Source organism: Syzygium oleosum, unplaced genomic scaffold, assembly GCF_021117445.2.
Source record: "Syzygium oleosum isolate NSW1041296 unplaced genomic scaffold, Sole_v2.1 Sole_v2.04, whole genome shotgun sequence".
In the NCBI taxonomy this organism is placed as follows: Eukaryota; Viridiplantae; Streptophyta; class Magnoliopsida; order Myrtales; family Myrtaceae; genus Syzygium; species Syzygium oleosum.
The window spans coordinates 2,269,925-2,531,448 of NW_026607488.1; the positions used below are offsets into that span (position 1 = coordinate 2,269,925).

General features: G+C 40.5%; 20 protein-coding genes, 1 long non-coding RNA gene and 2 other non-coding genes across 30 annotated transcripts; 12 read left to right on the plus strand and 11 right to left on the minus strand.

The window, feature by feature from the left end:
• Window positions 1-12,295: 12,295 nt before the first annotated feature.
• Window positions 12,296-12,700, minus strand: LOC130137975 (uncharacterized). The gene has a single exon (XM_056310733.1). It carries the CDS (start codon window positions 12,698-12,700, stop codon window positions 12,296-12,298), a length of 405 nt encoding a protein of 134 aa, XP_056166708.1.
• A 14,140-nt stretch (window positions 12,701-26,840) lies between these two features.
• On the plus strand, window positions 26,841-32,629 carry LOC115688199 (uncharacterized). Of its 3 annotated transcripts, none has more exons than XM_030613971.2 (15): window positions 26,841-27,160; window positions 27,535-27,786; window positions 28,093-28,217; window positions 28,291-28,507; window positions 28,586-28,711; window positions 28,823-29,079; window positions 29,576-29,683; window positions 30,012-30,153; window positions 30,234-30,399; window positions 30,800-30,957; window positions 31,122-31,445; window positions 31,580-31,654; window positions 31,890-31,959; window positions 32,041-32,198; window positions 32,403-32,629. In XM_030613971.2, the coding sequence occupies exons 1-15, from the start codon at window positions 26,894-26,896 to the stop codon at window positions 32,547-32,549; spliced, it is 2,592 nt and encodes an 863-aa protein (XP_030469831.1). In that variant the 5' UTR covers window positions 26,841-26,893; the 3' UTR covers window positions 32,550-32,629. The 3 variants fall into 3 exon arrangements, with proteins under 3 accessions (XP_030469831.1, XP_056166436.1, XP_056166437.1); XM_056310461.1 differs by having other exon boundaries at window positions 32,284-32,423; XM_056310462.1 differs by lacking the exon at window positions 26,841-27,160 and having other exon boundaries at window positions 27,541-27,786; window positions 28,125-28,217.
• Window positions 32,630-33,883: 1,254 nt separating this feature from the next.
• LOC115688175 (protein FIP1-like) lies at window positions 33,884-43,484 on the minus strand. 3 transcript variants are annotated; one of them, XM_056310649.1, is made up of 15 exons: window positions 43,016-43,484; window positions 42,732-42,819; window positions 42,527-42,635; window positions 40,352-40,401; window positions 40,145-40,211; window positions 39,368-39,440; window positions 38,658-38,713; window positions 38,324-38,420; window positions 38,003-38,099; window positions 36,524-36,586; window positions 35,989-36,048; window positions 35,085-35,177; window positions 34,431-34,493; window positions 34,179-34,303; window positions 33,884-34,039 (listed from the first exon to the last, which is right to left on the minus strand). In XM_056310649.1, the coding sequence occupies exons 1-14, from the start codon at window positions 43,069-43,071 to the stop codon at window positions 34,208-34,210; spliced, it is 1,068 nt and encodes a 355-aa protein (XP_056166624.1). In that variant the 5' UTR covers window positions 43,072-43,484; the 3' UTR covers window positions 33,884-34,039; window positions 34,179-34,207. The 3 variants fall into 3 exon arrangements, with proteins under 3 accessions (XP_056166624.1, XP_030469803.1, XP_056166623.1); XM_030613943.2 differs by having other exon boundaries at window positions 33,884-34,303; window positions 38,003-38,087; window positions 43,016-43,481; XM_056310648.1 differs by having other exon boundaries at window positions 33,884-34,303; window positions 43,016-43,481.
• Window positions 43,485-50,114: 6,630 nt separating this feature from the next.
• Window positions 50,115-52,890, plus strand: LOC115688174 (serine/threonine-protein kinase RIPK-like). The gene is made up of 5 exons (XM_030613942.2): window positions 50,115-50,893; window positions 50,991-51,126; window positions 51,214-51,350; window positions 51,463-51,586; window positions 52,099-52,890. Exons 1-5 carry the CDS (start codon window positions 50,504-50,506, stop codon window positions 52,656-52,658), a joined length of 1,347 nt encoding a protein of 448 aa, XP_030469802.1. The 5' UTR covers window positions 50,115-50,503; the 3' UTR covers window positions 52,659-52,890.
• Window positions 52,891-73,830: 20,940 nt separating this feature from the next.
• Window positions 73,831-76,436, plus strand: LOC115688214 (RING-box protein 1a-like). Its single transcript, XM_030613978.2, has 5 exons — window positions 73,831-74,093; window positions 74,200-74,250; window positions 74,346-74,405; window positions 75,786-75,857; window positions 75,958-76,436. The coding sequence occupies exons 1-5, from the start codon at window positions 73,913-73,915 to the stop codon at window positions 75,993-75,995; spliced, it is 402 nt and encodes a 133-aa protein (XP_030469838.1). The 5' UTR covers window positions 73,831-73,912; the 3' UTR covers window positions 75,996-76,436.
• Window positions 76,437-77,662: 1,226 nt separating this feature from the next.
• Window positions 77,663-77,744, minus strand: TRNAS-GCU (transfer RNA serine (anticodon GCU)). The gene has a single exon. It is a non-coding gene; the product is annotated as a tRNA-Ser (tRNA).
• A 4,063-nt stretch (window positions 77,745-81,807) lies between these two features.
• On the plus strand, window positions 81,808-85,338 carry LOC115663054 (subtilisin-like protease SBT1.8). Its single transcript, XM_030585107.2, has 3 exons — window positions 81,808-82,559; window positions 82,857-83,891; window positions 84,387-85,338. Exons 1-3 carry the CDS (start codon window positions 81,905-81,907, stop codon window positions 85,055-85,057), a joined length of 2,361 nt encoding a protein of 786 aa, XP_030440967.1. The 5' UTR covers window positions 81,808-81,904; the 3' UTR covers window positions 85,058-85,338.
• Window positions 85,339-92,359: 7,021 nt separating this feature from the next.
• LOC115663053 (guanine nucleotide-binding protein subunit gamma 3) lies at window positions 92,360-95,758 on the minus strand. 2 transcript variants are annotated; one of them, XM_056310521.1, is made up of 5 exons: window positions 94,366-95,756; window positions 93,861-93,913; window positions 93,690-93,734; window positions 93,569-93,613; window positions 92,360-92,794 (listed from the first exon to the last, which is right to left on the minus strand). In XM_056310521.1, exons 1-5 carry the CDS (start codon window positions 94,510-94,512, stop codon window positions 92,377-92,379), a joined length of 708 nt encoding a protein of 235 aa, XP_056166496.1. In that variant the 5' UTR covers window positions 94,513-95,756; the 3' UTR covers window positions 92,360-92,376. The 2 variants fall into 2 exon arrangements, with proteins under 2 accessions (XP_056166496.1, XP_056166497.1); XM_056310522.1 differs by lacking the exon at window positions 93,569-93,613 and having other exon boundaries at window positions 94,366-95,758.
• A 9,653-nt stretch (window positions 95,759-105,411) lies between these two features.
• On the plus strand, window positions 105,412-107,419 carry LOC115688189 (protein LURP-one-related 6-like). The gene is made up of 3 exons (XM_030613961.2): window positions 105,412-105,911; window positions 106,106-106,378; window positions 106,848-107,419. Exons 1-3 carry the CDS (start codon window positions 105,693-105,695, stop codon window positions 106,983-106,985), a joined length of 630 nt encoding a protein of 209 aa, XP_030469821.1. The 5' UTR covers window positions 105,412-105,692; the 3' UTR covers window positions 106,986-107,419.
• Window positions 107,420-108,532: 1,113 nt separating this feature from the next.
• Window positions 108,533-109,267, minus strand: LOC115688166 (copper transporter 5). The gene has a single exon (XM_030613924.2). The coding sequence runs from the start codon at window positions 109,176-109,178 to the stop codon at window positions 108,714-108,716; it is 465 nt and encodes a 154-aa protein (XP_030469784.1). The 5' UTR covers window positions 109,179-109,267; the 3' UTR covers window positions 108,533-108,713.
• Window positions 109,268-113,455: 4,188 nt separating this feature from the next.
• On the minus strand, window positions 113,456-177,533 carry LOC115688169 (uncharacterized). The gene is made up of 2 exons (XM_030613928.2): window positions 177,262-177,533; window positions 113,456-114,106 (listed from the first exon to the last, which is right to left on the minus strand). Exons 1-2 carry the CDS (start codon window positions 177,386-177,388, stop codon window positions 113,598-113,600), a joined length of 636 nt encoding a protein of 211 aa, XP_030469788.2. The 5' UTR covers window positions 177,389-177,533; the 3' UTR covers window positions 113,456-113,597.
• LOC115688173 (protein STRICTOSIDINE SYNTHASE-LIKE 4-like) lies at window positions 117,994-122,038 on the plus strand. The gene is made up of 6 exons (XM_030613941.2): window positions 117,994-118,693; window positions 118,787-118,999; window positions 119,098-119,168; window positions 120,837-121,073; window positions 121,216-121,348; window positions 121,540-122,038. The coding sequence occupies exons 1-6, from the start codon at window positions 118,520-118,522 to the stop codon at window positions 121,756-121,758; spliced, it is 1,047 nt and encodes a 348-aa protein (XP_030469801.1). The 5' UTR covers window positions 117,994-118,519; the 3' UTR covers window positions 121,759-122,038.
• LOC115666959 (protein STRICTOSIDINE SYNTHASE-LIKE 4-like) lies at window positions 138,558-142,641 on the plus strand. Its single transcript, XM_030588604.2, has 6 exons — window positions 138,558-138,902; window positions 139,003-139,215; window positions 139,352-139,422; window positions 141,630-141,866; window positions 141,997-142,129; window positions 142,257-142,641. The coding sequence occupies exons 1-6, from the start codon at window positions 138,729-138,731 to the stop codon at window positions 142,521-142,523; spliced, it is 1,095 nt and encodes a 364-aa protein (XP_030444464.1). The 5' UTR covers window positions 138,558-138,728; the 3' UTR covers window positions 142,524-142,641.
• Window positions 154,790-158,964, plus strand: LOC115688172 (protein STRICTOSIDINE SYNTHASE-LIKE 4-like). The gene is made up of 6 exons (XM_030613940.2): window positions 154,790-155,102; window positions 155,200-155,412; window positions 155,511-155,581; window positions 157,843-158,079; window positions 158,222-158,354; window positions 158,471-158,964. The coding sequence occupies exons 1-6, from the start codon at window positions 154,929-154,931 to the stop codon at window positions 158,735-158,737; spliced, it is 1,095 nt and encodes a 364-aa protein (XP_030469800.1). The 5' UTR covers window positions 154,790-154,928; the 3' UTR covers window positions 158,738-158,964.
• Window positions 159,085-166,613, minus strand: LOC115688171 (ATP-dependent DNA helicase Q-like 3). The gene is made up of 19 exons (XM_056310580.1): window positions 166,330-166,613; window positions 166,026-166,133; window positions 165,879-165,886; window positions 165,704-165,787; window positions 165,412-165,552; window positions 165,267-165,301; window positions 164,230-164,313; window positions 163,137-163,225; window positions 161,923-162,075; window positions 161,750-161,846; window positions 161,468-161,471; window positions 161,213-161,362; window positions 161,042-161,134; window positions 160,895-160,960; window positions 160,657-160,790; window positions 160,423-160,517; window positions 160,180-160,301; window positions 159,857-159,963; window positions 159,085-159,651 (listed from the first exon to the last, which is right to left on the minus strand). The coding sequence occupies exons 1-19, from the start codon at window positions 166,484-166,486 to the stop codon at window positions 159,207-159,209; spliced, it is 2,172 nt and encodes a 723-aa protein (XP_056166555.1). The 5' UTR covers window positions 166,487-166,613; the 3' UTR covers window positions 159,085-159,206.
• On the minus strand, window positions 173,694-173,765 carry TRNAD-GUC (transfer RNA aspartic acid (anticodon GUC)). The gene has a single exon. It is a non-coding gene; the product is annotated as a tRNA-Asp (tRNA).
• Window positions 177,534-192,950: 15,417 nt separating the features above from the next.
• Window positions 192,951-195,175, plus strand: LOC115688213 (photosystem I chlorophyll a/b-binding protein 6, chloroplastic). Its single transcript, XM_030613977.2, has 5 exons — window positions 192,951-193,107; window positions 193,234-193,401; window positions 193,717-193,754; window positions 194,331-194,845; window positions 194,965-195,175. The coding sequence occupies exons 1-5, from the start codon at window positions 193,061-193,063 to the stop codon at window positions 194,980-194,982; spliced, it is 786 nt and encodes a 261-aa protein (XP_030469837.1). The 5' UTR covers window positions 192,951-193,060; the 3' UTR covers window positions 194,983-195,175.
• A 153-nt stretch (window positions 195,176-195,328) lies between these two features.
• LOC115688212 (pollen receptor-like kinase 3) lies at window positions 195,329-198,378 on the plus strand. The gene is made up of 2 exons (XM_030613976.2): window positions 195,329-197,124; window positions 197,324-198,378. The coding sequence occupies exons 1-2, from the start codon at window positions 195,810-195,812 to the stop codon at window positions 197,890-197,892; spliced, it is 1,884 nt and encodes a 627-aa protein (XP_030469836.1). The 5' UTR covers window positions 195,329-195,809; the 3' UTR covers window positions 197,893-198,378.
• Window positions 198,379-199,402: 1,024 nt separating this feature from the next.
• On the plus strand, window positions 199,403-200,986 carry LOC115688216 (uncharacterized). The gene is made up of 3 exons (XM_030613982.2): window positions 199,403-199,689; window positions 200,214-200,335; window positions 200,515-200,986. Exons 1-3 carry the CDS (start codon window positions 199,560-199,562, stop codon window positions 200,836-200,838), a joined length of 576 nt encoding a protein of 191 aa, XP_030469842.1. The 5' UTR covers window positions 199,403-199,559; the 3' UTR covers window positions 200,839-200,986.
• An 11,046-nt stretch (window positions 200,987-212,032) lies between these two features.
• Window positions 212,033-220,346, minus strand: LOC115668663 (ankyrin repeat-containing protein NPR4-like). Its single transcript, XM_056310734.1, has 3 exons — window positions 220,281-220,346; window positions 212,785-212,877; window positions 212,033-212,702 (listed from the first exon to the last, which is right to left on the minus strand). Exons 1-3 carry the CDS (start codon window positions 220,344-220,346, stop codon window positions 212,082-212,084), a joined length of 780 nt encoding a protein of 259 aa, XP_056166709.1. The 3' UTR covers window positions 212,033-212,081.
• A 3,384-nt stretch (window positions 220,347-223,730) lies between these two features.
• Window positions 223,731-236,027, minus strand: LOC115688197 (uncharacterized). The gene is made up of 7 exons (XM_056310735.1): window positions 235,871-236,027; window positions 226,184-226,255; window positions 225,374-225,825; window positions 225,146-225,292; window positions 224,991-225,053; window positions 224,578-224,622; window positions 223,731-224,077 (listed from the first exon to the last, which is right to left on the minus strand). The coding sequence occupies exons 3-7, from the start codon at window positions 225,717-225,719 to the stop codon at window positions 223,731-223,733; spliced, it is 948 nt and encodes a 315-aa protein (XP_056166710.1). The 5' UTR covers window positions 225,720-225,825; window positions 226,184-226,255; window positions 235,871-236,027.
• Window positions 236,028-238,770: 2,743 nt separating this feature from the next.
• On the minus strand, window positions 238,771-247,199 carry LOC115688215 (uncharacterized). 3 transcript variants are annotated; one of them, XM_056310509.1, is made up of 9 exons: window positions 246,999-247,199; window positions 246,738-246,788; window positions 246,084-246,590; window positions 245,247-245,402; window positions 245,102-245,152; window positions 244,730-244,777; window positions 242,048-242,490; window positions 239,292-239,568; window positions 238,771-239,114 (listed from the first exon to the last, which is right to left on the minus strand). In XM_056310509.1, exons 1-9 carry the CDS (start codon window positions 247,054-247,056, stop codon window positions 238,963-238,965), a joined length of 1,743 nt encoding a protein of 580 aa, XP_056166484.1. In that variant the 5' UTR covers window positions 247,057-247,199; the 3' UTR covers window positions 238,771-238,962. The 3 variants fall into 3 exon arrangements, with proteins under 3 accessions (XP_056166484.1, XP_030469839.1, XP_030469841.1); XM_030613979.2 differs by having other exon boundaries at window positions 238,771-239,568; window positions 246,999-247,197; XM_030613981.2 differs by lacking the exon at window positions 244,730-244,777 and having other exon boundaries at window positions 238,771-239,568; window positions 246,999-247,198.
• Window positions 246,282-247,146, plus strand: LOC130137920 (uncharacterized). Its single transcript, XR_008816355.1, has 4 exons — window positions 246,282-246,399; window positions 246,489-246,551; window positions 246,644-246,811; window positions 247,005-247,146. It is a non-coding gene; the product is annotated as an uncharacterized LOC130137920 (long non-coding RNA).
• Window positions 247,200-261,524: the final 14,325 nt, after the last annotated feature.

The following is a 261,524-nucleotide window of genomic DNA, read 5'->3' on the forward strand; positions in this document are numbered from 1 at the left end:
AATCACTCATTACAATAATAGAGAATTGAATAAGAAATAGAATAACCTAGGGAAAAAACAAGAAAATCAATAAAGACTCCATTGGCATTCTCACAAGTTGTAGATTACTTAAGTACATCAAACGACATCTTTTCACACTACTGTGTTGACGTTGACAAAAAGAATGAACTCTGATCAAATCAAGGATTTCCCAAAAAATAAGCAAAGCAAAAAGTGCTGTCAAAAGAAACTTGTTGGTAAATCATTGCCCGAGCAGAGATCCATCTCTAATCACTTTGTTTGAATAGAGCTTTTCTTCTACTTTTGTGAATAATCAATTTGGTGGGAATCATCCATATTTATAGCGAAATCACTCCTTACCTTAATAAGAATAGTGCCACCGACATATGCGCTTACATAATCATGTTGGACCATATGTCAACCTAATCATGACTTTGGATTAGTTGCCTATAATGTCATGTCCAATACTTGGTTGGATTTTAATTCATGTCGATCCTCCTAAATAAATGCTTTTTAAGTTAAGTGTGATATATACCAGTAATGATTGACTCCGTTTAATATTAGGTTCACATTTTATTAGCCACGAGTTGTAAGTGTGAAGAAACTCGCTCCATTCCATGGTTTTGATCTATTCCGGCAATCGCAACAAATAAGAAGTCGTATTATTCCTCTCCCTAAATGGGAGCTTTTCTCTCCCTTCCATGGGAACTTCTTCCTCTCTCGATTTCATTCTGAGAGTGTTTTCACCTCATCTACTTCATCATCCCCATCTCCTTTATACATTCTCATTTTAATCAGTTCTTCCCTCACCTGACATAACCCATTCCCCATTTTTCTAAAAACCCTAATCCTTCTTTTTCCCTTCATTTCATTCACTTCCACTGACTTCTTTATTCATCTCTATCATCAACTTCGCATTCTGCTTCTCTTCCACCCGTGGCGTTTTGAGCTCCCCGCAATCGTCTTCTCCAACCCATCATCTAAATTTCTTTCGTCCAAACCGCGACCATCCCCAGTGAGACCACCTTCTGTCTCGATTACCATACAAATAGAAGAGTCAAATCAGGAGGTTCTGCTGGCATCCCGAGACTCGCCCATCTCAGAATCATTTTCGACCTCCCCCTGACCGAGAAGAGGACGATCTGCTCTATCTGTGCTGAAATATTCTCTGCTGGTGAGCGCACACGAAGTGTTTGTTCTAATGCCTACTAGAAAGTTGTCAAAGAAGTTTGGTGTTTTCATCCACTTCCACTGACTTCATTTTTCATCTCTATCATCCATTTCGCTTTCTGCTTCTCTTCCACCCGTGATGTTTTGAGATCCCCCAATCTTCTTCTCCAACCCACCATCTACATCTCGTTCGTCCAAACCACGACCATCCCCAGTGAGACCACCTTCTGCCTCGATTACCATACAAATAGAAGAATCAACATCAAGAGGTTCTGCTGGCATCTCGAGACTCGCCCATCTCAGAATCATCGCCGACCTCCCCCTGACCGAGACGAGGACAATCTGCTCTGTCTGTGCTGAAATATTCTCTGCTGGTGAGCGCACACCAAGTGTTTGTTCTAATGCCTACTAGAAAGTTGTCAGAGAAGTTTGGTGTTTCCTTATGGCGGTTGTTGGTGATTGAGGAGTAAATCTTATTCTGTGATTGGTGGGTAAAGGAGGAGGGCCATTTACTGCCCTTAGGTTGCCATGAATATTATAGCATGGAATTGCCGAGACATTGTAGGAATACCCACACTGAGAGAGTTGAAGGCTACGTGCCGAATTTGTAATCCAGATATTGTGTTTCTATCAGAGACAAAATGTGATACTAGTCGGATAGAAACTATTACACGACGGATTGGATTTACCCACTCATTTTCAATTCCTGCGGATAATGTAGCGGGAGGTTTATCTGTCATTTAGAAAGATCCTCTGGTCTTATCTATTTCCTTCACAGACAAAAATCAAATTCACACGGAGGTTTCTAACAGAGAAAATCCTGAGCATTTCTGGTGGCTTTCGTTGGTGTATGCACCCCCTTATTTTGGTCTTAAGCAGGCATTTTGGGAAGAATTCACTAGTCAGGTTCGAAACTTGGGAGAGGACTGGGTTGGGATTGGAGACTTCAATGAGACCATCTATGATTCAAAGGCGTCCAACAGAAGGGGCCCGGGCCCATCTCGTCGCTTCCTAGCGGATTTTATGGATTTAGTGGGCTGTGTTGATCTTGGGTTTAAAGGCAAACCTTATACCTGGGCAAATGGTAGAGGGGGCTTTGCAAGCATTCAAAAAAGACTGGATCGAGCAATCTATTCAACTTCGTGGTGTGAGAAATTCCCTCGGGCAGGGATTGTCCACTTACCGGCCGTAAATTCAGATCATTCTCTTATTTGGCTGAATTAAACTTCTCTTGAGGATAATTCGCGACGCCCTTTTAAATTTGAAGCCGCTTGGTTGCGGGACTCAACCTGTGTTGATGTAGTGGAAGAGGCTTGGAACAGCGTGATAGACAATTCAAAGGCCTCTTGGCATAGGAAACAAAAATCCTCAGCGATAGCCCTCAAAAAATGGAATAAGGAACACTTTGGCATTTGCCAACGACGCCTTAAGAAGTTGACTTCATCACTTGAATCCATTCATATGGATGATCCTTCGGAAGAGAATAGCAAGAAAGAAAAAGAAATCAAGGCGGATATTAATGAGCAATGGGAGAGATTGGAGATGATGTGGAAGCAAAAATCAAGACAATTGTGGCTACAAGAGAGTGATCGAAATACCAAATTTTTCCATCTCTCTACCACTATTAGAAAGCGCAAAAATTATATCTTGGCAGTGCAAGATGATGGGGGCCGTTGGATCACGAATATGGATGAGATCAAAGAATTTTTTCTATCCAAGTATACAGAGCTTTTCTCGGGGCCAACACTCGATCCACACCCTTGTATAGGGGAGTTATTCCCTAAGGCTATTTCTGAAGATGAAAACTTTGAACTTTTGAAGATTCCAATGGAAGATGAAATCAATAGTCCTAAAAGCGATGGCCCCTCTTAAATCACCGAGCCCAAACGGATTTCATGCCGTCTTCTATGTGAAATGTTGGGATGTGGTGAAGGCCCAGATTATCCAATTTGTACAGCACTTCTTTCGTACAAGTCAGTTGCCCCACCTCATCAATCATACTTTCACAGTACTTCTCCCAAAATCGCAGAACGCACATACTTTTACCCAGTTTCGTCCCATAAGTTTCTGTAATGTGAGCTACAGACGTATTTCTAAGTTGTTAGCCAATAGACTGAAAGGTTTTCTTAGCTGTTTGATTTCACCTCAACAATCGGCTTTTGTTCCGGGTAGAAATATACAAGAGAACTCAGTTATGGCACAGGAAATCATAGACTTCATGAAAAAGAAACGAAATGGCAGGGCTTTTGTGGGAGTAAAGGTGGATATGTCCAAAGCTTATGATAGAGTTGATTGGAATATTCTCGATACAATACTCCGCAGCGTGGGGTTTTGTGACATTCCGAATTTCGACCCATTTTGGGATTTATAAAACGTGTATTTCGTCAGTGCGCTTATAGTTGAATCTCACTCAGAACTGATCACTCTCGGGTTATTTTAAATTTGAGATTTCGCTAAAATCGCATTCGATCGAATTTGGCTGTTATTTAGAGCCCGAACTTTGGTGTCGAATTTCTCGGAGTTTCGTGACGAATTTAATTGGACGGTGTCGATATTATGGTGGCCAGCGTCAATATTGTCAAGAATTATCGAAAAGTGAAATTTGGACCGGGTGCGGATTTTGACTAGTAGACCTCCCTCTTAGTATATTTTATTTAGTGTCTACCGGCCTTTTCCTAATTTATAATTGGGATTTTTAGTGGACCGTTGGATCAACTTCGTGTTCGAACGTGGGCCGTTGGATTGCGCAATCATTGCGTTGACTCTCTCTCTCTCTCTCTCTCTCTCTCTCTCTCTCTCTCTCTCTCTCTTGGCGCGTGCCCCTCCCCCGGTCACGTCCCCCCTTCCTCCATGCACGTCCACTCCCCCTCTGCCCCATGCAAACCCCTCTCTCTCTCTCTTCCTTCTCTTCTTTCTTCTTCCTTCTTTCTTCTTTCTTCTTCTTCCTTCTTCTTCCTTCTTCTTCCTCTTCGCCCGCAACTTCTTCTGCTTCTTCTTCTTTTGCTCGCCCGACCAGTCACCGCCGACCGCCACTCGCCGTCCGCCTCGCGCCGTCGCTCGCTCGACCAGCCACCACCGCCGCCGCTCGCCGAGCAGCTCGCTCATCCCGTCGTCGTCCGGCTCGCCTAGCCGAGCCCGCACGCCGTCACCAGCCAGCCCGACCGCGTGTCGGCTCGTCCGCCGTTGCCTCGAGACCACCCGTCGCCAGTCAGCCCAAGCGAGTTCTGCCCTCCGCCCGGACCAGTCGCCGCCGCTGGTCTCGCCCAGTAGCTCCCCGCTGCGACCCCGCCAGCAGCTCATCGTCGCCACCCAGCAGCCGCTCGCCACCGACGCTAGTGCGCCTTAATAGCTCGCATGACCGAGCCCCTCGTTGTCAGCTCGTTCGCCTAGCAGTAGCTCGTCACCGTTGCCGTTGTCGCCTGCTCGCTGTCACCACCCAGCTCGCCGTCGCCGTCGTCGCCGCTCACCTGGCCATCGTCGGCCGCCTGCCCAGCCCGCCTAGCTCGCCTTCCCCGGTCGTGGCCGAGCAGCCCAGCCGCTACCCCTGCCGTGGCCGAGTCGCCCAGTCTGCCTGGCCGCCGTCCCAGGCCATGGCCGAGCTCGCCTGGCCGTTGCCCAGGCCGTGCCTGAGCGTGCCCAGCCGTCGCCCGTCCGCCTGGCCAGCGCCTTGCCTGTGGCCGAGAGTCCCAGGCCGTGGCCAAGGGCTGTGCCGAGACCTTGCCCATTGGCCGGCCGCTCCCTCGCCCGCGTTGAGCCGCCGCTGCCCCAACCGGGCCATTTTGGCCCCTAGATGGTTTTCCTTGGGTCATAATCTAGTAAGTGACTTCCTAATCCCTACTTAGTACTTTGAGTATTATTAGACTTGTTTAGGGGTTAATTAGTATCGATTTAATGGCTAAGTTTGGGATAGAATTGATGTGTGAATGTGGCTAGTTAGTGGATTAAATTGTGGTGATTTGTGGCTTAATTAGTAACTGATTGAGATGGGTTCGATGATTAGGCTATCGTGGCGTTTGTGGGCGAATTGGATATTTGAATGTGGCCGACTTGAATGTCGAATTTATGGGCTATTGTGGGGAGTTCATGACTTGGAATTGGGCACTTGAGATGTGTTAGAATGATGGTTGAGCAATATGGCGAACTTGTGATGTCGTAAGGAACGAATTTGATATTCGCATGGAATTGATTGAATTAAGTGGCGTGTGTGTTTGCTTGACTAAGCCCGGATCGATCGGAGGGCTGCCAACCTGTGGGGTGTTGACTCGGGTTGTGGGAAAGGACCTGTGGGGTGTTGACCCGGGTCGTAAGAAAGGTCCTGAGGCGTGTTGACGCAGGACAAAGCCCGGATTGATCGGAGGACTGACCTGAGGCGTGTTTACGCGGGTCGTGAGAAAGTGAGAAACGACCTGTGGGGTGTTGACCCGGGTCGTGAGAAAGTTGGATGGATGCGCATGTGTAATGTATTTGGTTGAATTGGATGAATGCACGTGTGTATGATGCTCGGGTGATTGTGATATGTGCTTGGGCTATTATTGCATTATAGTGTTTGACTAATGTGCACAGCTGGCATGTGATCGGAGGCGAGGTAAGTGGGTTAAGTGAATTCGAATATGTCAATTGTTAGATTGCATGTTGTGACTCGTCTGGGTACGCATTGGCCTAGGTGGGGTTTAGGTTGTCTGCTTATTGAGATTTATTCTCATTGCTGTAATGCAAACAATTTCAGATCCGCGATCGTGATCGAGTTGGAGATGCCGTCAGGGTACTACGGGGACCGAGGATAGGTCGGGTTACCCCGTCGTTTGAGCGCCCCGTTTTGTAGGGGAGATAAGTTTACGAACCACCGCCCCTTTTTTATGAGCGTGGTTTGAAGTTAATAGCCTGGATGGCTATGGTGTAAATGAAGGTTGTAAGCCGGTGCCAAATATATGTTATGTAATTATTGTTTTGTGCTATTACTATCCCTCTGTCACTGTTTATTGTCTGGGTTGTTTTATTTCGCTTCCGCTTGCGTATATCGGTGGGTATTTTGTTTGGGTCGGCGACGCGTCCTGGGACGTTGCGTTCAATACGACCGTCATAAGGGTGTCGCGAGCCCGTTGGGGTTCGGGGCATGACATCCCAGTTGATTTGGTATCAGAGCAAGGTCAGCTCGATCCAAGTCGATCGAAGCCTGGAGTGATAAGGAGCGATGACTTTGGGGTAGCCAGTTAGGGAGACTTGTGTGCCATGCGTACCCCAGACTGTGTAATTGTGATTGCTGAGTGATTTTATGCAATAATGTGTGAAGTGCAGGTGCGGCAGGACTTGAGGTAAGTGCACGAATTCTGTTGGTTGTGATTGAGTGATGTTTGTGAATGGCTGCCTGCTAAGTGAATTGTTGTTGTGATTCACTGCCTAGGGCTTTAGATTGGTATAGTTGGCCTAGGCCTCTAATTCCTGAGTGGAATTATAGCAGGTAGGCGAGTGTAAGAACCACGTGAGAATGAGCAGCCAAAGAAGAGGTCGAGGTCGAGGTCGAGGTCGCGTGGCCCCGCAAGCTGGAGTGGCAAAGGATCCCCCAGTAGATGGAATTCTGACGGCACTACGAGAAGTTGGAATTTTAATGGGCAGACAAACTCGAGACAGAAATGCCACTGTGGTTGCTACCGCTGTTGCCGCCGCTAATGGGGTCAATGGGAATAACGGAAACAATGGGAATCGAGGGAACAATGTGAACGATGGGAATCCTGGTCAAGGGCAAGTAAATGCAAATAGACCGATGTCTAAGCTGGTCGAACAATTTTTGAAGCTGAAGCCTTCGAGGTTCGATGGTAGAGGTAATACTGAGGCTGCACCTCGATGGGTGGAAGAGCTAGAAAAGGCTTTTGAAGTAGTGGGATGCACTGAAGAGGAAAAAGTAACCCTAGCAGTATACCGGCTTCAAGAAAATGCAAGCGATTGGTGGAGAGCCACCAGAGGTCAAGTGTTCTCTACTGGTACTGCTCCGACTTAGACTATTTTTACCGAGACCTTCAATGGCAAGTATTTCTCGGAGAGTGCCCGAGAACAGAAGTTGGTTGAATTTATGAGGCTTCGCCAGGGTCAGATGTCGGTAGACCAATATGAGGCTGAGTTTGCAAAGCTGTCCAAGTTTGCCCTAAGAATGGTAGAGGATCCGTTGGACAAGTCCCGGAGGTTTCGAGATGGGCTGAAGCCGGACCTCCGTAGTCAGATGATATCGTTGAACTTAAGGGGTTATCATGAGATTTATGATCGGGCTCAGGCAATTGAGTGTGACTTGATGGGTAGGGCTGCCGCCTCTAGATCGCGGCAGGCCCTGGCTTGGGAGAACCGTTGTTTTGGGACGAGACCTATGACGGGAAATAATCATTTTGTCCCTCCCGTTCAGAGAAATATCGGGAAGTCGAATCGCTTTCAGAATGCCCCATGCCGATTGTGTGGAGGGAGGCATGGTAGTGGACCTTGCCCGAACATGGGTGGAGCGTGTTTTATATGTGGCGGAATGGGCCATCAGTTCAGGAAATGCCCCAATAACAGACAGGCTGGGTCGCTTGCATTACCACTGCCGCCGCCTCGGAATGGAAATCAATTTGGAGCTATCCAGCCGGCCAATCAGGTTAGGCCGCTGATACAACCGTGACGACCACGAGTAGGACATCAAGCGGGAGCTGCTCCACCGAATAATCAGAATCGATTACGGGCGTAAGGAAAGGTGTAAGTTATGGCTGGGAAGGAAGCGAATGACTTGTCTTAAGGGTCTAAATATGATGTGTAAGAATATTTGGTGTATTAGAAGTGATTTTTGGAAATTTTAGATTTGAATGGTCATGTAAGACATATAATTGCTCATGGTAAATTGACGCAATCAATTTATGTATTTTGGAATTACTGATGATATCATTTGACAAGATTTGGATGAATGAGTTATCGCTTGGAAATTTCGGATTTTGTAAAGAACCGGGGTGATTTGCTTTGGGAGACTGTTGGATTGAAATTGGATGGATTAAGCCTTGTTTTTTAGGTATGGAAAGATAACTATCTTGTGATTAACTCGTTGGTTAAGGAGCCGAGGCTAGAAGATATAGCCGTGGTGCGCGATTTTCCCGATGTCTTTCCTCAGGAATTGCCGGGACTGCCACCTGATAGAGAAGTGGAGTTCATGGTTGAGTGGGCCCCAGGGACAGAATGGATCTCGAGAGCACCCTATAGGATGTCGTTGTCCGAATTAAAGGAATTAAAAGTTCAAAGGCAGGAGTTGTTGGATAAGGGCTTTGTTCGCCCGAGTGCGTCTCCATGGGGAGCGCCAATGTTATTCGTGAGGAAAAAGGATGGGTCTTTGAGGTTGTGCATCGACTACAGACAGTTAAATCAGGTGACCATTAAGAATAAGTACCAACTACCAAGGATAGATGACCTGTTTGATCAGTTGCAAGGAGCATCGATATTCTCTAAGATTGACTTAAGGACGGGTTACCATCAACTGAGGATTAAGAAGGAGGATATACCAAAAACGGCATTTAGGACGAGGTATGGGCACTATGAGTTTACAGTAATGCCGTTCGGATTGACAAACGCCTCTACAGCCTTTATGGATTTAATGAATTGGGTATTCAAGGAATTTCTGGATCAGTTTGTAATAGTGTTCATAGATGACATCTTGGTATACTCAAAGAGTTCCGCCGAGCACGAGTTACATTTGGAAAGGATTCTACGAACTTTAAGGGAACATGCACTCTACGCTAAGTTCAGTAAGTGCGAATTCTGGCTTCATCGAGTGGCGTTCTTAGGACATGTGGTATTCGGGGAAGGAATTGCAGTGGATCCGACAAAAATTGAAGCTGTTACGAATTGGCCGAGACCGACGACAGTAACCGAGGTTCGGAGCTTCTTGGGTCTGGCAGGTTATTACAGACGCTTCGTGGAAAGGTTTTCGGCATTAGCGACACCGTTGATGCGGATATTAAAGAAGGAAACGAGGTTTGAATAGACGGATAAGTGTGAAAGGAGTTTCCAAGAGTTAAAGCAGAGATTGACGACCGTGCCAGTATTGACAATCCCGTCGGGACCGGAAGGATATGAGATCTACAGTGACGCGTCACTAAAGGGACTAGGATGCGTGTTAATGCAACACGGAAGAGTGGTGGCATACGCATCGCGACAATTGAGACCGCACGAGCTGAATTATCCGACTCACAATTTGGAATTAGCCGCGATTATCTTCGCTCTTAAGATTTGGAGGCATTACCTGTGTGGGGAGAAATTTCAGATTTATACGGACCATCAGAGTTTAAGGTACTTGTTTTCCCAAAAGGAATTGAATATGAGACAGTGTCGTAGGATGAAACTTCTGAAGGACTATGATTGTGATATTCTGTATCACCCCGAGAAAGCTAATAAGGTATCGGATGCACTGAGTCGGAAATCGAGCATCGCGCATATGATGGTCAAGGAATGGACTCTGTTGGAAGGAGTTCGGGATTCAGAGTTTAAGTTCGAAGTGAGTCATGTCTCAAGTTTACTTGCCGCTTGGAGGATCGAACCGGAAATCCAGATTAAGATTAAGGCCTTACAATCAACGGACGCAGAGATTCAGAAGATTCTAGAAATGGATGTCACCAAAAGGAAACCGGACTTCCAGGTGTCTGAAGATGGGATTTTGAAGTTTCGTGGACGGCTATGTGTGCCCTGCGATGCTGAGCTGAAGGAGGAGATTTTGTCAGAAGCTCACCGTAGTAATTACAGTATTCACCCGGGTAGTGCGAAGATGTATCAGAACTTACGGCAACATTATTGATGGAACGGCATGAAATTGGATGTAGCCAAGCATGTGGCTAAGTGTTTAATATGCCAATAAGTGAAGGCGCAACATTGCAAGCCAGGTGGAATGTTGCAACCATTGGAAATCCCTGAATGGAAGTGGGAACACATTACCATGGACTTTGTCATGGGATTACCGAGGAGTCAGAGAGACCATGATTCAATTTGGGTGGTAGTTGATCGATTGATAAAGTCAACACATTTTCTACCTGTGCAAAAGGATTTCGCCTTGGAAAGGTATACCGATTTGTACGTGCGACATATAGTCCATCTCCATGAAGTGCTAGTGACGATCACTTCAGACCGTGATCCTAAGTTTACCGCCGCTTTTTGGAAAAATCTTCATATGGCATTAGGAACGAGGTTACAATTTAGCACGGCCTATCATCCCCAGACGGATGGCCAGTCTGAGAGGACGATTCAGACTTTGGAAGACATGCTGCGAGCATGTGTGTTGGATTTTAAGGGGAGCTGGGAGGAACAACTGCATTTGGTTGAGTTTGCCTACAACAACAGCTATCAGCAGAGTATTAGAATGGCTCCGTTTGAAGCACTGTATGGCAGAGCTTGCGGAACGCCGGTTTGTTAGGATGAAGTTGGTGAGAGGAGCATCACAGGTCCAGAGTTAGTTCAGCTGTCAGTCGAGACAGTTAAAGTGATTCGGGACAGACTTAGGACCGCTCAGAGCCGCCAAAGAATTATGCAGACCGGAGACGCAAGCCTTTGGAGTTTCAAGTGGGAGACCACGTTTTCCTCAAAGTGTCGCCGATGAGAAGATTGTCACGGTTTGGCAAGAAAGGAAAGTTGAGCCCGAGGTACGTAGGTCCATTTGAAATCTTAGAGAGAATCGGCACTTTGGCCTATCGTCTCGCTCTGCCACCAAATTTATCTCAAGTTCACAACGTGTTCCACGTGTCTATGTTAAGGAAGTATGAACTGGATCCGACCCACATGCTGAATTATGAAGAAATAGACGTGGACGACAGAGTGTCGTACGTGAAAAAGCCAGTAAGGATCGAGGATAGAACGGAACAAGTATTGCGGAACAAGACAATTCCGATAGTAAAAATAATCTGGGAGCATCATGGAACCGAAGGTGCGACATGGGAAAGCGAAGAGTTGATGCGACATCAATACCCCTATTTGTTTGAGTAATCGGGTTGAGTTGTAAATTTCGAGGACGAAATTTTTGTAAGGAGGGAAGAATTGTGACATTCTGAATTTCGACCCATTTTGGGATTTATAAAACATGTATTTCGTCAGTGCGCTTATAGTTGAATCTCGCCCAGAACTAATCACTCTCGGGTTATTTTAAATTTGAGATTTCGCTAAAATCGCATTCGATCAAATTTGGCCGTTATTTAGAGCCCGAACTTTGGTGTCGAATTTCTCGGAGTTTCGTGACGAATTTAATTGGACGGTGTCGATTTATGGTGGCCAGCGTCGATATTGTCAGGAGTTATTGAAAAGTGAAATTTGGACCGGGTGCGGATTTTGACTAGTAGACCTCCCTCCTAGTGTATTTTATTTAGTATCTACCGGCCTTTTCCTAATTTATAATTGAAATTTTTAGTGGACCGTTGGATCGACTTCGTGTTCGAATGTGGGCCATTGGATCGCACAATCATTGCGTTGACTCTCTCTCTCTCTCTCTCTCTCTCTCTCTCTCTCTCTCTCTCTCTCCTCTGCCGCGCGCCCCTCACCCGGTCACGTCCCCCCCTTCCCCCCATGCACGTCCCCTCCCCCTCTGCCCCATGCAAACCCCTCTCTCTCTCTTCCTTTTCTTCTTTCTTCTTCCTTCTTTCTTCTCTTCCTTCTTCTTCCTCTTCGCCCGCGACTTCTTCTGCTTCTGCTTCTTCTTCTTCTGCTTCTTCTTCTTCTACTCGCCCGACTAGTCACCGTCGACCGCCACTCACCGTCCACCTCGCGCTGCCGCTTGCTCGACCAGCCACCACCGTCGCCGCTGGCCGAGCATCTCGCCGTCGCGCGTCCCGCCCGCTCAACTCGTTCGTCCCGTCGCCGTCCGACTCGCCTGGCTGAGCCCGCACGCCGTCGCCGTCGCCAGCCAGCCTGGCCGCGTGCCGGTTCGTCCGCCGTCGCCTCGAGACCGCCCGTCGCCGGTCCGCCAAAGCGAATTCTGCCCTTCGCCCGGACCAGTCGCCGCCGCGGGTCTTGTCCAACAGCTCGCCGCTGCGACCCCCCCAGCAGCTCGTCGTCGCCGCCGACACTAGCGCGTCCCAGCAGCTCACCTGACCGAGCTCCTCGTCGTCAGCTCGCTCGCCCAACAGTAGCTCATCGCCGTCGCCTACTCGCCGTCGCCATCGTCGTCGCCACCCAGCTCGCCATTGCCGTCGCCGTCATCGTCGCTCGCTTGGCCGTAGCCGGCCGCCTGCCCAGCCCACCTAGCTTGCCTGCCCCGGCCGTGGTCGAGCAGCCCAGCCGCTGCCCCTGCCGTGGCCGAGTCGCCCTGCCCCGGCCGCCGTCCCGTGCCGTGGCCGAGCTCGCCTCGGCCATTGCCTAGGTCGTGCCCGAGCGTGCCCGGCCCATCACCCGTCCGCCTGGCCGAGCGTCTTGCCCGTGGCCGAGAGTCCCAGGCCGTGGCCAAGGGCCGTGCCGAGGCCTTGCCCGTTGGCCGGCCGCTGCGCCCTCGCCCGCGCCAAGCCACTGCGCCCTTGTCCGCGCCGAGCCGCTGCTGCCCCGACCGGGCCATTTTGGCCCCTAGCCGATTTTCTTTGGGCCACAACCTAGTAAGTGACTTCCTAATCCCTACTTAATACTTTGGGTATTATTAGACTTGTTTAGGGGTTAATTAATATCGGTTTAATGGCTAAGTTTGGGATATGATTGATATGTGAATGTGGCTAGTTAGTGGATTAAATTGTGGTGATTTGTGGCTTAATTAGTAATTGATTGAGATGTGTTCGATGATTGGGCTGTCGTGGCGTTTGTGGGTGAATTGGATATTTGAATGTGGCCGACTTGAACGTCGGATTTATGGGCTATTGTTGGGAGTTCATGACTTGGAATTGGGTACTTGAGATGTGTTAGAATGATGGTTGAGCAATGTGGCGAACTTGTGATGTCGTAAGGAACGAATGTGATATTCGCATGGAATTGATTGAATTAAGTGGCGTGTTTGTTTGCTTGACTAAGCCCGGATCGATCGGAGGGCTGCCAACCTGTGGGGTGTTGACCCGGGTTGTGAGAAAGGACCTGTGGGGTGTTAACTCGGGTCGTGAGAAAGGTCCTGAGGCTTGTTGACGCGGGACAAAGCCCGGATTGATCGGAGGGCTGACCTGAGGCGTGTTTACACGAGTCGTGAGAAAGTGAGAAAGGACCTGTGGGGTGTTGACCCGGGTCGTGAGAACGGTCCTGAGGCGTGTTGACGCGGGACAAAGCCCGGATTGATCGGAGGGCTGCCAACTTGGAGCGTATTGATGCGGGTGGCGGGAAAGGACCTGTGCGGTGTTGACCCGGGTCGTGAGAAAGTCGGATGGATGCGCATGTGTAATGTATTTGGTTGAATTAGATGAATGCGCGTGTGTATGACGCTCGGGTGATTGTGATATGTGCTTGGGCTATTATTGCATTATAGTGTTTGACTAATGTGCACAGCCGGCATGTGATCGAAGGCGAGGTAAGTGGATTATGTGAATTCAAATATGTCAATTGTTAGATTGCATGTTGGGACTCGTCTGGGTACGCATTGGCCTAGGTGGGGTTTAGGTTGTCTGCTTATTGAGATTTATTCTCATTACTGTAATGCAAACAATTTCAGATCCGCGATCGTGAACGAGTTGGAGATGCCGTCAGGGTACTACGGGGACCGAGGATAGGTCGGGTTACCCTATCTTTTGAGCGCCCCGTTTTGTAGAGGATAGAAGTTTACCAACCACCGCCCCTTTTTGATAAGCGTGGTTTGAAGTTAGTAGCCTGGATGGTTGTGGTGTAAATGAAGGTTGTAAGCCGGTGCCGAATATATGTTATGCAATTATTGTTTTGTGCTATTACTATTTCTCTGTCACTGTTTATTGTCTGTGTTATTTTATTTCGCTTCCGATTGCATATATCAGTGGGTGTTTTGTTTGGGTCGGCGACGCGTCCTGGGACATCGCGTTCAATACGACCGTCATAGGGGTGTCGCGAGCCCGTTGGGGTTCGAGGTGTGACAGGTTTTCTGATCACTTTTGTAGACTCATAAACTAGTGTATTTCGACAATTCATTATAGTCTGCTCATCAATGGTAGGTCGGCCGGAGGTCTTACACCTCAAAAGGGTCTATGACAAGGTGATCCTATCTCACCATACCTGTTCGTAATTTATTCTGAACTTTTATCTAAAATACTCAATCGGAAAGAGGACTTGAAGATGATCACAGGGATAAGAGTAGGGCGGGACAGTCCACCTCTGACCCACCTTATGTACGCCAATGACTTCTTGTTATTTGTTCAAGCCACAAAGAGACATGTGAGAGCGCTGGAGGAAAGCATTGAAATTTACTGCTCCTGGTTAGGTCAGAGCTTAAATCATCAAAAGTCGTCTGTTTTCTTCTCAAAAAACACTTCCACGGGAATGAAAAAATTTTGCATGGACGAACTCAACATGAAGAAGATAAATCCTGATGAATTGTACCTTGGCAACCCTCTCTTCAAACGTGAAAATGGCAGAGCTAGATACCAATTTCTTGAACAGAAGGTTGATAACAAACTTAGTCATTGGAAAAGGAAGTCCTTGTCTTGGGCAGGTAGAGCAACGTACATTCGATCGGTTGTTCATAATAGTTCGATCTATGCTATGCAATCCAATGGGTTGCCAAGAGTCACTTGTGACAAACTCGATGTAGCTACTAGGAAATTCTGGTGGGGTGTCCCGGCGGAGAAAAACAAGTTCTTCACACCTAAATGTTCGGACTCTTTGTGTAGAAATAAGAAAAGTGGTGGATTGGGTTTTAGACATACGAGGGATTTCAACAATGCTCTGATCCTCAAACTCGATTGGGGACTGATACAAGATAGAGGCAAATTATGGGTTCAAGTCCTCAAGGGAAAATATTTACGGAGATCCAATCTTTGGAACCATGAAGTTAAGGCATCAGCATCTCAGTTATGGAAGGCAATCATAGACACTAGAGAAATACTCAAACTCGGCACTCTTTACTAGGTTAGAGATGGTAAGTCAATTGAGGTTGATAATCACCCTTGGATTCCACACGTACCAAATCATATTCCTTCTTTTATTGATCCCGATCCTATTTTAAAGCAAAGGAAAGGAGCGAGCTTCTTTATCCCAAGGATAAAATCTTGGGATGTAAATAGTCTAACTCAGGTGTTTTGCCCAACCTCGGTCCAAGACATTCTTTATATTCAAGTTCCATCCTCCATTTGGGTGGATAAATCGATTTGGCAGCCAACTATTGATGAAATTTTTACCGTTAAATCCGCTTATAAGCTCATCAAAGTGCCTACAAAAAATGGCCTTGCCTCTGGAATTTGGACCAAAATTTGGAAAGCTAGAGTTCTTGAGAGGCACAAGATGATGTTTTGGAGGATAACTGCCAATGTCTTGCCCTGTAGAGCTAACCTCGGTAAGTTATTTCACATTCGAGACCCATCCTGCCCGTTGTGTGGAAATTCAGAAGAAACTCCGGTCCATCTATTCACAGCATGCCCTTTGGCCCAAATTTTATGGAGACAGAACCCATGGGGTATCATCTCATCTCTTTGGTACTTCTCATCACCAAAGGAAATGATAAACCACTTCCTTGACCTAGGACGAATTGCACAGATAATGGTATTCGATTGCAAACTCTTCACTCTCTATGTAGCGATTCTATGTATTAGAATATGGTTTTATAGGAATTCCATAATACATTATCAAGTTATTCCAAATCCTTCCCAGGCAATTAAGTTGGTTTTACAGGAGTTTATGGAATTCTCAAACAAGTTCATGGAAGAAAACACAGTCGCAACAAGTTCAGAAGCCAATTTGATTGGGGTAGGAATAGACACCTGGCTCCCACCATCAGATCAAGAGCTCAAATTTAATGTACATGGTGCATGGAAAGATAACAAAGGAGCCATAGGTATCATTGCACGATCGGCTAGCGGATTAGTAGTCCAAGCTTGGACAAGGAGAGAACGTTGGAACTCGCCGATGGAAGTGGAAGTAGCAGCTCTCCTTCTCGCCTGCAATTATGCTCGGTCCCTGGGCATCCGAAAGGAAATTTTTTAAAGCAATTGTAAGGTCTTAATTGATGCCATCCAACAAAAGGGTCTTTGCCCTTGGAGTATTCAGCCTTTCGTTGCAGATTCTTGCTTTCAATTTCAGCACAATCCAAGTTGAAGCTCGGACTAGACCCATAGATCCAAGAATGGAGCTGCTCGTGCACTTGCAAATTGGGCCTCTAATCATATAGGCACCAAATCCTCTTTTCTTTTCCATGATCTCCCATCTAGAGTTTAAAATATTATACTAGTAGAGTCTTCTTTTATATTTCGCTCTAATGTAGGTAATGCATCCTTTTTGTAATGCTTTGTTTGCAATGAAAAGTTTAATTTTTAGCAAAAAAAAAAGAAGTCACATTATTCTCGATTCCAAAATGCAAGCAAGACCAATAATGCGACCTTGAGTAATGTCGGCCATTTCAAAATGATGACACCCAAGTGATCATTTGTCTTCTTTTTGGTCTATCTTTTGTACCATGTTAGGTCAGAGACAAGGTAATGGTGCTGAGTGACGACGATGATAGTGGTGATAGGCAACGTCGATGCCTAAAGAAGAAAAGGGAGAGATGAGGAAAAAGAAGAAGAAGAAAACAAAAGAAGAGGGATTAATTAAGCAAATACCACAGGTGTAAATACAAAACTTTGAGAAGCGATTGTGCTCATTATTGAATTGATTGGTAATGAAAAAGTGGGTAGTTAACCCACCCATGGGTAGCTCAGTTGGTTAGTGCGTACTTGGGATTGTGTGGTCAGGCGCACTGGTCCCAGGTTCGATTCCCCAGCTGAGCACTTGTGATTTAAGTGGGGGGCCATGGCGGTGGGTTGCTGTGCTAGTCTCCCCCGAGGAATAGTCGAGGTGCGCGCAAGCTGGCCCGGACACCTCGGTTACCCAAAAAAAAAAAAGTGGGTAGTTATGTATTTGGACGGGATGTTTTCTGGGTTAGTACCACAAGGGGTTTTGACCACGGGACAAGTGGATTAGAAACATTATGATAGAGCACAACTGGTCGATTGAAGTTTTCTTGATTGTGTGTTGTTTCAACTTTTGAGTAAGTCTGGACGTGAGGTCGAAACGCTATTTTACAAATTTTCATAGGTAGGTCAATCGCGATGACTAAAATTTTCGGAAGTTGAAATCATCAAGTTTTTTTTTTTTTTGGTCAGAGAAATCATCAAGTCACAAGCATTAAGATTGAGAGATTATGTACAATTGGAAGAAAATTCACTAAAATTTATGACCAAGAAGAAAACGTTTTACATGGCAAGTGTTTAGAATGCTTGGAAATTAAAAATGGACTGGGAAACACGTCATTAAATGTGGTGCTCAATTAGTAGATACTCAGATTTTTCTTTCCTTTTCCTTGGCAAAAATGAAGAAAATTATATTAGTGTAGTTTTCATGGAGCTTACAAAAGCTCATTAAGTTTAAACTGGATCTTCAACAAATCAACCAGGTCTTTGGGAATTGGAACTGCAAGAGCATTGTCCTTTTTGGACGTTGCAAATGGAGACCGTTGACAACATTCATGACGTGTAGTAAAAGGTCATAAGTAAAAGTGGGCACTAACTTAGTACAAACATCGAACAAATAGAAAAATGTCGTAAAATACAAAGTTAAAATTGTAATAATAAAAAGTTTCTCTTGCCTAGATTACAAATTCTCTTAATCTATCATAAAAGAAGACAAATGAACTTAACTTTTACAATAAGAATTAATACAATAATCTCGTTTATCCATAACGATGTTTGGCATATATTGTGAATTTTTCGATCATCGCGCCACGTACATGTTGGACACTTCTACCTGCAACAAGGGAAGGAACACAGAGGAAAAAATCACGCACTACGATGAAAGAGAATAGGATAAGAAATAGAAGAATCTAGGGAAAAAACAAGAAAATCAATAAACTGCTCAATAAGCTTTTGCTCGAGTTGCATATTACTGAGGTACATCACTTGACATCTTTTCACACTAACATGTTGGTGTTGACAAAAGGAATGAACTCTGATCGGATCAGTGATTTACCAGAAAATTAGCAAAGTAAAAATGCTTTCAAAAGAAATTTTCTGATAGAACACTGCCCGAACAGAGGTACATCTCTAATCACTTTGCTTGAATAGAGCCTTTCTTTTACTTTTGAGAATGATCAATTTGATGGGAATCATCCATATTTATAGCCTGTAAATGACTCATTACCTAAATAAGAATAGAGTCGCCGACATATGCGCTTACATAATCATGTTGGACCATATGTCAACCTAATCATGACTTTGGATTACTTGCCCATGATGCCATGTCCAATACTTGGTTGGATTTTAATTCATATCGATCCTCCTAAATAAATGCTTTTTAAGCTAAGTGTGATATATACAAGTAATGATAGATTCCGTTTAATATTAGGTTCACATTTTATTAGCCGTGAGTTGTAAGTGTGAAGAAACTCTCTCCATTCAATGGTTTTGATCTATTACGGCAATCGCAACAGATGAGCGAGTCGCATTGTTCTCTACTCCAAAATGCAAGCAAAATAAGTATATAGAGATATTATCATTCTATAAGAAAATTTCCCAATGATCTAGTCGACTCAAAATTCCATTCGACAAGTAGGGTGTTCCATGGTTACGTTTGGATTATAATATTAACACCAAACCTTATCTTTTTGAAGAAATACCGACCAAATAAAATCAAAGCAATAAGATCACGACCATATCATTTGATAATTTTGATTTAATCTCAATTGACCTTGATGACCCATGCACTTACAATTATCAAGTTGAAACATACGTCACCTTATTTATGACTCATAAAGAGTTGGTTAAGTTGTCAATCATGCATGCCGAATATTAGGCTGGGTTTAATTTATGCCGATCCTCATAAGCAAATGCTTTCTCAATCAATAAATATGCAAGTAATTATCAACTTAGTTAATGTCCGCATTTGACTAGTCATTAGTGATGTAAGTGTGAAGAAAGTCACTCAATTCCAAATATGACACATAATGAAAAGGGTCGTGGTGTTGATTTATTATCATCGATTTTATTGTTTTCAACTCCAAAATTGCCATAAGTCTCGAGGGGAGGGGGGGACGTTTAGTTTCAGATGTGGGTTTCGATTCATGTCCTGCAAGAGGTAGGGCAAAAGTCTGAGAGTGAGTTGAGAGTTAAAGTAGGAAATACAAAAAATAATAATAATAATAATACAATGTGTTGATTTTGTCTGTCCCACGGGTGTTTTCTTGGAGGAGACTCCTTTTTTCCCTCTTTTCTATTCTTGTAACATTCAGTGCATCGATGTCAGAGTACTAGATTAGTATTTGCCAACTATTGAAGATAGGATTTGATCATGCAAATCTCGGATTGATAGATTGATTGATTCAGTCAATCCATAAAATCGGATACTTAGTTCGCAAAATAGGAAAATAATGATTTGCATATTCCTACATTGTACTTTCTTGTATTATATATGCCTCTATGTACTTGTAAGAAAGATGTAGAAATACAATTTCAATCCTCAAAAATTTCTTCTTCATTTTCTATCATGCATCATTTTTGGCCTAGCTGCCGCAAAATACTTTGATTGCCTCTGGTCAGTCTTCTAACCTTGTTATTGCAAAAAACTCAACCAGCAAAACAAAGTTTAACACTCCAGGTATGAATCCAAAAAAGTTTTTTTATCAACAATACCATGCCGAAGAATCATAATTCAAGTTCTAGAGAAAGCCATGATCCGAACGCACCTATCTTCAACATTGATCCGGCTCAAGAAGAGCAGACTTCCGTTCAACACTAATTATAAGCAAAATACACTTTTTAAACACTAGCAAACGGGGGCAAGCATTTGTGTGACAAAAATGGAAGGAAAAAAACTTATGCAATTTGCTATTTAGGGGAATCGAAATTCTAAGTGTACCGGAGATTTATGGAGTACGATGAGTTGTGTTGGCCTGTTCAAATTGCATTTTTCCAATTGTTGAGTTGTAAGTCATTTTGTGCAAAAATTTGAGGTTAAAAGATTGTTTGAAGTTGTTTGTAATGTATAGAGATAATTAAATAAATAATTTTAAGCTCACTTTGAAAATTTTAGTTTAGGTGATGTAGTCACAATTGATAAAAGGAAAAAATGACGAATAAAGTCAGTTCAAAGTAAGGTGAATTGCCTTTGGCCTTGTCATAGAGGTATAACCTATCTTTCTCAAGAACATGAGTAGATTTCAATGCGAGCATTTTGATGGGGTTTAAGGTGACGGGTTTGTCAATCTCGGACCTTCGACTTGTCATGATGGGAAGTAATTATGACTGAATGCAAACATTCCATAACTGTGTGGGACCTCATAGTAACGCTTATGGGGGGTCACTATCGCCTCCTAACTCTTGAGTTAATGGAGAAAGAGAGAGAGCCAAAAACTTGTAGTGGAATTTGTGAGTTTTTTACCATTCTCTTTGTTGAAAAATTGGGCTTGATGAAGAAATTATGAAGAAACGGATCTTGAAGGGGAAACCAAAAACTATACTTCCTGTCATGGAGATAACACAGACAGTTGGCATGGCAAGGGGTGTAAATGGTTCGGTTCGGTTTTTCAAAAAAACCGAACCATTAGGGGTGCACCCTTGAACCGAACCAAATCTCGCTCAAACCGAAAATAAACCGAACCAAAAAACCAGTTCGGTTCGGTTTGGTTCGGTTTACTTTTCGGTTTTTTCTTCTTCTTTCTGAAAGCGTAGAGGAGGCGAAGGAGGGCATTCAGACCCAACAAGCATTGAAGTGAAAGTGCACACACAGTCACACACGATCTCTCTCTCTCTCTCCCACTTCTCTCTCCCAAAGCCCCCCTCCCCTTTGTTCTTTGTTCCTCTTTCTTTGGTACCCAGTGACGCAAGCGAGAAAGCAAAGCAAGAAAAAGGAAGCCGAAGAGGCACCACCACCACCTCCCTCTGTTTCCTCCTCTTCATTATCTGTCGTCCCATTCTCGCACGCTCTCGCGCTTCGTAAATCTTGATCCTTCTCGAGATGGGTCTCTCTGTCACTTGATCCCTCTACCGCCCTTTGCCTTCCCTTGCTTTCTCGTGCTTGTTCTGGGATCAATCTTATTGGGTATTTCTGTTTTTTGGGGTGCTCTGTTTCTTCATATGGGTGTCCGAGATTTGCTGTGGTGGTCATTGCCGAAACTGAAACCTATGCACTCATATTCCGATATGAACGAGGTAAGATACGAGCACGGATCGACCAAAACAGCAACTTTTCCCACCTGCGCTCGCGAACCCACATCGCATCCGCCTCGAATCCTAGCCATTTCGTCCGAGTTCTCCTTGTTGATCATGGGAACTTCGCAAAAATTTCTCTTGTTCGAGTGTCACTTCTGCTAGATCTTTGCCGGCTCTTCACCGCGAGGCCGCCATTGCAGAATGCCGCACGGCCACAGCCGTTTGGGTGCCGGCATGGTGGAGAGAGGGGCTGAGCTGAGAAGCGCCTAGAGAGAGGATTTAGCCCTTTGTGGTTTAAGCCCTTTTAGCTTTAGGGTAAAAACCGAAAGGTTATTTTCAGATCGGTTTCGGATCGAACCGAAACCGAACTGAAAATAACCGAATTGAAAAAAAAAAGAATGGTTAGTTTTTATTATCCGAACCAAAAATTGAACCGAACCAAAATGCACAAAATTTTCAGTTCGGTTTGGTTCGGTTCGTATCTTGGTTCGGTTTTTCGATTCGGTTCTGACACCCCTAGTGGCAAGTACATGGCCCAGATTTATTATGAGAAACTCATACACGTTATAAGTCGTCATTTTCATAAAATATACTTTCTAATCACGTTGAAATATTTTTATAATTAGACAAAATGATGCAAAAAAAATCGCCATTGTTTATGATCATACAATGGGAATCACTAACCCGCTGAAATTAATCAGGTCCAACTAGATGGATTTATTTTGGGGTTTTTAGTGGTACTAACTCATATTTTTCATGATACCCATTTGAAAGAGATAATTAAATGTACGGAGATAATATGATGTCCATTTGATGAGTACGGTGTTTAATTTGGTTCTGTTTGGATTATGACCAAACTTTATCTATCAGAAGATATATACAACCAAACAAAACTAAAGCAAAACAGCCGCAACCTATTTTTTCTTATATGGACTTGTTCGCAGTTTAGGTCTTCCTCAAGCTCATACCGAATAAGAAACTGAATATTCATTTGTATGCAATTGACAGAAAATTTTGGAAAACATCATCATATCACCTTGATAATGCGTATAATGACATAGATTTATCTTTGCTAAAAGAAAGTCGAAAAAAAAAGTAGTCATGTGGATAGTGTTTTCCAACTTGTCTTTATGGTTCAATATCATCTCTTGATTTTTTTCTATTCAATTTAATCCCTCAACTTTTGAAAATCTGCTCAAAGTCCTTCTGTAAAAAAGTTAAGAGATTAGCTAACGTGGATGTTAGCGCTGTTAACTTGCTGTCAAATTTACATAATGGTCCATTCATATCATCAATCTCTCTTTGTTTAGGGGCTTACTGTTTAACAACCAATTTTGCTCGTTATTGATTTAGACGGAATGTTTTTTGGGTTCGTACCACAATGGTTTTGACCACGGGACAAGTGGATTTGAAAAGTTTCTGATCGAGCACACCTTGTCGATTGAAGTTTTCTTCATCGTGTGTTGTTTTTCCAACTTTTGGGTGAGTGCGGATGTGATGTCCAAACGCTATATCATGAGTTGCATAGGCAGGCCAATCGTGATGATTACAATTTCTGGAAGTTCAAATCATCACATTACAAGCATTAAGATTGAGACATTCTGTATAATTGGCAGAAAAATTCTCTAAGATTTATGACCAAGAAGAAAAGGTCTTACATGGCAAGTGTTTAAAATGCTGGAAAATTAAAATAAACCGGGAAGCACATGTCCTTTAATGTGTTGCTTAATAAGTAGATATTCATATTTTTCTTTCCTTTTCCTTCACAAAAGGGATAGAAAATTTATATTAGTGTAGTTTTTACGGAGCTTTCAAAAACTACTTTAAGTTTAAATTGGATCTCAAGCAAGTTAACCAGGTCTTTGGGAACTGGAACTATAAGAGCATCGTCCTTTTTGGACGTTGCAAATGGAGACCGTCTATAAGATCCACTCCATGTCCTAATATGTCACGTATAAGATCCACTCCATGTCCTAGTATGTCACGTAATGAAAGGTGGGCACTAACATAGTACAACAATCGAACAAATAGAAAAATATCGTAAAATACAAAATTACGATCATGGTAATAAAAAAAAATTTACCTAGATTACGATTTCTCTTAATCTTCACTAATGATCATAAAAGAAGATAAATGAACTTAGCTTCTACTATAAGAATTGATACAATAATCTCATCAATCCACAATGATGTTTTGCATAGCTTGTGAATTTTTCAATCCTCATGGCTCATACATGTTTGACACCTCTACCTGCAACAAGGGAAGGAACAAAAAGGAAAAAATCGCTTAATACAATAAAAGAGAATGAACAAGAAATAGAAGAACCTAGGGAAACAACAAGAAAATCAATAGAAACTCGATTAGCATTCTCTCGAGTTGCAAATTACTGAAATACATCACACAACATCTTTTCACACTTCCATGTTGAGGTTGATAAAAGTGAAGAACTCTGATCGGATCAGTGATTTACCAGAAAATTAGCAAAGCAAAAAATGCTGTCAAAAGAAATTTTCTGGTAGATCACTGCCCGAACAGAGGTACATCTCTAATCACTTTGCTTGAATAATACTTTTCTTTTACTTTTGTGAATGATCAATTTGATGGAAATCATCCATATTTATAGCCTGTAAATCACTCATTACCTGAATAAGAATAGTGTCGCCGACATATGCGCTTACATAATCATGTTGGACCATATGTCAACTTAATCATGACTTTGGATTAGTTGCCCATAATGCCATGTCCAATAGTTGGTGAATTTTAATTCATGTCGATCCTCCTAATTAAATGCTTTCTAATTGAAGTGTGATGTATACAAGTAATGATTGATTCGATTTAATATTAGGTTCACATTTTATTAGCCACAAGTAGTAAGTGTGAAGAAACTCGCTCCATTCCATGGTTTTGATCTACTCCGGCAATCGCAACAGATGAGTGAGTCCATTTTTCTCAATTCCAAAATGCAAGCAAGACCAATAAGAAAGCTTACTTCACTCTTGGTTGAATGTCGATTGAGGACCAGTGGACAACCCAATTTCCTCGCTTGGCCAGTGATTGAGGACCATAACCTCCACTTTGATAAATTGGCGTAATTGTTAGTGATAATTTAATGATTTTAAAAATATTTCCTTTCTATTTCCACTAATACCATTTTATTCTTTATACTAATTCTAAAGAGATTATTACGACTTGATAAGTTTATCCTACCCAATAAAATAAGCATACAGAGATACTATCATTCTTTAAGAAAGTTTCCCTTTAATCTAGTCGACTCAAAATTCCATTGGACAAGTATGGTTTTCCATGGTTCTGTTTGGATTATAATTATCACCAAACCTTATCATTTTGAAAAAATATCAATCAAATAAAATTAAAGCAATAAGATCATAACCCATATCATGGGTAGTTTTGATTAGTTCTCAATTATCCTTGTTGACCTATGCGCTTACGATTCATCAAGTTGAAACTTATGTCATCTTATATATGACTCATAAAGAGTTGGATTAGTTGCCAATCATGCATGCCAAATATTATGTTGAGTTTTAATTCATGTCGATCCTCCTAAGTAAATGCCTTTTAAAATCAGTGAATGTGTGAGTAATTATTGACTTAGTTAATATTATGTCTGTATTTGATTAGTCGAGAGTGATATAAGTGTGAAGAAAGTCGCTCCGTTCTAAATGTGACACATAATAGGTATGAAAAGGGCCATGATCTTGATCTATTATCATCGATTTTATTCTTCTCAACTCTAAATTTGCTATAAGACTAATGTCAAGATAATGTGTCAATTTTGCCGCATCTTGGTAATTTTTTCTCCCACGGGTGTTTTCTTGGAGGAGATAAACAAATTTTCCCCTTATTCCCTCTTTTCTATTCTTGTAACATTCAGTACATCGTTGTCAGAGTACAAGAATAATATTTGCTAACCATAAGCAAATTATACACTTTTTAAACACTAGCAAAAGGGCGCACACATGTGTTATAAAAATGGGAAGAAAAAACTAATATGAATTGCTTGTTTAGGGGAATAAACAAAATTATATATATACCGGAGATTTATGGAGTACGATGGGACTTGTGTTGGCCTTTTCAAATTGCATTTTTTTCCATTATTTAGCAGTAGACCTGTCAAAATGGGTCATAAATTCATTTCTTAACATATATATTAGTAATTGATCATAAATGGGTTAGTTATATTTAGTAAATGGGTATAAGTCTAATATGGGTGTTAAATGGGTCGTAAATGAGTTTACAACTGATTTGAACTCAACTCATTTCTCTCGCCCTCACTCAATCTTGCGCTCGCTCGCTCGCTCACTCCGCACTCTCATTTCAGTTTGAGTATGAATTTTCCTAGATTTAGTTAATATGGAAGTATTTTAGCAATATGGGTCTAATTGGGTATGGGTCGGGTCAGGTCGGGTCGGGTATGAATCAACAATATTACATTACGCATAAATGAGTCATAAACGGGTTAATGGGTCAATTTGGGTCAGACCATTTATGATCCGACCCACCCATTTGACAGATCTATTGAGTAGTTAGTCATTTTGAACAAAAATTTAAGGTTCAAAGATTGTTTGAAGTTGCCTTGCAATGTATAGAGATAATTAAATAAATTATTGTAAGCTCTCTTTGGAAAATAAAATTTTAGGTGATATAGTCATAATCGATAAAAGGAAAAAATGACGAATAAAGTCCGTTCAAAATAAGGTTGAATTCCCATTGGCCCTGTGATAAAGGTATAACCTATTGTTATTGAGAACATGAGTACGTTCAATGCTAGCATCTTAAAGGGGGTTACGATGACGAACTCGTCAATCTCAGATCTTCAACTTGTCGGCGGTGGGAAGTAATTACAACTGAATTTGAACATTCCGTGATCGTGTGGGACCTCATAGTAATGCCTATAGGGTGTCGCTAGCACCTCCCAACTCTTGAATTAATGGGTGAGAGAGAGAACTTGTGGTGGGATAAGTGAGTTTTTAACCGTTCTCTCTTATAATTAATTGGGATTGAAGATGAAATTATGAAGAAACTAACCTTAAGACGAAACCAAAAATGATACTTCTGAGTCTCGAGGATATCAGATAGTTGACATGGCAGGTACACGGCCCAAGTTAATGAAGAGAAGCTCGGACGTGATATAAGCCGCCATTTTCATAAAAGACACTTTATAATTACGTTGAAACATTTTTATAATCAGACAAAATCATTCGTACAATCTCCATAAATATGATCATACGATGGGAGTCGCAAACCAGCTGAAATCAATCAAGGCCAACCAGATGGATTCAGTAGTTTTGCGGATCCACTTCATAATTTGTCCAGGCCCACGTTCAGAAGATTTGGATCCGAGCCCATCGGCCCAAATCATCTGCATAAACCTCGGAAAAACCTCGAATGACCGAGGAACGGCAAACTGAAGCAACGTAACAGCTAGCACGCACGGTCTGGAACTGAAGCTCGCTGCAATGTCGAAGATCGAGACCTTCGACGACTTCGTGAAAGTTCACGGCCTGCTGCTGACAGCTTCCGGGTTGCCACGGCCGCTGCACGAGCAGCTTTTCAAGAAGCTGTCGACCGACACCTTCGACGGCGGCGCGTGCTTCCAAATCGAGCCGTGCGAGGATGGGCGTCAGAGGAGGCTCGTCCTCACTTCGGGCTTCGTGGGGAAAGAGTCCGACGTCTTCCTTGTCGACCATGCTTGGACTTTCCGGCTCTCCGATGCGTACAAGCAGGTTCTTGATTTTCTGTTTCGACCCATGTTCTGTTTACTTTTCTGTAATGGTGGAAATGGGCATCGGATTTTTTAAGTGTATGTAATGGCAAAGCTAGTGTTTTGACTGTTGAATTGTGACTGGAGAATATAAGTTGAGTGTCGTGAAAGGTTTATAAGATTTCTGAAAATTGGAGTTGGTATGATTTCGCGACATTCCTTTGTATATAGTAATAGTGTTGGTGTACAATAGAGAATTATTTCCTAGGGTGATATGTTCCTTTTGCCTATAATGTGCAGAATAAGTTAATCCATGAACATCTTTTTTTGAATAGTAAAATTGTAAATCCCACTGGGTTTTCTTACTCTAAAACTTTGATGTTGCATTTATTACAGCTTCAGGAAGTTCCGGGGTTGGCTCAGAGGATGGCTGTTTTAATGTGTGTCGATGGCGATCTGAATGTAGATGAAGAAGCTGAAGGGAGAACTTCAATAGAGGACACTGGCAGCATGTGCATTGAGGATATACTGGAACATGAACTGTGTAAAGCAAAAGAGAACAAGGACACTGTCAGATGGTTGGAGCTCGATGAGCTCGATATTGATGATGACACGCTCTTATCTCTCGATTTATCTGCTAAATTTCCGGTTGGTGTTAACTACCTTCATCCTGAATTAAATTATACTAGTGTAGTTGGAACCTTTGAGAATTACTAGTTCATGCATGATTATTATGTTGTACAATCTCATCTTCCATAACTATGGTTGAAAAACTCTTATCATTTGTTATTTATAGACTAAAAATTAACATTACCGAGTTTCGTGGACTATATGCACAAGCAACCATCATTTCCTTACAACGTACTTGCTCTGGAGATTATCTCCGGTACCATCTTTGAGCTTTTTGTGATGAGATGAATTTATGGTTTACATGCTCATTTTTTCTTGCGTTAGGATTTACTTGCTCTTAGCCTGTGTGGAAACAGGCTCGAGAGTGCAGATATCATTTTTCAGGAAGTTACCAAATTCAAGCATCTAAAAGCTCTGTGGCTCAACAATAATCCAGTTGTAGAGAAATGGTATGTGCATTTGCGCCCAATTAACTTAGAGCAGGCTTTTAGAGGAGCGAAAGTTGAACGGTTTTACCTTCAGTGATGGCTGTCTGGCAGATAAAATTCTTCAGGCTTGTCCCGGGCTTGAAATCCTTAATTCATCTTTTACCCATAATTTTGGAGAATGGGCATTGGGATTTTGTGGAGAAGTCTATGGGAAGGATAACCCAGGCCAGCACTGTGGAAGTGACCATAAGTTGCATGAAGTGACGTCTCTCGATATTTCTAACAGAGGCATTCACAATCTTGCTAATAAGGTCCGTGCCTCAATTAGCTTACTGTTCTTGGTGACTTATTCGTGTTATTATTTTTCATACGTTTTACCCTTTCTGCAGGCATTTTCACCTGCTATGATGCCATCTCTTTCATATCTGAACCTTCGGGGAAATTCACTTCGAGAGAATTCAGCTAGTGAATTGTTGGAAGTCTTAAAGCAGTTTCCTTCCTTAAATGCTCTTGAGGTGATTATTTTGCTTTTGTTGATTAACCCTTCTCAGAACTTACCACAAGGGAACTAGCTGAATGGAGTTTGAAAGTTTTAATATTTCAGTAGAGGTTAATTATTTATGTAGGTGGATATTCCTGGACCTTTCGGTGAAAGCGCAATAGTGATTCTGGAATCACTCCCGAAGCTTTCGTTCCTTAATTGTGTTTCTGCAACCAAAATATTAGAAGCTGGGAAGCATGTGATTGACTCTATCCTTGAACCACGTCTTCCGGAATGGAAACCAGAGGAGCCCCTCGCGGATCGGGTTGTCAATGCAATGTGGCAATATTTAATGACTTATAGACTTGCAGATGAGGAAAAGATCGATGAGACTCCTGCATGGTATGTGTGTTTTTTTTTTATGACCCGCTCTTTACATGAACAATGAACTAGCTTACATATATAAAGTCAAGGTCCTCCTATGCCTAGTACGTCACCATGGGACATGTCCTCCTATGCCTAGTATGTCACAATGAGACATGTCCATATGTCTTTCCTGTTTATCTTTGTAATGTTCACGCTTTCAGTACACTTTTAATTGATTATTGACTTGAAATGTCATGCCGTTCGTTTAATACTGCCTGAAGACATTTGACCATCTGAAACGGCATATCTGTTTCAGCTTTGTTTTTATTCGTTGAACTCTCTAAGAACTTTGTGCAGATATCAATAGCTGACAGGACCAACCATATTATTCTGTGAACCCCATTATTATTCTATGTATTGCCAATTGCTATTCTATGAGTATGGAATAGCATGTGGATCTGCCTATGGAGTACTTCATCAAGGATATCTTTTGTTGTAATATAATGACAGTGCTATCTCTCTGATGGCATAGGTATGTGATGGATGAATTGGGCTCTGCTTTAAGGCACAGTGATGAGCCAAATTTCATGGTGGCCCCATTTCTCTACATGCCTGAGGGAAACCTAGCATCAGCTGTGAGGTCAGCTACAACTATATCCTCTTCAACTTTGCCTTTTTTGGCATCGTTCTGCTGGACAACCTTGTCTTCTATACATGAATGCAATGTTTGATTCCTTTTTTGGGCCAATGAATGTCGTGATTGAATTATTGTCACATTCTGTCCGTAATTTCACAAGTTACGGAACTTGTGTTTTTTTCCTCTAGCTAAACAAACTCGTGTTTTTTGTCATCAATCATTGTTCCAGGTTCGTCCAACCTTTATATTGTCAGTTTAGATGTCCCTTTTTTTTATATAGTGAAACAGTGGCAGAGTCATCTTTATAATGGGTCTGCTCTATTTTTTCCAGCTATTCTCTCTTATGGCCAATCCAGAATGTTCAGCAAGGTGATGAGTGCACCCGTGATTATCTTTATGGGATTGGAGAGGACAAACAGCGATCTGCCAGACTTACTGCTTGGTTTCATGCACCTGAAAATTACTTTATTAAAGTACAAGCATGTTATTTATTGAGTTACAATTTTAAATAGCTGCTTGTAGATTTATCATTAATGCTTGTTTGTTCATCCAGGAATATGAGAAACACCGTAAGGAATTGGAATCCAGAAGTTTTACTCCCCCATCTGTAATGTCTTCGGTGACTAAAAGCCTGATTGAAGGCGACAGAGGTCCTTTACGTGTGTACACTGACATACCTCAAGTTGAAGAATTTCTTAAACGGCCTGAGTTCATCCTCAGTATGTACTGGATTCAAACTGCTTTTAAAACTTGCCCCCATCATTTTTCCTTGCTGTCTTTTAGTTTGACTTGTGTTGTAGTGACTATTATTGTTTGAGGAGCTGTCATTTCTCACTAATTGCTCACATTAACTCAATATGTCTGGTTGAATTAGTGGAGGTTGGTGACACTTATCTAACAAGATGGCAGGACAATTTTGTTTCCTGATTATTTGATGCAGGCTTCATGTTGCTAATATTCCCCATGATTGTGGTCTCTGAGTTTCCATTTTCTTGAAATGCATTTGATTGCTTAGTGATTAGTTAACTCATTTTCGATCTGAGTTACAAGTAGCAGCATTTGCCGATTCTTTTTTCACCATTATGTCTCATTATTTTTTATATTTTCTTTGATTCGCAGCCTCTGACCCAAAGGACGCACATATCATCTGGACGAGTATGCAGATCGATGAAGATACAAAGAAAGCCACTGGAATAACAGATGACCAAATTATTAATCAGTTCCCTTATGAGGCTTGTGTTGTGATGAAACATCATTTGGCTGAGACAGTTCAAAAGGTCAGAAAGATTCAGGTTTCTCCTGTTTGCATCAGCTATGTTTCTAGAATATTATTCATTTTCTCCATCATCCTGCAATTTATGGGTTCTTCCTGAAGCTGAAAATTAGTTGGTGTTACCAAAAATTTAACTCTGATATTTATTTTCCCTTCTACATTCGTCAGGCATATGGATCTCCTGACTGGATACAGTCAACTTATAACTTGGAAGTGCAGTTGGCTCAACTTATTGGTGACTATTACATACGTAAAAAGGATGGGCTTAACAATTTGTGGATTTTAAAGCCTTGGAACATGGCACGGACTATTGACACTACGGTCACTGATAACATATCAGCCATAATCCGTCTCATGGAGACTGGTCCGAAAATATGTCAGAAGTACATCGAGCATCCTGCTTTGTTCCAAGAGAAAAAGTTTGATCTTCGCTATATAGTACTTGTCCGCAGTATGAACCCCTTGGAGATATTCCTTTCTGATGTATTCTGGGTAAGGTTGCATTTCCTGGTCTATTAATAGGATTTACATCAATCAAACTTTCTTAATCCAAGGCTTGTCTCATCTAGATACTCACTGCATCGAACAGTTCTCACTATTTGCTCTGAAATTGTCTCAAATTTTAGGTAAGGTTGGCAAACAACGCATACTCTTTGGAGAAGAACAGCTTTTTTGAGTACGAAACTCACTTTACAGTAATGGTGCGTCTCCTGCAGCATCTTATTCTATATGATTTTCCTAGTTTTTTGGCAGTGGTGTGCTGTTGTGCACGCTTAGAAAGTTCAACCCAGGATTTAGATGAAATGCTCGATTTTATGCAATTTTCTTTCATGAAAAAGGAGTTATCGATGGTTTTATTGGTAGGGAGTCAATATGAATTAGGGATATAGAGTAAGAAAGAATCACTGATTCTCTAATTGTTTCTATATTTTTCAGAATTATCGTGGACGAATCAATCACAAAAACACGCCTGATTTTGTAAGGGAGTTCGAAGTGGAACATAAAGGTAGTCAAGTCTTGGCTTTCATTGCCTGACAAGAAAGTTCCTCTCTTGTGCTCAACTTTAACTGGATTCTCTTAATCGCAGTTAAGTGGCTTGACGTGCACGAGAGGGCAAAAAAGATGATCAGTTCAGTATTTGAGGCGGCTGCATTTGTGCATCCTGAGATGCATAGTCCAATGTCTAGGGCCATATATGGAGCGGATGTCATGCTTGATAGCTCTTTCAAACCCAAGTTGTTAGAGGTATGCAACTAAATTGAGTCTTTCTTTTGTAAATATCTCAGGCCTGCTTCTTTTTCTTTCTACTTTTTATCTGGTTGCCCGGCAGTTGGCAGTGAATTATGAAATCCGCTACAGATGAGAGGACGGACAATACAATTTATGTTCACTCATGACGATACAAAGTCCTCATTGTCACTAATCTTCTGTGACACACATGCTATGTAGGTGACCTACTGTCCTGACTGTACAAGAGCTTGCAAGTATGATATGGTATCTGTCTTTAAAGGTGAAGAATTGAGAGGTTCCAACTTCTTCAATGATGTCTTTGGTTGTCTTTTTTTAAATGAAACCACTCACGTTAGTCCATTGTAATGGTTTTGGCAGAGATGAACGTACTTTTCTATTGTATGGTAGAATTATACAAGGTTTTTGGTGAATTTTCTTTTCTTCAATTGATATTATCTTGGTCTGTCATGTGGTAAAATTAAGGGACGAAAAAACCAGTGTCACATAATTTTATTTCCACAAATATTGTTGTTGTGTTACTTTCCCTGTCGCAATAGCACTTTGTCCCTTTGGCCTTTCCCAAATCAACTGTGAAACGAGTCGCATGGCAAGAGAGAATTAGAGGGCAAGGAAATATTTTCCATAGTTATAAGGATCACGATTTCACTCATTTCGTTATTATAAGTATCACCGTTCGAACTTGTTCGTACTTGTTAATCGGCATTAGAGCTCTCTTTCATTGATTGGCTAATATGCCTGAACGATGATAAGGTTAATAATATTGGTGAACCATCGGAATGCAAAACCAATTTCGTTTCTACAGAGCAAGGTGGAGAAAAAAGAGCAGAAGGAATTATTTTCTTTAGAGATAAGTGTCACGAGCCAAATGGAGGAATGCTCAACCGTTTTGCTGCCTTAACTCTAGTCTCAACTGAGTAAATCTAACTAAAGCGTGGTAATGGGTTAAAGAATATAATAGCAGTATGTGCTGTAGAAAAAGTGTGGTAGAGTTATGGCTTTCAGTGAAGAACATTCTTTTCCTGGGAAATTTACCTTTGAATCGTTATCTTCTTAATTTCTATAATTTTCTTCAAACGAGACAATGGAGTGCGAGTGAATGTACGGTGATGATGATAACGCGGGCCCAGCTCGAACTCAAGCGCGGAGAAGTCCATGCCCAACCAGCACACCAATGATGGTTCAGTATAAGATGGCCCTGAGAGCCTGATTAGGCCCGAGAACGGCTGCATATTTCTAGGAAGACCATGTGAAAATGGACCCGAATCAACAACTTTAATTATGCTCACTTGAACCCTAATCGATTACCTTCTCTAAGCTTTTTTCTCGACGAATTAAGCTTCAAAGAGTCGATCATGACCTGAACCCTGAAACATCTTCACCTTTGATGTGCATTCAACGCATTTAGTCGCCTCTATCCTCTTCAAGGAATTCCAGGGAGTATTATTAGCCTGCCCTTTCTATTACCATTCCCTAAGTAGATCCTGCACTTGCCAGTACGGCAATGCTGAGAGCTGATTTAAGCGCATGGCGGGTACATACGTTTACACAAGAAAAGTATGGATCGCTATCATTGATAGTGCTGATACAGGGTCATTGAAACGATGAACTCGTTACATATAGAAAGATTTGAAGTTTTAGAGCGTGCCAATAACCCTAATGAGTCTAAAGAAAGAGGCAGATATAACAACGTGGTGAGAGCTTGGCTGCATTTGTCAATAGCTTGATTCAACGTGAACACTTTACATCCTCTACATGTCCCAACTTCTAACTCCCTGAAGATCAGTGAATGGACATTGATATGGTGAGTCCTCCCTATCCTCCACATGTCCACACTCCTAACAAGTGAACAGATATGGTCAGTCCTTTCTATCTATATTGCTTGAACAATGATTAGGCCTTCAGGGCCGTGACACCGTAATCAAGATGTTCTAACATCTAGAAGCTATTTGAGCAATGACTAAGCAGATACTGTACAAGTATCATCCTTAATTTGACAGCAAAGCTTATCCGGGTCCTTGCTGCTCTTTTGAAGCTGCTGAACTATGTGGCTCGCTGCTTGTTGCTATCTTCTTTTGCTGTTCATCCAAGGCTCGTTCAAGCTTCAAAAAGTCAAATCATCATCTTAGAAGAAACAATTCATCAATGACAGATACAAAATGTGCAATGCACTACATAATCGCTGATTTATAACCATCAGCATGATGAAGAAAATAAACAAAACAGTACCTTCGCTGCCCGAGTGCTCCACTCTCCTATAATAGCTCTTAGCCTCTCATGTTCTTCAACATACTGTTGTTCAAGAATTAATTGTAGTGAAATGTCATCACAAGCACGAAAGAAAACGACCTAACTGTAGTATAGAAGACAAATGTGTAAGGACTGGCAAAGTAAATTCCAGGTGTCATCCACTCCAACAGTTCCTTTCCTAACCAGCCTAGCAAGTATTAAACACTTGAAAGAGGTTATATTTTCTTAGAAGGATTTTCAATTCACAAGGCAAGTCTATAATCTACTTAGTAAAGGCCTCACAGAGCAGAACTTTAACTGTAACTAGTGGGATATGTGCTAAAAAGTAGGCGAAACAGTTCCTATGAGATGAGGCAGGTCCATCCCCAGCTCAACCATGTGAGACAAAGAATTAAGGGAAATCCGTGTTAAAGGAGAACAATTCTCTTTGATTCCTAGAGAGGGGATGTGGAGTTTACTGAATTTCACTAGTAACTTCTTTTTGTGGGGTAACAACTATTACCTTTTTTTTTAATCTCACCCTTCTCAATTAAGTCAAAAGATTCATCCTGTTTCCACATTTGTTTCTGATATTAAAACAGAATTGGAGTGATTGCTATAGAGTCCATAAAAGTATAAGTCCATATTTCATACCTGATTGTTAGTTGTGCGAACACGCTGGATCTCAGAGTCTCTCTCAGCTATCAAAGACCGAGCAAGCCTAAGCTCTGATTGCATTTGATCCATCTACATTATGCCAAAAATGTCACTCAAACAGAATACTAGATATAATATGTCAACATTGCCCATCATGATCTTGGATTCAACTGACCATGGAAGCACAAATAATATCAAGGGGCAAGGATGAAAAAAATAAAGCCAGAGTCAGGAAGTGCGGAAGAGGGATATTGCAAAGGTTATGAAGGTGGAGATGCAACCCAAGATAGTGTCTTCAATCATGAAACACCTACTGAAACTTCATAAAGAGACCAAGGCATTTGATAGAATTATCAGAATTTAAATCATTATGATAGTTTGAGAGTACAAATTGATCAATGGTATACATCACTGAGTTAAATTGTGAAATAACTAGGAGTTTGATCAAGAGAATTTTTTACATGTATATGGGGGACGAAAATAGTACAACAGAAAACAAAAATCCGAAGATGTAAGGTATCCCCTAGATGTCTCATCCGTTTATAGGCTCACAGCTTCAAGAAATTGAATACATGAATCTAACTTCCTTGTTTATTACAGTGATACCTCTTTTACAAAATGATTATAGCCATATCATCGCAAACTTACTTTTTGTGATAAAGCAATCATGTGGAGAAACCTGTAACAGCTTCCTCCACATGATCATTAATATAAATCACATCAAGACATTAATTTTAGCAATTAAGTTTTTCGTCTTCCAGGTTCCATTCACTAACTTGAATTTGATTGGGCCTAGCCTTAAGAATAATGCAAATGATGGCAGCAGGTTGCACATCTACACCCTGAATTAGGCTGCACTTTCACATTAAAGAAATCATACTCCAATGATAGGACATATTACCTCAGCTGAAAGCGTCCTTAACTCTTGATCACGAGCTGCCAATAGGTGGGCCAGATCAACCTGAAAAGCAATCACTAAAAATCATTATTGCTCATGACCAACTAACGGTCGTTTGGTTATAGGAATATCAGTGTTCAGTAGATACTCGTACAACTTAAACCATCACTCTAATACAGTTGTCTGAAATGCATTCACATCCAGGAACATACATAAAAAATTGTTTTCGTCCTCAGCTACATTGGCTAACTTATCTAAGAAGGGAGGCTGATCATCCGGCTCCATATGAATCACATTGAGATTGGCAGGCTCACCCGCAGAATATGCTATGTAAGAGAGAGTGGTAGAGTATAGAATTGAAATTATTCTTATGGAACAATTTCATCTCTACAAGCACACAGCACACTCAACATTCATATAATCATAATTATCAATTTGTTACTTTCTTTAGACTTAATATTCGACTTGGTAAACCTTCTCAAGAACTTTCGCACTCTGTTTTCAATCATGTAACTGAAGGAGAGCCAAAAGATATTACCTGTGGAGTGCTTCCGTCATTGGATCGCTCATATTTGCTCAAGGATTCTTGCAGTCGAAGAACCTGCAGGACAATCCTACAGTTCGGTTATCTTGATATCTTTAACAACAGTATAGTGGCATATCAAGAGAGAAAGGTCTGGGGGCCTACCACGTATCTCCACATGTCAAATGGTAATTTGTAAATCGCCTCACTATTTCATTATACACACAAAAGTTGAACAAGAAAAGATGTAGTATGAGATAGCCCAGTAGAGTGGAGCATGGGCATTCTGTGTGGGCCCAAGGTCCATGAATCGAATCCGGACGACACTCTCTTTTAGCATTACTTTTCTTTTTTTGCTTTCCTCTTTCTTATTGTCTTTTTTCTTTCAATTCAAATAATGACATTTTTTTACTATACTGCTCTGAGTGAGGATAAAGTCTATCTTTTCCATCATTTTGCTTTTTCCTTTGTTTTCGTCTGTTTGTTTTTTTCAAAGTTAATTACAGACAAATTTACTTTGTTCTATTTTTCCAGCCTATCATTGAATATATCATTGTACTTTGTTATCTTGCCTAACTAATCTACCCATGTGTGCTTTATGATTTTCATTTTATAATTGTTAACATTTTCAACGGTTAATTCTTTCGAAATTTTGTGATACCTATTCAAGTTTGAATAACTCTACATCTGCTATATCTTATCAAGAAAAGGCATTGCTTGGATGTTATTGATGAGTGCTTTTTTTATTCTACGTTTTTTCATTATTTATCTTTCTTGATATTTCTTTGATTTTTAAATTTTTCCAATTTCCTTGGTTGTTTCCATCTTATTACCTATGGATAGATGAACCAAAACAATGCCATTTATTATCATCTTTCAAGAAAAAAATTATTTATCATCTTTCCTGTCAAAATTTAAAGAAAAATATTTTAAATTTAGAAATAGGATTTTTATAAGTCCACAGCCGATGTCAAAGATAAGTTACACATTCATCGGATGGTTAGCATGGGGAACTAATTTGGTTATGAAACTAACTAAAAACACACGTGTCATTTTTTTTCTGGTTTTGTTTTGTCTTCTGCTAGAATTTAATTTTCATATAATAAATATTGATATTGAATTAGTATTCATGTCGAAGGATGGGAAGGCCACCCATACTTTAATGTCAATTACGGCAAGGTTAAATCATATACGGTTGATTGAATTTGTTTGATCCTCAGGCAACAAATATTTGACATTTCATAATGTACTAGATTTAGATTCTTCAAGTATAAATAAATTTGATATATGTTTCGCCAATGTCATTAGATGAATGAAATTTCATTAAGTTCTGCAGCATCCCACTGGCAATTTCTAGTATATATAGAACACTCTAAGAAGTGATCTGCCAATAATTGAAACAGAAAGAGCTCATAGACATCTTGCCACGAGGATCAACAAGTGCTAACCAAAATCATAAACACCCATTAAGTTTTAAAAAAGAGAAACACCAACCTCCTCACTTAGAAAATGGAGGTTCTCACGTTGATACTGCAATAAAGCCATTTGCTGATCAGAAAGCCGTCCACCATCATGGTATCTGCAGCACATATTATCACAACAACGTATCATGAAATCCATTAAAGCATCAACCAGTATTCGTGGAAATACTGTCTGTTAGATCAAAATATATTTTCAGCCCATCAAAACTGCTCCAACAACATTGAACTATAAGGACCCAAATCGCAAGGCCAGAAGAGGTATATCACATGACTCTCATGATTTAAGAAATAAAAGTAGACCTATCGAATTTCAGGCTTCAGAAAGAATAACAACCTTACGCTTTCCAAAGGACTTGACTGTTGAAGTGGAGAGTACAGTGACTTTAAAACATCAGGATGAGAATTTAAGGTATTGTAACGGTGGACATATCCTGCATGCACCAACAAATAGAAAATTCGAAGATGATATATTAATGATACACAATTGTTTAACTCTCACGATATCAAGAGAAGAATACCCAATATAAACATGCTCACATGAGCTCCTATCTTGATCATGGCACAACGAAGAAAATTAAAGTACAACAACAGACTGTATTGATGCAAGACAAGCGCATATCAAGAGGTTCTTAGAAGTTTGACGTTTATTACGATGCATGTCTACTCACCAATATATACACTCATAAAAGACCCAGCACATATCGCTTCTATGACCATGATAATCCTGCATGTTCATTAAAAACGAATTTATTACGCATAGAAATGAGCAAAAATTTTCGATCACAAAAAAGTTACGCAAAAATGAGACTACTAAAACCAGAGTTAAATTTTATGCGCTCAATCCTAGAGGGTACAAAAATCTAGAAGCTAAATTAATGGGGTAAAAAAAACAAACACAAACAAACAAAAAGAATAAGAAGCAAAAGAGGAAAAAGTCTGTTGTTAGACTGATAAAGAAAGGAAAATAAGTCAGCTAAAGCAGTAAATCCAAGCAACATTCAGCAATCAGTTTCATGCAAAAGAACATAGAGCAAGTCTAACAAACAGATTCCTCGACTCATCAAATGTTTGACCTCTCCTCAAGAACTTCATTGTGTTATCTAAAACCCAAGTAAACATTCAGCAACCGGTTCTCGGGAAACAAAAAAGGATAATTTCAGATGACATGCATGGTTCTTGATTTGTAAAATATCATTCTGCTTGATAGGTTTCTCTTATGCTTTCATTAAACAAAGATAAAACTAAGGTTAATCATCCATTTTGCATAATCTGCAACAGAAAATTTCTATTCTAGAACTTCTCCATGCTATATACGCTACATACATACCAATGCCATTCGTCCAGAAGAACCATTGATATAGGTGGGTGGGTATCATACCTCAGCATCACAGGTATGGAGAGAAAACTGACGTAGGAATTCCAGACAATGACAAGTAGCATAGCAGCGGTTCCTAGCATCCAAAAGAAACTCAAGTCAGTAGCAGTAGCATCATAGTCAACTTACTTTTTTATACAAATCCCTCTTAAGTTTTGCCTCTGATAGAAAAGATAATAGAACATTATAACAATATTTCCTCTGGCATAAATAACAAAAGGTACTCATAAATTAAGGAAAACCTCCACCGTTTGCCCATAGCATTGGCACACGACTACAATATCTAACAAGCAAAACCAGCACTATATGGTTATACTAGTTATCTAGTCATGAAGACCTAATATGTTTCCACAAAGACTACTCCATGTCCACATTAGAATTATCTTTGAGTTATATCCAAGAATATTTTCCTATGTAGCTATTGCTCCCAATCTTCTGCATATGCATTTACAAAGATCGAGAAGCCTCTTATTCCACCATACAAGTCACAATGAAAAGAAGAGATTGCTTATATGCAGGGAAATTTAAGAGCAAAGATATGAAATATTTTCAAGTGTGTCAGATATCTCATTTGTCTGTAAGTCATGGACTAAAGAAGACTCAAATTACGAGGAACTATTAAGCTTTCAAAGTTTAGGACCATGATGATTTATATCATGTATGGTAGTCAACATAAACAAATGGATTAATAAATGAGAAAAACATAAAAGTTGCCGCCGGTATTAATAAGCATCATCTTATTTATCCAAATGAGAAAATCAAGAAATTGAAACCACATACCATATGCTGTGAATGCAAAAGGTAGACGGACAATATGCTTCAACTTCTGGCTGAAACTGTAGTAACCCTATCCAAAGAGGAAATCTTACGGTAAACAAATAGTTACAAAACCACACATATCTAATTAGAAGGCAGCAAATGATTATAGCAATGCCACCTCCCTATTTCACTCCATAAGATTGTTGCAGAAATGGGAGCACAGATTACCTGCAGTCGTATTTTTTGCACTTGGTAGACTAGATACTGTTGAAAGATTCCTGAATAAATGACACATTATATGAAAAAAGAATCAACATTTAACAAGATCTTTGTATAGCAAACAAATGTGAGCTGTCTAATAGCACCAACAAAGAAAAAAATGCATAATGGGGCCAATTTTGGAGGGAGAAAGAGGTTTGGGAAGTGGTATATAAGCACAAGAAGCAAATGCAGAATTTAGAAATGTATTTTGGCAACACAAAATGGTATTGCTACTTTAGAAACATATATCACAGAAGTTACCAAGTGACGTCCAAACAAGTGCTGCAACATCATCAAATTTACAGGCTTTACACACATATCTCTCAGCGCACTAGCACAGGATGGCATCCAAAGTATGTCCCCCTCCTCTGAATCCAACAAATTTCAGGTTCATGTAGCAAAGTCAAAGAACATTTGCTTGATCTACTCTGTTATACTGTATAAGCAGAAATTTTATATCTTAAAGTGATTGGGTGATGAATGGTAATGAGATGATGTGGCCTTTTGAGAGTTTTTCGATGACTTTTGTATTTTCTCCAAACAAACTTTTTTTCCTCTATATTTATTCATATTCATTCTTGCCCAACCCTAAAACTACTATTTGTTTGCAATCTTTTATTATAAATAAATGGATGGAATAGTGAAGATAAGTACAAGGTTGATGCTCTCTTGAGGACTTTTAGTGATTTTTAATTTTCTTCCAAAATTCACATTTTTTTTTATTTACACTTTATTTTTTATCCTCACGTTTGACTTAAAATTATTATTTTATCTGACCTTATGTAGTATTTAGAACAGTGCATCATGAATAAACATTCAATTGATTAAGTGTGCATGATCATTGATTAATATAAGTGAAATCAAAGTCTTGACGTGGTTATTGCAATTTTAAGATTGGATAAAAATTATCAATCTCATTCACGAAAGCAAATTCCACTATAATACACAAGTATAAAAATGATTTTTGCATATCTCGTGATATTTTGTAGTTCTGTTAATTTAAGTTCTTCATGTATTTCTTTTTCTTCTTTTGAAACAAATATAAACACAAAAGGTATTAATAAGTAAAATTTCAATTGGTCGTGCATGGCTTCGATTCTAGTTTTTTGGAGAAAGGAAATTTGATTAACCACTAACAACTTTCCATATGCCAATCAGGGAAAGTACAGGATCAATATATAGCACTTGTAATGTATTGTATCATCTTAAATTCAGTAAGAATAATCTTCCAAATGGCTGTGGGCAGAAAATGTTTTGTGGCCAGCATATTTATAGTTATTTTCCATAACTGCAAAGTGAGATACATCATACTCTAGCTATAATATTCAAGGCATAAACCAAATCTTATTATGAAAAAGACCCCACTAGCTGATTCAACTACAACTGTTGCCTGAAATAATAATAACAGCAATCAAACATTTCTCGCTAGATGTGTTTAGCTATATGAATTCTCCCATTTTCTTGTCATACGTTTAATAGCTTGCAGATATTCAAGGTCCTTCCAAAAAGTTTTCACCCATTAATTCTCGGGTCTTCTCCCACTCTTCTATCAGCAAGTCAAAGTTCCTACCAGAGCATTTCAAGGCCCTCATGTCACTTGCTCAAACTATTCCACACAAAATTTCTTCCATGTCATGAGAAAAGGGGACCTCTCCCATAATTCAATTCCAGTTTTATCATCTTTAATATGCACACTTCTGTTGCATTCTGCATGCTAAAGAAATCAAATGTGTTTGTCCAGTTCATCCTTAGGATCTCCAACCTTTTTGTAAAGAGAAGCCACTGTACCGGAATTGACCATTCTTTGCTTCTTCATTTCCAATTCTTACAGTTCAAACAGCTTTATTTACTAGAATTGCACTCCATAGACTGTCTTTGACCACTTAGATTAGATAACTTAGACTCCATGGCTACCCTGGATAATTCCATCTTCCCCTCACTTTTTCTCTATACTTATCCACAATCACTAGACCATTCACAAAAGCATACATCAGGAAAGAACATGTGTATATACCCGAATCTAGTCACACTATTGCATGGAGAAAGAGGAAAAATAACAGGAAGTTCAGCGTAAGTGCTAGAACCCCACAAAAATACATTAAAAACTCTCTTTTCGCAAAGGGTAAGGATCAATGCAAGTACCTGTGACTATCATTAAGGCGACATTACAACTGCAAAGCAAAGGCGGGATCAGCGAATCTATAGCTTCGAAGATCCATGGGGCTGCAATAGCCAGAACAGCATAACCGACCTAAAAAAACAAACATTCAGCGACCAATTCGCAACAAAACCACATGAACATCCACGCATTTCACAACTCTCGCTTAATCATCTGCAATGTACTTGCCAACAAGAAACAGTACGCAATGCTGCCGTAAATCCGCGTGCGCTTCCGGTGACCGAACAAAGGCGCTTCGTGCAGTATATCCAGGAACCTGCAAGACCCAGAATCACGCATCAACACTAAATGCTTTCTCGGTAGAAAGAAGTTCCGGTTCGGAACAATTTCAAGCCAAAACTAGCTAATCGACCCTCAAATTCCCGAGTCAATCGAAGTCACCCGTCACCCGAAGCAACCCATCGAAACCCAGAAGACAAAATCCAAAATTTCAGCTCGCCGTCCATACTCACAGCGCGTTGTCTTCCGGGGACGATGCCGCCGCCGAGGAGTGTCGCTCCGTGGCCATCCTCGTCGACTAGATCCTCGCCACCCCGCTCCCGGAGGGCCGCGTCGATGATCTCCAAAAGAAGAAGGAGAAGGAGAAGGAGAAGAAGAGTGGGTGCGCAGTGAAATTCATTCGCATTCGCACGGGCTGCGAATTCGCATCCGAGCTGACGAGAAATTTCGCGCGATGGGACTGCGAAAATGAAAGTCTTTCCGATCGTTTTCTTCTAGCGTGACACTCAAATGAAAGGGAGAGAGACAGAGAGAGAGAGAGAGAGAGAGTTATTTTCTTTTCTTGCCCGTTTTTGTCTGCCATTTTCGGCATCTTTCATAGCTTGAAGCTTTGGAAAACGGCCCAATGATACGTTTCCTTCTTGCAGGCCTGACTTAATCTATCGTCCTTCGTCAAGCCCATGATCTTGCTCGCAGGCCGAACGCCATCAAAACTGGAGCTATCTCCTGTAATGCCAGGAGAAGACCAAAAACGAAGACAGACTTGCGGGAACGATGAAGACAAGCGCGTCACGATCAGACCGAGTCCCGGTCTGATTTCCTATGTACCTTTGTTGTCATGTAATGTTCAATCCGTTCGTGTGATTTCAGTTTCTAGTTTGATGCGATTTCGATTCCCGGGCTTTGTTTCGATTCCTGCAAACTACTTACCTTTCTCCACACTTACGATTAGAAAGATTTTAGTCCCGTCGATCGGGTCCCCTTTTCTTGCGCTTTCGTGTGCGGGTATGGCGCACGGGCAAGGAGCTATATATCTCCCTATTCAATTTGCTTCTCTGTCTTCTAAAGTTCTAGATGCATGGTCGAGCAGCTCAACTACCACCACAACCAATGTTCGGGCCATTTGGAGGATACCCCGACCTTAATGTAACATCGAGAAAGATATATAAGCACGACCATCTTGGGTAGAGGCTAAGCTGGCCCTTCGATCCTCGGTTCATATGTTTTCGAGTTGTTTCCACAACTCAAGCATCGAGGAGTCAAAAACTACACACCTAAACCCGTTTATCTTATGGTCAAGTCAGAAGTTCAGGTCCAATTTGTGCATTAACAGGTTAGAAATTTTTAGGTTGAGAACTTAGGATGTTTTAAGTGTTTATGAGTGTTAAGAGAGCTAGTTTTTAACTTAGGATGTTTTTTAGTGTTTATGAGTGTTAAGAGAGCTAGTTTTTAACTAGAACAACGTCATGTTGGCGTCACGTAAGGCAAACAAGCACCGGAAGTCGATGTATGCGATGGCATTATAACCATTCAAACTGACTGATTTATATTGTTAAAAAAGACCTTAAAAATGTTCGTAATGAGAATAAGTTTGGACACCGAAATAATTGAAAAATTGGAAGATCGAGCTTCGGTTGTCTTCTCTTGTTATCAACACTCTCAAGACACATCAAGGAGATGGGTTTTTCGGTGTCTATTAAATCGGCAAGGGTCGTGTATTCCAACTTAATTGCACTTCACAACCATCGTAAAAACACGCACGTTTAATCCTCCGAGACGATGTAAAAGACCATATTTACATCACTCTTCCTCTCTCTCTCTCACTTGTATCACATGATCCTATTAGCTTTGCTAAAAGGAAATTTAACTGCAAATCGAATTGGATTTCGTAAAGCAACTCGTGCTGGTCACATGCTGACACGGCGCCGACGCTGGTTCTTGCTTTGTAAAGATTCTCGGACCCAATCAGCCCTCCCATCTGTCAGATCGGAATTCGGCAAGATTGATTGACGTTGACCGTTGACCCAACAGATGAACCCCTAGCTGGCAACTTTCTCCCTTGTATTCTTCTTCTTCTTCTTAGAATGCTGCGTGTGCGTATTTCCGAATTACTTGCCTAACAATTTTGCGGAAACCAAAATGCAATTTTAATTCTGTGCAAATTAGGAATGTGAATCTGACCCCAAAAAAAAAAATTAAGAATGCGATTTTATTACACGTGTAAGAAACCCACCTAGGAGATCAAACCGGTCATGCTTGTGTCTTTGGTGGTTGAGCAGAAAATAAGGTTCGATGACGTACCGTGAAAAGTATTATGGTCTTCCTAGAGGCTGTTGCATTGATTATGAGCAAATGGATCGAGAGGTTAGGTAGTCTTTTTTTAGTTTGTAAATCGCCATGAATTAAGTTGCTAATAGAATCTAGGCCTTGCCGGATGCACAGGACTAATTCGGTTTTACTCATCGATACCTTTTGCATTAGAATTTATTAGAAAATAAGGAAAAAAATGACTCGCAAAGTACAATAAAAAATTTATGATAACGGGAAAGCCACTATAAATACGAACTATATATTATACTTGTGTAACATATAGTGGAATTTCGTTTCGTCAATGTGGAGATTAATGAATTGCAATAACCGTGTAGGTATTTCGAATTCACTTATATTAATCAATAGTTATGCATGTTTAATCGGTTGAATTTTTTGTTTATGATTCCCTTTCCAGGTGCTACCATAAGGTTAGAAGGAAAACTAAGGTTAAATTAGAAGTGAGAATGAATATATATAGTGTGGATATAGAGAAAAGTAAACATCTGAATAAATTCTCGAGCACCCTTGTTTTCCCTTTACTATTTAGTATTTTTTGTAATTTCTATTGATTTGAGTTCATTTGTAAAATAAGAATATACAAAAATGTGAGTTCGGAAGATAATCAACATCATTAGAAATTAATGATGAGTATTCCATACTTTTATTTAGAAATTAATATTGCATGCAAATTGTAGTTTTAGGGTTAGGTACAAAGAAAGAATAAAAATGAATGCAGATAAATAAAAGTTTGTTTGGAGTAAAAAATAAGAGTCGTTGAAAAGCTTGTAAAGGGCCCCGTAATTTGATTACTATTAATCGTCCAATCACTTTAATATAAACAGAACATGGAAGTAGGTAAGATCTCTAATCAAGACTGTACAATTTCTTTGATGACATTTAGTTGCATTTTAACTCACATGATTAATTAAGACTTATATGTTGCAACCTAGAAGATGAAAGCGCTTCTAAAAGAAAATCTTAACGATTTGTGGTAGCACTAATTACGAAAGGCAATTTAACAATAAGTGAGATTAATCAAACTAAAGTCGGTGGTCAGAGCGACACCAACTATTGAAATAACACGATCTTCTAAAACAAAATTTTAGGTCATCAAGGTAGCAAAATGCATTGTATCTTTCTACATTTATTTCTATAGTTTGTGGTCGTAGTTGGTGAAATTCCATGGAGAAGGTAAGGTAGTTGTGGATGGATTGATTTGTTCATCCTAACTTGACCATGCTAGAGAACGATGTGTATGACAATAACATAAACCAAGAAAAGACATCCTAACATGAAATGTCTTGACGAGATTCCAACTAGGGAAATTGGGTATTTGGGAAGTAAATTAGTGGGTAAGCAGAAAATAGCCCTAATTGATGTAAAACAAAACCATAAATTTATTATTATAAATTTCATGCTCTAATTGAGTTATAATTTTGATTTTTTTTTAATCCAAGCCATGGGTATAGAGACCCAGCTACCTGAAGGCTCATGGAACATTCTGCAAGTCCAGTCAACTTGTTAAGTTCGGATGTTTGGTCTAGGCAACCACACAGTTGGTAGGATTCAAACTAGAAATCACCGAATAACTCAATCACTTTCGCCAATTTTGCCTGGTTCTAATCGATTTGTAATTGCAGAATTCTGTAGACGAAACCACAGAAGAATCTGCTATTTTAATGTCCTGCTCCTAAGCAGAGGCAGCTAGACTCTTGCCTTAGAGAACAAAACAGAATTGTCGAAAATGATCTTTTTTGAGATGAATGAACGGCACAACTCTTCATTTTATATATACTATCAGATGTGCACACGCTTTGGATGTGCACAACAAATTGACATTTAAAAAATTAAGCAAAGTAATTTTGTCATAAAATAGTTGAATCGTTATAGAAGGGAAATTATTAAGAAAATACACAACATAGAGAAAAATTTGTCAATAAATGTAGAAAAAGAAGAATGTTTCAAGATTTAATATCTTTTCAAGGAAGGTTGTTGCATGGTAGAAAATCACAAAATTTCGATACTAAAATATTTGAGAGATAATTATGAATTTACGCCTCCCTCCATGCATAGAATATGTGTAATATGAGTCATTAAGGACATTTAGGGGAAGAAAAAAATAATTGAGATTATTATAATCAGAAGGTTCTCTTTACTTTATATAAAATTGCAAATATTCATATCCACCCGAACCCATGAGTACTATGTGCATATAAATTGCTCGATAAAAATTGGTCACACAAAATTATGAAGGGAAGTCTATAATTGTTCTTGCCTGGGACTTTTTGATGTTGACTTCATATTCAAGTTTAAATCTGGATGGGGCTATTTTCACACTCTTTTTTTTTTTTTTGCCTAAAGCACACCTTTTTTAGTTAATTGATCAAATTATCCTCTAAATACTAAATAATTCAAGTACTTATCTCTCTCTCTCTCTCTCTCTCTCTCTCTCTCTCTCTCTCTCTCTCTCTCATATGTGTTAATCATCTCTATCATGTGCATACACACAGAGATTTGTACCGGATAATCATTTCAACTAATTCTTGAGTATTTTTTTGAGTCTCTCAAGAAGTGACTACATTTTTTAGATTCCCATTTAACAAAAACCTTAGATATATATAATTTCTCTCTAAATATTCTTCTTTCAATGGGTTTTTCATCTTTTCGGTAGAATAAAAAAATTTCCTTTTATTCAAAATTCAAAGAATACAAAAGGAAAATCTTTAAAGTAAACTAAAATATTCCTCTTTTGGGCAAATATCAAGTAGTATTTAATTGCTTGATCACGAAAATTCATTTGGAGAAGAAATTGATTTTTTGATATTTTTAGAGCAATCTCGAAAATATTATGGTATATTACATGATGTAATTCTTTGGAATACAATTGATATCTGCACACGTCATGATCCGACATCTATTGTACCCACGTGGCCAGCATCGGAGTGCAGTGCAAGAGATGCACAAAGGTTGATACAAATCGGTTCGTGGCAATAGCGCGGGATGTTTGCGTCAGCAATCCAAGGATGATATTATTATTACTATTCTTTTAGAGGATCTTCAATGGCCGAGGATGGCCTCCTGTGCGCAAACTGGTTGAGAGCTAATACACCCTTCGCATGATAACCGAGGCAGGCCAAAACTAGTTACTGTACCCAAGGAATCCATATGTCTCGTTCGAAGAACAAGTAACCCGAGCTAAATTGCGCGTCGTCCGATCACTGACGAAGCTGGTCTGCTGTTCCGGCTCATCAGGCGCCTCACGGGATCGTCCTCGGCCAAGAAACCGTGGTCCGTGACGCACACATATGCATACACATATACACACACATATATGGATTATTACTGTCTCTAATGTCCATTGTGCTGATGTTCTTCCAGTCATTTACTCACTACCTAAAAACATATCATCCGATCCTATAATCTCCTTGTCGTGTCCTCCCCCTCTTTTCTCGTTGTCTTTTCCCTTGTCGAGACAAGACTCACCACCATCAAGAAGCAAGAAGAAGAAAAACAGGAAGTGGGGGGACTGGGGAAGTCGGGAACGCGGCTAAAATCTCCCCCACAACCCGCGGCCGAAAAGACGAAACTGCCCCTTGACTTTCCCCAAAGGTTGACGCGGACGTCGTCATGGGGAAAGCTGGTCCGCCTCTCACCTACTCCCGCATGGACCAAAACGCCCCCTGTACACGTATACGTATGGTCAACCGTATGCGCATCTTGGCATGAGGTTTTTCCACGCATCGGAGGGTCGGGATCGATTGATCTGGTCAATAACCTTTTGCGATCCGGGTGGTAAGAGACATGCAAAATGTGATACCATGTACTCATTCGTGACATTGTTCTGTTCTTCTTTTTTTCCATTATTTTATTGAACTTCTAGAAGCTAAAGCACCGCAGACGGACGTACCAAAATTTAGAGGAAAATTTAAACTAATGTGCCCACTTATGTTATAATTAATCATTGTGACTCGTCATTAAAAGACAAGGATAGATTTGAGGAAATGTATTTGTTATGACCACGTCCACGGTGATCATTGATTGTTAAGAGCATTTGCCTCCATGGACGGTGTGCACAAACCCTAATTTAATTGGGTTTCAATGATATGAGAGAAGCTAGAAATTTGTTGACTTGAATTTGTCTTCGGTGAGAGCCTTGAACCGCAAAATTCTTGCCTTCGAGTGATGTATGTGTGTCTGAGGGGAACAATCGGGCCAATCCAGTCTGGGGACCCAAATCGAGATCGGTTCCCGGGCAAAAGATTTGGGAACCGGTTCGATTCACGATTCTTGGCCTTGAACCAATTTTGAACGTGGTTCAGGGCCGATTCATGGGTATATCCGGTTCAAAACCAAAACCTTATGAGTCATAATTGAGAACATAAGCATGCCATTATGGTGTCCTGATAGAGAACTTTTGCAAAAATAATGTACAAGATAGAACAATCAAATAAAAAAAATGAAACATGAAAAAAAAAAAAGTAAATCGGTTCTGAAATGAGCTCAGAACACCAGCTGGTTCGGTCTTAAAGTCGATCAGTTTGATTCTCGATTTCAAAAATTGACAACCAGCTCTAATGAGGTATGGAACCTACCCATCCTAAAACCGATCACCTCTATACATGTCTACCACTTCCAATCCTTTATTAATTCATGGAAATGACTTGTTGGATTTATTCATTCTAAACGTCATGGACTAGAGGCAACAAAAAAATTATGCAAACCCCACACCAATTTGACACCTTCTAATATTTTTTCTACCTAATAAAAGCTGATGCAGTCAAGAGGTTCAATGTAGTCTCTAGCAAGTTTCAGGGACTAGTCTTGAATGTACCACCGGTCCACTTGGTTCCCAAAATTTGAAAAGAAATACCAATACCAAGCTTCTGATCCAGATTTTCATAGATCCTCCCCACAAAGTCAAGGGGAGGGCAGGACAGTCTTTTGCCCCTTGAACCAACTATGTGGACTTATCACCAATTACTCTTTCGTACACCAATAAACTAAAACCCCTCTCCTACATAAACATATGCAGTACAGTGGAAGAATTCCATGTGGTGTGTGTGGAACATTTAGACTATAAATATAAAACCCATTCACTCTGCCAGACACCCTAGTTGTAACCTTTTTCTTCTACCTCCTCTTCTTTCTTGAACTTTATGTCTGCAATTGGACTGGAGAGCAGTTGGTGATTTGAGAATCATTAGCCCCCAATCTGTCTCTCTGCCTTTAGAAAGTCCCACCAACCATCTTGTGATCTGCAACACCCAGATCTCTTATATCTGACCTCTCATTCTTTGTCAGTTCTTCCATATCTTGACAAGAAAGATTAGGGATGATTGCTTAGTGTTTACATCCAAGAAGTGCTAGTTTTGAGGTTTTCTGGATCGGTTCAATCACCAGCTTTTCTGCAAATGGCTGTGAAGAAGATCTCATGGGGGTGTATGGTCCCGGGCTGTTGCAAAACAAAGGAAGAAACCAAGGAGTGCAAGCCCAAGAAGGAGGTAACAAAGCAGAACTCATTCCAGAGGCTCTATCTATTGGATTTGAGCAACCCCAGTTCGACAACGCTCTCAGAGGACCTCTCGATATCGCTCGCCGGATCAAATCTCTATGTGTTCACCCTCCAGGAGCTGAAGCTGATCACGCAGAGCTTCTCGTCGGGCAACTTCCTCGGGGAAGGCGGGTTTGGGCCCGTGCACAAGGGATTCATCGACGACAAGCTGAGGCCGGGACTGAAGGCGCAGCCCGTGGCCGTCAAGCTCTTGGATTTGGAAGGGTTGCAGGGTCATAGGGAGTGGTTGGTATGTCCAAAGACCTTACTGTCATCCGGACAAAGCAGGAGATGTTTTCCTTACAAATGATGTGATTTTAATGATTTTGATTCGTTCTTATCCACAGACAGAAGTGATCTTTCTTGGGCAATTGAGGCATCCTCATCTGGTGAAGCTGATTGGTTATTGCTGTGAAGACGAACATAGACTTCTGGTCTATGAATACATGCCTAGAGGGAGCTTAGAAAACCAATTATTCAGAAGTATGTATTTGATCAATTCACAGAGTCTAACAATATTCTCTCACTTGTAACTTATAAGGAAACTAATGCATTGGTATCGGTTTTCAGGGTATGCGGCAACGTTACCGTGGTCTGCAAGAATGAAAATAGCGCTTGGCGCGGCAAAGGGTCTGGCGTTCCTGCACGAAGGAGAGAACCCGGTCATTTATAGAGATTTCAAGGCATCGAACATATTGTTAGACTCTGTGAGCATCTATTCAATGTCCTATTTGTCTTCTTATCCCCAACTTGTGTTTTCCTTGGAATTGAATTATACTGTCGCTTTGTTTCTTATTGATTTTTGCAAATTTTATGCAGGATTATACGGCAAAGCTCTCAGATTTTGGGTTGGCAAAAGATGGTCCAGAAGGTGATGACACACATGTCTCAACCAGAGTGATGGGGACACAAGGCTATGCTGCCCCTGAATACATCATGACTGGTAATTGTTTTTTTTCTGTAAGATTACCCAAAAAAAGTTTTTTTTTTTTGGGTAAGGTAGAAAAAGCTTACCCGAAAAAAGTTTTTTTTTTTTTTTGATGACCCAGGGAACCCCCGCACGGCCGACAGCCGGGAACCCGAAAAAAGTTCAACTCTTTTTTTTTTCCTAAAAAGCGCATTAGTTCATAACTTCGAGCCATGCAGTGAGCGAACTTTCAATTAATTTATGTCTTGAGCTTATGTTACCTCATGTGTAAGGAATTCATGATTTCCGGCACGTCAATAGGGCTGCGATGACAAGTTTGCACACCTATAGACTAAGCAATTCAGTTTAAACCAAACATTTCGTGGTGGGTATAAAATCTATATGATACGTCCGATAGGGATAGTTATTTTTTATCACCCCTCCCACCCTTTTAAGTATATAAAGAAAAACACGACATGCGTTACATCATTATAAACATCATATGTTATACATCACTAAAGTCAAATTTGTGCCCATTTACCTTTTAGGCCATTTGACGGCGTTGAGCGACGTCTATAGTTTCGGTGTGGTGCTCCTGGAGCTCTTGACCGGAAGGAAGTCCGTGGACAAGAACCGCCCGCACCGGGAGCAAAACCTTGCGGAGTGGGCCCGGCCCATGCTAAACGACCCCAAGAGGCTTGCACGGGTGATGGACCTGAGGCTCGAGGGGCAATACTCCGAGAGCGGGGCGCGGAAGGCGGCCGCGCTGGCCTACCAGTGCCTGAGCCACAGGCCCAAGATGAGGCCAACCATGAGCACAGTGGTCAAGACCTTGGAGCCGCTCAAGGACTTTGATGACATCCCAATTGGGCCATTTGTCTACACTGTCCCAGTGGAGATTGATTCATTGCAGAAAGAAGAAAGGAAAGAGAAGGAAGTGAAGAGAAGGAATGGGCATCGTCACCACAACCATCAACTTCACCATGTCCACAGGCGCCATCACCATCACCAAGATGTTAGGTCTCCAAATAAGTCTCCAATTCACCCTGATTCTGCTCATAGACACAACCAAAGGAATGGATTGAATTCTCCCTTGAGAAACTGTTGAAGTTCAACGTAAATAAAAAAATGAAATCTATCGCGGTTGGACATAGATTTGCCAAATAGTGTCCATTATAGGGTCAAGTGCAAGGTGTAAACTCTTGCAAGTTAGGACAAGAAGGCTGCTTTTCTCTTTTCTTTTTTGTCTTTCGGATAGTTGACGAGTACCTAGAGGACACTATTGTATTTTGAAAATGTAAAAAGTGCTTTTCTTTTACACGTAACTCTTTTCTCTTTAAGCGTCACAGGAGCCCCTGTTTTTCTATGATTTGGGTACTCGAGGGAAACATGTATAACTCGATCAACTTATGTGTCCATAGAAAATGCCATTTGAATTTCATGTAATCATTGAACCTATACCTTAGTTTAAATGAAATAAAAAGAATCGTTGAAAGTTGGGTAACCACCGACTTTATGTATTGACTCCTTATAAAAATGAAAACGCTCAAGATTGTCAAGAAGACAGCTAAGCAATTTGAACACATGTTGTGACATATTTTACAAGCGACAGACTACCTCCTCCCTTTCCCGAAATAATATTATCATTATCATATTCTTGATTATACAATTGTATTTTTTTTTTTTTGGTTTGAAGTGATTTGGGGACTATCTTCCTCGGAAAATAATAATTATTACTTAATGCTAAGATATATTCTTGGTGGCACGATTCCCTATAATTTACACGTCCGTGCTGAGATCATCAAGTAAGGAGAGAGATGATTACAAGAATAGAATATGCTGAAGAAATCAATCTCAAAGTCAAATTTGGAAAGCCTCTCGCGATCATGGAGGAATCTTAGTAGTGCGTGTTCCTCCGTATAGACCAATAATTTGAGGGCCTTTTTGGTTCCCATCAAGATTTTTCTTTTTTGTCGTGTGCAGAAAAATTAGCGATTTCAAACATGATAGGAAGATTAACGAACAGATTTAGCAAAAGGAAGGACTAATTAATTGGTCGAGGGGATAGATGTGATGGTTGAATTAGCCGACATGTTTTATTTCAATTTCTCAAAAGCAGACAAGCGCGGAATAATAGGACTCATTTTCCATGAGATTCGGGTGGAAAAAATTGTTTCCGCTGGATCACAATTTCGATGCTATAGTCAGAATTAAGCGGCTCGAAGCTTTGATCAAAAGGGAGATTGGTAATATAGTCATGCATGTGCAAATTAGCAACATCATAGCGCTCTACTCAGAGATCTTAAACGAATTATGAATGAAAGAAGGCGAGACATCGCACTATTGCTTATAAACTACAACAAGCTGAAGAGTTGATGAACTTAACATTATTGGAGATGACTCATAAAATGTTTTATAATGTCGTATGAGTAGAAAATTCCTGGTGGGTGCGTCTGGTACAACGAATTACCAGATGAATAAGTCCTTATCGATTGCGATCTCGGATATGCAAATCGCAAGAAGTATGGTCAAGTAACGTTGTTGATTATTTATGTCATCATGGTAAGTTCAATGGGAGAGTAAGAAAGTGCATATTTTAAGGCTATGCATAAGATGAACGAGGCTATTGAACGTAGTGCACTGAATGAAATTCACATGTTGTCAGTAGAGAAATTACATTTGATGAGACCCCAATAATTCTCGATAGGAGTGATTATTATCAGTAGCGACACGGATGGTGGTTGTAACAAGGTGGAGTTTATAGAGCCAACGATTGTTGTAGTTGTACGTATGCAATGGTGATTTTGCTTTATCTGTGGTTAAATAGGTTATGTTGGAAAATCCTTGTGGAGTAATTAAAGGCACGGGTAGAGTTGATGTTTTAACGAGGTCCACAGTTATGGTGAAATTCAAGTGCATTTTGATCTTGGAAAATGTTTGTGGTGGCTGAGCTCACGAGGGCCGGCCTGTGGAAGAATAGAGGTGATCATATTACAAAGAAATAATTGTGAATTGGCTCCAACATCAAGTCAAAGTTGAGATTATTTAAAATATGTCTCGAGTTTGAGCCCGTAAATGCCGATCCAAGTAGGCTTCCTAATTTTAATAGTTTTTATAAAATTGGGTTTCCTATTTTGTATACAAATCTTTTCTATATAAGAAGTGAATCTTCTTCATGAATTGCATTCAGGAGGAGCTTTTGATGTTCAAGCCAATAAATCTTGCGGTATGGTTTGTGAGTTCATTTGTGAGATTGAGATATTGTTTTGCGAGATATTGTGGGGGTAAACACTATGTCATTTATTGGATGTAACGAGGAAATGGAAAATGCTGAGAGTATTTGAGTGACTTTAATAAAATTATAATTTTTTTTTGTATTGCTTAATCTACAGTGGTCCCGCTCTGCTCTCACGTGGAGTAAATGCCACCAACCAAACCACTTAAATTCGGTTTCAAATCTATTTCCTTGTTCTTATTTATTTTATTGTTCGATTGCTTATTTTTTCGCAATATGAAAATTTAGTCATGCGTGTTTCCCCACACAATCTAGTAACTCGAGGGCTTTTTTTGTTCCTTATCATAAAAAAATTAATTTCAAAGTTTAAGATTTTTTTTTTGTCTTGTGCAAAACGGTTAGCGATCTCAAACATGATAAAAAGACTAATTTGAAAATTTAGCAAAGGACTAATTGGTCGAGGGAATAGATATGATGGTTGAATTAGGCAACATGTTTTTTATTTAAATTTCTCGAAAGCAAATAAACGCGCAATAATAGGACCCACTTTCTATGCCTTCTTTTCGTCCAAAATTATAAGACGTGGAAAAAATTGTGGGTACGTCAGATGGAGCTTTTACTTTTTGAGTTTTTATATTTTAATATATGATATTTTAGTTAAAAATGAATATCTCGAATCTTTAGGTCTGCTTATTGAGACATATCTAAGGTGGCCTCGGTTTTCTTTATCCTCAAAAATCGATTTTTAATGGGAAAATCATAAAGTGGCGTTGTTTCGATAGGCTTTGATAATAAATAACGCGGAAGAGAAAATTATTTAAATTTTGTATATTCGATAAAATCTTATACAAAGTACACGAGCCTATTTACTTTATCAGACAACTATTTAGGTAACGTATCAATCACTGATATGAACGATCAAAAGAAAATACAAAGATTTTTCAAGGGAAATATCTCAAACATCTTTTGGAAATATCAAAATTATCTAGGTGACTTGGAAGAAGTTAACTTGAGTTTGGATAAAAAGTCGGAAAAAGCCTGGGTGGATTGCCAAAGCGGTTCGCTATGGCGAAGAGAGAACTGGTTGACATTAACGTGGCCGTTATGTGTTGTCATGGCTGTTGTGCAGGCTTCATGGCAAGAGACTGTCATTGGGATAGGAAGCTATCATCGTGGCAGGGCAGGAGGTTGCATCACATAGGAGGTTACCGTCGTGGCAAGGGATTGCCATCGCATCGGAGATAGACAATGTTGGGGATCGACTTCAGAGAGGGAAATTACTAGTTATTGAAAAAGAAAGAAGACGAGATAAAAAAAAAGTTTACTCCAGATGCATCGAGTTCACAAGTGCACCTCAATATCGTCTACCTGTAATCCCAAGATAAGAATAATGCTGAAATATCCTAAATATCTCTAATAAGCTTGTTAGGGGAAAATGTACCAAAAAAGTCCTAAACATATTACATTGGGACCAATTCAGTCATAAACCTTTTAATTAGACCAATTCAGTCCTAACATTTTCACATTGGAACCAATTTAGTCTAGCTGACCAATTTAGGCCGAAATCGCTAACGTGGACGCCGGCTGTCCTACTGGCATGACCAGAGTAGCCGGCCCTAGCCATGATGGCCTCGTCCAGGGCCATTGCAGCCCCACCGTCTCTAGACGATTGGCCCTCACCTAGATCTGGCGAGGGCTTGTTGGTCCTCGTCGACAAAAATGAAGAAAAAAAAGAAAGAAAAAAGAAAAGAAAAAAATTATAGAAAATTCAAAAAATATTATTAAAAATGTTCACGTCAGCACTGGCCATACCATATAGGACGGTCAGCATCCAGCCTAAATTGGCCAGATGGACTGAATTGATATCAATGTGAAAAGATTTAGGACTAAATTGGTGCCAATGTAACAAGTTTAGAGTTTTTTCGGTACTTTTCTTGCTTATTGGGGGACACTAAACCATCTTATAATTGATGCTTAATTTTCTATGAAAATGATTATGATATTTTATCTATAAAAAATGACAATAAAAAATTGAGCTCTAACTTGTACACTTTTAAGAAAAAAGGTATTTAGGGTTACAAAATCACATATCTTATATTAAAAGCAAAAGCCAAAATTCCAATAAGATATCTCCGAGAAAAGGATACCACAAATGCCATAATTTTCATACAGTCCTTATTTGAGTGCCATAACTTTCTTTCGATCATTTGAGTATGTTGCTTATGGCGCTCACTTGAGGGCCATAACTTTTTTTTCAATCACTTGAGTGCTATATAAATTTTCAATCGATTATTTAAGTGTCATAATTTTCGAAAAACGTCAACTACAAGTATCATACCATGTCGAATTTTCGGCACTTAGATGAACGTTTTTAAAAGGTTATGGTACTTAAGTGATCAATTAAAAATTATGACACTCAAGCGAATGATTTTTAGAAGTTGTAACACTCAAATCATTAAAAAAAAAATTATGACATTCGCGGTGTCCTTATTTTAGATATGTCATGTCTACCGCTTCAGGAAGAGGGGAAACAAACAAGGCCGTAATATAAAAAGCCCACCCATCAAATTTCACAATCACTTGTCATGTCGGAACCCCGAAAAGGGATACGAAAATTAATAAGTAGTAACCATGCACCACGACCGACCTAGTGTACATCATAAGGACAGATTTAAGCTAAATTAGGCAAATGCTATTTTTCGCACAAGAGGCAATTTACAAGTCTAGTCGTTTATGGGAATCTCGCAATGCATCAATTATCCACGCATTCATGAATGTACTTCCTCTCAAGAGCCAACTTCTCTTTCATCTATTCATGACTTTCCTTCCACCTAACTATGTAAGGAAGGAATGGAGGCTGCAACTAAATCCGCCTTGAAGTTCGTTGAGATCGCCATCTTGGTGTTCCTGGCTTCCATGATCGAAAGGCGCCGAGGCGATGCCAATGTGATGCGCGCGCGATGAATATTGTGGCCACCATGCTCGGAAGGATGTCCTTGGATATGAAATGGGACTTCATACGATCCGAAGGTTCCGGCTTAGGATATTGCTTTATGAGGTTAGCTCTATATGCTCTTTATATATTGATCTATTGGTTCATGAGCATGGACCCGTGTACTTTCTACAATCATCCGCCAATGTAAGTTGGGGAACTAACACGTCTATGGAATTACTTGCTGATAGTAAAACAACTAATAAAGTATATATTTATATATATGTATATAGAATTTTGCTTCACTAATATCTTTTTTCAAGAGAATATAAAATGATATAAGTTACATTTGGTTCAGCATTAGAGCTTTGGGTCTCAAAGGCACTTGAGCTAAAATTTTGGTGTTTGGTAACACAATTTCAAGGGCCTTTGGTACAAAGTTTTGCTTCGCAAACGCTCAAAACAAGGCAAGTCCCCCTTGAATTGGCTACTTTAGGATATAGCGTTTCCAGAATGCAACTTCAGGGACCAATGAAATTTTGTGCCTTTGAACATTGCCCTCACTGAACTATCTAAATTCCAAATTCACCCTCACAAACAAAGCTAACCCATCTGGGGTCATGCGACACCAGCATCATGTTGGTTGGGATCGCGCAACCTCGCAGCCCTCTGTTCTCCTTTTTTCTTTTCTTTTTTCTTATTTGAAATATTGCTTTTCAATGGCTATATTATAAGTTTTTTACCAAACACTACGTGCTTTTCATGAAAATCCTTCGAGTCGATGCCCTCTGCATAAATACAAAATCTTTGGGTCCAAGCTGCCCCAACCGCACCCTTAACCGACACTTAATAAATAGATCATTAAGACTCGCATTTGATCTTAACCACCATGGCACCATGGTGCCCGGCATCAGGATTTTGCTTGAAGATCAAACAAGCCAAATTCACTAGAATGGGGAAAAGTGTCAAAAAGTCATAAACATTTGGTATTTGTGTCAATTTAGTCCTAAACCTTTTGTATTTATGTCAATTCAGTCCTAAACGTTTTGTCTTTATGCCAATTCAGTCCTTCCAGCTAATTTTGTCCGGATTTTGCTAAAGTGAACGCCGGCCGACCGGCAACCGGTCACCGGTACTAACATGAATAACTTTTAATAATATTTTAATATTTTTTGAATTTTTATTTCTTTTCTTTTCTTTTTTTCCCTCCCCTCCCTCTTTTCTCCGGCAGGTCGCTGGACCGGCGACCGGCCATTAGCGAGGCTCGCCCTCGCTAGTGACGGCGAAGGCGAGCCTCGCCATGGCTAGGCAAGGCTGGACCTCGCCAGAGGCCTTCGACCTCGCGGCCTCTGGCGAGGGCTCGAGCCTCGCCTGCGGTTGGCCAAGACCAGACCTCGCCGGAGGCCGTGAGGTCAAAGGCCTCTGGCAAGGGCTCGAGCCTCGCCAGCAACTGGGCGAGGCCTGACCTCACCGAGGCCCAAACTCGCCAGATCCGGCGAGGTCGGGCCTCGTCTAGCAATGGCGAGGCTCGCCCGCCCAGCGCGAGGCTGCAAGGCTGGAGAGGGCGAGCCTCGCCGGCCTCTGGCCTCCGGCCGGTCGCCTGTCCAACGACCGGCTGGTGGACGGAGGGAGGGGAGGGAAAAAAAAAAGAAAAGAAAACAATAAATAAAAATTCAAAAATTATTAAAATATTATTAAAAGTTGTCCACGTCAGCGCCGGTGACCGGCGTCCACCTCAGCAAAATCCTGCCAAAATTGGCCGAAAGGACTGAATTGGCATAAAGACAAAATTTTTAGGACTGAATTGACACAAATGCAAAAGGTTTAGGACTGAATTGGTACCAAAAAAAGGTTTAGGACTAAATTGGCACTAATGTAAAAGGTTTAGAACTGAATTGGCACCAAAAAAAAGTTTATGATTAAATTGGCACAAATGCAAAAAGTTTAGAACTGAATTGATATAAAAAAAAAGTTTAGGACTAAATTGTCACCAATGCAAAAGGTTTAGGACTTTTTTGACATTTTTCCCCGCTAGAATCCCACTTGATAATTGCCAAGAAAGCTTCCACAACACCGCCCTTGATTCTCTTCTGCCGGCGTTGCATGCGAAGACTATTTGGTCAAGACAATCTCATTCACGTACACCGCGTAAAGACTTTTTAACTTCTAAGAATTTGCAGAAACCAAATCGTAATCTCCCTTTCTACTTCCTCGAAGTTGCACAGAAACTGTCTACACGACCAGATTCCTCAAACACCCATGAAAATCTCATGAATTTCTATCTCTATTTAAGTGCAATGATTGCCAAAGATCTTCCTCGTAATTCTGTCTTAGAACCCCCGAAATCATGAGAGGAAAATGGAGAGGAGCAGCCGTCTCTTGAATCCGAGGAAGCAAGAGGAATGCAGGGGGACTTGCGCATGGACAAGGCGCTCCCGAGGCGGCGAAGGCGTCTGCGTCCTGGCCGGCCCCGCCACGAGGAGAGGGTAGAAGGCACAGTCGCCGTCGCCGTCCGCCTCTGTTTGTTCCTCCTCTTCGTCGCCGCTGCGGCTTCGTTTTCTTATCTTCTCCTTAACCTATTAGGGTTTGCCAACACATAACCCAATTCGATCTGAGTGATGATCGGATGTGATCGAGAGAAGGATCTATCTCCATACACCTTCGACCGCCAGGACCGCCGATCGTCGTTGAGTCTCAATAGTGATACTAAGTTTGTACTAGGTTCATGGGGTGGGGTCGTTGACGTATACGTGCGCGTCTGTCGGTTACAAAGATTATGGGGTGCATGGGGCTAGATCCATCTTGTACTCGTTAATTAATTTTTCTTTTTTTTTCCAGTTTAAACAATGTCATCCTCATATTTATATTTATAGTTGTAGTATTTGATATATTATATAATGTTGAATATCTCGGGCTGATGAAGATCTAAGGTAACCTTGTTTCCTTAAAGGAAAGCCGTAAATTGGTGTTGTTTCGACGGGCTTATTGGGTGAAATTGAGCCATCTAATATTTCATACATAAATTTCTGCGAAAATGAATATAATATTTTAACTAAATATAATTGCAAAAATGAGCTCTAATTTGTTCTTTTTTTAAAAAAAATAGGTACTTAGGGTAACAAAATCACACATCTAATATTAAAAATAAAAGTTAAAAATCGAATAAGATATATACTATCTTTTTATTTGATGAAGAGTGGAAATGAACAAGCGAATCGTTTATAAAGCCAATCAATCGTATCTTTTGGTTACACGAAACTTATATATATATAATTTAGCCACTCAATCGAATCCACCCTCCGGTCAAAAACGCACAAGTAATTAAAATGATAAAAGAATGAGCGTGACATGACAGAACCAATGAAGGAACTGGTAGTTGGTAGAGGTGGACTATGAAACTTGACATGCTTAGATCTTTAATAAACTACACAACCGCATACTAAGGTAGAGTGCTCACAATTAACATACAAAAAGTACAAATTTCAGACGTTTCTTGCATTATTGATTTGCTCTCTCCCCCTTATCATCTATGCAGTGGACCTCTCCCATACTTTTCTATAACATGGTACTTCGAAAATATTTAATTATTTATAAAGTTCAACCCGACTTGGTGAGAGAGCCTACATGTAGTTTTTAAAGAAATTTTTTAGGTTGTTAAAAAAAATCTTGAGAAAATGACATAAACAGTCTCGAACTTTGGTCCAATATGTAGTGTAGTCCCTAAATTTTTAATTTGTTCAATGTGGTTCCTGAACTTTAACTCAATGTGCATTGTGATCTCTGAACTTTTAATTTGTTCAATGTCATCACTGAACTTTTGGTACGTGTTCAATTTAGTCCCTTCATTATATGAAAATATTCAATACTATCCTTGAACTTGAATTAATTGAAGGATTACATTAAACATTTTCATATAGTTTAGGGACTACATTGAACATGTCTTAAAAATCCATGGATCATATTGAACAAAGCAAAAGTTCAAAGACCACATTAAATATTAAGTTAAAGTTCACGGACTACATTAAACAAACTAAAAGTTCAGGGACCACATTGCATATTAAGTTAAAGTTTAAGAATTATTTGTGTTATTGTCCCAAAATCTTTTTCACCTGTTATAGATCAAAGAAGGCAACTTAGTGACCATCACCGATATAGAAGTGAGTGGTTCACAACGCATCCATTATCAATGCATTTATGAATGTACCTCCTCTCAGGGACCAACTTCTCTTTCATCAATTCATGAGTTTTGTTCTACCGGTCTATATGTAAAGGAGCTCCTATAGATAAGTCACACCCTTTCAGACAAAGCGCCCAAAAACCACGTTGCTGAATTGCTTCCATAAACACGCTCGGTTAGAGCAATGGAGAGCACGACTTAAAAGTCCGTGTTGAAGTTCGTCTTTGATCGCAATTATTGGTGTCTATCGTTTTCATTGGTTAAAAAACATGCCTTCTTAGCGTTCATGGCTACATTTGGATTTGGCATTGCCCGAGGTGGGTGAGGCCGAGTCTGTCTCGACAACACTATATCTGGCGGCTCTAGCCCTGACCCAGACTACAAGACTGAGAAAGGGTCGGGCTTGTGGCATCGGTAAGGCACGGGTAGATTAAGAGAGGGTTGGGCTCGTGCGATCAATGTCGGCGAGTGCTGCAATATCGTACCAGTGAGGGTGGGCCTTCTGGCGTCAGTGTGGCAACGTCATGCGAGGGGAGGTTGTGTGTTCGGTCGTCTTCTTTCTTCATAGGCCAAAGCACGTTTTCAGGGGCAAAGGGAAAAATGGGAAGAAATAACAAGCAAAACGGAAAATAGGGACAACCAATATGGATCGTCCATTTGCTAAGCGGCTAATGTGTTTAAATTTGAAGACGGTAAATTGACTATAATTTAGGTTATGTTGGTTTCACGAAAAAAGAATGATTTGGGAAAAAATTTCCTAAAAACAAACGGTGGCCGGATGATGCAATACCCAAATGCAGATGAACTCGCATATGATCTTAACCACTACGCATCATGGGGCTGCCATAGGAATTTGCTTAAAGGGATGTATGAACTCAAACAAGCTCCTAATTCACTAAAATGCCACCTGATATTTGCCAAGAAAGCTTCCAAAATACCTTTAACTCTTCTTTTATCGTCGTTGCATCCGAAGATTATATGGTCAAGGCAATTCATACACGTCTACCGCGTAAAGACTCTCGTTTGATCCGATTGCTCGAAACCAAAACACACTCTCCCTTTTACTTCCACGAAGCTACGCAGAAATAGTGTTAACATACGACCCAATTCCTCAAACCAATGAAAAGCTACGCAGAAATAGTGTTTGATGTATACGTGCGCGTCTGTCGGCTACGAAGATTATGGGGTGCATGGGGCTAGATCCATCTTGTACTCGTTAATTAATTTTTCTTTTTTTTTCCAGTTTAAACAATGTCATCCTCATATTTATATTTATAGTTGTAGTATTTGATATATTATATAATGTTGAATATCTCGGGCTGATGAAGATCTAAGGTAACCTTGTTTCCTAAAAGGAAAGCCGTAAATTGGTGTTGTTTCGACGGGCTTATTGGGTGAAATTGAGCCATCTAATATTTCATACATAAATTTCTGCGAAAATGAATATAATATTTTAACTAAATATAATTGCAAAAATGAGCTCTAATTTATTCTTTAAAAAAAATAGGTACTTAGGGTAACAAAATCACACATCTCATATTAAAAATAAAAGTTAAAAGTCGAATAAGATAATACTATCTTTTTTTTTAAAGAAGAGTGGAAATGAACGAGCGCACCGTTTATAAAGCCAATCAATCAAATCTTTTGGTAACACGAAACTTATATATATATTATTTAGCCGCTCAATCGAATCCACCTTCCGGTTAAAAAGCACAAGTAAAATGATAAAGGAATGAGCATTACATGACAGAACCAAAGAAGGAACTGGTAGTTGGTAGAGGTGGACTATGAAACTCGACATGCTTCGATCTTTAATAAACTACACAACCGCATACTAAGATAGAGTGCTCACAATTAACATACAAAAAGTACAAATTTCAGACGTTTCTTGCATTATTGATTTGCTCTCTCCACCTGATCATCTATGAAATGGAACTCTCCCATACTTTTCCATAACATGGTACTTCGAAAATATTTAATTATTTATAAAGTTTAACCCGACTCGGTGAGAGAGCCTACATGTAGTTTTTAAAGAAATTTTTTAGGTTGTTAAAAAAAAATCTTGAGAAAATGACATAAGCAGTCTTGAACTTTCGTCCAATGTGCAATGCCGTCCCTAAACTTTTAATTTGTTTAATATGGTCTTTGAACTTTAATTCAATGTACATTGTAATCCCAAAACTTTTAATTTATTTAATATCATCATTGAATTTTTGGTACGTGTTCAATTTGGTCTCTTAATTATTCAATATTATCCCTGAACTTGAATTAATGGAATGACTACATTAAACATTTTCATGTAGTTTAGGGACTACATTAAATATTTTCATATAGTTTAGGGACTACATTGAATATGTCTTAAAAGTCCAAGGACCGCATTGAACAAAGCAAAAGTTCAGGGACCACATTAAATATTAAGTTAAAATTCATGAATTACTTTAAACAAACTAAAATTTCAGATACCACATTACACATTAAGTCAAAGTTCAAGAACTATTTGTGTCATTGTCATTGTCCTAAAAATCTGTGCACCTGTTATTGATCAAAGAAGGCAACTTAGTCACCATCACCGATATAGAAGTGAGTGCCTCACGACGCATCCATTATCAATGCATTTATGAATGTACCTCCTCTCAAGGACCAACTTCTCTTTCATCAATTCATGAGTTTTGTTCTACCTATCCATATGTAAAGGAGCTCCTATAGATAAGTCACACCCTTTCAGAGTATTAGAGATATATATTAGAGATATCGATCTTCCCTGATTGATAATGTTAGAGATATCAATCCTCCCTGATTGATTCTATTTGATGTTATTTGATATTGTAATATTTTGTTGCTTTAGATAGTTATCTAGAATAGCTTATAAATAGGCTCATGTATCATCAGTATTAGACACACAGAAATATACAGAAATTCTCTTTTCTACTTTATTCTTATCATGGTATCAGAGCCAATATTTTTTTAAGGAAGGGGCCACGGTGTTTTTGTAAGCTCGGGAAGCCTCTACATGCGCCGTCACGCGCCACCACGTCACGGGCCCTCCTACGCCGTCGACTGTAAGTCCTTTTTCCGACGTCAATAGTTGGATATAATCCAAAACAAACACTATAGACAGGTTCTCCATCCTCCGACAAGTCCAGAACAGCAACGAACGTCGCCGGAAACCTCTGCACACGTCCTCACGCGCCTCCGAGGTCCTCTGTGCGTGAGATCCATGCGCCGCGTGAGACTCACGCGATCCACCTGTTCGAACCATTGACGTCATCATATGACGTCAGCAACACGTCACCGCCAAGTCATCTGCCACGTGTGATATCTGTGCCTCGTCATCTGCCACGTCATCATAGCACTGTGACGGTTGACCGCGCTGACCGACCATTGTCCGGCGTTGACCAGAACGGTTTATCTATTTTCTGACCGGTTCGATCTCTTTTGGACCGGTTCTTGGCATTTTCAGATCGATTCCTGAGGTATTTCGACGTCCTGAATCCATTTTTGGCCTTATTTTTTCAATATCGACCTTGGAAATATCGGTTTTCTTAGAATTCATTATATTGGGTATATTCTAGTTTATTACATATCATGGAAAACTTGGAAGTCTCAGTACCCATTCAAACCATCTTGAATGGATCAAATTATATCTTATGGGCTCAAGAAATGTCAAGTTTTCTGAAAGGACGTAAGCTTTGGCATTACATCAATGGAGATATTCACGAACCTATTTAGGCTACTGGTAAGACTGACGATAAATTTGCTGATCGATTGGAGGAGTGGGATAGCAGGAATCATCAGATACTCACGTGGATTCGAAACACTTCGATTCCATCTATCAAACTTCAGTTTGGTCGACTAGATACAACAAAGGAAGCTTGGGATCTTCTTGCCAGTCGTTATTCCACGTTTGACATTGCTCATCAATATCAATTGTTAGGGAATTTACATCGCATGCATCAGGAAACAGGTGAGTCTATTAACGAACTTTTATCTTCGATGCATGCTATATGGGATCAGCTAGCCTTATCTGAGCCTAAATGGGAGTCAACTACTGATGCCCGCTTGTTTACTGAATATCGTGATCGAATGCGTGTAATGCAATTTCTAATGGCACTTAATGATGAATTTGAACCTGTGCAAGCTTCACTTTTGCATCAAGATCCTTTACCTCATCTTGAGGCAGTTGTCTCAGAACTGTTGACCGAAGAGACTCGACTAGCTACTTTAAAAGCACAACGCGCTACTCTATCAGTCTCCACTCCTGCAGATGCAATACTTGCCACTTTTGGTTCTTCCTCATGGCGCAAACCTTACTGTACGCACTGCCATCGACCTGGTCATCGTACATCCAATTGTTATCAGCTACAACCTAAGCAACATATGGGAACAAACAACCGATCTCGATTCAGAGGTCCACATGTGCGTTCGTCCACTACTGCTTCTACCATTGAGGATTCTTCCAACCGTTCATCAATTACTCTATCATTAGATGATCTTCGATCCACAGTCCATTCCATTATTCAAGAATCTGGTACTTCTAATTCCTCTGTACCTAACTCCTCTGCTCTGTCGGTTAATCCAGGTACTTCTGATTCGTGGTTCTTTGATTCTGCCTGCTGTAATCACATGGCCTCCAACTCCCATTTATTCAAGTCAAAATCAAACACTTCATAAGCACCTATTATTCATACCGCTGATAACTCTAAGATGCTAGTGAGTCATACAGGGAACATTTTGACGTCCACATTATCCTTGCCCGATACATTTTATGATTCTCAAGCTTTCATTAAACTTGATATATGTGGGACAGCTATGTGAACTTGGTTTTGACATTCAGTTTTCTTTGAATGGTTGCCGTGTGCAGGATCCACGGACGGGATAGACAATTGGGACAGGCCGTAAAGTGGGTTGCTTGTTTGAACTTGTTTCGTTAAAGCTTCCCAATTCCTTCATTAGTTGTGCAGCCACAGTATGATCTGAAACTTGGCATTCTCGTTTGGGTCATCCTTCTTATTCTAAATTAAGTCCTTTAATTTTAAGTGGTCATTGAGGTTCCGTTGACAATAAATCTTTTGATTGCTTGCCTTGTAAATTGGGAAAACATCATGCTTTACCATTTAATATTAGTGAATCGGTCTCTTATGCTCCATTTGATCTCATTCATTCAGATATTTGGGGACCTTCTCCTACTCCCACTATGGGTGGATCTCGTTACTTTGTGATTTTTGTGGATGATTATTCTCGTTTTACATGGCTATATCTTATGAAGAATCGATATGAACTTACTCATATCTATGGTAACTTTGCTGCCATGATCAAAACACAATTTTCTCGAGATATCAAAGTTTTTCGTACTGATAATGCTATGGAATATAGGGACAGAGAGTTCCTTAGAATTCTTTCTCAGAATGGTACTGTCATTCACCGTTCTTGTCAGGAACTTCTCAACAAAATGGTCGAGCAGAGCGTAAACACAGGCATATCTTAGATATCGTACAAACTCTTTTAATCTCAGCATCTTGTCCAGAACAGTTTTGGGGAGAGGCCTGTCATACTGCTGTATATACTATCAATCGTATTCCGTCACCTATTATAGGTAACATTTCTCCTTACGAGCGTTTGTATGACAGTGTTCCCAATTACAGTCTACTTCAAGTTTTTGGTAGTGCATGTTTTGTACATCTTCTCCCTAATGAACGCACGAAGTTAGAACCTCGTGCTCGTTTATGTTGCTTCCTTAGATATGGCATTGAGCATAAAGGGTATAGATGTTGGGATCCTATCTCAAATCATCTTCGTGTGTCTCATCATGTTACATTTTGGGAACATAAGATGTTTTCCTCTCTCCGTCCTTTTGAATCCTCCCCTACTGTTCCAACTGTCCGTTTCTTCACCAATCCTTCTGTAGATCTATTTCCAAAAGATGACAATCGATTCTTCCTCTTTGGAATTGCCCTCTCCTAATTTTGATGCAGGTATTTCTGGAAATCCCACTTCGGCAGATCCTGACATGTCTTGCCATCCGCAGATTCTTCTTCTCCTGTTCGTCGTTCCACCCGTGTAAGTCAACCTTCTGTTCGACTTCATGATTTTCACTGTTATTCTACAATTGCTTCTTTTCACGAGCCTCGCACATATAGAGAAGCTTGTACAAATCCTCTTTGGCAGCAAGCAATGGCGGATGAGTTGCAAGCATTAGAAAAATCTCGTACTTGGGATTTGGTTGATTTGCCTCCTGAAAAGTCGGCTATAGGTTATAAATGGGTGCACAAGATCAAAACCAAGGCAGACGGTACAGTTGAACGCTACAAAGCTAGACTAGTGGCAAAAGGTTTCGCTTAAGAATATGGCATTGACTATGATGAGACGTTTGCTCTAGTTGCACGTCTTACTTCTGTTCGCAGCCTCCTTGCTGTTGCTGCTATTAAGCGTTGGCCACTATTTCAGATGGATGTCAAAAATGCATTTCTCAATTGTGATCTCACTAAAGAAGTCTATATGGAGCCTCCTCCTGGATATACTCACACTCCTAATAAAGTGTGTCGCCTACGCCGTGCATTATATGGACTGAAGCAGGCTCCTCGTGCATGGTATTCTATGTTTAGTTCCACCATGGAACGTCTTGGTTTTACGTCCAGTCCCTATGACAATGCACTCTTTGTTCAGTCCCTATGACAATGCACTCTTTGTTCAACAAACATCTCGTGGGTATATTCTGCTATTATTATATGTGGATGACATGGTTATTACTAGTGATGATCATAATGGTATTATGAAACTTCAGCAGTATTTAAGTCAACAGTTTGAAATGAAGGATCTCGGACGGTTCAATTACTTTCTAGGTCTGGAGGTTACGTCATATTCCTCTGGCTATTATCTTTCTCAAGCAAAATATGCCACTGATCTTCTTTCTCGAGCTGGACTTACCGATGACAAAACTGCTACAACCCCCATTGAGACTAATGCCAAATTTGATGACAAAGATGGCACTCCTCTTTTAAATCCTACGCTTTATCGATAGTTGGTTAGCAGTCTTGTATACCTCATTGTTACCCACCCGAACATCGCTTATGCTATTCATATCGTAAGTCAATATATGACCGCGCCGCGAACAACTCACTTTGCTGCTGTTCTTCGAATTCTTCGCTATGTCAAGGGTACCTTATTTCACAGTCTTCACTTTTCTGCTAACTCAAGCTTAGAGTTGACAGCTTATTCTGATGTTGACTGGGCTGGCGATCCTCTTAATCGTCGATCTACTACAAGCTACTGCTTCTTCTTAGGAAAGTCTCTTATTTCCTGGCGAAGCAAGAAACAGACTACCATCGCCCGATCAAGTACTGAAGCAGAATATCGCGCTCTTGCTAATACAACATCATAATTACTATGGCTGCGGTGGTTATTGGAAGACATGGGCGTCCGTCAAAATGGTGGAACGACCATTTATTGTGACAACCGGAGCGCTATCCAAATAGCACATAATGATGTTTTCCATGAGCGTACCAAACATATTAAAATAGATTGTCATTTCATACGCTCTCACGTGCATCGTGGTATTATTCATCTTGTTCCCACTACATCGATTGATCAGACGGCAGATGTTTTCACTAAGGCATATCCACCCAGGCGTTTTCAAGATCTCTTTTCCAAACTCCAGTTGACCTCTTCTATGTCACCTTGAGTTTGAGAGGGGATGTTAGAGATATATATTAGAGATATCGATCTTTCATGATTGATAATGTTAGAGATGTCCATCATCCCTGATTGATTCTATTTGATGTTATTTGATGTTTTAACATTTTGTTACTTTAGATAGTTATCTAGAATAGCCTATAAATAGGCTCTTGTATCATCAATATTAGACACACAGAAATATACAGAAATTCTCTTTTCTACTTTATTCTTATCACAGAGAAAGCGCCTAAAAACCACGTTGTTGAATTGCTTCCATAAACACGCTCGGTTAGAGCAATGGAGAGCACGATTGAAAAATCAGTGTTGAAGTTCGTCTTTGATCGCAACTCTTGGTGTCTATGGCTTCCGTTGGTTAAAAAACATGCCTTCTTAGCGTTCATGACTACATTTGGATTTGGCGTTGCCCGAGGCGGGTGAGGCCGAGTTTGTCTCGACAACACTATATCTGGCGGCTCTAGCCCTGACCCAAACTACAAGACTGAGAAAGGGTCGGGCTTGTGGCATTGGTGAGGCACAGGGTAGATGGAGAGAGGGTTGGGCTCGTGCGATCAATGTCGGCGAGTGCTGCAATATCGTACCAGTGAAGGTGGGCCTCCTGGCGTTAGTGTGGCAACGTCATGCGAGCGGAGGTTGTGCATTCGTTCGTCTTCTTTCTTCGGAGGCCAAAGCACGTTTTCGGGGGCAAAGGGAAAAATGGAAAGAAATAACGAGCAAAACGGAAAATAGGGACAACCAATATGGATCGTCCATTTGCTAAGTGGCTGATGTGTTTAAATCTGAAGGCGGTAAATTGACTATAATTTAGGCTATGTTTGTTTCACAAAAAATGAATGATTTGGGAAAAAATTTCCTAAAAACAAACGGTGGCCGGATGATGCAATACCCAAATGCAGATGAACTTGCATATGATCTTAACCACCACGCATCATGGGGCTGCCATAGGAATTTGCTTAAAGGGATGTATGAACTCAAACAAGCTCCTAATTCACTAAAATGCCACTTGATATTTGCCAAGAAAGCTTCCAAAATACTTTTAACTCTTCTTTTATCGTCGTTGCATCCGAAGATTATATGGTCAAGGCAATTCATACACGTCTACCGCGTAAAGACTCTCGTTTGATCCGATTGCTCGAAACCAAATCACACTCTCCCTTTTACTTCCACGAAGCTACGCAGAAACAGTGTTAACATACGACCCAATTCCTCATACCAATGAAATGCTCGTGACTTTCTTCTCTATTTAAGAGCAAGAATTTTCTCTTAGAACCCTATAACACAGAATGAAAAGTGTAGAAGAGAAGCCGTTTCTTGAACAAGCTCCAACGTCCTTCTAATTCCTCTCCTCTTTGGGTGTTCTTGCCTTTTTGGATTTGGAAGGAAAGGAAGCGAAAGAAATACAAGGGGACTTGCGCATGGACATGGCGCTCGGAAGGCGGCGAAGGCGTCTACGTCGTGGTCGTGGCCAGCGCCGCCTCGAGGGAGACGCAGAAGACGCCGTCACCATCCGCCTCTGTTTGTTCCTCCTCTTCGTCACCGCCGTGGCTTTGTGCGTGTACTTTCTCCTTAACCTGTTAGGGTTTGCCAACACATAACCCAATTCGATCCAAGTGATGATCAAATGCGATCGAGAGAGAATCCATCTCCATGCACCTCCGACCGCCGGGGCCGCTGATTGCCGTCGAGTCTCAAATCAATCATGATTCAGGTGGGGTCAAAGAAGAATCTTATAAGCGGCCTCGGAGTTGGACTTATGGACATATATGTGCGCGTTTGTCGGGTTGAAATTAATGGGCTGCATGGCCCTATCTTGTACTAGTTACCAAAACAACGTCAAATTTCGATGATTGCCACTTATTTTTTTTAGGTTCTTGCTTCATAAAAAATGTCCATTAATGAAATTAGCATGATTCTTCCTCGTTCTTCCAAGAAAGTCAAGGTCAACTTCACAAATTATTGGCATTTACCTCCCTCAGACTTGTCTTTATTTCTTTAGGAAAATTGTCCAAAAAAATTCTAAATATATTACACTTTTGTCAATTCTGTCTTCGTAGACCTTTGGCGAGGGCGACCCCCGCCGACGGTTGCCTTTGGCCGGTCGCCGGCTATTGCCCAAATCCAACAACCAGCTGGAAAAAGAAAAAGAAGGGAGGAAATAAAGAAAAAGAAAGAAAATAAAAATAAAAAATCGAAAAAATATAAAAATATTATTAAAATTATCCATGTTAGTGCGGACCGTGCCATATAGGATAGCTAGCGTCCACATCAGCGATTTTTGGTCAAAATTGACCGGATGAACTCAATTGGCAAAACGTGAAAAGATTTAGGACTCAATTGGCAATATTAAAAAGTTTTTAGGACTGAATTGGCAAAATTGCAATAGGTTTAAGACTTTTTGGACAATTTTCCCTTATTTATTTCGATAACTCACAATTTCATATTGAATCAACAGCAAAATAGGGGAGCAAACCCTATTACATGCTCAAGAATATATACACCAATCGGTCAAATCCTAATTAGCACAAAGTGATCAATGCCTATCAACATTCACCTTCTTTCTAACGTCTATAGAATCAATCAATCTCCCTCGTATAGCCATTTTTTAATCTGTAACACCATCGAGTCATAATTTACAACAATTTCTAGTAACCCAAATATGGTAGGAAAATTGTCTAATTGGTGCCAAAACTTTTCTGCGATTACCAATTCAATCATAATTTTTTTAATTTTGCTATTTTAACCCTAAACCTTTGCCCAAAATTTCAATGTAATCCTTCCGATCAATTTTCACCATTAATCTATGATGTGACAATGTAACATGTAGGACGGCCAACATGACTGGACAATTGGTGTAGGACTAAATTGGCAAACAGGGGTAAGTATGAGACTATATTAGCATCCGTACAATAAGCTTATGACTGATTAGGTAATTTTCCCAAATGTGGTATATTCACTGAGAAGATATAGTATAAACTAGCTAATCGTAATCAACGTCGTAATTCTTCATTTTAGTCATAATTTTTTATTTTGAGAGTCGCAATAGTTAAACACCATTCGGACAACTCAAGCCCAATTTTGCAAAACACCCGACAAAGATAAGAGTCCATCTAATGATCCAATGCCTCCTAGGCTTACCAGAAAGCCCACGCACATTATTTGTCTACCGACCTTCACATAATTTTTCCCAAAAGCACATTAGTAATTCCACCAACAATGTACATGTACACTCTTAAGATCAAATTGTACTTAGCTAATTGCTTACATGGTGATATGCAGATAGGTTCTCTCTATAAAGATCCGTTCTGTTTATGGGATTATGTACCTCAAGAACGTACACTAAAATGCGATAAAGCCTCGCGAATAAGTTTCGAGTCATCGCATCTGCGCATTCTCTTAGGGCCATCCCTAGGTGTGTGCAGATTCGTGTCTCTCTGGTAATTACCCAGTATGCGTGGGGGACGACGGGACAGTCGCGACCGATTGAGGTTTGTCGGGTGCTCATAGAGTCCTAAACATCTTCATCGATTATAAACAAAAAAGACAAAAGACGAAAAGAAAAGGAAAGTTATCTTGGCAGGGATCGATGTATCTGTCGTCTGAAATGTCTCTTAGAAAAGGCAAAGAATTCTAGACGGCTCACTCAACCTATAAAAAAGATAATATTTTACACAAAGAGGTTGGAGTTGGAATTAGGGTTTGGCGAGTCATTGTACAAAAAGTGCAATTAAGTCATAATTCTTGTCAATTGGTCCAATCAAGTCATTCCGTTGATTGCAGAATTTCAAAGTTTTAAGACTCGATTGCACTTTCGTGACAAGTTTCGGGACTCGATTGTATTTTCTGAAAATTTTAGGACTCGAATGCACTTCCGTGATAAGTTCTAGAGCTCAATTATACTTTCATGATAAGTTTCAGAATTTTCGGTGCACTTATCTCAAAGAAAAGAAAAAAGTTTGAACAACGAGAAAAGAAAGGGGATTGACGTATCCGACATCCGCAGCTTCTCTCACAAAAAGGCAAAGAATTCTGGATGGCTTACTCAAGCTACAACAAAGACTGTACTGTACAAAAGAGGTTGAGGTTGAATTAGGGTTTTGACAGGGCATTGTCACCATGACTGCATCAAAGTGTGAACTGATGAGGTTAGCAGCGATATTATGTGGTAAGGATGACTCCATCTTTCCTACTACTAGTCCAAGAAGGCCCCTTGGGTCAGGCCATTCCCCTATAAATTGCCCCAAGCCCACGTTTCGTGGTTGAAATCTTCACAAAACACACACACACTCCCTCTCTGTCTCAGTCTCTGTGCTTCCGAATCGGCTTTGAACCATGGCGGCTCTGGACTCCGACGTGCCGATGACCCCCGCCGGCGAAGCGTCGAGCAGCGACGCCCCTCTTCTTCCTGCTCCTCTTCCTCCGGCGTCTTCTTCGTCGGCGTCGTCGTCGTCGTCGAGGAAACCGAAGCGGTTCGAGATCAAGAAGTGGAACGCCGTCTCGCTCTGGGCCTGGGGTACCTTCCCTCGAACCCTAACCCTGTTCCCTCTGCTTCCTTGTCGCTTTTTGAGCAATGGGTATTGATCGAATCTCTCTGTCTCCCCCTCTGCTGGTGGTTGCAGATATCGTCGTGGACAACTGCGCTATCTGCAGGAACCACATCATGGATCTGTGTGAGTTTCGATCGGCTACCGCAGTAACGTGCTTTTGAAGCTCTTTAGGTTGTTTGTGATCTCTAAGGTTGTATTTTTTTGCTTGCTGTCGTCAGGCATTGAGTGCCAAGCTAATCAAGCGAGCGCCACTAGCGAGGAGTGCACGGTTGCTTGGGGTAAACTTTGATTTCTCGATTCTATGTCCGTTTAGGCGCCGGCCTCGTGTGTTGCGGTTGTTAGATACTTGCTGTTTGATGATGGGATAGTGAGGATTTCGCTAATGCTAGAATTTGGAACTGAACTGATGATGAGCGGTGAATGTAGGAGCATTGAGACTATAATTAAGTGTATTCGCTTTGATCGATGTTCTCGAATCGAAGCATGTAGAAGGTTGTGTCGATTACTGTTTAGCACATGAGCATATTGGTGTTCTTTGAGAGTAATCTCGATTTCTATTTCAACGCGTGCATTATCATGTTTCATCGCGAAATCATAAAAGGTCTGTTGTTATACTAAAGTGCAGTTTCCGGCGTGAAGATTTCTGTGATTGACAATGCTATGTTTCCTAATTGTGAAATTTTTTTTGTCTAGTTGCTTTGGTCTTGTTTCAATCCCTTATCAACTGAGGACTTAGTAATTAGATCAGTCTTTCTGAATAGGGATCGACGGCAGAATGGAACGTCTTTGAAGGTTTTGATACCCATTGTTCTGGGCTTATTTCTCTGTTATATTCCCCCTTTTGGAAGTTTGAGCTTTTTAAGATGATGTGTACCCAAGTAAATTGATGTTTACCAACAGTCCATTTCGCCTCACAAGAATAAGACTTGCCATGATTGATATTAGCATAATGGAAATTAGAAAGAAAAAGCGCACAATGAAGTATGAGTGCACTTTTTGCTCTCAGAAGAGTAAGAGTTCGTTGCCATCAGTTGTATTTTCGTTACTACTTATGTTTGTAGTTTACATTGGCATATTGACTACTTTCCTTTGCTGAAATTTTCCATGTGGGGGCACCGTTGATTTCCTTGTCTAAGATGTCCCGTTTACCTGCCTAAGTGCGCCCACAGTAATAGTTTATTTACAACATTTATTACAAAACCGTTACTCCTGGGTTCTGTGACCAATGAAAGAGAAAAAACCTGTGGGTGCTTGAGAGTCCATTGCTTAATATTCTAACTGGGAATACTATATTATAGCATGTTGTCTTTTGGGAGGTAATAATCTGATGGTTCCTTGTTGCTCTTTGGTTATAGTTGTAAAATCATTTTGAGAAAGGAACGCTCTGCCCTCAATCATCAAAGGGCACACTTACATGGACAAGCTTTTCGTCTTCTTTTATGAGACCGGATTACCATGAAGATGATTCTTTTGCTCAATTATAGTCTATCTAGGTTTCTACTATCATATGATAAACGATTTTAATAATTTAAGGTCCGTTGTTCTTTTGAAGAACAAAAGAAAGGTCCATTGTTCTTTTGTTATCGCTGGCAATAGTAGTTTGTTTATTTTGGGCAACTGTTCCTTGGCTCATCAAATCTCTCTTCTTGATGCTATAGGAGTTTGCAACCACGCATTTCATTTTCACTGCATCAGCCGATGGCTCAAGACTCGTCAAGTGTGTCCATTGGGTATGTTTTTAGCTGTGTTCCCTGTCTCTCTCCAATTACAACATTGCTGATTTGTTTATGTATCTGGTCTGATCTTTCGATTGTGCCTTGCATTCTACAGATAATAGCGAATGGGAATTTCAGAAGTATGGTCATTAGAGCCTTCCGTTCAACATCCTTTTGCTGCTATTTCAATACCTGCACTGAAGTCGGAAGGCACAATGTGTTGATCTGTCGAAACATTTGACTCTCGGCCCTGTAACCTTCCCCACTCCTCCTGTTGGAGTTTCATTGGATGGAGAGTGATCAGAAAACATTATTTGCAATTAATGTGAATCTCTCTCTCTCATGCGCTTATCTGCGCGCTGCTTTATCAGGGTTCTGCATATGTTATATGATCTTACTTTAGACGTTGGGATGAGATTTGGTGCTCTAGTTAGGCTATGCTTCTTCTTTTGAGGCGTGAAAGCCATCGTGCATAAGCATCTGTACTATCTTTGTTACCCTCGAGCTCCTGATGCTGCTCTTCAACACAATACACTCTTCGCTGCCAAGTTTGCAGTGTTGATTAATGACTCGGATTAGTATCTTATTATCTCATACCCAGTTCAATGGCATGTATATACTATTGAATTCCTGTCATCGTAGTAACTGAACTGACAATCTGGGGAAGTGCAGTTGCGTAGTTGACAGCTTGTAGTCTTGGAACCTTCCATTCTTTTGCGGAAGCGCAGGAACTAGACCTGAGTCTTAAATCCATATATGACTCAATGGTTTTTTTTTTAAAAATGAATCGTATATGGTCACTTCAAATTTGAAGAGTCTACCCCTAACGGGTTTTAAAATTTAAAGCATTAAATAAACGGGCTTAACAACCCGCTAGGGCTGATGTTCTCTTCTCTCTCCCTCTTCGCTATCACCTTCTCACTAGTTGCTGTCATCCTCTCCAGTTTGCTCCCCGAACCCTAAGCTCTTTTGCTTCCGCAATTCGTCTTCCTCGCCACAACAATCACTTACTAGTCACAGTCTCTTAAACCCTCGCAAAACCTCTCACGTCTCTCCGGCCCGACCTCCCAATGGCCACCTCTCGTTGAAGTGCCGTCAGTTTGATTACTTCGACTAGCAACAGAGGTTCGCCTCTTCGACATCGTCGGACAATTCCACCTCCTTCTCTCCTTCTGGAGGATCCTGGAGCCTCTGCTGTTCAAGTTCGTCGCCGACATGGCTGTGTCACCTTCATTGGAGAACGGCCACAAGAGGCTCAAGATAGAGGTATTGCCCAATGAGGAAATCGAGAGCACGAGCCGAGGAAGGCATGGGGTTGCAGAGGAGAAAGGGAGAGGCGCAAGCAAGAACAAGGTCACGAGGACCGTTGGGTCGTTGAATTCAAGGGAGAATATGCAAGTTGAGCCGCAAGAGTGCCCGAAGTTCGGGTTGACTTCAGTTTGTGGTTGGAGAAGGGACATGGAAGATGTCGTTTCAGCCGCAATGACTTAAAAAAAATTTCCGCGTTAGTCTGAATACTTTTTCTTTGTCACTAATATAGTTTAAATTTGCTATATGCTTAAATTGCCATAGTTAAAAAAGTGAGTTGTTAGATGGGTTTGGGTTGGTCCTGGATTAGGTTGGGTATGGGTTATTTTAATTGTCTAGAAAATAAAAGTGAGTTAAATGGGTGAATGGCTCACCCAAATCCAATCCTACCCACTCATTTGTCACCGATGCTACAATTGAAACTCTGCTTCAACTACAAACAAATTGTATGGAGAAAGTCAAAACGAAACGAGATTGAATGGAGCACAAAAGGAAAATTTAAAAGAGAGAAACGTCGCCTGAGAGATTCGAACTCTCGCGGGGAAACCCCATGTACTTAGCAGGCACACGCCTTAACCACTCGGCCAAAGCGACGCTTTGGTTGATACATGATGCTATTAAATATATTTAACTTCAATTTCTCACCCTCACACCATCGTCATGGAACATTAAAAGAAAACGAACGGCTATCTCGAATTTTTTATATCATTACGTACGCACCACGCCCATTAAGGGCCATATGGTAGCTAGGGCCAATAGTAATGTAAATTTTCTTGTCATTCTCGTGACTTTAGATTGCATACTCTTTATGCTTATCGATGATATAATTTATTTGATTCTCTTCTCACGCACTATTCCAGGCCAACTTTTTTTTTTCGGGGTAAAAGAAAACTTTTGCAGGGCCGACCGTGGCAACCAACTATATATCTGTCTTACGTGCCGCAAAATTCAACCCAAAGTCGCGACTAACCGTATAATAAATTTGCAATTACACGTGAGTTTGGTAAAGGGCAACCTCTCACTCCAAGTGCGCATCCCAAATTAGACATTAAATAATCATCCGAACTACCATAAGGTGGCGTGGGCCATGTGATATTCTAAATACTCGTGAGTGATGTGGCAGGTAATGATGCACCATGATAATTCTATATAGCAGGTGAATTGTGAAGCACTGACTCTAAGTAGCCATTACACACAAGAAGCGGTCCCATTCTTGATAGTTAATCAGTAATGCTCTTCCCGCGTGGGGTGGTGTTAAAATTAGGTTGTGGGGATCGAGATAATGGAGGTCGGGCCTATCTTGATTAAGGATGAGTATGATCCAGATAGGCGGTTCCCACCCTGGAATCGGGAACCGCCAACTAAGTACCGGTTCTGAAAAATTGAAATCGGGAAGTGCCCGTTAATTCCATGAATCCACTTGGGAACCGGACGGTCCGGTTCCCGAGTGTATCCATGAACCGGCCCCCAATCCTTACAAAATTGCAAGGGGAAAGGTAAGAATAATTAAAAAAAAAATCTGAATGAAGGTTTTACCTATCAAACACGAAATGATATTGTGATTTTAGGATGAATGCTTACATTTTTTTAATATATATCGGTCTGGTTCGGGTGGATGGTTCCACGCATGGAACTAGGAACCGGACCGGTACTCACCAGTTTCAGTACAGTACTGGAACTGGGAACCGAACTGGTCGCTATGAGAATCATCGGATATGGGTCTGTCCAGTTCAATTCCTGGTTCTTTACACACCCCTATTGCTTATAGATCAAAACCTCCTGATAATGCTTAATAGATACCCTTCCGAACACGTTTAAGAGCTGATTTCTGATTTTGTATAGATTCCAGGTAAAATTAGGTCTCGATCCCTCCACGGAATAAATTTGACAAAAGTTAGGGTACATACAATTTGTCATTTAAATAAGTCGGGTCATATTTAAGCATCGACACGGTTCCGCAACATATCTTTATTTTTTTCGTTTTACAAGTCAATCTTGCCATCTTCAACGTAACGAGACTTGTTTTATGGAAACAATCTTTGGATTTTTTTGGCCTTGAGGAGGAGGAGTCGGTGAAAGTACAAAAAGCGCAAAGGGTGGCATGTGGTTCCTCCGTGTGGTAAAATTAGGTCTCGATCCCTCTACAGAATAAATTTGACAAAAGTTAGGGTACATAGAATTCGTCATTTAAATAAGTCGGGTCGTATTCAAGCATCAACACGGTTCCGCAACATATCTTGATTTTTTTCATTTTACAAGTCAATCTTGCGATCTTCAACGTAACGACACTTGTTTTATGGAAACAATCTTTGGATTTTTCGGCCCTGAGGAGGAGGAGGAGGAGGTGAAAGTACAAAATGCGCAAAGGGTGGTGTGCGGTTCCTCCGTGCTGCATGCATCCGTTTCAGAGAAAACCTGCGGTTTGGAAATTTGTCGAAGATTTTGATATTTTTATGGTGCGCGTCCCTCGATGCGGAAGATGGCTCAATCGTCGCCACCATCTGCGGTTTCATGTTTTCCTGCTCGCCCATACCATCCATGTGAAATCATCGTTTTTTTTTTCTGCTTTTGCTCTGTCTTTGCTTTCAAATGTTTGAAAGTCTTCCCACCACTCCCCTACCTTGGTCAGTGACAGCACGCGCCTGTGCTAAATCCAAATCCAATGTTGGACTCGGTTTAACTCTTCAATCTTTCCCAAATTCCACCTTCTTAGCTCACAGTTTGGAAGGATTCTTTTTTCGCCTCATGTCTAGTTCTTACTGGATTGTCTTTGATCGGCGGACAAGTAATCCATCTGAAACCATTCTCGGACTCTGTTTTTTTCGTGCAAAATGAGTTGATAAAAATTGCTTTCATCATTTACAATAATATACGCCTGAACATTAGGAAAATAAGCCTTTTTCAGCAAAGAAATATTGGAAAGAAGAAACTTAGAGATTGGGGAAAGGTGTCTATGTTTGCGAGTAGCCATGGGAGCCAAGGTTGTGCTGCCAGCAGGGTCTCCATAGGGGGGGGGGGTGAACACTCCTAATGAGGCTTAGTATGCACACGTTGGAGGTCTTACGATCCAGGCGAGGGTGGATCTGTCCTCGCTCTATAGGTCGCACAACCCACGGGAAGATGGACCTGGACCGTTCTTCGCCCGAGATCGACTCAAGCCGGGTGGATTCACCCTTGCTTGGCTTGCATGAGATGGGCATGGATGGTAGTTTCGCTAGGTAAGGAGGACCCATTACTTAATTCCTCAAATCCCAAGACCCGGGCAAGTTATCCATCATTCTATCCCGATCTCATCCGGATAAATTCGGACGGACGTCGCGAAACTATCAAATAGTATCGGTGGTGACCTTAAATTCGGGCTACCAAACGCCCTCCGTGGTGGGGCTCATGACGGCAGGGGAAAATCGACGCGCCTTCGCGCGTGGTGGAGGTGGGGGGAGGAGGAAGGTTCCTTCGGAGACGTGAGTTCAAAGCGAGCGAGTGAGTCAGTGGCTGGCTGGCTGGCTGGCTGGCACGCACGAGGTGTGTGAGGGGGGCGAGCGGTGAGGAAATGGGGCGGGTACGGCCGCACTCTCTCTCTCGTATTGGATTGGGCCCGCGTTCCGGGTCAAAATTGTTGACTGGGGAAACCGAAAGAAAGGACAGACAGGAAGGAAAGTGGGGTATAGCCGTTAGGCCCTGAATTGGCGTGAGATCTCCTCGTCCCCCACGCGCAACACGACAGCATCATGCCTCCTCCTCCCCTCCTTTCCCATGTACAGGTGTGTGCGCCACACTCTCGTTCCCCATCCTGCCCCTAGATTTTGTCCGAAATCAATCTTTTCACTCTTTCGAGAAGAACCAGAGTTTTACTCATTCCTTCATTTTAAAAAAAAATCACCGTCGAAGTATTGAAAAGAAATTATAAGTGAAAGTACTAAAACTTGTAACCAGAGTGTAATCCATTCCTGAATTTGTCAAAAAAAAAATACAATCGAGTTATAAAACTTATCACGAAAGTATAATCAAGTCTTAAAACTTTTAAAAAGTCCAATCGAGGTGCAATCGAGTTTTGATAAATTGTAGGACTTAATTGAACTTTTTTGACAAATTTTAAGATTTTCAGTGCACTTATTCCTACAAGAAAATACCTATCGCCTTTTAAAAGTTTAGGATACCACTGAAAATTATAGAAGCTTTGGAAAATTGCAGAATGACCTGAGATGTCAATCAACTGATGTCGAATTTTGCGATTGAAAATAAAGAAAAAGAAAATCAAATCAAATGCCGAATTTCATATGAGTAAAAAAATCATTATAAAAAAAATCCTCATTATCATTCAACATGGAATATCCAAAAAAAATCACATATGAAAATTAGAAATGTCGTGTCACCAGATCGTGTCGTATAAAACATAAAAACTTTTACATAGCGCAATTGAGAAATGTACTGTGTACCAAAAGGACTCGTGACATGATTAGATTAAGTTATGCGAACGGGCCGTTACGTGGACTAAGTTAGTTTTGATTAGTGAGCATCTTCACCAACTAAGCGTTGTGAACGTAAATTTCACATGGAAGGATGCCTTGGAGGTGCAATGGCAATATGCGTAATAAGAGGGAAATCCAAGCCCATTCTCCCAAAGAGTTGGAAATATAACCCCGACACGAGTTCTCTCTCTCTCTCTCGCTCTCCTTCCCATCTTCTTCCTTCCTCTGACACTGTCCCCTTGCTAGCCCACTGCGTCTCTTCCACTCTCTCTCTGTCTCTCGGCCATGGCCAACCTCCGCATCCGCTCGCTCGCCCCTCTGCAATGCCTGGCGCTGCTGCTGCTCTCGGTCGCCGCGACGGCGGCGACGGCGGCGGAGGCGGCGGCCAAGAGGACGTACATTGTCCACATGAACTCCCACCAGATGCCTCCCTCCTTCGCCACTCGCCGCGACTGGTACGCCTCCAACCTCCACTCCCTCTCCTCCTCCTCCTCCTCCGACGACGACGACGCCGAGGACCCCCTCCTCTACGCCTACACCGCCGCGTTCCACGGGTTCGCCGCCTCCCTCGACCCGGGCGAGGCCGACTCGCTCCGGGCGTCCGCCTCCGTCCTCGGCGTCTACGAGGACACCGTCTACGACCTCCACACCACCCGGACCCCCGCGTTCCTCGGCATCTCCGGCGACCTCGGGCTGTCGGAGGACCCGCAGGAGGGAGGTCCGAGCGGCGGGAAGACGCGGGCCTTCGGCGACGTCGTCGTCGGGGTCCTGGACACCGGGGTGTGGCCGGAGTCGAAGAGCTTCGACGATGCGGGCATGCCGGAAGTGCCGGCCCGGTGGAAGGGCGAGTGTGAATCGGGCCCGGACTTCAGCCCGAAGTCGTGTAACAAGAAGCTGGTCGGAGCTCGGTTCTTCTCCAAGGGATATCACATGGCCTCTGGTAATTAGTCATTAATTCGACATGATTCATCAAGTTTTTGGCTTTAAATTTTCTCTTTTTCTTTGATCATCTGTGCTAAGGTAAGTAATTACTGTGGTGGGGTTCAATTTTTAGTAAGAATGAAGCATAATCTAATCGAAAGCATGTCATTCGTGTCTGAATTGGGTGATCTGCAGAAATTTGAAATGATCATCGAATTGGTGCTCTCAGAAAAGTTGCTTGCTTGAGTTATAATTGAACGGTTCTTGCGTCTCTGGGTGGTGACGACTTTGCATTTTTGTTTTGGATAAATCGAAGGTGCGAATTTCTTGAAGAAGCCTAAGGAATTGGAGTCGCCGAGAGACCAAGACGGGCACGGGACTCACACGGCCAGCACCGCCGCCGGATCGCCGGTGACCAACGCCAGCCTTCTCGGGTACGCCAGCGGGACGGCGCGAGGGATGGCCGACCACGCTCGCGTGGCCGTTTACAAGGTCTGCTGGAGCTCCGGCTGCTTCGGGTCGGACATCCTCGCGGGGATGGACCGAGCCATCCTCGACGGCGTCGACGTCCTCTCGCTCTCTCTCGGCGGCGGGACTGCCCCGTATTACCGCGACACAATCGCCATCGGCGCGTTCACCGCCATGGAGAAGGGCATTTTTGTTTCTTGCTCCGCTGGGAACAGCGGGCCGGCAAGGGCCTCACTCGCCAATGTGGCGCCTTGGATCATGACCGTCGGCGCCGGAACAATCGATCGTGATTTTCCGGCATACGCCCTGTTAGGCAACGGCAAGCGCTACGCCGGGGTCTCCCTCTATTCGGGGCCTGGGATGGGGCATAAACCCGTGGCCGTGATTTATAACAAAGGGTCCAATAGCTCGGGCAACCTGTGCTTGCCCGGGTCGCTCAACCCAGCCCTGACGCGTGGGAAGGTGGTGCTGTGCGACCGGGGGGTGAACGCCCGTGTTGAGAAAGGTGAGGTGGTGAGGGACGCGGGCGGAGTGGGGATGATACTGGCGAACACGGCTGCGAACGGGGAGGAACTGGTGGCGGACAGCCACCTGATCCCGGCAGTCGCTGTGGGGAGGAAAATGGGTGATGTGATAAGGGAGTACGTGAAGAGCGACGCGAATCCGACGGCGGTGCTCGGCTTTAGAGGGACGGTGGTGAACGTGAGGCCGTCACCGGTGGTCGCAGCGTTCAGCTCCAGGGGGCCCAACATGGTGACGCCGGAGATACTGAAGCCGGACGTGATCGGGCCGGGGGTTAACATATTGGCCGCCTGGTCGGACGCGGTCGGGCCCACCGGGCTGGAGTCCGATACCCGGAAGAGCCCGTTCAACATAATGTCAGGTATGGTTCTGCCTAACGGCTAGATTTTCATTTATGAAGTTTCTCACTTTTTCCTAATGCGATGTTGACGTGTGCAAAAACTGTAGCTGGGCGTACTCCCAATTACTTTAATGCATTGAGTATCTGCTTGAGCATCACAGAAGGGCTAGGTTGTCGTGCATAGGCTGCTGTGGGGTACCACCTTCAATGTGCCTCAAAAGTCTATAAATAATGGAGAAGGTGGTCCCAATTGATGAACCAAATTGTATGCATCTAACGGTAATCTATGGTGTCGTTGTAAAACTTTGATCTGCACCGTAATTGAACGTGGCAGAGCAATCGATTGTTAATCCTCAGATGACATTCTTGACACTTGCTGAGAATTCGCCTACGATCGATCAGCTATTATCGATCTAGATGCGACTTATGTGGCATAGTTTCAAGTGTATCGATGATGCGGTATTGTGTAACTATGAATGCTATCATCACTGACACGCTTAACCGGTTTTTTTGAAGGTACATCCATGTCATGCCCGCACATAAGCGGAGTCGCGGCACTGCTCAAATCTGCCCATCCAAATTGGAGCCCGAGCGCGATCAAGTCCGCTCTCATGACCTCCGCCTACGTCCTGGACAACACAAGGTCTCCTCTCCGGGACGCCGGCGGCGGCGGGTTCTCCACTCCTTGGGCTCATGGTTCGGGCCATGTGGACCCGCAAAAGGCCCTCTCTCCTGGCCTCGTGTACGACCTCACGGCCGAAGACTACATCGCCTTTCTCTGCTCCCTAGACTACACCATCGACCACGTGAAAGCCATCGTCAAGCGCCCCAACGTCACATGCTCTCGTAAATTCTCCGACCCCGGTGAACTCAACTACCCGTCATTCTCGGTGGTGTTTGAGGACAAGAAGGTCGTGAGATACACTCGCGAGCTGACCAACGTGGGGACCGCAGGGTCTGCGTACGAAGTGTCGGTCACAGGCCCGTCAACGGTCGGGGTGACGGTGAAGCCGAGGAAGCTTGTCTTCCCGAATGTTGGGGACAAGAGGAGGTACACGGTCACCTTTGTCTCGAAAAAGGGCACGAACCCGATGACGAGGTCGGAGTTCGGCAGCATCGTTTGGAGCAATGCCCAAAACCAAGTTCGGAGTCCGGTGGCTTATGCTTGGACCAAGTTGGTGAGCTGAGTACAGTCGATGTTTTCTGGCTTCCGGTGCGGTGTTTCGACTTTTCCCCTCGACTGGCTCAGTTACGAGCTGCTACTTATGACTGAAGTAGCTTAGCTTTTTCTCAACCGACTAGGGCGGAATCAATAGAAGGCCGTGCTGTGCCATGCCGTGTTGCTATTAAACCGGCAATTCTATATGTAGGCGTAGGATTGAAGGGAGCAAGAGTGAAATTTGTACTTTGATTTCATGGTAAACGTTGATACAGCAGAAGTGTGAGGCTGAGGTCTTTGTTTTTAAAACACCTCAAACAAGGAACTATTGTTTACTCATGTTGTTATTTGTTTGGAGGCTTTTGTTCATGTTCCAATACTCTGGTCTCAGCCAGGCGGAGTGTACTGATCTGGTGCTTTGAGCAAAGAAAGGACCATGAGAAGATTTTGCAAATTCTTAGGTATCGAGAACGACACCACCGGTTTGAAAATTACTAATTTCTTAGTTCAATCCTCGAAATTCTAAAGTCCCGCTTGTCAAATGATATAGATTTGATCAAAATGATGTCATAACCCAAAAGCATTTATATACGGACGACATACTCTCACCGGCGGAACTCAGCCGCCACTCGCTGGTGGCACGCCGGTTGCTTATCGATGGCTAAGGCAATGTTAGGGTTTTTTAGAACATTTCCGGAATTATGAAAGTTGAGCGAGAGCAAAGTTAAAAGAAAAATAAGTCCTTGAATTTCGGAAACGTAACATTCAAAAATACCTTCAAAGCACCTCAAAAATTTTGCCAGGGAATCCTAAAGAGCTTTGCAAATGCTGAACCAAACGCACCTGAAATTGTTCAAAAACATGAACAGTAATCATCTGGTCCGACTATAATTTCGAAAGATTTGTACCCCACCTGAAAATCGGTCCAGAACTGCAAATGCTACTTGAATACACTATCGCGGATAACGATTTGAGTGTGAGTAGGCTAAAAAGAACGGAAAGTGTGAGGAGTAGGCTCAAGAAGCAGAGTGACATGCCACGGTCAAGCAGCTCAAATGAGTGATCTGTTCAAATGAGTAATTATCCAATATCTCCGAGTCCCGTGATCTCAAGTATGAGCGCCACAATGCCTCTCTTCAAAATGGCGAGAACAACCAATATGACGAGAACGATGACTAGTCCGATCATAATGAGGATAATCACCCGATGTGGCAAACGTGCTCCCAAAATGTGGCCTGCGTATTTATCTGCGTCGAATCAAGAGAAGAAAGTAACCTGAGAGATTGTTCTACCCGGCCTCCAAACTAAGATAAAATATACTAACCTTGGACTAGGAGATTCTCCTCTAACCCGCCCCTCCTCGGCATCACCTCAGGTGAGGTTACCGCCTCCGCCACCCGTGCTATGGTGTAGGTGTAGAGGAAGGGGTTGGAGGAGAAGGGGTGGAGACGGCATCGGAGGAGTAGGCGGGTGCGAAGATGGCATCCAACGAGGTGGAGACGGAGGGGATGGAGACGGCATCACAGGAGTAGGAGAGGGAGAACACCAGCAGTGTCAGGGACGCCATGGCCTCAAGTATGAGTGCCACAATGCCTCTCTTCAAAATGCTCTTCTTTACATTCCTCATCCTATCTAGTGCGGTGGCAGCACGGGTGGCGGTAGCGACACGGGTGGCAAAGGAAACCCCATAAGCCTGAATAACAAAAAATGAAAAGAAAAAACGAAAAACAAATTAGAAGTTAAATTAAAAGAAAAAGTTAAAATCTAGGATAAACAAATTAAAAATTCAAACACATCGTAAACAACATAAGCCTCGATAATGAAAAAAAGAAAAGAAAAACATTAACTCTATTAGTAAGATCTTAACTTTTTCTATTTATCAATTTTTTAAGCTGACTTAATCACTTTGAATTTAAGAATGGATGTTAGAGATAATTAGGAATTTGTCTAGGATAAGTTCCATTGTTACAGATATCTTGATAATTTTATTGATTATTTGTATCTCTCAAGATTGCGCGTATATCGCACGTGTATTGCACGTATGCTGCACATATGTTGCACGTGTATCTTCATTTGATTTTGCATATATTGATTGAGCTATTATTCTAGAATAGTTATCTAATAAAGTCTATAAATAAACTGATGTATTCTTTATTAATATATACATATCGAAATATATATAAATTAAGTATTAAAATATTTAAATAATAAATCATGCTTTCATTTAAAAACTTAAGGTTTTAGAAAAATTGACAGTTTTTCCACCAAAATCTCACTTGCCCCATTGTTTATTAAGTGGTTATTTGCTTCATGGCTTTTGTTCATGTTCCAATTCTCGGGTCTCAGCCAGGCAAAGTGTACTGATCTGCTTTGTGCTTTGAGCAAAGAAAGGAACATGACAAGGTTTTGCAAATCCTTAGGCATTGAGAACGACACCACCGGTTTGATAATTACTAATATCTTAGGCCCAAGAAGGAGAGTAACATGCGACAGTCAAGCAACTCAAATGAGCAATCTGTTCAAACGAGTAATTATCCAATATCTCAGAGTTCCATGATCTGAAATATGAGTGCCCTCTCTTCAAAATGGCGAGAACAATCGATATGGCAAGAATGACGACTAGTCCGATTCACAATGAGGATAATCACCCAATGTGGCAAATGTACTCCCAAAATGTGGTTAGCGTATTTCTCTGTATCGAATTGAGAGAAGAAAGTAACCCATGAGATTGTTCTACCCAGCCTCCAAATCAAGATAAAATATACTAACCTTGGACTGGGAGATTCTCCTCTACCCGTCCCTCCTCGCCGTCACCTCAGGGGGTTTCCACCTCCGCCACCCATGCCGCAATGTAGGTGTAAAGGAGGGGGTCGGAGGAGGAGGGGGCAGAGACGGCATCGGAGGAGGGATGGAGATGGCATCCTACGAGGCGGAGACAGCATCGGAGGAGGGGGCAGAGACGGTGTCGGAGGAGTAGGAGGGGCTGAGACGGCAAGGCCGGAGACGGCGTCGGAGGAATAGGAGAGGGAAAACACCAGCAGTGGACGCCATGGCCTCAAGTATAAGCGCCACAATGCCTCTCTTCAAAATGCTCTTCTTTACATTCCTCATCCTATCTAGTGCAGCGGTGGCACGGGTGGTGGAGGGAACCCCACTTGAGCTATCGCCGAGGAGGGATGGGGGAGAGGAGAAGCTCCTAGGTCAGTATGCAGTTTTCGGCCGGTGATGGCCGACGAGGGACCCCGGCGGCCTCGCCTTACTTTGATGTTTTGCCCTCTCTTGGTTTCAATTAAAAGTTGTGGGTTGTTTTTTGTGCTCGTCGCGCCTTTTGATTTTTGATCCGTGTGTTTGATGAAGTCTTATGCTGAGAAGTGGATGGATGAGGTGGTGTATTGCATTTTATTCGTGGATACAATGAAGCATGAGTCAAGCATGACCCCCTAACATGCAATGTTAGACTGCATATAATTATGAATTTTTCGATCTTTTTCTTTTCGTAGAAATTTTCATCATGAATTAACGCTAAATACTAAACTAGACACGTCAATCACATCCTAAACAACATAAGCCCGGACAACGAAAACAAGAAAAGAAAATCGATAACTTTATTAGTAAGATCTTAACTTTTTATTTTACTTTTTCTATTTACCGATTTTTCAAAATGACTTAGTGCATGTTTGACAACTTGCCAAATAGTAACTGATTCTGTTCTTTTATTCTCAGAATCAGTTTAGGAACAGAAATTCATTTGTTAAATTTTTTGTGCCCAGAATCAGTTTTGGAACAGAATCAAGAATAAAAAAAAAGTAGTTTCTTGATTCTAGAACAATTTTTCCGGAACTGATTCTTCTTGATTTTTTTGTTTTTTTTGGTTTGTTGTTGTTCTTCGGCCCCTCCACCCGCCGGCCACCGGCCACAGGCCAGGGCCGGCGAGGGCGTCTCGGCTCTCCCCGATGGCCGGCGAGGGTCCCCCTCGCCACCTGGGCGAGGGTGGCTCGCGGCCGCGACGGCGAGGCCTCGCCCAACCAAGGCGAGGCCGACCATGCCGTCGCCACCCAGGTCCTTCACCAGGGTTGGCGACGGACCTGAGTGGCCAGGCTGACCTCGCCATCGCGACCGGCAAGGGCCGCGAATCCCTCGCCGGCCCTGGCCTGTGGCCGGTTGCCAGCGCTGGCAGCCGGCCATGGCCAAGAAAGGAAGGGGAAAGAAAGAAAAAAACAAAACAAAACAAAACAAAAAAAGAAAAAAGAAAGAAATATTAAAAAATTCAAAATATTATTAATAAAAAGAAATTTTGTATAGTTACCAAATGCATTTATGTTCTTTTTCTATTCTAAGAACAGAAATTTTGGGCAGTTACCAAACGCATTCAAATGCTTAGAAATTATTTCCGGGCACAGAATAAAAAAGAATCATTTCTGCCCAGAATCTGATTCTGGGCACAGAATGTTTGCCATACGCAGCCTTAGTCACTTTGAGTTTGAAAAGGGATGTTAAAAATAATTAGGAATTTGTCTAGGATGAGTTCCATTGTTACGAATATTTTGATAATCTTATTAATTATTTATATCTCTCAAGATTGCACGTATATCGCACATATGTTGCACGTGTATTGCACGTATGTTGCACGTGTATTGTACGCATATTGCGCATTTATCTCCATTTGATTTTGCATATCTTAATAGAGATATTTTTTTTTTTTGATAATCGAGGTGTCCGCGCGACCGGCGAGCTAGGGCTAAATATCTCTAGAATAGTTATCCTATAAAACCTATAAATAAGCTGATGTGTTATTTATTAATATATACATATCAAAATATACAGAAATTAAGTGTTAGAATATTTAAATAATAAATCAAGCTTTCATTTAACAGCTTAAGCTTTTAGAATAGTTAGTGGTGGACCCACCAAAATCTCACTCGGTATTGGGGTTCTGGGTTCGAATTTGAGAGGCGATGTTAGAGATAATTAGGGATTTCTCTAAGATGGTTAGAGATATTTTGATAATCTTATTAATTATTCGTATATCTCAAGATTGCACGTATACCGCACACATATTGCACATATATCCCCTTTTGCACGAATGCATAATTAAAATAACGACCAGATATAGCTCAACGGTGTTTGGAGTGACGCGAAATCCGAATATAATGAGATGTAGCCCTGATAAAAAAAATCCCACTTTGGAGTTGGGATGGACTCAAATAAGATATGTGAAATTTGAAAAAATGAAAAATAAGGATGGTGCATTTGTTTCCCCACTTCTATGCTTTTTAATCGCTCTTACTCTCTTTTACCCAATGCCACCATCGTCTCTCTCGAGTTTCGATTTCTCGCACTAAAATGTCCAGCACAGAACCAGAGCAGGACCAACACGTTCGCGAGGTGGGACGGAAATGACTTTGTATGTAGCTGTATGTAAGCGGAAATGACCACCGCAACCATTAATAACTTCGTATGTACCTGTGAAGTGCTGCAACTTGGAAGATGAAAGAATTATGTCCGTTTTTTAATCCTCAAATTCGCGACGGAAATGACGACCCAAAAAAGGTGCCAAGTGTCACGACACCGTTGCTTAACATATATGCCTGGACTAATTTTATTAACCGAGCATCTTAAGGTGCTTTTGTTCGAGGAAAAATATTTTTTTGAGAATCCATTTTCCGGACTTTCTCGTCAAAAATGATAAGTTAACCGAAAATACTTTTCGGTCAAGAAAGCATTCATGTATAAAATTAATAAAGTGAATTCTCTTATCCAAGAAGATGAAAACACTTTCTGGAATTGCTCATATTGAATTTATTACTATTTTATTCTTTTCTTTTTCTTTTTCTTTTTCTTTGTTTTCTTTTCTTTTTCCTTCTTCCTCCCTTCGCGGGTTAGCGGCCTCGGCAACAGGTCACAAGTGCGGGTTGGCAAAACAAATGCATTTTGAAATTATTTTCCAGATGAGATCCAAATACCAAATACCTTTTTCGATCACATATCACCAAACAAAGGAAAACTAACCATTTTTCTGGAAAATGATTTCCCGGAAAATATTTTCCTAAAATATTACGTTTTTCGTGAAACAAACGCACCCTTAATTGCATTTATTCTCTTTAATGTTACAAACATGTTTAAATTTTTTTTTTATAATTGACTTTCCTATAGATGTTTAAGGAACTCGATAATGAAGAAAGTAGAAACAACCTATAATTTTGTGACATCAATTCAAATTTTCTTGTGCATTGAAAAGGTGTATTTTGGAAGCTAAGCTAGTAAGGTAATTAAAAGCTAAAAATGTTGATTACGAAACCTTAACAATGATTGAGACAATAAAATTAAATTACCCACAATACGTACGTACATATACACAAAGTAAAATATCAACTAGTCGCATCATACAAATATCATAAACATCTTCGTTGTATAGGGCATTTATACAATCTGTTTTCTCTTAAGGGACCGTAGAATAGATTATACACCTTGCCAATATTATATTGAGTTGTTTTGTAATATAAAAAAAAGTGGTAGCTGTAATTAGACTGTAGAATGTCCAATTATTCAAAAGCATTATCTTTATTACTAAGTATATAAAGAACACAAGGCCGTATATGAAACCGTAAACTACAATTTAAAGATTTCTACCACGCGAGAAACACAAATTGTTAAGTATTTAAATAATAAGCCTTACATTAATCTGAATACATGAATTTTTACAATAATTTACAGCGGTCCTGTAAAATTTATAATGATATCAAAACAAAAAGTCTCGAGTTCAAATCTTTCCTAATATATTTCCATGCTTTAGTCTAACTTACTTGTCAGGATGAGTATTAGAATATCTGAAAGGACAATTTAAGCATTCGGATTAGAATAGTTGGCAATAGAGTCACAAAATTTCGTAGAGGTATGAAAGAATTCGATGGAAATATTGACAAATAACAATACACTCGTACATGTGGATAAATAAACCACTTTATTAAAAAAAATTATTAAGCTCGAAATACTGATTAAGTACCATAAATAGAAACATGTTTAAAACCTTTTTTTCAGATTGAAGCATTGGAGCTTCGCCTATGCCTTCAAAGTCATGAAGGTGCTAAACTAACACCCCTGTTTTTCGGATTCATGTTAGTAAACCAGATAGGTAGTTTAGTATTGAATCTGCCACCCTAGTCGCACCGGCGACTACTTTTGTCCCTTTTCAACTCAATGAATGGATAGTTCCCTCCACGATAGCACGAATTAGCGAATGGACACGTCGCCAATTCGACTATTTCATTATCTTCATTGGACCTTTCCGCATTCTCTTATGAACGGCTCAAATATGGCTTGACCAGGAATATTCATATAAACTTTGTGCTAGTAACATAAATAGCAAGGGTCACAACATATATCTTTACAGTTACAACTGCAGCAACAGCTTACCTTTGGCCACTTAAGGCAGGAGGAACTAGGCCAGGAACAGCAAGCGCAACTAGGCCAGGAACAGCAAGAGCAACTAGGCCAGGAACAGGAAGAGCAACTAGGCCAGGAACAGCAAGAGCAACTAGGGCAAGAAGGAAAGGAAAAGGTACAACTTCTACTACAGCAAGAGATGCCTTTACAGCAATCAGATTTGGGACACGAGCAACACCGGCACTTGCGTACGGAGCAACTCGGACACGAGCAACATTTACACGAGCAGCATGAGTTGCAATTGCAGCTACAGGGCAATTGAACCGGGCATGCAGAATAGCAGCAGCAGCAAACCCATGAGAGGCTAAAACAGGACATTCCACTGCAAAGCCAGGGAGTAAAACCACAGTATGTCAGGAATCATCTTAAGTTGACAGTTAACTCTATTGGAACAAAGAAATCATATTGTCCTTCCCAATGAGCTTTTGAATTATATCCTCAAGGTCGTATATTAAGGACCGACATTCACAAACAAGGCGATTGCAGATAAAATTCTCCGTAAAAAAGGATTTATGATTAGATGAGTTTCTTCCCCTAGTTTTTAGATGATTATCAGCGTGATAAAATGATAGAAAATAACAAACACATAACAGAGTTCAGCATGCAATATCCAAAGATAATGTAAAGCCTTAGATGAAGACAGTTCGCGAAAGGATCACCAATGACAACCAAAACTGAAAAGGTTGAGAAGTTTTTGTAATATACTTTTGCAGGGAGAAGGGTTGAAGAGGCTTACTAAAACGACGCAAGCGTCTAGCATAATATAGCAGCAAATTCATGACAGCATAATACAGTGATCAATCTTCTACATACTTTTCAATTGTATAGAACGGTATGGCAAGTACACAAAAATGTATCTTCTGTTTGCAACCAAATGAAACTATGGAACTACATTCAATTCAATCAAAGCTGTCCAAATGCTGTGAATCTAATACCACGTTGGCATGTGATAGAATATGGGAAGATTAAACGCACTCTTCTTCTTGTGAAGTATCTGAGTCTGTATTATAATAAGCAATTCGTGCACAGAAGAAAAAAGCACAAAGAGTATCAACAAGTTTATTGAAGAACAACGATACATAAAAGAAAATCCTACCAGAGCCACTTCCAAGAGCGGTAAGATTTATTTCCCTTCTGGTATCTGCATGAAATTGAACCAAAAGGATAAAAAATACCATCTCAATTCTATCACAGGTTCCATAATCCAATATTCTTACGTTGGTATGAGAGGTTCGGGGTTTGCCACAACGAAATCGGCAACCCTGCAAGGCCGCCAAATTCAAACAGAAAAAAGAGTTAGCTGATGGACACGGAGTGAGTTTTCCAACCAACATCGAAATTAACCGTCTATATTAGGTATTATACAAGGAATTGCAAATTAGGCATACTCTTTGCAGCATCTGGAAGCTGGTTGAAGTCCATCAAGAGACTTTAATTCCTCCTGCTCCCAGCAGAGATTCCACCCAATTGTTTAGATTACATAACCATAAAGTTTTCAGGAAAACTACTGAAAATATAAGGGAAAAACAGAGAAAGAACAAGTGAAGATGATCAAGCACAATGCATTAACGTTATTAGAAGCACTCAACTCATAAGCTCCTCATCTTCACAAATTAAACTCTTTGTTAAAGGGATTAATTTACACTAAAAACTTTTCCACCACAATTTGCTTCCCAAGGATCTGTCTCAGCTCTCTTATACTTATACACACCAATCACAGCAAGCAACAAATCCATTTCCCAAAATCAAAAAAAATTTCCTTTTCTTTTTTCATTTTCCAGGTACAACAAGTAAGCCATGCTCCATAAGAAACTCTAAACAGCAAAACTGAAAAAGTAAAGTAAAACAAAAAACAAGAAACCAAGCCAAAAACTCGTAAAGCTGAGGACCCACCTCAAGAAAACCAATCTCTCTCTCCAGCATTTGCACCTTCGCAGCCTCCCGGCGCTTACCATACAAGTCCGGATACTCCGGCGGCGACTTCGGGCGCGGCGGCGGCAGCGACGGCACCGACGACGAGCAGCCTGGCCGAGCAGCCATCCAACACCCGCACTTTCAACTCCAACCAAAATCAAATCGACGGAAGATCCTCTATGCCCAAAAACACACACTCAAACAATACACAAGACCACAATAACCACAATAATTAAAAAGAACAAAAAAAAACAAAGAAAAAATGACTGCACACGCGTAACACCCAGTGAACAATAATGCTTTGCACTGTTGGGTGACAAACCAGAAGAAGCTGAGGAAATGAAACGTTAGGTGAGAGAAATTGAATGAGTGCAATGGCAATACCAGTGGGCATACAAAAAGGTCAGTGGCATGGGAGGTAATTAGTGGCTTCTGACAGGGATAAATACGACCCAGAGCCCGAAAAGATCTCTGCCGAAGCGGCAGGACATGGCAGGGGCTGAAAGCGGCAGTGTTTTAATGCAAAGTGCCAAAAAAATGAATGCAAAATCACTTCACTCGCACTGCATTGCGTGTGAAATTTTTCAACTTTCTCATTGTGCTCCTCTACAACCTAACAAAAATGCAAATGGGTTGCTTGACAAACAGTCCTTTCGATCAAATTCAACTGATTAGCCCCCGAAAAATGGAAAAAGATCGGATCTTTCCGGAGACAAAACAACTGGAGAAACTGGGTTCTGTTCTTTTTTCCCCAATTTTTTTTCCCTTTTCTTGCTTTTAATAATGGTAATGACAGCGGTTCTGGGAAGAAGAAGTAGGAGTCGCAGTAAATCAGTAGTAGTAAAGACGGCCGTGAAAAAGGCCTGCAAACCCAAGCGTGTGTACGGCGACATTTTTCTCTTTTCCTGTTCTCCGAGGGAAGAGTTGACAGTTTTTGGTTTCGAATAAAGAAGTGAAATGAACTGTGAGGAAAGAACCAAGAAGAACGCTCCTTCCTGGCTCCCTCCCCCACTCTCTGTCTCTCTCTGAAATGCGATGTGAATGCATCTGTGTTTATTTTTTCTCCCTTCTCAGAGCAGGAGGGAAAGCGGAAAGCACGATGATCGTACCTCAGACGACACGTGAAAGCTGCGTAAGAGAGAGAGAGTGTGCGTGTGAGAGACAGAGGGAGAGAGAAACGACTGTTCTGTTCTGGGTGTCTTACGAATCCAGCTCTGATTTTGAGATGGAAATTGGTTTGTCAATTGATTAAATTTGAAAAACCCAGAAAGGAAAACATAATGAAAAGGAGCAAAGAAATGAAAATACCGATAGTGGGCTCTTTCGTTTTTGCAGTAAAGATTCGAACTTGAGCCTCAAACTCGAGGAAAAAAGCATATGGGGATGAGCCAGGAGAAGCAAAAATTCACATCAAGCTCACCTACTTGATATCGAGCCTAAATTATTGAGACTTACGTGCGAGTTCATTCAAAATATATGAATATAGACATCTAAAATGAAATGAAATTGTTCATGACCTTTCTAAACTTGGCATTATATTATCTTATTTTCAAAAGTTTCTGGGTCTAGGTTTGAATGCTATTGGATTAAATATTGTCCTAAGTCAAATCCTACGAGTCATTATTATATTGCAAGCCTGTTTGCATGGACTCACGTTCCTTTTAGAGAGGCTATAAAATTTTTGAAATCGAGTGTCTAGCTCTTCCTCAGCTTTTGACTGACAAGTGTTGATAATGGGTGTTAATTAAAACAAGCTAGAAACTTAGGGCTTTTATTGAAATCATAATAAAGCTGCTAGTGTACTAAGATGTGTGCATACATAGGACCCACGATGTCCCCTAACAGCGACATGACATGGCTCGATTAGATTAGTTCATTTGAATTGACCATTGGAATCTATCCAAAAAAAATGTCTTGGATTGACTATTTCAACAAGCATTAGATGTTTGAGTAGATAGCACTCGCATGAATGGATAACATAAAGGGGGCCTATGACATGAATCGGGAAACACGGAGACAAAGACCATGATAAGTATGCTATCCCATGCACACGGCTTTTGTGGCCTTCGATAAGGTCTATCTTTTAATCACTAGACTCCCTTTCGAATTTTGATTCGCACCATAAAAGCAAGAAGAATTCTGATATGCAGGTTTCACATAGTGGCAAGTGCAGAGCACACTATCACGATTATAAAAAAAAATTATGCCATGATATTATATAATATTTCGAGAGTATAGTTTTGCTCGGAGTGGTCTAGGATTAAATTCTTGAATGCACCAAGCTATTATATGGTAGTGCACTTTTAAGATTGCTGGGGGAGGCAATTTAATCAAATTGCGTGAATTTGACTTGGACACCACTTGCTCGCTTATCCAAAAATAAATGAATTTTTTTATATCACGAATCAATGAATGTAATAAGGATAAACATGTAACGATCACAACTTTTGTGAAAATTTATAATTAAAATACAGAAAAGTAGGCATAACACTTTACTTCATTTCATTTTTCGATAACTTCGAGACAAGAGTGCAAAGATCCGGCTACTACTATTATTATTTTCTACGGATTACACTTTGTTTTTGTGTTAATAAACCTTAATATGAGTTTAGTGCTTATAGATTATCATTATTTTCACATGTATTACTAGTTTTGCAATTCCATAATATCCAAACTCATAGGCGAAATGGAGTTGACTGATGCTCTAAAACCTTTTTACAGGTGCAAAAGATTGTATGTGTGCATGTATAGATATGTGAGACTAATCAAGGGAAAATTTTTTATGATTCATTTTGTTTCGTGAAAAATGAATAATTTTGAAAATAATTTCTAAAAAATTATCGCTTGTATCGTTTGAAATAATTAATTAATGAAAAAATATTTTCATTATCGACAGTAATTTATTCTTGAACATTTTCGTGGGCAAGTTAAATTTTTTCGTTAATCCATTTTTGTAAACGATAAAATCGATTATTTTTAGGAAATGACTTTCCAAATCAATTATTTTTGGCGAAACAAACAGAGCCCTTATATCTTAAAAAGATTATAATCGTCTCCTTAAGAAAAAGAAAGAAAAGTAACCTTTTACATGTCCATCATAATCCGAGATATTAATCAACTTTTACAATTATATGTGACTATTTGTATTTATTTTAATATATATAAGTGCATTAGTCGCATTATTTTTTATTGAAATGGTTACAATTTGAAATGCAAATGTTCTAAACAGACTATCACTAAGACTTTCGTATATGGATTCTTGCTAAATGTGTGTAAGGTTGGCATAACTGGATGAAATCACATGTCATTAAATCTCTAGGGTTAGCACAATTTGATTAGGTCGTTCGAAGATTTCCAACTCAGGAAATTGAAGTTGCCTCTTAAAATCCTACAAAGTGCATGTCAAATGCTCTGGAAGGCCGCTTGTAGAGGTCAAAGGTTCAAACTTAACGATTCACAAGGCGTACGAGGTATTTCATGAGTCTCCAAATAATCATATTTTTTTTTTGGTAAGGGTCTCCAAATAATCATATTTCCTCGCCCATATCCTGAAATTACCCAAAAAAAACAATCATACCATTTTAGTGCAGTTAGAGCCAAACTACGTAACAAGGAACCACTTTTATTATAAATATACGGACCTCTTGCCTTTTTTTTTTTAATCTATGTACCATTAAGAAAATTAAATTGAATTTTTTTATGTTTGTATGGATAAAATAGTATAAAATCGATGTGAAATGACTGTAGCGCCTTATTTGTCAACTACTCAGTAATCCCATAACTAATGATAAGTATTGACTATTGATGTTATCATGTGCGTTTGTTTTACGAAATATAAATTATTTAAAAAATATTTTTCTAAAAATAATTACTTGTATTAATTAAAATTATTGGTTGATGAAAAATATTTTTATTATTGATAATAATTTATATTTAAACATTTTCGTGGATAAAGAAAATAGTTTTAATTCATTCATTTTTATAAGCGATACAAATAATCATTTTTAAGAAAAAAAAATTCGAATCAATTTTTTTCTACGAAACAGAGGCAACCTTCGTGAAGAGCCTAGACTTTGTCCGTGCCATCTTCAATGTGCAATGAATCTTTAATTAGTGGAGCGGAAACCTTCAAACTTTGAAGGTGGCAATGGACTTAATTGATTTGTTATTGTCACGTGACGTGATCGTCTCATAAATTACTCTATCCTTCGACAAACATTTCTCTGTTCTAAAAATACATTTGATCATATTATATTTGGATTATTTTTCCTTTTACTTAATCTGAATCTTGCATATTACTCTCTTCGTTTTTGTTTTAAGAATTCAAAACACTTAAATATACACAACATACCAATATTAACACATAAATCAACATATTTTTTATTATTTCCTAAATGTGTATACTTTTAAATTATTTATGGCAAAACAAAAAAAAATTCCCAATTAAAAACAAATAGGCCCTTGATACAAATTCTCACTATATGTAACTGAAACATGCCAAAAAAATTTTAGGATAAGTGCACCAAATATCCTAAAACATGTCGCTAATGTGTAATTGAGTTTTACAACTTTCAAAAAGTGCATTCAAGTCGTAAGACACGCTAAATTGGTATAATCGAGCATTTCCATTAACTTTTGTCACTTTGCTTAACAGAAAATGTTGATATGACGTATCTTATTATTTTTGCTGCCGCCAACCATTCACTAAAAGGGCCAGCAAGGTCGCCGGGTCCTCGCTAATGCGTTGCGATCCTACTCCAAATTTGTGGTGAGGGTTACACTCTCTCCCAAATTCGAGGGCCAGGCTCTCGCTTGAGGCCAGAGAGAGTCCCGTTGCACTTTTTTTTGTTCAGCTTGGATTTTTTTTTATAAAAAATTTAGCCTTTTTATTTTTTAAAATCTAATTTAAGTAAGATTCGAGGAAAGAAATAATAAAAGAAGTGCCACGTAGTAGAGAAAACAATTTAAAAAAAGTGTCAGGTCAGATTTTTTTTTTGGTTAGGCAAATTAACAGAGTTAATGGAAGAACTCATCTGTATTAATTTGACAAATTTTAAGACTCGATCACATTTTTTTTAAAAATTTTAAGACTCAACCTCGCCTTCGTGAAGACTTTTAAGAAGTTTTGGTGTATTTATCCCAAAGTTTTTAAAATCGACAAACTGAGATTTAAGCCAAGTCGAAAGCCATGAATTTATTCCGGAGGACGGATAGTGGACCCAAATTTATGTTAGAAAAACGGTGGGAGGAGGGAGGAGGGAGGCGGGCTGGGACAGGGGGATGAAACGACAGGTCGTCTCGCTCTTTCCCAGAGTACCACGGATGGGGCAGAGTCGCGTGGCCCTGGCAGCGACGTGTCGGAGGAGGAGGAGGAGACGACGGTGGCGGCGGCCGCGTTGGCGGTGGCGGTAGGTTTTTTTGGTCAGAACCATCACAGAAATCTGGGAAAAAATAAGCCCAGACGCCCCTCGTATAAACGCTACTAGGGATGTGCAACCGGACCGGATTTACCTGGAAACCGGACCGGCCTACCCGAAAAATAGGTCCAAAAACCGGTTCCATTTTTTGGGAACCGGTCCGATTTCCGGTTCCAAGTAAAAACCAACCCAAACCGGTTTTAGAACCGGTTTTGAGATAATGTAAAAAAAAGTAAAAACCCTAGATCACCTTACCCTACTTCACCGGTTTTAGAACCGGTTTCCGATTTAATATTGGGATCTGTTTCACAACTATGAGCGAAACAGCACGACCCTTAAAGTCATCTAAATATTGTGTGATTCAAACGAGATATATAGACATTTCTCTAGTGAGAGCAGATACTTTACTGCTAAGTCTCTTGATTTTCCTTTCAAGATATTTCATTCGAAAACAGAAGTGCGGAGTTCTCTCATCATGGCGCAAAATAAAGAGTTAAACATGTTGAACAGATTCCCTGGTAATATGACTCTTAAAGATTTATGCGATTGGACTATGTCTTGCCACATAATGTTTTTGGATTGTTGATTTTGATGGATTGTAGTTTTAATTGCTCATTTTGGGGATTGTTACTTTTGGCGGATAGTGGTTTTTGTTATTCATCTTTTACTTTGAATCGTTTCATTGCTACTTATATTATTTTGCTGGAAAAAAATAAAATCGGAAAAAGGAATAAAAAAATATAGGTTCTCGGGTAGACCCTGAAATCGGACCAAAAAAACAGGGTCGGTTCCAAAATAGGGTCCAGGGAAAATAGGGTTGGTTTTAGGTTCCAAAAATTGGGAACCGATTATAACAGAGTTAATTCTAAATTTCAGGTCTGGACCCAATTCAACCTGGAACCGATCACCCCTAAACGCTCCACCGTGTCGTTTCAGAAAAAGGAGAGAACGGTATTCATCATTTGTGGCTTTCCCTCTTTTTTAGTTTAGTGAGTTCTTTTCGTGATAAAGAAAACGTGCAGCAAAAAAAAGTAAAGAGCACTCCATTTCCCGCTCGACCTTTTATTTTTATTTTTTATTTTAATTCTTTTTGAAGGGTTCAAAAGAGATTGATTTCCCTCCTCTTTGGCGAATGCATTGTGAGACAGGATCGATCATGTTATGTATAGTCGGATCGATTTCATTTTGTATGATGTGAATCGAGATATGTTTAGACATTTTCAAAATGTTGCTTCCACCTTTATCGTCCGAGATCGATTCTGTTGCATTTTTCTCGATAGGACATTCAAATTCGTATTCGAAAATGAAGAAACGCGTTCTATTAAACATTACGTTTAATGTCCAAAAGCCAATTTTACCATTATATACATACCTATAGATTAGTGGAATAGGATGGAAGAAAAGTCATGAACATTTTGAGGCCTGAATTGTCTGGCCGGGCGGGTTGAGGCTCGAAGCTCGAAGATTGGGCTAAGCTATAGATCCGAAGCTCACCCATTAGCTAAAAAGATCGCGACATATATATATTATAAAACATCGGCACATTTTAAGTGCACTTATCGGATAAATTAAGTAGTTGAGCCTAAAGTTTAGATAGGCTAAGGTTTGCCTAACCTTACCTGGGTAGCGCTAGATTCTTGGTGTTTGGTAAGGTATACCTCACTAGGACCGAGTGTTGACACCTATGAGGCTATAAGGTCTTGTTTAATGATCCGACGGCCGGTCTATTGGCATATCCCTTGTTTTCTCTCCAACGTGTTTTTCTTCCAAGGAGAGATTTGGAATACGGAAAAAGCTTATAAGGAGAGTTATCCACTATACTGGAGAATTCCTTCTCCCGTTTCTTCTTGAGCCTTTTAAGATCCTGCTTAGGACCACCGATGTTATAGTATAAGAAAGATAAATAAAAGGAAAATGAATTACATAATGTACTCTTAATTGGGGAGTACTTCTGGTCAATGCTCATGGGCGCTGAGCAATTCTCAGGGGCCCAGCATAACATTTGTTTTTTTTTCATGGATGATGCCTGATGGGCTTCTTCAAAATTATTCACCATATATAAATATATATCCATTTAGTTATAACGACAAACTAATATAGACCCCCCAAAGATTTTCATGTCCACTGCTTTTTTAGACTCAAGCTTTTTTACAAGTATCTTTCATGCCCTTCTTGTTCTTCCTTTTGTTTTTTCCTATTTTTCTTTATTTTTTTTTTCTGTTTGTCCATTCTGCCTATGCTTCGAAGCCTCTCCTTTGTGCCAACTTTAGCCTTTCGAGGACCTAACCTAGAGGTTATATTGGGTTTAATATAAATTTTAATCTCCAAGCACTCGCTAAAAAAAAATAAGGGCACTCGTCTTTCTCGCTTAAGGTCCGAATTCGAAGCACCACATTTGCGTATTCTCTAGAAACAATCATCGAAAATACGGTCTTTGTATTTCTTCGATAATTACTTAGATGTATATAGGACTTAGGACTACCGCACCCTAATTAGTTGCTCAGAGAGTCCCGAATGTGTCTTCTTGCTGTAATGCTGATAGCTGTCAGCATCTAAGAAAGCTTGAGATCCTTCTTTAGGATACCCTTTTTTGCTTTGGAAGTTTTTCGATGGTGGGGGGCAACATCAAATCGGAAGGACTTACTGACGTTGATTTGTTTGTTTTTTTAATTATGAGTTTTCATTTCATGACTGGACGCGGTTGATTATCGAGTTGCCAATGCAGGCTTAACACACATTTTTTAATGACGACCATTCGTCGTCCAATTATTCTGGCTTGTTTATAGGGAGAAAATTGGCCCAACTCCCTAAAAAATCCCCAACTTTAGTATTTATCCTAATTATATCCCAAACTTTTTTTTGTCTCATAAAAAACCCCAAACTTTTACTTTTGTCCCAAATCTACCCAGTTAACTTTTCGTCCAATTTTTTAATATTATTTTTTCGATTTTTTTTTATTTTTTTTATTTTCTTTTTCCTGTCCTTTTCTTTCTTTTTTTGTTTCACCTTCTGGCCGGTCGCCGGTCCGGCGACTCAACAAGAGCGGGGCCGGCGTGGCTCGGCCCCGCCATGCCGGGCGAGGCTCGGCCTCGCCGTTCCAGGTGAGGCCGAGCCTCGCCCGCCGGCCGGCGTGGTCGAGTTCTTGCCAGATCGGCGAGGTCGGCCTCGCCTAGCAACGGCGAGGTTCGGCCTCGGCCGACCTCGCGTTGCCGGGCGAGGCCGACTCTCGCCGTTGCGGCGGGGCCGAGCCTCGCCGAGATCCGGGCGAGAACTCGGCAACGCCGCCGCCGGGCGAGGCCGAGCCTCGCCAGATCCGGGCGAGAACTTGGCCCCGTCTGGCCGCCGGCGAGGTCGGCCTCGCCGAAGAACGGCGAGGCCGGCCGAGGCCGAACCTCGCCTGCACGGCCGTGGCCGAGCCTCGCCAGCCATGGTGAGGCTCGGCCCCACCGGCTATTGGCGAGGGTCGGCTCGCCCAACGCCGGCGAGGCCGAGCCTCGCTAGCGGCCGGCGGGCCGAGCCTCGCCGGCCCCCGCCTCTGGCCGGTCGCCGGACCGGCGACCGGCCAGAAGGTGAAACAAAAAAAAAAAGAAAAGGAAAGGAAAAAGAAAAGAAAAGAAAAAATAAAAAAATTCGAAAAAATAAAAAATAATATTAAAAAATTGAACGAAAAGTTAACTGGGTAGATTTGGGACAAAAGTAAAAATTTGAGGTTTTTTATGAGACAAAAAAGAGTTTGGGATATAATTGGGACAAAGGCTAAAGTTGGGGATTTTTTAGGGAATTGGGCCGGAGAAAATTATAGTCCTAAAGGAAGCCAGGGGAATATATTCGGAGAGATTTTTAGAAGTATTAAAAGTACCACCATATTTCAACGACTATGAAAGAAGCTGTCTCCTCCAGCTGTTAAAATAAGGACATGGTTGCTCTGATTGCAGAGATCTCTCTCAGTCGACCCTGATGGAGGATGGACTTTCATACAGATATACCTTTTGTGAAGTTTTTCAAGGTTCTCCCCCTCAAAATTGGTTTGGTGGGTGGGGATTAGAATTAGGGTTTTCGTGCGCTGTCCATATCTTTAGTAATTATTTATATGTAAGTGACGGTTCCTCGCGAGCAAAAGGTGAAATTATTTCATTTGAGACCTCGTGCGGACCTTGGCATCGCCTTAGATGTAAAACACATAAAGGATATTTCGTCTTTCTGGAAAAGCCAAAGATACATGGAGAAATTAGGAGAAGTAGGGCGTGCAAGCATCGTCACGTTAAAATAAAAGAACGTAATTTGGCTGTGCACCACAATTTGTGAAAAGGCACAAGCGGCCCCTGTTAGTAGGAAACTTCCTCTAGTTTGGTGAGGTTGCTAGTGTAACCATCAACTAAGGATCCGAGTCAAGCCCCTAGAATAGATCACAATGCTTCGGCTTAATAAGATGGCACACATCTTTGTAACTTAGTTGCCAAGTAACTTTGTCCTACAAATGATTAAAAGAAATTAATTCTCCTCCATCTCTTTCAATAGAGACGGAGTTGCACTGGTTACAAAGATATCTTTGCTACTTTGCTTTCTTTTTTACGACCATGTGGGGAACCTGTGCCGTCCTTACTTGGGCCGGTTGTTACTTGGCTTTGATTGACGAGTTTTCAGTGCATAACCATAATATGAAACGAAAATAAAAAATCGGTTTCTCATTCTCCCTCTTAATATAATATCAAGGTTGCACAATTTTAAATCTGCGTGCGAATGTGCTGTATGTTCTTTTAGATTATATATATGTAAAAGGTGAGGGGTCAAATTTATTAATTAGATTGAATCCATCGCTTATAAAAACAATGAATTTTTATATATCACATTTCACGAAAGGTGCATATGAAGATCCGGATGATAGGACGAATGTATCAAATTGTGAGGGAACGAATTTAAACTTTGAGAAAAGGCTGTTCCATAGCTAATTAGTGGCTCCTTGTGCGGATTTATTTGAGCCAAAAGGAGGGTCCTCATAGTTCCACTGAATATGTGTGCCTTTAGAATTAGCCCTAGGGTATTAAGTTCCCCATTAATTTGTGAATGAAAACCTATGTTTTTCAACAAAAGGAGATAATGCCTAATCGTGCTAAAGTGAAAAAAATAGTCAATGTCTTTGGTCCAGTCCTAAAGGGTGCTTTTGCCTAAGCTGCCCCATTTTTCAAAAAAGCATATGAGAGAACTTCTTCTGTACTTTTGTCACTTAAGAAGATTATACCTTTCCTTCTCTTTATAAACTCTTTCCTATGATGCAGAGAGTGCCTAGCCACTATATATATGTGTGTAAAGAACATGCAAAATGGTGATGCAGATTTTTATTGGATGCTTGAATATGATCGATTTGCTTTATTAATCACTTAATTAGTTACGAGAATATTGAAAATTGATTCATATAGACACGAATCCTTAATTTTCTGATATTGATTAAGTTTACAAAATTAATTTAAATTTGATTATGACTCATATATATATGCACATCTTGTGTTTTCGTCCAATAAGTTGAACTTGTACGCGAAGCAGCAGTCTTCATTTGCATCAAGAAAAGCGTAGTTGAATGCCAACACTCCAAAGAGATTCTCTGGGCTCCAGAAATAAAAGATATCATTGACGCGTGCTTTGCCAAATATTCAAAGCTCGCCAAACCTCCGTTTGAAATGCTGCATAAGCTTTGGATTTGAAAAATCAATAAATGAGACATCATGTTGATTCTCGCTTCTTCTTTTCCTCCATCTTCAACGCACTTACGTTCTCTATATAATCTAGCCACGACGTCCTCTATATAATCTAACCACGAAAGTTTTTCTCTCGTTCATGAAGCAAGAAACAGTATTCACAAGAACGATCTGTTAAGAGAGCCCGAGATCGCAGATGATGGCAATAGTGAGCAAGGTGTATTGCTTGCCGACGGAGGCTGCCCTGGTCGTTCGGAGGAGGCCGCATGCCGTCAGCGGTGGAGGGTTCGTGGTGACGGATTGCAGCAGCACGCGAGTGGTTTTCCGGGTCGATGGATGTGGAGTTCTTGGCACGAGCGGCGAGCTTGTCGTGAAGGACGGAGACGGGGACGCCCTCCTTCTCATCCGCCGCAAGGTAAAAAAGCATCGCATAATTCATATGCGCATTTCTTCTCTAATTCGTCAGATGTTGAATTGAGATTGTCCTTTCTTATTGATGAATATAGTCAGTGTCCGAAATTCAAGCCCCTGATGATAATTCTTGTGATATTTTGATGAACAACCCTCAAATCTTTTGGACAAGTTTTAATCTCTCTCTCTCTAAATTAGGCAGGAGGGATCGTGCAAGCAATGAGCATCTACAAGAAATGGAAGGGCTACACATATGACTATGAAGGTGCCCAGAAGCTGGTGTTCAGCATCAAGGAGCCCCATTCATCATCCTCATTATCATGCTTCTCCAGGAGCTCATCATCTTCTGCCATCAAAATCTCCCTGGAGCCCAGGAAAATCAACGGTCCAGATGGGATCTTCCACATCAAGGGCCACTTCCCTGGTAGGGATTGTAGCATTGTTGACTCTGGAGGCAACACAATAGCACAGGTCCGAAAAATATTTGCTAAGTTTGCTCAATAAGAAAGTACTCAGCTTTTAAGATACTAATTATACCTATCGCGAAAAAAGTGATGACCTCCTTCGACGCCCAGAAACTCATTTAATCACTTAACTAGCTTTCGTTCGCATAGAACACATTTACCCATGTTATCTTTTTTTGTGAAATTCACATGAAACGTACCATGATGTACCGTGCAAACTCAATGCGGGTGAAAAGTAATGTAAGGATACGGAGAGAGATACTGGAGGAAGCCACTGTGTCGACATACGCACTTCTGGTTTCAAAATAGAAATGGCAAAGAATCACTAGACTAATGTGCCTAACATTGCTTCGCAGAGAATATACACGTCTCTCTGAGCTAGAGTCCAGAGTAGCATCCATCGTTTGTCTTCTATAATTAGATTCATTTAAGGTGAAAGTACTTGACATTGTCTTTGTTTCTGATGTGAATCACAGATACAGAAAGAGATGGGCGAATTGATGGCAAGCAAAGATGTGTATCGTGTGATTGTAAAAGCGGGAATCGACCAAGCCTTTGTTTGTGGAGTCATTGCTGTTCTTGACCACATCTATGGCGAATCCACCGCCTGCTGAAACGCCAGAACTGCCCAAAACCCTGATAAACAGTATATTTCACAGTCTGGAAATTGCCCAAGAACACGAGAGATTATACTATCTTTTCTCTCCAACATTGTCAATTTATTCATGTAAACACGAGTAAAGATTTTTCTCCCACAAAAGAACTTAAGTATGATACTGGTACATCTGATTCTTGAAATGTCAAAGCAAGTCTTGATTAGTGTATTTGGATGAGTATGCCGAGTAGGACGTCTATACTGTCGTAGTTTATACTGTACTAGTTAACCACGCAAAGGTTGATCGAACTTCTTTCTTTCTTCTCAAGATTTGACCAACAAAAGTAGCTTATTTTTCTTTTCGGCTTTAATTATAGATGACCTGGATGGTTGAACATTTATCCACAAATGAACCCATCTGAAACTTTTCAGCATAAATGCAACTTCGATGGACTTTCAATGGTCCCAACCAAAAGAGGGTTGCACAAAGATGCGCTTGATGTCCAACCAATTTGTTCTTTTTTTGGGCCCAGTTAGGCCACTGAAAGGGAATTCTAGGTGTCTTCATCAACACGCCCAAAGAGAGGGAGACATTCTCAGCTTTTGCTCTAATTAATAGGGACTGACCCGAAATGGAGGGACTAGCGAGAGAGAAGAGAGGAACTCAACCCAGAAATGGGAAGTCTGCAATAGAAGCTGCAGATCACCATGTGCATGGAAACTTGTCCTGTCAGAAAACTTTTTCTCTTGTCAATGATCCCTTAGATGGATTGCACAACTTAAATTGCTCTAGCCTTACTAACTTTTGGAAAAAAACCCACATCTTTTTTCGGACATTCACCAATTACATTTCCATATTCACATGATGACATCCCTAAAGAGTTGTTTGGCTTCCTAATATGCAAATGTAAAATGGGGAAATTCAGACAGTTGCTACAATGATTGGAATTGCATTTACACAAGCATTAGATAGTTGGGGGGCAGTTTCCAATTGCGCAGTGACATAGACTTCGTATCAAGATAGAATCCGACTCGCCGATGCTTGTTAGATCTTTGCGATAGGAAAACCGTATCAATGATATACTAAGATCAACTTCGGACGATCGGTCGAAATCACTCGAAAAACCATCACGAGTTCGACTCACGCACTTGTGCAGCTATGCGCCGATCCTATAGAATTTCCGATTTAGCAATGACAAATCTAAAATCGAGTTTCCCCCTCTGTACTACCTTTTGGTGGAAACCAGTACTACTATTGTCTTCTTGTACTACGAACGATCCACCGAAACCACCTCGTACTGCAAGCTTGGGACTCGTACTGCAGAATCCATGGTCGAAGAAGCACAACCCGACAAGAAATGTTGTTGCGTGGGCTTCTTGGATCTTTCTCTCCACTCCACTCATGGAATTTTCATTGGACGTTGCAGAAAGCTAATGGGTCCCCACCAAGAACGCGCTTCCTTCCATCCGACGCAACCCGGATTCATGCTCTGCTTCTTGCACCCGAGGAGATTCAAAACGGGATTGAATCGAAAAGACAAAAGAAATTCGAAATGCCCGTGATGATTTCGTATACACAAACAAGATCATTCATTCAGATCCAAGAACTATGTTTCGCGTCGACGTTCGCGGATTGATACAACAGATTCAGAGATGAAATTACAACGACGAGAAACAGAGGAGATCGGACAAAAGACAGTTGAAAAATAACAGATTTTTTTGAGGAGGAGGAGGAGCAGGGACAACCTCAAGCGCAGGCGCACGGATTATCCACAACCACGGCCCCACCCTCGTCCGCGAACCTGAACACGTAGTAACCCACCGTCAGCCCCGCGACGATGGCCAGGAACACCCCACCGTTGAACGACATGATCGCCAGCATCAGCAGGTATCCGATCGCCGAGTTGGCCCCGAAGAGCAGCGCCGCCCCGACCCTCGCGGATCTGGCCAGCCCGGATGCGCCGGCCTTCTGGAGGAGCGGGGACGCCTCGGCGGCGGCCGCAGAGGCTGGCGGGGGGGACGCGGCGGCGGCGGCGGAGGAGGAGGACGCGAGGGATCTGAAGCGGAGGCGGCGGTCCTCGAGGTACTGGTAGAAGGCGGAGAAGAGGAAGCAGGCGGCGAGGGAGAGGAGGTAGCTGGGCCAGGAGTCGGTCCGCCATGAATCGAAGAGGAGGGTGACGTACCTGCTCCAGTAGAGGGTCATGTGCATCATCTTCGCCCTCTTCTTGTTCGAGCCTTACACACAGAGGATAGAGAGAGAGAGAGAGAGAGAGAGAGAGAGAGAGAGAGAAACAGAGTCGTGTCTGTTCGAGTTTGAGACAGAGGACGAAGAGACGGGACTGTTAGATTAGGTACATCGACCATTACGAAAGATACATCGATTTTTTTTAAGTTTTTTTGGCTTGAATGGGCTTATTTGGGCCCTTTGGAGATTCCTATTGGGCTTTTTGGGTAATCGAGCCCATACCTAATTATGCCGACGACATCATGGTTCGGGTTGCCATCGTCGCGGAACGCAATGAAGAGGTACGTACTACGTGGTTCGACTCCTCGCTAGGGGCGAGCAAAAGGAGCCGCTCGGATCGGCCCGAGTCAACCGATTTTGGGCCATTTCCGAGATTATCAGTCCGATTCCCAGTTCCATAAAATTGTAATTTGTGAATTTCGTTCCAATTCGTTGTTCCAAGGGTGGGATTGCCCACTCGGGCCGGACCAATTATTATTATTTTTTATTTCTTACAAATCTGAAAAAACCTTGCTTGCTACTCCCACTCTGCCTGCTTGCTCGGAGAGTTAGCTTCTTCGCTTCGTTGCTAAGAGAAATTTGTTCATCCATGGTCATCGTTGGTGTCGCTCGTCAAAGTTGAGCCACCCCTTCGGTCCTCTCTGTTGTCGCGAGCTCTAGATCTGGAAGTTCGCACTGCATCTAGACTAGGGGAGTTGCCGGCGTAGTCATCCAGGCTCGCGCGTCCAAGCCAAGCCCTCTTTGTCGTCGCTCACGGCCATGGACGACCTGCCATCTAGAAGTTTGCAGGCGAGATCTGGAGGCACAACTCTAGAGCCGGACTAGTGACTTGTCCAAGCTGAGCCATTCCTCCATTGTCCAGGCTCGCCAAATTTGTGGATGTACCACCTTGCGAATCACGAACGAGGCCATATCTAGACGGACAAGGAGTAAAATGATCACGAGCGATGCCGGAAGGAGTGGCTCGGTTTAGAAGCATGAGAGGCGCTCTGCCGGTGGTGACAGTGGAGGGAGCCATTGGTTCCATTTACCCACTTGGGAACCGGACCGATGGAACCGGGAGTTGGTTCCATCGGTCCGGTTCTCGGTACCCAGGTGGGAACCGGATTGGCCGGGATCTGATTACTCCTGCTCCTCACACTTGCATCTCCTTCAATCGCATCAAGTGTCTGTGGATACGACAACGGATTTGACATCCCCCGATCGTAGTAGTGAATTAGGGTCCTCGCCCTTTAGAAAGGGCCTTAAAAAGTCTGAAACTTAGTCGTGACTCGTGAGCGGAGCATAATCTCTCGAGGATGTAATTCCTGGCGAGCTCTTAGTTTAGAAATGGATTGCCCATCTTTGATGGGAAAAAAAGATTTGACTTTATTCAAGTTTGTAAAAGGTGGTGGAAGGTATCGTTTAATTTTAAGCTACAACTGCCAAAAAATGGTCTTTCATTATGTACAAGCAGCATAATGCAATCTTAATCACTTCAAAAAGAAAAGAAGAATCTTGTTGAAAGGTAATACTAGGCTCACATGAAGATGCAAAATATAAACTTTGGCAATGATAATGATAGATTTCATGCATGTATATTTTCCTAGTGATGCGAGAATTTCGTGGGTTCTCTCTTCATTTTTAACGTCGTCAATAATTTTTGCTTAAGTCATACAAAAAATCAATTTACAAAATTATTTCATTTCTAAGGTCTTCAAATACTTTTTTTCGATATATTCTTAATTTTTTTTGGTCGAAGATATATTCTTAATTAGTGACTACCTATTATGCAGATTTTTGTCAAGTTGGGGTCGCCAGAAATTCAATGGTTGCATATACTGATTAAAGTCCAATCGAGGATGATCGAGATGGCCAGTCAAAGTGTCAAATTTGAGTTCAAATCAAAAGTAAATGGATTCCAATATGGCTCGAAGCCTCAAGGACTATAAAATTTGAACTGCTAAAATAATGCACCCCTGTATATTGGAATCAAATAATGAAATTGCATGATATTTTATTGAATGTAATCAGACGGCTTACATTTTGGAATGCCATATGCTTGCTCAATGACTCAAATTAAACATAAATTTCTTAATGGACATGACTGGAATGCGTAGAGATGGTAAAAAACTTACAAATTATGATTGGAAAGCTTTTATAATCAAAGGTAGGGACTAAAGCCAAAAACCCAATTTAATCCGAATTTTATATTCAAACTCAGACAAAACCTAACAAATCAATATGTTATGAATCTCACATTCAAAATATGATGTGCGCTTTGTGATTTATTTATTGTTTTTGTTGTGAATTATCTGATTGATGCTATGTGATTACTTATTGTCGTGTCTTTAAATGGGTCATTTCATTATGCATTATGATCCTCCTTTGTAAGAATCTCGGACTGCCTTGACTTGCGTGTCGCTCTAGAGATGATTTTTAATGGCCACCAATTCTTTAGCTACGGTTAATCCCGGTCAATGGATCCTCCTTAGTTCAATTTTCAACTTTTGCAAATCCTTCGAGTGGATCGACTGTGACATGAGTCATGTCCTCCACTTAAATTATGGCCACTGAAAACTTATGATCGACAATCTGATTAGGCTTTCCATCAGTGGGTCTTGTGGGTCAATTATATTGCGATGGCCTTCATGATCGATGAGCTAGTTAGGCATTCAATCGATTGGGTCTTACAGATTAAGTTTATTGTCATGACCTGATTTGAGTCATTACCTTCTTTCCGTTTGAATTCAAATTTTGAACCTAATGCCGACACTACCACAAAATTCACCCGAGGATGATAAAGAATCAGCAAGGTAGGGTAATCTACCACATGACACATTGCCTCACCTTTAACAAGAAGGAGAAAGGAAGAGGAAGGAAAAATTCACAGAACCTAAGGATGGACTAAATGGCAATTTCATGTGACAACGAACTTGCTGGACCTAGAGTTGGTAACTTCACAGAAACGCAAGTGACAACATACTTCCAAATCCAGCCACATAAGCCACACGAATTTACTTTTGTGGTCTGTGGGAAACCTTAATCCAAGGAAAGCTGGTCCTATTATTTGAACATGAGAGGAGGAACTGACAAACATTTGCTTCTAGACGTGCCAGAACGCACGAGGCTTACAATAGCAACTCATTCAAGACCAAACATGCAGTTCTTCATGGAGGTTACAAGAACAATGCAATATCATGGGATCATGTCATCAGTCGATTGTAGTCTTATGGTGTAGTAATCAATTTAACTATGATACGCTAGAGAAGTGTGGAGATGTATGTCTTTAAGCCAGACCGAAAAGCCTCCCCTGTCCCACCATGTTCTGTAAGAGTTCACACCGACAAAAACTTTTGTCTAGACATAACCAGAAGCTTTAAGCCGCAAAGCAACATGGAACACGATGACACAAGTCATGGACTTTAATACTAACAGTGAACTGATCAAGCTCAATGAGCAAGTGAGCATGTCCACTCTCTTCACGGTAGACCAGACCAAGAGGAGTGAGATTGCGACAGTGAGAGAGACATCATTCCCACATGAAAAATTCTTGCAAATCCCCTGTGTGCTAGTAACAAAAGTAATAAAAGCATGTTCTGTGTCCTGGACATTGCCATATATAGCTATCAGCAGACGAATCTTCTTTGCAATTTCATCCTGGGTCAGTGCAGTGGTCACCATGCATTTCGTGCATTCTTTTAACTTTTCAGCACACGTCTCTTTCCTCATACTTTTACTACTTTCCAAATTGAAATCCTGATCCATCTAACACAACTGGCCTTACCAGAATTTTCCAGAAAAAACCAGCCAAGTTCATCATCCAGCCAACTTTTCATCAGAGAGACGTGGGAACTAAGAAGATATCTTCTCTTCTTTTTCCTTCCATGAGTAAAACTCATCTACAAGGTTGTCTAACTAAAATTTGCTTTCCCTTGAAAATTACATTCATCAAACTAGTCAGAATCACTTGGGAAAAGAAAAAAATCCACAATAAAATAACAGAAACTGAAGTGAACTTTTCAGAGATAAACTTTATGGACGTTGCTTGGTGGATTGGTGATGGTTTTTCTCAACGTTTCCTTCTATTGAAACCGAAAGCACATGGACGTGAATTCTTGGCATGGATATGAAACCCTCTTTTGCAGAAAATTTAAGCATCAAAGACTTCGAATTCTCCAAGCAAGAAGTATGTACGAAGATAAAATCATCAACAAAACTACTTGAGAATACCTAACTAAGACTCCAGATCAGGGTATTGCATGTACATAAAAAATCAGCATATGCATAGCCAAATTCAGTTCATCATCCAGAAATTCGAATTACAGGAAGAGCATAAAACCTGGATGCCTATACCAGAAGCAGAGTTCCTCGGCTCCATGTATATACATATATATTTTACCTCAATCAACTGGATATAGAAGAGAAGCAGCTCCCTGACCGAAGAAGTGCTGGTGTAGTGATTCTCCCGACTGCATCGATCCCTTGCAAAGCAGTGCTTGAATTTGACCGGAGGGTCCTCGGCGAATCCAAGCTGCGCCGGATCAGTTTCCCCATGGCAAAGATGGGGTGCTCTGTCTCCTTCATGGGATTGGATGACTTGAACTTATTGCAAAAGCTGATGTGCCTATTCAATGCCTCTTCAGTGGATATGAGCCTGTCTGCTCTCAAGACCTCATCCTTCACCACCTGAATGCAGAGCCCACAAATCCATCTTCCTTGGTACTGTTCTCGAATTCGGAGGATATATGCAGGGGTGCATTCTTCTGTGAATCCACAAGAAACACATTTTGCAGTCTCCACTTCAATCAAAGGAGGTGCCTTTGCCGTCGTCGTCGTCGTCGTCGTCGTTGTCAGTGGTGGTGGTGGTGTTGGCGTTAGTGTTGGCGGTGAGGCTTGTGATGATGTCTCTGAGCCTGAGAAGGCCATAGCTTGTGAGATAACATTGAGTCGAAATTGTCCTTCTCTAATATAACATGTTGGGAAGGTGGAGGAGGAGAAAAAAATGGACGAAGATTTGTGTGGGGTTTATATTATGTGGGCATGATGCTTCATTTCGTTATCATGAGAGTTGTTTCCATGTGGAGTAGGGACATAATATTCGTGAATAAAAATTCATATTTCAAGAAATCATAACGGGTCTCACATTACATTTAAATAAACGAAGAAGAAAGTTCACTTTGCACAAATTTTTACATTGTGATTAGTTCTATTTACCACCACATTGATAAAAGTGACTCTATGATATGGGGAAAAGAGTAGTATATTTCATCAGGGTCCGTGACCATGATGGTTTTATCTATTTGTCTCAAACGTGTAGATACTTTGCGTGGTGGGGTTCGTGGAGGACTCTATCTGGGCTTTGCTATTTGGTAACGTATCTAGTGGGTTGTCAATCATTGATGAATTTGGTAATAATTTAGTAGGATGGTGGGCTTGGAAATTCAACAAACAGTTGGAGAGCAGCTGACTACTGCTCACTGGAAGGGGACAACAAATCGTGATTTTGGCAACTGTGACCTTTACTAACTTAGCATATTCATACGTAAACATGAGGATCGCTACTTGTATTATATTAAAAGATCGCTAATAATGGCAAGGAATACTTATCATATTGTAACAATGTCTTGAACAGGAGTTGGAGGATCCGCGAAATCTAAAGAACCCACGTGCATGGGTATGATTCTGAATTGCTCATGGATTACATGATAGATTGTGGTTCCATCGAAATGTAATCTTTAAATCATATTATAGTTAGAGTCCCTCTTAAATGAATGATCATGTGGACCCCAAAGTTGGATCACAAGATTTAATGGCTCGGATGATCTTGGTCCACATGATGTATAGACCATGAATAACTTCCTGGTGCGAAAACTTCACTGGAGTGCCAAGGTAGGAGTTAGGCTACACTCGAAGATCCCGAGTTCAGATCACTTACAAAATCGCGGACTAGAATTATAAATTATTTCATTGATATACTCCAATTTCACAAGACAACGTTTAAATGGGGAGACTCCCCATCACAAACTTATTTTTTTCTATGTTATGTTTGGTAGAGAGGAATAAAATGTTATCAGAGAATAGAAAGGAATGGAATGGAACGATGACTCTGGTATTTTTGTTTGATGAATTATAGGAATGGAGCTGAATAGAATATATATTCCTGTGTTTGGTTGTAAGGAAAAATTGTCATGGGAATCAAATTAGAAACATTGGGCAAAGTAGGTGGGGGAGTTGGTCTTGTTTCCTAGTTGCAGAATCGTGCAAGACGCTTGTCATAGTGGGGAATTTTCTTAACCCATTTGAGGATGGGTTTATAGAATGGAGACACGGGCTTAAACGAGTGAAGTTTTGCCTTAGGAGGAGGGGGCTTGTATTTAGGTCAAGATGGAGGAGAAGTTTCAAAACGGAGAGGTATCATGCTTGAATGGTCCGTAAGACACCAAAAATTTGTACTTACCACCATCTTCTCCAAAGGGTCCAATAGATGGATCGCCGTTTTCCCACTTTTGGAAGAAATCATGCCTAGATGAGCGGGGTTTTTTATTTTTTCTTGATGGCCTGTCATCCTTTTCTTCAATTGGGGCTAGACATAATTTGCACTGGCAGTCTAGGGCCCACGGCCAATGTATTGATAAGGGATCCTTGAAATAGACACTAGGACGTCCTTCAAAATTAAAACACTATTTCAAGCCTTTCACCTTCACCTTCATCTTCAGGGATGTACGGCTGCATCATCAAGATTGTAAGAAATATGGAGGAGCGAGTTTCCATCCTAGGAGTGGCCAAATATGACTACTATGCCGTCCTTATTCTTGGTGAACTTGGATTCTGTTGCTTGGATCAGTAGAGTATTCTAGTGAAGCATTTCATAGTTAGTCAACCCCGTGTTTGGGAGAAGCTTGACTAACTCTGCTTGAGAGATCTGTTGGGAACATGGACACACGAATGTGCCTGATTATTATCAACAGAGATCACATGAGCATATTCTCTTTTGGGCAAAGTCAGATCCAAAGCAGGGTTCCTGACTCTAGACACTATTTGGTAATGGAATGTTGCTACAACATAATCTAAAGTCTAAGGGGCTCTAGCAATTTGTAGATGAATCTTCAAAGTGGTAAGCAAACGTGGATCTGAAAAAGCCTTGTTGAATTAGGAAACAGTATTATGAACACAATTTCTAAATTTAAAGTGGTTTTGACTGTTCCAATATAAGCACGTTGGTAGTCTAGAAACTAAGTGTCGAGGAGTGTTGAGTTGCATGTGTAAGTTGCGTTAGAAAATCCTACGTCAAAGAATTTGTGTGATGTGGAGCAGTTAATATATCATAGTTAGCTCATAACTCATTAACTTAAGCTTTTGGATGAATGTGGATTTAACTGGATATGTTGACAAGTTTGGATTTGGGCTCTCTCTTAGCGATCTCCCCGGGTGAAGGTATTGGACTTCTGTTGCTTGCTTTCAACAATTGGTATTAGAGTCAGGCTTAGCTAAGTTGGACCAAATCTAAGAGAGACTTCTTCGTGAATTACACCTTGAGAACTTTTAGTGTCGAAGCCAATTAAATCTTGTGAGTAAGATTTGCAAATTCTTTTGTAAGATTGAGAAATTATTTCATGAGGAATTGTGAGGCTATATACTGTGTGAGTTATTGGATGTAATTAAGAGTGAGGAAACACTGAGAGTGTTTTAATGACTTGAGTGTAGTTATAATGTTCGTTGTAGTGCTTAATATATAATGGAATTCTTTATTGCTCTCTTAGTGGATGTAGGTCACCTCTATCGAAAAGTCAAAGCAACAAATAGTGCCATTCTTTGTTGAGAGTGTTTAAATCTGGTGTTCGACCTATTTCATTGTACAATTTATTTTTTTGTTCGATTACTTGTTTTTGCAACAAGTAGTACCATATGGGGCCACTAAAGGGAGTCCTTTATGGTCATGAAAAGTCAAAGCAAGGCGAGTAGTACCAAAGTGTAGGTGCGTGTAACCTCAAGTAAGCCACTTAAGCCAGAATTTTGGGGGATTTTGTAAATTGACAAAGTGTTCTTGCTAAGTGGCCGAGATAGGATGTTGATCAAAACGAGTTGATTGAACATACTCTTTTACTTCTTTTGGAGCATATTGGATGAATTTTCTTATAGAATGTAGGGAGAAGAGGATGCGTAGCAAAGGCTGAATACGGATTTACAAGAGGGAATTGAGTATTGGAAATCTTTAAGCATTTGATTTACGAAGAGAGTTTGGGGTATCAAGAGTAATGGGTGTGTCAATAACAACCGGAGTATTATTTCGCAGGTAGTGTTTTTGATATGATGGTGAGTTTCCTCCTCGTCAGCACTGATGCATTTTCTATATATAATTATAATCTCAGCTGAAGATTTTGAAGGCGAACCTAATATAAATATCTCTTCTAGTTTTGTTAGAAATCCTGCTTTGTCAACACACGCCACTATTGATTCATGCAATGAGCTCCAAAATTTCTTTGACATTTGCTCTCACTCACCGCTTACGACCTTGTCCTGTTAAATTATTTTTCGAGTTTGAGACCTCGGACTTTCGACCATCTTAGTTAGACTTTGATTCCAACTTGAATTGCCTTTTCTTCACCGACGTCATGCTTGGATTTTTCAATGGCGATTAAGAGACCAAAGTTGAATTCATTTAAAGAGCCGTGCAGTCACGGCAGTGTACATCTCCCCCTGGCCACAAGAAATGGAAAAGGTTAAGATTTGTTTTTTTGACTGAGTCAAGATTTGGACTTCTTGCAATTATACATAGGGTGTTTCATAGATTGGTGGGACATTGGAGCAAAGAAAGGAAGAACGCAACAATCACTTGCTTTTGGTTCCTTTGTTTGGCCGCACGTACGAGCAAGTAACACGGTGATTTGTGCTGAGAGTTCTAAATCCAGGCTAAGTTGTTTTTGTAAACACTGCACATTTGGGTGTATATTCTCGGGCTGTGAAACACTTGGGTGCGGGAACGGTTGTAAGAGTAATTCTTCGTTTAATTAGTGGATTATTGGCGGCCGGCTTTCCCTGTGGAGTAGGTTAATTAGAAAAATTTGAATCACGTAAATCTCTCGTGTTCGTTAGCATTCCTCACTTTGCTTCTTTGTTGATTTCTCTCGCTCTTGATTTAATAAGAAAGATCCAGTCAGCTTCCGCGATATATTACAACATGTCTCTTTCTTGCCCTCGGTTAAAAATTCAAACCCATCTTATCTATTCACGGTTCTCTCTTAAACTAAGTACAGCTGCATAAATTCCCGTCAAAACCATATCTCCTTCTAGAGTTAATCCCTGTCTCTCTTTCATACTCTATAACCATGGCTCTACTTGGCTTCTTGAGGCGATTTTTGCCGCCATTTTCGGGCTTCGTCTTTGCTTGCCTCCTCGCCATAGCACTCCAAATAATCGTCTTTTCGCCGATATCTCCCGACGTGCTCCATTTACCAGAACCATCGTCCCTTGCTTCTCTTCCCACGAACACCCACTTGCAGGTACTTAGAAAAGCTCCATCACACGAGTTTCTAACTGTCATTTCTTCGATTTCTCGGTTCTTCATTAATTTAAAAGCTGTTTGGTTCGTGCAGGGTGTGCGTAAACTCGGAGAGGGTATAGTGAAAGGTCCGGAAGACGCATGCGTAGACGAAAATGGCGTGCTCTACACTGCGACTAGAGATGGTTGGATCAAGAGGTTGCACAGAGATGGGTCCTGGGAAAACTGGACCATGTTGAACAGTCAGACACTCGTGGGGATTACAGCAACCAGGAGAGGTGGTATCATTGTGTGTGATGCTGAAAAGGTATGCATGATAAGATATAAGAGAAGATGATCTTGGTTTATGAAGAAACCAATTGTGAAGTGCTTATTTGTAAGCTCTCGATGATGTGATTTGGCCAGGGTTTGATCTGGGTTGATGCAGATGGTCATGCGAACGTCCTCTTATCACATTTTAATGGATCTCAATTAAGGTAATGCTTTTTTTTTTTTAATCATTTTGTTTACCAGTAGTTTTTTCTTTTCCCTTTTTGTTTTATATTAATGGGGTGTTCAGAGTTCTTTGACTACCGAATAATCCCCATTGGATGTGGTAGTCGTCCTGTCCCACAAACACCATTTAATTACCGGAAACACACGGATATGTTTTTCTGGGGTGACCCTAAGAGAATTCGCAAGCGTAGTATTACCAATAGGTTGGTGCTTATCTAACTTTCAAGTTTAAGGGGCAAAATTATAGAACATGAAAAATAATCATGTTCCACGACGAGTATGGATATTATAGAAGAAAATGCAATTATTTAGACTAATGTTTTTTTTTTTGGTTGGAATATGTAGACTAGATTGAAAGGTATATTGTTCCATTGAAATGGGTCAATCAAATTGAAAAAGAAAAAGAAAACACGTAGAATTCCATATTCTTTTAGAGAAAGATTTGGAGAGTAATTTTTTCAAAAGTATTGGTATCATGATCTAAATTTTGGAGGAGGGGATAAATTTGCGCATTAAACGTATCTCTTTATAAAATAGTTGACAATCAGCAATCAATTGAGAATACTTGGATTACGTAATGTTACAAAATATATTCTGATTTCACCAAATTGACGCATGGGGCCGTGCGCGCATAGACACTCCAAACAACTAAGGTTCCGTTTGCTTAGCAGAAAAAAGAACGATGTGGAAAACATTTTATGAAAAATAATTATTTGTATTATTTGAAATAATTAGTTAATGAAATATATTTTCATTATCGGTAATAATTTATTTTTAAATTCGTCAATTCATTTTCATAAGTTATATAAGTGATCATTTTTTGAAAATATTTTTTAAATTATTTATTTTTCTCGAAATAAACCGAGTCCAAAACTGTAATTTTTTTATGTCTTCTCCCTACCTCTTTGCCCCCTTGACCCGCTTAGCCTTGCTCTCTGTCTGTCTGTCTGTCTGTCTCTCTGTCTCTCTCTGTAATTGCCGCATTTCAGGTCAATGGCCTAGGTCATAGGAAGACAACTTGCAAGAATTGCGATCGAGGTAAAACGTGACAGCTTAAGAATAACCCACGCGTAAGCCTTTATGCGACTCAGTCAAAAGAAGACAACTTGCAAGAATGGCAGCTTTTTCATTGCCATGGTGTGCCATGTTTGGCTAATGCTTTAGGGAATCTTTCTTTCTTTTTCCTCTCTTGTGATCGACAACAACGTGTGATGGGTCTTTGTTCAATAGTGTCCAGACAACAACACGAATGTTGCAGTCATGTTGATTGTCCTTTTGTCGATCGATTCGCGTTGGTTCTGAGATTTTTTCTCGACCTCTTCCTCACAAAGGGAAGTGGACAAGAGACCATGGTGCATATGGAGAAAGGCACCAGTTTGCACATCATTGACCTCTTGTGAGATTACATTCTCTTGTTCTTTAAAGATATCAAGAAAGTTTAATAGATCATAAGGAATTGTTATTAGAATTGGAGGCACGTGGAGGACTCGGGCCGATGAGATCGCTAGCCTCGTGAATAGGTCTACCTAATAAGAGCATAGATAGTGGAGTAGTTTAATTATCTTAAATCATAAAAGCTGACGAAAGCATAGAGAGCAATCTATTTACAAAATCATGTTATTTTTTTTTACAATGATTGCTACATATAGATTTGCGAACGACGTCATCGAAGCATCGGATGGAAGTCTGTATTTCAGCGTAAGTAGCACCAAGTTCGACATCCCCAATCTGTTCTTGGACATCCTTGAGGCGAAACCTCATGGTCAGCTTCTCAAATTCGACCCTTCATCATTGCAATCTTCGATTGTTGTTGACAAGTTGGGCCTTGCAAATGGTGTTGCTCTCTCTAGGGACGAAGATTTTCTCATCGTTTGTGAAACTTGGAAGTGAGTACACCTACTAATGCCCAATTTATAGAACTTATATATTGTCATTTTTCTTGAAAATATAGATTTTGATGCAATTTCAGGGGAAAAAAAGGAAAACAATGTGATCCAATTTGTTTATGCGCATATGTATGTTTCGCAGATTTAGATGTTTGAAGCATTGGCTGAAGGGAGATGTAGAAGGAAAAACGGAAATTTTCGTCGACAATCTTCCTGGCGGACCTGACAACATCAATCTTGCCCTGGATGGATCTTTTTGGATTGCCCTAGTGCAGGTATATGCGCTAAATTTTCGCACTTAATAACTAAATATCTAAACCCAACATGACTAGTGCTCCGAATCAGACACAACCATTGAATGCCCCTGATTTTGGGCAAAATTACAGACATGCAATTGTAACAAGTTCGGCTCCTATTGGACTCGTTTTTCTGATGATCTTTCACTGCTCTTTGTAAATTGGTGCAGTTGACATCTGAACGGTGGGAGTTTGTGCACGCCTCCAAGGCAGCCAAGCACTTCATAGCAACATTCCCAAGTATTATCAAGAAAGTGAAAGGAGCGCACACAAAAGCAAGTGTTGTGAATGTAGGAGCTGATGGCAAAATAATCAAGAAGCTTGATGATCCTGATGCGAAAGTCATTTCCTTTGTTACCTCAGCATTTGAGTTTGAGGATCATCTTTAATTGGGAAGTCTCAACTCCAACTTCATTGGAAAATTGCCACTTACCTGATGATGTTGTCTAACGTAACGTTCACTTCAATTTGTATTTCATGTAATTCCAGTTCACCAATCTCAGTAGAAGGTAGTATTTCGCATGGGAGGCAGTTGAGCTTACACATATTATAGCACCATTTGCTTCACCGGTCCTGACTTGCGAAACTTCGATGCTTCAAAGAGGTGGATTCTGTGACAATTTCTTAGAAATTGTTGAGTAGACCAAATTTACCGGATGGTCGAGCATTTAGCAAACTGTTATTTGAAAAGAATGAAAGACCTGAGGCGTGACTGTAAAACTATAAACAGAACCATAGACAAAATGAAGTTTGCTTACATAATTACACTTTTTGCGATCAAAATGAGATCTTGTAAGCAGGAGATGTACGGAAGAAATCAATGAATGAAACTGCCAATGCTAGTTAATTTCTAAGCTAAAGGAGGCAATTGAGATGAGCAAAATTGTGGAACAGAGACCCTACCGCAACCGCAACCTCATCCTTTTTTCCATATTCTTCTCGACTGTCTTCGGCAATTTATCAACCGCTCTATCCCTTGCCTTTCTGCCTTTCATAAACTCAGAGAAGGAAGGATTAGTGGCAACCTTGCAGCTGCAGTAGAACTTTGCACTGAGGAAACACAAGGAGGATTCTCCAAGCTGATGCTACTAGGAACTTCTTCATTTATGGCCTCCGTTATTATTTGATTCAGTGAAGATGAAGCTGAACCTGAAGATTCTTGTTTAGGTGGCATATTCTCCGAACGCGAGTCATCACTGACTCTCAGCCGATTTGTCACATCCGTAGAATTGGTTGTTGAGAGCTACCTTACTGTGTTTGCCACTTGGGAAAGATAGAACAACTTCCTGCTCTTTCCATATTTTTTGCAGCACTCGTTCTCAAGGTTTGGCATCAGCAGAAAGAAGAACAACATCACTCACGTGTCAGTATTACTACAGACTACGGCTAAATCCCCTTGAACATAAAAAGAAGGATACTGTTGATACCAAAATAAGAATCGGCATAAGTGCCGAATCGGCTTTAATGCCGAATATGGCGTATAATGGAAATCAACCATCTGCCGAAACACGTCTAGATCAAATTCGGAAACATGTGGAGAAGCAAGTGTAAATGGTATCGTGTCCCGAATTCGGTAGTTGATAAAAATATGTATACTTACCGAAATATAGAGAATTATAGTTTGGGACATTGGAATATTTATACCTCAGGACAACGACACTTTCCCGAAATTCGGGAGGTTCACACTTCGGGAATACACTGAAGAATCACAGTCCAATCATGTAAATCACGACAGCAGGAAGTTACGAGCAGAAGTGGGGATAGTGAGCATGAGCATATTATGGGAAGTTACTTGTCCAGATTTGAAATCATCTTAGCGGTTGAGATCAAGTTTTGGCGGACAATAAAACTGGAAAAAACGTGGTTAGAAAAGCAGTTATTGGAAGCGCCAAAATATTCAAAGTTTGAAAACATGGAAGTAACCTACGAGCAGTTGCAGGATAGGGGGGAGATACAAATACTCAGAGGAAACAAAGAAGAAAGAGGACGAACAATACTGCAAAAACACTCAAGCTTATCTGTACTTTAGTTTCCTATGCATCTTTACTTCCTGTATTTACAGCTTCCTGTAGCTCTAGTTAACTTTCGAGTCATCTACAGCTTTCGTAGGAGTATTGTAACGTAGCTTGAAACTCTGTTTAGCCTAGATCCATTTTCAATCCATCAAATTTCTATCCATTCCATACAATCCTGTGTTACACTTTACGTTTCACCACAACTCTCCTAGTAGTCAAACCACAGAACCTACCTTAATAAAAAAATCGAAGATCGAAATTTCGGTGAAGGATATTCCTCGTCGTAAAACGAGTGAACATCTTTTTGGCACGCCCGGTGGGACATGCGTGGTAAGATTTGAAGAAATGGTGAGAACCAGGCAATCTGAAGGAATATCGGTAGGTAACGTCAACAATCCAGTTGAAGGAGCACGTTCTGAGCATTCTGCGGCTAATCAAGTAGACGAAAATGTCGATATTCCTCGGCAATTAACTGAAGAACAAGCCCGCGCGTTGACACCAGATAATACCTTGGTAGCCACGATGAAAAGGATGTTTGAGGAACAGCAGAACGACCTTACCAATCATATAGTGCGACATGTGACTGATGTGATAAAGCCTATGGTGATCAATGCTATAAATGAGGTAATATCGCGTCCCGGTTCATCTTCTCAAGTTCCACCATTTTATGCAAATCCTCTTGGAACAACATCGTTCCCACCAACATCGAGACCTCCTCATATGGGGTATAACGGTAATGGGGGATCAAATTCTCAACCTCCTGTCAGGATTATACCAAGGCCAGAGAATCCTACCCCTATAAACCTGGTGAATGGTGTGAGTGCTTATAGTTTCCCTCAAAATGTCCCGAATGATGTTAATTTGGTTAATCCCATGGTCACAAATGCACCACCAGTGATGAATGTACCTCCACCAGTAAATATGCCTAATGTTGATCATATCAGGCCACCTGCGCCTCAACCATATCATCATGTGATAGAAAACCCTCTTTATAGGCCACCACCACCTGTTAATTTTAACATGGAGCAGCAATGGGTGAATCGACCTCAACAGTTTGATCCTAGGAGTCAAGATCCTTGGTTAGGCCAGCAGAATTTAAGACCATGGAACCCAGATAGAGTTGCAGAACTGGTAATGCAATAATTGGGAGCAGAGAGAGGATTGCCAAGGCCAGTATATAGGAAGCTACATCCCGATTGGGTTGATAACATACCATATCCAAGAGGTTTCAAAATGCCAGACTTTGCTGTATTTACTGGAGAGGAAGATCAGTCAACTGTAGAACATGTGGGTCGATTCCTGGCACAATGTGGAGAAGCTGGAACTAATGAATATCTAAGGTTAAGGTTGTTCCCATTGTCTTTCTCAAGAACAGCGTTTACTTGATATACAAATTTGCCTGCGAATTCTATTCAAACATGGGCCGAGATGGAAAGGCAATTTCATTCTCAGTTTTACCGAACAGTACTAGAGGTAACGGTAGCCGATTTGGCTAGGATATATCAGTATAACACCGAGACGGTAGATCAGTTTATTGCCCGTTTCAAGAAATCCAGAAACCGATGTTTAACATCACTCACTGAGAAGGAATTCACAGATTTGGCTTTTAACGGTTTGAGGTTTAACCTTAAGGAAAGATTTGAAGGACAAGCCTTTGACGATCTCTTTCAGTTGAACGTTCGGGTTTCTAAGTATGAACACTTGTTGAAGGAGAAAGATAAGAAGCCGAATAAGGACAATCGGCAGGCAGTTGCATTTGCTGAAAGTACCGAACATGGTGGGATAGTTGAGGAGGAGAATGAGATAGCCGTAGCAACTATGGTACTTGAAAAATCATATGTGTGCCCAAAACTTAAACCGGCCAGGGTAAGGGATGTATCCAAGTTCAAGGCTAAGGAGACCAACAATTATTCCTTTGATATTTATAAGTTAGATGAGATATTTGACCTGTTATTGAAAGATGGAATGATCAAATTATCTAAAGGACAAGTAATCCCATCAAAGGAGGAAATAGCAGATAAGAGATATTGCAAATGGCATCACTCTACAACTCATGATACGGTAAATTGCATTGTGTTTAGAAAAATAATCCAGGAGGCAATTCGCCAAGGCAAGATTAAATTTGCCGAAGACAAAGGCAAGGCCCTAATGGAAGTAGACGCAGACCCTTTCCCGAACATGATCAACATGGTTAATATACGAGAGGCAACAGACGAGGACAACAAACAACTTTGCACTCGCTGTCACCAGGAATTGACTCGGCAAGATCGGGAGTTTCCCAGGTTCCAATTCATGAGGGGAACGAGAGGGAGATACCGATTGGGATCATTTGTTCGCAGGATAAGCGGACCACGAGTAAGATCTGAGATTGTAGCTACTGAAAATTCTTCAGTACAAACAAGAGAGGAGGCAATTTACCCAAGGCAGACGGCACAGGTGCTAGAAAGAAAAGATGTTGGTCATAAGCATGAGAGGAAGGAATATCACCCTGATTCATCTCGATTTGCCCCGCCAATTCGAGAGCTGGATACGCAAGTTCATGAAGAAAACGAAACATTACCAAAGTCTGCAAAGAAAAAGAGTTTATAGCAGCGATATAAAGAAGGTGATCCCAAGGTTGGATTGCTTGGAGAACCTAGTGGGAAGTTTGACTATGTGGTCTATTATGGAAATACAGACGATTATCCACCTCCATCATTGCCAGTTGAGCCAACTGGTTGGGGAGATGAGTTCGATGATCCGCCACCATTAATATCTCAGGAAATCCACAGAAGAAAAACAGTTAAGGTACCGTATGACCCTCCCGAGGGGAAATGGTCAACAGTTAAAGCGCCGGGACAAGCGTCTTATAGAACCATCAAGAGGCGTTTCCAGCGAATGAGAAATAGACAAAAGAATTTTGAGAGTGGCCAAGCTAGAGGTATAGCAAGGCAAGGTTTACCTTTCACATCTGTCAGTAAGAAAGGTAATTGGGTTTGGAGAAGAAATCCCGATGAAAAAGATCAGAGTAAATCAGAACCAGGTGATTCGGGAAGTGACTCTCACATCCAAATGAAAAGGGAGAAAGAAGCTGCTCAAGTTCAACAAATAATTAATTTTGGGCAGATTATTGTAGCTCTCAACCCAAAGCAACAAGGGAAGATGGAACAAAAGGACTTGGATCCTAAGTTGTCACAAAAAGATGGCAGAAGTTACCGAACTGGCTACTCCAAGATATCGAAGAGATATGGTTCTCCAATATGGATAAACATGGTCCATGTTAGACTTCCAGCGAAGTATGGAACTAGTTTGATAGTAGAAGAAGACATCGAACATATTTCAGAAAAAGAGACAGCCATGGCAGAATTTCAGTTTCCCGACAAAGAAGCTATCAAGTTTGAGAGGGTACCATCTGAAAAAGCAAAGCATTTAAGATCCTTGATTGTTTCAGGAAGGGTCAATGGTAGGTCTGTCGGTAAAATCTTTGTAGATGCCGGAGCTACTTTGAATCTCATATCTTACAAATACTTCAAGAAATTAGGGAAATATGACAATGACATCATCCCATCCAATGTTCAGTTATCTGATTTTCTTGGGGAAGTTACCGAAGTCAAGGGGGCAATAGTGATTGATTTAACTATAGGGTCCAAGTCGTCTAAAACGACTTTCTTTGTAGTGGAATATGATGATTCATATAATCTGTTGTTTGGAAGAGATTGGATACACTCTAATCAGTGTGTACCATCAACTTTGCATCAAATATTGGCATTTTGGAATGGCGAGAAAGTGGAATATGTTGAAGCAGATTCGGGATATGCTTCAATCGGATGGACTGACGTTTGTCAAGAACATCGGCATTGTTCACATGCGGGTTATGCTGTTGAATTACCAAAGACAGATCCATAGTCCCTTGCTTATTGCCACTTCGGGGATATGAAAGCTGAATGGATCCCCAAGTCAAGCTTGGCATTAGAAGAATTACACATTTTTTTTTTTATGGAAAACGAGTTTGTATTGCAAGAAGTTTGTGAAATGTACTTCACACATTTGGCGGAAATGGCAAAACAAAATGTTGAAGCCTCAGATTGTATAGATGATTGGGAAGAGTTGTTAGTTAAAGAAGACAGAACAATGGAGGCTCAAGATCCATTATTAGAGGTTGATATAGGATAACCTGGTTGTTTCCGCCCAGTGTATGTAAGTACGTTTTTGTAAGGGGGCATGAAAGACAAGTTGATTAACCTGATCAAAGAATACAGAGATTGCTTTGCATAGGACTATCATGAAATGCCTGGTTTGTCGAGAGATGTTGTAGAACATCGCCTTCCAATCAAGAGGGGATTTCATCCGCATAAGCAGTTAGCAAGAAGATTTGCTCCTGATGTAGTCGGTAAAGTCAAAGAGGAAATAGAAAGGCTACTGAAGGCCAAATTTATTGAAACAGCCAGGTACGTAGAGTGGATTTCAAATATTGTCCCTGTGAAAAAGAAGAATGGAAAGCTGAGAGTTTGTATTGATTTTCGGGATCTAAATAATGCCACTCCAAAAGATGAATATCAAATGCCCATGGCAGATATGTTAGTAGACTCAGCGTCGGGAAATGAGATATTATCCTTGATGGATGGTCATTCGGGTTATAACCGGATTTTTATTGCTAAAGAAGATGTCCCGAAGACAGCATTTAGATGTCCTGGTGCTATCGGGATTTTTCAGTGGGTAGTTATGCCTTTCGGATTGAAGAATGCAGGAGCCACATACCAACGGGCAATGAATTTTATTTTTCATGACATGATCGGTAAATTCTTGGAAGTCTATATTGATGATGTGGTGGTGAAATCAGCCCAAGAAGATCATTTATATCATCTCGAGCAGGCATTTATTAGGATGAGGAAGTATAAATTGAAGATGAACCCAACCAAGTGCGCCTTTGGAGTACGAGCAGGAAATTTCTTAGGATTCTTAGTCAATCAGAGGGGAATTGAAATTGACAATAACAAAGCGAGGGCTATCATGGAGCTTTCTCATCCTACGTCAAAGAAACAATTGCAGATGGTAATTGGAAAAATAAACTTTCTTAGAAGATTCATTGCCAATTTGTCTGATAAAATGGAGCCGATGACACAGCTTCTGCGTCTTAAAAATCAGGATGAATTTATATGGGGAGAAAAACAACAAAAGGCATTTGACTTGATCAAAGCCTACCTAATGAATCCTCCTGTATTAATGTTGCCGAAAGCAGGCAAACCACTGAAATTGTACTTATCGGCAACCGATATAACTATCGGGAGTATGTTGGCACAAGAGAATGAGAATGGAAAAGAACAAGCGGTATATTATTTGAGCAGGGTATTAACTGATGTTGAAAAAAGATATACCGCAATTGAAAAATTAAGTCTATCTTTATACTTTGCTTGTATGAAGTTAAGACATTATCTGTTGCCAACTATAGTGCATGTGATCGGTAAAACTGATATAATAAAATACATGCTATCCCGACCTGTTATAAAAGGGCGTATAGCCAAATGGGCATTTATCTTGTCTGAGTTTGATTTGATATATGTGCCAATCAAAGCAGTAAAAGGTCAAGCCATTATTGACTTTCTTACTGAATACCCATGTTTACAAATGGAAGAAAATTAGCAAAGCCTCAGTCAAGTGCTACCATGGACTATGTATTTTGATGGATCGCGTGCTAAGAATATGGCCGGAGCTGGATTGATAATAATCTCTCCCGATGGGGAATTTACAAGGTGCGTTTGTAAGTTAGATTTTGAATGTTCAAATAATCAGGCTGAATATGAAGCACTAATTGTTGGTTTGGGAATATTGATTGAGCTGAAAGTACAGTTTATCAAAGTATTTGGTGATTCACAATTAGTGGTGAAACAATTAAAGGGAGAATACCAATGCTCAAATGAAAATTTGATTGGTTATTACTATCTGGCCAAGAGGCAGTTAGAACAATTCAGAGAATACGACATAGTTCATGTGAAAAGAGACACGAATTTCGAGGCTAACAAGTTAGCTCAAATAGCTTTTGGATACCGAATATCAAAAGAAGTGGCAGACATCGTGACTACTATAACGCTGTCGGTACCTTCTATTGAACGTAGAAAGATACCGATAGCAGTTAGTAAAGTAATTTGAGAAGAGGATTGGAGACAAACCATCATCGAATATTTGAAGAATCCAGATTCAAGAGATCGAAAGCTGAGGATGCAAGCCCAGAAATATGTTATATTAGGAGAAGAATTATACCGAAGATCCTCAGATGGATTGCTTTTACGCTGTCTTGATGAAGATAATGCAAAATTGGTTATGGCAGAAGCACATGAAGGTATATGTGGAGCTCATCAAGCAGGAGTCAAGATGAGATGTCTATTAAAAAGGTATGGATATTTTTGGCCAACAATAATGCAAGATTGTATCAACTATGCCAAAGCATGTCTCTCGTGTCAAAAACATGGACCGTTGCAACATGTACCTGCTATGGAGCTCCATTCTATCATAAAGCCATGGCCATTTAGGGGATGGGCAATGGACATAATAGGTAAAATCTATCCACCCTCTTCTCATAAGCATAGTTACATTTTATTGGCTACGGATTACTTTACAAAATGGGTGGAAGCCATTCCATATAAGAGTGTTACACAAAAGACTGTGGTCAAGTTTATTGAAGAAAATATAATTCATCGGTTTGGCTTGCCTGAGTCGATTACTGCGGATCAAGGAACAGTATTCACTGAAAGTAAAGTAATAGAATTTGCACGATCGAGAGGAATCAAAATGGTCTATTCCACACCATATTATCCCCAGGCGAATGGACAAGCTGAAGCAACTAATAAGGTTGTTATTGGATTAATTAAGAAACATCTAGAAGAAAATCCAAGAGAATGGGATGTTTTACTGTCAATGGTGTTGTGGGCATACCGAACATCACGAAAATCAAGCACAGGTGTCAGTCTTTATATGCTTACATATGGACAAGAAGCAGTTTTACCGATGGAGATAACAGTACAATCTTTAAGAGTCCAATTGCAGAGTGAAATGTTGTCCGAAGATTATAGAGATTGGATGCACATAAATTTGGATGAGCTGGATGAGATTCGTGCAGCTTCTTTGGATCAGTTGATTGCACAAAAGAGAAGAGTGGCCAGAGCTTTTAACAAAAGGGTTAAAGTCAAACAGTTCCTGGTGGGGGATTTAGTGTGGAAAGCAATTTTGCCATTTAACCTCCAAAACAGGGAATTCGGTAAATGGTCGTCAAATTGGGAAGGACCATATTTAGTTACCGAAGTGTTTAGTGGGAATGCATACTGATTGATGGATGTCAATGGAAAAGAACTATCACGTTCTATAAATGGAAAATTTTTGAAGAAATATCATCCATCAATCTGGGAAACACAAGGAAGTTAATTTATTCATTCGAAATGAAAATACATCCTAATTTTGGTGATGAAGATCTGCAAGTCATTAACAAGTTTGAGATTTTGGGCTACATAATGAGAATGCAGGGCAAGATCCTAATGGAGTTTAGATTGTTGTCCCTCGAGATACTCCAGATGACGAGAATGAAAGCGGACAATCTCAAACTTCTCCCAAGCTTCTTGAAGCAATTGCCTGTACTTGTTCGAAGCAACTTCAACCATAGACTTGACACGGGAAAGTTCATCTCTGAGTATCCTTCGCTCCACGCGATGATGATTGGAAAGAAAATTGAGAAGTTGACGTGTCATCTCAACGTCATCTCTAGCTTGAGCACAGGAATCCCGAGCTTGAGTATATTTCTCTTTGGAATCTCGTAATCGGGAAGATTCTTCCTCAACTTGAAGATGAAGGGCGTCAGCTTCCACAATAACAGGCTCTAAATTCCAAATTTCCCTCACATTATGTTCGAATTCATCAAAACTAGCAGGGAATAAAGAGCATAGCTCCTAAACCAGATCCAAAAAGCTAGAATCCGCAGACAGAAACACTTTGGATCTGAAGAAATTAGCCAAATTGGTAACTTCTACCTTATGCTTGTGAGTCAATAATAAAGCATGATGTCCTTGGGACAGTAATTCGTGCAGTCGCTTCCATAAGGATCGATCACCTAAAGATGGTGGAATAAATAGGTTGTTCATGATTGTCAAAGCCCAAATATGGTAATGTTCAATGGAAAATTTACCTTCATGGGAAATGCGACGTCTTTGTGATCGTGACCAAAGAAGCAACTGAGATGAAGAACCATGTGAAGACATCATGAACAAGGCTGTAAGTTCCCAGGAAAGATTTGGTAAGTTTGGGCAGTTATAAAGGTAAAAAATATGGAGCAGATCGTGGGTAGTAATGTGCCAAAGTTCTTGGAGAACTGAGATAGAGGCAGAACGTGGACAAACAGTTATCAAGTCGGTAATCAGTAATTTTAGAGAAGATAAGTGAAAAGGAAGATTATTATTCGACCTGTGAATTGTGAAAGTTGCAATGGAGCAATTTTCTTTAAGTGGGTTTAAATGTCAAAGGAGCCAAATGAAGATTAGATTTAACCTTTAGTTAAGGGGGTTAAATTATTAATGTGAACAAAGTACAACATCGGGAGTTTGTATCATCGGGATATTGAGTGAATGTAAAGGAGATCAAAATCCAGCAAGCAAGACTTTCAATTCATTGCTATTTGGCTAACAGAGTTTTGGCCTCAATTACAAAGTCTCTCAATTCAGTCTCAAGCCTATGGTTTTCATCCATAATCTCAGCTCTCTTCTTTTCATGGACTCTGACCATTTCAATAGTAGCATCAAATTCTTTCTCCAACTCTCGACATTGCTTCATTTTGCGTCTGAGTGTAGGACAGAAAGTTGAAACTGTGAGCTTCTGTTCTTCCAATTGAGCATTCACCATCCTCAGCTCTGCCTCAAGCTCTTCTTTCCTGGCCTCCAAGCGTTGAAGTTTGCTCTCTTCAACTTTGAAATTGTTGTAGAAAAGACGAGCAACTTCACGCTTACGAGCTAGCTCATCTTGGATTGCCAGTCCTCGGTTTTCCCCAAAGAGAATATGAGGAAGCTGATCAAGGTTAACTCTTATTGTGTTCACAGCATCCACAAAACCAACAGCAAAAAGATCCATCTTGTCCTGGAAAGGCTCAGATAAAACAAAGGAGGGATTACCAGAGCATATTTCCTGGAAGAGAATCCTTGCTTGGCGTTCCTTATCAGAGTCATTGATCAACTTTCCATAGCCAGGTTTCAAAAAGTTAAAGAGTTTTTCCCATTTAGCTTTGGCTATTTCTCTAGGAATTTCGGCTAATATTGATAAAGTGGAGGACTCTGGAGAATTAGGAGCTGTGGAAGAGCTAGGATGAGTACCTGCTAATATCCTTTCCAGTTCTGTCTGTTCAGCTTGAGAAAAGATTTCTATCTCGGCAGGTGGACTAGGCACAGCCTGAGATGTGGAGGGAGGCAAAACAGTAATTGTATAAGTAGCAGGTGGTACACTTGATGCTCTTTTGAGAATTGAAGTCTCTTGAGGCTCATCAGTGACTGCAGGTAGTGGTACACTTGATGTTCTTTCAGAAGTTGGAGTCTCTTGAAATACAGGGATGGGCTTATTGGTAATTGCTAGTAGTGGCACACTTGATGCTCTTTCAGAAGTTGGAGCCTCTTGAAGCACAGGGATGGGCTCATCGGTAATTGCAAGCAGTGGTACATTTGATGCTTCCTTAGAAATTGAAGTTTCTTGAAGCAAAGGAATGATCTCATCAGTAACTGCAAATGTTGGCCTATGTATGTTAGACAACAGCATAAAATCTTGAATCAGACAAAAGATAATAATATTTACCGATGAAAGATGAAGAAAGATCTTTTGCAGATCCTACAGCAGGGGTAAGAGTATCCTTTGGCGGTATACTCTCTTTCGGATGTGGAACAGAAGGTTGTTCTTGAATTGATTTAGCCTTTGACGAAGGACCAAGAATCGGTGGTAAAGGATTGGAAGCTGGTGGAGTAGGAGTCTTGCCAGGAAGAGAAATAGGAGAAGCATCATGGGGCTGATAGGTCTTAAGAGTTCCTGGATTAATCAGAAGATAAACAAGTTAAGGCTGTAATAACCTCCAAAAGTAAAGCCTGAGAATTACCTTTTGGAGTGCGTGGCTTTATCATGGCTTGTAGTGTGGGTTCTGGAGATTGACTCATTGAGGGAGAGCTCTCTGGAGGTGACTCTGAGGATCGAATAAGTACTTTCCTCACCTTGTCTTTTGCTGGTACTTTCTTTGGAGCAAGAGCAGGAGAGTCTGAGGCTTTCCTTTTCTTACTCACTATAAGAATAAAAAGACAGATTGGAAATTGAGTATCAAACAAAATACATGGATATGGAAAAGCGGAATCAAGTTACCTTTAGAAGTCTCTGCTGGTTTGGTTGAAGGTACATTGGCAGCTTCGATTGTTTTTGACAATGTAAGAGGAATAACATCATTTATCTTCAGGAGAATTTGATCCAAAGAATCTGAAAACACGGTCTTTCGATAACCATCCCACCAGAGGTCAAAATCGGCTGAAGAACGGTTGGGATATCCAATGACCTCGACAACACGAAACAATCAATAAACACCCCGAACCAGTGTGGTCAGTTCAATAAAAGGTTGATTATCTTTTAGCTTGCAGGATATTTTGTCAAAGGAAGCATAAGAAAAGGTATACAGGGCTGGAACAGGAACCTCTTGAATTAGCCCAAGCTGTCTGGCACAGTATTGGGGAGAGTAAATTTCAAAACCAGCAACAAATCTGCCTTTTGTTGAAAATCTTACAGGAAGATCAACAGAAGTCAGAACGGTATGCCAAAAGTCACTCTTATTTCTCTGGAAAGCAGGGAGGTAGGACTTGAATCGAGAAACAAAGAAAGGAGTGAAGGAATATGGGTTCTCCTCAGCAGAATAGATTTGAGAAATAAAATACCGAAGATAAGAAGATGGCTCTTCGGCAACAGAGATTAATTTCCTACTCAAAGCCTGACAAACTGGATGGTCAGGAATGGAGATCAAAAGGGGCTGGATAACTTGGTCCTTAGAAAACCAGGCAGGGAAATAGAAAGCCGCCCATGCTTGAAGAAGCCACAGAGGACCACCAAAAACTCCACTAACTTCTTCTGAAGCAATGGAAGATGAAGCATGGGTTAAACCCCGATATAATAAGGCTAACATGGTTTTGCCTAGAGCCAGTGAGGTCCCTGATGCTAGAGCGGAGGCAACAACAACAAAATCATTTGAGATCCTAACTATGGGATGGTAGAAAAGGAATTTACAGAGCCAGTATAAAAGAAAAGCAGTATGCTCCTCGTCGGTAACTACACTCTCTTTTTTGAAGTACTTTTTTATGAATGCCCCATAGGCCATTTCAGAATCAGATAATTTACCAAATATTGAACGAGAATCGAGAGACAGGGTAGATGGGTCTGTACCCAAAGGAGAGAGCCCAGTGAGGCAGTATACATCAAGCAGAGTTACCGACATAGGAGAGAAGGGGAAAAAGAAGCAATTAGTGGAAGGTGACCAAAAGCAAGATAATGCTCCGATTAGTTCACGATTCAAATGGTAATCAAAACAGCTAAGACGCAGAGCATTATGAATTGAAAGGGTATCCCAAAGGGGACCCTTAGAAGGGAGGAGTCGAAGATACCACTGGTAGAAGTCTGGTTCAAAGACGGAAAAAGTCCTAACGCGAGGAGGACGAGAGTGCCACTGATATGCCAAGATAGATGACTCGTGGACTGGAAGCACTTCAAATTGATGACGTGGAAAGTGGCTTGATAGGCACCTTGGAACAGAGAACTGATTGTGCACTGCTGGACCAAGGATGAAAGAATCTTCGAAATCGTTCTCCACGGAGAACAGATGAAATTCTTCGTTGAAATCTTCAGAATCTCGGAATATATGGTAGCGATCAAGAGCATCTGATGCAGAAAAAGAAAAAGTTTGCTCCTTGGAAGCCATTGGGTTCAGATAAATATCGAGAGAGAATGCAGAGAATCGAGAAGTTGCAGGGAGTCGAAAAGGTGAGAATGCAAGGGCACAAGGAAAGGAACGATTTTTAGAAGAATGTTTTGAAGATGAAAGGGCAAAGCGCGCGAAGCGAGGTGACGAAGCGACAGCAATAATAAAACGTAAGTGTCTTTTCTTTCGGCATTTAAAAGAATTAAAAGTTCTTTTAATTCTTTTAAAAGGGAGCATATGTTGACACCAAAATAAGAATCGGCATAAGTGCCGAATCGGCTTTAATGCCGAATATGGCGTATAATAGAAATCAACCATCTGCCGAAATACGTCTAGACCAAATTCGGAAACATGTGGAGAAGCAAGTGTGAATGGTATCGTGTCCCGAATTCGGTAGTTGATAAAAATATGTATACTTACCGAAATATGGAGAGTTATAGTTCGGGACATTGGAATATTTATACCTCAGGACAACGACACTTTCCCGAAATTCGGGAGGTTCACACTTCGGGAATACACTGAAGAATCACAGTCCAATCATGTAAATCACGACAGCAGGAAGTTACGAGCAGAAGTGGGGATAGTGAGCACGAGCATATTATGGGAAGTTACTTGTCCAGATTTGAAATCATCTTAGCGGTTGAGATCAAGTTTTGGCGGACAATAAAACTGGACAAAATGTGGTTAGAAAAGCAGTTATTGGAAGCGCCAAAATATTCAAAGTTTGAAAACATGGAAGTAACCTACGAGCAGTTGCAGGATAGGGGGGAGATACAAATACTCAGAGGAAACAAAGAAGAAAGAGGACGAACAACACTGCAAAAACACTCAAGCTTATCTGCACTTTAGTTTCCTATGCATCTTTACTTTCTGTATTTACAGCTTCCTGTAGCTCTAGTTAACTTTTGAGTCATCTACAGCTTTCGTAGGAGTATTGTAACGTAGCTTGAAACTCTGTTTAGCCCAAATCCATTTTCAATCCATCAGATTTTTATCCATTCCATACAATCCTATGTTACACTTTACGTTTCACCATAACTCTCCTAGTAGTCAAACCACAGAACCTACCTTAATAAAAAAACCGAAGATCGAAATTTCGGTGAAGGATATTTCTCGTCGTAAAACGAGCGAACAGATACCATGACCTACCTTTCTAACTAAGCCTTTCTTCTGGTCATAGGTTTCCTCGGCATGCTCCCAAAAATCAATCCTCTCATTTACTCCTGTTGAATTCTTAGTCGGCAAACATGGGCAGTCGATAAGGTGATTTGTAGTTGCTGATAGGAGACATACGAATAACTATGAAGTGTTGAACCTTGAGATGTCGGTAAGTGAAACTTGTTCGACAAAAGAATTAAACTTGCAGTGAATATCGATGAATCGAAAGTGAGGTAAGTATTCAAAGTCATGAGGCAAGCAATTTTGGCCACGATCTGGCCCATTCAATCATGAAGCCGATCCAATCACTAGTTCGTAAAACCGTGAATCTTGAAAGCCACTAATGATAATGGCCGAGAAACAACGGCCATTATAATTGTCAGGAAGAGGGGTTGCAAGCTGCGGAAGAAATCGTCTACGTGAGGCAAGTGATGAGGCCATATTGTTGAGGTAAATATATGTTGCTAAATTCTAAGAGTCACGTATGATGTTATTTACTTTTTTGTGATTGTTTTTAACCGTCATTAGTGTTTATAATATTACGTGAGTTTCAAATAAACATTGAGACCCAACTCAACTAAAAGTTGGTAACGCAAAATTAATTTGTAACTTAATGGGACAAAAGTTCGTAATCACCCTGACTAAAGTTGGTCAATTCCAAAAGGAGTTGGTAAATTTAAAAGATAGAGAGCGACGCAAATAAACATGGTAATTAAGTAGAAAATTTGGTAACTTTAAAAATAAATCAAATAAGCATTAGAAATCAACTCATATTAAAGTTAACAACTCAAGACTAATTGGTAACTTAATTAGAGAAAAGTTGGTAAGTTATTAAAATATAGATTGGTAATTTTAAAAAAGTCAAATAAATGCTAGGAACTAATTGAATTAACATTACGTGAGTTTCATATAAACATTGAGACCCAACTCAACTAAAAGTTGGTAACGCAAAATTAATTTGTAACTTAATGGGACAAAAGTTCGTAATCACTCTGACTAAAGTTGGTCAATTCCAAAAGGAGTTGGTAAATTTAAAAGATAGAGAGCGACGCAAATAAACATGGTAATTAAGTAGAAACTTTGGTAACTTTTAAAATAAATCAAATAAGCATTAGAAATCAACTCATATTAAAGTTAGCAACCCAAGACTAATTGGTAACTTAATTAGAGAAAAGTTGGTAAGTTATTAAAATATAGATTGGTAATTTTAAAAAAGTCAAATAAATGCTAGGAACTAATTCAATTAAAAATTGGTAGCGAAAAATTAGTTGGTAACTTAATCAGAAAAAAATTGTTAGACCTTGATTGTTGTCAGTAATCTCTATTTGTAATTTAATTCTTAAGCAAGACGAATTAAAATTGGTAGCCTAATAGAAAAGTCGGTAAATTAAAAAGAAAAAAAACTAGTAAGAATTTCAAATGAGAGTTGGTAAATCAAACTAGTTAGTAATCTAATGGGAGAAAAACTTGTAAATTATACAAATAATCATTTGTGATTTTGCATGAGAGATGATAAATTAAAGACGTTTGTAAGAAAGACAAATATAATGGTAAAAGACAACAAAACTTGATAAATAAAAGGGGAAATGACACAAACAATCCCTAAACTTTGGCCCAATGTGCAATTTGGTCCATGAATTTTTAATTTGTTCAATGTAGTCCATGAACTTTAATTCAATGTTCAATGTGGTCCATGAACTTTAATTCAATGTTCAATGTGGTCCCTGAATTTTTAATTTGTTCAATATGGTCCATGGACTTTTGTTTTCCTAAATAAAAAAACCAAACAAATGTTCGTAAGAACCTCAAATGATCAAAGTCGATGATTCAAAACGAGATGGTGATTTAATATAAGAAAGATAAAAAGGATACACGAGCATAGAAATAGACCTTATTATATGATTATCTAAGATAACATATCAATCAACATATAAACACTTAAATGAAGGTTTATACACAATCTTAAAAGACATGAAGAATTAATAGAATTATCAAATATCTTTAATATAAAAAATTATCTTATTGAAATCCTCAATTATCACTAACCATAAATATCTCTTCTTCTTTTAATGAAAATTATGCTTTGTCAACATCATGTAGTCAGTTCCAAAAGTTCTTTTCTTGCGTTCGGCTAAAACGCATCTTATCCATTGCCGGCTCTCTGTCAAAATAAGTACAGGAATATAATCTCGTCAAAAACTTATCTTCTTCTAGGTTTCATCCTCGTCTCTCTCACTCTATAACAATGGCTCTTCTTGGCTTCTTGAGCCGCTTTTTGCCGCCATTCTCGGGCTTCGTCTTCACTTGTGTCCTCGCTGTAGTGCTCCAGATCTTCATCTTTTCGCCGATATCTCCCGACTTGCTCCATTTACCGGAACCATCGTCCCTAAATTCTCTTCCCACAAACACCATCTTGCAGGTGCTTGGAAAAGCTTCATCATACAGCAGGCTCGAACTATCATTTCTTCGATTTCTCGGTTCTTCATTTATGCGAAAAGCTTTATTTTTGGTTCACGCAGGGTGTGGGTAAACTTGGAGAGGGCATAGTGAAAGATCCAGAAGACGTATTGGTAGATGAAAATGGGGTGCTCTACACTGCGACCAGAGATGGTTGGATCAAGAGGTTTCACCGAGATGGGTCCTGGGAAAACTGGACCATGTTGAACAGTGAGACACTTCTGGGGATTACAGCAACCAGGAGAGGTGGTATCATTGTGTGTGACTCTGAAAAGGTGTGCTTGGTATAAGATATGAGATATGATAATCTTGGTTTATGAAGAAATCAATTGTGAAGTGCTTATGCCTTACCAAAAAAAAAAAAATTGTGAAGTGCTTATGTGTAAGCTCTCGGTGATGTGATTTGGCCAGGGTCTGCTCTGGGTTGATGAAGACGGTCTTGCGAAGGTCCTCTTATCACATGTTAATGGATCTGAATTAAGGTAATGTTTTTTTTTAATCATTTAGATCACCAATAGATCTTTTTCTATTTCAATTTATACCTCCGACACTCTCATAGGGCGTGACAGTCCTCCTGTTCCGCACGCACCGATAATTCCCAAAAACACACAAATCTGCTCTCTCGCGATGAGCGTGGTACTACCAATTAGTAAGTACACATTTATTTTGCAGGTTTGAGGGGGAAAATTATATAACATGCAAAATAATCCAGTTTCAAGACGATTATGGATATTTTAGATGAAAATGCATCTATTTATGGTTTTGTTTTCAAACAATTGTTGGTATGTTGATCTAAATTTTGTGACATTGGTGGTCTTAGCTTAATGTTGTAGATGGAGGGAAGAAGATGAGAAAGAAACAAGGAACGATTACTGAATTAAAGCATAAAATCACAGAAACCTGATAGCCTCCATCATCTAAAGGGATGAATTTACTCTTAACCTTTGTTAGAGTCAATAACGAAGATGAGTCTAGAGATAATTTTGTATTTGCAACAAATCTTTGGACTTCTCTCTTATTTTGCGACTGACTAGCCATATTTTCAAGAGATTTGGCATGTTAGGGAGCAGTAGGGAGTTTGTAGTTCCACAAGAAACATGTGTACACTTCAGTAAATGATATCTCAAAATTTCTTTAGAATAGTATACTTGAGAGTTAGACTCTCGATGTCATGTGTACAAGTTAGTTCAAGATAACACTTTATGACAACGAAAATGTAGACTGGTTAGATTATTTCATTTTTTGTAGATTTCCATCATAGAATAGTTTTTCAGTATGCATGTCACGTCAGCGATATGCGACGAGTTAGATTATGTTGCGTGTACTTATTACATCCTGGCTTCGTAAACCTAAGAATGACTAGTCCAACTAAGAAAATTCCCGTACCAAGACCCTCCGATTCTCTAGCTTGCCATTACCTAGGGAATTTGTAACACCATCCAAGGTCACTTGTCAATACACAAATCAAGCTCCATCTTAGAGAAAGCTATAGACATTAAACGTGACAGCTTAAAGATAAGCCATGGGTCAAACATTTGCGAATTAGTCAAAAGAAGATAACTTAGAAGAGTGGCAGCTTTTCCTTGCTGTGATGTGCCGTGTGTGGCTAATGCTTGAGAATATCTTTCTCTTTTCTTCCTCACTTTGTCATTGACAAGGACGTCTGATGGGTCTTTGACACTTTGTCCGTTAGCATCCAGACAAAAACACAAATGTTGCAGTCATGTTAGTCGTTCTTTTCTTGATCGATTTGCGTGATCCTGAGATTTTTCTCGACCTCCTCCTCGCAAAGAGAAGTCGACAAGGGACCATGGTGCGTGAAGAAACGCACGAGGCTGTACGTCATTGTCTACTGAACTCTTTCTACTTGAACTAATTTCAATTATAGGTTTGAGAAGTTTGGAAAGTTAATAAGGACACAAAGGAGTCGAGCTCTATCTATTTGAATTTTGGCTTGCATGTTTTTTGATACGGAAGATTAGCAGGTATTCTTATGAATAAACTTGTGGGATTTTATGCGATAAATGATTTGCTTCACCATGAAAAAGGAAAAAAAAAAAAAGGGCTGAGTTCGCAATTAAGATAACGCTACGTTTTTTTCAAATTCAAAAAAAGAAAAGAAAAGAAAAAATAGTAGGGGGTTTGTGAGATTAGATTTTCTTATCCTCGTATTCCTACAACAATAATGTTAAATATATCAAGAAAGTTTAATAGGTCATAAGTTACTTGCTTATATGCTAAATCAGTGTTTATCAGATTATTTAGTAGACTAATTCCCAGAATATTACGTGTATGTGATGTTGCTATCTCTATAAATACTGCATAATATGCTAGATGGTGCGAAATCATTAGACACTAGCCGCACCTTGGGTAAAAATTATTTGCCCTAATGATTTGGGTTTGATATGTTTGGGCAACATTGGTAGATCCAATGCAATTACAATCATCTTGGTGGGTCGAGCATGGCACCAAATATCATCAAGTCCGGCTGGAAATCAGCTAGGTTGGAAGCTCTTGGGGGACTTGGGCCCATGAGATCGCCAGCCTCATGAACATATCTACCTAACAATAGCATAGTCAGTGAAGTAGTTTATCTCATAGCACACAAACTGACATAAGAAAGCACAAGGAGCAATTTTATCACAAAACCATAAAAAATTCATGTTTTTACTATGATTGCTACATATAGATTCGCGGACGACATCATTGAAGCATCGGATGGGAGTCTATATTTCAGCGTAGCCAGCACCAAGTTCGACCTCCACAATTGGTACTTGGACGTCCTCGAGGCGAAACCTCATGGCCAGCTTCTCAAATTCGACCCTTCATCATCGCGAACTTCTATTGTTCTTGACGACTTGGGCCTCGCCAATGGCGTGGCTCTATCTAGGGACGAAGATTTTCTCATCGTCTGTGAAACTTGGAAGTGAGTATATCCACTGATGCGCAATTTATAAAACTCATACATTGGAATTCCTCTTTAAAATAAAGCATCTTACTGCAGTTTCGGGGAGAAACGTGGTGCAATTTTGCTAACGCGCATGCGTGTTTCACAGATTTAGGTGTTTGAAGCATTGGCTAAAGGGAGATGAAGCAGGGAAAACGGAGATTTTCATCGACAGTCTTCCGGGCGGACCTGACAACATCAATCTTGCCCCGGATGGATCTTTCTGGATTGCCCTAGTGCAGGTATATTCGCAAGATTTTTGCAGCATAATTACCAACACTCTAAACCCAAAGTGATTGCGAGGGTATCGGCTTCTTTTGAATCGTGTTTTTGGGACGCTCTATCACTGCTCTTTGCAAATTGGTGCAGTTGACATCTGAAGGGTGGGAGTTTGTGCACGCCTCCAAGGCAGCCAAGCGCTTTATAGCAACATATCCAAGTATGATCGAGAAAGTGAAGGGAGTGCACAGAAAAGCTAGTGTTTTGCATGTGGGAGCTGATGGCAAAATCATCAAGAAGCTTGATGATCCTGATGCGAAAGTCATTTCCTTTGTTACCTCAGCATTTGAGTTTGAGGATCATCTTTACTTGGGAAGTCTCAACTCCAACTTCATTGGAAAATTGCCACTTATCTGATGATGTTGCCTAACGTAACGTTCACTTCAATTTGTATTTCATGTAATACCAGTTCACCAATCTCAGTAGAAGGGAGTATTTCACATGGGAGGCAGTTGAGCTTACACATATTATAGCACCATTGCTTCACCGGTCCTGCCTTGCGAAACTTTGATGCTTCAAAGAGGCGGATTCCGTGACAATTTCTTAGAAATTGTTGAGTAGACCGAAATTACCCGATGGTCGAGCATTTAGCAAACTGTTATTTGAAAAGAATGAAAGACCTGAGGCGTGACTGTAAAACTATAAACAGAACCATAGACAAAATGAAGTTTGCTCACATAATTACACTTTTTCGCGATCAAAATGAGATCTTGTAAGTGTTGAGGAAAACTCCTATTGATTTTGAAGATGACAAAACCTTCTATGTTATTGTAAATCTGATACTTATTCTGAACAATTTTATTCCAGGTCTGTATATTCTGGAAGCTCAGAAGAAAGTTATTCAGACTTTACAAACTGTCAAGTATGTTTTTGAAGACCCACATAATCGAAGTTCTGAGATTCAGACGCAGAAGTTATTCAGATGCAGATGCAGACGAAGAAATTATTCAGACGCAGACGCAGAATTTCTTCAGACGCAGAATTCAGAACATAACACAACAGCTAGTGATCTGGCATGGATTTCACAGAAGGAATGTTCTGATTGTCTCAATCTTAATCAAATTGATTGACAATCAAACATCACGACAGGAATGCATTACAACGGACATATCTCTACTTATGGAAACCAAGATTCTGATTGTATGGGCGACCAGAATCAGCGGGATTCAGAATCTGTTATCCAACGGCTACTCAATCCTTTCTATACAAATCTGTCCAATGTGAAGATTGGAAGATGATCCTCTGAAAGCTGTCTAACGGCTAGTTTGGAAGTAGAGGAGTATTTAAGGAGATCAACGAGCAGCAGAAGGAAGTACAGAATTAAGAATCATCAAGTCCAAAGTCTGAGTATACTTCAAATTTTTCTCTTGTCGTTCTGAGCAAAACATTAAGATCTTGAGGGACACTTTGTAAGAGTGATTGTGTGAGATAGAGAGTCCTATCATACACAAGAGTGTTAACACTCAGAAGTTGTAATTCCTCTTGATTACATAGTGAAATCCAGCCGGTAGGCTGTAAGCGTGGGAGAGTGGACGTAGGCTTGCTATAAGCCGAACCACTATAAACTTGTGTGCAGATTCTCTATCCCTTATCTCTTACTTTACATTCTGCACAACAAGAGCACCATCTATATAATCTGTCTTGAATCTGAATTTTATTCAGACTCTTCTGTGATTTACTTTGTTTCCGCATAAATTATTAAAATTGTTTTAGATCACCTATTCACCCCCCTCTAGGTGATCCTTGCTAGCTACATCAATTGGTATCAGAGCTTGGTTGCTCATTTATTGAAGTGTCTTACTTCTGAGCTAACGATCTATATGGCTAGCTATGATGCTCCAGGGCTCATTGAAGGACAAAGCAACAACAGACCACCATATTTCGATGGCAAGGAATATAGTGTCTGGAAGAATAAGATGAAGGCATTCATAAAGTCAATTGATCACATGCAATGGGATGTCATCATCAGAGGAGTCAATCCAAGATCTTCTGATTCAAAAGAAAAGGCAGAAGCAAGCATAGCAACAGATCCTCCATTATCTCAAACTGAGATATCCAAAAGAGAAACCTTAGATTCCAAAGCAATTTATTCTCTCTATTGTGCTTTATCTCCTATTGAATATAAAAAAATTGCTGCTTGTGAATCAGCTAAGGAAATCTGGGATACTCTCCTTGTCACTTATGAAGGAACAGATTGAGCCAAGGAAACTCAAATCAATCTTTTGCTTGGTCAATATGAATCCTTCAAAATGAAGCTTGGAGAATCAATTGCTGATTTGTATGACAGGTTTACTGATATAGTAAACGGTCTTGCTTATCAAGGACAACCAGTTCCGGATGCAATGAAAGTCAACAAACTTCTGAGAGGACTGACAAATCAGTGGGATAACATCAAAACATCTCTTCGAAAGATACAAAGGATCAAGCCTCTATCAGTGAATGAGTTAATTGGAACTCTTCAATCATATGAGACTGAGAAAAGGAATGAGGAGATTGAATCCAAAGGTAACAAATCAATTGCTTTAAAGACTAACATTGATTCTGATGCAGATTCTGAAGATGAAGACGTTGATGATGAAGAACTAGCTCTCTTTATAAAGAAGTATAAGAAAATGAAGATCAAAGGAAGAAACCTCAGAGGTAAGAAGCCTTTTGAGAAGAAGAAATCTTTCGATGAAACCGAGAGATCGAAAGATGTTATATGCTTTCTCTGTAAGAAACGTGGACATATCAAGCCAAATTGTCCACTTCTGAAAAAGAAGACCAAGTTTGAGAAAGCAAAGAAGGCTTTAAAAGCAGAAACCTGGAGTGACACAGAGTGTGAAGACAGTGATGAAGATATCTCAAATTTCTGTCTAATGGCTAAGTCAGACTCAGACTCAGATTCAGATTCTGATCCCAAAGTGGAGATTGAGGTAAAACATTCTGACATGCCTATTGAAGTATCAAATTACATTGATGAATTATGCTTTGAATTCAAGACTGCTCTTAAATGCATCTCTTCTTTGAAAAAGGAAAATTCATCACTGAGGCAACAGGATGTTTCTCAAAAAGAAAAAATCGATTTCCTTCAAAAGGAATTTCATCAAGTCAAGGAAACTCGAGATTTTCTTTCCAAAGAAAATGCAGTTTTGAAAAAGCAAGTTTCAGAAATTACTTCCAAGTTTTCAAAGGGTTCAGAAACCTTGAAGTATATCCTTTCTATCCAAATTCCTTACTACAACAAATCTGGTCTCGGATTTGTGAAGGAAAGTGATAGCTTGATTGATTTTCCAAAGGTCAAGGAGAGACTAAAACAAAGATCTCCTCGACAAGCTTATAAAAATCATTTCAAAAGGAATTTTGTAAAACCTGTTGGCCGAAGTGCACTGAGGTGCTCAAAATGTGGAGATCCACAACATTTTGAGAATGAATGTCCTAAGGTCTGGAGACCTGTTTGAAGAGATTTTGTTAAGAGAGCCTATACTAATGCTCAAGGACCCAAACAAATTTGGGTACCAAAGAAAACTTGAGATGTTGTGATTTTTGCATGTTACCACAAAGAGAAAAAGGAAGTGGTACCTAGACAGTGGATGTTCTAGACATATGACAGGAGATCCAAGTATATTCGCTGATCTACACAGTCTGAATGGTGGAAAAGTCTCCTTTGGAGGAAATACCAAAGGAAAAATTGTTGGCAAAGGAACAGTTGAAATTGGAGGACTTACAATCAATGATGTCTCTTTGGTGAAAGGACTCAACTACAACTTGATAAGCATAAGCCAACTATGTGATACAGGTTTCAGAATCAACTTTCAAGAAGATACATGCTCAGGGACAAGCAAAGATTCTTCTCAAACATTTACAGGAAGAAGACATGGCAATATCTATCTTCTAGATGTCAATCCAATCTCCACTCATTGCTTGATCTCAATCAAAGAGGATGAAGATTTATGGCATAGAAGATTGGGGCATATCAGCATGAAACAAATCTCAAAGATCTCAAACAAGAAACTGGTTCGAGGTTTACCAGATTTGAAATACAAGAAAACAGAGTTATGCAATGCCTGCACTCTAGGAAAACAAGTAAGAAGTTCTTTTAAGTCTCAACATCATGTTTCCACTAATCGTGCTTTGCAGCTTCTTCATATGGATCTTTTTGGACCAACCAGAACACAAAGTATTGGTGGTAAGAAATATTGTTTAGTTATTGTTGATGACTTCACAAGATTTACTTGGGTGTTCTTCCTTGCTCATAAAAATGAAGCATTTTCATATTTTTCAAAGTTTACAAAAAGAGTTCAGAATGAAAAGGGCTATTCTATTTCCTGCATTAAAACTGATCATGGGGGAGAATTTGAAAATCAAAGTTTTTCAGATTTTTGTGAGGAAAATGGCTTTCAACACAATTTTTCTACTCCTTATACACCAGAACAAAATGGTGTTGTGGAGAGGAAAAATCGTTCTTTGCAAGAAATGGCAAGAACTCTGTTGATTGAAAGCAAAATTCATTTTCATTTCTGGGCAGATGCAGTTTTTACAGCATGTTATATCATTAATAGAGCTTTTCTCAGACCCATTCTTGAGAAAACCCCCTATGAGCTTTACAAAGGTAGAAAGCCCAACATTTCATATTTTCGTGTGTTTGGTTGTAAATGCTATATTCTGAAAAATCCAAATGACCGCACTGGTAAGTTTGATGAGAAAGCAGATGAAGGATTTTTCATTGGATATTCTACTTCAAGTAAAGCATACAGAGTCTTCAACAAGAACTCTCAGACTGTTGAAGAATCAATGAATGTAAGGTTTGAAGAAAACATTCAGACTCACAGAGATGAATCTGAATCTTCTCCCAACATTCAAGAATTATCAGAAGATCATCAACAATCAGTATCAGAAGGAAAAGGAGGAAAAAAAGATACAATACAGACTCAACCAGTAAGTTCAGAGTCTGCAGATTTTGAGAAGGAAAGATTTGACAAAAACTGGAAACATAAATCCAGTCATCCAAAGAACCTCATCATTGGAGAAATAGAAGATGGCATCAAGACAAGATCCAAACACAAAGAGAACATCAGCAACTTGGCGTTGATATCAGAAATAGAACCAAAAGAAGTTGATGAAGCTTTATCAGATGAAAGCTGGATTGATGCTATGCAGGAGGAACTTCAGCAGTTCAGAATCAATAAAGTATGGGAGCTTGTGCCAAGACCCAAAAATCATCCAGTAATTGGAACAAAATGGGTATTTAGAAACAAACTGGATGACAAAGGGAAAGTTACAAGAAACAAAGCAAGACTGGTTGCAAAAGGCTATTCTCAAGAAGAAGGCATAGATTATGATGAAACATATGCACCAGTTGCAAGGTTAGAAGCCATTCGGCTACTATTAGCTTATGCTTGTTTCCATAACTTTAAATTGTCTCAGATGGACGTGAAAAGTGCTTTTCTGAATGGATATATTAAAGAAGAAGTATATGTGGAACAACCACCTGGTTTCGAAGAACCTAGAAAGACTGATTATATCTACAGACTCAAGAAGGCTCTTTACGGTCTAAAACAAGCACCCAAAGCTTGGTACGAAAGGTTAAGTAACTTCCTTCTGCAAAATGGTTTTACCAAAGGTAAGGTTGATACAACTTTATTTATTAAGAAAAAGGGTAAGGATTTCCTACTTGTTCAAATTTATGTTGATGATATAATCTTTGGATCCCCTAACGAATTGCTTTGCAAGGAATTCTCAAAAAATATGCAGAACGAATTCGAGATGAGTATGATGGGAGAATTATCATTCTTTCTTGGCCTTCAAGTGAAACAAATCAAAAATGGTACATTCATTTGTCAAGAGAAGTATGCAAAGGAGATTATCAAGAAGTTTGGATTACAGAATTGCAAGAAGACAAACATTCCCATGTCTCATTCATCCAAACTGGACAAAGATGAAAATGGTAAAAAGGTTGATCAGAAGGTATATAGAAGCATGATAGGTTCACTATTGTATCTAACTGCATCTCGACCTGACATTCTTTTTAGTGTCTGTATGTGTGCGAGATTTCAATCAGACCCAAGGGAATCTCATTTTTCTGCAGTAAAGAGAATAATCAAATACATTGGAACATATCCAACGTTAGGTCTTTGGTATTCCAAAGATTCAGATTTTACTCTTACTGGATATTCTGATGCTGATTTAAAGCTGGATGTAAAGTGGACGGAAAAGTACTTCGGTACATGTCAACCGCTTGGGAATATGTTGGTATCCTGGTACTCAAAGAAGCGAGAATACGGTTGCACTTTCTACGACAGGCGGAATATGTAGCATTGGGAAGTTGTGTGCATGATTACGTGGATGAAGCAAGCAATTACAAGACTTTGATATTGAAGAATCAAGTGTTGCAATCAAATGTGACAACACAAGTGCAATCAATTTGACAAAGAACCCAATTCTTCATTCTCGAGCTAAGCATATTGAAATCAAGCATCATTTTATTCGAGATCATGTTCAAAATGGTGATGTAAATATTCAATTTATTGATTCTAAGAATCAATTAATTGATATATTTACAAAACCTCTTGACAAATCTTCATTTGAGTTTATAAGAGACAAACTGTGTATCACTTATCCATTTTCTTGAAGTGTTTGATAGACAGGAATTTTTCAGACTCAAGTATTCTCAGTCTGAACATTTTTCAGACTCACAATGAAAGGTACGTTCCTTATTCAAATTTTGGCGGGTATATTTTTGGCATGTTTGACAGGATATTTTTATAATCATTATTTATGGAAGCAAATCAGGTATGTATTCTAATTTATCTGATAAATTGTGCTTAATATATTGTTATGATATCATCCTGTTTGGTTAAGCTTCAAAGAGTATATTTTCCTCCTATTTGCTTGGGATATCTTTTTATTTTCTAAAAGTAACTTTTCCTTCCAAAAATTATCCACCTCTCTTTTAAACCCGTCATTCTCTTTTCAAAACCCTATCAGTACGATCTTTCTCTCTCAAAACCCTTCCGATATTCAGAGACTCTCCTCTTCTTCATCCAAAGATCGAAACTTTCGTCTCCAAAGGTGATCATAATGCCGGTCAAGATGGTGGTCCATAGAAGATCTTCTCGTATTCTTAATCAAGACTCAAAATCTACCGCACCACCGGAATATTTAGAAGTTTCAGACTCAGAATCCGATCATCCTGCAGACCCTTCTGAAGCGTCAACACCTCAGCGATCGTCTCCTTCAAAATCGTCTGGTAAAACTGATTTTCGGTTCAGAAGCATTAAACATGTGTGGGAACATTATCAAAGGTTGAAAAGGTTCAATGCCTCTGAGTCGGCTCTTCGTGCTTGTCTGAAAGACAACAATCTTCGCTCTGAAACTCACCTTGTGCAAACCTATTCTGATTACTGCACTAAATCTGGACAAGTTCCAACCCGTTCTACCCCACAAGAGACTTCCTCCAGAAAGGGCAAAGAACATCCTGTTCAGGGGGAGATTCCGCCAGAATTAGCAACAGAGTACAATCAGTCTGAGGAAGATAATGTCCAAGGTCAGCCATCCGAAAATCAGAACATCCTCTCTATTCTGCTTGAGATTAAAGACAAGCAAGCTGCTCTAGAACAACATCTGCAGAATCTACGGAACATTGTTGAGGAAAACACCAAGGCTCAACAACTACGGGCAAGCAGATAAAGCGGCATTAGAGGAAGCCATTGCGTGTGCTCATCCAACATGGATAAGGCCATCAGTCAATGCAGTTCAAAGATTGAGGAGGCTGTCTCAATATTGGAAAATTTTCAACTGATTCGTACTCCTAAAAAATAGCCTGTTTTTCAACATTTCTCTCCACATTTTTCTTTCAATTGGTCTGTAATATATCTCATACTTATTGTTAGACTGGTTGATTAGTTAAATCTCAGTACCTTTTTCTCTCTATTATTATCTTTTTGCTGATGACAAAAAGGGGGAGAAATTATGTGAAATTATGTGCAGATTTGCAGGTTATATTCAAAGGAAGAAAGATACAGATATCAACAGAGTTTGCTCTTTCAATCTGTGTTTCATGAGCTTAATATGTTTATTCATTTTCAAAATAATTCAAACTGCAAGAAAGTTTTGTCACCATCAAAAAGGGGGAGATTGTTGAGGAAAACTCCTATTGATTTTGAAGATGACAAAACCTTCTATGTTATTGTAAATCTGATACTTATTCTGAACAATTTTATTCCAGGTCTGTATATTCTGGAAGCTCAGAAGAAAGTTATTCAGACTTTACAAATTGTCAAGTATGTTTTTGAAGACCCACATAATCGAAGTTCTGAGATTCAGACGCAGAAGTTATTCAAATGCAGATGCAGACGAAGAAATTATTCAGACGCAGAAATTCTTCAGACGCAGACGCAGAATTTCTTCAGACGCAGAATTCAGAACATAACACAATAGCTAGTGATCTGGCATGGATTTCACAGAAGGAATGTTCTGATTGTCTCAATCTTAATCAAATTGATTGACAATCAAACATCACAACATGAATGCATTACAACGGACATATCTCTACTTATGGAAACCAAGATTCTGATTGTATGGGCGACCAGAATCAGCGGGATTCAGAATCTGTTATCCAACGGCTACTCAATCCTTTCTATACAAATCTGTCCAATGTGAAGATTGGAAGATGATCCTCTGAAAGCTGTCCAACGGCTAGTTTGGAAGTAGAGGAGTATTTAAGGAGATCAACGAGCAGCAGAAGGAAGTACAGAATCAAGAATCATCAAGTCCAAAGTCTGAGTATACTCCAAATTTTTCTCTTGTCGTTCTGAGCAAAACATTAAGATCTTGAGGGACACTTTGTAAGAGTGATTGTGTGAGATAGAGAGTCCTATCATACACAAGAGTGTTAACACTCAGAAGTTGTAATTCCTCTTGATTACATAGTGAAATCCAGCCGGTAGGCTGTAAGCGTGGGAGAGTGGACGTAGGCTTGCTATAAGCCGAACCACTATAAACTTGTGTGCAGATTCTCTATCCCTTATCTCTTACTTTACATTCTGCACAACAAGAGCACCATCTATATAATCTGTCTTGAATCTGAATTTTATTCAGACTCTTCTGTGATTTACTTTGTTTTCGCATAAATTATTAAAATTATTTTAGATCACCTATTCACCCCCCTCTAGGTAATCCTTGCTAGCTACATCAGTAAGCAGGAGATGTACGGGAGAAATCAATGAATGAAACTGCCATATAGTTGATAGCAAACATTAAACAAGCTATGGTAGTTAATTTCTAAGCTAAAGGAGGCAATTGAGATGAGCAAAATTGTGGAACAGAGACCCTACTGCAACCGCAACCTCATCCTTTTCTCCATATTCTTCTCGACTGTCTTCGGCAATTTATCAACCGCTCTATCCTTCGCCTTTCTGCTTTTCATAAACTCAGAGAAGGAAGGATTAGTGGCAACCTTGCAGCAGCAGAACTTTGCACTGACGAAACACAAGGAGGATTCTCCAAGCTGATGATACTAGGAATTCTTCATTTATGACCTCCGTTATTATTTGATTCAGTGAAGATGAAGCTGAACCTGAAGATTCTTGTTTAGGTGGCATATTCTCCGAACGCGAGTCATCACTGACTCTCAGCCGATTTGTCACATCCGTAGAATTGGTTGTTGAGAGCTACCTTACTGTGTTTGCCACTTGGGAAAGATAGAACAACTTCCTGCTCTTTCCATATTTTTTGCAGCACTCGTTCTCAAGGTTTGGCATCAGCAGAAAGAAGAACAACATTACTCACTTGTCAGTATTACTACAGACTACGGCCAAATCCCCTTGAACATAAAAAGACGGATACTATGACCTACCTTTCTAACTAAGCCTTTCTTCTGGTCGTAGGTTTCCTCGGCATGCTCCCAAAAATCAATCCTCTCATTTACTCCTGTTGAATTCTTAGCCGGCAAACATGGGCAGTCGATAAGGTGATTTGTAGTTGCTGATAGGAGACATACGAAAAATTATAAAGTGTTGAGCCTTGAGATGTCGGTAAGTGAAACTCGCTCGACAAAAGAATTAAACTTGGTAGTGAATATCGATGAATCAAAGTCACGAGGCCAGCAATTTTGGCCACAATCATAATGGCCCATTCAATCATGAAGCCGATCCAATCACTAGTTCGTAAAACCGTGAATCTTGAAAGCCACTAATGATAGTGGCCGAGAAACAACGGCCATTATAATTGTTAGGAAGAGGGGTTGCAAGCTACGGAAGAAATCGTCTACGTGAGGCAAGTGATGAGGCCATAATTGTTGAGGTAAATATATGTTGCTAAATTCTAAGAGTCACGTATGATGTTATTTACTTTTTTGTGATTGTTTTTAACCGTCATTAGTGTTTATAATATTATGTGAGTTTCATATAAAAATTGAGACCCAACTCAACTAAAAGTTGGTAATGCAAAATTAATTTGTCACTTAATGGGACAAAAGTTCGTAATCACTATGACTAAAGTTGGTTAATTCCAAAAGGAGTTGGCAAATTTAAAAGATAGAGAGCGATGCAAATAAACATGGTAATTAAGTTGAAAATTTGGTAACTTTTAAAATAAATCAAATAAGCATTAGAAATCAACTCATATTAAAGTTAACAACCCAAGACCAATTGGTAACTTAATTAGAGAAAAGTTGGTAAGTTATTAAAATATAGATTGGTAATTTTAAAAAATTCAAATAAATGCTAGGAACTAATTGAATTAACATTACGTGAGTTTCATATAAAAATTGAGACCCAACTCAACTAAAAGTTGGTAACACAAAATTAATTTGTAACTTAATGGGACAAAAGTTCGTAATCACTCTGACTAAAGTTGGTCAATTCCAAAAGGAGTTGGTAAATTTAAAAGATAGAGAGCGACACAAATAAACATGGTAATTAAGTAGAAAATTTGGTAACTTTTAAAATAAATCAAATAAGCATTAGAAATCAACTCATATTAAAGTTAACAACCCAAGACTAATTGGTAACTTAATTAGAGAAAAGTTGGTAAGTTATTAAAATATAGATTGGTAATTTTAAAAAATTCAAATAAATGCTAGGAACTAATTGAATTAACATTACGTGAGTTTCATATAAACATTGAGACCCAGCTCAACTAAAAGTTGGTAACGCAAAATTAATTTGTAACTTAATGGGACAAAAGTTCGTAATCACTCTGACTAAAGTTGGTCAATTCCAAAAGGAGTTGGTAAATTTAAAAGATAGAGAGCGACGCAAATAAACATGGTAATTAAGTATAAAATTTGGTAACTTTTAAAATAAATCAAATAAGCATTAGAAATCAACTCATATTAAAGTTGACAACCCAAGACCAATTGGTAACTTAATTAGAGAAAAGTTGGTAAGTTATTAAAATATAGATTGGTAATTTTAAAAAAGTCAAATAAATGCTAGGAACTAATTGAATTAACATTACGTGAGTTTCATATAAACATTGAGACCCAACTCAACTAAAAGTTGGTAACGCAAAATTAATTTGTAACTTAATGGACAAAAGTTCGTAATCACTCTGACTAAAGTTGGTCAATTCCAAAAGGAGTTGGTAAATTTAAAAGATAGAGAGCGACGCAAATAAACATGGTAATTAAGTAGAAAATTTGGTAACTTTTAAAATAAATCAAATAAGCATTAGATATCAACTCATATTAAAGTTAACAACCCAAGACTAATTGGTAACTTAATTAGAGAAAAGTTGGTAAGTTATTAAAATATAGATTGGTAATTTTAAAAAATTCAAATAAATGCTAGGAACTAATTCAATTAAAAATTGGTAGCGAAAAATTAGTTGTTAACTTAATCAGAAAAAAATTGTTAAACCCTGATTGTTGTCAGTAATCTCTATTTGTAATTTAACTAGTTCTTAAGCAAGACAAATTAAAATTGGTAGCCTCATAGAAAAGTCGGTAAATTAAAAAGAAAAAAAACTAATAAGAATTTCAAATGAGAGTTGGTAAATCAAACTAGTTAGTAATCTAGCGGGAGAAAAATTGGTAAATTATACAAATAATCATTTGTGATTTTGCATGAGAGATAATAAATTAAAGACGTTTGTTAGAAAGACAAATATAATTTGGTAAAACACAACAAAACTTCATAAATAAAAGGAGAAATGACACAAACAGTTTCTGAACTTTGGCTCAACGTGCAATTTGGTCCATGAATTTTTAATTTGTTCAATATAGTCCATGGGCTTTAATCCAATATTCAATGTGGTCCCTGAACTTTTAATTTGTTCAATATGGTCCCTGGACTTTTGTTTCCCTAAATAAAAAAACCAAACAAATGTTCGTAAGAACCTCAAATGATCAAAGTCGATGATTCAAAATGAGATGGTGATTTAATATAAGTAAGATAAAAAGGATACATGAGCATATAAATAGGCTTTATTATATGACTATCTAAGATAACATATCAATCAAGATATAAACACTTAAATGAAGGTTTATACACAATCTTAAAAGATACGGAGAATTAATAGAATTATCAAAATATCTTTAATATAGAAAATTATCTTAGTGAAATCCTCAGTTATCTCTAACAATAAATATTTCTTCTTCTCTTGATGAAAATTGTGCTTTGTCAACATCATGTAGTCAGTTCCAAAGTTCTTTTCTTGCACTCGGCTAAAACGCATCTTATCCATTGCCGGCTCTCTGTCAAAATAAGTACAGGAATATAATCTCGTCAAAAACTTATCTTCTTCTAGGTTTCATCCTTGTCTCTCTTTCACTCTATAACAATGGCTCTTCTTGGCTTCTTGAGCCGCTTTTTGCCGCCATTCTCGGGCTTCGTCTTCACTTGTGTCCTCGCTGTAGTGCTCCAGATCTTCATCTTTTCGCCGATATCTCCCAACTTGCTCCATTTACCGGAACCATCGTCCCTAACTTCTCTTCCCACAAACACCATCTTGCAGGTGCTTGGAAAAGCTTCATCATACAGCAGGCTCGAACTATCATTTCTTCGATTTCTCGGTTCTTCATTTATGCGAAAAGCTTTTTGGGTTCACGCAGGGTGTGGGTAAACTTGGAGAGGGCATAGTGAAAGATCCAGAAGACTTATTGGTAGACGAAAATGGGGTGCTCTACACGGCGACCAGAGATGGTTGGATCAAGAGGTTGCACCGAGATGGGTCCTGGGAAAACTGGACCATGTTGAACAGTGAGACACTTCTGGGGATTACAGCAACTAGGAGAGGTGGCATCATTGTGTGTGATTCTGAAAAGGTGTGCTTGATAAGACATAAGAGATGATAATCTTGGTTTATGAAGAAATCAATTGCGAAGTGCTTATGTGTAAGCTCTCGGTGATGTGATTTGGCCAGGGTCTGCTTTGGGTTGATGAAGACGGTCATGCGATGGTCCTCTTATCACATGTTAATGGATCTGAATTAAGGTAATGTTTTTTTTAATCATTTAGATCACCAGTAGTTCTTTTTCTATTTCAATTTATATCTCCGACACTCTCATAGGGCATGACAGTTCTCCCGTTCCACACGCACCAATAATTTTCAATAATACACAAATCTGCTCTCTCGCGACGAGCGAGGTACTACCAATAAGTTAGTACTCATTTATTTTTTCAGTTTTGAGGGGGAAAATTATATAACATGCAAAATAATCTAGTTTCAAGATGATTATGGATATTTTAGATGAAAATGCATCTATTTAGACTACGATTTTTTTTTTCAAACAATTGTTGGTATGTTCATCTAAAATTTGTGACAATGGTGGTCTTAGCTTAATGTTGTAGATGGAGGGAAGAAGATGAGAAAGAAATAAGGAACGATTACTGAATTAAAGCTTAAAATCACAAAAACCTGATAGCGTCCATCATCTAAAGGGATGAATTTACTCTTAACCTTGCTAGAGTCAATAACGCACTCATGTTATTAAGATGAGTCTAGAGATAATTTTGTATTTGCAACAAATCTTTGGACTTCTCTCTTATTTTGCGACTGACTAGCCATATTTTCAAGAGATTTGGCATGTTAGGGAGCAGTAGGGAGTTTGTGGTTCCACGAGAAACATGTGTACACTTCAGTAAATGATATCTCAAAATTTCCTTAGAATAGTATACTTGAGAGTTAGACTCACGATGTCATGCGTACAAGTTAGTTCAAGATAACACTTTATGATCACAAAAATGTAGACTAGTTAGATTATTTCATTTTTTGTAGATTTCCACCATAGAATAGTTTTTCAACATGCATGTCACCTGACTTAACATGTCACGTCAGCGATATGCGACGAGTTAGACTATGTTGCATGTACTTATTACGTCCTGGCTTCGTAAGCCTAAGGATGACTAGTCCAACTAAGAAAATTCCCGTACTAAGACCCTCCGATTCTCTAACTTGCCATTACCTAGGGAATTTGTAACACCATCCAAGGTCACTAGTCAATACGCAAATCAAGCTCCATCATAGAGAAAGCTATAGACATTAAACGTGACAGCTTAAAGATAAGCCATGGGTAAACATTTGCGAATTAGTCAAAAGAAGAAAACTTAGAAGAGTGGCAGCTTTTCCTTGCTGTGATGCGCCATGTGTGGCTGATGCTTTAGGGTATCTTTCTCTTTTCTTCCTCACTTTGTCATTGACAAGGACGAATGATGGGTCTTTGACACTTTGTTCGTTAGCATCCAGACAAAAACACAAATGTTGCAGTCGTGTCAGTCGTTCTTTTCTTGATCGATTTGCGTGATCCTGAGATTTTTCTCGACCTCCTCCTCACAAAGAGAAGTCGAGAAGGGACCATGGTGCGTGAAGAAACGCACGATGCTATACGTCATTGTCTATTGAACTCTTTCTACTTGAACTAATTTCAATTATAGGTTTGAGAAGTTTGGAAAGTTAATAAGGACACGAAGGAGTTGAGCTCTATTTATTTGAATTTTGGCTAGCATGTTATTTGATACGTAAGATTAGCAGGTATTCTTATGAATAAGCTCGTGGGATTTCACTCGATAAATGATTTGCTTCACCATGAAAAAAGAAAAAAAAAGGGCTGAGTTCGCAATTAAGATAACACTATATTTTTTATCAAATCCAAAAAAGAAAAGAAAAGAAAAAATAGTAGGGGGTTTGTGAGATTAGATTTTCTTATCCTCGTATTCCTACAACAATAATGTTAAATATATCAAGAAAGTTTAATAGGTCATAAGTTACTTGCTTATATGCTAAATTAGTGTGATTATTTAGTAGACTAATTCCCAGAATATTACGTGTATGTGATGTTGCTATCTCTATAAATACTGCATAATATGCTAGATGGTGCGAAATCATTAAACACTAGCAATTAGACCTGATCCCGGCCAAACACGAACCGCACCTTGGGTAAAAATTATTTGCCCTAATGATTTGGGTTTGATATGTTTGGGCAACATTGGTAGATCAAATGCAATTACAATCATCTTGGTGGGTCGAGCATGGCACCAAATACCATCAAGTCCGGCCAGAAATCGGCTAGGTTGGAGGCTCTTGGGGGACTTGGGCCCATGAGATCGCCAGCCTCATGAATATGTCTACCTAACAATAGCATAGTCAGTGAAGTAGTTTATCTCATAGCACACAAACTGACATAAGAAAGCACAAGGAGCAATTTTATCACAAAACCATAAAAAATTCATGTTTTTACTATGATTGCTACATATAGATTCGCCGACGACGTCATTGAAGCATCGGATGGGAGTCTATACTTCAGCGTAGCCAGCACCAAGTTCGACCTCCACAATTGGTACTTGGATGTCCTCGAGGCGAAACCTCATGGCCAGCTTCTCAAATTCAACCCTTCATTGTCGCAAACTTCTATCGTTATTGACGACTTGGGCTTCGCCAATGGCGTGGCTCTATCTAGGGACGAAGATTTTCTCATCGTCTGTGAAACTTGGAAGTGAGTATATCCACTGATGCGCAATTTATAGAACTCATACATTGGAATTCCTCTTTAAAATAAAGCATCTTAGTGCAGTTTCGGAGAGAAAAAGGGAGAAACGTGGTGCAATTTTGCTTACGCGCATGTGTGTGTTTCACAGATTTAGGTGTTTGAAGCATTGGCTAAAGGGAGATGAAGCAGGGAAAACGGAGATTTTCATCGACAATCTTCCGGGCGGACCTGACAACATCAATCTTGCCCCGGATGGATCTTTCTGGATTGCCCTACTGCAGGTATATTCGCAACATAGTTACCAAAACTCTAAACCCAAAGTGATTGCGAGGGTATCGGCTTCTTTTGAATCGTGTTTTTGGGATGCTCTATCACTGCTCTTTGCAAATTGGTGCAGTTGACATCTGAAGGGTGGGAGTTTGTGCACGCCTCCAAGGCAGCCAAGCGCTTTATAGCAACATACCCAAGTATGATCAAGAAAGTGAAGGGAGTGCACAGAAAAGCAAGTGTTTTGCATGTGGGAGCTGATGGCAAAATAATCAAGAAGCTTGATGATCCGGATGGGAAAGTCAACTCCTTTGTTACCTCAGCAGTTGAGTTTGAGGGTCATCTTTACCTGGGAAGCCTCAACGCCAACTTCATTGGAAAATTGCCCCTCATCTGATGATGTTGCCAATGTAACGTTCACTACAATTGGCATTTCATGTAATACCAGTTCGCAAGGGGAGTATTTCACATGGGAGGCAGTTGAGCTTACATGTATCATAGCATCATTTGCTTCACCAGCTCCGAATTGCGAAACTTCGATGCTTCCAAGAGAGAGATTCAATAACAATGTCAAAGATATCGTTTAATAGACTAAATTTATCTGATGTTTAAGCATTTAGCAAACTATTCTTTGAAAAATACAAAAGACCTGAGGCACAACTAGGAAATTCGAACAGAACCGTGAGGTTTCCTCACATAATGACAGTTTTGGCAATCAAACTGAGATCTTGTAAGCCAGGGACGCACGAGAAAAGTCAATATATAGAATTGCCATATAGTTGATTGCAAACGCTTAACAGGCTGTTTTAGTTAATTTCTAAGCTAAAGGAGGCAATTGAGATGAGCAAAATTCGATAACAGAGAACCTAGTGCAACCTCATTCTTTTCTCCATATTCTTCTCAACTGTCTCCGATTTACCAACTGCTCTATCCTTTGCCTTTCTGCTTTTCATAAACTCAGAGAAGGAAGGAATTGTTGGCAGACTTGCAGCAGCAGTAGAACTTTGCAACGGGGAAACACCAGAAGGATTCTTTGAACTGATGACACTAGGAACTTCTTCATTTACAGCCTCCATTATTACCAGATTGAGTGAAGATGAAGCTGAACCTGAAGGTTCTTGTTTGAGTGGCATATTCTCCGAAGGCGTGTCGTCACTGATTCTGAGTCGATTTGTCAGATCTGTTGAATTGGTTGTTGAGAGCCACCTTATTGTGTTTGCCACTTGGGAAAGATAAAACGACTTCCTGCTCTTTCCATATTTTTTGTAGCACTCGTTCTCAAGGGAAGAAGCTGACTCTTCAAACTCATTCCTGCAAATAAAGTTTGTAGAGAAAAAGACTTCTTTAATCTATCACTATGGCTTGGGTGTTTCTTAGACTGTATATGATGCATCAGACTGAAAATTCAACCAGATGAAGCTCTCTTTTGCAACCTTAAACTAGCAGTGAAATGTACCGAGAAAAACAAAGTGGCAGTGAAATGAATGTGACAAGAATCAGAAATTAGTAATATTACGTTAAAGAGCCAAGACGCTGCTGAGCCAGCCTCAAGGCTTTGAGCAATCTTTGCTTGCTAGCTTCTCTCAACTCTTCCGATACTTCATTCTTGTCAACTTTATTCATCTGCAAGAAGTCATCATAGTATCCCAGTAACCGACCATAAGTGCAACTTCTTTCATAATAGGACAAAATTGCAACAGTGACACATATCAGTTTCCCATTTCATCTGACGTGTAGTTTTTGGTTTGGCAACAGCAGAAAGAGGAACAACATTATTCATGAATCATTATTACTACAGATAACTCCCTTGACCATGAATAGAGGGATACCACGACCTGCCTTTTTATTAAAACCTTTCTCCTGGTTGTAGTTTTCCTCAGCATGCTCCCAGAAATCAATCCTCTCATTTACTCCTGATTTGAATTTTGAGATAGCTGAGTTCTTCGTAACATCAATGCCATCTGCACTAGAATCATCACACATCGGAGAACGCAACAACATCGGCCATAAAAGATTTACACCAACTATTGCTTCAAACATAATTGGACAGGTGTCAGGTAAATACTGCCGTGCAAATATTACCATCAGAGTCAGAAATGTCTTCCTCCGAACAACTTGCTTCATCATCACGATTCCAAAATTCAGAATACTGTCCTTCATCACTCATATCTACCGCGCTGATTGATTAGAAAGTGCATAAGAATTAGCATTGAATCTTATGAATAATGTCACTTCTTGCAACATAAAACTAAAAAGGTTGCCTGCAAGATAGATTACCGAGGAGCTTCAAACAAAACAAAAACCACAAAACAAAACCTGCGCATCAGGATTTTGGAGAAGTGGTCTCTCTGACGAGAAGTACAAGTAACTGTAAGCTCCTCCAACTGCCTGGCAACCTGGTTTGGATGTTTGCACGCATCGCACGAGTTTTTACAGAGGGAAGCAGGTACCTAACTTATGCATTGACACAACTTGTGTTTCAGTTCAAGATTTAGCAAGCTCTAAAAACACCTCAGCACCAGTTACATTATGAAGCACAAAAAGTTACCACAACCTGTTCACCAAAACTCTCAAGAATCTTTCTGCGCCGGCACCCGGATCCTTCACAATATTCAACCATCTGCGCACCGATCAGTACCTAAAATCAGTACGTACCTAGACAATGTAAATATATGAAATCAATAGAAAAGCGATGAATCACCTGATTGAAGTCAGCTAGTAACTTTTTGAACAACCCATCCTGTGAACTGGAGCTTTGCGACTTCTTGCTCTTAGCCTTGCTTAGAATAAACTCCTGAAAGTATGTGTGAGCTCATCAAGAAATTTCATCGAGAAGAATGGCAAATTACAATCAGGAAGCCAGAGACCTGACCATTCTCTTGCGATCATCGATCCCATAATACAATATACTTGTGGAGGGCAATTGATCTCGGCCGGCTCTACCTGATTCTTGATAAAATGCTTCCATCGACTTTGGAATGTTAAAGTGGCAAACAATCCTCACATCCTTTCTATCAATACCCTGCAAGTATAGGCCACATTCAATGATAGACAAGCATCAGAGGAAGAGTCACGCAGGATGATGAAATTAGAGTTAATTTGAGTGCAAAGCCTTGTGTTATCATACCATCCTGAAGGAACATCAGAAGCAGAGTAACTCTGCATGCAGCAGAACAGCTCCAAGTGGAAGACCATAACCAAAACAAATAGTTACATCATATTCTTGATTGATAGAAGATTGTAAATCAAGGACAAGCAAGAAAGCAGCTTAAGAAATATAGCATCATAAAGTGGGAAAGTTGACACGCAACTTACCCCAACAAAATTTATCCATTGCAAACAAATGGTCACGTCAAATGAGCAAAAAATTCAAGAATAATAAAGTTGAGGCTATCAAGGGTTCTCTTACCCAAAAGCCACTGTGGCCACGACAACTTGTATCTTAGAAGAAATCCAATCATCTAAGATGGAACTCCGCAGCTTGTCATTCTGACCCGCGTGGTAAGCTGAGAAGTAAAAACAGAATAGATATCAATGGCCACCTGACAATCTTGTATGACTTAAGAAAGAAAGTACAATTACCAGCACATGATATTCCATTTCCTGAAAGGTAAGCAGACAGGTTATCACACATTGTGCGTTCCAGGCAGTAAATAATTGAGCAAACAGCACCAGACGTTTTGAGTTTCTTCAATAAGTCAGCATATGCATCATCCAGAATATCTTTGTACCGTACTGCACCAAGAGAGACTTGTTCAGATGCAAAAATACTGCAAATGAATTTTAGTAGAGTAGTTTGTAGAAAATGACAACAATAGTTGCAAAAATAAGCTTTACTATGTTGGCTATGAAAAAAGATCCAGAATCCTGATGCCTTTCCATCCATTACAAAATGTCAGTCCTGAGCAATCAGGATTTGCTAATATTACACAATGCCAAGTCTCCAAATTAAAACTTCGGTTGGGACCAGATCTTTTCAGGGAATATTTCTTGCAAAAGTTGACCAGCGAATTTACACAAGAAACTTTGGACCACCAGAAAAAGATTATACATGAAAAAGGAAAAACAAAAGTTCTCCTTAAGTAATTTACAAGCAGCCCATTAAAGTGGCCTTTTTCTTTAGCAACTTAGAGAACCTTAGATCAGGACTTTCTCCTCAACTTCAGAAATCACAGGAATCATGCTAAAGTGATAACTCATTGGAGTTGAGACTGAGGACACAGAGAGAGAACTAGAACAGGGAGGAACGATTCCTTCGTGGCTTTTGATCGTTGAGAATTTCTCTAACCAAAATTATCCTAGAAGATGCAACTCAAACCTAGAATTCCAATACAAAAGGTACATTACATTCAGAGACTAACATGTGCATATGGGATGTGCCTCCACATTATCCCCTTTGTTATTTACCGAAGTGCCTCCACATTATCTAAACTTTAGGAGAATAATTGCAGTTACCATGCCTTGCATCAACAGCCAAGCGACCCCAATATTTGTACGAACAAATAATGATACCCTTATGCAACAGTAAATACATTCATATTCTTGTGCTTTCTCTGCATCAGCCAGCTGAGCCAGAGATTGTCCTAGAGAAAATGGTTATTGCCAGCTAAAGCTACAAGAAATTTTCCTCATGAGCTTTCTCTGACTCCAAAAGCCTGCATCTAATAGCAGACTAAGTTTTATTTCCACGCCAATTAAAGTCCAAAATATCCTTTAACTAACGATTTATGTCTCCACCTCTCTTTAGTTACATGGGACGAACTAGAGGCATAACATATGAAACTTGAAGGACCCACCTTCATAATATATATTTGGACGGTTGAAGGATGATGTTAGAACCAGAGGGCTTTGCATCCCTAAGGATTGCATGACATCATTCTGCACCCTGAAAAGGAAATTGGTTAATTCTGGTAAAAAATATAACGTGAAAAAACTTTATGGAATAGCCATTAGATCTGCTGCTACACAAATGCCGACATCACGCCCCCTTACAGGCTTCTACTACTAAAGAAAATGGAAAATGATTGATGATAACGAAAAATCAACAGTTGAAACTCTGGAAATCAGAATTGGTTGGAGTCAATTTGATAATGAATCAGATTGTCTATGTATCCAAAAACAGAGAGGTACAAGAAGTTCAACAAGAGGTACAAATAGTCTTTAAGGAGTTCAACAATGACTTTCCAGTCAAAAAAGGTCTCGGATCTTTCCAAACATGACCACAACTAAAGATTTGAACAATTCAAAATTTTTTTACAGGATTTTTATTTGGTGTACTTCCAGTGCAAGAGAAAGTTTGTACATTCACTATTGGATGGTTGTCAGGGCTGACATATGGAAGATTTTGATCACAAAACTAACTCCAAACACACCACTCATCCCACGATGAATGTAAATTATTTACACTGGCAGTCGACCTACAATATTTCTTTTAAAATTATCCTGAACCACTAGCAGAACTTTGGAACATGTCAATACCAATCAATGCGCCTATTCTTGTTCAGTCAGATTGGGTTCGCTTCAAAGCATAATTGTCAAAAAGTATCGGCTTCTCAAATAATTCAAGCTTGAGTACAAATAATGTTTGACTATATTTGTCAAGGAAAAAAAAATATGCATGCTATCTTGTTACATTCATTCACAAATATTAATGCTCTCATATGATGTGTGTCTTAATCATGTTGATTGGTTTTGCTTTGGTTATTCCACTTCTATAAATGAGATATGGCTTGAACAGGTGACAACCCATGCCACAGCCTTTCAAGAGATATGTGGCCAAAACATGGAGAGCTATCTACTAGTCAGGTCAGTTTTCTTATATAAGAAATCTGGGTCTCTCCCTGTAGCAAGTAAGGTCAATTCTTCCATAATTCAGTCAAGACCACTTACTTAGGAACAGCAGTTGCTGTCAACGCCAGTATTGGTATGCCAGGCAGGTGATTCCTCAAAGAGGAAAGCTTCCGGTAGCTAGGCCTGTTTGAAACAGATCAAACACAAACGAAGGATGAAAAACTGTTTAAAGTTTAAAACTTTGACGAAAAAAGCCAAATGTGTGTGGGTGATCCAACCATCATAGTCCACAAAGCTAAGAGACAGACATTCAAGTGCTTGCTCACACTCGTATAATGTGCCTCGACAACTGTAAATAAACATGTCTCAATGTGTGTGAAGTGGTTGTCCATGCTTATGTATTTATATCAAGTTTAAAGAAAGCTAAATTAACAACAGGTGTCTCCATTTGGACAGCCTCATGATCACTGCTGTATAAATTCCACTTACATGTTCACATGTACCACCAAAGAGTCCATAAATGTTTCAAAATAATGCTCAAGAAAGTAACTCATACTGCTATCTAGGAAATTACGCCTATTTTTAACACCAAAGAAAATTTACTTCTTATAAGATGCATAAGATTTGTGTGGCATCCCAAAGCTTTTTATGCATGCTTATTCACTTATTCACTAGGACTATCAATAAACAACAACTAAAATCAATAAGAAAGAAATTGGCTTTTATGCCTCCAATAAAAGATTTTTCAGTTAAGATTCTTACAGAATCTCTGCAGCTTGACCAATTTTGTCAAAAAAAGCAAAACCATCTAGTTGATAGATTAAGATGTCTCCCTATTAGCATCACTAGGGATACCGCACCAATTAAGAACAGGAGCATCAACAGGCATGAGTCAAAGTTGTATAATAACGTCCTAGATATGCACAGTAGGACACTCTGAAATAGAACAAAACCAACAGTGGGGAGATATAAATGAAATGAACAGTCAAAGACATCCAAAGCAGGAGCAACAAACATATCAATATGTTGATTTTTGAATGTGGTGCAATTATAAACTGCAAGAAATAAATAAAATAGCTCTTTCAGTTCAAAAGACATAAACCATATTTGTTGCTCGAAACAAATAAATAAGCTACCTGAAATCATGGCCCCATGTTGAGATGCAATGCGCCTGAAATACCAAGAAGAAGATGAGAAAATCATTTTTAGGGATCGAGATTCTTGCATTGGAACACAAGACACGCCAACTGTCCTTGTGAATAGTCTACACAAAATTCACACCTCGTCAATGGCGATCAGATTAAGCAACCCTCTAGAGTGAATTTTCATCAGCTTTGACATAAACCCTGGTGTGGCAATCAATTCCGGAGTCACGTATAGCAGCCTCAAGGAAGGTTTCCCAGACTCAAGGTCTTCATATATCTGAAAGCAAAAAGTAAAACTTAAGAGGCCTTGTTAATTGCTTTTTAAGCATAATGTGCATATTAAACAGATTAATGTTAGGACTCTCGAGCTCCACAAATCCTCAAGCATGATTATATCTCTCATTACCGATGCAAGACTCGAGATTCACCTTATTCTTAGTTTGAGTCGTTTGGGTAGAGGAGAGAAATTCGGCAGAAATTCCTTTCTCCTTCAATGCACTTACTTGGTTTTCCTAACCAAAGAAAATTTGGTTGTATACACTCGAGAATTTTTACAAAGATCACAATAGTAACTATTAACGATAAGCTACCTCTCATGCTTACCATCAAAGCTGTGAACAAATTGAAGATCACCAATTAACACACATCAGTCTGATCATCCTGTGCCAATAAAAACTCAACCAAAATCCCATGCAGATAAAAAGAACCACTTAGGAACTTCATTTGTTATGAGGGCAAGAGAGCATTCACCTATCAAAGGACACGCAACAAGCACAATCCCCGTTTTGGCCAGTGCAGGTATCTGGTAACACATTGACTTCCCTCCTCCGGTTGGCATCAGACAGAAACAATCCCTTCCTTCACTCACCCACAAGGCGAACATAAAATCAGCAAAAACCCAATTGACAACACTTTCCCATTGTTCTCTTTTACAAAAAAAAAAAAAAAACCATCGGCATTCGTCGGTTTGCCATGGTTTTATCAAGAAAACGAAAGTACATTAATTGATTATCAGAAAAGAATCAAGGGTTATGCATGTTGTCATGTGTTTGACCTGACAGGACAGCTTCAATGGCCTCTAGCTGCTTGCCTCTGAACTGGGCATGCCCAAAATGCCACCGCAGGAGCTTCACCAGAGCTTCTCTGCCCCATTTCTGATTCTTGCCCTCGCCGATGCTCGCGCTTTGCAATGGTAATGGCGACTTCTTCATCTGCAAGTTTTTTCACTTGATCAAGGAAACCCCAATGCCAAAAAAATTCCAACTTTGATGAGATTGGCTAAGGTTTGCTTGATCTTCTTGGAGACGGACCGGCTTTGGTGGGTCGCCGTCGTTCTAGCAATGTAGCAATAAGTCGTGAGAGCGAGCTTAATTAACATTATGGGATTATGACACAAATTATCCCATAATTTTGGCTAAATGTGTAATATGATCCATGAACGTTAAATTTATTTAATATGATTTGGTCCCTGAACTTTAGTCTAATGTGCAATATTATCCATGAAATTTTAATTTATTTAATGTGATTCCTAAACTTTAGGTACATGTTCCATTTAGTCCTTAAACTGTATAAAAATGTCAATGTCGTCCTCCTATTAATTCAAGTTTAGGGATCATATTGAATATTTTCATATAGTCCAGGGACTAAATTGAACATATACAAACAATTTATGGATCACATTGAACAAATTAAAAGTTGAGGGATGACATTGCATATTAGGCTAAAGTTCAGGTATCACATTAAATAAATTTACAGTTTAGGAATCACATTGCATATTTAGCCAAAGTTCAGGGACCGTTTGTGTTTTTTACCCTAAAGTGATTTATGTTAGTTTTCAAGTTAGTGGATAAACTGCCTAGGCAAAAAAAAGAAAAAAAAGGTTGGCCAAAAAAAAAAAAGTTGCTGGATAAGCTTTTATTTCATGTCGTGCATATATGTACCAAATTGTTAATTATGAATACAAGATCAAGTAGTACATATTTATGATATGATATGGACCATAATCACAAGATGTTCTGCAATTAATTTAAAAGCACGTCGAAAGATCGGCATTATCTCTGGATAAAAGTGATTACCACGAAAATGTTTTGTCGAGAATAAGTTATAGATCCAATTATGATCGTGTATTATACAAAAATTTACCAAAAGGCTGTTGATATAGCAATATAATTTTGTTAATACTTGTCACTTGGTGAGATACTGTAGGCATATCGAAAGTATTACAATAGGAACGAATACCCACAAAACACCATTTACTTCGTTGGCGACATTTTGCTTCAAAACTTTTGCATTCTATTGGTAAGATCAATCTCATGTGTACATCCATGTAAATATACTAGGGTCGTAGCATAGAGTAATCATAAGAATTGTCTCTAATGCCTCCTCATCCGCTTATAAGAAGAGAAAGATAGGGTGCATACTTCTCCTTTTTGCTTAGATGCCTATTCCGCATAACCGTACCTTTTAATTTATAAAAAGATTCATTTTTGAAAAAGCATTAATGTCTGTGTCGCTCCCTACAATTATGTAAAAAAAAACGGTTTCTCCCTTAATTAGAAATATATGATAGAAAAGATTGCCATCTTTGGATAGAGGCATAATCATTATTTCCTATGTTTCTCTCTCTATTTATTTGTCTTTGGAAAGATGAGTTTTTCCACTCATCTATTATTGACACCTATTTTTAATTGTCCAAAATTAATTATGCAAATTTTAGGGGTTAATGTCCTTAATTCCTAAATCAAAAAAATCTGGCGGGTCGCGACATCTATTCAGTTCGTTTTTTCCCATTAATATTTTAATTTTTTTCCCTTCTCCTACTTTTTTTACCATTTAAAGAAGGGAAAATGCGATGGAGGGTTGTAAAGTCTTTTTAATTTCCTGCTGGGGTCGTCGAACGGTCATTCTTGGGGCCCTCTTTTGATATTTCATGGGCCTAACAATGGACTTGACCTTTCAAATCGGGCCCGGCCCGGCCCGGCAAGGCCCAATCAAGCCGGTACCCAGGCATGGCCGAGATGGACGTTTTTCTCTGCATGGACTTTTAAGACAAAACTATTAGCCATAAAATCAATGGGAAAAAACAAGGCATAATTAACCACATAATATGGGAAAATATTCCACAAGTTCAATATGACAAGGAACGAGTACGCATATGAACACACTCTCATCATTAGAAGACAATAGGATTATTTTAAAGTTTTTAATCTTTGAGTGTGAAAACGAAACTGAAACAATCCAGTGCTCTGTTTTGGGAAGGGAGGAGAGAATAAGAAGGAAATGAATAAGATTAATTCCTAAACAAAAATTTAGGCGTCAACCGCCTCATTTTATTATTATTTTTCACTATGTGGTAATATTATTCTCTTTTTCGCTATATATTTCCCATTTGGATTTCGAGGTCCCCTTTCCTAAATTGTACCGGTATTGGGTTTTTAAAGTAAAAGTAAATGAAAACAACATGGCACAGAATGATAATCGGGACCATCAATGTCTCGAGGAGTATGCCAACCATTCCGGCATACATAGTCCAAGATAGAGGCCAAGATGAATGTTTTTCTCCGCATAAAGTTTTAAGAAAAAAACTATTAGCCATAAAATCAAGGGGAAAAAAATCAAGGCATAGTTATCCATCTAAAATGGGCAAACATTTCACAAGTTCAATATCTTTTATCTCGTGCAATGCACGTGCATCATATGTACAATGGATGTGCAACTTACGTGCAATTGATGCGCAACTGACGTGCAAAGTACATACATGAACACACTCTTATTATTAGAAGACGATGGGATTATTTTAATGGTTTTAATTTTTGAGTGTGGAAATGAATCCAAAACAATCCAGTGCTTTGTTTGGGAAGCGAGGAGAGAATAAGATGAAAATGAATAAGATTAATTCATCAACAAAAATTCAGGCGTCAACCGCCTCATATTATTATTATTTTTTCACTATGTGGTAATATTTTTCTCTTTTTCACTATATATTTACCATTTCGATTTCGATGTCCCCTTTCCTGAATTGTACCGGTATCGGGTTTTTACAGTAAAAAAAAATAAAAATACCACAAAATGATAACCATGACTAGAGGTATGAAACCCATATTTAATGATTTGGGTCATATATGAGTTAGTCAAGTTTTAATAAATGGGTTGTTAATGGGTTTGAATTCTAAGCCTTTCTTATATGTGGGTTTAAATGGGTCTATAACAAACCCATTTACAACCCACCCACTAGGCCCACACACACTCTTTCCCTCTTCATAAAAATATTTTCAAAAAAACCAAATTTATTTTTATTTTTTCTCTTTTTCTTTTATTTTTATTTTTACCTTTTCTTTTATTTTTCTTTTTTCTTTATTTTCGGCCAGTGGCCGGCCACAGTGACAGCCGATGACCGGCCACAGGGCAAGGATGAGCTCGCTGGAGGCTAGCGAGGACGAGCTTGCCCGAGGTCAGCGAGCTCAAGCTCGCCGATTGGGCAAGGCCTCAACGGCCTTAGGTGACACTCCAGCCTCGCCGATTTGGCGAGCCTTGAGTAGCTTGTCCTCGCCCTGTGGCCGGTTGTTGGCCGTCACTGTGGCTAGCCAAAGGCCAAAAATAATGGAAAAACAAAAAAACAAAAAAGAAAAAGAATTAAAAATTCTATTTTTAAAAAAAATTATTAAAATTATTAAAATGAGTGCACAAAGTAAAATCAAATTAGATTTTATATACGAAACGTCCAAAAATATTTTCCAGTTTATTTTCAGGTTTCAGCAAAACACTGGAACATTTTGTTATTTTCTTGAAAAATGACTTCATGAAAAACATTTTCTAGAAATGTCGCATTTTTCGTGAAACAAATGGAGCCTCAATTTTTAAAAAAGATTATGAAAATTGTCTACTAGCTTTGTATTGCATGAAAATGTTTTAGCAGTATAATTTTTTTAAAAAATCATAAGAAACAAATTTGCCTAGATTGGGTTAAATATAGAAGGGTTTTAGCAATATGGGTTGAGTATGGATCAGGTCGGGATATTTATATTACAATAGATGTGTCATAAACGGATTAATGGCTCAATTTGGATCGGACCATTTATAATCCGATCCAAACCCGATCCGATCCACCCGTTTAACAGGTCTAACTAGGACCATCAAAGTCTCGAGGAGTATGCTACCCATTTCGGCATAGATAGTCCAAGATGGACGTTTTTCGCTGCATATTTAATCGTTTGTTGACAAGCAAGGGAGAGAGAAGAGAGGCCAGAGCGAGCATTGGACTGCCCAGCCCTATTTGATCGTCTGTTGACAGTGAATTTTGACTTGGAATGTCGCTTAGAGTTTCACACCAGAGAACAATCCCTCTCCTCTGTTAATATGTTCATATCCTCTAGAGATGTTAGCTAAGTGAAGATGGCTACATTCTTCTTCTTGGTCATGCTTTCTCACGCCGCCGCCGCCGCAAATAGTTCCAGGGTCCATACCATGGTGCTAAACATTGGTAGTAACGACACCCGTTTTGGCAACATTCTACCTATGCCGGAATGCGTGGCCCTTATTGTGGCGACATTCATGGTCCGGTTTTGATTGTTATTTTGGGCATTCTTTTTGTCCTGTACAAATTGTGTAAGAACCCAATTCCGATGAGAGTCAAGAAAAGGGGACTGGAGGTCCAAATAGGAAATGTGTAGAGAATGAAAAGAATAATATTACTAAATTGACGCATGAATATTTCTATTAATGAAGAAGTCATGGTATTTTTATTTGTAAGAAATTTTAGTAAAAGTCTATTATATTTGTCATGATTTTTATTATTAAATTAGTCATGATTTGATTTTTATTTGTCACGCTGTGGCTTTGCCATTAAACAAACCTCAGTGCCTTTTCAACTACGATGCATATGACAGATATGAGCAATGTTAAACCATTAATAAGCGCGTGTTCGTACACGTGAGTTACACGTCCGTTGCACCTATAATGCACATGTGTTACATGTCTATTGCACGTATGTTGCACATGCGTTGTACAGGATTAAATATATTGAATTTATTAGTCATTCCCTCGACGACAAGCACAAAAAATTCAATGACAAATAATGGAAAATTTAATTCATTAATCAGAAGATTGATCAGGGATTGATAGATTTCGGAAATCCCAATCTCTAAAATCAAGAAATTGTCAGTTTCAAGAATCGAGATATTGCAAACTTTCGGATCGCATTGGGAAATCACACATTCAAAAGTACGAGCAAAGTACGGTGAGAAAAGAAAATTGGCATGGGCATCCATGGGATGGGATGGGGAGTTGGATTAAGTGTTGACAAGCAAGGGAGAGAGAAGAGAGGCCAGAGCGAGCAATGGACTGCCCTGCCCTATTTGATCGTTTGTTGGTATCGAATTTTTACTTGGAACGTTGCTCAGAGTTTCACACAAAGAACAATCCCTCTCCTCTGTTTATATATGTTCATATCCTCTAGAGAGATTAGCTAAGTGAAGATGGCTACATTCTTCTTCTTGGTCATGTTTTCTCTCGCCGCCCCCGCCACCACTGCGAACGGTTCTGGGGTGCAAACTGTGGTGCTAAACATCGGTAGTAACAACATCCATTTTGCAACATTCTACCTATGCCAGAATGGGTGGCCATTATCATGGCGACATTCATGATCTGGTCTTGATTATTATTTTGGGCATTCTTTTTGTCTTATACAAATTCTGTAAGAATCCAATTCCGGTGAAAGTCAAGAAAAGGGGACATGGAGGTCCAAATAGGAAATGTGTAGAGAATGAAAAAAATAATATTACCAAATTGACGCCTGAAGATTTATATTAGTGAAAAAGTCATGGTATTTTTTATTTGTAAAAAATCTTAGTAAAAGTCTCTTCTATTGCTCAAGATTTTTGTTATTGAATTAGTCATGGTTCGATTTTTATTTGTCATGTTGTGTCTTTGCCATCAAACAAACCTCAGTGCATTTTCAACTACAATGCACAAGACCGACACGAGCAATGTTAAGCCATTGATAAGCGCGTGTTCGTACACATGAGTTGCATGTCCGTTGCACGTATGATGCACATTCTTTGCACATCTATTGCACGTACATTGCACATGCGTTGCATGGCATTAAAGATATTGAATTTATTAGTCATTCCCTTGATGACAAGCTCAAAAAGATTCAATGACAAATAACGGAAAATTCAATTCATTAATTAGAAGATTGATCAGGGATTGACAGATTTTGGAAATCCCAATCTCTAAAACCAAGAGATTATCAATTTCAAGAATCGAGATATTGCAAATTTTCGGGTCGCATAGGGAAGTCGCACATTCAAAAGTACGAGTAAAGTACGGTTTGAAAAGCAAACCGGCATGGGCATCCATGGGATGGGATGGGGAATTGGATTAAGTGTTGACAGGCGAGGGAGAGAGAAGAGAGGCCAAAGCGAGTATTGGACTACCCCGCCCTATTTGATCGTTCATTGGTAGCGAATTTTGAGTAGGAACATCACTCAGAGTTTCACACTAGAGGAGAGGGACTCTCCTCTGTTTATATATGTTCATATCCTCTAGAGAGATTAGCTAAGTGAAGATGGCTACATTGTTCTTCTTGGTCATGCTTTCTCTCACCGCCCTCGCCGCCGCCGCGAATGGTTCCGAGGTCCAAACTATTGTGCTAAACATCGGTAATAACGACGTCTGTTTTGGCAACATTCTACCTATGCCGGAATGGGTGGCCATTATCGTGGAGAGATTCATGGTCTGGTCGTGATTATTATTTTGGGCATTCTTTTTGTCCTTTACAAATTTTGTAAAAATCCAACCCGGTGAAAGTCAAGAAAAGGGGAGGTGGAGGTCCAAATAGGAAATGCGTAGAGAATGAAAAGAATAATACTACTAAATTGAACCCTGAATATTTCTATTAATGAACAAGTCATGGTATTTTTTATTTATAAGAGATCTTAGTAAAAGTCTCTTATATTTGTCACGGTTTTTATTATTGAATTAGTCATGTTTCCATTTTTATGTGTCATGCTGTGCCTTTACCATTAAACAAACCTAAGTGCCTTTTCAACTACGACGCATAAGGCCGACACGAGCAATGTTAAGCCATTAACAACACTCTTCGCCCAACGTCTGCTGCCCCGAACCCAGTCGTCAACACATAGCGAAGCATTTGCCGGCGAAGCTGCATCTGCACGTTGCCGACGACAGCATTTATCATCGGCGTTTTGAGCTTGCAGTCAAATTCTAACAACACCAACGAGAAATTGTGAAAGATCGAGCCGAAAAGACCTCGCTTTGATAAGCCACGGCGACTCTAGTGCCTGAACACGAATTGCAGTTAACTTCGATCAGCAAACCGTGAAGAGCAACTTTGCTTCGCCGGAGAGCGCCATCGTACATTTGCAAAAGCAAAAAAAACACAAAAGAAAAAGAAGACGACGCCGTTGCCGGGGATCGAACCCGGGTCACCCGCGTGACAGGCGGGAATACTCACCACTATACTACAACGACCTTGTTGCTCTCGTCATAAATTAAATTTATTTAGTCTTAACATTGAACGTTCTTTTCTCTCCATCTGTATCTCCTCTTCTTCCTCCTTTGCCATTCTCACAGCCACTTCCGTAACAGACGTCCGAATTAGGGCAACATGTGTGGGCAGGAACGAAATCGTTTCTCCCCCTCCTGCCAACCTTGTGGTACTCGACCATTCCTGAGCTCTGCTGCCTTTAACTTCAGTTCTCATATATAAGGTCTTGAATCAGATTCTGGTTACTACGGTAATGAAGAAAATTGTTCGTAAGCGAAAGTTAGTTGTTCTATCTGTTCTTTGTTACCTGATCGTGCTCTAGCAGCTTGTTCCATTATGGTAATCAAAAAAATTCTTCGCAACGCTGTGCCGGGGTTGCTGCCCTGCTGCCTCCAACACTGAGCCTAGCCGACTGACGCCGCTCGCTTGCCGTTCGACGTTGCTGCTGTTCCCGAACCTCAGCACGACGCTGCTGCTGCTTGGTGATCCGCTGCATCAAGCCGCGGGCCGAGCAGCACCTTCCTGGCCGAGCCTGTCCCGCGCCGACGAGAGGAGGTCCGATGCCGTCCCTGCCCTGTTCCGGCGACGCCACGGGCTTCCCCCTCACCGCGACGACAGTTGCTGCTCCTTGCTCCGTAACTGATCTGCCTGCTGCTCTCTATCTGGACAACGAAGGCAGCCGCGACCTCCGCACCGTGACGGACATCTGCGAGACTCCTCTGTTTTTGCAGGTCTCGCATCGCGTGTAAATAACCGAATAGAAAAAAGTATGCTATTTGACCTAGGTCAGTAATCATGATGGTTTTATCTGTTTTTCTCAAACGTGTGGATACTTTGCGTGGTGGGGTTCGTGGAGGACTGCGTCGGCTTTAGCAGGATGGTGGTGAGTTGGGAAATTCAACAAACAGTTGGAGAGCAGCTGACTCCTCTGCTCACTGGAACGGGACAACAAACAAACCGTGATTTTGGCAACTTTGAACTTTACTAATATTAAAGGATTGCTAAAAAGGGCAAGGAATACTTATCTTCTTTTGACAATGTCTTGAACGGGAGTCGGAAGATCCGTGAAATCTAAAGAACCCGCACGTATCGATACAATTCGGAATTGGTCTTGTTGGATTACGTGATAGACTCTAGTTGCATCGAATTTTTTTATTAAAACTGAACAATCCCACATGATTATGAATTGAGCGTATTTGTTTCTTTTTTCCCCCAAACTTGTAGGCGTGTATTAGCGGATACTTCAAAATACGGTTTTTTCTAAGTGTTTTTAATAGATAATTTAAAACTAGAAGTATGTTTGGAAAAAGAAGATACGATTGTATTTAGTATGAAGTTTATTCATATAATATCATCAAATAAAGATAAAGCACGAGAAGAACATGGAGTAAAAGTAATAGAAGTGGACATGGAAGTGGTGGGGTGTGACGATAAATTGAAGATGCACCAGGCGACAGACAGCTTCTTCGTTCATGGCAACAATAAAGGCTATGAAGGTGGGTTGTAGCGGCTTGAAGAAAGCATTATGGGGACAATAACCCTTCGACAACAATGGAATAGTTTCCAAATTTGACATAGCTCGAGCGAAATGAATGAGAAGTGGTTGAACATCGGCGGCGCCAACGTTGTTAGACTTCTACAAGAGGTTGATGGAGGTACTGTAGATTGAAGGAAGACAGAAGGACAGAAAAATGGTGGAGGGTGGGAGAAAAATGGTGGAACATGAAGTCGATTTAGGTAGAAAAAAAGCTTGTTCATAACATGAAACGAAGGGTGCGTGGACAAAGAGAACTATCGATGGAACTTGAAGAAGAATCATGTGAACGAGGGCATGACAGCAAATGAAGAGGTTCTTCTTCTTTGGCAATATCAACCATCTGCTCTTACATTTTTAGTGAACAATGACTACACCAAACACCTTTATTTCGCCTAGTGATGTTTCGGCCTTCAGTGTGGATTCTGTAGTGTAAAGGTGCCAGCAACCCCTCCACTGTCCCATCAAATTCTGTCTGGTGTTTCATAAGAGTTCACACTAGCAAAAACTTATGTCTAGACACAACCAGAAGCTTCATGCCATAAAGCAACATGCAACCCAATGGCACAAATCATGGACTCTTGTACCGACAGTGAACTGATCAAAGCTCACTGCGCAAGTGAGCATGACCACTCTTTTCACATTAGACCAGACCAAGTGGAGTGAGAGTGAGAGTGAGAGAGACATCATACCCACATGAAAATCCTCGCAAATATCCCAGGCACTAGTAACAAAAGAAATCAAAGCACGTTCTGTGTCCTTGACAGTGCCATTCATAGCTATCGCCAGAGGAATCTTCTTTGCAATTTCATCGTCGGTCGGATTGTCACCATGCATTTTATGCGTTCTCTTTCCTCGTACTTTTACTACCTTCCAAATCGATCCATTTAACACAAATGGTCCTACCAGTATATGCCAGAAAACCAGCCAAATAGGCCATAATTTTCATCAGGGACAGAGGTGGGATCCACATCTTCCCTCTTCTTCGTTCTTCCATGGATAAAACTTGTCTAAAAGGTAGTCTAACTAAAATTTGATTTCCCTTGTTATGTTCATCAAACTAGTCAAGTGTCAAGAATCTATGATAAGCTAACAGAAACTGAAGTGAATTTTACAGAGAAACTTTATGGACGTTGCTTGGTGGATCGCCAATGGGTTTTCTCAACATTTACAGCTATTGAAACTGAAAGTGCAAGGACATGAACCCTTGGACATGAATATGAATCCCTCTTTCGCAGAAAATTTCTGTATCAACCTAGACTTTGAATTCTCTGAGCAAGAAGCATGTACAAACGTAAAATCGTCATCCGTGACTACGTGAGAATTCCAAGTAAGACATCAGATCAGGTATCATATGTACATAGAAAATCAGCAAATGCATAGCCAAATCCAGGGTATCATCCAGCAAATTAAATTACAGGAAGAGCGTAGAAAACCCTGATGCCCATACCAGAAACATAGTTCCTCTGCTCTGGGAATATATATATACCTCAGTCAACTAGATATAGAAGAAAAACAGCTCCCAGACCGAACAAGCGCCGGTGTGACTGAATCGATTCCTGGCAAAGTGCTGCTCGAATTTGACCGGAGGGCCCTCGGCGAATCCAAGCTGCGCCGGATCAGTTTCCCCATGGCAGAGATGGGGTTCTCTGTCTCCTTCAAGGGATCATACGACTTGAACTTCTTGCAAAAGCTGATGTGCCTATTCAAGGCCTCCTCAGTGGATATGAGCCTGTCTGCTCTCAAGACCTCATCCTTCACCGCCTGAATGCAGAGCCCACAAATCCATCTTCCTTGGTACCGTTCTCGAATCCGGAGGATATAGGCAGGGGTGCATTCCTCTGTGAATCCACAGGAAGCACACTTCGCAGTCTCCACTTCAATCAAAGCAGGTGTATTTGTCGTTGTTGTTGGTGGTGGCGAGGCTTGTGATGGGGTCTCTGAGCCTGAGATAGCCATAGCTTGTGAGATAACATTGAACTGAAATTGTCCTCCTCTAATATAACATGTGGGGAAGGAGGAGGAGGAGGAGAAAAGAAGAGAGGAAGATTTGTGTGGGGGTTTTGTGGGCATGTTGCATCATTTCGTAATCACGAGATTTGTTTCCATGTGGAGCAAGGGACATGCCATTCCCCAATAAAAATATAACCTGATTCAATCCAAATTCATTCACATTCCGAGAAATTGTGATGGGTCTCGCATCACACGTGAATAACCCAAGAAAAAAAAAGTATATTATTTCACTTGATGATTCTACTTGCAATGACAACGATTGTCGCGACCGACCTCCAATTTTTTTTTTTAAAAAGGAGGCTCACCTCCGACGGTGCTAAGTCTAGGTTGGGGACTTAACTCGGGCTCTCTCAAGTCCATATCATATCGCGACTTAGGGTTTATGTTTTTAACCTGCAAGTGATTTTTTCTAGAAGTCACCACTAATCGGTTTGAGGTGGGTCGATTAGACATCCAAGTAAAGTAACGGGAGAATCACCCTACTTCTACGAACTAGAGATTAAATGAATTCGGGGACTTGGTTACATTAGTTTGGTAACTAATGCCCTTTCGGTTCCTTTTTACCTTGTTCATTTTAGAAAATATTTGTCAGGCAATTTAGATTAATTTTAGGCCATTTCTCCTAACATGTGAGGTGATCAAACGAGTACACAATTATTAACGATTAGAAGTCAAATTAGATATGCAGCCTAAGCTTTTAGCCCTAACTAAAGCGATAACATTTAAAACATGACAATTGATGCAATTATATTCTAATTAAAAATACCATGCATAATAATAATACAACAGTAGCGAAAATAACACGCAAAATGCTACCGTACGTCCTATAGGATTATCCGATTTAAACATGATCATTAATCGAATAATTCATATAATTTAGAAAAATATTCAAAAATACTAATATCTAAACTATTTCCTAATTTTAAAAGAAAAAAAATAATTTTTTAATTTTTTAAAAAATAATATTTTTAATTAAAAATAATATAATATAAATATAATATCTGACTGAGTCGGGTCGGCGGATCCGGATCCGGTCAGAACCGACCCGGACCCGACCCGGAAGGAGAAAAGAATTAAAAAAAAATAAAAAAAAGGGGGAACCAAGTCAGGCTTTTCGCCCAACCCGGTTCCGACCTGAATTTCCCCATTTCAGACCCGACTTCCCTGTTTCTCTGCTCTACGTGGCCACGACTCCCCTGTTCTGCAGGGCTTCGCTCAGTCGTCGAGGGGCACTGGCTTCCGCGGCCGGCGACCACGACTGCCGACGGCCTCCCTTCTTCGGTCGGCCCCGGCTTCCATCTCAGTCATCCTGGGGCGAGAACTCCCCTTCGCCTAACCGCCTCTTACCGGACTGACCGAGAAGAACCAGCTACGGCCGAGCCTCCACGTCCGGCCGTGAATGATGCTCGGCAAGTCACGGCCTTCAACCAGGGCTGCTAACGACAGTCTCTGTCCTTGCTGACCCCTTCATGGTCGGGACAACTCTGGGAACAAACATTCTCGGCACAAATTTTTAGATCTAGTTGAAGCATTTGGTCGAGCAGGTGGAAGCCGCTGCAAAAATGGCGGATCCTTGGCTCAACCGGGATTCATACCCGAACAGGCACTTCCGGTACGCGACCTACAACACACTTAGCGACGAGACGAAGACGGATGGGGGCCGGAGTTCGCGTGGGCCAGCGGGCCGCGAGCTCCGGCCAACACGTAAAAAAAAACAGGGTAGAAAAAACAGGGGCGCAACTCACGGAAAGAAGGGTCTCAGGTAGCGTCGATAGAGGGCTCGAGTGTGGCTGCTACCGGAGGGATTCACTCGGCCTCGCTCTCTCTCAGTCGTCACTCTCGGTCCCTCTCTCGTTCCCTCATTGAACCGGACCCCCCTTCCCCTGTTTTTCATCTCTCAACCGAGCCCTCCCCAGGCTCGGCGGCGAGAGTTGGTCGCTGAGGCTGAGGCGCGGTGGCATTCAGAAGCTCCCTCTTTCTGTCTCGGCTCAACTCTCATGGCTCCTCTCCAGATCTCGCTCAATCTTACTCTCGGTCTCTATCTCTCCTTCACCAAACCGGACCCCCCTTTTCTCTCTTCTCTGTTTTCGCCTTTTATAGTGGCCGGTGGCCACCTGCTCCGCCTCCCTTGGCCGCTTGTTCTTTGCTCTGTCTGCTCTGGCCTTGGCTTCTCCTTGGGCAGAACGTATCAGCCATTCCTTGGTTGAGTGGCGTTCAATGCACAGGGAGGAAGGAGCGGGGAAAGAGAGGAGAGGGAAAGAGAGAGAAGCTGGGTTGGGCTGGGGGAGAAGGAGGAATGGGCTGGGCCGGCCTTGGCCTGGCCCGGTCTGATTTATATATATTTAATTTTTTTTAAAAAAATTTATTCTAAATTTATTAAAAAAATATGCTTCAATATGCCCTATTAATGCAAATGCACCTAATGTCTATATGCAAAGCAATTAAATAACATTTTTTGTTTTTAGGAATTAAGGACATTAACCCCTAAAAAATTTTATAATTAATTTGGGGTAAAATAGGTGTTAACAGCTGCCCCTATTTGAATGTGAGTTCATAGGTTGGGTTCAAAGATAAATGACACCTAAATTTGGCCCATGCATGTTCAATGAATGTTATTTTCTGCGGGATCATTTGTCCCATTTTTTAATGATATAATATAAGATGATGCATGCTAAAGCAAATAAAGACATACCTGAGGTTACTTACCTTGCTAAGAAGGTAGAGTAATTCCAGATAGTTGATATTGTGTGTCGAGGATCCGAACCTTTCTTTGGTCGCCTCAACTGGATTTTCGTTTGTCTAGGACCCATACTTATCTTCGATCACCTTGATGAGAAAATCGTTTATCTAGGACTCGAACCTATCTTTGGTCGCCTTGATTGAGGTTTGCTTGTCGAAGTACTTGAATCTTGTCAAAAGTACCTAAAAAGGCTTAATCTGAACAGAGGCGATCGATCTCATGTTTGGGGAGTACCGTAACAATCGTAGGTACTTGGCGAACAGAGGTCGGTCCAATGTTCGGGGGGTACCATAGCAATCGTAGGTACCTGGTGAACAGAGGGTCGGTCCAATGTTCGGGGAGTACCATAACAATTGTAGGTACTTGGCGAACAGAGGGTCGGTCCAATGTTTGGGGGTACCATAACAATCATAGGTACCTGGGGCACAGAGGGTCAGTCCAATGTTCAGAGGTACCAAAACAATCGTAGGTACCTGGTGAATAGAGGGTTAGTCCAATGTTCGGTTTTGCTTGCTTAGTACCCGATTCGAACGCACAACAGGGCGATGAATGCCTGCTTAGTCCTTGAAGCTTTTCTCGAGCGCACCACATGACGATGAGTGCCTGCTTAGTCCCTGAAACCTTCTTCGAGGGCACCACAAGGCGATTAAAGTGCCTATTTAATCCCCAAAGCCTTTTTCGAGCACACCACAAGGCGATGAGTACCTGCTTAGTCCCCGAAGCCTTCTTCGAGCGCACCATAGGGCGATGAGTGCTTGCTTAGTCCCCGAAACTTTTCTTCGAGCGCACCATAGGGCGATGAGTACCTGCTTAGTCCTCGAAGCCTTATTCGAGTGCACCACAGGGCGATGAGTGCTTGCTTAGTCTCCGAAACTTTTCTTCGAGCGTACCACAGGGCGATGAGTACCTACTTAGTCCTCAAAGCCTTCTTCGAGCACAGCACAGGGTGATGAGTGCCTGCTTAGTCCCTAAAAATTTTCTTCGAGCGCACCACAAGGCGATGAGTGCCTGCTTAGTCCCCGAAGCCTTCTTCGAGCGCACCATAGGGTAATGAGTGCCTGCTTAGTCCCTGAAACTTTTCTTCGAGCGCACCACAGGGCGATTAAAATGCTCAAGGGGAATACTTGGCTAGTATCACCGGTCCTTTAGGCATGTCTTCCGTTAGACATGTTTCTGTGCAAAAAGTATGCGCATTCGTCGAGGAAATAGATAATTAAGGTTATTCTAGAAGGCACATTTCAAAGCTCACTGGAGCTGTAGATAACTCATGTTAAAGTTCATGCATGATGATTTTGCCATGTTTGCATCACCAAATATCCACCAGGGGTAATTATCAATTAAGACAATTGTCGCTTGCAAAGTGGACTTCTTAAGATGCTGAATGAGGGACCTTCCACTCTTCATTGAAAAGGGGTTGTTTGTCCTGACCATTAATGCGAGAACATCGAAAACACTTAATCTGACCGTTGTCACATCGACAAGGGTATGAGTTTTCTCGCAAGCGGTACGATCTTGCCAATCTGAGAGGTCTTTATCAGGATTGTAATACAGGCTTGGTCAATGGCTTATCAAAGAAGATTGTCCAAATCACGACCATAAAAGAAAATATTCCGCAATCATCTCTGGGTTTACAAGTCAAGAATCCCGTAAAATCAGACAGAAGTAGTCTTGCTCGCACTTCCTCGAGCGATGTTTATAAACATTTGAACTTTACGTTAATTCAGGTGCCATAGTCAGAAGAGACTTCATGAGGGACGTAACGTAGGCTTGGTTTACAGGTTGAGAAACGAAATGATCATTAGGCTAAAAAATGTGTGTAGGGGTGAGAATTGGTGCTCATTTTGGCATTGCCACTAGTTTTTTTCTCCACTGTCAGGATCCACTTTGAAAATCCCCGAGGGAAATTTGGCGCTTTGGTTTCTTAGACTTTTATCCAACAATTATGAATTCGCTTGGGTATACAACTTCCTTTACAGTTGGAATTCATTTTTTGGTTATTTTGTCTATGGGCATTGGCCTTGCTTTTACCAGGCACACTGCTTTTTTATACCCCTAGTTTTCAGTATTTTTTTATTTATGAGCATTGATCTTGCTTTTACCAGGCATACTGCTTTTTCACGCCCTTAATTTTTGTTGATTCATTTCATCATTTTTTTGTGTTCTTTTGGTGTTGTCAGGACTAACCTATCAAGTTTTGAACAAAACAATATTATTAGGCTCTTGGGGTTTTCAACTTCAGTTGACACTCCGGACCATGATGTGTTTGAACTGTGATAACCTTTGCCTTGCCCTAGTGTGGGAGATGATCACCAACTGGATTCTTACGAAATGAAACTACAAGCTCAATTGGGCTAGGAAGAGATATAAGTGTATGGGACAGAAGAAGAACTGCTCTTCGTCATCCTAGGGTTTAAATCATCGTGAGAGTTTATCCGCAATATTAACACTCGAAAATTGATGCAAGTGAGAACAAGAAAATTTCTATCCATTTTTCTCACCTTGTGCTGCCGATTTACCTCCAGTTGCCCAAATATGGAGTGATTCTTAACAAGGGTAATTTGAAAGGAACCTCTAAGTTTATGGGTTCAAAATGGTTAAGCAAAGGATCACCGGTAGTGTATGGGGCAGAGAAATGAACTGCCTCTCATCATTTTGGCTATCGTACCTTATGCGAGAAATCCTTTTACCTTGCAGACATGGAATCTTTTCACTCGTCTCGCCATGGATCAGTACATGGGGATGTGTATGGACTAAGGATTGCCTTTCGTCATTCCGACACATCTCTTTCAGCATACCCGAGCAATTCGACACCATTCCTCGAATTGCCAACATTTTCACATGAAATTAGTGAATTAAACAGGTAAAATTACTGTGCAAAATTTCTTTCCAAAAGACATGCGATATATTTGGAGGGAGGATTAAGCATTTATTCGCTTTAAATGTTTCCTCTTTCCTTGATCCTTTCTACTCTTATGAAAATAGTTTTATGGAAAGAGATACTTACTTGTGCTGTGGCGGCGGCGAGATAAACCTATAATGTAATGAGAGAGACCATGTTAATGAACTGCTCTTTGAGGGATAGAATTTGGGAACGATACAACATTACCTTTGATGTCTCCCTTCATTTGAGTTTAAGCTAGCAATTCCTTGAGCTCTTCTCGAATGTTGACAATTCCTGCTAAGAATAAAATGAGCTCATGTCAGCAGTGAAATGATCAAGGGTAAACTGAGAACGATACCAAATTACCCTTCTTCTCTTTTTGCCTTCAAAGCTAGTAGAGTTTTTTTTTTTTGAAGCTCCTCCTTGATTGGTTTTGAAGCTCGAATGAAATCCTCTATATTTGAAGGTGCTCCCAACTAGACGGTCCTATTCTCAGCATATGTTGTGTCAATGCGGTCCCGACATGTTGAGGAGCTTCTAAAAAATCCTCTGATTCTTGACCGTACAAGGCATGTGCAATTGCTTGCATGGGGATCTTCGCAGCAAAGCTAATATTGACTTTAAATGTCTTCGACTGATATGGGCATTATAATCCTTTTCGATGACCACCTTCGAGACTTCCATGACTGTTAGGATTAGGATTGGTGCTATCTTGTCATATGCAAAGTCTTTTCTAGTTGCTTGTACTGAACCTTTACTCAAATCCGTCCTATATAAAAGGAAATGATATGTCATTTCTACGCTAAAATGGATGAATTTTAGGAACGAAATACACCATTTTTTATGGATTTGGGGGATTGCATGCCCCCTAGTCTACTCTCCTAATCAAGCGCTCCTTGCATTTTAAGGAAAGAACACATTAGTTATTTGCACGGACTTGGGCTAGGACAAGGAACGAGATATATTCTTTTAGTATTTCGTCATGTTTCGTTCGAGAGGTCCCAAACATTTGTGCTCTATCCGGCTCCCTAGCACGGCAGAGTCTAGCATGTTCCTCAGTTCATCACCTGCAAAAGAAAATGGATGTAATGTCATTTCCAAAATTTATTAAGGAATAAGACATGCATTTTTCTTTCAAAAGGGGTAATCTCTTCTTAGTTTGCCCCCGACTTTCTTATAAGAAATGATGTTTCGCTCATCATGGAGTCAAGGAATGCCCAGCCCTCTCTCTGACTCTCCGGGATTGATATCTCACACTAGTAGTAATGAAATTTGCCCTACATTTCGTCTTGAAGGTTGGATGATCTTCGCTCGGACTGCTCCTATCAGATTTCTTGGTCTGGTATCATCACTAGGGTCTGACGTGCTCTTCAATTTGTGTCATTTCCAAATGTTCCCTTCGTAATAACAAATCAAAAGGGAGTATGCTCGGAGACATGAAGTGAGCGAGTTAGAAAAACAAACAGGGCTATGAGTATGCACGCCTTTCTACTACAATTCTTTCTTTGGTCCTTTGAAAAAATGATAAAACATTAGTTTTATTTTCAAAAGTTTAGAAACGAGGAAGCATGAGGAAGCCCGAGCCTCAGAACACTTTCCTTTACATGACTGGATATCATCAATGGGCCGATTTAGAATACTTTCTCAAGCCCTCAAAACATTATTTATTTAGAACAAGTGGATTTACAACCTAAGGGGAGGGGGAGTTCAAACAGGCATTTCTTCATGTAGAAATGACGACTTAAAACAAAATACAAGGATTGCCCCTTTTTCAGGAATTCATGCAAAAGGGTGAAAGGAGTTCTACTCAAGTAGGCTTGCATCCATTCCCTTCACCGGTCTGGAATGAGAAAGCTTTCTTGTCCAGCAAACTCTGGATTCGGCACTTAAGGGTGTAGCACTTATCAGTTGAATGCCCTATCTCACCAATATGATAGTCACACTTCTTGGATGGATCATAGTTGGAGAACTTCTCAAGATTAGGATGCGTCAGCTTGGCAGAGAGTAAGCCCTTCTTCCGGAGAATTGCCAGCACCTTAGACGAGGATTCGAGGAATGGAGTGAACTGCTTTTTGTTATTTCGCCTTTGGGGCGACTGGTGGCTTGAGGCCGACTGCTGCCCACCACTCATCTGAACTAACGGGCGGTTTGGATGTATGTGAAATTCACATTTGCCAGGAGCTCATTCTCCTTTTTCGTGATGAGTCTACTACTTATGGAGGCGGGGTCAGTAAACCACCTTTCACGCAATCCCATTTCGATGCGTTCGCCTACTGGAACGAGTCGATTAAGTGACTCAGCAGTAGCGCCAACTAGTCGGTGTCTGTATTCATATGGAAGAGACTTAATGAACAGCTTCATTTATTCACGGTCAAGAAGTTCTGGGGTGACATGGGTGGCCAAATTCCTCCATCTGGTGGCATATTCTTTGAACAATTCACTCTTCTTTTTCTCAGTACGTTCGAGGTCGTCACGAAAAAATGTGATGTTGAGGTTAAATTAGTACTGCTTGGCAAATGAATCAGCGATATCATTCCAAGATTTGAAGGCATCTACATCCTTTGACATATATCATGTCAACGCTGGTCCTGTCAAGCTTGCTTGAAAAGTCTGAATTATGAGGGGCTCATTATCAGCATACTGGGTCATTCGCACATGATATATGTGCAAGTGGTGCCTGGGGCAAGAGATGTCATTATATTTCTCGAAGTCTGGCATTTTGAATTTTTCTGGTACCTTGACCCTTTTTTACATAGATAGGTCAAGTGAGAGAGAATGCTGTGGGCCTTGTAACTGCTTCAACATTTCCTCAACCTTTGCAAGGCTTTTGTCATGTTTAGTCATCGGTGCACTTACAAGTTTAGCCTTCCTAATGGAAAGTGGAAGCGGATCGTCCTCTAGCATGCGCATCTTGCTATTACTAGCTGTGACTTGATCATTTCCAGTAAACGGTGGCGGTAACATCATTTCAATTGATGCAGACGTGATAGTGAGTTTGTCATGGATGGATTCCACCTGTTTCGTGAGATTTTCGATTGCATTGAAAATCATCTTCATTTCGTTTTCCATGTTGGTGAGACGATTCGGTGCGTTTTCTTCTGCCATTTAATCTGTAACTACTTGTGAAGAAGTGGCAATGAATGAGTATACGATTTCGTAAGGGATCGGTTCATGACTTAGTCTAGTACTTTCCCTTTCTTGCAAAAAATAAGAGATGCAAAATTTTTTTTGTTATATATATTTTTTACAACAGCGACCTTGGGGTTCGAACCCCAGTCACTCTGGACCGCTCATTCCCCGGGTACCGCCAGGCCGAGGCGCTGGTAGTGTTAACGGGGCATATCCTTTTTTATTTAGACATCATTTTTTTACATTTTAGAAAACAATGAGAAACCCCTTGGGAATACAATGATTTTATCATGCTTATAAAAATAAGGGCATGAATTTGAAGTAAATATTCAAAAAAAAATTTAGTGACTATTTTTTTTCAAAATGACCATGGTATTAAATCCACAAATGACCTAAGACTAATCATAGACCGACCAGGATATATGAAAATAAGTAAATCGCAAAATGCAGGAATATAAAACTTACTTTACCGGGAACCATGGCAATCATAGAGACATGCGCATGAGAAGTGAGGTTCGATTTCTATCTAGATTGATTCAGCAAAGTGAAGCTAAAAGAATGCCCGATTGTCGTAGTCTCACGTTGGTGTCAAGTCCTTTTAACCTCGGTCAAGTCGAAAAGAATATCTTATAGTCACGCAAATAGCGGCTAAAGATAGATACTTTACGACAGTCAGAAAGAAATTTTGGGGAAAAGAAAGGCGGCCTCTACATTGCGGTCTCGCATTCGAGGTCGTATCTTTCTTAACACAATTCTAAAATACCCTATTGTGGCCCAGGTCTGGCGGCATGGTTGTGTATGCAACAGTGTAGTGCTAAATCATTAAAGCATGTACAATAATTCATAAATAGACACCGCTTCAAACATTCAGGAAATAAACATTCATTCCCAAACTCCGGACCTGCAAAACAAAGGGTTAATAAAAACTATGCCTCTTATAACTCTTAACTGCAAGAACATTTAACACCTTAATGTCAGGGTCATACCTAGAATCTTCGCTGCAAAAAAAAAATGTTTTTGAATAGGATAAAATTTTTGCTCAAGTCTGCTTAAGAAAAATGTCCCTAGCAGAGTCGCCAGTCTGTCGCAACCGACCTTCGATTTTTTTTTTTAAAAAGGGGGGCTCGCCTTCGACGGCGCTAAGTTTAGGTTTGGGACTTAACTCGGGTTTTTCCAAGCCCATACTGTATCGCAATTTAGGATTTAGGTTTTTAACTTGCAAGTGATTTTTATTTAGGAGTCACTACAAATCGGTTTGGGATGGGTCGATTAGACACCAAAGTAAAGTGACAGGAGAATCACCCTACTCTTATGAACTAGAAATTAAATGAGTTCGGGGACTTGGTTACACTGATTGGGTAACTAATGCCCTTTTGGTACATTTTTACCCTGTTCATTTTAGAAAATATTTATCAGGCAATTTAAATTGATTTTAGCCATTTTCTCATAACATGTGAAATAATTAAGCGAGTGTACAATTATTAACGATTAGCAGTCAAACTAGATATGCAGCCTAAGCTTTTAGCCCTAATTAAGACGGCAACATTCAAAACATGAAAATTGATGCAATTATATTCTAATTAAAAATAGCATGCATAATAATAATACAACAGTAGTAAAAATAATACGCATAATATTATCGTATAACCCTATAGGATTATCCGATTTAAATATGATCATTAATCGAATAATTCATATAATTTAGAAAAATATTCAAAAATACTAATTTCTAAACTATTTCCTAATTTTAAAAGAAAAAAAAGATTTTATTTATTTTTTTTAAAAATAATAAAATATTCATATAATCTCCGACTGGGTCGGGTCGGTGGATTCAAATCTGGTCAGAACTGACCCGGAAGGAGAAAAGAATAAAAAAAAATAAAACAAGGGAACCGGGTCAGGCTTTTCGCCCAACCCGGTTCCGACTCGAATTTCCCCCTTTTAGACCCGACTTCCCTGTTTCTCTGCTCTACGTGGCCGCAACTCCCCTGTTCTACAAGGCTTCGCTCGGCCGTCGAGAGGCGCCAGCGACCACGACTGCCGACGGTCTCCCTTCTCCGATCGGCCCCGGCTTCCATCTCAGCCATCCTGGGGCGAGAACTCCCCTCCGCCTAACCGCCTCTTCCCGGACTGACTGAGAAGAACCAGCGACGGCCGAGCCTCCACGTCCGGCCGTGAATGATGCTCGGCGAGTCACGGCCTTCAACCAGGGCTGCCAACGACACTCTCTATCCTTGCTGACCCCTTCATGGTGGGGACAAATCTGGGAACAAATATTCTCGGCATAAATTTTCAGATCTAGTTGAAGCATTTGGTCGAGCAGGTGGAAGGCGCTGTAAAAACGACGGATCCTTGGCTCAACCAGGACTCATACCCGAACAGGAACTTCCGGTACGCGACCTACAACACACCTAGCGACGAGACGAAGACGGACGGGGGCCGAAGTTCGAGTGGGCCAGCGGGCCGCGAGCTCCGGCCAACACGTTAGAAAAAACAGAGTAGAAAAAGCAGGGGCACGACTCATGGAAAACAGGGTCTCGGGTGGCGTCGATGGAGGGCTCAGGCGTGGCTGCTACCGGAGGGATTCACTCAGCCTCACTCTCTATCAGTCATCACTCTCGGTCCCTCTCTCGATCCCTCACCGAACCGGACCCCCCTTCCCCTGTTTTTCTTCTCTCAACCGAGCCCTCCCTAGGCTCGACGGCGAGAGTTGGTCGCTGAGGCTGAGGTGCGGTGGCCCTCAGAAGCTCCCTCTTTCTGTCTCAGCTCAACTCTCACGGCTCCTCTCCAGATCTCGCTCAATCTCACTCTCGGTCTCCTTCACCAAACCGGACCCCCCTTTTCTCTCTTCTCTGTTTTCGCCTTTTATAGTGGCCGGTGGCCACCAGCTCCGCCTCCCTTGGCCGCTCGTTCTCTACTCCGTCTGCTCTGGCCTTGACTTCTCCCTGGCCAAGTATTTTTGCTTGGGCAGAACGCATAAGTCATTCCTTGGCTGAGCGGCGTTCAATGCACAGGGAGAAAGGAGCGGGGAAAGAGAGGAGAGGGAAAGAGAGAGAAGCTGGGCTGGGCTGGGGGAGAAGGAGGAATGGGCTGGGCCGGCCTTGGCTTGGCTCGGTCTGATTTTTATTATTATTATATTTTTTATTAATTTTTTTTAGCTTTTTTTAAATTTTTTAAATTTAATTTCCTTCTAAATCTATTAAGAAAATATGCTTCAATAGGCGCTATTAATGCAAATGCGCCTAATGTCTATATGCAAAGTAATTAAATAATATTTTTTATTTTAGGAATTAAGGACATTAACCACTAAAAATTTTTATAATTAATTTCGGGCAAAATTAAAAATTAAGTGTCAATAACGATAGACATGACTGTCTGTATAATACTTTAAAAAAGCCATGCTATTTGACCTAGGTGGGGTTCGTGGAGGACTGTGTTGTGTGGGCTTTCCTATTTAGTAACGTAATCTAAAGGGGTGTCAATCATTGATGAATTTGGTAATAATTTAGGAAGATGTTGGGCTGGGAAATTCAACAAACAGTTGGAGAGCAGCTGACTCCTGCTCACTGGAAGGGGACAACGAATCGTTAGTTTGGCAACCTTGAACTTTTCTAATAGTAAAAGATTGCTAAGGAGGGAATACTTATGTTGTTGTAACAGTGTCGTGAACGGGAGTTGGAAGATCCGCGAAATCTAAAGAACTCACGTGCATCGGTACAATTCGGAATTGGTCATGGATTACCAAATAGACTCTAGTCCCATTGAATTCTTTTTAATGATCTTGAGACCATATTGTAGATCGAGTTCATCCTGATTGATGATCATGTTGATCTCACAGCTAGATCATATGATTAACGATTGAAATGATCTTGATCCACATGATTTATAGACCCTGAAAAATTCGTTAAAATGCACGTGTAGGAGTTAAGCAACACTCGGAGATCGAAGGTTTAGGTCATTTATAATTTTGCATACATAGAATTACAAACCATTACATCAATATCGTTCAGTTTCACAAGACAAGACGACTTTAAAACGGGAAAGCCAGAATAACAAAATTATAAATCTTAAAGGACTTCTAACCACAATTTTGCAGTTCTAAAAGTAGTAGTCTATTGTTTTATACTTGACATGTTAGAGAATCTCAAGATCTCCTCAGAATTATACACTTGAGAGTTCGATTCAATTTCATGTGTACAAATTATTTCAAAATACCGTTTTATGACAACCCACATAAAACAAAAGGGAGACCAGTTGAACTATTCATCTTTTGTAAATTCGACCATAGGATTGTCTTATGAACATCAAGTGCATGTCATGATTTAACATATCACGTCAGTGGTTTGCGACAAGTTAGACACTGTTTCATATAATTCATTGTCTCCTGGCTTCTTAAAACCTAAAGACGAAAGTCCACATAAGGAAGATGTGATACATAACACCATGCAAGATCACTTGTCAATACATAAACCAAGCTCCATGTAAGAGAAAGTTACTGAGGAAAAACTTGACAGCTTAGAAATAACCAATATGTAAGCATAATGCGACTGAAGCAAAACAAGATTACTTACAAGAATGGCAGGCTTTCGTTGCTATAATATGCCATGTGTGGCTAATCCTTTAGGGAATCTTTTTCTTGTTTTCTTTTTCCTTCCTCTCTTGTGATTGACAACAACGCACGTGGGTCCTTTGTTTGTTAGCGTCTGGACGACAACGCAAATGTTGCAACTCATAATAATAATTGTTCTTTTCTTGATCAATTTGGGTAGCTCAGAGATTATTCATGACTTGTTCCTCAGGTTAGAAAGTCCAACTCGGAAGGGTATGCAGATAGGTGGAGGAAGATCGCATAAATATAAAGAGTGTATTGGACTATTTTCTCTCACGAACAAGTCGGATTAGGAGCATGATATCATGTTAGAAAGTTGAACCTGAAAGTTTAAGTTGATAGATGAGAGATATTACATATATATATATATATATATATATATATATATATATATATATATATATATATATATAAAGAGCATATTGCACCCATTGTCGAGCGATCCAGGACAATATTTCAATGCTCACAAAAGGCCCGTTTGGTTCGACTTTGGGAGTATGCATTTGGGGGAATGCAAATACCTTTGGGCTAAAGGGGTTTTCCGAAATGCAAGTAGTGTTTTTTAAAATCAATTTGGGTTAAAAGACTTTTGCTAATTAAAAAAAAAAAAAAAAGAATCGCTGCCGGACAGATCTGGTCGCCGGCCACCGCCGCCTGGGGTCGCCGGACCTTGGACGTCGCCTGGGTCACGCGACCTAGGCAACGCTTGGCCTGGGTCGCGCGACCCCGGCGATGCCCGAGGTCCGGCGACCCCAGGCGATGGTCGCCGAGGTCGCGCGACCCTCGCCGGGGTCGCACGACCCCCAGGCGGTGGTCGCCGGGGTCAGGCGAACCCTCAGTTGGCGATCGCCGGCCGCCGGACCTCGGTCTGAGGAAGATGAACAGTGGCGATGAACAATGCAAGTTGCATTCCGAAAATGTAACTTTCCAAAGCACCTTAATCCTTGCATTGGCCAAAAGTCCCTTAGAGAGCATTCCAAATGTAATTGCATCTCTCCAAAGTGAGTAAAAAAAGTTGCCAAACACCATTTGCATTTGGTCAAGGGACTTTAGAGTCCAAATGAGCATTCCAAATGCCGAACCAAACTGGGCCAAAGAGAAGTGGGCAAGAGACCAAGGTGCGTGGAGAAAGGGCACCGGACTACGCGATTGTCTAATGAATCTTTCTACTTGGACTTATAATTAATTATACATTCAAGATCTTTTGTGGCCCTTTCTCTCTCTCTCTCTCTTATCCCATTACTTGGATAATATATTGACATTTGCATAACTTCACTCCAGGGAGGAGAACTGATTTCACTGGCCTTATTCTTCAAGAATTGGCAATACCTATTTTCCTCTTTGGTTACAATGTAATCTTCTCCTCTATTCGAAGGATTGTGGATCAAGAAGGTCTCGGGTAGAACAGAGGAGACTGCACGGTGGCGCGAAAAATTTGCAAGCCAAAGGCAATTGTGCTGTAATCTGTCTCGGAAATTTAACCTAACAAAACCGGGGTCGACCTCCTGCGGAGCCAACTCTCGCTACAAATCGAACTCCTCATATAGGCTAGGAGGAAGAGCTGTGACATCTGAATCTGCTCAAAATTCAAGCTAATTATACATCAATAGTATGCTTTTACCAGTGGAGTAATGTACACCAAAAGTACCTAAGCTTTTGCTCGATGCAGTGTCCAACTATGATAACGTAAAACATGCGAATGATGATGCAAAAACCTTTAAAATTGCATTGCACCGGTGCACTCCGTTTAACGTAGGATTCAGTTTTCCAGGGGAAATCCAATTTTTGACGAAAATTTCGAGATAGCATCTGGGCGTTGCTCAAGACAGGGAAAACATGTTGTTGGAATTGCATTGTGCCTTCGTATATTTCATGGGGTTTTAGGTCCATCAAATAGCTTTATGCTTTAATAAAAACCCATTTCCAAAATCTTTTCCAAAGCTGCATAGGACTTGTACGCATCTAAACGATGAGTGAGGCGCATAATTCATTTCATCTGGGCACGCTTGGGCTGTCAAATGACCAAGCATATTACCGAATCATCGGTGATTATTCTTTTATATCGAAATCTTGACAAGAGATGAATCAAAGTTCTAAGTCCTTTACGAAAGCCATGTAACAGAGGATCTTGGAAGCAAGTGTATCTTCCTTGCCCTGATTTCGATACAAAGAAATCTAGTGGAACGTCTAAATTCCCGTGTGCATCCGTGCTGCCGAAACGTGGAAGGACATCATTGGCCCCTGCCACGTGAGCATCATCATCATTCCCAGTAACGTCCACTTTCATCCACTTGAGCTTTGGCGGAGTCAGCAGCCAACACCCACCAGTCCCAAGCTCTGCTCCAGCTCCAGCTCCAGCTCCACTCATCATCCATGGCCCTAGCCGTTGCTTCTTCCTCGCTGTCCACCCTCCCAACCAGGTCGGACTCGCTGCTCCTTTCATTCACAGCTTAGCGTTTGACCCTTTTGAGTTCTCGTTCATTCACAGAATACGAGTCGATTTTTGTGTCGTGTCATATTCAGCGATGCCTTTGTTTTGGTGGCAGGGAAAGCCCGAGAAAATGGTTTCCTGGGAAAATCGCGGCCAGTGCAACCTCGCCGGTGAGGACTTGCGTGAAGGCGACCAAAGGGGTCTCGAGCGTTTGCGAGCCACTTCCTCCTGATCGGCCTCTCTGGTTTCCTGGTAGCTCGCCTCCTGAGTGGCTTGATGGCAGGTAATTTTCACTCTTTTTGGGACATCAAGAAGAGATAGTTCGACAACGTTCATGGTAGAGTCTAAGTAACGAGCTTGCTTTACACGGCTACATGACTGTTTTAGACTGGGACTTGCTCATCTTTAAATCTTCTACGCTTACATTTTGTGACATTGGCTATAAGCGACCTTAGTTCAGGAATTTGCATATTCTTTGTCGCCTAATCTTTTCGCTTTTGTTTGTGTTTGCTTAATTTGTTTGACATATGAATGAGCTTCCATATGATTACTATTGCGTAATGGAGACATGACGCGGTTCATGGTAATTTCATTGCAGCCTTCCAGGAGATTTCGGCTTCGACCCACTTGGCCTTGGTATGAATTCGTATTGGTGTTATATTGTCAAATAAAATATACACCGATGTTTATGAACTGTCTGAAGTGGAGAACCGAATGATGGAGTGATGTAAATCTCTTGAGAGAAGGTTCATGCTTGGGGACTGTATTAAGTACAGGCTTGTGACAGGCTTCAAAGTGTTCAAGAAAGTAGCTTTTGGCTGAAATGTACACCGCCCGCAGCGGCTGCGTTGGCTTGCGCTCTAGTCCCCCCACGAAGGGATCAGAGTTCGAACCCCAGCGTAGTCGTTAGGGATTCTTAAGTGTGGCGCCGTGGTGGTGGGTCCTGCGCTAGCGTCACCCCAGGTTTACCCCTCCGGCTGTCGGCCGTGCGGGGGGTTCCTGAGTTATCAAAAAAAAAAAAAAAATACTCTGATGTGGGGGTGTTATATTGTGGCGCCCGTAAATCTAGCTAAATCTCATCTTAGTTATGAATTTTGAAGAAGTGTGATATAAAATGTATTTTCTTTGAAGGGGTTATCTTGGAATTACATGGCATGATTCTTAATAGTGTTTCTGTCTGTATTATCGATATTAATGCATCAACGGGTGCAGGGTCTGATCCAGAGTTGCTCAAGTGGTTTGCACAAGCCGAACTGATGCATAGCAGATGGGCAATGCTCGGGGTGGCTGGAATCCTGATTCCTGAATTGCTCGGAAGAGCAGGCTTCATAGAAAACTACTCATGGTACAATGCCGGCACTCAAGAATACTTTGCTGATACCACGACCTTATTTGTGGTGCAATTAGCCTTGATGGGTTGGGTAGAGGGAAGAAGGTGGGCTGATATGATTAAGCCGGGCAGTGTCGACATTGATTTCAAGCTCCCACACATAAAGAAACCAAAGCCTGACGTTGGTTATCCTGGCGGCTTTTGGTTTGATCCATTGATGTGGGGGAGGGGTTCTCCAGAGCCCGTCATGGTATTAAGGACCAAGGAAATAAAAAATGGACGCCTAGCGATGCTAGCATTTGTGGGGTTCTTGTTCCAAGCCATTTACACAGGCGACAGCCCCATTGAGAACTTATTGAATCACATTGCAGACCCTGGTCACTGCAACATTTTTTCGGTATTGTCTCATCTCATCTACTTCGATTTTCCATGGACTGTGCTGGTTAGACCGCATTTATAGAATGTGCAACAGATTTTCGCTTATTATGAGCCTCAAGAAACGATGTTTCACTGCAGGCTTTCACGTCCAGTTGATGTTACGTGAATGCAGGATCGATTTTAGGAAAAAAGAGAGATACTGGTGAGAAGTTACGGCTGAAAAGTCCGTGCCTCCGGGGCATTGTTTCTGTTGTTTCAATAGACTTGAGCAGAATCTCTGTACATACCAGGAACCCCAACTTGGTTTTCTTTTCTCGATCAATATAATTCCATTCATCTTTTTGTTACACGCTTCTTTGTATAAGTGGCTGATCCTGCTCATGGTGATGCATTCTTTGGCCTGTTTGCAAGCTTTAGCTCCATAAATCTAAAGCCATTCAGTGCTGGTAATTCTCAATGTAAATATGAGGCCAATGATCCATTGAAGTCCTCGAGAATACCAGTTTTGTTGAGGACACGAATCTTGTTTGAGGTGGTACTTGCAGAATCTTGTTACAGGGGCACTGTAATATTCGAGGGATTAGACCTTGCACAGAAATAATAGAAGCAGGAATGCTAAAAGCTTGTGTTGTTTGCCACGTTCCTACTAGTATATGCTTTCCCTCGGAGCTGACCTGGTCAAGAGAAGGTGATGATTTACCTCTCTATATAGATCCCTCTTCTATTTTGTCCTTCCAATCCTATTTTTAGAATTTCATGGTGTTTTGCCAATTCCATCCACCGAAATTGACATGTTTCTGCAAAACCAAATCAATCAAAATAATCTGTCAAAGCAGCCACCCGGAGAAACTACGTGACCTGGAAGAAGAATTACAGACTCCAAATTTTCTCCTTCATCATACATTATGAAATGTTTAATATAAGAATAGTTTAATCCTGTATAACATGCATTCTTGCGCGGCGGTGATAAGGTTCGACTGGAAATGGCTTTCGCTGCTGTTTACCCTGTCCTCCTCTCCCTCCTTATCATCTCCTTCACAACATTGTCTCTGTCCGCACCCGAAGATGTTCTTCTCCAATTCAAGAGGTCTTTAGGGAATGTCGATGCTTTGGATTCATGGGCTTCTGGATCGCGTCCGTGCGATGGTTGGATCGGCATCATTTGCTTTGATGGAATCATCACGGGGCTCCATCTTTCTGCCATGGGCTTGTCCGGACAGATTGACATCGATGCACTGCAGAACTTACCTGGCCTCAGGACTCTCAGCTTCACGAACAATTTCTTCGAGGGTCCAATGCCAGAATTCTATCGCCTGGGTACGATAAAGTCCCTGCTGTTATCCAGGAACCAGTTCTCCGGGGAAATCCCGAGCGACTTTTTTCAGCGCATGGCGTCTCTCAAGAAGATCTGGCTCGCTAATAACAACTTCTCAGGGAACATACCAGAGTCCCTGATGCAACTCTCCAACCTTATGGAGCTTCACCTTGAAGGGAACGAATTCTCAGGGCGCATTCCTGTGATTAAGCACGAGAAGCTCATTTCCCTGGACCTGTCGGACAACAAGTTGGAGGGTGAAATCCCGGAAAGTTTGTCAAAATTCAATTCCAAGTCTTTCGAAGGGAATCCTGGACTTTGTGGGAAGCCACTTGATAAAGTCTGCCCTGGCAAAGAAACGCCTAGCACTGAGACGATATCTGTCAAACCGCCTCCGCCACCTCCACCGCTCAATGAACAGAAAAGCGGTGAAGGGCTCAGCGTGATTCTGTGGACAGTGGCGGGATTGGTGGCTGCCGTGATTCTTCTGACTGCAATAGTTTCTTCCAGGCGTAGAAGGGATGATGATTTCAGCATTTTAGGGAAAGAGAACGTCCGCGAGGTCGTCCCAGTCCCGATCCCCGGTGTGAAGCCCATGAGAACAGGGTCTAGCAAGAAAGGCAGTGTGTCAAAAAGAAAGGCTCAGAGCAGCAAGCACGGTTTGGGAAATCTCGTGATGCTGAGTGACGAGAAGGGTGAATTCGGATTGGCTGATCTAATGAGGGCCTCCGCGGAGGTGCTCGGAAACGGTGGGTTGGGTTCTGCATACAAGGCCGTGATGTCGAACGGCTTGTCCGTGGTGGTGAAGAGGATGCGGGAAATGAATGCTTTAGAGAAAGATGAGTTCGATGCCGAGATTAGACGTTATGCTAATTTACGGCATCCAAATATACTGACACCACTGGCCTACCATTTTAGGAGAGAAGAGAAGCTCTTGGTTTCGGAATACATTCCTAAGGGCAGCTTGTTATACATATTACATGGTACGCTAATATGAACATACGTTCTTCTGCTAGTTTTGGAAATGATATTTCCACGAGCACATTTGTTATCATAACATGTTAATATTGAGGAGATGAAAGATTTCATGAAAGATTCAATTTATCTTATACAATCCCCTCAAACTGTTGATGAAATCTAATGTTTTGCCAATTTCTGATATTACATACTTTGATTCTTCAGGCGATCGTGGAATTAGTCACGGAGAGCTGAATTGGCCAACCCGGTTGAAGATCGTTCAGGGAGTCGCGAGCGGACTAGCTTTTCTCCATTCAGAGTTTGCATCCTACGACCTGCCTCATGGAAACCTCAAGTCAAGCAACATTCTTCTGAGCTCAGATCATGAGCCATTGCTCAATGACTACGGCTTGCATCCCCTGATCAACCCCTCTCAAGCTGCGCAAACCTTGTTTGCATATAAGGCGCCAGAGATTTCGCAGCAAGGGAGCATCTCACCGAAGTGTGATGTTTATTGTCTCGGATTAATCATCCTCGAAGTCCTCACAGGGAAGTTCCCTTCTCAGTATATCAACAGCGGGAAGAGCGGAACTGATGTTGTGATGTTGGTTCACACAGCGATCTCAGAGGAAAGGGAGGCCGAAGTCATTGATCCAGAGATAGCAGGATCGATAGAGTCAAAAAGTGAGATGCTGCGACTCCTACATATAGGAGCTGCCTGCACAGAGAAGAACCCCGATTATCGGCTTGACCTGAGAGAAGCAATTACAAAATTGGAAGAGTTACAAGTGTGAGGCAATTTTGTTTCTGGACTCCATGTGCTATCGACATTTTTAGTTGACAGGATAGAACGTCTTGAATCCCAAGTTCTGCTCGTTCCCTGATCGAGTGCCGTAACTATCAACACTTGGAATCTGCCACTCGATGCTTAGGCCAAGATACACTGATTGTATCATCCTTTCCCGAGGAAGACGGAACGTTAAGGGTGGCCTTGAAGGCGAGGCTTGTGGCTACTTTCCACCAATAGCTTACAGCTTATCGAATCTCGATCTTTGATTCAAACTTATTTTTGCTTTGTCATTACCCTTTCATAGTAGGGAAGCTCAGTGTGAAAAGCATCACCCCTCGATTTCCAGGAGAAGGATTTCTTTGTCAAGCCTGTGCTACAATGAGATTGTGACCGAGGATTGAGTCTCTGAATTTGAATTCCATAAGAAATGTCTTGACTGCCTTCAAACGTAGATTCTGCAATAGACAGCCCCTTCACTCTTTTTTGTACAGTGTGTGAATCTTTTTCCTTTTACCTGAGAAGTGCATTGGTTTTAGCAAAAAAAAGAGAAGTGCATTGGTTTTCCATGGGATCTCTGGCTACATTGTCCTATGATTTGTGCAACAATGTTCGGGTTAATACAACGAAAAATCATAAACTGGTACATCTGTGACAATTTTACCCAAAATTAATTTTTTGACCACGAAAAACCTCAAACTGGTATACCTGTGACAAATTTACCCCAAACTAATTTTTTGACCATTAAAAACTCAGAACTGGTACATTTGCGACAAATTTACCCTCCGTTAGTTTCCATGAAATTGAATTAATACCTCAAAAAATCATAAACCGGTACGCCTGTGACAAACGGAGGGTAAAACATAAAATTGGTACATCCGTCAATTGCCGCGTATCATTTAATAAAATAATTTGACAGTAAAATTTAACGGAAATAAACTGAGGGTAAATTTATCACAAGTGTACCAGTTTGGGGTTTTTGGTGGTCAAAAAATTAGTTCAGAGTAAAATTGTCATATGCGTATCAGTTTAGGGTTTTTCGCAATATTAACCCAAAATTTTCTTTCACAGTTCTGCTCAGACCTCTTTTGTTTCCTGTAAAAATCTTCCTCTTCTCTCTCCAAGGAAAATGGGTTGCGGCACGATGGTTTTATATCCAAAATGTCACATGATTACACGGAATACGACTCAAATTCAATAGTAATTGCGACATCATATTTTACAACGTGAAACCTCAACAATTTATAAAACGTAACCATAGACCCTTTAATTTGCAGCGATCTAAAACAAATAGGATGGCATTGCACGTTCCTTTAATCTATAATCAAACCTGCAACTCATCACGTCATTAATGTTTGGCATGCAAACATTTATCCCAGACCAGAAAGATCAATCACAACATAAAAGAAGCCCACCAAGCCCGTTCAAAAGTCTGAGCGGGCCTGGACCGTCTGGAACCAGCATGCGATTGGTGGCCTCATCACCATGATCCTTTTGACAATTGCTGCTGCTGAATCTGTTTGAACGTTCCATTCAATTCAATCCTCACCTACCACGGTCAACCCACATCTACAAAAATTGCCAGTGCATAACTCTCCATCTGTTCTTCTTGGTTTGGTAGATTTCAGTGCTCGTGAAGCGAAAAATACCAGAGAGAGAAAAGAAAGCCCGGAAATGGGTTCTGCAACAACGTCGCAGATTGTGGAGAAACTGAAGCTCACGCCCCACCCGGAAGGTGGGTTTTACTCCGAGACCTTCAGGGACACTTCTGTTCTCCTCTCCAGATCTCAGCTTCCACCTCAATGTAAGTTCTCGATCGTGCACGCACTTGAGGTCTGCAACTTTATTTCCATTTGTTTTAAGTCCTAAAAAGCTTGCAACTTCCCAATTCCAATCTCTGTCTTCTTTTGTTTCTTCCAATGGATCATTGTATTTTGTTTGGATAGGGTGCGATGAGCTGCAGATGGTGATTGCTGATGTGGGAATTATCTAAAGTTGTGATTTTTTAACTTCATGAGTGAATTTATAGCGATCCGAGTGTTGCTACTATTGGCTCATCCATCTGGGTATTGGATTACTGATCAGGGAAAGGAAAAAAAAACACAAATTTGTGATTGCGAAATAAAATTCAATATCTGATGAGAGTTGCAGTCAAATCATTGGTCTAAATTACTGGTCTTTCTGTGTCTATGCTCGATGTTTTTGCTAATTATTTTCTAGTGACAGACCACAAGTTCACGACAATGCCAGGAAATCATTTGCTTTTAGTTATTTTCCTCTTTTTCTCATCACAAATATACTGAATTGTTTCGAATCACTTAATTCCAGACAAGGTTGATCGACCCGTGAGCACATCCATCTACTTTATGCTGCCGGCAGGGAGTGTCTCGCACCTCCACCGAATACCTTCTGCCGAGACCTGGCATTTTTATCTGGGAGAACCTCTCACGGTACGGCTAAATTCCAGTTTGTCATATCTTTGATAGGAATGATTTGCTTCAGTTTGCCTCTACTCTCAATTGAGAATTTTTTCCATTTTACGAAAAATTACTTCAGTTCCTTAGTATATTGGCACTTAGCTATGTGCTGAAAGAAAAGATGAAGATTTCGCACAAAATCCTTTTTGCAGGTATTGGAGTTGAATGACAAAGATGGAAGTGTCAAATTAACCTGCATTGGATCCGACCTGGTTGGAGACAATCAGCAACCACAGTACACAGTGCCTCCAAATGTGTGGTTCGGTTCTTTTCCGACGAAAGACTATACCATCTCTCCAGATGGTTCTGTGCTCAAAACTGCCCCGAGGGATGCGGAGAAACACTACTCTCTGGTGGGTTGTACTTGTGCGCCGGCCTTTCAGTTCCAGGACTTTGAGTTAGCTAAGCGGTCCGAGTTTCTTTCTCGGTTTCCCAATCTGGAGCCTATCCTCTCTATTCTCATCCTGCCTGTTTGAGGATTCAGTTCCCATGCTGTAGCTTGTTTATGTGTTGGGTACATCTCTGATGTATGCTTGGTGCTGTTGAATCCTTAATTGAGCATAAAATAAATGGCAACAATAACAATACTTATGTTACATAATGAGGAGATGATGTGTTTTCATACATTTAGTACTTGAGATAATAAAGGAATCCTGCACTTCCGACAGTCTTAATTTCGACGTGTGATTACATTCGTCTCTCGTGCTGTGCTAAATGAATTGCACGGCTCTGTTAAGCTGTATATCCATAAATTGGTTTGTAGATTCAACAGCTATGACTCTTACCGCAGCTATATGGTCTTTAGGACATTGATCTGTTATCACTGTCAAGAGGCAAACTTTTGATCATTGATGGTATGAACATTAAAGATTGGCACATACATGTCATAAACCCTGGGTTCTTTACCATCGCAATTGCTGGTCACTTACGAAAGAAAGTGCACACCACTAAAACGTGCCTCACCAAGACCAGATCTGAACCTTATACGCCGAATTTCACTTGCTGACAATGACAATAATCACACAGTTTGTCAAAAACAGGTACTGGATCTTCAACTTATAATGCTATCTGCTTGACGAGCACACTGAGTGGGAGTAATCCCATGTTTTTGCTAATCAGAGTCATTGAACACGCAGTGAAAGAGAAGCCTTGATAGCTCACTTTGTGCTCTTTAGGGGAAAAAGAAAGAACAGAAACGAAAGTAAATCTGGTTTAGTTAATATATGCCATTCCATCCAATTTGCGGTCATCACTCCATATATGGTTTTCATCTAAGCTACTAGAGCCATTTATATCCATCAATCGAACTCAAGAAACTCCATTATTCTCCTCAGGGAAACCTTCTGATCCATAGCCTTTCTCTATGCTCCTTGAGCCTGAGGAAGAAAGGAAATTACTTACAATTGCTCGTTCATTATAGGAGCAACACAAAACTTTCTTCATAGTCAAGTAACAGAACAGAACAATTTCACTCAATGGGGATGACGGAACATACAGAGTGCAAGATTACAAATTTGAGCAGTTTTCATTTTCTGTGCAAAGATATAGTTCTTCAAACTAACAGGATGATTGAAACTTAATCTCATGGACAAAAGAGACATGAGGAAATATGCCCTCTTTAATCTTCCAATTAGACTCTGGTCGTAGGAGGAGGAAGCTCTTCTTTTTAGGAGTCCTATAAGGGAAGTGGCAAAATGATGCGAAAATTTAGAAATGCCAAACTATTAAAGGTCTAAAGAAAATTAATCAGTGCACGTGGAAATCATATTCATATCCATCAATATTAATATGATAATTGGAATCTTACCATCTAATTAATAAAACTAGATCGGAGATTTTGGGACTAATAATTAAGTAAATATTCAGTATATATCACTTTGCCTGTTCATGTAAGATAAGACACAGAGCAGAATGGCAAGGTCTCCTCCCCCTAGAAAACCAACGTGTCGAGTGCACAAACGCAACGAAAACTGAACTTTGAGAACGTGTCAACGCCATAGGTCAAGTTCACGAGAAGCCACTGCAACACTCGCTTTTGCCACTTCGGCCTCTTTCTTCACCTTCGTCTTCTTCTGCACGCTCCAAACCCTTTCGTTCCCGGTTATCAATGGCGCGTTCTCTTCAGGAGTTCGACACTCGTCTGGACGCTGCTTCACCATCATCATCATGCTTCAAAGGTTCTTTCTGGTTTCTTCTTTCCTTAAATGAAGTGCAAACATGTCTCTTTTTTTCTTTCTTGCTGATGTTCTCATGATTTTCTAGTTTCTTTACGGTTCTTACCGTTTTGAAAATCGCAAGTGCGCCAAGTGAGTGCAACCCCACGTCCAAAAAAGTGTTTCTGGATTCCGTGATGCAAGCTAATTCGATGCGACGTTGTTTCGCTCATTTTTTTGATCTTCACAGGCAATTTTAATGTGTTTTGCTGACGGAAAATAGACAACTCCGAGTGGATTACTTGGAGTTTTATGGGGTCAGGCGATCGTGGAAGGAATTCTCCACGTTCTTCATTAAATGAGACTATACCGAATGTGCGCTACACGTACCATTTACGCCGAATTGGGTCGGGGAGGCCAATTAAAATTTCAAATAATGAACAAACGAAGCAAAGAACATGTCTAGTTTTTTCTTTTGAGTTGAGAGGCGATAGAGGAATCTCTCTTTTAAACAATACTATAGATAGATGCGTATGTGTGAGAATTCGGTATGTGTACTAGTAACTCTCAAGCAATCATCTCATGATTTAATAGCCATTTGTGAAAATGCTTTTTCTTCAAAATGAAATTTTCATGTATAATCTCATCATGAAATAGGTTAAGAGTGCACTGTTGGCAAAATTTGATTGCTAATGAAGATAGATAAATAATAATAGATCCTTAATGCTTTGATACGTGATGACAATCATTGTCCTTAAGGTATCATTTGCCCCCATTATTGTTGCTAACGGGTTTAGAATAAATATACCTCCAGGATATACACTAAAGCCGCAGAGAAACGAGTTCAGCAATTACTTAATTTCTCTCTTGGAATTTCACCTTGAATGTGTTGTTAAAGTTGTGTATACGAAAAGAGAAAAAGAGAGAGTTTCGAAGAAGTTGTAGTTATGAACAGTTGTGGTTATAATAAATAATGTGTGATTTTGTCTCTATTAACAGATAACCAATCAACACACCTCTTGGGAATAGGTACATTATCCCCAACCATCACCACTCTTCACGTTAAGAATAACTTCTGTTCATAACCACCGATAACTTCTTTTTAGGACGAAAGTCACCTCCTTTCATAATCAAAAGTCACATCTTCTCTTAACCAAGAGTCACATCTTTTATGATAATAAACTATTTCAACAATCCCCCACTTAGTTTGTTATCTGCACTAATTTACATAAATTCATACATACAAGAAGGTATCTTTTAAGATTTGAACCTTCAATTAGTGTAAATAATTCCATTAACGAAATCAATGGTAGATAAACTTTGAACCATGATTCTGCTTGTTAATCAAATTATCACACATATGAATTTATACACATTCGGTTGGAAATTTCCTATGCCTAAGCACTTTTATGGCCTTGTGCTCCCTCTTGCATTCATGAACATATACAAAAGTTCATCCGACGTTTGTTAGAAGTGGCACCACTTCTTACGTTCATATAGGTGAAGTTCCTAAATTATTAACTTAGCATTGCCTTGCTAAAACCTTGAACTTCATTAAGAGTGTTTCTTACACTCACCCTTCTAACTTTCCATGAATACTAACCTTATGCCCCAGTACTAGATCACCGTCAAGTTATAATAGCCTGTTGTTACCCATTTAACTTTAATAATTTCATTAGAAATTATAAAGTTGGGTTTCCACTATGCTTGACTATTATCAATTGGTCTAAGACCCATTCCCGTGGCAATGCTGCTTATTAAACCTCTTGAGAGTCCTTTAGTGAATGGATCAGCCAAGTTATTATTTGTCTGAACATAAATTACTGAAATAATTCCATCAGTAATTAATTGTCGAATATACTCATATCGCAAACTAATATGTCTAGATTTTCCATTGTATATTTTGTTATATGCCTTAGACATAGTTGCCTCACTATTACAATGTAAAGATATGGCTGCCATTGGTTGTTGCCACAACTCTATATCCAATAGCAAATTCCACAGCCATCCAGCTTCTTTACCAGCCACCGATATTGATATAAATTCGGATTTCATTGTTGAATGAGCTGTACATGTTTGCTTCTTTGATGCCCAAGAAACTGCACCATTTTGCAAGCTTGAAGACCCATCCAGATGTTGACTTGTTATCAATCGTGCTAGTTATCCAACTAGCATTTGAATATCCTTCTAGTACTGCCGGTTGTCTTTCATAAAATTGACCATAATGCATTGTTTTCTTTAAATAACCAAGAATTCTACTAATAGTCTTCCAATGCACAATATTAGGATTACTAGTAAATCCGGACAATTTACACACAATATAGGCTATATCTGGTCTAGTGCAATGCATATCATACATCAGACTTCCAATTGCATTAGCATATTCTAATTGTGCTAAATGTTGTCCAGTATTTTCCATCAATTTAATTGATACATCATATGATACATTAGAATCTCTAACTCCAAATACTGGTATTTTTGAATAATTTTCTCCACATAGTGGCATTGACTTAAAGCATAACCCCCACTATGTTTGATCACTTTGATACCTAAAATTGTATCTATTTCTCCCAAATCTTTCATTTTGAATTGAGAATATAGATGCCTTTTAGTTTCATCTATACCATGCATATTTGTACCAATAATCAACATATCATCAACATATAAACAGATTATAACTCCATACTTTTTGGTAAATTTTGAGTAAATGCACTTATCAGCATTATTATGCTTGAATCCATATGATAAAACCACTGAATCAAATTGTTCATGCCTTTGTTTCGGTGCTTGCTTCAAACCATATAATGATTTGTTTAACTTACAAACAATATTCTCATTTCTAAGTAGAACAAAACCTTTAGGTTGTTCCATATACACCTCATCTTCTAGTTTACCATTTAGAAAAACTGTTTTAACATCCATTGGATGCACATGCAATCTATAAATTGATGCCAAAGCTAACAGAACTCTAATGGATGTTTTTTGAGCAACCGGTGCATATGTATCAAAGTAGTCAATTCCCTTTTTCTGCTTATAACCCTTTGCTACTAACCTTGCTTTAAAGGTTTGTAACGTACCATCTAGATTATACTTTCTTCTAAATGCCCATTTGCATCAGATTGGATTTGATCCAAGAGGCAAGTCAACTAACGTCCATGTATTGTCAGCAATAACTGAATCAATTTCATCATTAATTGCTTCTTTCCAAAATAATGCATCTCTAGATGTCATTGCCTCGCTGAACGTCCTTGGATATTCATCCAAGTAAAATAACATGGGTAATTTATTCACAACCTTTTCCCTATCTCATTCTACTAAGAGAGTTACAAAATCGGAACCGAAGTCTTTCGTTTTCTTCACTCTTTGACTTCTCCTTGGCTCGCTTGGAGAATCAAATAGTTTTCTTTTAATCGATGAAGGATTGCTTACGTCAATTGTTGCTTGTGAATATGCTAACATATCATTTGAATCGTTAAGAAACTTGTGTTCAAGAAATTCAACATCTCTTGATTCCACAATAACATTAGATTTCATAATAACATTAGATTCAATATCTAATAAGCGATAAGCTTGAGAATTTTCAGCATATTCAATAAACACACTTTTTAACGCCCTTGGTCCTAATACGGTTCGCTTAGGATCAGGAATTCTATAGTATGCAAGGCATCCCCGTACTTTAAAGTATTGGATATTCGGAACCCTTCCTTTCTATAATTCATATGGAGATATCTTAAATTTCTTTGAATGAATTTTGTTGTGAATGTGACATGCAGTCAGAAGTGCTTCTTCTTGCAAATTTATTGGCAGTTTTGCTTGTAAGATCATGGAATTAACCATATCCACCAAAATTCGATTCTTTCTTTCTGTCAATCCATTTTGTTGTGGTGTATAAGGTACACTTACTTGAGGCATAATACCATCATTTTCCTCACAAAATGCAAAAAAATCTAATGAGAAGTATTCTCCTCCACGATTACTTCTCAAAACTTTGATTTTTGCGTCCTTTTGATTTCAACCACCGCCTTGAATATCTTGAACATATCAAAAGCTTGATCTTTTGGTTTCATTAGGTAAACATGTGTATATCTAGAGTAATCATCAATAAATGTAATAAAATAACGATTTTCACCTCTAGTTACTACACCATTTATTTCAAAAATATCATAATGCACCATTTCAAGTACTTGAGTTGATCTTTCCACCTTTGAGAATGGTTTCTTAGTCATCTTTGCTTGTAAACATATTTCACAATCCTTCTTATCCAGATTATCACATGATATCATACTATTCATAAATTTCAAAGTACTATATCCAACATGTGATAATCTATTATGCCACAAGGAAGATGACTCAAGCATATAAATAGAAACGAAATTCTCATTAATACTTAATTTGAAGATTCCGTTACAAGAGTACCTTTTTCCAACAAACATCCCATACTTAGACAGGATGAGCTTATCAGCCTCCAACACGGCCTTAATTCCATTCTTGCACAACAAATCTGTTGATACAAGATTCTTATGAATATCATGAACATACAACACATTGATCAAAGTAAATTTCTTTCTGGAAGTGAATTGCAGTTCAACTGTGCATGTACCTTGAATAACTGTAGTATTGTGATTTCCCATCAACACTTGTTGTTTCTTCTCCATAGGTGTATAAGATTTGAATTGCTTCTTATCATTGCAGACATGCACATTTGCACCATAATCAAACCACCAATCCTTTGAATTATTCATAGTTGCCATGTTTAATTCAATCTCCATCCCAATTTGCAATTCAAAGACCATAGAAACTAATCCATTGGTGTTTTGCTCCACAATATTTGGGGTTGTGTCAACCTTTTGCTTTTTTTTATAGTGACACTCCTTCTTGTAGTGACCTTTTTTACCACAGTAAAAACAAGACTTGTCCTTCTTGAATGTGCTTTTGTTGCTAGACTTGTTGGTGATGTTGGTGTCAATGAACTTCCTCTTGTTTCCCCTCTTATTTTCTTTGTCTCTACTCATGTTGCCATTCTCAACAGAATGCACCTTGTTTGCAACTTCTTTCACGTAATTAGCCTTACATTCCCGAGAATCTTTCTCAATTCGAATGTGTTTTATCAAATTATCTACAAACAGGTTCTCGGTTGTATGGAGAAGTTTCTTTCGATAATCATTCCAAGTTGAAGGCAATTTTGAAATAATTGTAGCAACTTGAAGAGGTTCAGAAACTTCAATCATAAGGTCTTTGAGTTTGGCAACATATATTTGAAATTCCTCCACATGCTTAGAGATAGAATTTCCATTAATCATGGTAAATTCAAAATATTTCAAAGTAGTAAATCTATCTGTACCTTGTTTGTCGGTATTGTATTTGGTCTCCAAAGCATTCCAAATGTATCTGGGATTTGTGTAAGATCGAAATGTTTCATATAGACGATCTGACAGAGCATTGAGAATCCTTCCTCGGCGTCTCCTTTCATCATCCTCACGCCTTTTCCTTGCAGCTTTGATTTCATCGGAATCATCATCCTTTGGATTACGGATAGCGGGCAAGTTGGGATCCAAGATGTAGAAGACACATAATTCAGATAAAAGAAGGATCTATCGCGACCTTCGCACAACCTAGGGATTTGGCTAATGGATTACTAAGCCTAAACCTAGCTTGGGCTCTCCTAAGCCTATATCAATTAGCGACTTAAGGTTCGAGTTTTTAACATGCAAGATCATTTCAATTAGGAGTCACCGCTAATCTATTTTTGGTGGGTCGATTAAAAACCCAAGTAAAGTATAAGGAGTTCTATTTTATTCCTACGAACCAGAGATTATAGATTCTGGGACTTGATTACATTAGATTACTCTAATGCCCTTTCAATACCTTTTCTCTTTTATTTTTCAAAAAGAATATTTTGCAGGCAGCTTGAATTGATTTTAACTTATCCACTAACATGCAATAGGTGATCATGCGGGTGTGCAATCAATGAAATTAACACTCAAATAACAAAGCAAGCAAATTACAAGAAAGTAAAGAAATTGATCACTCCAAAACAATCAAATATTTTTGGGGTTTTCTTTTATCTTGAAATGAAGTTTAATCTACATGACACGCGATTTCCTAACGTGCAAACTTTATGGTATGCATATGATATTTTTGGTATTTTTATTAAATTCGGAATTAATAAATACCCTAATTGCGCTATCTAAAAAAAAAGTTATCTAATCTAGTTTAGGGATTAATTTGAACTAATCCTATCCCGACTATTTTTTAAACATGAAAGCATTATCTAAAATCTCATCCACTAAGGAAAATCACATCTAAAACCTATTCTAACTTATTATAGAATTTACCTCAATACCATTTAAATAAGCAGTGTTATCTAACAACCTTATTAAGCCTAGCAAGAAATCTTTTTGTATTTTTTTTTAACAAGCAAGTTATCCAAACCAAAGATAAAAATTTACCTAATCCACACATGTGATCCACGAAGATTTCAAATTAAAGATTACAATAATCTAAAAAATAACCCATCATTTCACAGGTGAAATTAGAGTTATTACAATCTTCAGGCACAACAGTTATCAATATTAAGTTGAAATAATTAAAAAAATGATCCGATATCTTTACAAATCAAATTAGTAATTAAATCAACTTATATCGATAACACCCTAATTGGATAATGCCTAGGATCTCAATAAAATCAATCCGTGGTTAGAAATTAAATATTCAAATCAAATCGGATAAAGATTATTACTTATTCCACGGATAATGTTTCCAACCTCGAAACGCTTCGGAATCGTGGATCACGGCTTACGGATAAGGTTCGGTGTTGTTGGACACGACCAAGAATCTGCAAATATCAGTGAAACAAGCGCACGAATTGAGAAGTAGATGAGAAAAAGAGAGAATTTTTTCCTCAACGTATCGTGAAAACAGAACTCCTGTGGGCGTCGTTAGTCTCTGTATCGGCTCTCAAAAGAAAACCACGTGTGATTTTCTTTTCTCCACTTAGTACGTCTCCCCAAGAGAAGACCTCCAAGTGAATTTTTTAATCCAACTTCCACTAAAGCTCTTTTGACCACCGCTTGGAATTTTCCTTAAACTTGCAAAGGCACAAGAACAGTTTATCACGGAGAGCACAAAGGGGCGCTTGGTGTGACGCAAGGGCAGCAACGTCGTCGATCATGGGAAGGAGCAGCCGCAGGTTTCTCGGCGTGGGATCACGGTAGCTTTGTCGTCACAATGCGTGCTGACGCAGCGAGCGATGTGGTTGAGCAGGACCGTTGTGACTGGGAAGTCACTGAACTTGCTGGACAGCGAGACAGGGACTCACGGCAGTGCTGTGACTCACTAGCAGCTTGCTGGTCTGGGCATCGGTGCTGTGGCAGAGACACAACAAGGAGCTAGCCGCTGTGCAGGGACGTCGTAGAAGAGCAGCAGCAGGATGGTGGCGTCAGGTCTGGGCACAGCAGCAGCAGCTCGCGGACGCCACTGGATTGGCGTGATAGTGGACGTCGGGTAGCGGCGGCGGCGAGCACGGCGTAGGTACGGGCAGCGCGGGTGCGGCAGCAGTTGCGCACATACACGGCCGAGTCTCTCTCTCTCTCCCTCAAATCTCACGTGTGTTTCTCCTCGTATGTGAAACTCTCCAATTTTTCTTTTCCCCGTGGTTGATCGGCCAAGGAGGTATTTATAGCCTTCATAAGTCTAGTTCAAATCAGGATCAATGATAGACTGATTAGAGTTCGTATGGATTTGGAAATTATCCTCAAGAGTTTGACCGGTTTTGGTAATTATCTCTTACGTGCAGGATCGGATGAATGACCAAGATTCAAAGCCAATAGTTAACGGGGTTATTCAAGAATGAAAGATATCAATATTTTCATAACAACCCGAAGAGATAAACTCCACCATGCGAGAGAGAGTGTACCCAATTGACAGCTTTCTCTGCATGGCGTGAAAAGTGGCGTCCAAGAGGAGGGGCAAGCATTATCTATGCTTCTTGTGGATGAGACGAGAAAACACATCTTTTTGTTTAGATCTATCCCACTTTTATGTCCATTTTTGAATGTTCCCCTCCACTTCTTCACCAAATACTTCCACGGCCGAACCTACACTCACCTAGTCACATCTTCTCTTGAATCCGAAGTCCTTATCCGAATCGAAAAAGACACGAAGTAGCCGGGCATGTGGAATTCCTGTCCTACGTGCATACGATCCGTGGAGATATGAATATCATATCTGAAGCTCGCCTCTCCCTTTCCGATCACCAATCCTTTATCGCGTCATCTATTGAGCTCACCTTAGGCTTCCTAAAAGATGCTTGATGCAAATAGATAATGCATCATGCCAAATTTTTGTCTAAGGGTTGTACCAACCTCTAATGTTCTCATGCAATAAAGAATTAAATATAGTAGTCAAAATTGGGTGTCAACAGGATCATATTGTCCTTCCAACGGATGAAATTAGTTCCATAATAGGGATCGATTTGCAATCTGTCAAGATTGCGAGTACTTGATGCAGCCGATGTCTCTATCTCCATTAAAATAATACCTTAAGATTGTTGAGGAAATTTGATTGCTAATGAAGATAGAGAAATAGTAATAGATCCTTAATGCTTTGATACATGATGACAATCACTGTCCTTAAGGTATTATTTGCCCCCGTTATTGTTGCTGCCGGGTTTAGAATAAATATAGCTTCAGGATATACATTAAAGCCGCAAAGAAACGAGTTCAACAATTACTCAATTTTTCTCTTGGAATTTCACCTTGAATGTATTGTTAAAGTTGTGTGAACGAAAAGAGAAGAAGAGAGAGTTCCGAAGAATTTGTAGTTACGAACAGTTGTGGTTATAATAAATAATGTGCGATTTGGTCTCTATTCACAAACAACCAATCAACACACATCTTGAGAATAGGTACCTTATCCCCAATCATCACCACTCTTCACATTAAGAATAACTTTTGTTCATAACCACCGATAACTTCTTTTTAGGACGAAGAGTCATCTCTTTTCATAATCAAGAGTCGCATCTTTTATGATAACAAACTATTTCAACATGCACTCATTGATTTCTCTTTAAAGTTGGAAGTTGGAAGATGTCCAAAAGCTGGAATCGACATATTCCTCGACCTCGGGTGCCATTTACAGCGACCTTCATAAACCAGCGGTCATCATTGCAACATGCTTTGTACTTGTAGCATTGGCCCTGTCGCTTTTTCTCATATTTCAGCATCTCAAGTACTACACCAATCCCGCTGTAAGCTCTCTTCTCCTTTATATAATGTGATTGATCGGTCTGACTCAGTGATATGGGTGGACAAAACTAATCGAATATCATATATGTATACTTTATATTCTTCATGTGGTATTGTCGAAATGATATCGGAAACACGCAGCCAGACTTCCTGCTAATTGTCCTGATGGTATCATGTGCGAACAAAAATCACTTTTCACGTACAGTAACATGGCAAACAAAAATCACATCACAGATGCCATTGTCCAATAACATTTCACGGACGGTAACATGTGCAAACAAAAATCACATCACAGATGCCAATGTCTAATAATATCATAGATCATTTCCAAATCTTCTTCGGGTTCAGGGGACGGTAGAGGCGAGCCCAGTAAGTGGATTCGACCATTTCAACATACAAGGGAAGCTGTAGGATTGCGAACAATATGACCGGGAAGGAAGCCAGCAAAGTGATTGGGATGTAAATCCACTTGAATCGTTCACTTAGGATAGTTATAAGAGCAGAGCTGAACGCCACTATCATAAAGGCCAAAGAGAGGAAGAGAAAAGTAAGGCCCAATATCATTTTTTTCGGCAGTGAGTGGAGGAAATCTTCTTCGGCATAGCGTGAAGTTAAGATAGCCAAGAACATCAAGGTAGAGGTAACAGAGGAGAGGAAGGTAAGAGCGTTTGCAACCGCAAATACCATAAATGAGCCCTTCTTTGGAAAGATCGAGGTCCCCATACTACCATCGTTAACTTCAGGTACCGCAAAAGCCGCAGCGAAAGCTACCGTAGTGATGAGAGTCCCGATGAGAGTACAAGATGATGACGTATCCTTCATCCATTGTCTTGCCTCTTTGAGCAATTTTTGGCGCTGTACTAGAAGAGCTTCCCACAATGTTTTCCTGCTCCCATTGGATCGAATATGTTTAAGAAAAGGAAAGCCCTTATCTTCCACTACCTTCAGCAAAACAAAGGAGGTTGATCAATTTAATGTAAATTAAAGAGCACAAAAGGGTGGCAAACAAATAAGTTGAACTGACCTTAAACCACTGAAGTTCCCGCTGAAGAAGAAAAGCTGCTCCAGAAACATCCGGGTATACACATCTCGGTGACCATTTGGTCACAGACTCCAACTGTCACGCCCCGAACCCCAACAGGCTCGCGACACCCCTCGATGGTCAATCATTGAACGCGACGTCCCAGGACGCGTCGCCGACCCAAACGAAACACTCAACGATAAAGGCAAGCGGAAGCGAATTTAAAACAACCCAGACAATAAAATATGACAAGGGATAGCACAAAACAATAATTCCAAATATACAACATCAAAAGGGAATAATGGTGGGGTATCCTACTTCGCTATACAAAAGAGGGGCACATAAAATATGGGGTAACTTGACCCGTCCTCCATCCCCGAGATACCCTGGTGTCGTCTCCAATCAATCACGGTCGCAGATCTGAAAATGGTTATATAATAACCGTGAGAACGAGTCTCAATAAGCAACCCCCTATACCCCACATAGGCCAATGCGTACCCAGACAAGTCGTACATGCAATCTACCCGATTACATATATATAATTCACATAAATGGACTTACCTCGCCATCCAACCCCATGCCCACACTGCACATCAGTCAAATCATAATAATGCAATAATAGTCAATGAACACATCAAAATCATTCGAGCGCCATACACACGTACGTTCATCCAATTCAACCCAAACACATTTCACATGCGCATCCATCCAACTTTCACACGACCCGAGTCAACACCCCACAGGTCAGCCCTCCGATCAATCCGGGCTCTGTCCCGGGTCAACACCCCACAGGACCTTTCAAAAACAAACTTTCACACGACCCGGGTCAACACCCCACAGGTCAGCCCTCCGATCAATCCGGGCTCTGTCCCGGGTCAACACCCCACAGGACCTTTCAAAAACAAACTTTCACACGACCCGGGTCAACACCCCACAGGTCAGCCCTCCGATCAATCCGAGCTCTGTCCCGGGTCAACACCCCACAGGTCAGCCCTCCGATCAATCCGGGCTCTGTCCCGGGTCAACACCCCACAGGACCTTTCTTACTTTCACACGACCCGGGTCAACACCCCACAGGTCCTTTCTCACAACCCGGGTCAACACCCCTCAGGTTGGCAGCCCTCCGATCGATCCGGGCTTATCAAGCATACACGCCACATAATTCAATCAATTTCATGGCATTCACACGTTCAAATATCACCCAAGTGAGTCCAGACAACAACAATACAAAATTCATCATGCTCTTAGTCATATAAATCAATTTCAATCACCACCCTTTCACCAATGTCAATCTAGCACGCCACATCAGTCAACTCAATTCATGCTCCCGACATCGGCCCACCGACCCGACATTCAAGTCGGCACATTCAATTAATCCAATTCACCCACAAGCGCCACGACAATTCATTCAGGCATATTTATCTCAGTCAATCACTAAATCAGCCGCACAATTATCGCCACAATAATTCACCAATTAAGCACAATCAGTCTAATTAGCCCACGCCTAATTAAAGTCCTAAGCCAGTACTAAACACATCCTAAACAAGTCTAAAAATACCCAAAGTACTAGGTAGGGTTTAGGAAGTCACTTACCTAAGTTTGGCCCGGGAAAAGTCGGCTCGGGCCCAAAATGGCCCGGTGAAACAAGACCGGACCGGGCGCGGCCAACAGGCGCGGTGGCCGGCCAACGCGGGCACAATGGCCGATCGGCGTGCACTGGTGCGCGGGCGCGATGGCCTTGCGGCGTGCCAAGGGGCGCACGGGCGAATGGACGGGCGACGCGCTGGTCGGACGGGCACGGCGCGCGGGCGAGCTCGGCCACGGCGCTCGGCCATGGGCACGGCCCTCGACCACGGGCACAAGCACGGGCACGGGCACGGCGACGGGCGCGCGGCTTGGTCGCGTGGGCGACGAGCCGGCTACGGCCTGGGCTGGCTGGTCGGGGCTGGCTGGCTGGGCTTGCTCCGGCAGCTGGCGGTGGCGGTGACGCGGCGGCGAGCAGGGCGGCTCTCCGACGACCAGCTCGGAGGGAGAGAGTAGAGTCGGCCGGAGTGGGGTGGCGAGGGAGAGAGAGAGCTGAGGCGGTGAGGGCTCGGAGCCGGCGATGCTCGGGCGGCATGGCGACGGTCGGTGGCAGAAGGGACGTCGGGTGGCGTCAGGCTGGCCGGCTGGAGCGACGGCGAGCGGCGGCGACGAACGTCGGAAAGCCAACGGGGAGAAGAAGAGGTTGGCTGAGGCGTTTGGTGCGGCTGGGGGACGCTCGGCGGTGACGACAGCGACACTCAGGCGTCGGGGTGGCGCTGGGGAGCTGGCCGGACGACTGGACGACGGCTGGGACTCGCCGTACGCAGCGGCGAGCCGAGCTCGCGCGCTCGGGAGGGGGGGAAAGGCAGCGTCGGGACGGAGCCACCGAGAGGTGCTGCGGCACGGCGAAGACGCGAGGGAGACGGCGGCGAGCCGAGCTGGCGACGGCGACGCGTGACGGCCAGGCGACGGGGCGACCGGCGGTGGTTGCAGTCGGCGAGCAGAAGCAGGAATGGAACCAGTCGGGCCGAAGAAGAAAGAAGAAGAAGAGGAAGGAGAGAGAAGAAAGAAGAAGAAGAGAAAGAAGGAGAGAGGAGAGAGAAGAGAGACAGAGGGGGGGAGGGGTTGGTCTGCATGGGTCAGAGGGGAAGGGACGTGTGCATGGGGAAGGCGTGCGCGGCGGAAGAGAAAAAGAAAGGAAAGAGAGAGAGAGAGAGAGAGAGAGAGAGAGAGAGAGAGAGAGAGAGAGAGAGAGAGAGAGAAGAGAGAGAAGAGAGACGTTGCAGGGGGGGTGGGTGGCGCGGCGCAGAGGAGAAAGGAGAGAGAGAGAAAGAAAAAGCTAATATTTATCCTCGAGCGCGAACCAACGGACACGGTTCGAATCCAAAAACAATCAACGGCCCACAAAAAGCCTAATTAATATTATAGGGCAATTGGCTGAAATAAAATAACTCAAAACACACTACGAGGGAGGTCTGCTAGTCTAAATCCGCACCCGGTCGAAATTTCACTTTTCCACTATTCCTGGCAATCTCGAGGCTGGCCACAATAATATCGACACCGTCCAATTTATTTCGTCCCGAAACTCCCGAAAATCTACTGCCAAGTTCGGGGTCTAAATAACGGCAAAATTCGATCGAGTGCGATTCTAGCAAAATCTCTATTTTTAAAACAAGAACCCGAGAGTGTTCAGTTCCCGGGCGAGATTCTATTATAAGCGCACTGACGAATTACACGTTCTATAAATCCCAAAAATGGGTCAAAATCCGGAATGTCACAACTCTTCCCCCCTTACAAAAATTTCGTCCTCGAAATTTACAATCCAACCCAACTATTCACACAAATGGGGGGGTATTGATGTCGCATCAACTCTTCGCTTTTCTATGTCGCACCTTCAGTCCCATGATATTCCCAAATCACCTTAACTGTTCCTATTGACTGCTGAACCAACTCGGGACCCGTGATGCTCCTCTCACCCACTTCATCCCATCAAACCGGTGTTCTGTAAACTCTGTCATATAGTGCTTCGAATAGTGTCATTCTGATACTCTGCTGATAGCTATTATCGTAGGCGAATTCAACCAAATGTAGCTGTTCCTCCCAATCACCCTTAAAATCCAAAACACATGCTTGCAGCATGTTCTCCAAAGTCTGAATCGTTCTTTTAGACTGGCCATCCGTCTGGGGATGATAAGCCGTGCTAAACTGTAACCTCGTTCCTAATACCGTATGAAGACTTTTCCAAAAAGCGACAATAAACTTGGGATCATGGTCCAAGGTGATCGTCACTGGTACTCCATATAGATGAACTATTTGTTGCGCGTACAATCTTGCGTACCTTTCTAACGCGAAGTCCTTTCGCATTGCCAGAAAATGTGTTGATTTTGTCAACCGATCTACTATAACCCAAATTGAATCACGGCCCCTTTGGCTCCTTGGTAGTCCCATAACAAAGTCCATCGTGTTATGCTCTCATTTCTATTCGGGGATTTCCAATGGCTGCAACAATCCACCCGGCTTACAATGTTGCGCCTTCACTTGTTGGCATGTTAGATACTCGGTCACTTGCTTGGCTACATCTACTTTCATGCCTTCCATCAATAATGCTGCCATAGGTTCTGATACACCTTAGCGCTACCAGGGTAAATACTGTAATTACTACGGTGGGCTTATGATAAAATTTCCTCCTTAAGCTCTACATCATCAAGCACATATAACCTTCCACGGAACTTCAGAATCCCATCCTCGAATACCTAAAAGTCCGGTTTCCTCTTTGTGGCATCCTTACTCAGGATCTTTTGAATCTCTGGGTCCGTCGACTGTAAAGCCTTAATCTTAGTCTAAATTTCCGGCTCAATTATTAATGTGGCAAGTAGACTTGAGAACATGGCTCACTTCAAACTTATACTTTGAATCCCGGACTCCCTCCAACAAGGTCCATTCTTTGACCATCATATGCGCGATGCTCGATTTCTAACTCAGTGCATCCGCTACCTTATTAGCCTTTCCGAGGTGATATAAAATATCGCAGTCGTAGTCCTTAAGGAGTTCCATCCAATGACGCTGCTCATGCTAAGTTCTTTTTGGGGAGACAGATACCTTTAAACTCTGATCATCTGTATAAATCTGAAATTTCTCTCCACACAGGTTATACCTCCAAATCTTAAGAGCGAAAATAATCGTGGCCAATTCCAAGTCATGCGTCGGATAGTTCTGCTCGTGTGGCCTCAACTGTCGCGATGCGTATGCCACTACTTTCCCGTGTTGCATTAGCACGCATCCCAATCCTCTTAACGACGCGTCACTGTAAATCTCATATCCTCCCGGGCCTGACGGGATCGTTAACACTGGTGCGGTCGTCAATCTCCGTTTTAATTCTTGGAAGCTCCTTTCGCACTTATCCGTCCGTTCAAACCTCATCTCCTTCTTTAGTAACCGCGTCAACAGCGTCGCTAATGCCGAAAACTTCTCCACGAAGCGTCTATAATAACCTGCTACTCCGAGGAAGCTCCGAACCTCGGTTACTGTTGTCGGTCTCGGCCAATTCGTGACGGCTTCAATCTTTGTCGGGTCCACCGCAATTCCTTCTCCGGATATCACATGTCCTAAGAACGCCACTTGGTGAAGCCAGAATTCGCACTTACTGAACTTAACGTAGAGTGCGTGTTCCCTTAAGGTCCGTAGAACCTCTTCCAAATGTACCTCGTGCTCGGCGGAACTCTTTGAATACACCAGAATATCATCTATGAACACAATTACGAACTGATCCAGAAATTCCTTGAACACCCAATTCGTCAAATCCATAAAGGCTGCAAGTGCGTTTGTCAGTCCAAACGGCATCACCGTAACTCGTAGTGTCCATACCTCGTCCTAAATGCCGACTTCGGCACGTCCTCCTTCTTGATCCTCAATTGGTGATAACCAGTCCTCAAGTCGATCTTACAAAATATTGATACCCCTTGTAACTGGTCGAACAGATCATTTACCCTTGACAATGGGCGTTTATCCTTAATAGTCACCTGATTCAACTATCTGTAGTCAATACATAACCTTAACGATCCGTCCTTCTTCCTCACGAATAAAACTGGCGCTCCCCATGGAAACCCACTCAGACGAACAAAACCTTCATCCAATAACTCCCGCATTTGGACTTTCGATTCCTTCAATTCCGACAGTGATATCTTGTAAAGCGCTCCCAAGGTCGGTTTTGTCCCTGGGGCCAACTCAACCACAACCTCAACTCTCCTATCAGGTGGCAATCCCGACAATTCCTGAGGAAAAACCTCGGGAAGATTACACACCTCAGCTATGTCCTTTAGCCTTGATTCCTCAATCAACTAATCAGCCACAAATTAATTATCTTTTTACACCTCAAAGACAAAGCTCAATCCATCCAAATTTCAATCCAACAGTCTCTCAAAAACAACTCACATCGGTTCTTTACAAAATCTGTAATCCCTAAGCAACACTCATCCATCCCAACTCGTCCAAGAATATCGTCAGTAATTTAGAAATCCTTAAGTCGATTGCGCCTATCTACTATAAGCAATTATACGTCGTACATGACCATTAGCGTTACAACTTCAAAATCATCGCCTATTGTACCCAATATCAACACGTAACGCCTCTAGACTTTCGCGGCACATCCTCTGATTCCTTTCCCACCACAGTGTACATCTTTCCTTACGTCCATAGCCGATTCTGATTAATCTACAGGGTAGCTCTCGCTCAGTGTCCTACCTGCGGTCGCTGCGATGGCATTAGTGACCTAACCTGTCGGTTCAACAATTTCTCACTTGGTGACCTTACTGTCCACATCCACAACATGCTCCACTTCTACCTTGGCAATGACCATTCCTATGCCTCTTTCCGTAAGACCGACATGCGGAGTTCGGCTTTCCAAAGTTCCTTCTTACTAGAGGGACAAATTTCATTTCTCTGTCATAGGCTTCTTTCCAAAGTTCCTATTGTCCTTAGCCGGCGTGTACCGCGATCCATATACGGTAACCCTCTCATTTATATCCCTTTCAACCGTTTAAGCCTCGTCATATAGCTCATTACAATCCCTTAAGTTCATTAGCATCAACTGACTGCGAAGATTCGGTTTCAGTCCATCCTGGAACCTCTTTGTCCTATCCACATGATCAATAACTATCATTGGTGCGTACTTAGACAACCTTACAAACTTGACATCGTACTGATCGACTGACATTCAATTTTTAACGAAGCTGAAGAAACCCTGTCATTTTCTGTTCTCGCGCACTCTCTGAAAAGTACTTCCCATTGAAAGCCTCGATAACGACACCCCAACTTAGAAATATGCCCTCTGAAATATCCCACTTTGGGGGCTCTCTTACCAATCATTTACATTTCCTTAAAGTTGATATATAGCCAGGGTCACTTTCTCCTCACCAGTGCACCCGAATACCTCCAAAGCAATGTAGCCTCAGGGTCACTTTTACCATCGAACTTCAGAAGTTTCAATTTCAAATATTTTCTAACCAGCTGGCGCATCTATATGACTGCATTAACTTGCCCTTGACCTTGATTCCCAACATTTCCATTAACGGCGACAATAATGGCCTCAGCATCAGTGGCAACAGTAGCATTTCGCTCCTCAGTTTGCCTTCCCATTAAAATTCCAACTTCCTCGAGTGCCCTTAAAATTTCATCCCATCTGGAATCCTCTGCAACTCTAGCTTGCGGACCTACATGACCTCGACCTCGACTGCTCAAACTCACAAGGTCACACCACTCACTTACCTGCTATAATTCCCCTCGGGAATTAAAGACCTAGGCCAACTATATCAATCTAAAGCCCTAGGCAGTGAATCACAACAATAATTCACTTAGCAGGCAGCCAATCATCCATGACACCAAATCACAATCACAATTCACAAAGCAGGCAGCAAATCACCAACATCACTCAATCACAACCAACAGGTTTCACGCACTCACCTCAAGTCCCGACGCACCTGCATTTCACATATCATTGCATATAATCGCTCAGCAATCATAATCACACGGTCTGGGGTACGCATGGCACACGAGTCTCCCTAACTGGCTACCCCAAAGTCATCGCTCCTTATCACTCCAGGCTTCGACCACTTGGATCAAGCTGACCTGGCTCTGATACCAAATCAACAGGGATGTCACGCCCCGAACCCCAACAGGCTCGCGACACCCCTCGATGGTCAATCATTGAACGCGACGTCCCAGGACGCGTCGCCGACCCAAACGAAACACTCAACGATAAAGGCAAGCGGAAGCGAATTTAAAACAACCCAGACAATAAAATATGACAAGGGATAGCACAAAACAATAATTCCAAATATACAACATCAAAAGGGAATAATGGTGGGGTATCCTACTTCGCTATACAAAAGAGGGGCACATAAAATATGGGGTAACTTGACCCGTCCTCCATCCCCGAAATACCCTGGTGTCGTCTCCAATCAATCACGGTCGCAGATCTGAAAATGGTTATATAATAACCGTGAGAACGAGTCTCAATAAGCAACCCCCTATACCCCACATAGGCCAATGCGTACCCAGACAAGTCGTACATGCAATCTACCCGATTACATATATATAATTCACATAAATGGACTTACCTCGCCATCCAACCCCATGCCCACACTGCACATCAGTCAAATCATAATAATGCAATAATAGTCAATGAACACATCAAAATCATTCGAGCGCCATACACACGTACGTTCATCCAATTCAACCCAAACACATTTCACATGCGCATCCATCCAACTTTCACACGACCCGGGTCAACACCCCACAGGTCAGCCCTCCGATCAATCCGGGCTCTGTCCCGGGTCAACACCCCACAGGACCTTTCAAAAACAAACTTTCACACGACCCGGGTCAACACCCCACATGTCAGCCCTCCGATCAATCCGGGCTCTGTCCCGGGTCAACACCCCACAGGACCTTTCAAAAACAAACTTTCACACGACCCGGGTCAACACCCCACAGGTCAGCCCTCCGATCAATCCGGGCTCTGTCCCGGGTCAACACCCCACAGGACCTTTCTTACTTTCACACGACCCGGGTCAACACCCCACAGGTCAGCCCTCCGATCAATCCGGGCTCTGTCCCGGGTCAACACCCCACAGGACCTTTCTTACTTTCACACGACCCGGGTCAACACCCCACAGGTCCTTTCTCACAACCCGGGTCAACACCCCTCAGGTTGGCAGCCCTCCGATCGATCCGGGCTTATCAAGCATACACGCCACATAATTCAATCAATTTCATGGCATTCACACGTTCAAATATCACCCAAGTGAGTCCAGACAACAACAATACAAAATTCACCATGCTCTTAGTCATATAAATCAATTTCAATCACCACCCTTTCACCAATGTCAATCTAGCACGCCACATCAGTCAACTCAATTCATGCTCCCGACATCGGCCCACCGACCCGACATTCAAGTCGGCACATTCAATTAATCCAATTCACCCACAAGCGCCACGACAATTCAGTCAGGCATATTTATCTCAGTCAATCACTAAATCAGCCGCACAATTATCGCCACAATAATTCACCAATTAAGCACAATCAGTCTAATTAGCCCACGCCTAATTAAAGTCCTAAGCCAGTACTAAACACATCCTAAACAAGTCTAAAAATACCCAAAGTACTAGGTAGGGTTTAGGAAGTCACTTACCTAAGTTTGGCCGGGAAAAGTCGGCTCGGGCCCAAAATGGCCCGGGTGAACGATCACGGGATCAGGCGCGGGCGCGGGCCAACAGCGCGGTGGCCGGCCAACGCGGGCACAATGGCCGATCGGCGTGCCTGGTGCGCGGGCGCGATGGCCTTGCGGCGTGCCAAGGGGCGCACGGGCGAATGGACGGGCGCGCGCGCCTAGTCGGACGGGCGACGCGCCTAGTCGGACGGGCGACAGCGCACAGTCGGACGGGCACGGCGCGAGGCGAGCTCGGCCACGGCGCTCGGCCATGGGCACGGCCCTCGACCACGGGCACAAGCACGGGCACGGGCACGGCGACGGGCGCGCGGCTTGGTCGCGTGGGCGACGAGCCGGCTACGGCCTGGGCTGGCTGGTCGGGGCTGGCTGGCTGGGCTTGCTCCGGCAGCTGGCGGTGGCGGTGACGCGGCGGCGAGCAGGGCGGCTCTCCGACGACCAGCTCGGAGGGAGAGAGTAGAGTCGGCCGGAGTGGGGTGGCGAGGGAGAGAGAGAGCTGAGGCGGTGAGGGCTCGGAGCCGGCGATGCTCGGGCGGCATGGCGACGGTCGGTGGCAGAAGGGACGTCGGGTGGCGTCAGGCTGGCCGGCTGGAGCGACGGCGAGCGGCGGCGACGAACGTCGGAAAGCCAACGGGGAGAAGAAGAGGTTGGCTGAGGCGTTTGGTGCGGCTGGGGGACGCTCGGCGGTGACGACAGCGACACTCAGGCGTCGGGGTGGCGCTGGGGAGCTGGCCGGACGACTGGACGACGGCTGGGACTCGCCGTACGCAGCGGCGAGCCGATCTCGCGCGCTCGGGAGGGGGGGAAAGGCAGCGTCGGGACGGAGCCACCGAGAGGCGCTGCGGCACGGCGAAGACGCGAGGGAGACGGCGGCGAGCCGAGCTGGCGACGGCGACGCGTGACGGCCAGGCGACGGGGCGACCGGCGGTGGTTGCAGTCGGCGAGCAGAAGCAGGAATGGAACCAGTCGGGCCGAAGAAGAAAGAAGAAGAAGAGGAAGGAGAGAGAAGAAAGAAGAAGAAGAGAAAGAAGGAGAGAGGAGAGAGAAGAGAGACAGAGGGGGGGAGGGGTTGGTCTGCATGGGTCAGAGGGGAAGGGACGTGTGCATGGGGAAGGCGTGCGCGGCGGAAGAGAAAAAGAAAGGAAAGAAAGAGAGAGAGAGAGAGAGAGAGAGAGAAGAGAGAGAAGAGAGACGTGCGCAGGAGGGGACGTTGCACGGGGGTGGGTGGCGCGGCGCAGAGGAGAAAGGAGAGAGAGAAAGAAAAAGCTAATATTTATCCTCGAGCGCGAACCAACGGACACGGTTCGAATCCAAAAACAATCAACGGCCCACAAAAAGCCTAATTAATATTATAGGGCAATTGGCTGAAATAAAATAACTCAAAACACACTACGAGGGAGGTCTGCTAGTCTAAATCCGCACCCGGTCGAAATTTCACTTTTCCACTATTCCTGGCAATCTCGAGGCTGGCCACAATAATATCGACACCGTCCAATTTATTTCGTCCCGAAACTCCCGAAAATCTACTGCCAAGTTCGGGGTCTAAATAACGGCAAAATTCGATCGAGTGCGATTCTAGCAAAATCTCTATTTTTAAAACAAGAACCCGAGAGTGATCAGTTCCCGGGCGAGATTCTATTATAAGCGCACTGACGAATTACACGTTCTATAAATCCCAAAAATGGGTCAAAATCCGGAATGTCACACCAACAGGCCCTCAACCGTCCAAATATTGTCAATCAAATATGGAATTGTGTTGTGTGCATTCACTAGTCTAAACAACTCAACATGCCGTCCGTTCACAACTTCTTTTATAAGTTCTTTTGTGAAATTTTTATCCCACATCAACTCCGGAAAATGCTTAATACATAACTTGACAATTTCATAGATTCCGCTACATGTAGCATGAAGGACGATGTGCAAAGTCAATAATTGGAGTAGTTCAGGAGTTTCCATATGAGTCTTCATCTTGGTAAGAGCTAGATTTGCAAACTCAATTGAACATTCGTGCCTCAACTTTGATTCTCCAATCCTTTTGATGAAAGGTGCTGTACGTAATATCATATAAGCAATTTTCCAATGATAAAGAATCGACAGGTTAAAGAGGCTCTCCCATTTGCGTCGTGGTCTTATTTATATATAGTAGTTGAAAAATAAAATTATGGATTTAATATATTAACCCATATAGCAAACTTCTTATTACTTGAAAATCGAATGCATGCATCATTTAACAGTTAGATCTATCAATGAACACACACAATCTCATGAGAAAAAAAGAGTAATTTTCTTGAGAAAAATGGGAAGATTAGCAATGGATCAGTAGATTCGTTTTTATTTAGTTTCCTTACTAAGGCACCTAATGGATACATATCGTTTAGACTTTGAATCGAATCATAGTCTCCCAGTATACGAATCGAGAGACGGTCCATATCAAGAACTATGATCTCAAAGGGATATACTGAAAACATCAATTTACACTTTTTGAAATTTAGAGATCCCTATTGTCGGTAGGTCCTTTTTCTGTAAATATCTTGGCAGTTTTGTGTACCTGGTATTGTGCCAAAATTCCAAATTAATGTCTTGAACCGCTTTGCTACCACCACAAAGAGGAGAGAAGAATCGTGTCAGCAATAGGAATTGATGACAAACAAAAGATACATTAAATTTAATAATGCTTGAAAATGTCCAAAAACAACTTGGATTAATCAACCTCTATGAACTGAAATCCAAATGTACAACTTTTAATAATTCTACTTGTCAATTTGACATTGAATAAGAATTCTGGACTAATTTTACAAACGTTACATTAGATATTAATTTGTGACATATATTATGGTTTAAATATCAATTTTTATACATAGACGTAGTCCTTGTCCCCTAACTTTTTTTTGTCAATAGGATCCCCAAATGATAAGCTTTTTGTTGTGTCAGTTCATCCACGAAGTATATTAACAGATATACCTCGGGTCATCTTCATGTCATTGGAGTTGTCAAATGATGTATCAACCAAGCATAGAGGGATACCTAAAAAAATGAGAACAGATAGAGTGAACACCATGTCGACAGAGTTGCTCGAATTGTACATATCTAACAAAAGAAGCGCTAGAAGCACGTACATTTGTAAATAAATCTTTCCCAAAAATTGAGTTTAGCTCCACTAAGGAAGTAATTCATCTTCACCAAGTATTCCAACGGACTACGGTTTTCGCGATCTTTGGATGTGGCTAACTCAGCATATCTGTGCGCTAAATACAAGGCTATATCTTTTGGAATACAAGAACCAAAAAGTTAATTTAAGCAAACAGTAAATGAAATGGGATAAATAAGTGAGTGTAAAATCCTACCCAAATGGCCGGTCTTGATAAGGGTGGTCAAGCTACTATAATGTGGAGCGGATGTTGTGCGTCTAGCCAGGTAGCTGATAACCTCCTTTTGCATAGGAGCACCTGAAACAGCAGCCGAGAAGGCAAGGGCTACACTTTCAGGTTCAGCATCAACTTTGTCTACTAACGCCATTACCATCCTTATTCTTCCTCCCTTGGCAGCATTGTAGAGAGCACTACTGAAATCTTTATATTCTGGAGGGAAGCACTCGATTAGGTTCTCGACCAATTGATCTTGTGCGAACATAACCGCAACATCGAGCACGGTAAATTGATCATGTTCTACAGTCATAACTTTGGCCATCATTGCTTCGTGATCTTCATTAAGGATTTCTTGATAGCTTTCCAGTCACCTTTCATTGCGGCTTCAATCAATGGTCGATACTTTTCATTGACCTCTGGTGTTGGTCTGGCTGCAAAAATTGCACATTATAAGCCCACAGGTTTTCGCACTTTCGGTTGTTTAGGTCAAATGTAACCATTGCAACTGCTCATAGTTGCAATGAAATGTGGAAGCAAGTGCAGGGCTGATCGTTTACTCGACATACCTTTTTATGTGAGAGCATCAGTTTACTCTTTGGAAGTATCTTTTTTGGGGCCTTCTCAATTATAATTTCAGATATTATTTAGATTATAAAAATTATGAAAAGATTATGTTTGAATTTATACGTTATGTTGTGAAATTTGGAAAATTTTGGATTAAAAAAAGTCAAAATGCATGGAACACAGGTTTTGTGAAAAACTGAAAATCAAAAGTTCAAAGTGACAAACCTTCACTTGGTGCTCCATCTTGGGAAGCTTTATTTGTTGTTGTCCCTTCTGAACTCTTGTCTACTCGAACCTCTTTGATACCATAAGAGAAATGAACATAAATTACCTTAGAAAAACTAATTACAGTTGGTATGCTTTAGATCATTTACACATGACTAGTATCAGGCTCGTTCATTGCATAGGATCTTTTGTACTAAACTCAACAGGTAAACTTCTAAACAAAAAACAAAAATTTAACTTTAAACTTAACAGAGATAATGAGTTCTTTTTCGAGATAGTAATTATATTATGACTTAGTTTTGTGGGACCTTCAAACTTAATCTTGGGCAATGTGTTTTTTAATGAATTTGTTGAGTATGTATTAAATTCTATTTCAGGTATTCGACCCAAATTGATTTTTTATATCCGAATTGAAATTTGTGGATACTCGACTTGAGAAAAAATGTAGGTTTAGTGTTTGTAGTGGAGGGCTTGGGGGCCCAAGCCCGTAACCTAGCAGTATAAATATTTTTTTTTCTCAAATTATTAGGTTGAGAAATAGAGATTAAAAAAGTCTTAAGGTTTTTTAGCCACATTTTGTAATTCTTGAAGTGCCATAGTGGATTTTGCTTCTCCTCTCCCTATGGTTTTTCCCGCAAGGGTTTTTTTATGTAAATCTGTGTGCTTTTTTATTCTTTTTAGTTTTAATTTTGTTGTAGTTTCTACATTGGCCATAACAATCGGATATCAAAGCCATAGGGTTTTCTCGATCTTCTGATTATGGATTCGAGTTCAACAACGAAATTTGATATTGAGAAGTTTCACAGAGCAGCAATTTTAACCTTTGGCAGGTTCGTATGTTGGTTGTTCTTACATAGTAGAGTTTGTAGAAAACTCTAATTGGGAAAGGGAAGAAACCGACATGCACGTTAGATGAAACTAGGGAAGAATTGGTTGAACATGCTATGTTTACTATCCAATTGTGTCTCGTGAATGAAATTCTGCAGGAGGTACTAGAATAGAAAACAACGGTAGGTTTTTGGACAAAATTGGAGAGTATTTTTTTTGACAAAATCCTTCACCAATTGCTTGAAGCTCAAGCAACGACTCTTCAATCTTTATATGGCTGAAGACGCTTCTCTTAAGTCTCACAATTCTGAGTTCAATGCTATTATTTCTGAATTAAGAAGTATTAATGTTAAGATTGAATGTGAGGATCAAGCTCTTTTTTTATTAGTTTCATTACTTCCCTCTTATAAGAATTTTAGAGAGACCATGATTGTTAATAAAGAAACTATCGATCTTGAAGATATCAAAACCAGTCTTTTAAATAAGCAGAAACTAGATACATATGAAGGCAGTAGTGATCATGGGACTGGTTTAACAGCTAGGGAAAGGTCTGTTGAGAGAAGCAATGATAGCAAAAGAAAGTCAAAATCAAAGTATAAGGATCTGATTTGCAACTACTGTAAGTCTAATGGGTATATCAAGAAGAATTGTCCGAAAATGAAGCCAAAGAAGCAAAGAGAAAATAATTCGAATAAGTGAAATCAAGGGAATGCAAATCAACAGAACAATCATAACTACCAAAACAAACGGAATCATGGATACGAAAATTCCGCTCAAGTTGGTGTTACTAAAGAAGAAAATAAAGACCTGTTATTAGTTGCAAATGATAAAGACAAATTCAGTGATAATTGGATTAATGATTCAGGCTATCCGTACCACATGTGTCCTAATCGTGATTGGTTCTCCACGTACAAAGGATATAATGGCGACGTTATTATAATGGGAAATAAGGCTAAATGCAAAGCAGTTGGGATTGGGACTGTCAGCATTAAGATACACGACTAAGATGCACGACGGCATGATAAGAACCTTGAAATATGCCAAACACATTCCTAATTTCAAGAAGAGCCTTGTCTCTTTGAGTACACTTGATGCTCAAGGTCGTAGGTTTATGGATGAAGGTGGAGTTATAAAGATTATGGGAGGTTCACTTCTATTGATGAAAGGGTTGAAACTTGGCACTTTATATTAGCTGCAAGGCACTATAGTTATTGGTTCAATTGCAGTCTCATCCGCTATGATAAAATCAGACAACACTAAATTATGACATATAAGATTAGTCCATATGAGTATTAGAGGGATGGATGTGCTGAGTAAGAGATGCTTTCTATGGGGTCAAAAAATTGAAATTTGTTTTTCTGGGAAAATTGTGTTTTCGGGAAACGGAAAAAGGGTCTGTTTCAAAATAGAAATACACACAACAAATGGCACTCTAAATTATATTCATTCTGATCTTTGGGGCTTGCGAAAGATCCTTCGGAAGGCCTTGGTTCAAGGTATCTACTCACTTTCATTGATGATTTTTCAAGGAAGGTTTGGGTCTATTTTCGAAAGCAAAAGAGTGATGTTTTTGTTATATTTAAGCAATGAAAAATATTGATTGCGAAACAGACCGATAAGAAGATCAAGAGGTTGAGAACTAATAATGAGCTAGAATTTTGTGGAGGCGGGTTTAATAAATTCTACAAAAATAAAGATATTGTGAGGTATCATATTACAGTAAATACACCACAGTAGAATGGTATATCATTCTCCTTGCATATCTTACTAAAAATCTGGAAAGGTATGATTAGGTAAACCCGTTGATTATTCCTCTCTTCAAATATTTGGATGTTTGGCAAATGCATATGTTAGTGAGGGGAAACTAGAGCCTACGACAAAGAATGCATCTTTCTTGGTTATGCTTCTAGTGTAAAGGGATATAGATTTTGTTGTGCTAATTTATCTAAAATTATCGTTAGCAAAGATGTTGCTTTTGATGAGTCCGTAAAGAATCGTTCATTCATTGTCATAAATTCTCGAAAGTGCTACGAAGAAGGCGGAGCTTGAAGTAATTTTTTCACAACTAGTTAAGTCGTTTACTGATAATATAAAAATTGAAAAACCTGAAGAAAACATAATTTTATTTCCAGAGATAGACCAAGAAGGACAGGTAAGCCTCCGTAGAATTATGGGTACTCAGATTTTATTGCTTATATCCTATTAGTTACACAGTCAGTCAACATACCTTTATCTATTAGCGCATTCATCGCTCTTTGGTAGTAATAATTTTCTTGGGGGGGGAGGGGGGGAATCTTTTTCCATTATACTTTAATATTTATTCAAATTTGACAAATTACGAAAAGATTATATTTGAATTAGTATGTCCACATTTGTATGCAGTGAAATTTAAAATGTCTCGGATAAGAAAAAAGTGAAAATGCATGAAACACAAGATTCATTGAAAATAAAAATTAAAAGTTCAAAGTGACAAACCTTCCGTTGGACCACGATCGTTTTGGGAAGCTTTATCAGTGGCTGTGCCTTTTGAATTCACGTCTATGTGAACCTCTTTGTTATCAAAAAAAGAAAAGAAGAAATAAACATATATACCTTAGAAAAATTAATTGCACTTTTTATGCTTTAGATCATCCATACATGACTAGTATCCGGCTCATTCATTGCATGGAATTGTTTGTGTTAAGCTTTGATGGTAAACTAAAAAGAAAATTTAACTTTAAAGTTAACGGAGGTCATGATTTTTTTTTAAAACTTATTGTATCATGAATTATTTTTGGAGGACCTTGTAACTTTCCAATGCTGACAATGTGTTTTTTAGTTACTTTTTATTTTGTTGTCACCATTGATCTTATCCGTGATATCATTTAGGAATTATGAGATAACTCTTTTACTCTTTGGAAGTCAAAAGGTATTTTTTGGGGGCTTTCTCAATTATAATAAAGCATGTTATTCAGCTTTTAAATATTAGAAAAAGATTATATTTGGATTTATATGTCAGCATTTGAATACTGTGCAGTTTAAAATATTTTAGATTAAAAAAGTCAAATTGCATGAAACACGATTTTATGAATAACGAAAATTAAAAATTCAAAGTTACAAACATTCAGTGGGTCCGTGATCGGCTTGGTTAGCTTTATCGGTGGCTCTGCTTTTTGACTCACGTCTACGTGAACATCTTTGTTACCAAAAAGAGAATTCAACATCGATAACCGTGAAAAAATTATTAACAGTTTACATGCTTTGGATTATCCAAACATGACTTGTATAAATTGTCCGTATTAAAATTAGATGGAAAACTTTTAAACAAGAAAAAAGTTTAACGTTAGGTTTAACAGAGATCCGATTTTTTTTTTGAGATAGGTATTACACCAAAAATTAGTTTCGTAGGACCTTCTAACTTTCATATCTTAGATATTGTGTTTTTTAGTGAGTTTTTATTTTGATCTTTTCCGCATCATTTATTAGTTAAGTCGATGCAAAATTTTATCACTATCCATAATTTCACATAACCATTATAACAAGACTATACATAAATTAAAATAAATTGATTAACTTAATCAAATTAATTTCATCAATTAATACTATTTCTTTATAAGTTACACTTGAGGAAAAGTATCAAAAAAGTCATAAACCTATTAGATTGGTACCAATTCAGTCATAAACCTTTTAATTTGACCAATTTAGTCCTATACCTTTTCTCATTGGTACCAGTTCAGTCCATCCGGCTAATTTAAGACGTAAATGGCTGATATGGACGTCGATGGTGCCACGTGGACAAATTTTTTAAATTTTTTCTCTTTTTTTTTCTTTTCCCAAAATTGATTGGCCGGCGATAGGCTAGTCTGGGCGAGGGCTGCCTCGCCCTCGCCGGCCACAGGCGAGGGCGTCGAACCCTCACCTAGATCCAGGCGAGGGCTGAAACCCTCGTCTATTGGCCGGCGAGGGCGTCGCCACCCTTGCTTGTAGCGAGCGAGGGTTTCGGCCCTCACCTGGATATGGGCGAGGGCGTCATGGCTGGTGAGGGCATGGCAGCCCTCGCCTATGGCCGGCGATGGTCGACCAACGACCTCGCCGGCCAAACAGTTATGGGAAAAGAAAAAAAAATAAAAAACATTAAAAAAATATGAAAAAATAATTATAAATTTATAAAATTAGTTCATGTCAGTGTTGGCGGTGTCACATAGGACTGCCGGCATCCACGTCAGCGATTTCCAGCCTAAATTGATCAGATGGACTGAATTTGTACCAATATAAAAAGATTTAGAACTAAATTGGTCCAATTGAAAAGTTTAGGATTGAATTGGTACCGATGTAATAGGTTTAGGACCTTTTTGGTATTTTTCCCGTTATCGTTGATATAGGATACCAGTTGATAACATTATCACCGTCATACTGATGCACCGCATGGTTTCTTTCTTAAACAAAGTACACCGATCGAGCTTTATTGATTGACTTAACGGTTAGGAAAAATAATTGATCTATTTTTTCTGACAAAATCCATATTATTTTGTCTTGTGCTTGTGGCAAGAACTTTACACCATTCCTGTACCTTAGACAAAATGAATCAATTAGCTGTATTTGGTGGTCACACATTGCTTTTGCATTTTGAGTTCGGGGAAATTAAATTTTTTTGGTCCCTGTAGGTTGAAATATGTTACTTTCAATTGTTTGACAATAATTCCAATTCTCATACTATTTTGTGGTGAAAATTTAAGTCACTTTGTCAAAATTACAAGGACAAAAAAATGTTATTTTCCTGACTAATTTTAAAGGAAAAAATTACCAAAAAAGTCCTAAACCTATTGCAATTATGTCAATTCAGTCTTAAACCTTTTTTTGGGCTAATTCAACCCTAAATCTTTTACATTTGTGTCAATTCAATCCATCTAGTTAACTTTGGACAGTCGGCACTGACGTGGACACCGGCCGTCCGAGTGACGCTGGAGTGAATAATTTTTAATAATAATTTTTATTTTTTCAAAAATTTTATTTATTTATTTATTCTTTTCCTTTACCTTTTACTTTTAATTTTCTTCCTTCTTTCCCATGCCAGCCACTGGGCGAGGGCCATGAAGCCCTTGCTTGCTGTCGGCGAGGGTCACTGCCCTTGCTTGGCCTCGCCCAAATCTAGGCCAGGCTTGGGGGCCGCGCACGAGGCAAGTCTCACTAGCCGTGGGCAAAGGCGGCCATGGCCTCCCTAGTCGCGAGCGAGGCCGAGTCGATGAGGGATTCGTAGCCCTTGCCCAATGGCTCGCGAGCCTCGCCAGTCGATGTGGGAAAGAAGGAAGAAAATGAAAAGAAAAATAAATATTATAATAAATAAATAAATAATATTAAAAATTATCTACATCAGTGCCGGCCGGGGTTCATGTTAGCACCGACCGGCCAAAATTGGTCGAGTGGGCTAAATTAATACAAATACAAAATGTTTAGGAATGAATTGACAAAAAAAATTTTAAGATTGAATTGGCATAATTGCAATTGGTTTAGGACTTTTTTTTTTATAATATTCCCAATTTTAAACTAAGTTTTGTTCCAAAAAGAGTGATTTGAATTTCTGACGATTTAATTGGACTTTCCAAATTATCTAGAAGTCATTTTCCGTTGGTTGTTTCAGAAAATTCTAAACAATGTTTTTTCAGGAAACATACTTGAGTTTGACGCGTGATTTTAGGTAACGAAGACTTGGGTCAAGAGAAAAACTATAATTGCATGACTGCCAGCTTTGTTGAATCAATATATCTGCCTCTCGAGTCGGCTCATGCGTCATTACGCCATTTTTCTAAAAACAAAATCACCATCAAATCCCTCGTGGTATTTAGAGTGTGTTGGTTCACAAAAGTATCTAATAAAAACTGTTCTGTTTTTCATCTTCCATTTTCAGGAAAATATGTTTGGTGAATGAAAAATATGAGTTTTCAGCAGGAATGAAAATTGTAAAAACATGTTTGGTATAGTTTTTAAAGCAATCCTTGAACAAAATAATGTTAATTTCGATCGTTTTTAGTTTTAGAGTTCAAGTTTTGAAAACTGTCGCGACCTCCCCGAACCGGCCCCGCCGTCTAAGGTGGTTTGGCTAATGGATTACTAAGTTAAACCTAGCTCGAGCTCTCCCAAGCCCATACCAATTCGCGACTTAAGTTTAAGTTGTTAACATGCAAATCAATTTCACCTAGGAGTCGCCACTAATCAGTTTTTGATAGGTCGATTAGACACCTAAGTAAAGCACGGGAGAAAAGCTTCACTTCTACGAACTAGAGATTCAATAGGTACGGGGACTTGATTACACTAATTGACTAATTAGTGCCCTTTCGGTACCAAATTTTGTTCAATTCACCACCTAACATACTCACACTAATTGGGAGTCTCAAAATTCCATTCCTAACTAAGCTAAAGAAAGCAACAACCAACGCTTAGACCTAACATGCATAAACAACTACGTGCGAGGTTAAATTAAACACGCAATTCAAAGTGTGTGAACCAAGCAACATGAAATCAAACATGACACTAAACACATAATAGAACAAGAAAAATCAATTCCAAAATCCAAATAAAATTTTGATTTTTTTGAATTTTTTTAATAATTTTTTTAATTTTTTTTTGATAATTTTTTTGAAAATTATTTTTCTAATGTTACAATAATAAAAATAATATAAAGCAAACCAGGTCAAATCTCCGCATCCGACCCGGATAAAATATATATATTTTTTAAAAAAAATTTAATTACATTTTTTTTAATATTAAAATAATAAAATGACATAAAATCGGATCCGGGTCGGATCTCCACATCCGACCCGGGCGCGCCGGCCCGGGTCCACGACCGGACCGGGTTCATTTATTGAGCCCGGTCTGGCAAATAAAACAAATAAAGAAAGAAAAAGGGGCCTAGGCCGAATTTTTTTTAAAAAAAAAAAAAACAAAAGCCCAGCCCACTATAAATAAAGAAACTAACAACACTTCAGCCCAAATTCGGATTTTGGCCCACCCGCGAAAGGTTCAAGACCTAATAAAACACTAAAGCCCACACACTAAATAAAACCCTACCCGGTTCCGACCCGCGACCCGACCCGGACGTGCGTCGCCGTACCCGGTTGGCGGCCGCCACACCGCTCCCCGGGACTCGCCTGTACACCGGCCGCCGCTCCGACGTGGAGCGCACGTTCAACCATCGCCACACGCCGGCCGGCGTGGACACCGGCTTCCCCGAGCCCCGGCCGAGGTTTCTAGTCCGGCAGCCGAGCCCGTGCTCGGCCGCCGCGCGACGCACCCTAACCGGGGAGGTCAGGGCTCATGGCTCCGCGGCCGAGCCCGTGCTCTGCCGCTGTTAGAAATGCCCTGACCGGAGATGTTAGGGCTCGTAGCTCCACGGCCGAGCCCGTGCTCGGCCGCTGTTGGACACGCCCTGACCGGAGAGGTCAGGGCTTACGACGCCACGGCCGAGCCTGTGCTCGGCCGCCTAACGCGGACCGCTCTTGTTCGTCGGCGACACACCAGATCTTCCGCCCTAAGCCCGGATGCGACTAAGACACCGCCAATGAAGGGAGAGACACCAGAACGCAGCATGCTCAAAGGAAAACAACGAGCGGATCTCATTTCGGCAAAGCATCAAACAGCTGGAGTGCGTGGCAAAAATCAGAAATTTCCGACTCGATCAAGACTCAAATGTGTCCGGGATTCACACAGAACCATATGCAGACCAGCAGGACCGAGCCCAAGGTGTCACGGGCCGGAACTCGCGCAAGCCGGACGGCCGCGAGCTCCGGCCAGTGACCCCCCCAAAAAACAGAGTTAAAATGAAAGCAGGGGAGGTGGCCACGGTCCCTACCCGACTAGGCGGTGGCGAATGGAGGGCGAACGCGGTAGATCGGGCTACACCCGCGCGTCTCGCACACCTACGAGCCGGGATCCTCGGGAGACCAACCCCTAATCGGACCAAACCGAAACGAAACCCGGCGAGTGCTCGGGACCGGGACCTACCGTGAAAAGGGGCTCGTCGGCCGCGGCTGAGGCGCGACGGTCACCGACCGGGGACCGTTCGCCTTCGATCTCGCTCTCCGGACTCTCTCTCTCTCTCTCTAGCTCTCTCTCGGCTCTCTCCCCCGGAACTCTCTGCAATCCCCCATTTCTCTCTCTCTCCTCGATTTAAGGACGGCCAGGGGCGCGGATCCGGCCGGCAGGAGCGCATGGACCCTGCCACCGCCAGCCTGCCGTGGCCGGCCTGCCCTCGACCCAAGGATAGCGCCGGCGTCCCCCGCGCCCCTCTGGCTTCTGTGTCCTGTGGCCTCTGCACTGTTTCGGTCTTCTCCCCCGTACGTTTCAGAAGGTTGACTGGTGGGGAAAGATGGACAGACGCGGGCCGGACCGAGGGAAAGAGGGCCGGCCCGCGTGGAAAAATAAAAAGGGAGGAAAAAAAAGGCCGCGCGAAAAAATAAAAAGGAGAGGGAAAAAAGAATGGGCCGACAAACCCGGTCCGGAAATCCTTTTTTTCTTTTTTTTGTGTCCTAATAGGCCCTATTAATGCAAATGTGCCTAATGTCTATCCGTCATGCAATTTAATGAAAATATTTTTGCTAAGGGATTAAAAGATTAAACCCTGATTTTTATGCGATAAAACCCTAAATGATTTGGGCAAAATTTAGGTGTCAACAAAAACAAGGCAACCAAAACTTCTACCAACGTATTTTCGTGGAGAAATTTGGAAAAGAAAGATTTGTTACAATTTTCAATACATTACCTGTTCATAATATCGTCCCTTGCTTACATTACTTTGAAACATAGATGAAAGAAGTGAAACTTTTCCAATTTTTCCATCACCTCATGGAATCAAATCAGAACAATAAAGGAAAGACCGGAACATACCTGACAACGGTTTCGAAATCGAACTGCGTTGGGTATCCATAGAGGATTCTTTGTCGTGCCGTCTTACGAGCATGTAAAAATCTAAAGGAGAGAAGTAGTTTAACGCAGTTGAAGTCGAAGTTATATTCTGTTCAACTTCTCTTGTGGATGGAGCCAAAGTTCCAGCTGTAGATGTCTTTTAATTTTAGGGTTAATACCACCAAAAACCCCAAACTGGTACACATATGATAATTTTACCCCGAACTTTTTTTTTACCATCAAAAACCCCAAACTGGTACACCTGTGACAATTTTACCCAGAACATACCACGAAACACCCCAAACTGGTACACATGTGACAATTTTACCCCGAACTAAAATTTTAATATTGTTTTTTATTTTTTTGAATTTTTATTGATTTTTTTGTTTTTTCTTTTCTTTTTTTTTTCTTCATCCTCAACCTCTGGCCGGTCACCGGACCGGCGACCGGCCAGAGGTGGAAGTCGGTGAGGTCGGCCCCGCCGGCTGCTGGCGACGCTCGACCTCGCCAGCGTTGGCTAGGGTGACCCTCACCTGCATCAAGCGAGGGCTACCCTCGCCGGCGTTAGGCGAGGACAGCTCTCGCCTTACGCCGGCGAGGGCAGCCCTCGCCTGAGTCGGGCGAGGGTGGCCCTTGCCGGCGTCGGGCGAGAGCTATCCTCGCCCCCCAGGCAACGGCGACCCTCGCCCGACGCCAGCGAGGGCAGCCCTCGCCTGAGTCGGGCGAGGGCGGACCTCACCTGAGTCGGGCAAGGGCGGCCCTCGCCTGGGCGGGTGAGGATAGCCCTCGTCCGACACCGGCAAGGTCGAGCCTCGCCAGCGGTCGGTGGGGCCGACCTCGCCAGCTTCCGCCCGGCGATCGACCAGAGGTTGAAGATGAAGAAAAAAAAGAAAAGAAAAGAAAAGAAAATTTAATAAAAAAAATTCGAAAAAATAAAAAATAAAATTAAAAAATTATTTGTTCAGGGTAAAATTGTCATAGGTGTACCGGTTTGGGATTTTTCGCTGTCAAAAAAATAGTTTAGGGTAAATTTGTCACGGGTTTACCAGTTTGGAGTAAAATTGTCACAGGTGTACTAGTTTGGGGTTTTTAGTGGTGAAAAAAAAAGTTTGGGGTAAAATTGTCACAGGTGTACCAATTTGGGGTTTTTTGTGGTAAAAAAAAAAGTTCAAGGTAAAATTGTTACACGCGTACCAGTTTGGGGTTTTTGGTGGTATTAACCCTTAATTTTAAAGGGATAATGACTCAAATAATCCATAAACTTTGGCCCAATGTGAAATGTGGTCCCTGAATTTTAATTTGTTCGATATAGTCCCTGAACTTTAGCCCAATGAATAATGTGATCCCTAAACTTTTAATTTGTTTAATGTCATCCCTGAACTTTTGATACATGTTCAATTTAGTTGTAGATGTCTTTTAATTTTAAAGGGATAATGACTCAAATAATCCATAAACTTTGGCCCAATGTGAAATCTGGTCCTTGAATTTTAATTTGTTCAATGTAGTTCCTGAACTTTAGCCAAATGAGCAATGTGATCCCTGAACTTTTAATTTGTTTAATGTCATCCCTGAACTTTTGGTACATGTTCAATTTAGTCCATGAACTATATGAAAATGTTCGATGTAGTCTCTGAACTTGAATTAATGGGCAAGGAGGTAGGAGGCGAAGCGGAGACGGAATCAGAATCGGGTGCTAGTGGCAGGAGCGGCGAGCGATTCCAAGTTGGTGATTCGGTTGCAAGCAGCAGAGGCATCTACGCAAGGATAATGAATGATGTCATTGCCACCGCGGCCACCGTTGGTCCACGTCAGGCACAGAAGGCAACGGCAGCATCATCTGCGCTGGGTGGTGGTGGCCGTCGCTGTCGATTCGGATACGGACGGAGTCGAATGATGAAAATCCGTCATCGGGAAGTGGATGAGTAACTGCCTCTACATCTTTTTAGGGAGAGAGATAGAGAACTTGATTCCTGAGAACATTCGCATGGGAGTTGGGGATTTGTGCTGCTTGGGCCAAAGTTTAGGGACTATTTATGTTATTATCCCAAAAAATAAAGTTGGAACGCTAAAAGATGCCTTTTGTACAACGCTAAGAAGCATCAAAATCACTGGGAAAGTAACATCGTGGTATTCTGATACTTGCTAGGTGTCTCAACATGAAAAAATAAGGCATAATCTATAAATGCAAGGGGTGAATTCCCTTAAAAAAAATCCCTAACCTTAGGTAAAGTCCCAAATCTACTCCGAACTTTTTTTTATCTTAAAAAAAACCCCAAACTTTAGGTTCAGTCCTAAATCTGCTTCAAACTTTTTTTAATCTAAAAAAAAACTCCAAACTTTAAGTTTAGTTTCAAATCTGCCTCGAATTTTGTTTTGTGTAAAAAAAATTAGCAAATTTCAATTTATTTTCAAAAATATACCCCGTGATCCAATTCCAACTTGACGTGGCACTTCCACGTCGATGACAAATCTACATCAACAAAGTAATGGGGCGATAGGTAAGAGTGATTTGCAATATCTATAAAAAAAAAATAAGACTAATTTTGAGGTTACACGATTAAGTTGATGGAACAATTCATGCATCTAAGCTATCAAAAGAAAAATTAAATGTTGTAAAAGTTATTTTTCATGATTGCGCATATTTTGGTGATAAATGTTTAAAACAATTGTTTATATGACATTTAGATTCTATTTGGGATTACCTAGAGGCTGGATATTTAAGTTGTTGGAAGAAATTCCTGCATCTAAATTATAAGAAGAAAAAACTAAAAAAAATTAATTTTTTGAAAGTTCTATTCCATGAATTGAGCATATTTTGGTACTAAATGTTTGAACATAATTGCCTATGTATGTGTAGATTCTATTTGGAAATATCCATAGGATGAAAATTTAAATTGATCCGGTGATTTTATACATAGATTTTTTGTAACAAGGTAGGGAAACATAATTTTGCATAGAAATTGTCCATATGCTTTAAGGAAATACAATATCATATTGGACCCGCTACAACCAACTATGACCAAGACTTATACGCTCAAATCAAATTCGTCATGATCTCGTCCGATAATTAAGCCTCACTTCCAAATGTCCTCGGCACGAAAGATGCTCGGCCCATATGTGGATTTAACCATTTGGTACAGCAGGGGAAGCTGTAGTGCTACGAATAAAGCCACGGGGAGGCAGGTTAGCAGAGTAACGGGAATGAGAACCCACTCCAGCCTCTTACCTAGCACAATTGTGAGAGTTGCAGCGAAGGCCACCAGCATGAAAGCCAAGGAGAGGAAGAGAAAACAAAGGCCCATTATAATCTTCTTAGGCAATGATTCAAGAAAATCTTGTGGCTCATACCGCGAAGTTAAGATGGCTAGGAATAGCAAGATGGCCGTCACGGAGAAGAACAAACCTAAAGCATCCGAAATTGCGAAAACCAGGAGAGAGTCCTCTCCTAACAACAATGGCACTCCAGTATTTCCGTTATTCCCTCCAGGCACAGTGAATGCAGCAGCGAATAATATTGTAGCAATTAGAGTTGAGACGAGCATACATGAATTTGCTGTGTCCTTCACCCACTTCTCTCCTTTCTCAAGCAACTCATTGTGTTGCTCCACGAATATGTCCCAATATGATTTGGAATCAAATGTGACGATTCTCACAAAAGGTTCAATCCACTTTTCCACAGCCTATGCATAAGAGTCAAACATGAATTACAATAAGTGGATTAATTATTGAAAATTTTCAGAAAAAACTTATAAAGGAACATTTCAAGGAAATTAAGACTTATTCAACACTTAATGCGAAATTGCTTATAGGTTAAGTCCATCTTTGCTGGAAAAATTCCTAGGGTCACCTTCTTCTAAGCTTCGATGATGATTTCATGCTTCATTATAGTCAAATAATATAACTTTTATCCGGTTTGGAGTCTTCTAGAGGAATTTATGGAAAAAATATGAAGAGCAAGTCAAGAAATCCGAGAATGAGTTTTTTAGTACTTCTATGTGTTTGTTGAGTCCTATGTGTTGTATTTTGTTTCTAGAGTCATATGAACGAGGGCAGCTGACCCTCGTTGGCGGTCCAGCAAGTGTCGTTGCACTCGAAGCGACCCCGACGAGGGTCCCCAAACCTTGCTAGTGGCAAAGGGGTGGCCTCTTCTTGTTCCTCTTCGATGATCTCTTTCTCTCTATGCTTTAACCTTCTTCTTCTTTTTTTTTTATTTTAACTCTAGCCTTTTCTATTTGTAGTTTTTGAGATTTGGTACCTATTTTGCGCCATATTAGTGCCACTTGTGCAAAACATATAAGAAAATAAAAAAAAATGCCACGTAGATGTTCTGTCCACAAAAAAATTGACAGAACTAATGAAAGGACTAATGTGAAAAATAGTGTCAAGCTTTAGGACTTATTAAACATGAATTCAAAGCTTTAGGACTTTAGGTAATTGTCCAAAGTTCTTTTTTTAACGACAAAGAGGAATAGTGTCGAAATAAAATAAAGGTAAATATATAGTAAAAGCTTCATGAATTATTTTTTTTTTGTAGACAACGGTTTGCATGAGTAAATTTTAGTTAATAGTTAAATTAACTAATGAGAAGTGTTCTTGAATTAATAGCGAATGAAAATAGTGGCCATAAATGAACTTATATAACCTTTTGATTGAAAAAGAGAAGATTCAATTCATATTACTTTAATTAAATCATTATCCATCTACATACATTTAATTATATATGAACTACACTATAATCTTAAATAATTCAATGGAACGAGCAAAGCTATCGTGAAAGTATAAGCAAAACTGATTTAAATGTTTTCTTGGGCTCCACCTTAATATGTGGGCTATAAATGACGTGATTTGCATAATAATCTGCTAATAGCATGTTGGCGGACACCGATAGAAAAAGTCGGTAGAATTTAAGAAAGAGTCACTTGGATTAGATTAAGTGGTGGATCATAGTTATATTAGTAAAATTGAATTATGATTAGTCTCAATCAGTGTCAATGCCCCAATGTCTCTAATCAGTCTCTCCTATTTTTTGTAAATTGTTTTAAGGATGTAGTGTTGTTTCTCAACTTACCTTACTAATTTGTGTTTAGCATGTGGAATTTAAAAGTTCTACGTACCAACAAAGCGTTGGCTTAGTTTGCAAAAGAATTTCTTGTTCTTATAGTGGGCTTGGATTAGCGGTGTCAAACAGGTGAGTTGGGTCGGGTTCGGATCGAAAATGGTTTGACCCATATTGACATTTAACCCGTTTTGACCCATATTTATGTAGTGCAAATCTAGCGACCCAAATCCGACCCAACCCATACCCGACCTGACTGACCCGTATTGTTAAAAGACTTTAATATTAAATCCAATTTAGAAAAACTTGTTTCTTATAAATTTTTAAAAATATATATAACTTTTATAATTTTTAAAAAAATTATGATTTTTTTTTATTTTTTCTTTGTTTGTTTTCTTTTTTCCTTCTACATCCAGTGACCCGGTGACCAGTGGTGACCAACAACGTTCGGCAATCGGCGATGACCGGCGACCAGCGACAATCGAAAACTGGCGACCGGCGACTGGTGACCGTTGCCGGATTTCCTAGAAAAAAAATGGAAAAGAAAGTAAAAGGAAAAAAACTTAAAAAATAAAAAATTATGAAAAACCAGAAAATTAAAAGAATTAAAAAAATGACTTATCTATTTATGACTCACTTAAACTTATTAAATAACTAACACATTTATGACCCATTTAAAATCCATTTAAGACCAATTTAAGTTGTTAACTAACCCATTTATGACCCACTTAAACTTGTCTTTAAAACTTAAGGTAATCCATTTATGACCCACATTATTAAATATGGATTAAAATATGGATTTTAGATCCATTTTGCCACCTCTAGCTCGGATTCAAGTCATATTGAAAGCATTTCAGAAATGAAGTTTGAATGCACCATACGGATGTAAGGTGGTCTACCCTTAAAATCACCCAAGAAGGTAGACCTCGTGGTGCGCAAAAGCTTAGCTGGATATCGCTTAGTTACTATAAAAAAATTGTTTTATGTATATTCTCAAGACTATCAGATAAAGTTCTAGCTATCATATTTTAAAGAATTTTTTCAAGAAGATATAATATTTATCATTAAGTGCCGTTTAAATATATGAAAAGAAAGATACTTACCTTAAACCATTGGAGTTCTCTTTGCATTTGAAAAGCTGCTCCGGCAACTTTAGTTACTGCATCGAACTTAGGGTTGTATTTAGCTGCTATGGACATCACATCGTTCGATTCTTCCCACGTAGGCGCCGGAACTATTGACAACTCACTGGTTGAGCTTACCTTTAAAAAGAGTCCGAGAGTCCTTTCTTGGCGAAACTTCACAGCATGTGCCATCAAACTTCTACCATGAGGCGAAATCCAAATAAGCTCCGGGAAAAACTTAATACATAGCTTCACCATTTCTCTGATTCCCCTGCTTGTAGCTTGAAACAACAAACCCTCTTCAATAAACTGGGCGATCTCGGTAGTATTCATATAAGAGATTGCAATGCAAACTTGTTTTGCCAGCTCGGCTGCCGATAGGTGTCTCAGCTTCACCTCGTGAACTCTCTTGATTATAGGAACTACAAAATGTCAAAAAAAAAAACAGAAAAAGAAAATGAAAAACGAAGGGGCGGCAATTGGATTTAGAAAAAACTTCTCCAGCTCTGGATTTTTCTTAGACACCAAATTGCATCTAACAACAGTTTACTAATTGTCTTTGACCACAAAAAAAAACAGTTTACTAATTGTCATAATTTCTCACATTTAGAGCTTGGTTTGTCGGGTGATTGGGAAAACGATCTCATTCTTTTTCCTTTATCTTTTACTTTTAGGAAAGCGATTTTGAGCTTTTTTCTCCTTTGGGATTCAGTCCTCAATTTCAAAGTGTGAGTTTTAGATTGCCGATGCAAAGCACCAGAAAAGGTATAAAATCATTTCTGGCATTTTCCAAGAAAATGTTTATATCATGTTTGGATGAAAAAAAAATGGATGTGAAGAAAGTAGAAGTGATTAGAGGGTAGTTATCTTCCTTCGAAGTTCAAACGACGCTTTACAATGTTTATTATTATTAAGAGAATATAATTATAAGACTTAACCTGACAGAACAACTCTGAAAATAACCACGCTAACGATATCTATCTAGCTAGAGTAAATCACAGTAATCTTTTCATATATAAGATTATTTTAGATAATATTATTCGAATATGCGTAGCAACTAGTAATAAACAAGTTCATATTAATCGTGCAATCCAATATTGTTATTTATGCTCAGCACAAGAACAAAAACTTTTTCTTTCTCCATCTATTGTCTCTAACAAATCAAAACTTCCACGAGGTCACATAATGGTAAGTGACGTTCCAGTTTACTTGTTACACCTAAATGACATAGTGAGTAGATTTAAATTGACTCTATTCTAACATAACTTTTAATCTGATAGAAAAACGCAACACACTATCTTCTGTTTTCTTTTTGTTCTTGGACAAAAATAGAAGAATTAGGGACAAGGCTAAACGGTATGTGGGGTGCATACAAAAGTTGTGTGAAGATGACAAGTGCAACTATGGGCAAAAGTTTTGAATGAGTTTTGGGAACTAGAGGACTTATTTTAGTGGTCAGGTAGTGTTTTGGCTAATTTTCGCTCGCTTCGAGTGGTCCACCTTCTCGGATAATCTTAAGAGCGCGTTCTCCAATATCAGCCCTAATATATTTAGGATCTTATTTTCTGGAGTGCTTCCAACAAATTTAAAATACAAGATTATAATAAGAGGACAAAACTCCTTTAATATCTAACCAACAGCTTGTTTACATAGGATGTACTTGGGGTGCAATTCCGGGATGCACGATTTTGTTGGGACCCACGAAATTCGCTCCCCCTCAAATATTCTTCTATTCGAAGCCCTCCCAAACAAATTATTTCGATTTTTCCTACCTGCTCCTATTCCAATTCTTCACGCCTTTTTAAAGTTGCGATTAAATGATAAACCCCTGCCATCGTCTATTGCAACCTTATTTCATAGTCAATAATGTGAGGGGCTTGCCCCCGGTCGCATTCCCAATTCTGGCACCCTCGCAACGTGTTCTTTCGTGATGTTTTGAGATGAAGTAGCAGTCTAAGAAAAAATATTTAGGCTTTAAGCACTTCACCCGTAATGGAGGAAACAAATACACATGGGTTCATTTTTCTTATTTTTTCAGAAAGATTTATATGTTTGATAGAGATGATAAGCGAACATGATTTCACCAATCAAGATTGAAGGAGAACTCTTAGGTTTACGTAACTCTTATTCGATATTTTCTGCTTAGATCATTAAGCCACAAGCAAGAGATTCAAAGGTTAACATCAAATCTCGCCTCAATTTGCAGTTTCAGTTTTCTTTTTTTACTTTTTTTTAACAATTTCGCCAATCTTGTAATTAAAATTTGGTGAATATCTGAAATCTTTCAAAATATAAAAATATTAATACTGAAATTCATATATAACTTTGTTTAAGATTGAATAATTTTTTGAAGGATTTTTATTGTTCCATCAAACATTGTGAAGAACAAGTTACACATTCACTGTTGGATGATTGACAAGTGGAAAAATTTAAGTACAAAACTAACTTCAAACACAAATACGACCCATCCTATGGTGAATGTGTAATGGTTTTTTCACACATGGTGGACCTTACACAAATTATTTTCCAAATTATGGCAAAGATTTAAGTGGGAGCTTTTCTCAACTTATAAAAGAAGTCAAAAACAAACAAGCCTTAGTCATTTGGTTGAAGTGAGAGGGACAGAGATAGAGACGCTATCTTGATAAAATGGAAGCGTACCTACAAATTTGGCGGCATTCCAAAGTGACCTTGTAAGATATTGAAGCACTGCAATCAGATTGTAGAAAAAACCCGGTCACCATATTTGAAATCATTACAGGACCTCGTAATTCGTTACTTACATTGTCCATTTAATTAAGTTTTACGATACTTATGCACTTGATTGAATCATGTATGGTTCCCAGGGAGTAGCTGATCCATAAAGTAGTTCGATTTCATGCCATTATTAACGAAAATATATTTTTACAAAGAAACAGTCATTTCCGGTTTCTTTTGCTCGCACGGAGGGAATCAATCTAAGGAAATTGACTTGAAGTTCAAAATCATGAAAGGTCCTAAGATTAATGCCCAACAGCAAAAATGCATACCCACATGGATCCGAATTTTTATCTGTTGGTTTGTAGTTCAAGTCCACCGGAATACCTTCAGTTCATAAACAAAACAGCAGGTGATGAGCCAGGTACGATCATCCGAAGGGAATCAGTAATGAAGGGATGCAAGTGCAGAAAGTACGGACATTTGTATATCAATGCTTCCAAAACACTGAGCCTGGTTCCGCTGGGAAACTGATTCGGCATCACCGCCAACACGTGCAGTATAGATGGGTTGGCATAGTTTGTGTTTTTCATGGTAAGTAAGTGAGGGTACCGCCAGACTAGATAAAGGGTGATATCTATCCCAATTCACCAACAAATTGATTAGGAAAATAAGGTAAGTTTAAGGCTCTATTCGTTTCGCGAAAAATGTGATGTTTTGGAAAATGATTTTTAGAAAAATGATAATATTTTCCGATGTTCGGCTGAAATCTGAAAACCGAGCTGAAAGATATTTTTCACCATTTGATATCTGATTTGATTTTCTAGGGAAAATTAAAAAAAAAGCCGAATTTTTTAAATTATTTTTCTTTATTTTCCTTTTCTTTTCTTTTTACTTTTGCTTCTTCCGGCGAGCTTGAGCATTGCCAGCTTGTGGTGAGGCTCGAGCTCACTTGTGGCCAGTTGCCATGGCCAGCAACCGACCGAGGACGAATAAAAAGAAAAAAAAATTAAATACCCAATTTAAACAAAAAGAAAAGAAAAAATAAAGAAAAATGTATATGGTGAAAGAAAGTGAGGTAAAAGAAGATATGAAAAATGTTTTCTGCTTTCTGAAAAAGCGGAAAACAGTTTCCCCACTTTTGAAGGTGTTTTTTTCATTGGCAAAAAATACTTTTCCTTGACTAGCTTATTTTGCGTGAACTGAACACTGAAAAATCCGGAAATCATTTTCTTCAAAGTTATTTTTCGCGAAATGAACGAAGTCTAAAACGAAGGAAAACTAATGGAATTAAGATAAAGAACGATGGTGATCTTACCATGATGACCAGAGTAGGTGAAATCTAAAATGGGTTTAATCGCAGAGGGACCGCTGAAGGGATTACTTGGCCCATCATTTGTCGTACTTTTTGCCAGGAACCAGGCAATCTCCTTATGCATAGAAGCTTCCAGAGAAGATATTGCCAAAGGAACACGTCCTTCATTATCTGCAAGTTGCGTCAACTTAGGATTACTTCTAACTAATGCCTTGACCTTCCTTATCCTTCCACACAGGACAGCATTGTGGAGGGCTGTGCGGCCATTACAATCAACCATTTCAAGCGCTTCCAGACATGGAGACAAGAGCTCAACCAGGTTCTCCAGAAATTGGTCTTGTGCACTCAAAGCGGCTATGTGAAGCACTGTTTCTGATCTGCTTGTTATTTTGGCCGTCTTTGAAGCAGAATCTCGTTCAAAAAATCTTTTAGCAGATTCCCAATCACCCTTGAATGCAGCTTGCAGCAATGGTCGGTAGTAGTGTCCATCCACTTCCTCTTTCGATATTTCTGCAATAGATGCATACTTTTCAGGCCATGTTGTTAATACGTTTTCCTTGAAGACATTGAGAAGGGTCCCAGAAAAGAACAATTTCATGAAGATCCGCCCCTGATAGTAATTTCACTCTGAAATTACTCTTTTGAGGGATAACGCACCTGGAGCACCTCCGGATTCAGAAGGGGCTAATCCAACGCTTACACGAACATCTTCAATATATGTAGGAGAAAGAGTGAGCATAAAATCCGTCCCATACTGATTATTTTTATCTTTTCTCTTTTTCCTAGCCAAGGTCAGGGTTATGTCTATTCGACGATAAAGCAAAGACAAAGAACCATGATAAAATAAAAGTGCCAGCATGTTTTAAGACGGCATCACTTATATCTATTTTTTTCTCGGTTGGAACATGCAACATGTACCTGCAGGTTGTTCTGCTTGATCCGAATTTCTTGATCCATCACTTGGCTGCGCCGCCATTGGGTTGCTCTCCTGGTTAGAGTTTTTCAACAACGAAGTAAACGGAGAATGCAAAAATGGGTAAGATATTCAGCTATTAAAGAGTTTTAGTCTCCCTTTGGGGGAGTCCACTCCTTCCTTATATACAGGTACCTGCCTTAAAGTAAAGACGAGCCTCTACAATTACAACAAGCAAGCATATCTTTTTTTCCACTTTATAGCGGTTGGATTTAGACATGGCCACGGTTCAGGAACCGCCGGTTCCGGTTCCTGGCCATGTATGAACCGGACGGTTCCGGGCCGGTTCCGGTCCGGTTCCGGTTCCGGGCCGGTTCCGGGTCGGTTCCGGTCCGGTTCCAGTTCCGGGCCGGTTCCTTCCGGTTCCGGTTCCAGTTCTGGGCCGGTTCCGGTTCCAGTTCCTGCCGGTTTCGGTTCATAATTTAAAATTTTAAAAAAAATTTATGAAATAAAAAAAATAATGAAATTATGAAATAATGAATTATTCAATATAAATTGTAATCAAATTTGGGGACAAAAAGAGAGAATGAGGGGGCTTGAACTTAATAAATTATCATTAAGCGCCTTACAATTAGTTACAATGATCTATAAAAAAAAAAGGAGCACAATATATATGCCCTAAAATGACCCAAAAACCTAAGGTACCGCATGATAACCATTCTGGTTCAGTCCAGAACTGGTTTTTTGTTCCCAGAATCAGTTTTGGATTAGAAACCCGTTTGTTAACGCAATTTCATTTTTCTATTTCCGGGACAAATTTTTGTTCCAGAACCGATTCTGAACTAGAAATCAGAACAAAAAAAATGTTGGTTTTTCATTTCTTGAACAAAACTCAGAACCATTTCTGAGGAACAAAGGTCAGAATCATTTCTTAAAAAAACATGTCTGTCTCTCGTCTCCTCTCATCCCTTTGATCTGAAGCCCGTCTCTCTCTGTCGTCGTTGAGAGGAAGCCAGGGCCGCTCGCTCGCTCGCTTCGGCCGAGAGGAAGCCAGGGCCGCTCGCTCGCTCGCTCCTGCTCCACGTAAGCTCCAATCCTGCGCTGGATCTCCTCTCATCTCTCTCTTTTCTGGATTTGGAAGTCGCCGTGATCGGGGGGGTCAGCTTCGGCCTTGCCATGGCCGCCGGTCGACTTCGCCGTCGCCCAGATCTGGGCGACGGCGAGGTCGACCGCCAGACCTAGGCGAGGCCGCTCGGCCTCCCCCAGATCATGTTCAGCGGCAGAGGCAGTTTGGTGATAATCACAAACACTCATGGGGCTTTACCCGACGCCATGCTCATTCTCGGTGAGTTTTGGTCGGTTTCGCATTTGCCGGACGGCTCGTGTTTCGGGCGCAGTTCCTGAGAAACTTTGAGAGAGTGAAGTGAAGTTGAGTAGTAGAGTAAGTTATAGTGGGCAGAAAATAGAGCGCTCGGTTACGTTTCCCTTCTGAAAATTTATCGTTTTGGTGTTTCACTGAATCTGAACTCTTGCTGTTGCTTTTTATATGATTGCAATTCATCGTAAGCTATTTTACCTGATGCAATTTGAGTGTTATCTGGAACCTGGATTTGGTAGGGATATTTCTGCCGAAGATGCAGATGTAATTGTCTGTCTTACTACTGGAGTAGCATCTCGATGTCCTGTACCTGCCCTGACCCTAATGCACTTCCACTGCCGTAGTAAGATTATCTACGATCCGAAGGACACCGCCAAGGTGGATTTGCTTTTCACTGGCTATAATGGGACTATACGTTCTGTAAGTGTTTTGTTTTTCGGGTCAGGATCCCGGATCCAGATGCAAAAAAAGATGCCCATATTCGAGATATGGCGAGATTTATACTTCGGGGATTGCGCACTACAAAGTGGATGACAATATCAAGTTAAATAGATTCAAGTGGCAGATGCTTGGTTGAGCAACGGAATATTGGAATGCATCTTCTTTTTACCGGTTACACATAATAATCTAGTCCTTTGGTCTCTGTTGCATAGCTTTATGTCATTAACTTCTGTAGTAAATCCTCTTGTGAGGATAAGACTAGTCAATTCTTTGCCTAAGTTGCATTTCTGTTGCTGAACAGTTTGGTTGATTGCTTTGTAACATTTTTAAACGCTCGGCACTGGTTGCTGGGAGTAGTTTTCATCACCTTGTCTTTTTCTAAACAAGAACGTTATATTTCCTACTCAGCTACCCAGTTTGGAAATTTTCACCTTTTCTGTGTGTCTAAGGGTTCCTCCTGTCTCTGATGATTGATGATGCGTTTATTCATTTGATGATTGTAATGAATTTCTCGAGAAATGCTTTTCATTATTGTTTTCTGCAGTATCTAGACTGTCTGGAAGCACGGAAACTGCACAAAGTCAAGTCTCTGTTGGAATGGGCTTGCTTGCGGGTTCAACTGTCATGCTTCTAACTGTCATATGGGGTTCGTGTGTTCTTGTTGGCAAGTGTGACCTCACGGATGTGACTGAGTCAGGCTTAGCTGCAGCGGATAATGAGGATACAAAAGGGTTTAGTTTGACAGGTTTGCCTTTTGCTAGCATTTCTCGATTATGTATGCCTATTAGAGGCTCTAAATGTAAGATCCTAATATTCTTCTTTAACGTGTATGTGAATGCCCTGTGTTTGCCTACTCAACCCTCGAGCAGCTTTTGCTGCTCACCTTTGAAAAAGTTGCTTTAGAGAGGCAAAAATTTGCTCACTTCCAGTTCCCTCCCTTGGGGATAGAGGTTTTATTTGGCTGGGAATATTGTTTGAGCTTCTATTGCGAGTGGTCATTACACAGTGGCAACGACAATCCCCCAAGCTGTGATCAAGACAAGATGGATAAGACCTTTTCCTAATGTGGTGATTCAAAGTACCCGTTTGGAAGTGCACAAGATGAGGTTATCGACGATACATCGACCGAAGAGGATATCGAGATCAACATGCTTAAGAAAAGAATTGCCAATCAATTGGCAATTGATAATAATATGGCGGAGATTCCATGAAAATGTGTTTCCGACTTTTCTAATGTATTTCCATTATTTTGTATTTGAGGATTTTTTATGTTGGCTCTTGTAATGTGACGTAGTATTTTGGGATCTCCTATATTGGCTCTTGTAATGTGATGTGCTTGGTTTACTTTTCTCCATAAGCATTTGGGATATTACGAGGAACGATGCATACTCACAAATATTGAGAGCAAATGTCGAGAGCGATGGTGGTTGAATGCTGAAGACCCGTTCTAGTGCTTGGCCATTTGCATTAATTTGATTGGAATTTGTGTGCGGGCGTACGTAACGTTACGAATTCAACGTAAAATTTAATTTCAAAACTTCACAAAATGGCTTAGAATACCTGTGGCCACCGGCTTTGAGCGAAATTTAAATTTTTTAAGGTGTCGAAAAAAAAATATAAAAATTAAAAATTTCAAAACTTCACAGAATGGCTTAGAATATTTGTGGCCACCCATTTCGAGAGAAATTTAATTTTTTTGAGATTCCCAAAAAAAATTGAAAATTTTCAAAACTTCATAAAATGACTTAGAATACCTGTGGCCACCAACTTTGAGCAAAATTTAAATTTTTTTAGGCCCCGAAGAACAAATAAAAAATTTCAAAACTTCATAGAATGGCTTAGAATATCTGTGGCCACCCACTTTGAATGAAATTTAATTTTTTTTAGGTGACGAAATAAAAATTAAGAAAGCAAAAATACCATTTGGGCACCTCAAAAATTTTAAATTTCACTCAAAGTGAGTGGCCAGAAGTATTCTAAGTCATTATGTGAAGTTTTGAAATTTTTGATTTTTTATATTTTTTTTGCACCTAAAAAAATTTAAATTTCGCTCAAAGTGGGTGGCCACAGGTATTCTAAGCCATTTTGTGAAGTTTTTAAGTTTTTTATTTTTTTATTTTTTTTGGCACCTAAAAAAATTTAAATTTCGCTCAAAGTGGGTGGCCACAGATATTCTAAGCCATTATATGAAGTTTTGAAATTTCTGATTTTTTTTATTTTTTTTGGGAATCTCAAAAAAATTAAATTTCCCTCGAAATGGTTGGCCACGGATATTCTAAGCCATTCTGTGAAATTTTGAAATTTTTAATTTTTTAAAATTTTTTTTGGGCATCTCAAAAAAATTAAAATTTACGCAAAAAGTGGGTGGCCACAGGTATCTAAGCAATTCTGTGAAGTTTTGAAATTTTTGATTTCTTGATTTTTTTTGGAAAAAATTCAACAAATTTCCTATTTTCCCGAAATCTGAAATTTTTTTTATTTTCTCGACATTTTGATGAATTTTTCTGGAATTTTTCAATTTTTTGGGCTTTTCTGGAATTTTTTTTGAGATTTTTAGGAATTTTTTTAATTATTTTTATTCCATTTTTAAAAAAATGGATTTCTATTGCTGGAAATAGAATTTTTTGTTGTTTATCAAACGGGTTTTTGTTTCAGGAAATAGAAATTTTGTGTTGTTATCAAACGGGTTTCTATTCCAGAAATAGAAATTTTTTGTCGTTATCAAACGGGTTTCTTTTCTCAGAAACTCATCCTGGAACCAGAAATAGAAAAATCTATTTCTGTTTCAGGAACTCATTCCGGAACAGAATGGTTATCATTCGCTACCTAAGCCTATCCGAACCCCCGCATTTCGTGCGCAGGGGTCACATGTTGTCGGATTATACTTCGGTTTCCCTAAGCTCACGTGGGCGTGCCCGGTATGAGAAACAAAGGTCCTCGAAATATTTGCCAACTCCAACAGTTCTTTTATCCTCAGTCGTCGTTACCTGTTCGGGTTCCGGTGGCGGTACCGGTACCGGTGGTATCTCCGTCGTTAAAGAATTCGGATTCATTATTCCGATCTATCTCTTGTTGTCGGTATTGAGCCTTCATCCAATCATCGACACAAGCTTGCATCTCCACTGATTCTGGAGCTAATCTTGAACGATGTTCGTCCAAAATATTACCTCCGGCACTGAATGCTTGTTCGACCGCAACTGTGGAACAAGGGGTTGCAAAAATTTGTTTTGCAATAAGAGAAAAGATTGGGTATTGGCTTGCGTGCCTCTTCCACCAATCCAAAATTAAAAAACCTGTACTACCTTCGGATTCAGTAAACTCAAAGGAAACGGTTAGATAAATCTCTAATTCAGAAATATTTCCTATTACTCCCTTTTGTTTTTTTTGTCTATTTAATAAAAGTTGATACCCTCTACTAATTTTACCTATATTCTCATTTTGTGTCTCGGTAGATTGAGAAGATCCAATATCACCTAAACTATATTTAGTATAAAATTAATTATATAATTCTATTACTACGTTTTTAACCTCACTTAGTATGGTTGTAACATTTACCGTATCATAATGTAAACATTGATAATACGTATGCAAATAATCACTTAAACCATATAATTTGCAACGCGGATCAAAAACACAAGCAACTAAATAAATAATGGGAATTTCGTTATAATAATGTAGCCACTTCATTTTCATTGTTACTATAGTATGTTGTAATTCAATATCAATTTCATATTCGTCAAAAATTCCGACAATATTAATACACTCTACTAAAAATAAATGCGTAGTAGGATAATAAACACCGGACAAAGTATAAGTTGCATCATTAAAAACCTTTAAAATATCTAAAAAAAATTTGCAAATACCCCACTCTTGTGGGTATAAATTAATCTGAGGTATATTATTAGAAATGAATGCACATAATAAATCTTTATATTCATAAGATTCACCAAGCAAGTGGAAAGTAGAATTCCAACAAGTTGGAACATCTCTTGGAAATCTTTTTGGCCTTTTGGCATTTTCTCTACAAAATTTACCACATTCTTTAATTTTTTGGGGATGTTTCCATAAAAATTGAATCGCCGTTTTTATTGGTTCAAGAAAAATATCAAGAGTTTTCAAACCATCTTGTACACATAAATTTAAAACATGATAAGCACATCTAACGTGAAAAAATTTTCCGCCAAAAGCGGGTTTACAAATATTTTCTAAATCGGCAATTGAAGCGGTATTTGCTGCGGCATTATCAAAACCAATTGAAAAAATTTTGTTAAGCAAATAATATTCTTCTAAAATTTGCCTAATCATTCTATAAATATTATTTGCTGTATGCTTACCATTGAAAACTCTAAATGCAATAACTCTTTTTTGAATACTCCAATCGTCATCTATCCAATGACATGTTATGCCCATGTAAGAATGCATTTGCCAATGATCACTCCAAATATCACTACCTATATGCACGCATCCATTAAATTGCATAAAAAAATTTTGTAAATCCTTTTTTCCATTATTGTAAAGATCTTTAATTATTCGTTTAAGTGAATTTCTAGGAACACGTTTTGCTTGTGGAGCACATGCTTTTTGTACAAATTGATTAAAACCAAATCTTTCTCCAAAATTAAATGATAAATGCTCAACGGAAACAAATTTACCTAATTCTTCCTTATAAGTTTTTTCATTAAAATGAAATAAAGGGGAAGTGTTAGGATTGACGTACCCGGAAATTTGTTGTTGCCAGATATCGATTCCCGCTGGGTTGGATGTTTGCTCTTAAGATGTCGTTTGAATGTTCCATATCCTTGTTCACCTGTATATTTATATATTTTCCCACAGTGTTTACAAATTATATCATACATTTTTTCACCAATATCAAACCTTTCCATTTTCGCGAAGTGATCCTAAATGTCAGATGTAAGTTCCCGCTCCGCCTCCTTTGTTGTAGATATTTCGGCAGGAGGATGAAGACTTTCTTGCGTCGGGACGCGCTCCACATCGGGAAAAATGTTGATTTCATCATCTTCAAAATCTGCATAATCACGAGGATCAAAAGAATGATGGGATTCCGTCATGATATTCTTACCTTTGCCAGTTGGCACTCGACTTCCACTTGCCATTTTTCGAGTGGATTGAGAGAATTGAGCGGATTGATTGGGAGAATTAAGAGAAAATTGCGTGGATTGAGAAAATTAAGAGAATTTAAGAGAATTTAGAGTATTGAGAAAATTTGAGAGAAGAGAATTTGAGAGAATTGAGAGTATTGAGAGAATTTGAGAGAATTGAGAGTATTGAGATTTGAGAGAATTTTAGAGAATTTATAAGAAAAAAATGAGAAGAAAATTTAGGATAAAAAAAAAAGCTAGATAACCGTTGCAATTTGCAATGGTTATCTTTTTAAATTTTTTTAATTTTTAATTTTATTTTTTACTTTTGCCCGTTGCCAGGGCAGCCTACAAAGGCTACCCTGGCAACGGACCGCAGCAGGGCCTGCAGACGTGCAGGCCCTGCTGCAGGGTTTTTTTAATTTTTTTTAATTTTTTTTTTGGAACCGGGCCCGGAATCGCCGTTTTCGGGTCGGTTCCGAACAGCGGGCCCGGGTTTGACCGGGTCGGTTCCGAGTCGAAACCGGCCCGTGGCCATGACTAGTTGGATTACTTGAGTGTAGAAAAGTTTATCTTTCGGAATATAAGCTAGACCCCTATACTAGTGGGCAAGTAACCTTGGGTTCTAGTGCCACAGATCATTAGGTTCACTCCCTAGTGATGAAATCATTTCTTTACAATGACTCTATCCCTCTTTCTTGCTATAGAGTTCATTCCATCCTTTGACGTCATGATCAAGTTGAGTCTTTACCAAGTTAAGTTGCTTCTTGTGCTTGGGAAAGCTACTCGGACAACTTAATTTGCAAGCCTTTAGTCATATTTTTTATCATCAGCAAAATGAGCACCTCACTTTTGTCAAGCCCAAAAGCAAAAGTAAAGAACTTCAATTTGATTCAAGGTAGAATCTTTCTAAAGAGCTAGCTTTCGTGTAAAATATAGCTATACGATGGAAATTCTCCAATTTCTTGTTTTCATCTCCAAAATTGTCAATTAAATATGTTTGGTAGAAATTTTGGTTTTTGTGTTTTCTAAACTTTGAACCTTAAAACTGAAAACAACAAAAAATTGACCTTATTTTGCACAGGACACCAAAGATGTTTTTATAATTTTCATTCCCATTGAAAACTTCTATTTTTTCACTCACCAAATATATTATCAAGAAAATGGAAGATGAAAACAAAAAATAGTTTTCATTAGAACATTTTTGTGAACCAAATGCACCCTAAATACCTTTGGGGAAATTGTCCCATCAGTTCTAGACTTATTGTATGGATGCTGTTGACACCTAAATTTTGGCTAACCATTTGATAATCAGTGCATAGAAAATTAGGGATTAATCTCTAACCCCTAAACAAAAATATTAAAATTAGATTGCATAGCATAAAGTTTAGAATCATGTAGCTCAATTACATATTTGCATTGGATTGGCGGTGGATAGACTTAAATGGATGGCTCTGAACTTAATGAAATTGGACTAAGCCCATGTTCAAGAATATTCTTGGCCAAGCCCATGGACATTATAAGAGCTAAAATTTTCATTGGAAAATGTCAAGTAGGAATAATTGAATTATCGAATTATTAAATAATATACTTGGAAGATAATTTGTATTATTCTATGAATATTCTGCTAGAGGAAATAATCAGAAGATTGCCTAAGTTGAGTATCGGAATTAGAAAATAATATATCTTGGCTCTTGCAAGATAACCCTGGCTAACTCTTATAAATAGATGTGCTAGGGGTTCACAACGGAAGGAGGCCACACAATTGACATTCACGGCCATAGAGAGACGGCCACCGTTGAGAGAAAAAAAGTGAGAAAAAGCTACAAGAAGGAGACTCTCTTTCACGATCGTCCCTGACGTTCGGTGGCTGTGCTGTTCTGCCCCTTACCTTGTCGCTGCGCCTCCCAATTCCCAGCGAAGTGGACAAGCTTGGCCAAAATTCAGCAAGCATCCGAGTCATTACAGTTCTCTGCTCCCTGTTGCCGCTTCCAGTGCTGATCGACGAAGCCACGTGACTGCTGCTCTCGGCCCAATCCACCTGATACTGTTGCTGTCTTGCCGCGACGACTTCAGTCTGACGTCTTTACACGACCAGACTGTTTTTGCCATTGAGCTATCTTCCTCACGGTGGGCTGCAATAACACCAGTTTTTCTTTAGACGATTCCCTCGAGTTTTGTTGCGAACTTTCAGCTCGATACACACGGAGTCACCGAGGAATAGACAAGTGGAAAATTTGATTGTGGGGCTTTGAGAGTCAGAGTTAAATAATCAAAGAATATCATCACAAGAGCAACTAGATTGGGTCAAAAGTTGAGTGGTTAGCAAAGCTTGTTATTGCTCAAAGTAAAAAGACCAAAGAAAATTTTCTTTGGGAACACTCAGTGGGTTTTCCTTGAAGACGTTGCAAGTGCTCCTTGCGCCGCCGCACCTCATCGGCGTCCAGCAAGCTTTGCACTTTTACCGTTGTGATTAATCTTTCCATTGCAGATTTCTGTGGAGCTTACCGTCACTGACCATGCGAACCAAGCCCATCGACCACACCGCATCATCGCCGCCACGTCCGCCGTCGACCGCCGGTCGCCGGTCACCCACTGACGATCGCAATCCCGATTTGCTGGCGATTCAAATTGGAAAGAAATCCGCAAATCAGATAAAAATCTTTATTCAATATATTTTGCAAAATATTTAGATTCCTAGTTTGAATATTTTGAATATTCTGTGAATATTGCGTGACTAGCTAGATGCCTTAGGATAATGTTTGTGATATCCGCAATATTCTAAGATACCCCAAATTAAGAGTTCTGCCTAATTTAGCAACGTACCTGGACGATTATCTAACCTTAACCCTAAGGTACGATACGCGACGGTACGGAAAGATTATTATATTATCTATAACCACTTAGATATGATAATGGATCTTATCTGCTTTCCAAATTCAAACAATCGACTTTCTGTCGATATCTATAACCCTATAAATATGACCGTTAGTTCGATTCCCTTTTCTATTTTGAATATGATAAGAATAATTTTGCGGATTATGCGAATTGGTTGATGTGTAATGGTTATCCCTTGTGTGATTTATTTTCCTTTTAAAACAAATCCAAAATATGTTAGTTAGGATTTAGAGTAGAAATTTTGCATGTTTAGGGAATCCTAAATACATCTAAATGACAGGATAATTATTTGATTGAAGTTGGGACTTAAGACAATTTATTTCCTAGCTTAAATTGGGGATTATTCTAGTCCTAATAGATTATTTAGGATATTTAATAATTTCGAATTTTGATTAAAAAAACCAAAAAAGAAGTTGTTCTAGAATAAATAAAGCTGCTTGTTCTAAGGTAGATCGCATGTTAATTTAAGCATTTTATTTATTCCGAATTTCAATGGAAAAATGCCAAAAATAAATCATTTGCCCGTCACTAGAAATAGGTCATATTGCCGCATGACATATAGTCTGCATGTTAGGGTTAATTAATCGAATGTCATAATTTGCATGTCATAGCACGTAGGTTAGTTTTCATCTTAATCAAGAGAAAACCTTAAAGAACTTATTGAGTGGATTGCTTTGTTAATTAGAAATCATATTAGGACTATCTGTGTGATTTTCTAGCTAACAATGCAGATGCTTGCGTTGCTAAAATGTATGTTGTTCTCCTAATCTAGCAATTTATTTAATGCTTTCCTTATTGAGTGTTAAATTGGTTGATTGCGCACCCGCATTATCACCTCACATGTTAGCATCTAGGTAATAAAACGGATTCAAACCACTTGCTTAAACATTTTTTTGAAAAGAAAAAGGTACCAAAAGGGCGTTAAACTAAATCTAGCGTAATCAAGTCCCCGGGCTTAGAATCTCTGGTTCGTAAAAATAAAACACACCTCCCTATGTTTTATTTAAGTTTCTAATCGACCTACCACAAATAGATTAGTGGCGACTCCAAGCATGAGATCTTTTGTATGTTAAAAACTTAAACCCTAAGTTGCGAATTGGTAGGGCCCGAATTAGGCTTAGTCTTAATAATCCATTAGCCGAACCCCTAGATGGTGCACCCGCAGGAGGTTAGGTTGCGATAGCTTGGCGACTCCGCTGGGGACTTGAGAATTCTTAGTGGACTTAGGCCATTTTTCTTTTCAAAAAAATGTTTTTGTTTGGCAACGAGGATCCCAGGTACATCTCTAACGTTTAAGGTGTTAAATGTTTTTGCAGAATGGGAGGTATAAAGGGAGGCATGATTGTTAACCCTTGTTTTGCAGGAAGGAGTAAGATGTATGGTTTATTTTATGCGCAAAGCACTTTTTGATATAACATGCTGTGTATGTCTTGCATCTATACTACACCGCACATACTACCCGCAGCCGGACCTGGGTGGCATAGGTTTAGGATGGTACTGAGACAGTGGACACCCCCCGACTACTTCTGTGTGGTACGGGTCGCCCTCCTTGGTCCCGAAAGTTCTTTCACGATGTCATTGAGTTACCACCACGGTTGCAACCCTATGACCCGGGTTGGCTCCTTGACTGAGCTAAAGTCAGGGGAACCCCGGCCAAACCACCACCATGCCTGGTTTAGCCCAGTACTCCTCATGTCTCCACTATGCAAGCCAGAGTCTAGATAGAAATCGAATCTCATATTTCATGTGCATGTCTATGTGGTTGCCATGGTCCTATCGGGTGAAGTAAGTCTTCTGAACTCTCCTTTTTAAAATTTACTTAGTTTTTGCAATTTTCATGTCAGTCCATGATAGGTCTAGGTCGGTTTTCAATTTGAAAGTAATAATCATTGAGTCCTTTGAAAAAAAATAAAAACATAGAAAGAAAGCTTTTTTAGATAATTTATTTTCCATTTATTTCTTTATTTCCCTAGGTGTGTCATAGGTAATTATTTTCCAAAGAAGTTTGCCGTCCCTTAAAAAAAAAGAAAAATGGCGTGGAATAAAAGGTTTTAGAGAATTTATTTTCCGTTCATAGTTTCTAGGGAGTCTCAATTTTTGTTTTTCCTAATTTTATGATTAGGGATTTCAACCATGTGCTTATTTGGTTCATTTCTCTTGAATTACGTGAGTACAGAACATCCACAGTTATCGATCCGTCGCTCAAGCCTCGCCAAGGGACAACCCCGCCGAGTTCCTTTGTTGTAGCTCCTCCGCCACCGTGAACTCATCGCCCGGCACAATCCGCAGCTCCATCCACCACTTGACATTCTCGCAGCTACTACTTCTCTGCATAAACGCCGTCCGTGTCTTTGTTTCTTGGAGCCCCATACGTCAGCTAGCCGCCAAGCCGAGACGCCCCTAGCTGTGAGCCACCACGAGGAAGTTGATACTCGAGCTAAGTGATTATGAATCGTCGACCACCGGCTATTCCTACCTGACCATGAGCGAAAATAAGTGATCAAGGTGAAGTGTTGAACCGCCTTGCCAATATCGAGAAGGACCTAAAGCAGGCCTCCATCATTCTCTGACAACTCTTGAGGCAAGTGGCGCATCTTTTGGACTGCTTGAAATAGCTCACCATGACCCGTCCCCTTCCTCAAGGGCCAAGGGTGATGAATTAAACGAAGCCCTTCAACACCGACTCGAATGACAAAGCAGTTGTGCCTAGCAATACTATTGAGTCCCCTGATCCTATGGAATTGAGCACCTTGTGTCCAAAGTTCATGAAGCACAAACAAGGTACTCGGGGTCCACTTGTCCCAGAGTCACCCCCTAGCAAAGCAAGGCACAATTACTCCAAGGATGTCAAAATAACCCATTGAGATGCCCATTCTCTAATCGATGATGGGGCGCTGCGAGGCAGTTCACACCTCTCCTCTCACCCCTATCTAAAGTCTTGCTTGCTCTCCGAAAGAAGAGTTTGCTCTCCACTCAGTCAAAGCGGCCTAATCCTGAACGTTTCTACAACTACGATCCCTCCAAAAATTGTGACTATCACCTAGGAGAAGTCTGTCGCTCCACTGATGACTGCTATGTTTTAAGGCACAAGGTCCAAAACCTCTTAGATGCTGGGGCATTCACATTCCACGCTTCATGGTTCTGCCAAGGTCAAGACAACTTCCAAACATCCGGACCACAACCCCGGGTCCTGCAAGAATGATGCATGAAGAAAAGGAGGTGATCGACACCTTGAGGCAACCGAGCGGCAAGTTCGACTACTATGTGAAATACTCGGCTCTCCTGAGCTTCTATGTTGACCCTCATGACATTGTCCCGGATGGATGGAGTGGTATGGATGATCCAACCTTGTCAGAGACAGAAGACCCTGATAACACAATGGAAGGAATCACCAACCTGTTCGATGACATGCTTATGGGAGCAATCAAAGAAGGACCATTGGAGGGAATGGGCACTGACCCATAAGAGTAACACATTTACTATTCCACGCCTTCCCTTGTGTGGGAAATTTTACTGCTTTTTAGGACTTGCCCCGTATCGGGAGCTGCTTTTTAGGATATTTCCTTTCTAGGAATGAGTTGTCGCAATTTTCATTCAATAAATGTAGTTCATCTTGTAATAATCAATGAAATTACAAAGTATTTTGTTTTGAGGGCATGTTGAGGTACACCAATTCAGTCCGATGATGATATCCAACAGTAAAATATATATATACACACACACACATCATCCAAGGAGAATTCTGAGGCCTGGGCTTCCTCATGCTTCCATGTGTTAAAATTTTCAAAAAAATTCACAAAAGAAAAACTTAAAAAAAAAATGTGTGTCGTTTTAGCCCTGTTGTTTCTTTGAATTATCCACTTAGTGTTTCAGGGATAATCCGGTGGCACGTAAGGGTATAGAAACGGTCCAATCTGGTGAATTATGTGCAGTCGATGACAATCTCAATGATCCTGATGATTTTGATGATCCCTTAGAAATGCCACGTGACCTAGAATGACACGAAAGGCCCAAAGTTTTCACGTCAAACCAAACTGTCACTATTAACCCGAGTGGTGCAGAGGAACCCAAAGAAGTGAAGATAGGGGCAACCCTTCCCGAAGGTGAAGCCAAACGCCTGGTCCGACTGCTGAAGGACTACCAGGATGTCTTTGCCTAGTCGTATGCCGATATGCTGGGTTTAGACCCATTTATTGTGGAGCACAGTCTGCTTGCTAATACGGGGTGTGCCGCCCAAAAAATAGAGACTGCAGAGAACTAAGCCTGAGCTTTCAAAGAAGATAGATGAGGAGATTATGAAGCTCTTGAAAGTGGGATTCATCGAAGTCACCCGATACCCCAGCTGGATGGCTAACATCGTGCTGGTCATGAAGAAGGATGGCCGAGTTCAAGTTTGCATTGACTACCGCGACCTAAACAAGGCCAGCCCTAAAGACGACTTCCTATTGCCACACGTAGACATTCTGGTAGACAATACTGCTGGATTCAAATTGTTTTCCTTCATGGATGGTTTCTTGGGTTATAATCAGAAAAAGATGAAAGACAGTGATAAAGAGAAAACGGCGTTTATTACCCCTTAGGGGACATTCCATTACAAGTTCACGCCCTTCGGTCTTAAAAATGCTGGGGTGACATATCAATTGGCGATGGTGACCCTCTTCCATGACATAATGCATAAGGAGATCGAGATCTATGTCGATGACATGATCACCAAG

Coding starts and splice junctions, on each gene's coding strand:
- LOC115688172 (XM_030613940.2), top strand. CDS start 154,929: ATGGCTCTTCTTGGCTTCTTGAGCCGCTTTTTGCCGCCATTCTCGGGC. Junction 158,080..158,221: donor ATCGTCTGTGAAACTTGGAA/GTGAGTATATCC, acceptor TGTGTTTCACAG/ATTTAGGTGTTTGAAGCATT. Junction 158,355..158,470: donor TCTGGATTGCCCTACTGCAG/GTATATTCGCAA, acceptor AAATTGGTGCAG/TTGACATCTGAAGGGTGGGA.
- LOC115688199 (XM_030613971.2), top strand. CDS start 26,894: ATGTCGAAGATCGAGACCTTCGACGACTTCGTGAAAGTTCACGGCCTG. Junction 30,958..31,121: donor TGGCTGAGACAGTTCAAAAG/GTCAGAAAGATT, acceptor TACATTCGTCAG/GCATATGGATCTCCTGACTG. Junction 31,960..32,040: donor GTTCGAAGTGGAACATAAAG/GTAGTCAAGTCT, acceptor TCTTAATCGCAG/TTAAGTGGCTTGACGTGCAC.
- LOC115688214 (XM_030613978.2), top strand. CDS start 73,913: ATGGCGGCTCTGGACTCCGACGTGCCGATGACCCCCGCCGGCGAAGCG. Junction 74,251..74,345: donor GAACCACATCATGGATCTGT/GTGAGTTTCGAT, acceptor TGCTGTCGTCAG/GCATTGAGTGCCAAGCTAAT. Junction 75,858..75,957: donor TCGTCAAGTGTGTCCATTGG/GTATGTTTTTAG, acceptor TGCATTCTACAG/ATAATAGCGAATGGGAATTT.
- LOC115688213 (XM_030613977.2), top strand. CDS start 193,061: ATGGCCCTAGCCGTTGCTTCTTCCTCGCTGTCCACCCTCCCAACCAG. Junction 193,402..193,716: donor CCTGAGTGGCTTGATGGCAG/GTAATTTTCACT, acceptor ATTTCATTGCAG/CCTTCCAGGAGATTTCGGCT. Junction 193,755..194,330: donor CTTCGACCCACTTGGCCTTG/GTATGAATTCGT, acceptor CAACGGGTGCAG/GGTCTGATCCAGAGTTGCTC.
- LOC115666959 (XM_030588604.2), top strand. CDS start 138,729: ATGGCTCTTCTTGGCTTCTTGAGCCGCTTTTTGCCGCCATTCTCGGGC. Junction 138,903..139,002: donor CCACAAACACCATCTTGCAG/GTGCTTGGAAAA, acceptor TGGTTCACGCAG/GGTGTGGGTAAACTTGGAGA. Junction 139,216..139,351: donor TTGTGTGTGACTCTGAAAAG/GTGTGCTTGGTA, acceptor TGATTTGGCCAG/GGTCTGCTCTGGGTTGATGA.
- LOC115688212 (XM_030613976.2), top strand. CDS start 195,810: ATGGCTTTCGCTGCTGTTTACCCTGTCCTCCTCTCCCTCCTTATCATC. Junction 197,125..197,323: donor CTTGTTATACATATTACATG/GTACGCTAATAT, acceptor TTGATTCTTCAG/GCGATCGTGGAATTAGTCAC.
- LOC115688171 (XM_056310580.1), bottom strand. CDS start 166,486: ATGAAGAAGTCGCCATTACCATTGCAAAGCGCGAGCATCGGCGAGGGC. Junction 163,226..164,229: donor ACAGCAACTGCTGTTCCTAA/GTAAGTGGTCTT, acceptor TTTCCTTTTCAG/GGTGCAGAATGATGTCATGC. Junction 160,518..160,656: donor TCCAAAATCCTGATGCGCAG/GTTTTGTTTTGT, acceptor CTAATCAATCAG/CGCGGTAGATATGAGTGATG.
- LOC115688174 (XM_030613942.2), top strand. CDS start 50,504: ATGGCTGTGAAGAAGATCTCATGGGGGTGTATGGTCCCGGGCTGTTGC. Junction 51,127..51,213: donor AGAAAACCAATTATTCAGAA/GTATGTATTTGA, acceptor ATCGGTTTTCAG/GGTATGCGGCAACGTTACCG. Junction 51,587..52,098: donor CCCTGAATACATCATGACTG/GTAATTGTTTTT, acceptor TTTACCTTTTAG/GCCATTTGACGGCGTTGAGC.
- LOC130137975 (XM_056310733.1), bottom strand. CDS start 12,700: ATGGCCCGGTCGGGGCAGCAGCGGCTCGGCGCGGACAAGGGCGCAGTG.
- LOC115668663 (XM_056310734.1), bottom strand. CDS start 220,346: ATGCGTACCCCAGACCGTGTGATTATGATTGCTGAGCGATTATATGCA. Junction 212,878..220,280: donor CAATGATATGTGAAATGCAG/GTGCGTCGGGAC, acceptor GGGGCGTGACAG/TTGGAGTCTGTGACCAAATG. Junction 212,703..212,784: donor GGGAACTTCAGTGGTTTAAG/GTCAGTTCAACT, acceptor GTTTTGCTGAAG/GTAGTGGAAGATAAGGGCTT.
- LOC115688166 (XM_030613924.2), bottom strand. CDS start 109,178: ATGATGCACATGACCCTCTACTGGAGCAGGTACGTCACCCTCCTCTTC.
- LOC115688169 (XM_030613928.2), bottom strand. CDS start 177,388: ATGCCCACAAAACCCCCACACAAATCTTCCTCTCTTCTTTTCTCCTCC. Junction 114,107..177,261: donor ACAAGCTATGGCTATCTCAG/GCTCAGAGACCC, acceptor TGGCCTTCTCAG/GCTCAGAGACATCATCACAA.
- LOC115688215 (XM_030613979.2), bottom strand. CDS start 247,056: ATGGCGGCGCAGCCAAGTGATGGATCAAGAAATTCGGATCAAGCAGAA. Junction 246,591..246,737: donor TGAATCCGGAGGTGCTCCAG/GTGCGTTATCCC, acceptor CATCTATTGCAG/AAATATCGAAAGAGGAAGTG. Junction 245,153..245,246: donor GGAAGCATTGATATACAAAT/GTCCGTACTTTC, acceptor TATGAACTGAAG/GTATTCCGGTGGACTTGAAC.
- LOC115688216 (XM_030613982.2), top strand. CDS start 199,560: ATGGGTTCTGCAACAACGTCGCAGATTGTGGAGAAACTGAAGCTCACG. Junction 199,690..200,213: donor ATCTCAGCTTCCACCTCAAT/GTAAGTTCTCGA, acceptor ACTTAATTCCAG/ACAAGGTTGATCGACCCGTG. Junction 200,336..200,514: donor ATCTGGGAGAACCTCTCACG/GTACGGCTAAAT, acceptor TCCTTTTTGCAG/GTATTGGAGTTGAATGACAA.
- LOC115663053 (XM_056310521.1), bottom strand. CDS start 94,512: ATGGCTGCTCGGCCAGGCTGCTCGTCGTCGGTGCCGTCGCTGCCGCCG. Junction 93,914..94,365: donor GAGAGATTGGTTTTCTTGAG/GTGGGTCCTCAG, acceptor TGCTGGGAGCAG/GAGGAATTAAAGTCTCTTGA. Junction 93,735..93,860: donor GCTTCCAGATGCTGCAAAGA/GTATGCCTAATT, acceptor GCGGCCTTGCAG/GGTTGCCGATTTCGTTGTGG.
- LOC115688189 (XM_030613961.2), top strand. CDS start 105,693: ATGATGGCAATAGTGAGCAAGGTGTATTGCTTGCCGACGGAGGCTGCC. Junction 105,912..106,105: donor TCCTTCTCATCCGCCGCAAG/GTAAAAAAGCAT, acceptor TCTCTAAATTAG/GCAGGAGGGATCGTGCAAGC. Junction 106,379..106,847: donor GAGGCAACACAATAGCACAG/GTCCGAAAAATA, acceptor TGTGAATCACAG/ATACAGAAAGAGATGGGCGA.
- LOC115663054 (XM_030585107.2), top strand. CDS start 81,905: ATGGCCAACCTCCGCATCCGCTCGCTCGCCCCTCTGCAATGCCTGGCG. Junction 82,560..82,856: donor GGGATATCACATGGCCTCTG/GTAATTAGTCAT, acceptor GATAAATCGAAG/GTGCGAATTTCTTGAAGAAG. Junction 83,892..84,386: donor CCCGTTCAACATAATGTCAG/GTATGGTTCTGC, acceptor GTTTTTTTGAAG/GTACATCCATGTCATGCCCG.
- LOC115688197 (XM_056310735.1), bottom strand. CDS start 225,719: ATGATGGCCAAAGTTATGACTGTAGAACATGATCAATTTACCGTGCTC. Junction 225,293..225,373: donor TATCAAGACCGGCCATTTGG/GTAGGATTTTAC, acceptor GTATTCCAAAAG/ATATAGCCTTGTATTTAGCG. Junction 224,623..224,990: donor TGACATGAAGATGACCCGAG/GTATATCTGTTA, acceptor TTGTGGTGGTAG/CAAAGCGGTTCAAGACATTA.
- LOC115688173 (XM_030613941.2), top strand. CDS start 118,520: ATGGCTCTACTTGGCTTCTTGAGGCGATTTTTGCCGCCATTTTCGGGC. Junction 119,000..119,097: donor TTGTGTGTGATGCTGAAAAG/GTATGCATGATA, acceptor TGATTTGGCCAG/GGTTTGATCTGGGTTGATGC. Junction 121,349..121,539: donor TTTGGATTGCCCTAGTGCAG/GTATATGCGCTA, acceptor AAATTGGTGCAG/TTGACATCTGAACGGTGGGA.
- LOC115688175 (XM_056310649.1), bottom strand. CDS start 43,071: ATGGCCACGGAGCGACACTCCTCGGCGGCGGCATCGTCCCCGGAAGAC. Junction 39,441..40,144: donor TTTTGCATTCACAGCATATG/GTATGTGGTTTC, acceptor TTTGGATGCTAG/GAACCGCTGCTATGCTACTT. Junction 38,100..38,323: donor AGTCCTTTGGAAAGCGTAAG/GTTGTTATTCTT, acceptor TTGTTGTGATAA/TATGTGCTGCAGATACCATG.